At 47.1% G+C, this 281,393-nt stretch overlaps 8 protein-coding genes and 1 long non-coding RNA gene across 15 annotated transcripts; 6 read left to right on the forward strand and 3 right to left on the reverse strand.

Moving 5' to 3' along the window:
* The first annotated feature begins 8,416 nt into the window (after positions 1-8,416).
* XBP1 (X-box binding protein 1) lies at positions 8,417-12,904 on the forward strand. The gene is given in 6 exon segments (XM_063172750.1): positions 8,417-8,654; positions 8,737-8,833; positions 8,911-9,042; positions 9,532-9,585; positions 9,588-9,695; positions 10,445-12,904. Coding segments are annotated over 6 exon segments (1,158 nt in total). The 5' UTR covers positions 8,417-8,445; the 3' UTR covers positions 11,003-12,904.
* Positions 12,237-19,763, reverse strand: CCDC117 (coiled-coil domain containing 117). Of its 3 annotated transcripts, XM_063172752.1 has the most exons (6): positions 19,392-19,763; positions 18,742-18,792; positions 18,158-18,391; positions 16,639-16,776; positions 15,828-16,104; positions 12,237-12,421 (listed from the first exon to the last, which is right to left on the reverse strand). In XM_063172752.1, exons 1-5 carry the CDS (start codon positions 19,667-19,669, stop codon positions 15,852-15,854), a joined length of 954 nt encoding a protein of 317 aa, XP_063028822.1. In that variant the 5' UTR covers positions 19,670-19,763; the 3' UTR covers positions 12,237-12,421; positions 15,828-15,851. The 3 variants fall into 3 exon arrangements, with proteins under 3 accessions (XP_063028822.1, XP_063028821.1, XP_063028823.1); XM_063172751.1 differs by lacking the exon at positions 12,237-12,421 and having other exon boundaries at positions 13,196-16,104; positions 19,392-19,761; XM_063172753.1 differs by lacking the exons at positions 12,237-12,421; positions 16,639-16,776 and having other exon boundaries at positions 13,196-16,104; positions 19,392-19,757.
* Positions 19,764-20,574: 811 nt separating this feature from the next.
* LOC134427248 (solute carrier family 2, facilitated glucose transporter member 11-like) lies at positions 20,575-30,242 on the forward strand. 3 transcript variants are annotated; one of them, XM_063172919.1, is made up of 13 exons: positions 20,575-20,648; positions 20,943-21,032; positions 22,012-22,110; positions 23,641-23,801; positions 24,442-24,566; positions 24,792-24,921; positions 25,412-25,560; positions 26,400-26,587; positions 27,086-27,196; positions 27,307-27,408; positions 27,943-28,018; positions 28,425-28,552; positions 29,459-30,242. In XM_063172919.1, the coding sequence occupies exons 1-13, from the start codon at positions 20,631-20,633 to the stop codon at positions 29,675-29,677; spliced, it is 1,596 nt and encodes a 531-aa protein (XP_063028989.1). In that variant the 5' UTR covers positions 20,575-20,630; the 3' UTR covers positions 29,678-30,242. The 3 variants fall into 3 exon arrangements, with proteins under 3 accessions (XP_063028989.1, XP_063028991.1, XP_063028990.1); XM_063172920.1 differs by having other exon boundaries at positions 20,588-20,648; positions 20,962-21,032; XM_063172921.1 differs by lacking the exon at positions 20,943-21,032 and having other exon boundaries at positions 20,587-20,648.
* A 523-nt stretch (positions 30,243-30,765) lies between these two features.
* On the reverse strand, positions 30,766-34,422 carry HSCB (HscB mitochondrial iron-sulfur cluster cochaperone). Of its 2 annotated transcripts, XM_063172922.1 has the most exons (6): positions 34,223-34,422; positions 34,060-34,156; positions 33,588-33,677; positions 32,980-33,121; positions 32,044-32,091; positions 30,766-30,923 (listed from the first exon to the last, which is right to left on the reverse strand). In XM_063172922.1, exons 1-6 carry the CDS (start codon positions 34,420-34,422, stop codon positions 30,832-30,834), a joined length of 669 nt encoding a protein of 222 aa, XP_063028992.1. In that variant the 3' UTR covers positions 30,766-30,831. The 2 variants fall into 2 exon arrangements, with proteins under 2 accessions (XP_063028992.1, XP_063028993.1); XM_063172923.1 differs by lacking the exon at positions 33,588-33,677 and having other exon boundaries at positions 34,223-34,307.
* Positions 34,423-34,735: 313 nt separating this feature from the next.
* On the forward strand, positions 34,736-46,608 carry CHEK2 (checkpoint kinase 2). Its single transcript, XM_063173228.1, has 15 exons — positions 34,736-34,839; positions 35,808-36,059; positions 36,568-36,692; positions 36,953-37,100; positions 37,845-37,935; positions 38,045-38,153; positions 39,173-39,226; positions 39,778-39,839; positions 40,324-40,423; positions 40,874-40,960; positions 41,659-41,822; positions 42,034-42,149; positions 43,473-43,558; positions 45,696-45,776; positions 46,380-46,608. The coding sequence occupies exons 2-15, from the start codon at positions 35,813-35,815 to the stop codon at positions 46,473-46,475; spliced, it is 1,566 nt and encodes a 521-aa protein (XP_063029298.1). The 5' UTR covers positions 34,736-34,839; positions 35,808-35,812; the 3' UTR covers positions 46,476-46,608.
* LOC134427418 (uncharacterized) lies at positions 37,736-46,458 on the reverse strand. The gene is made up of 3 exons (XR_010030152.1): positions 46,341-46,458; positions 45,346-45,388; positions 37,736-37,889 (listed from the first exon to the last, which is right to left on the reverse strand). It is a non-coding gene; the product is annotated as an uncharacterized LOC134427418 (long non-coding RNA).
* A 2,129-nt stretch (positions 46,609-48,737) lies between the features above and the next one.
* TTC28 (tetratricopeptide repeat domain 28) lies at positions 48,738-154,898 on the forward strand. 2 transcript variants are annotated; one of them, XM_063172756.1, is made up of 22 exons: positions 48,738-48,821; positions 54,380-54,658; positions 110,206-110,353; positions 111,892-112,164; positions 113,175-113,305; positions 125,407-125,914; positions 128,523-129,864; positions 130,181-130,704; positions 132,203-132,312; positions 132,466-132,595; positions 132,997-133,215; positions 135,132-135,297; positions 137,900-138,040; positions 141,432-141,576; positions 142,462-142,641; positions 143,626-144,346; positions 145,993-146,117; positions 147,146-147,377; positions 147,792-147,868; positions 150,663-150,792; positions 151,325-151,432; positions 151,910-154,898. In XM_063172756.1, the coding sequence occupies exons 1-22, from the start codon at positions 48,738-48,740 to the stop codon at positions 153,535-153,537; spliced, it is 7,401 nt and encodes a 2,466-aa protein (XP_063028826.1). In that variant the 3' UTR covers positions 153,538-154,898. The 2 variants fall into 2 exon arrangements, with proteins under 2 accessions (XP_063028826.1, XP_063028827.1); XM_063172757.1 differs by lacking the exons at positions 48,738-48,821; positions 54,380-54,658 and adding an exon at positions 78,624-78,704.
* Positions 154,899-160,164: 5,266 nt separating this feature from the next.
* On the forward strand, positions 160,165-174,762 carry PITPNB (phosphatidylinositol transfer protein beta). Its single transcript, XM_063172765.1, has 11 exons — positions 160,165-160,235; positions 161,143-161,173; positions 162,007-162,152; positions 162,712-162,803; positions 162,931-162,938; positions 164,044-164,118; positions 165,260-165,343; positions 169,312-169,389; positions 169,916-170,026; positions 170,561-170,683; positions 174,503-174,762. Exons 1-11 carry the CDS (start codon positions 160,216-160,218, stop codon positions 174,551-174,553), a joined length of 819 nt encoding a protein of 272 aa, XP_063028835.1. The 5' UTR covers positions 160,165-160,215; the 3' UTR covers positions 174,554-174,762.
* A 10,009-nt stretch (positions 174,763-184,771) lies between these two features.
* MN1 (MN1 proto-oncogene, transcriptional regulator) lies at positions 184,772-218,989 on the forward strand. The gene is made up of 2 exons (XM_063172805.1): positions 184,772-188,263; positions 214,038-218,989. Exons 1-2 carry the CDS (start codon positions 184,834-184,836, stop codon positions 214,217-214,219), a joined length of 3,612 nt encoding a protein of 1,203 aa, XP_063028875.1. The 5' UTR covers positions 184,772-184,833; the 3' UTR covers positions 214,220-218,989.
* The last annotated feature ends 62,404 nt before the right edge of the window (positions 218,990-281,393 follow it).

A 281,393-nucleotide genomic window follows, 5' to 3' on the forward strand; every position in this document is an offset into this window, starting at 1 on the left:
GGACTACAGACAGAGCAAAATTGCCTTGGAGCAGCCTCACAGTCAAATACTGAGGAGTGACATGAGGCACTAGGTCTCAGGTCACCAAGTTCCCTCGACTTGGGCAGAAATCCAAGCAGGAAGTTACAGGAAGAGAATGGACTGTCTATCATTAAAGCATCGAATATTTCTAATTGGCATCCTGCCCAGCTGGCAGTATAGAGTTCACAATTCAGTTGTGCCATAATACTTCGGATATGTTTTCTTTTTTTCCCCCTCAATGACAAACTGAGGCCCAGGGTCTGAATACAGAAGTCTCAAGCATTTATAACTACAGCTGAGGACAGTGAGAGCTGTGATTTGAGCAAAACTAAATTATATGCAATGCCAAATGGTCTGAGAAAGCGTTCTCTAGGCAGCGTTTCAAGTAACAAGTGACAGAACCAGAGGAAAAAAACTCAGGTTTCATCAGGAGAGGCTTAGACTGGATATTAGGGAACATTTCTGCATGGAAAGAGTTGTCAAGTGTTGTATCAGGGGGCCATGGATAGAGGTGGAGTCACCATCCCCCTGGGGGATTTAAAAGATGCGTGGATGTGGCACTTGGGGACATGGTTTAGTGGCTTAGCAGTTCTGGAGGAATGGTTGGACTCAATTGTCTCACAGACATTTTCCAACGTAAACAATTATATAATTCTGTCTCAGAAGCAGGCAATCAACACTAGAGGATGCTTTTGACACTGAACTTCCTACACCTCATTTCCCTTGCAAAGAAATGGATATTTTAGAACCCTCCTCCCTCTGCTCTGGAGAGAAAACAAAGTTAGTGAAGTAGCCACATAATACATACACAATATATACACAATACACACACACACATATATATACACAATATATCACATAATAAATGTGATGAACATTATAGAAAAAGCACAAAACAATTTCCTCAGAGCAGACCAGCTGTCCATAGGAAGGATAAAAAGCCTGCTTAACTCATTCACCAGTCCAGGTGTTTTCAGGACCTGATAACTCGGACTATGCCCACATTCCCTGTATGTTGCTCTGCAGAGCTTATTTCCTAAGTAAATTATATTGGACCCTCTTAATAAGCAATAGAACAAGTGCTATCCTTTTCCCAGTAAATTCAAGGACATGTATACGCCTGCCCTTGTTCCCTGAGACAGAATTGCACAGCAGAGAGTTTTCGGGCTGACTTGGAGCTGTGCTCGGACACACCCGGGCGCTCGCGGAGCTCTGAAGGAGCCGCGGCAGCTCCGAGGGCCGCGGGGCGGGGCCGGGCGGGGCGGGTGCAGCGCGGGGCAGCCACCAGCGGGTGGCGCCCGAGAGCCGCCGGGGCCGCGGGACGTGCCCGGGGCGACCGCGGAGCCAGAGAGGGGCTGGAGGGTCCGGCAGCACAAGGGTTAAAATATCTCCCACAGCCCCGAATCTTCTTCTTCTTCTTCTTCTTCTTCTTCTTCTTCTTCTTCTTCTTCTTCTTCTTCTTCTTCTTCTTCTTCTTCTTCTTCTTCCGGCAGCACAAGGGTTAAAATATCTCCCACAGCCCCGAATCTTCTTCTTCTTCATCATCATCATCTCCTTCTCCTTCTCCTTCTCCTCCTTTTCTTTCTCCTTCTCTTTCTCCTCCTTCTCCTTCTCTTTCTCCTTCTCCTTCTCCTCCTCCTTCTCCTTCTCCTCCTCCTCCTCCTTCTTCATCTAGCATCTTCATCAAGCATCTCAGGCAAATCTTACCATTGCCCTTTGGACCTGAAAGCCCATCGTATTTGACAACGCTTTTACTATAAATGCTTTACTAACAGAGCAAATCAGTGAGGATATCAGAGACAAACCATTATAGATTTGTCCCTCTCTGAACACCAGCTGCTACCTCTGGGGAGTCAGCAAATCAAAAATGTAGGAGGCAGGAGACGGATGATTTATGGAAGTGATGGTTTTGTCATTATCAGCAATTACTCTAAATTAAAGTAACAAACCATTGTAGCTTGTCAGCTTAATTAAAGAACAAAAAGAAAAGTTTTTGTCAGTGGATATTTGTGCTAAGAAAAGAAATTCGTGCAAAGTGGCTTTGCCTCTTTCTATTTCAGGTTTGGAAACACAATTCAACTAAATCAGCATCGAAGCAATGCAAAATAACCACTTGACTAGCAACAGCAACTTTGATTATAACAATTTTTCCTGAACAAAATTTGTAGTTAATGTTTGAATAGTTAAGGCAATGTTTTAAACAATGTGTAGTCTTTCAAATCTGTAAGAACATGGTGACTGGGGAATCCTTCACCTCTCTGTACATATAATTGTCTACTGAAGGGAAAAAATAATAATGAATCAGGTCTGTAAAACTGAATTATGTAGATTGTACTGAAAATACCCTTATTTAGATAAATCCAGTCCTTTCTTTTTGCAAACTATTCCCCAATACACAGTACAAGCTCAAATAAGAGTTGCAAGAGGTTGCATTAGTGCTTGGTGCTTTCCTTCAGAGTCCTCACCAGGCAGGCACAGCAGATCATGTTACCAAAAGCAGAAAAAACAATTCTAAGAAACAAACGTAGGAAATTATTTCTATATGCTTTTTGGTCATCTAAAATCTCTGCAAGGAGTGTCAGGAACAGAATGGATTTGGAAAAAATGTGGAGCCATGTTTTCCCAGATTCTCAGTATTCATTCTGCAAGAAAGACCCTCAAATGCATCCGTAGAAATGTCATTCACTGTGCTGCTGTGTTCCTGAGGCTGCTCTGTATAACATCTACTCACTTTCAGTTACAGTTGCACTAATCCCAGACTGCTGTAATTTCATGTGTTCATTAGCTCAATGCTTAGCAGTTTCCTCATTCATAATATTGAAGAAACCACCAATGAAATTTAATATCAATAACACACCCTGCATATTTCACATATTTATATACAATCTAGATATTGACATTTCTGTATTTCATTCAACATTGTTGTTAGTGTTTCTGGAGTAAATATAGGGTACAAGTTGCTGTTCATGAAGCCCTACTTCAAGTAAAAATATAAAATGAAGAATATTTAAACATTGCAGAATAAATTTGAACCACGTGGTTAAAGTGTATGATGTATCAGCTGCTAACACTAATTGCAATATGAATGCTTTATGCTAAAGCCAAAAAATAGACATCACTGCTTCTGAGCACCAAAAGCAAAAAGCACTCTTAAAATGTTATTGGCTAAAATGAAGGAATTCCTACATTAACAATGGATTGATTCATGTGATAGTGAGTTAAGAAACTATTTACTCTATTTCATCTTGGGTTATCTATTATATTAAAGACTCACCTAAGTTAAAAGGACTGGCTGGCACTTTTAATTAATCACCTTAAAACACTCATTTTCCACATTCAACTACTAGAACAGGATCTGTTTAATTAGTAGATTAAGGGCTTTAGCTGTCCCTGTCTGTTTACATAAGAGTTATCATTAAAGTCAGTGCTAACAGAGCAAATCAGTGAGGATACCAGAGACAAACCATAATAGACTTGTCCCTCTCTGAACACCTGCTGCTACCCTGTGCCCCCTGGGGAGTCAGCAAATCAAAAATGTAGGAGGCAGGAGGAGATAGATGATTCTGACAATATCCCCCACATTTGGGGTCCTGAACTTATGGTGAAACAGAACTGATTCATAACTTGACATTTCCTGATAATTTCCCCTTCTCATACAGGGTCACATGACAGCTGGAGACAGGGTTCTGCATACAAAAGGGCACCCAGATGGAAGAATATAAGGAAATAAATTCAAAATTACAAAACAAGAAAGCTTCCAGGACTCTCAGGGACTCTGGACTTCTAAAATAATTTCAAAGCCTAGGGAAGTTCTAAGAAATAAGAAAAGATTTTCCCTTTTAAATGCTGGCAGTGCTCCAAAGAAGAGCTGGCTTCTGCCAACAGGAAGCAGCCATCAAGTTTTCCTAAGCCTGGTTGTTTACCTCCCTGGGTATTTTCCAAGAAGAGGTTCCAGTTCTGAACCAGGATGCGCAAACAAAAAGACTTACTGGAACAGGAGCTTTTAGGTATGTGAGATTTCAAGAGAAGTGTTTTCCTCAGAGAGCTTGCTCAACATGTGAGACGCTGGCACAAAACCCAGAGCAGCATTGTTGGTTCCCTGGGACAGAACAGCAGCAAGTTCAGCCTCTCCTGTACTGCCCAAGCACATTCTGCAGAACCACCCCAAAAAATGCACTTACTGCATCATCTCAAGTCAGTGTAGGACTTTTGCCTTTTTTCTTTTCCTTGTGACTACCACCTCTAATGTGTCATTGTGCATCAGCATACACAGGTGAGCACAGCAGCTCCTGTGGCATCCCCAGAACCTCCAAATCCTGCGTGCTCTGCACAACTCTCTGGTTCACATTTTCCAGCCAGCAGGAGGAGAGAGCCCTGCAGGGGAACACTGTGCTTGGGACCAAGCTAGAAAGAGAAAAGCCAAGGAGATGAAGTAGGACTACACATGGGAATAGGTACTGCAATCAAACCACAGCAAAGCACCAGAGGTGCCAACAGCTGGACCTTTTCAAGGGAAAGGGAATCCATGCAATGGGAGCAGAATCAATAGAGCAGTAGAGGAATGGTGTGGGAAGGGGATGGGCCAAGCTGGTTGGAAGCAGAGGCCAGAACTACAAAGCAAAGCAATAACAACTACAACCTCCTCTTGACCTGTGGGATTCCTGCAGGGATCAGGGCTGCCCACCAAACAGATCACCTGACCTGAGCCCATTTTCCTGGCTGAGTGACCAGTGCTGTTTGATTCCCAGCTGGACTCTCTCAGGGACTGGCAGATGGCATAAACCTTCCCAAGGACATCCAGTGGCTATGTATAAAGATCTGTTTACTTTACTAATGTTTGCAGAGTTTTCCCAGTAACTTTTCATTCTTCCAGAACTGGGCACAGGGTTGCCAACCTTTCTGTTTACTGTGGTGTGGATATCTTGTCTTCTTTTAAATTCCCAAACCATTCCCAGTGGTTGGCTCCAAGCTCTGAATATGCAAGAGAAATTTCCTTCTCTGTCTGACAGAAAGAATCAAATCAAGAGATCTTTATCTCAAAATACTGCCATGTTCTTGTAAGTGGATAGATTTTTCCTTTCTATCAGCAATCCTTGGCAGTGTGAGTGGGAATAGGAAGCTGTCTATAGACTGGGACCTCTGCTCTTTAATAAACATGTCAGTTTTCTGGGAAAAGATAGTAAATTGGCAAACAAATGCCACTGCTACAAAACTATATACATTTGTTAATTTCTGGTCTTGCCTGACACCAGTGAATTCTTGAGTTTCAGAGGAGTCTAAAAATGAAGCAAATTGGAATTACAATGCAAGTGAAATTCAGGGGAAAAAAACCACTATGGAGATAGATATAAAGGAACATGCAAGGAATACTGTGAGCCTTTTATAGAGATTGATTGATCTCAAATTTACTGTTATCACTCAAAAAGACAATATATCATTTGACTGTTTTAAGAAAAATCACTGTGTCTTTTCCATGCTTTTCTGGTGGTGACCTGGGGACAATCACAGAAGCCAATGAAGCAGAATCCCTATAACTTATTAAGTGTTAATGGAGAAGGGATGAGAGCTGAGTGAAAATCACCTTTCTGAAGGGCTTGCTTGTGGCAGGGTTAAGAGAAGGGAAGGCCAATGTCACTTTGGACAGCATGCAGGCAGGGTGGCAGCTCCTTGCTGATGATACAGATTCTGCATATTCCCTGAGTCTGAGAGCACTAAAACTTTGAAAAATGCACTCCTGAATCCAAACGTGTAATGACAAAATTTAAGAATAAGTAAAATTTGTTTCCAGGTTTTGAACAACCTTGTTTTAGGCTGCTAAACAGGTTCTCTTCTCATTTAATCAGCTATTGATACAGGTATGGGAACACTCCAGCTGGTGTCAAGAACTTGGGGGCCTGGGCCACCATCCAAGTATTTTCAGACACACATTTGGCAAGCAAGCTCTTTCTCAGATTATCTTCTCTCTATGCCCCCCCTCCTCCATTTTACTTTCCTCCCCTATTCCCCCTTTTTTCATGTGTAGATAACATTGAACACACATTTCTTTCTCTGTATCTGAGATTACACAAGGGTAAAGCCTCTCCACCTTCATTAAACAAAATTATTTCCTCTGCTGGGTTGGCCACCTGGAACATAAAACATAAAGCTGTTTTAGCAGGAACTAATGTGGTTTCTGGCAGGACAGCCAACAGAATCCTCATTGGCACATCCTTGGTGGTGGTGCTGAACCCCCCAGCAGGGTGAGAAGCATTCTTGAGTCACGTGGATCACAGGATTAAATCAAATGAGTGAGGAAAAGAAAAATACAAAGACCAGAATGTGTAAACAGTGAAGGGGGGAAAAAAGTGGAAATCAGAGTTAAACTTGAAGACTTTTTGTTAAAACTTTCTGAAAGGGTGTCACAGTGTAAGACCAGCTTTATGGACCTTTTCTTAGGCACTCTCTTACCCAGTGACTCACCCATATATTTAATAAAACACTTTATATATCTTAATGGTATATAATATTTGTGAGCCTAAATATATTCTCAGCAACTGCCTCAGAGCTCTCTTAGTACTACTAAACAATTCAACAGGCCTAGAATGCAGGGTGTCATGCCCTTCTTTTGCTAGCAATTACTGCCAACACTAATGGATGCTGTTATTATATTCAGTAACAATGGACAGCACCAGTGCCAAGGGCAGATTCCACTTTTGTTGGTTACACATCACTGTGAAGCAGCTCAGGCACCACTACTAGCACATATGTCCCTGTAGTTCTGTGGGTTATTCATGATCACAAATGTTTGTTGCAAAAGGAAACATGATTTACATGGGCTCTGGTTCCACATAAAATTAAATAGGAAAATTAAATCACCTGCAGACAGAAGGTGAGGATTTTTCTTCAGTCGTAATACCAAGACATATGGATATCTTTATGATAAATCATATCGTGATAAATCAGATCTCCTCAGTACAGCTGTAAATATTACAAATCAGAAGTGTTCACCCCACTTTTCTTGCAAATAAGGGCGACTTGAAATGGATGTCTGAAATCTGAAGCAGTTATTAATACTGAATCTGCATTTGGAAGAAAAAAGTAACACTTTAAAGTGGGAATTAGAATTACAGAAGAAACATGAGGCCAAATCCAGAAGAGACACACAAAAGAGAAGCAGTATCTCCAATGGCCAGTGTCTCAGGGGCTTAGCAGGACCCGAACAAACAATTTTTTGCACTCCGCTTAAAAGGCTTATTGAAAAATTGCCATGTTTTTCACAAAGGTGTCAAAGTAGAAAGATGAACTTTCAGCCTTAGCTCAATGTCATGCTGCAGTGCGCAAGAAAAGAACAAACACAAGCTTACAAATGCAGTTTGTTCTCTGTATCATGAAAGCCTGGCAGAACTCCAGTGCTGGAGTAATGCCAAACCAGCACACCAGCGTCTTTGATCTTCTAAAGCTCATGTTTTCCTTTAGTGTTTAACATCTCCACTAATTTAAAATCAATGTACAAATGGCTTTCAGAAATAATTGTGAGCAGCCAAAGTCTCGACATTTCATAACTATTCAGGTCGTTGGCAACTGTCACAAGCGGAAACTTGGAAAGCTGCAGGGGCTGAGCTGCCGGGGGTTCAAACACCCTCGATGCCCTGAAAACTGTGCATTGTGGCCCGTAGGTTGCTGAACACCTGCATTCCCATGGGCAGAGCATTTCCAGGCTTTCTACCTGCAAACCTTCTGTCTGAACCCCAGATTTATCAGATCTAACACCAGCCCGTCAGGGCAGGGTGATTTCCTCCCTCAGACACCACATCAGTGCTCACTTCACTCCCACACAGCTCCGCTGCTCCTCAGGGGACAGCGGTGCGACTTCCCTGAGGATTTCTGCATGGCCTCCTGCAGTTCCACTCATCAGTCACTAACATCGCTGCCTTTTTAGTCTTCTTAGACTAAAAAGTTCATTCTTATGGCATCTGCTACAGCTCCATTCGTGGCACTTGTGTTCCTCATGATTATGCTTGTGACTACTTGCGACAGACCGGCTCCGGGAAGGAGACCAGAGAGAGATTTCAGCTGGATCGCCACGCTAGGCCCAGCTCACTGCCTTTTCAAGGAATTTCAACTTTGGCCACCGCCATCGCGGGCACGGCCGGGATCCGGCCCGGGTTTGGCCCAGGTCCCCTCGGCCCCCTCCCGGCCCCGCTCCGCCCTCAGAGCCGCCCGCAAGCCCCGCCCCTCGCCAGCGCCTCACAGCCGCAGCCCCTTGTCTGATGCAATTCGCTTCCCCCCTTGCTCGCGACTTCGGACCAATCACGAGCTCTTCCTTCCGTGACGTCACGCCTCGCAGCCAATGAGGGAGAGCCACGATGGTAGAAATCCGGGCGGGGCGGCGTGGGGCGCAGTTGGCCGCGCTGGTGACGCGAGCGGCGTGTCTGCTGTCCCGCCATGGCAGCGCTGCCCGGTGCCGCGGCCCCGCGGCTGCTCCTCATCCCTAGCAAAGCGGCCGAGGCTCCCGGCACCGCGGCTGCCCGGCATCTGTCCGTTGTCCTGCCGGCAGGAGCCGACCCCGGCCTCCCGGGGATGGAGACCGCGCAGCCGGCCCGCAAGCGGCAGCGGCTCACGCATCTGAGCCCGGAGGAGAAGGCGCTGCGCAGGTGAGTGCGGGCAGCGGTGGCGGGGCTGCGGCTCTGCTTGGTGGGGGTAAAGTCTCCCGCTGACGGCCGCTCTGCCCCGCAGGAAGCTGAAGAACCGCGTGGCGGCCCAGAGTGCCCGCGACAGGAAGAAGGCGCGGATGACAGAGCTGGAGCAGCAGGTGGTGGAGCTGGAGGAGGAGGTAAGGGGCTGCGGGAGATGCGGGGCTGGAGCAGGGGGAGCATGGGAGCGGCCTCCCTGCCTCACGGCTCTTTGCAGAACCAGAAGCTGCTGCGGGAGAACCAGCTCTTGCGGGAAAGGACGTGTGACCTCGCGAGGGAGAACCAGGAGCTCCGCTGCCGCCTGGGGTTGGATGCTCTGAAGACGGAGGAGGAGGGTGACGAGTTCCAGGTGAGCCGCCCGTGTCCGCCCCCGCCTTGGGCAGAGCTGCCCCGATCCCGGGGCACCCTCGGGACTGTGGGCAGGGATATGCGGGAAAGACCTTTGCCCTCCATGTGGAGGCTGTCCTGAAACTCTGTGAGTGCCGAGTGGGAAGGGGTAATGTGGGAGGTAGAAAGCTGACTAGTTCCAGGCTGGTTTAAGACAGTTTTCTCTGATTGTCTACCTCATAGAGATGAAGTAAAAACTGTAACAGTCATGTAGGTGTGTCTCAGATGTGGTGGTGAAGGTCAGGCTTTAATTTAAAAGTATCAAAATAAATGTGCAAGTGTAGGGAAGCTTTGGCTAACTTTGAAATTACCTTACCTTCAGGTTCCTACAAAACAAGCAAATAGGGAATTTTGTGTTGGAAGCCTTAGCAGAGGAATTATGATCTTGAAGATCATGTACTGTACTGCCTGCCAGAACACTTGAAATGACTGAATTTTTGCCTTGGTACAGGTTGTGAAGGAATCCCAGGTGGATGAGATCAGATTGGTGACCGGGTCCGCTGAGTCCGCAGCACTCAGACTACGTGTTCCTCTGCAGCAGGTGCAGGCCCAGCAGTCACCATTTCTGATAGCTTCCACATGGATTCTGATGGCAGTGACTCTTCAGACTCTGAGGTGAGCATCCAGTCCTATACAAACTGTCCATGAAATTCAGAATTACTGTAGATTTAAGATCAGTGTTGTAATGTTTTGATGTTAAATCATTTGGTGGTTTCTGTTTATTCCAAATCTTGGAATGCCATACCTTTGCATCAGAACGGCTATGTCCAGTGAGTACAGGAATTCACATGAAAAAACCCAGTCCCCCACAGCTTTAGTCACGTGCAGGTCTGCCTGAGCCAGGTTTTGGTCCGTGCTTTGTGTAGCCAGCAGGCACTGTGTTGTTGGTACTTGATGGGTACAAGATCTGAGGGAGTTTCTAGTAGTGCCTGTAAATCTCAAATGCATGTATAATTCCCTGGGGATTGCCAGTATCCTTGCAAAAAAAGCTGTGGGCAAAGAATGACTGTGCCCTGGCCCTGGTAAAGAATGACAGATTGCCCAAACGGGTGTGGAGTCTCCCTCACTGGAGACAGTTGAGAACCATCTGGTGCAATCCTGTGCAACGTGCTCTAAGATGACTCTGCTTGAGCAGGGAAATTAGACCAGATGTGACCTACTGTGGTCCCTTCCAATCTGGCCTATTCTGTGAATTTCTGCAAGATAGGTAACTGCTTTAACTGTGTATTTGATGATATTCTTGGTAGACCAGCTGTGATTGCGTCACTGTATATTAACTTCCACATGGAGGTTAACAGATGCCACATTTGGTGTTTGGCTGTAACAGTAATAAACTATCTTTCTAAAATTCTTTCATTTTGCAGTCTGATGTCCTCTTGGGCTTTCTGGACAGTCTGGACCCAGAGTTGTTTCTCAAATATGCTGATTCAGAGTCAACGTGCCTGGAAAAGCTGGATGAAGAGATCTCTGGAGAAACAAATTCCGTACCAGCCGCCCTCTCTCCCTCTTTGGGGTCCCCATCAGCCAAGCTGGAAGCCATTAATGAACTCATAAGGTTTGATCACGTGTATACAAAACCCCTGGTAGTGGAGATTCCTGTTGAAGTGGCCAACCAAACCAATATGCAAGTGAAAATTGAGAAAGAAAATCTCTCTTCATCTGACAACAAGGCCATCCCTGAAGTCCCAGTGTCTGTGAAGAACGAACCTGTGGACAGCTTCATGCCTGAACTGGGCTTTTCTCATCTGCTTTCTTCTTCTCATAGCCTTGAAGCCTCAAGCTACCTGTTGGATGGCTGTAGTGACTCTGGGTATGAAGGATCCCTGTCTCCCTTCAGTGATACGTCGTCTCCGCTTGGCGCCGACCATGCGTGGGAGGACAGCTTTGCCAAGGAACTCTTTCCTCAGCTCATCAGTGTCTAACCTGTAGTGTTAACTCCCTGTCAACAACTGTCCTGTCCTGGCAGGAAATCTGCAATGCCCCTTTGGGGTGTGTGTGGGCAAAATCAAGCCCATTCAGAAAAGTGTTTCTCACCTTTACCATGCTAGTTGATGGTATGAAAAAGCCTGGGGTATCCTGTCCTGCCCTGGCTCCCCCCAGTCAGTGTTGGCTTAGGAGAGAGGCAGGTTTGTTTCTCAACTTGCTCATTCTCTCTGAACCTGAAAATGTTTTGTTTTCCAGTTAAAATTTTAACACCAAAAACTAAACTGGGATATTCATGTATAGGCAACTGGGCTAGACCTTAATAGTCTCTAAGTCTTAAAGCTTCACTAAATGCTTGTTTTCCATTTGCTATGTAGAGTTGCTTTGTCCATTTAATATTTAACTATATTGGTGCAATTAAAATGCAGTGCAGCTCACTGACCCTGTTTTGCCTTAGAACTCACTGGGGAGGGGAGAGGATCTGGGATCTGGAGAATTTAAATTCAGGTCCCTCAGTTTCTCATCTTGCCACAATATATTGGGGAGCACTGCTCATAAGGTGTCTGCAGCTGGGTGCTTCAGCAGTTCCCTTTTGGGGACACTGGATGTGGTAGATGGGTTTGTGTGAGGGCCAGAGCAAAACCTTCAGCCTCTGTGAGGCAGGCACGTGGCAGGAGCTTGAAGTGTGAATATTCAGAAGTCAGGGCAGTTGTGGCACCCTGGTGGCCAGTAATGCTGTCCAAAATTCTCCATCTGAGGGGAGGTGGGTGCACAGACATGGTATGAAAATGGTTGCAGGTTCTGTATTACCACAGGAAATCCTGAAGCATCAAATGGACTTGTCAGGAGCTCATTTCAAATACCACAGTAGGATTTCTCATGGTCCACATCCATTTGCTCCAGTATCCAGTATTTATCACAATATTTAAAAAAACTTGGAGAGACAGAAGAAATTTTATACTGAAGATAAGAGAGTTGTTGCAGGTGTTGGCACAGCTGCTCTTGGTTTCAGTGCTATTTCATGTTTTGCATTCAGTTTTGGCAAAAATAACTTGGGGTGGGGAAGAAAGAAAACCAGAGAAGTTTCAGTCAGTAACATTCAAGGTGACAGGCCTGCTTTGGATTACAAGCTTGACTAACCTAGTTTACAATGAAGGATTCCACCTGAATAGTGGGTAGAAGTAAAGGCTACAGCTGTGCAGTGCAACAAATTTAGATTGAAAATCCAAGTAGTCAGAAGAATAAATTGCTTTACTTTCACGATAGAAAATAGCGATGACTGCAATAGTATCCAATTGTTGCGTGTCCAAAAAAAGCAGAAGTGAGGATTTGATCTGTAGCTTTGCAATACATTTTGTAAGCACTCTTTTATGAAGCCCCAGCTCTTTCTGGCAACCATGAACAAGCCATTTCAACATCTAAAAAATCCAAAGAAAATTGTATTACATTCTCCTTTTCATCACAGTAGGACATGGGATGTGCTTAACATTGCAACCTCCTTAAGCACAGGAGACAGAAATGGTCAAGGATGTGGTCTTTACTCTTTGCACTGTTTTGCTTCCCCTTCTCAACAGCTCTATCCTGGCATGCTTTATCCTGGCTTACTGCAAACACTGGTGTTAATAGTTACTGAGACCTCTTCCACTAAAACCACAGAAGTAGTTCTTGTTTGGCATCTGGAAGCCTACTACCATGGAGAATCCTTATGTGCACTGGTATTTTCTACTAGAATCAAGTCCACTAAGATGGTACACAAAAAAAAGCAAGTCTTACCTTCCAAGAAAATTACTAAAATCTGAATTTAAAACTCTACTCAAACATTCCTTAACTTTAAAAATACCTAGCTTGCTTAGTTCTGAGTCATTTTATTCTGAAGTAAAATAAAAGATCTCAAAACACAAGCTATAGCAACATTAATTGGTACTCCTATTGCTTTGTCAGAGGTCTTTGGATCATGACAGACTTAAAATAACTTTTCCTTCCTGGCAGCTTCAGGTTTATTCTATTCTGCTGTTGCCTTCCCTTGTCCTGGTGAATATTGTGGAGGAAAAAAGGGGAATGCCTTTAACATAACATAGTTAAATTCAAATCTTCTTAAGCCAGAAGAGAACTTCACTGTCCAGCTGAAGGACTACACATGGACTCCCAAGGTTTTATCACTCTTACGAGGAATGAAACAGTCATCTAAAAAATATTTTAGAAAATTTATTGAAAACTGACATACAAAGGGTGATTTGGTCCCAAGAGAAGACAGACCAGAATCAGATCTTTAATATTTCAAAATAATGTTTTTCCTAATACTGCATCGCCTTTGCCATCCTTAATAAAAGTCTTTTAATGAAGACAACAACAAATGAAACTCACAAATACAGAAGTCTGTAAATGCCCACAGCTTGATCTCCCATCCAGTCACCCTCTCCAAGTGATTGCTGCAGCAAGGGTCTTGCTCAGTGCTCCTGTCACTTGGTTCCCACTCTTCCATCAATTTAAGCAACTCAACCCCTCTGTCTCCTATCACAAGGGCAGAAATGCGTTGTGAAAAAATGAAAGCAAATGTGTTCTATCAAAGCAAACTTTTTAGACAATTTTTTTTTCTCCATCTCAGTCTTTGTCAACAGTGCACCACTCTGTTCTTGCTTTAGATGGCAGTAACAGGTCAGTGATGCCCTACTGGCATTGAATTAAGAGAAAAAACACCTCTGAAAGTCAACCTTTGGTACAAACCTAGCAGGAAAAAAAGTATGCTTAAAAGCCATCCACAACAAATTCTGCAAATCTGATATGCAATTGGGTGTTTTTAAGAGGAAAATAACTGCATCAATTGATGTACTTAGGCCTCCCAGATTTTTTTTTTTTGCATCTTCTGTTGCAGTTTCAGTGTTGCTGAGATGGTTTCATAACATTTTTGAAATTTTTATCCTTTTTTTTAAAATTTATTTAGGATTCAGAGCTTTCACCTAAAATACTTTAACTATAATCCAGCAAGCTGAAAACCAGTCACTTACTTGGAGGCATCACATTTTCTACCTGCAGTGACTACAGCCTTCTCCAAACTGACTGCTTTATGTTCTGCTCAACCACTGGAGCACATCAGAGGCTGTAGGTTTTAAAAGATGTTCAGCAGCTTAATAATACATAAGAAATTTTCCACAGTTCATGCAAAAGATTTATAGCAGACCCTGAAATGAAATTAGGCATTATAGCAAGATAGGCTGCACATGTTCTTCAATTTAATAAACCTTCCAGAATGGTACAGGTGTGCACTGGTTTCCAGAGTAATACCTACTCAAATGCTGGAGTGTTTTTAGTGAAACTCTAAAATGTTTTACCAAGAGACAGGAAATTTCAGACAACCTTCAACAAAAGCAGCAAGATAAACAGGGTTCAACAAGCAGGTATGTTTTGAACAACCAGAAGGACTGCAAAAAGAGAAGGCTGATTTTAAGCTTTGAGCTATGGGTTATTCAACAGTGAAGAATATTATCACAAGAATTATCTTTTAGCTGTGCAGAGAAGAGTAGATTTTCTGCAGCTGCATTCCTGTGTACTTGCTCCTTTATGTTAGCAAGATGTCAAAACCAGATTGGGACATAGGACTCTGAACAGACCCTGTTACTTGGAAAAGATTTCTTATAAAAGCCTCAGTTCAGGTATCTCTGAGAAAGCTCAAGGACTTATGAACAAAAGATAAAACCCTTAAACAAGTTAGAAAACCTTAAGCATAACAAACTGCTGTGCACTGAGAAAAGGTACAAGCAATAGCTCATTGTGAACTCCTTTCCTTGGCACCCTTGCAGGGCAGAAAATTCTTTTGGCAAACATCTGTATAAACAATGTGAGGCTATATTATTGGCACATACTGTGGCTTAAATTTTATGTCTAGATTCTCTCAGGAAAAAGACAGGCACCTCCTTTACCTTACCACCAAAGCCATCAAAGGCTGGGACTTTGGTACAGACCCAGCATTTGACCCTCCCAATGGCAGCAAGCACCATAATCCCTGTTAGCTGATTTACTTATCATGTTTACCCAAATCAATGGATGCCATTCATTTCAGCAGAAGTTACACTGTCCTAACTGACTTTCCCACTCCATGCATACAGAGAATCTCTGCATAATGTAAAATTCTGCTGAGAACCACTTTGGGGAAGGGAACATCAAAAACCCACAAATAAAATTTAGAAGCCAATGAACCAAAGATAACTGAAGTCAGCAGGTATCCTGCAAGTTACAAGTGCTGGCTTTACTTTCTACAAAGCAAAAGACTTAAGCTCAGCTGTAATATTCCTTCCCTGGCACCCCGTGGACTGTGTAATTTCTACATCTGAGTTTACATAAAGTCCAAACAAATAAGATGGTGTGAAAAGCTGTATTACCAGAGGGACTGCTTTTCTATCCATGACTAGATTTGAAGATGTTTCTTCCTTTACATTTTGTAATTCAATTTAAACCAAATGGCCAAGAATAGTATGTGCACCAGTTTCAATGGCTCAGTAAGACAAAGGTGTGGCTTAAGCCACAGTTACATTCAATATTTGGATTTTATGCTTTACCAAGGGCAATTAAGAGGATATTTCACCACTAAGCAAGATGGAAAGCTACTTCCCTGTTCCAAAGGCCTCTGAATTACCTTTTCAGTAAAAATAAGAATATTTAACAGATTGGAACACAGAAATCTTAGGGTGTTTCCTGGCCACCCTATGATTGTGGTGTGCTTATGATTGTTAGTAAGAAAACAAAAAAACAAATAATATAACTTCAGATTCACACATCAAACCAGAAAAAATAATCAAAAAACCTCAACAATAGGCATCAGAAGCTCACCACTTCCAGTCTAAAGTCTGGGATCTACAACTCCATTTCTTCTTCTGCACACCCAGATATTCCCAAACTAGCATATGGATCTGGAGACATGGCAGTCTGTTGTGATCCAGGGAACGTTTCAGTCTGTGGGTCAAAAGGAGCTCTTGGTATTGGCTGCTTAGCTTGACATACTTCTGTACTCTGCTGCTTGAAGTTCTTAACAGAAACAGACTTCAGTTTATCTGTCATAAATTCAGGAAGAGGTTTCCAAAGCACGAGTTCCATAGAAGGACGGCTCCTAGAAGGGATGGAGTTTCAGTAAATTTTAAGTTCTCCAAGCACAGCTATTAAATGCAGAAGACCTTCATCCTTTGAGCTAGCCTGGAACCATAGTCCAGAAAATAAACACCTTTTCCCCCCCCCTCTATTAAATTTCCTCTTCCCTATTCCCTAGTTCCCTTATTTCTAGTTCTAACCTTGTATTTCCTCTCTTTTTTTTTGCACCAAACTTGACCACTGTTGGTCACACTTCAAGATCTCATTTTGGAAATTCATATATATAAACCCAAAACTGATACTGGTTCACTCCACAAATTTCAGTCTGTAGAAGACATGAGGAGTACAAAACACATACTTGATGACCACTACAGTCACACTTATTTCTTTTTTACATCAGGACAGTTTTTCCTCTTTGAACCACATGAATGGTCTGTTACACAATGCTGGCTGCATCATGCAGTAATCAAGGACATCTCCATAAACATGAAACGAGGTCTCTCTTTTCATTTGCACGTGTTAGCTACATAGCACCATGATTTCCTCCAGAACTTACATAGATTCTATTATTTTCTTTGTCAGGACTTCACCAAAATCCCTCTTCATCCCTTTCTTAAGGGTATCTGACAGGATAAGAGTGGGCAGATTGCTAACATTTCCATCAGCATGAACTTCCTCATCTTCATCAATTATCCTAGGAATGGAGGGGGAAGAGGGAGATAAACACTATTGAGCATACTGTTATCAGGAACATCCACTGCAGACTACAGTCACATCTACGTGCTCTGCTCTGTGCACATCTCTGACCTGGGCTGGGTACCAGGAGCAGCAGGGCCATGAGTGAGTCTCTCTTGGGCTAAAACACCCTGAGAAGGACTCACAGAAGCCACTCAAACAGTAATGCCACTCCTGGTACCTGAGCTAGCTTTGTTACCCCTGTGCTATCCCAGCAGTGTCAGTACAAACATACACTGAGAGAAAATAAATAAATTCCCTCCAAGGGAAACTGAATGATTCAGTCACATTACACAGGTGAGTCTCAGCTATGCAGCTGCTTCACCTGCTCAATTCCCCAAAACTGGAATTGAGAATTATTGCAAAGGTACTGGAGATACTGAAAATAATGCTTCACTTTTCACAACGCTGTGCCAATTCCTGAGATTAAATCAGCACAAATTGGTGAAGTGTTTAGAACAAATGGAAGCATCTCCTTTGTTTTTGGTTTTTGTTTCACAGAAAATTTAGCAGTGTAGCTGGGAAGAATAGGGAACAATCCTCCAAGAAGACCAAAGCAGACACAGACAGATAATAGAGACAGATTTCACTACTCTGATTTATCCATTAAAAAATAACAGTCTGACAGTACCTTGCTTCTCCTTATGCATCATCTATGGAGTAATCTACAAAAAAATCTTGTTTTAAAATTTCTATAACTTTTGGCTTTTCTAATCATCTGCAGTGGTCATTTTAGATATTTTGGAATACCAGCTCACCTGCAATCACCTGATACATACACATGCCATTCCCAGAAATCTTTCAAGGACCAGAATGCACAGTAAATTTATTAAAACACTACAGCAGACTCTCTATAGCCACCCAATTGCCCACATGACACCATCAACAAGATGAATCTCAGCCTTATGTACAGAGAGACCTCTTTGGTCCTTGCTACTCCCTCCACTTACAAATCCACATCTATTTTAAGTTTAAATCACAGAACAAGCTGCAGTTGGTTGAAAAAAAACTGAGCTAAAGCCTGAGCAGGTAAATGTTAGAATTTGAGCTTCTGGACGCTCACAGAAGAGCATTAAACCCAATTATGGTATACTGGAGCTGCATAATGATTGTGACCAGGGTGTTATTTACTCAGCATCTCCTGCTCTAGCACCCAAAACTTCTGATCAGCCTGAAGAGTCACAGGACCACAGGCAGCCTAAAATTAAATAATTTTAACAGAAGGTTCACCTCAGACTTACAGCAGTGTTATCACACTGCTAAGTGCCAGATTTACCCCTGAATGCCCACCAAAAAAGGGAAAGCTCAGCAAAGCCAGGCTACTCAATCCCTGCATTTACCTGTCCTCAATTTCCTGAAGTTTCCTGCGAGCAACCTCGCATTGCTGTTCCCCCATTGTCTGATCCATTTCTTCACAGGGACTTTCTAACATGGCAGTTTCAGGACCGCTGCCACCATACTGACTCGCTACCTCCCCAGCTGCCTGCTGACCTGCACAAAGAATCCATTCTTCAGTGTTGGGATTCAAAGGGCAATTTTTGGTTCCTGTCAGTCTCTTCTTCCGCACAGGACAGCTAGGAAACAAAGTAAGTTTACAACTGTCAAAAAAAGAAATGTGGCATTCTACAGGAACAAATGTAAAGTGCGTCTCAGCAGTTTTGACATTCTGTGGCAAAGCAACCTCAACAAAGGAAATAAATCCACATTGCTCTTAGTAAAATGTGAGTACCTATTCAGGAAAATCAGTGCCACACAATTAATTAGGTAACAGAAATGGATCTGGGCTCATGTGCAATTCAAGGGAAGAGTTCCAAAGGGAAACAGTGATAGATTTCCTTCCTGTTTGTATTGTAGGTGAGATGTGCTCAAACAAAACAAAAAGCAAATCAGGATTTTTCAGGCTATAAAAGACAAATTAATTTACCCTTCCGCCTCTTCTTCTAGCTTATGCTTCCTTCCACATCGCACAGAGACACTACAAAAGAAAAACAGTTACTTAGCTTCAAATTGTATCTTTTGGTTATACTGATAGTGTCAAACAATATTTTCCCCCTTTTAAAATTTCATCTGAGATCAATGGTGACAGTGTGTCACCAGCTGTGATGGGAATAAAAGTTTGGGACAACAAATAACCACTTTGTTACAAAGGAAGTCAAAGGCGGCTGTAATTGCTCAGTTCTCTGAACAGAATTCCATGCTAATTTCTTCATTTCTTCTCCTTTATATTATTTAGTTTTCCACAAGGGACAAGACCAATTTTTTTTGTCTAAAATTCAAATGCTTCAAGAAGCAATACATGACCCAGCTTATGTCTCTTAATACTCTATATGACGGGACATACTGAAAAAATACTAAAACAAATAAATGAATTTGAAAGTACGCAAATATGCTGGTTCTTGCCTTTTAAACGGTTCCCTCATCCCCCCTAGCCAGCTTCAAGGTCCTCAACCGAGAACAAGACAATTTTCTAACCTCCTACCAGCGCAACACTGCTACAAGGAAACAAATCCCAAAGCAAAGCACCCGCCGCAGTTCCCCCCTGCCTGGGCCCTGCGGAAGGGCTCCGGCACTTACTGGCTGCGGCTCCTGGTGAAGGAGCTCACCGGGGCCACCGTCAGCCCCTGGCTGTGGCTGCCGAGCGCGGCCAGCGAGGCCAGGTCGAAGCTGCTCTGCAGACAGAGGCCGGAGGGTCCGTCCACGCCGTCGTTTCCGATCCCTGCCATGACCATGCCGGGTGGCTGCAGACGGCCGTGGCCGCCGGCTAAGGGCTCCGGGGCAGCGGCCGGCGCTGTGGGGAGCTCCACGGCCGGGCCCGCCGGGATGCCCTGGAAGGATCTGCCTAGCGCTGCCATTTCCTGCTGCGGGGGGCAAAGCGCACATCAACGCCGCAATCCGCGCTGCGCCACACGCCGGCCCTGCCCGAGGCGCTCCCGCACGAAACCTCCTCCGCTCGCCGCGCTCACCGGGGCCGAGCCGGGCCCGCGGCTGCGGCCGCCGCTACAGCCCGGGTCCTTCCAGGCCTTTCGCCGCGATCCGATAAGGACCCGCGGGCACTGTGGGAGCTGTAGTCCCGGGCTCTGGGAGACCTCTGGGAGTTGTAGTCCCGAGTGCTGTGGGACCTGTGGGAGTTGTAGTCCTGGGTGCTGTGGGAGACGCGCTCTGAGAGCGGGCGGGCTCCCTGCCGCAGCCCGTGAGGGGGCGCCCACCGCGCGCTCCCTGCCGCAGCCCGTGAGGGGGCGCCGCGGGCTCTCCGCCGCCGTGGCCCGTGAGGGGGCGCCCACCGCGGGCTCTCCGCCGCCGTGGCCCGTGAGGGGAGCGCCGCGGTGTCCCCGAGGGTGCCCGAACAGCCTCTCTCTTGTCCGTGGCCCGTGAGGGAGCGCCCACCGCGGGCTCTTCGCCGTGGCCCGTGTAAGGGCGCCGCGGGCTCCCCGAGAATGTCCGAAAAGCCCCTCTCTTATCCGTGACCCGGGAGGGAGCGCCCACCGCGGGCTACCCGCCGTGACCCGTGTGGGGGCGCCGTGGGCTCCCCGAGGATGTCCGAACAGCCCCTCTCTTGTCCGTGGCCCGTGAGGGCGCCGTGGGCTCCCCGAGGATGTCCCCGAACAGCCCCTCTCTTGCCCGTGGCCCGTGTGGGGGCGCCGTGGGCTCCCCGAGGATGTCCGAACAGCCCTTCTCTTGCCTGTGGCCGGACCTAATCCCCGCAGCGGGGCGGGCACGGTCCGGCAGCCAAATCCCGGTCAGCTGAGGAGCTCAGGCGGGCTCGGGGAGGTGGCGAGCGGAGCGGAGCTAAGCTCCGGGCGGCAGGAGGGAGGGATGGCGCCCCGGCACACGGTAACCGCCCGTCCTTGTCTTTGGTTGCGGGAGGCTGCGGGTTCTACGCGGGGTTAGAGAAGGACAGTGCATGTACACAATGTAAGAGGTGGGAAAGCTCCCTGAGGCTGCTGTGAGGCTTTATCGAAGTTGGACATCCCTGTCACAAAGTTCGGAACCCTTCAGGAGAGTCCCAATGGGCGGCGAGAAAAAAAACCAAAACCAATCAAACAAAACGACAACAAAAAGTAAAGCTGTGTCTTAATACAGTAGTAACTTAAGTTCTTTGGCACTTCTTTTTTTTCTGTAACATAGTTTATTAAATTTTGCAAAGGAAATCTAATTCGGCCCATGCTCAGAATGGAGCACCAGCCCCTGCTCAGAGGGTCTAGCTCGCCCTGCAAGGTAAGCAGAACCATCCTGAAGGTGCATCCTGCAGAGGTTGTGGTTTTAGCAATGGTGTACAGATGTGAAATGTGCAAGAATTTTATGTTAGCATTTGAATACAAATACATTAAGTGATTAGACTTGTAAGGTTTTGTGCTTTCCTTGGACACCTGGCTGTGTTCAAAAATGGAAGCTGCAAAAGCAGCTTTCTGATTCTGGTGTTTTACATTGAATACAAATAGAATTTTGTTTGTGTCATGTTTTCGGAATGAAGTGAACGCCCTTATAAACTGTCAGGAGCTCAGAACACATGAGGTGATTATCTGTGCTCTCTCCTAACTCCAATGTCAGACAGCATACCAATGTCACGAGCCCAGCTGATTTGGGCAGGAAGAACGAAAGATCTGTCACAATAAAACCTAAGTTATATGATGTATGTTCATTATTTTGTGTGTTTGTTTGTTTATTTTCTGTTCCTTCTAGATTCCTGGCTGTACCCATAAAACACCCAAAATAGGTTTACAGTACTTAGTTACTATAAGGGTCTGAGTGTGCTGTGCCAGTATTTACCACATCAATTTTGGTTTTTTCTACCATACTCACTGCAGCCCTTACTTATAACTCTTAATTCATTGCTTTGGTTGACATCCAGAGAAACACTTTTTATTCTTGGAAACTGTAAGGAAATGTTCATTGGATTTTACTTTAATAAGATCATTTTCAACTTGCAAATTTCAGGGAGGGAGGGAAGAAGGAAGTGTTGATGAATTATCTTTAGGAAGGACACAGCTCTGTCAGAATACAGTAAAATATCTGGAATAACTCAGCATTTCTGGGAACTGGACCAAGAATGAGAATGATGAAGAATTAGTCTACATACCTAACAATGAGAAATTCAGGGAATAGAAGTTTATTAAAAGAAATATGTACAGCCTTTATATATGGAGAAGGGGGAAATTTGATCACTGAAGTGTCTTGATTTTCTTTTGCTCCCCAGCTCCCCAGCTGGACATTGTTCCTGGCTGTTTGTGCTGTTGGAATTGGAGGCACCTTTCAGTATGGGTACAATGTCTCTATTATCAATGCACCCACTCAGGTAAAAGCTCATCTTTTATTCACTGGGCTGTTTCCTTTCTGAACTCTGCCACGAGGCCAAATGTGCTTTTGCTGTGATCACAGAGGGAACTGAAGCAGTTCTTCCTCTCTTATGAAGGAATCTTTTTCATTTCCTAAGTGGTTTCATGTGCATTTGTTTGTGAGTACCCCCTGTCACAGCTATTCTGTGTCAGACTAAAGTGTTAATATGCCTTATAAATACCTTTATTATTAGAAGGATTAACTGAGTAAGTAATATATTTTTTTGATTACTAAAATAGCCCAGAACATTAAGGGTAGAATAGACCAGAACATTTGCAGTTGGAAGGGACCTACAATGACCATCTAGTCCAACTACCTGACCACTTCAGGGCTGACCAAAAATTGTGTTACTAACAGCAGTGTCCAAATGCCCTTGGAGCATTGACCACTTGTCTGGGAAGCCTGTTCTTCTGTTTGACCACCCTTTCTCTAGGATATCACCACTGTTTCTCCAAATATCAAGTTTGAACCTCCCCTGACACACCTTTGAGCCATTCCCATTCTTTCTATCACAGGGAGAAAGCATAGTTACTATTTACAGGTGTCCATCACAAGGCATATTACTGAAAAAGATCTCCTTAGGGAATTAAAATGTTCCATCTGTAGTGGCTGAGTATCTTGTAAATATTTTCACTTGTTACTTGAGCGTTCTTTGCTGTAGCCTCCAGGATTCTGCATATTTTGTGGATGACTCAAGGATCTGAGCAAATGTTCTTGTGAAAGTGGTGGGTATCAGTTTTTTGCCACGAGCTGATTTATTTGCTTGGGAAACTGTGAAGACTGAATTTGTTTCAACATTGTATACTTTTTACAAAATTTAAAAGGAGCTATTTGTGAAAGAACAGGTCATATGCTGGGAACAGAGGGAGAGTCCAAGAAGTTTGTTCTTCTGTAGTCTTTGTTTGCAGGCAAGGAACAGGAGCCTCTGATTACAGATACATGCCAGTTCAAGTGTTTCTAAAGGCAAATTTTAGAAAACCAAGCATGTGGAATAACAGCCTCAAAGTTCTGACACATGAATACTCTAAGAAAGGTGGAGTATTATTGGAGCTGAAAAAGGGATTTTACTATGACTCTTTGGATTACACTGAGGCAGGGAGATTTAGACCAAGTGTCAGAATGAGTCCCCTGACAGTAAAATTTTTTAGGTTGCAAAGCCTCTGTGCTGTGAGAAGTTCCTAAAAACAGTAGGGCCAGCCATCCACCCTGTTCAGAAGGACCTCAGAGCTCTCTCATAGCAGTGCATGTCAGGGTTGTGTTTCTCCTCTGCTGCAGCACCTGAGGCAGGGCACAAAGCAGAGCTGCTCAGCAGCCTTTGAGGTGTGTGGGGAGTAGGAAACACAAAGTCTTCCTTGTGGTCAAGGAAAATTCTGCCAGTCAGCTGATATCTCTTAGAATTAACTCCCAGAATTGATTTTCAGGGTTGAGGTGCGAGTTATTTGTAGTGCTGTGTAAAATGCTACACATTCATCACTCTTTTCTCCTGCAGCATATACACAAGTTCCTAAACGAGACCTGGAGCAGTCGTTATCACAAGGAGCTAAATGCAGATTTGCTGACTTTTCTTTGGTCTGTCATTGCTTCCATCTTTTCCCTCGGAGGCCTCTGTGGAGCCCTGATTGGAGGCAGCATGGCCATACGCCTGGGCAGGTCAGTTGCAGCAGCAGGCATCAAAACATGTTTGCTTTTCCTACCTTCCCACTGGAATAGAAAGTAAATAAATGGGAAAAGAGTGGGAGAAAAGAGTATTTTTTTCACTTTAAAGCTGAGTTTTCTAGTAGAATTTTACAGTTTATTCCAATGTGGCTTTCAAGGATGAGCCCTGAATTCTGACCTTTGTCTTTGCATTACATTTACTGAAATCTGAGTAGGGGAATGCACACAGAGTGTGTTGGAAACATGAGTTTCCCCTGACACATTTGCAGCCCTTGTGCCAGTAAGGATGAGCTGCTTCATCTGTTGCACTTCATTTGTCTAAATGAAGAAACCCCACTCCTACCTTGTCAGGCATTTCTGTCATATTTGTACATTATTCTTATGTTTAGACATTCTAAAAACATAAGCAGTTGTATCAGATATTTGGGTTTCCAGGGAATAGCATGTTTCTTCACTATAAAGTCCATTTATCCCCCCACATTATCAGAAAAAGAAAACTGTTTAAAACCCCACATTATTACAGATTTTCATAATGTCTGGTTGAGACCTTGGGGGTTTTTGTTTGTTTTAATCAGTTTTTGTTTGTTCTGTGGTGTATTATTATTATTATTTTATTTTTGTTCCTCCTTTTTAGGAAAGGAGCTCTTTTGATGAATAATGTTATAGCAATACTAGCCTCCATTTTAATGGGGATCAGTTTTCCTACAGGATTGTTTGAGTTACTGATTGCTGGAAGGTTTTTGATTGGCATAAATTCAGGTGAATGATTTCTTATTCCTACTATCAATAAACTATGGTGAATGATAAATTATTGTTATTTCTGATCCTTTAGGTTTTTGATGAAAATGTTCTGTAGTTTAGCTTGGAATCTGAAGGCAGCTAAATGAATAGGAAATTAAGTCCCATTTTGCATGTGTTTTGCTTTAGTAACTCTTTGCAAAGCAATTTATATGATAGGAAAATGATTTTTCCATTTACTTGCAGGTGTTGGGCTCTGTGTGCAGCCTCTTTATATTGGGGAGTTTGCCCCAAAGCACCTCAGAGGTGGTTTGGCCATGGGGACTTCCATCTTTCTGACTGGGGGAATTCTGACAGGACAAATAATTGGTTTGAGGTAAGAAATATTTGAGGGTTTTTTTCCTGTTTTGTGTTATTCCTGTGTAAAGAATTCCAATTTCCTACAGCTCATTGCAGCACATTCCTTGTGCCATTGCAGCATTAGAATTCACACAAGGTCCTCCAGGAGAAGAAAATCTTGAGTCACCTTATTCCTACAACTGCCATCAGTGCTGTGTCCTCAGGGGAGTAGTGTCAGTTCAGATGCGTCACCAGATCAGCATCAGTAAAGCAGCCACATCTGAGCTGAATTCATGTTTTCTACCAGTTTCTTGCTGGAGACAGTGGATGTTGGAAAGGACTTGAGAGCAAAGGACTCACATTTCTGTATCACAGCACTAGCACTGTTTTTGTTCCCTGTGTGATCAGAAGTTGCTCAGGCCTTCATCCAGCTGGAACTTAGAAAGTTCCAAGAGCAGAGACTGCACTAAATAGTAACCAATAGCAAATTATTATTTCTTTGCCTTCTTTTTCCACATTTCTCACAGAGAATTATTGGGTGGAGAAAAGCATTGGCCTCTGTTGCTATCCAGCAGCTGTATTCCAGCATTAGCCCAACTGTTATTCCTTCCATGGTTTCCTGAAAGTCCCAGATATCTTCTTATTGACAGAGGTGATGAGCTGAGCTGTGCCAAAGGTAATATCTGTACTTTCTGTTCTCCAGAAGGGTACAATGAATATATTGGGTTCCAGATTCTCCTTTTATCTTTATCCACACAGCACAGTTGTATCTTAGTGCTTTTTGGCCCATGTTTTACCTCCAGAGAGCTTCTATGGAAGAAGCCATTGAGGAACTCAGGAACCCATAATGGGTTATGAACAAAACTTTTATTATCCTGTTTCAAATATAAGTTCATTGACTGAAGCTCCAAGCTGATTACTCTCAGTGGAAAGTTCATTATCAGGATCATCAAAACTCCTACTGTTGACCTTAAGAAGACAGATTGTCATTTGAGATATATTTAATCATGAAGGTTTTAGAGGAACTGATGCTGTATAGTCTTTAAGACCATTTGTAAAGATTTTAGTCTGGGATCCAAATGAATTCTGATTATATTTGCCTTAGGAGAAGAATTTTCTGTCTTTGCTCCAGCTCACTAACTGCATCCATTTGCAACATTAAAGTCAGGGCCATAACAAAGGACTCAATATCTCCCTAGAATTTAAGCAAAACTAACCAAAATGGCAAGAGTGTCCTTTAAGGAAAAGACTATTTGAAGGTCTGAGGTTCAGATATAAAATATTTTGCCTGGTGAATATTTCAAGGCCAGATATTCCTCTAAAAAGAAGGAAAGAAATGCCACAGAATTCTCCAAATCCACCACAGCAAAAAAATGTTGAAAAAACAGCAAGGAACAAGCAAGTCACAAAGCAAATTTTTCCTATCCTAACAAAAGCCAGATCTTTATGAAAAGAGATTATTTCCCAGGAGCTGTGGTTAATAGATAAATGTAAATTATTTTTTTCTCTTTGTAGCTTTGAAGCGATTTCATGGTTCCTCAGAGTACCGCAGGGAGCTGGAGGACATCCAGCGGGAATGCTTTGCCTTGGAGGGGGAGAAGCCCAGGAAGCCCTGGCAGTTGTTCACTGACCCTGCTGTGAGATGGCAGCTCATCACTGTCATCGTGATGACCATGGGCCAGCAGCTCAGTGGCATTAATGCTGTAAGAGTGAACAAACAGCTTAAATAATTATTTCATTTCCACCTGTTGTTCATCTATTTATTAACACAAAGAATCCACATAGAGAAGATCAGTGAAATGGGATAAGTGGGAAGGAATGTCCTTGCATTATTTTGGTGTTTCTCTTTAATTTTTTTCCTCATTTCTGTGTTTCTGGTTTGAAAACCTTTCTAAAGAATGACTTGATACTTCCTCTGAAAAATAAATAAAGGTGGATCAGTTTATCGAGTGTGTCTGGTTTAAGAATATAAAACATATTCAGTAAGTTGAATAATCCTCTTGGCTTTTATGATAGCAATATGTTTACTTAGACGTGAATTTAACAGATTGTAATTGCTGCTTATGTTGAATTAGTAACTCACAACATAAAATACTCTGATCTATATGTTTAGTATGAACATGACTTTGTTTCCAGACAATGTTTTAAATACCAGAAAAATCTCATTGTTTGTTTTTGGTGTTTTTTTTTTTCTGTTGTAGATTTATTTCTACGCAACTTACGTTTTTGAACAAGCTGGGATCGTGGCAGAAAAAATCCCGTATGTGACACTTGGCACTGGAGTTTGTGAGTGTCTCACAGCCCTCTCCTGTGTAAGGAGCAGTTTGTTCTACCTCCCAGTACAAACAGTAACGATTCTTCTTGACGAATATTGGTAAAAATGAGATCAGTATATTAACAGAAGGTTGTATCTTGTCCACAGGGTTTGCTGATAGACTATGTGGGAAGAAGATGCCTTATCATTGGGGGTTATCTCCTCATGACTCTCTGGTGCACTGTTCTGACCTTCTCTCTGACTTACCAGGTGCAAAGGATTCGTTCCTGTTACCCAGCGTGACTGAGGAGTGGAAAGGGCACATGGTGACTCAGTGAGGGGGAATGGGTTTAAACTGAGAGTAGGGTTAGATTAGGCATCAGGAAGAAATTCTTCCCTGTGAGGGTGCTGAGGTCCTGGCACAGGGTGCCCAGAGAAGCTGTGGCTGCCCCATCCCTGGAAGTGTCCAAGGCCAGGTTGGATGGAGCTTGGAGCAACCTGGGATAGTGGAAGGTGTCCCTGCACATGGCCAGGGGTGGGATGGGATGAGCTTTAAAGCCCCCTTCCAGCCCAGCCCACACTATGACTACAGAATTATATTATATGATTTAGTAAAAATCATTGAATGAACACTATTTAATTTCTCTGAAGCAGAACTGTTAAATAAATTAGCTGTAAAAGAGTCGTGAAAGACTGCTGGTCTTAATTGAAATAAAATACAGAAGGAAACATAACTGTTAAGCCAGACTTTAAAACTGGATTATCAAAATCTGAACTAAACCTTCTCATTGTCTTCTGTTTCAGGAGCTGTACTCCTGGGTGCCTTACATGAGCATGATGTGTGTGTTTGCCTTCATCTTGAGCTTTGGGCTGGGCCCAGGTACTGCACAGAACGTGTGTGAGTGGGGAAGGTCTGGGAGGGCTGGGGTGTCACACAGCCAAGAGGCCTCTGCAGAACCCAAGGGAGGCCATCCTGTAGCCCAGAGCTGAGGCTTACCATGCATGATTCTGGGGGAGCTACATGTGAGGGAGGGCTTAGTTCTGCCCTTCAGAGCACAGGGGTTCCACACTTGTCAGAAAAGGCCTGCTCCCTGAGCAGTGCTGCTGAAATTAGGGGCTGTGTTTTAGTGGGAAACTTCCTGCAAGGGCAGCAGCCTCAGAATTATGCTGTGAGGAATTATAATAGATCAGCTGATGGCATATTCAAAAGCAATCAATCTTTTGAAGCTTTGGAAGTACCTCAGATGGACATTTAGCACAATTCTCTGTTTCTGAACCATCCCCAGGTGGCATAACAAACACCCTGACAGCTGAGTTATTTGTGCAGTCCTCACGTCCTGCTGCCTACATGATTGCAGGCACTGTGAGCTGGATTAGTTTCTTCACAGTTGGGATGCTCTTCCCCTTCATAGTGGTGAGTATGAACAGCACAATTTCCATTTCACCTGCTCCCAGCTTCCATCCCATTGCTTGTATTGCATTATATACACTTGTATATGTAACTGACACTTGACCAGGATGCACACTGGCCCTCAAATGAGTTTAACTAGATTCAGTCCCTCTTAAAAGTACTTTTTACACATTAAAAACCCCAATATAACATGATAAATTAAAAGGAATGCACTGGAGGGCATTGCTCATGTTCAGATGAAAAAGATCAGAAGGTAGCAAAAAGAGAAAAACTTAATCAGATACTGAGATTTACACAAAACATTTTTTAATAGTGCCTTGTGCTTTCATGGCAAAGTAACGTTCAGGTGGCACCTGTGGCAAATAAGTCACATCCCTGAGAATTTGCTGAACTGACAGAGTTCTGTAAGCAGATTATTAGGAAAGGCAAGACAGGCTTTCATCTCCAGCTTTGTATTTTTAGTTTTAGCACATGTTCTTGACAAAATGTGCATGAATCATGCAAAAACAGCATGAATCTGGGTATCTGGATCTGCCTGTCCTTCCTTCATGGTTTAGCTCTGCTTCTCAGTAAGACAGTTGGTTTTTTGTAATGCACAGCATTGAAAAATATTAACATTTACAGAAATCTAAATTACATATTATTTAAACTATGTGACAGATAGTAGCAAATGCTGACTTTTAGATTGAGACATTTGTTTAAATGGTTTATCTTATTTTTAAAATAAAAGTCTATTGCACAGCCCTTGACAGTCTTATGTAAAAAGTTACAGGTAAAGATTAGGTAGAACGACTCCTTTTAGAAAAACATCTGAGCAGCAATGTTAAGTGTAAATGGAAACAAAAAGCTTATTTTCTCAAACCTACTATTATTACACTTGAAATAAGTTGCAATCACATTTACTTTCAGAATGGACTGAAGCAGTATTGTTTTGTGGTGTTCTTACTGGAGTGCTTCTTTGTTGCTGCCTTCATCTTCCTCATAATTCCTGAGACCAAAAACAAATCTTTTCTGGAAATCAAAAAGGAATTTAACAAGCTTAATTTTGGAAGAAATGCCAGGAAAAAGGAAACGGAGCTTTATGAAAGAAGACAACTCCAAGATGAATTTTTAAAGGTTTCTGCATAATTTCACAAATGCAACAGAACTTCAGTGAGAATTATGAACCTTGTAATACATGATCAATGGCTTATTAAATCTTCCTGTGTATTTAGAGGAAGTGTAACTAAAGGCAAGTTACCACTGCTGTTAAAACATGTATTGCTGAAATACCATTGACAACTTATTGTATTATCCACAGAAAACTTGATCTTTAGCTGTAACCTGGTGCTGTAGGGATGCAGAAATGCCAGGGAGGATGTTCAGTGAGCCCCTCTGGCAGATTTCTGCAGAGAATTCAGCAACTCTTCTTGCATTTCAAAGCCCTGTGTTCAGCTTGGGTCATTGGGCACATCCAAATGCTTTGCTGAGTGTAATATTCTGAGTTCTTGTTAAAACCCATACAAGAAATGATAGCTGATATTTGAAATATTCCAGTTTATGTAGAAATAGTGGTATTTAGTTTGTTTTTCCAGTTATGTAACTTTGAAAGCCTTAAAGACATTCCTCATCCAGTCCTACTACTGTACTGTGCAATGAAAGTACAGCATTCTGATTACTGGTATTTGTAATAAAAACTTTTATCCTGATAAAAGACTGCCTGGGGTTTCAATTTGGTTTATTTTTTCCCCTAACCTAGCATCTTAACATTTTAAACTATGCAACAGGGTAAAACTTCTTCTAGTTTTGGAGGTTAGTTCCCATCAGACTGAGATCTACATACCCAAAAGCATGAAGTAGCAGAGGACAGATGACAGGAATTAAATACTTTTTACCTTTAAATTCCAGGAGACATGCTGAATGAGCCTTCTGCCCCCTCTCCAGTATTTTTTCATGGACTCTTTTTCAACTTAAAATAAATTCTTCACATGTTAGGAAGTAAGAAATCTCACATCTGGAGTTTGTTTGTGTGCCTCTCTGATATTTGTTTCCACACCTGCCAGTACCAGGACAGTGCTGACCTTACCCAGTGCAACTTTTCCTGGCTGTAAGCATTTCCAAATGCCATCTGTTACCCAAGTGCTGCAGCAAGCATGGGATTTCTTTTCTATTTATTTTCCTCCTCTCAGAATTAAAGCTTTTAATGGAAGTACAGGAAACAAACACCCTTGGTCTGATTTTGCTAATAGAACCATTTGTTTAATTGAAAATAACACTAACTCTGAATAGCTAACAAGGCAACATCAGGAAGGGATCTTCTTGGCCTTTAGTTTATCTTCTAAGTTGGCAAAATATTTCATTTTTCCTAGCAGCTTCTTGGCCTCCTGAAGATCATCTGAAATGAAATAAAACATTACTGGTTTACAGAGGGAGAGGTGAATTTGCATTTTCAAAATCATCTCAAGATTTCAGTGACAGCACCTGTTTTAGTAGCAAGAGTTGTGACCTGCAAGGACTCAGACTCTGCTAAAACCATGCTGCCTATTGTTTTAACCTCAGATGGTTTGGGAACATTTCAAATGTTCCACAAAACCTGTAACAATGAACAATTTGGAAAAGAAATGTGGATTAATGCCCTTTAATGACTCTACCCACCAAGCAAGACAAATGTTTTTGCTTGAAATGTGTATAAATAGACCAACTGACATAACTGAAAAATGCAAATAGGATGAGTCTGGTCTGGATAGTGCCAATTCCAAAACTGATATTGAAACAATTTCTGCTCAAGGGGAGGGTGGTTTATGACAGACAAAGGCAACACAGTCCTTCTCATGGCACAGAGTAACAGAATGTAACTCCTCATGGGCAGGGGCAGCCAGCACCACTGGGATATTTACAGTTACACACACCCCGACCAAAGTGCAGCATTCTGGACCTGGCACACAAACACAAAGGTTTTTTCCGAGCTTCAGAAGCTCGGGAATGGTTCAAGCCTGTGCCTATCCACTGGCTGTAGAATGAAGTTATGTTGATTACTGCACAGGAAGTCCTAAATGTTGTGCTGAACAGGCCTTTACTTGCCACACAGCAGCTGTGGCTTTCACTGCAAAGAAAGCACTCACTGCTCTGCTGCAGCTCCAGGACTGCAGAACAACTTCGCCCAAATTCAAGTGTCAAACCTCAGAACATGTCTAAGATCACATCTGTCCTTCCCAGCATTCTGGGAAACACACCAACAATTTCCTAGCATCCAAATTCCCACTGAAAATTGTTATTTAGATGCAAGATGAATGGAACTTTTGTACTGGACTTTGCTTTTAATGTGAGGTCCTGAATTTCCCAAATCAGCAGGAATGTCAGTTTAGAAGTACTTATTCTAAATACCTAACAAAGAACCCTTGTCAATGCAGTATTTCTATTCCATATCTCAGGAAATATTTGCCAGTAAGAGACTGTGGAGTTTTAAGCATTTGACAGGTATGTATGGCAGCTAAAAACTTCATAAAATCAGGTACCTCTTTCAAAAGCTGCAGTCACCTCTCTGGTCAGTTCTTCTTGTTTAACTGCAAAACAAATTATTTCATTTACTTTTTATCATACTTAGGATATTTGATACCACTGCATTCTCACTGCCTGTGGTGGGAAAGCTCATTACTACTTTCAGCCTTTGGGAGCCAAGTGAGTTTTTCATTATACTGCTGTCAACGTTGTTTTAATTATAATTTCAAACATGTATTTTTTTATTTAAACAGGTATACTGACAGCAATTCCAATGCACATCAATGGTCACTAATTTCCCAGCAATCTAACTTATTTTTGGTGTATCAGTTTATCCTGCTACAGTTAACTTTCTCCTGTGCTACTCAGTTTTTATTCTAGTTATTGTAATTGCTTTTAGCACATAGCTGTTATTGAAAAGAATTAAATATATCAGTGAACCAAATGTTTTTGGTATCACAAACAATATAAAAAGAAAGTTGCTTGTGTGAGGAGAAGAACCACTTAATATAATGGCTGCCAGATGAAGAAGGTGAAAGAACTACAATGCCTTTATAAATAACATTATTTAGTGTGGTCAGACAAGCATTTTATTCAACTTAATTCAGGTTTAATGACAGTTTTTTTTTTTTGGAACAATTGACTAACCCTCACCTGATGAAGGTTGAGTAAATTCCTTTTTATTGTCTATATATATTTATTTTGTCATCAGAATAGGTTCTCTTATGCAAATGTTCTCAAGACAGATGTGATGTCTAGGTGCATAAATAGGTAAAGACAACATTGGAAAAGAGGGGCACAGGGCAGAAGATCCTGCAGTGAGTCAATTCCAGACTAACACAAATTGAAGACATTACAAGAAATATACCAACACGGTTTAAAGCTTTCAGACTGATGTATTACACAAGATTCAGTTCATTAATTCTGTACAAATTCCTCAAGTCATAACCTACCTTTAATGGAAGTTTCAACTTCTTCGAGGTCCTTGTTTTTGGACTCTGCTAATTTCTCATTAATTTCCATGACTTCCATAAGGAACGCTGAGTCTGCATCACAGTCTGTCTCTTTTGCTGGCTCCACTCCATACAGCTCCAGCTGGCAGAGGAAATGGGAATTTGAAAATAAATATTCCCACATCCATTCCTATGGGAATGATTTTCTTTAACATTAAGTCTCTTAGTGGGGCATACTCAGATATTCGATAAACCTACAGTGCACTGAGTCAGTCTGAAAATTAACTCCATACATAGGCTGATCATAAACCAAAAAAAAACCATAAAAAAGGCTGCCATGGGCCAGACTGAAATTCTGAATGCGCAGCCATGGCCAAACACCACGTGTGATGTGAAATTACTGTAAGATGAGTAGTAAATGAGATAATATGCTGATTAAATTTTGGACAAACTTGGTTCTGGTCTCCCTTCTATCTCTGGTGATTCTCTTCAGGGGAATTAGCGGCAATTAGCACAAATTAGCACATTAAGGACTGAATGGAGGGTGGGATCCCTACCAGCCCCCAGGGTTAGTTACAGAACACTGCAATTCCTAACGGGGACCTTACTAGATAGAGGCCTCGGCTCAGAGGGTTCAGCAGAGTCTGGTAGGCCTTGTTGATCAGGGAAGAGTGTTGCTCAGAGTAGTGCTGCTCTTTCTGCAAATGGATGGCAAATAATTGGAAGCTAATTACAAGTGGCGAAACACACTTTGTTACATGCGGAACAGCAGCGTCCCCACAGTGTCCGTGTGTGAAACGGAGAAGGCTCCGTGCACCTGGCGGCTGTGGCACTGCGCTAAGGCATCACGAACCGCAGCGGCCCCGCATCGTCCGCTCCTCCGCAAATCCACGGCAGAGCCTCTCTGAGCACCGAAACACAAACACAGGCGGAGCCCCTCACTCCCCGAGCGGGAGAGACGCGGGGACTCCACACTGCGACCCCGCCACGCAGCCGAAGGCTAAAGGCGAGCTCGTCCGGCGCTCCCCGAGCCCCGCGGGCCCCTCCCGGCCCGGCTCCCCCGCCCGGCCCGGGGCTCACCGGCGGCCTCTTGCCGAAGCGGTCGGGGTGCACGGCGCGCTGCAGGCTCCGGAACCGCCGCTGCAGCTGCCCCGGGTCGACGCGGAAGGAGCGGTCGCTGTGGGACACAGGGCGGGTGAGACCCGCGGCCGGCCGGGCTCGCGGCCGCCCCGCCCACACTCACCAGTCCATCAGGCGGAAAAGGTCAGGCCGCGGCGCCGGCGGCTGCAGAGCCTGGCAGCCGGGGCAGAAGTGGGGCGGCCCATCGCTGCTGGGGAGCGGAGCGCCGCAGCTCCAGCACGACGGCCCCGGGGCGCGGCCCAGCGCGGCCCCGCGGAGCGCCAGGCGCGCCCACCCGAGCCGCGCCTGCAGCGCCGCCAGCATCGCGGCCCGCTCCCGGCGGCCCGCTCCCGGCGGCCCCCGCGCGGGCCGCCCGCTCATTGGCTGCGCCCGGGGCGCGCGCGCGGCGCGCACGGCGGCCCCGGCCCGACGGCGTGAGCTCCGCGAGCCCCGCGAGCCGTGAGTTCGGGCCCCGCTCCCGCCCCGCCCCGCTCCGGCCCCGCTCCCGCCCCGCCCCGGCCCCGCCGCGGGCTGCGAGCCCCGCTTCTCCCGGGACGCACGCGCCGGCCACGCGGTGCCGCAGCGCTCAGTGAGGGCGGCGGGGCCGCTGGTGCCGGTGTCGGTCCAGGGCAGCAGAGCTCCGGAGGGCAGGGCCGCACGGTGCGAGGCGGCTGCTGGGGCACGGCCCCGCAGTCTGAGCGTTCAAAGGGAGGTTCAGCTTGGACACGAGGGAAGGCGCCGGTATGGAAAGGGCTGCACGGGTCAGAGGTGGGGTTGCCATCCCTGGAGGGTCCCGCAGCCGTGTGGCAGCAGGGGACACGGCACGGTGGCTTTGGCAGGGCGGTGGCACTCGATGGCCTCTGTGCTTCCCAGCCCCAATGGCTCCGCGGGTCTGTTCTGTCTGCGGGCGGAGCTCTGGGCCTCGCCCGTGTTTGTAAACACCTGCAAGGAACGGCACGGGGGAGGGAGCTTGGGAGCTGCCGTGGTTTTATGGCTTGTAATGAAATGTAGCAAAGGATAAGGAGAAGTGTACATTAAACTGTATGGCAACTGGCTAAAAACCCCATATACAGCTGGTAAGGTTGGAAGGCTCGTGGGCGTTGCTGTGCTGGAGGAAGCTGGCTGGAGAGGGGGCTGGGGTAGCCTTTAAATAGAGAAGGAGGCACCAGAGGCTGTGAATTTCCGGGCTGTTTCCTGCATTGAGTCAGTCTGAAAATTAACCGGCAGCTGCCGGGCAGTGTCTGAATCTGGCAAGGTTTTGTACACTTATTATGTACAGGTGTGATAATTCTCTCGGAGGCTTTCACGAAAGCCTATGTGATTTTACAGTTCTTACTCCTTTCGGTTTTCTCTGTGTGGGGACCAGCCGTGGTCCCTTGCTCCGTGCGGGGATGCTCTGTCAGAGCACAGCCCATGCCTGTATGACCCTACGGGAGCGCTCAAGTGCTCGGTAGCAATCCGGGAATAAATCAGGGCTAGTTCTGCTTTAGAACCAGTAGAGGCCGCCCCACGTTGCCTTTTAAAAGGAAAACCATCCTGTTTGCACACTTCCTGGGAATTTACGTATAACCCAGATATGTACGCTTTGGTTGTAAGTTTTACTTCTTTGAGGCTGCGAATGGATTTGGACATTATTAATGCAGCGTGTGAGTGTTTGCCAATTTTACTTTGCTGTAGTAATTGTGGTTTTTTAACATTCTCTTTTAAAGCCAACATGTCTCGGGAGACTGGAAGTGAAGCACAGCAGTCTCAGAGTGCCCAGCAGCCTCAGAGTGGGACCAGTTCTTCCAGTGGCTCACAGAGCACTAGTCAGTCTTCCTTAAGTTCTGGCACTGTCAGTTCCTTGGACACTGTTCCCACTCAGGAGCTTCCCTCCATCCCTGAGGACCAGGAATCTGAAGAGCTGGTTCCGCAGCCCTGGGGCCGACTCTTTGCACTTGGAAAAGGTTTCAGCAACTGTGGTAGGTGTAATAAATCTCTTGGTTTCTTTGTAGGATCTCAGAAAAGTTCTGAGCAGCTTGTTGAAGAGCAGTGTCTTTTCATTTTCAAGTTAGGTACAAGCAAATTTAGGTATGGGGTTTTTTGCTATAATGTTTTATTCCATACTACATCCCAGTGTTAACACTGAGTTCTCAGACACACGGCTGCCACAGACTTACAGAAATTCTAGGGTGTTCGTATTCTTTGTTACATGCTTATTAAAAAAAATTATAATTTATTTTATTTAGTTATATGTCTCTATATTGCTGATGGTGAACTGAAAAATACCACTGCTGAAGAGGGTAAAATTATTAAAGGATTTGACAAGGTGGGGTCCTTTGCATGAGTTAAGACAAACTTGATTCTATAGGAAGAATCTTGTTTCTGTTATCCTATCCATTGCCATGTGGACTCATTCTGTGGTGCCATAGTTATTAACTTTCTGCAACATTGTCTTCTCTCTCTGCTGTACCTTCCCCTCCTCTGCAGACTGTGTCAATGAGGAATACTGGTTTGGGAGGGACAAAAGCTGTGATTACAGTTTTTCTAAGCTGGGATTGTCTGAGACTGGCTTCTACCAAAACTATAGCAAGAAGCACTTCCGAATTTTTAGGGTAAGTGCTAAAAATGTTAATTCTGTCTGTTCTGGCGTAATTTAAAAAGAGACTTTGGGGCAGAGATCCTAAAGAAATCAAAGTATCTTCAGGGTTAACTCCTTTAATGTGACTTTTGGCAATGCCCCATTCATGTGGTTTATGAAATAAACTCAGTCTCATTTCTTGAGTCAACAATAGTAAATTTCTAGTGTATTGTGTCTTTATTGTAAAGTCATTTGTTCTTTACTGTGATCTTCCCCATTTTTTTTCCCTTTGAGGAAATGGGTCCAAGAAATTCCTATGTTGCCTACATTGAAGACCACAGTGCCAATGGGACATTTGTTAATAGAGAGCTCGTTGGAAGAGGGAGGAGGCTCCCACTGACACACAACTCTGAAATTGCACTGTCTGTACTGACCAATAAGGGTAAAATGTGCTTTAACTTAAATAGATTTTTTTATGTATTGACCAGGAGGTTGTTTCTGCATTGATTTGAGTGTGTTTCTTGAGAGGTGAGCTGCTTTGTGAGCACATCTCATTAATAGGTGTTTTAGTACTCACATAAAAATTATCCATGTCAACCCTAGAAAAAACCCAAAAAAGAAAACTTAAAGAAATCTGTATTAGGCAGCACCTTACTAGAGTATAAACTTTTATAGGTTTTTTCCTGTTTGTGAAACTCTTTTGGGCTTCAGTAGCTGTGCATATGATGGTGGGAACAGGGGAAACAGACTATTCAAGAAACGTTGAAAAATCCCTCCCAGATACCTAACAAAATGCTGCACAATAAATAGAAAAATCTTAAAAATAAACAGGGCTGGGCTTTTGTTTCTTTGTCTTTGATTTTCCACTAAGATGCTGTCTTCTTGATTATTACTTCTCTCTGATCTTTGCTGGAACATTGAAATTTTTGCTCCTTTTGCTCTTAAATGTAATTAATTACTTAAAGACTGTTGTGAATTGAATCCCAAAATGCAGTTTTTTAGCAATTGGATCACCTTGCTAACCCATAGCTAGTAAAATTCATAGCATATATTTAGTTTTTCCTCTAGCAGGCGCTATTTTCTCAGTTATGTTGTTGACTGTAAAAGCTCACAAAACATAGCTGTTTGTTATAATAAAAAATTTAAACCTAATAATGGGAAAAATGATGTCCACTTGTCTTCCCAGTGTTTGTATTTTCTGATCTTACGGTGGATGATCAGATGATGTTTCCTAAGGAATTCAGAGAGAAATATATTATGTCAAAGACTTTGGGAAGGTAAGCTCCTTATTCAGAAAGTTAGAAAGCAGTCAGCTCCTCATTATGCTTTCAATTGCCTGCATTTCTTGTTACACAGATTTTTGACAGAGCTGTGCTCTTGTTGCAGTGGTGCCTGTGGAGAAGTCAAACTGGCATTTGAGAAGAGCACCTGTAACAAAGTTGCAGTGAAAATCATCAATAAACGGAAGTTTGTGGCAAGTGGCCTGAATGAAGAAGTAAGTATTGTCTGTCTGTCTGTCTGTCTTGGCCACCTTGCAGCAGTCTTGGAATATTTGGTAACTTCTCTCACTCCTCAGCTGTCTTCAAATGAGGATTTTCTTACTTAATGTCTTCAGCATTTAATTTGAAAATGCTTTTTGATCTTGTATGATGCGCAGAATTTTTGTTTTTATTCCTTGACCACATTCCATTAGGTTCACCATTTAGGACTTTTAATGGGATTTATCCAATGGGTGGTGTGGAGTCTTGTGGGGTTTGGTTTATGTCCTAAAATGCATCGGATAGACACATCATAACCAGCACAGTCTTGACCAAAAATGTACCAACTAGGCTAATTCTGTTGAATGCTCCATCATAATACATTTGAAGAAAATTGTATGAAGCTTTTAGGGAAGGTCTAATGGCAGAGGCAGAATTTGGAGAAGTACAAAGACAACTGGCTCAAGATGCTGTTGTGAATTATAATTACTGATACATGGCATTCTACAAAACAGACACAGGAGTGTATCTGGAATGTTGTGTATGGGTTAAGTTGTGTGTTCCAAGATTGATTTGGATTGGAAGAAGAGCAAAAAATCCCTGCTGAGCTGATTTCATTAGCTGAGCCTAAGCCATGGGTTAGAGAATCTGTTTATGTTATCTTGCAAAATAGTAGCATGTAATTTTAGGTTGGCCCATCTGCAAAGCATCTTGGAGGGAGAAAAGCTGTTTAAATACGAGTATATAAGCAAAAATAATTTACTTTTTTTTAATTTGGAAGCTAGTTGGGGATTTCTAACCTGCAGTGAAATTTCATGTCTGGAGCAATATCTTGCTTCAGATAGTGACAGCACTTTGTTTATTTAATTCACTGAAGGTATCTGATCATTTTATGGAAAAGAATTGTATGTTATGGTCACTTAGAGTAGCAAAAGGCATGGAATTATGTTTTTCCTGGTATTGTCTCTTATTTCTCATGTGTCTTATTCCAGAACAGCTCTGTCTTACCCAATATGGTATTTGATTCTTTTAATAGAACCCAGGTTTAAATATCAATACAGAAATTGAAATTTTGAAGAAAATAGATCACGTGAGTATTACTGTACATTTTTATTATTTTTTGCTCCCTCCTGTATGTACTTGTTTAGTTTACTGACCTTAGTGTAGCAATGAAAGCAATTTTATCCATTCAGAAATGTGTTAAAATGGATATATAATTTCCCTTGTAAATTGTTGAATGGGTCTTTTTTTCTTCTTTTAAGTGTATTATATCCTAGCAGATTTGAGATTTTAAAGGTTTGGATAACTTAGATATACATTTAAGAAGAAACATCACAGGAGAAATTTTAACCTGAGGCACTATTGCAGAAATTTTTCTTTGATTCAAGTTTTTGTAAATGCTGCAAAAGAACTGAATACAAAGACTAGTTTTCACTGGCAATTCCTTGAATTTGTATCCCCTCTTTCCTCTGCATGTAAAATAGATAAAATATTGAGGGTGTGGTCTGGGGTGCTTGTAAGTCACTTGTGTTGTGTTAGCTTAAGTGATCTGGTTTGAAATACTGAAATAAGAACTTCAGGATTACTTTTTACAAATTATTCTATTCTGTGTGTCTCTGTTTGTGTTTCCTTTTCTGTTAGCCTTGCTTAATCAAGATTAAAAACTTCTTTGAAGCAGAGGATTACTACATTGTTTTGGAACTGTAAGTAACCTGTTTGAAAGTAAATGCATAAAATGAAATGATTTTTATAGCCACAATGAACTGTGGAGGTTTTGCTTTTTTATTTTGTTTTCCTTTTGCTGGTCTGCCCTTTTCTCTAAAACCTTTGTAAGATTAGGAGCTAGGATAACCAGGAGAAATCATTCTTCTATGCTTTGTAGGCACTCAGGGCCTGGGCATTGCTTGCTCTGCTGCTGTCGTGGATTGCTGCTATTTTTTTTTTTTATTTTATTTTTGAGCTTGTAAGAGGGGTCTGATCAAAAATCATGTAACAACTCCCAGTGCAGACTCATGAGACTGACCCTAACTCAGCCATGCATGTGCTGTGTTTAGGATGTTCACTCATTTTCAGAAATAAATTATTTCCCTGTAGCCAGAATAGCCAAATGTTTTGGTCTTAGTCTTGTCTAATGAGATGAATCTTTTGGAAGTTACATGTTGGTTTGTTAGCCTGCATTTGTTTTAGGATGGAAGGAGGAGAATTGTATCACAGAGTGTCAAGGCCAGTCAAGATGAAAGAAGAAATCTGCAAGTTGTACTTTTATCAGATGCTGCTGGCAGTAAAGGTACATCATCGTGATTTCTACCCAAAAAAAAGTCACTAAGATGAATTTTTCTGTCACTTGTCATTGCTGAAACCCATGTAAGCAATCAGCACAGTGTTCTTAACAAGTTGGTTTAACAAGAGAGAGACAGAAAAGCAGAATTCCTACAAAGGTGACACAGAATGTGTGTCTGCACACTGTGCTTGCATGAGATTTGACATTTGAAGCATAGTGATTTCTAAGGTGCTTTTTTGTTTTTTGTGATGGTGTTTTGGCGTGGGTTTTTTGTTTTGTTTTCATTTTACTTTGTTTTTTAAGGGACAGTCCCATGTTAGGAAGCTTTAAATATTTGCCCTCCTCTTACACAGCTTTCAGTTATCCTGCCATTGCCATGAGAAAAAATGGAAAGCTTACATTTTAAAACAAGTTAATAATCTGTTTTTCCTTAATTGCCCATCTGTATGTATTTAGTATCTTCATGACAATGGAATTATACACCGAGATCTAAAGCCAGAAAATGTGCTGCTTTCATCTACTGAAGAAACATGTCTTGTAAAGGTAAGGAAAACTACATTTCTTGTTAATGGAGAAATTTGGGAGTGTTCCTTCACATTCTTCTTGATATTTCATTGAACACAGCCAAAAAGATATTATGGAATTATTCATACAAACCATGAAGTAACTTTAAACATAGACTGTTTTTTTTATAATTGTAATTTTACGTCTATGGATATTTCAACCCATACACTACACATCTATTTTCAAATGTCAATGATTTTTTCCCCAATAAAATCTAAATTCTTGAATTACAGACAGCATTCCCGCAAATGTCCAGGCTGTGTGGTGACAGTGATTTTTTTCTTTTTTACTTTTGTTTTTTTTGGGGGGAATTAGGGTTGTGTATTTTCTTTTGTGTTGAGAAACCATTGACTATATTTGCATGCTGAAATGCTTATTTTTCACAAAAACTCTTCTAATAGGCTACAATACCTTTACTCTGTAGTTGTCCATTTATATTCAGATCTTAGAGTGTTTTTGCTAGTGTAAAGTGTGATCCTTTGTCATATTTCTCCCTCTTCCTCCTCTCCCATTCTCACTTAATAATGTTTGGGGTGACTTCTATTCATAGTCATGTACTGGAACTGGCTTGGAAGGAAGAAACTTAATGCTACCTCCTGATGTATGTCTACAATGTGATGTGTTCTAGTACACTCCATCCTCATATGTAATGTGGTGTTACCATTTTTAAATGCAAGATTACAGATTTTGGACAATCCAAGATTCTTGGAGAAGCTTCTCTTATGAAAACATTATGTGGTACTCCCATGTATCTTGCTCCTGAGGTTCTAAATTCACTTGGGACTGCTGGATACAGCCGAGCTGTGGACTGCTGGAGTTTAGGAGTTATTCTTTTTGTATGGTAAGATATTGTGGAGATGTACCTTCACTGGGCAGTCTTTGACATACCTGGCTTGAGACTTGGCAACTTCAGTGTCTGTCTGAGGAAGTGAAAGTTTAAAACTCTACAAGTATAAAAACACTACAATAGCAGATGCCTTAAAATGTGTGATTTCAGTGTTTCATTTGCTGTGAGAAATTCAGTGCTATTTAACTTCTTTTCTTTTATACAGCTTGTGTGGATATCCACCATTCAATGAGCAAAACACTCAACTCTCTCTGAGGGATCAAATCACTCGTGGAAAATACACTTTCATTCCAAAAGAGTGGCAGCATGTGTCAGACATGGGTATGACTCCAACACAGTGGGTAGCAAAATATCTACCTCTTTTCTTGTAGCTTTTGTTTTCCTTTATCCTCCTTTCAGCTGTGTGTTAATATGTTTATTTTTTAAGCTAATATATTAAAAATATTTTTAAAGTTCATAGTTAAAGCATTAAAAAGAGAACATACTTTATTATTGAAGAGATTTTTTAGTAGTATTTAGCATAATTAACCACACAAGCATAGAGTTTGTGGGCACATACATCTATTTCTCCTCTTTTCACTTTTTCTTCTGACTTTATCAAGCTGGTCTACAGACTTTGCCTAAAGATTCTTCAAGTGTTGAACCAAAAATACCAGGAATTTAAGGAATACAAGTTAGAATTCCAAAAAACAAACGTTCCAAGAGAGTCCTTTCATGGTGCTAGTCTTTGAGCTGAAAGTGTCAGTCACATTTGAGGAATCATCTATTATGTTTGGCCCACTGTAAGTGAAGTAGTCTGTGAAACTGAGTTTTTGCATTACTAACTAAAATGATAATTACTGTCTATGTGCTTTTAGTTTTTCAGGACATTTTATATGCACAAAATAATTGTAGTGTTTATCTTGGACACTTCTTTGTATGTGCAGAGGAGTTTCTAATAAATGATGTGGTCATCCTTTGTCTAATAAACTTATCAAATATAACTCCTTCCTGGATAGTTTGGAGGTTATTCAATATTTAGCCAAACAGTCATGAGAATGTACAATCTTAACGTAATTTCCATAGTCCTCCTTGTATGTATTCAGAATAATCTGATCGAATGAAAAGTAAATCTTGCTGAAATTCCTTTATGGGAGATTTGGAATAATAAAATACAACATAAATGCCATATTTTTCACAGTGTCTACTAAGCAGCTTCCTAAGAAGATGAAACTTTATGTTAAGCATACATGTGTATGTCCTGTCTCTCCTCTCCCACTTTCCCAGATGGATAATCTGCTTTCCAAGACTCTGTAAACCAGAATAAATTAAGTTGTCTTTGCTTTTCCACAGTGATACTGAAGCTTTTAGGGAAATGCTGAGCCTCCTGTGCATGCTCAGAACATAAACTGTGTATATGCTAAATATATCTCTGGGTAATTCTGGTGTACTGAGAATTGCTGAGCTGTGTATATGTGAAGGAAAGATGAGAGAGTGAGGGAAAGATGAAAGATAGTTGCAGTCTGCAGCCCTCCCCATGCATAGCAAAACCAAAAGGGATCTGAAGGGGTGTAAGGCACATTGTCACACATGGTTTTTGTGTAGGCATATTTCAGGTAATGAATGCATTGATCACATGCCAACCAGCTCATTTTATTGTCTTAGCTCTGGATCTTGTGAAGAAACTCTTAGTGGTGGATCCAAGCGAACGTCTTACCACAGAGGAGGCCTTAGAGCATCCTTGGCTGCAGGTAGGAATTGGGTTTCAAGTGAAAGCTGAGCTGTTTGAGGGATAACTTGTTCATGTCTTGTGTTTTCAAAGATTTAGATCCTGTGGAGAGACTGCAAAAGCAGCATGGAGTAATCTCCTGAATACCTTTTGTCAATACAATAAGCAGCTTCTGCATCCCTTCTGAGACACCTCTTCCCAGAACTCTTTCTCATGTGAGATCAAGATTTTAGAGCCCAGGTCTGACTGTGGTTCTGGTAGGATGGACCTCTCCTTCTGAGCATTGGAACAGAGCCCCATCTCCTCAGATGTTTGTGTGGGCTGGCAGTGCAGTTTGTTTCTGGCAAACATCCAATACTAGTTTGTTTTTACTCTGCTCTGCAGGAATAAATGTCCCTGGTTTGGGAACCCTCTGAGTAGGAAGTGATGGTTTCCCTGCCTCCTGTTAAAGTCTAGGTTTGAGAGGAATAGTCTTGAGGTGGTCTTTGCTTAATTTTGGCAGAGGTACCCACTGAACCTATGAGCTTTCTTGAATATTTTTGCTTGAAGAGGCTGAAAAATGTCACCCAGCCTAAATCTGAGCCATGCAACAGGTTCTGTTTATTCACACCAAGCACAAGGCTATTCCTGTTCCCCCACTGGGAATAGGAGAATTTCAGATGCTTTGGTAAAGAGCATAAGAAATGGGGGAAGCAAGGGAGTATCCCTCAGTGCTCAACAGCTGATGGTGTTCTGAGACAAAAAACATGTGTGGATTGCTCTTTAAAGTGATTAACTTGTCTTGATTATGCTCCTGGGCATCAGGAAGCATTTCCTGACATTCATGGGTTTTACTTACTGTAGTTTTGCATGTAACATCTACAGTGAGTTAATCAGATATAGATTCTTGCAATTGAATTACAAATCTGAGCAGAAAAATTATTCAGAAACCATGCAACACTGATTTTAAAAGTTGCTGGTATGCATAAGGGAGAAGGGGAAATAGATGACTGATTTAAATGAGCTAAGAATTTAAGATATTTCAGTATATATATTCAAGTTGTTATTAACGTCATTATATTTTCCATGTAAGGACATCTCTTACCGTTACATTTAATTTTGAAGACAGCACAGAAGGTTCCAGAAAATATCACAGCCATAAATCCAGATATCATCTAGCACTCAGCTGCTGTTCTTGGAGCTGTTTCCTCGCAGGGGCTGTTATTAAGAGTGTCAGGTGTTCATAGGTGATGTAGACTGCCTTCTTGGAAGGCCAGCATCCAGCATGCTCAGGTTAGGGTATCACACATCTCATAGCACCAAAGGAGCTCCCCAGTCCTGCTCCTGTGAGCAGTGAGGAGTTACTGGCTCCTCTCTCCCTCTTGTGTTGTCTGCAAGTATCGACTTTACAAGTCAGCAGGAAAAACTCCATTGTCTCTGTGACCAGCTGATGCCTGTTAGCCCTCTGATCATTTTGGGAGCACTAGGAAATTTCTAAATTTTTTACTAGAAATAAGCATGTTCTGCAGATTTATTTAAACTAGTAGTGCTTTCATATTAGTGTTTCCAAAAAAGTTGTTTACTCCATTTTTTGTTCAAATCTAGAACTTTAAAAACTTGTTGAGCTGTGTAAACCTAAGTACTGCTCAGTGGAAATGTTTTCTTACATGTATTTACTTAATAAAACATTTTTAAAGGCATATAAACAATTATTGCTGTTTCTGCCTCTGAAATCTTCACTGAAATTTTTTGAATGTTGCAAGATTGTTTGGTTGCATGCTGAAGAAAAACCACAGGTCTTTGTTACATCAGTGGAAAAATATTTCTTACCTTATCCATCAATTCAAATGTAGCCACAATCAAATCAGGTGAACTGGAAAAAAAACCAAAAAAATTCTACATAAAATTTAATGGATATTCAAGTCAAATCCTTTTTGTAGCACTTAGGAATAGTTAAATAAAAAAGGAGATACTGCAATACTCTTTTGTTTAGGAAAAGGGACCTCTCCACTGCCTTCACCTAAAAAAACTCAGTTAGCTGAAATCCTTAGGACCTCAATGATCTTTATTTCTAATTGTCTTTAGCACTGAATGTCCCATTCACTTCTCTTTGATTTTCATAATCTTTGCTTTTCCCTTAAATATTCTATATACTACTTAGATGCTGGGTTTTTTTGCAGGATGAGGATATGAAAACTACATTTGAACAGCTCCTTGCTCAGACACGTACCAATATGAACCCACCAGAAACATCAAAAATGGTATGTGCAGTGAATATTTGAAGATTAATATTTGATGCACAGAGAAACTAGATTTTGAAGTAATCTTTAATAAGAAAATCAGTTGATTTTGAGACTTTAGAGAAATGTACCCTTGGGCTGTATGTGGCAGACTGCTGGTTAGTTCTCTTTCCTGAACAATGGATTTCCATGTTTTGTCAACACTTTGTGTTTACAAAATGTTTAAATGTATAGAAAAGTGTTTAAATGTATAGAAACACTTGCCTAGGCTTTAAAGGATTATTCCTATATTTAGAACAAAATTGTTGAATGTATTTTTTTTAATGGATTCAAGTCACTAATGTTTAGTATTCAAGTAAAAATTCTTGTGCTGGTGCAAGGTTAGGACAGCATTGTGCCATTCATCACCAGATGCTAATTAGGAAAATTGTGAACAGTGGGTGTTTCAAGCTGGGAGCAATGTCTTATATGAGAACCATCAAATATAATTAGATAGATCTTGGGAGAGAAACATGAGTTAGTTTTTGGTCACACTGTCCAACACCTGTAGTTCTGGAGCAAGCAGAAAGTCAGGTTCTGCCTTACCTGGTTTCCTGGAGCCATCCTCCTGTGTTTTTCTTCCAGCCAACAACAACGAGAAAGCGTCCCCATGACAATGATGAAGACAATGGCTCTGCTAAACGTGCTGTTCCTTCTACCTCCTATCAGAAAATGAGGTGAAAAGCAAGAGAAAATGACTGTTAATGACAGCTTTTTTATGGAGAGCGGAATTTTTTATTAAGAAAAATCTTAATAATGGAATAAACGGTTGAAGATGTAAATTTTCAAATAAAAGTGACTTTGTAAGACTGAAGTGACTGTTGTGAATGCATGAGAATCTGCACAATTAGTCATGTTCTAGTCCATCCAGCTGTCTGACTCGAGGAAAGTATCAGAAAAACTCCTGAACTAAGTTACTAACACTTTTTTAGGCTGGCTTCATCCCCAGCTACATTCTCTGTTTCTTCTTTTCCAATTTCTAGGTTAGGCATGGAAGTAATGCTTAGTCCTAAGAGATGAAGAAAGAATACTAAACTTGCTGAGCTTTTGCCTGAGACACAGCATTACCTGACACAATGCTGCCCACAGACTTCTGAGAACACGTAGACTATTCAATTCAGATGTAAAACTTCTGATGGACCTTGAGGTGCTCTGGGCTTCAGGTAAAGCTCCCCAGTAAATGCTGGACTGGCAGAATCCCAGCATTGTGCACTGGGATGGGGCTGATTGGCTTCCAAAGCAACAATTACCATCTGTGTGGTGTTGTAACATGTGTGTACCATGTTTATTTCCCAGAGGAGGGATGAGTAAGAGGAAACGTGATAATAAGAGATGAAACAAAGATGTATAAATTCCTGTCGGGGAAGAACTAGGAATTGGACTGAGAGGAAAAACTTGCTTGCCTGTTAGGTGAAAATTTTCATCTGTGTGCCTCTTATTAAAGGATTACTGATTATTATCATTACTGACTGAAAAAACAGTTTAGTAACTCTGTTCTCCAACATACATTTTCTGTTGAAAGGCATCTACTGTAAGATTGTTGATTTGTAAAGAATAAAACCTAATGCATTATGGAATAAACCCATGTCAGGTAGGAAATAAAATATCCATGAGTCATTTTCCTGTATGTGCCCATTGCAGAGAACTTGTGTGTTTTGACATATTTCATATTAACCAAGGTAAATGATAAAATGCTGATTCTTGTACATTGATACCTTTCTTAATGGATTGGATGGAGAAACATCTGTGGGCATGTGGATGGAAACAAAGCTATTGGTTCCACTGCAGATGCAGTGGTGATGAACAAAGGTGTGTCTTTCATTGGGGAGGTGCCCTTTGGTACAAGTCTGTTGGTGGCACATCCTCAGGGAGTTCTGGTGCTTACTGTAGCTCATGTGAAGTAGAAGGGAACACTCAGCTGCCATTTGCTACATAAAAGAATCACAGGATGCACTGAGCCAAATTTGCATCCTGTTTTACTGCAAATGCTGATACCTTTGGGCTTTGATTACCAGTTACTTTAAAAGACCTACATCGTGGCTGATGAGAAGGTAATTCCCTAGCTCCTATTTACACTGCCAATTTGTTTTTAGATAGAAAACTTCCATAATTCATTCCTCCATCTTTTTTTACATCCCAGAGTTGTTTGCTAATCAGTGACTGCTTTGTTTGGGTCCTTTCCCTGGGTCCTGACAAACACCTCCTTTCCAATGATGTCCTAAATTTGATCTCACTCATTTGATGGCACACCTTTGGGCTGCTGGCCATGTATTCATCATTTGATTGCAGAAAGCTTTCTAAAGTTTCAGATTCAATTTTTTCCATGGAACAGTAAGTTTCACTACGGTGAAGCGGCATCCGCTTTTCACATAGATAAGAAAATATTTATCACTTATCTGCAGCACAAGAGTCTTCAGCATAATGCATTTTGTTCATTTCAAGAGGCAGGATGGGTCACAGCAGTTGGAAGGTGGGTTAACCCAAGTGCTGAGGCTCGCTGTGCCCGGTCAGTGCGGTGTCATTAGTGACCAGCATCACCACCTGCGGTCCGTGCGGGCCGCGCTTACTCTCGAGCTCAGGCTGCCGCTGCTTTTGGCCGACGGTCCCCCGCCCGTACGGCGACAGAGCCGTATCCTCCGTGGGGACGGAGCCCGTCCGTGTTGGCGGAGAGGCGAGCGCTGCTCCGGCCGGAGCCCTCGGAGGTGCGGCCGGGCCGGGGCAGCCCCGGCGGCAGCCGCAGGACGTCCGGCGCGGGCCCGGCGCCGTCGGGCGGGGGTGCCCGGGGTCCGGGCGGAGCCCAGCCCCGGGGCGGGGCCGGGGCACTGCGGGTCCCACTCAGCCGGGCCCGGAACGTGGCGCCGGGGGCCGGAGTGGGATCGGCCTGGCGGGGGCGGCGGCGGCCCCGGCCCCCGCAGGAGAAGGAGGAGGAGGAGCAGCAGCGCGATGGAGCAACAGGCGCCGCCGCCCCCGCCGGGGGCCGTGGCGGTGGGCCGGGCTCGGCGGGAGCAGGACGCGGAGCCTCCCCGGGTGAGTTGCCGCGGGACGGGCAGCGCCGGAGCGGCCGGGGAGGCGGGAAGGAGGGAAGGAGGCGCCGGGCCGGGCCGGGCCGGACGCGGGCGGCGGGGGAGGCTGCGGGGCGCGGGCTGGCGGCTGTCCCGGCCGGAGCGGGACGGGGCTCGGCGGGGGCGCAGGCCCGGTGGCCCGAGGCGCGGCGAGGGGCCGGGCGGCCGTGGGGCAGCTCCCGCCGGGGCTCCGGGAACGCCAGGCCGAGCGCTCGGCTCCCTTCGCCCTGGGCACGCTGGGGTGCCGAGAGTGACCCCGCTGCCCGGGAGCCCCGGGGCGGGCGGGGGTCCCGGCCGTGAGGAGCGGCGGAGGGCCCGGGCCCGGGCCGGAGCGGGGCTCTGTGCCCCGAACGCCGCCGGCCGCCGCTAGCTGGAGCGGGACCCTCGCGAGCACAGAGCTCGGGTGTCGGCATGGGCATTGTGCTCGCTCTGGCGCCCCCGTAAACAAACTCGAGCTTCGCTGAAATCTACAAAGTTTGGAGGTGAGCGTGTCAGGTGTACTTGGCAGCGCTGCACAGCTCCTTACCCTGCTCCAGTGGTACAGAAAGTTGTTAGGAACTTGGTTATAAGGACTTTGTCACTGGCAGAGCTTAGAACGCGGGGATTGGATTCAGTCAGCGCTCCAGGGGTGACAGCAGATGTCACCAATTTGTCACCGATGTGGCTCTGCCCGTGACCGAGCACAGAGTGGCGATCGGCGATGCTGCTCCGGGCACAGCCTGCGCTCCCCGAGCTCCGTGTTGCAGCCACCGGGATGCCCCTGGCTGTCGCTACTGAATTTACAGTTGAAATCCAGAGAGCCGGGTGCCTGTGCCTTCGTGTCCTTCCTCCTCTTCTCTTCTGGAGTTGTTCATAATTTTAGTGTCTTTCCTTTTTCTTGGAGGTTTTCACAATCTTAGATAATACCTCTCCTATGCTTTCACCCGGTATGGAACAAGAGCTCTTCAGGTGCTAATGGAGCCCTTTATGGGCTCTTTGAAATGGATATGTGGCAAATGGATAAATTCCTAAACGGATGAGTGGATGTGCCTTGAGCGTTGCCCTAACAGGTGTTCCTCGAGTGAGCGAGGTTACTGTTCATGCCTGGCTTTTGCTGAATCACTGGTCCATCACTCCCTCGTGGCTCACAGATCAGAGGGAAAGGTCTGTTTCCTCACTGATAGTCTGTGATTAAATTATATTTATATATAATTATTATTAACAGTAACTAGCGTTAAAAATTATGTATGAACCAAAAAGTACTGTTTAAATTTAACTATGGATTAATTACAATTATTAGCAACGTGTTATTACAATTACAGTTGTAATTATTACAATTTTTAGCAATATGTAGCATGCCTTAAATTAGGGTGGATCTAACTGCTGTAACAAGTGTAGATCTCTCCAAGCTCAGTATTGGAAGATCACAACGTTTTTCCATTTTAAAAAAATTCTTTAAGTAAAACCATTTTCTATAGAAAATTTTGTTTAAGCTCCAGTTAAGAAAAAAATCTTTTTCTTTCCTGCAGTGGCTTAAACCTCCAGTTCTGGTGGTCTTTCATGTCTTTCCACGATATTTCTGTTGAAATTCTTCTCTGTTTAGGGGAAGGTTTCATATCTCTTCAGGAGTGTGGTACAGCCTGGCTGAAGTGCTGGCTGCTGGGAGGTATCAGGGACACACTTCATGTGCTTTATTTGTTCTTGGGCTCTTGTTGAAGCCAATTTCTATTGCAGAAAAACAGTAATTCCCCAGAATATGCAGAGAAACCATAAAACCATTTCACAGATTAAAATATAAGTTGTGTAGAAGTTTTCCTAGAAAGGGAAGCTCAGTTACAGATTTAAGCTGATTTTGGAAACCTGTATTTAGCTTAAGTTACTGTCACTCCTTTTTTTCAGAATCCATTAGGAATGCCAGTTTTTCTGCTTGACTCTTTTTGTTTTTTTTCCTCTTCCTATTGCTTCTATAAGTATCTTGAGCTATTTAGATAATTTAAAATATAAAAATTTTACATATCATACAATATCTTTTTTGAAAAATTAGAAATAATTTTTTAAAAAAGGTGTCTTAACTATGGACCTGCCGCTCAAGACATCATCAAATCAAATAAATTATTTGCATTATGTAGCATTAAATAGGAGGAATTACATACCAACCAACAAGCTCTGAGGTGTAACGTTGGTGTTTTGATAAAACATTTACTTCTGTACCACGTTGTTTTCTTTAGTCCTCTTGGAGCAGAATGTGGATTTGCTGTTGTCTCTTCTCATTCTTAGTGGGACTCACTGGGAATCTGTTCCCCGTGGCTGTTCAGAGGCATCTTTCAGTGTGTAGGGACACTTCTTATATTTGATGGATGTTCTGTAGAGCGGACTAAGTCCAACAAGCTTGATCAGTGAAGACAAAAGCTCTTATAGGAGAAGTTTTGCTGTATATTCAAGTTCCTGTTTGCTTTGGGGGCAGTTGGGAGTTAATTTCGTCCTGAAAAAGACCAAGGAAGGTTGTGTGTGTTTTAACACTCCACTTTCATGGCCAGCATGGTTAAAACCTGAGCATCCCCTCCCAGAGGAGGCGTTCTCACCAGTGAAGGAAATTTGTTGCTGAGTCTGATCTGAAGCGGATATTGTGGAAGCTTCTGTCTGACATGACACTAAGAGCTGATTTCTGCTGTCTTATGCTGGCTTGGAGAAATAGTGTTGAGAAGCTCATGCCATCCCCTAATTTATGAGAAATATATGAGCTTCTAACACAGACTTTCTCACTAAATCCTCTTCTGCACTTCATTAGAACCTGATTTGTTCTTCTGCACTAAGAAAACTTCTTCTTTAGCATTGGTTTAGTACATGCAAGCACCTTCTGTAGCAAAATAGTAGGCAGCCCAAAAATGTGCATTACCATCACCTTCCACTGTGTTAACAAGAGAGGAGCAGTGGTGAGCAGTGGAAAGTGGGGATGACTTTTTAATGAGTACTTTTTGTGAGTTGGTACCATAATCATAATCTCTTTTTATTTGTGGTTTGAGTGCCAGAGTGACTCAGTTTTACTGTTTCAGGGTTTTTTTTCTTTTAGCTCATGATGTTTTACTGCCTTACGTAGTTCTCATGATAGCAGGAATTAAACAGGAACATATTCCACAAATTACCATCATAGCTTCCTTTTTTCTTTTTCATGAGATTGTTTAGCGTCACAGGATATTAGAGGCAGAAACCACTTCACTTGGATGCAGAGGATGTGTCCTCATGGATCCTCCTTGTTGTTACAGACTCCCAGTGTGATTCTGGAAGGATCATTACCAGCTTTGTGTGTGCATTTGTTTGTGCGTAATAAGCTGCCAGAAAAGACAGCTGTTGTTGGGCTTGTGTCACTGGTGCTCCTCGAGGTTTTGTGCCCTTGCAGAGGCCCCAGAGCTGAGGGTTCAGTAGCTCTTGGTGGTCCTGGGCTTGCAGCTCCAGCAGAGCCCCTGTGGTCAGGCAGAGGGGTGGGTGAGATGCCACTGAAGCCCCTGAGCTCTCCAGAGGCAGCTGTGCCTTCACACCAGGTCCGCCTCCTTCTAGTGGACTTCTGGCCACAGCTGGTGAGGAATCTTATTTCTTGAAATATTTTATCTTCTGAATAGCTTAAGTTCATGGCTTGTTGTCATCCTGCTTGTAGAAGCTGCAGTTGTTCACTCTGAATGTGATAAAAGCGTGGGAAATAGATGACATTTGGTATTTTTCATTGTCCCTGATGCCGGTCAGTGACCAGGAAATACTCAGGGAGGGAGGGAGGCAGCAGCCACCTCTAAAGACACACGGAGAAGCTGCTGCCCCTGGCACCTGGGTTCTCACCAGCCCCCTTTCCTGCAGTACCTCCAAGCCTTCTGCTGGCTAATTACCTTGCTCAGGGTTTCCTCAGCTTTGTGTTTGGACACCTGCCCAAATAATAGCTGCTGGATCTTCATACTCAGCTCTTGCCCTCAGGTCACAGCAAACTGTCCATGGGATGAAGTTTATTATCAGATCTCACTGATGTGTGAGTTGTTGCGCTGCTTGGATGAAGCAATGTGTTCAGTGCTAGCATTAGCAAGAATACTATAGAAAAAACAACCTCACAGATGAAATGAAAAGAGGTTTTGGTTCAGTCTACTACAGGACAAGAAACAGTACATTTATTGACACAAAGGAGATTTCGATATTAGGAAAAATATTTTAATTATGAAAATCTTGAAGCAGTGTAAGGAGATTGCCTGAGTAAAGAATAGAATCTGCTCAATGGAGAAGTTTAGAAAAAGTTTGGACAAACACACAAACACCGTCAGAAAAGAATGGATATAATAAAATAAATAAGAAATCATTAGTTTCTAACTTGATGCTTTTCTATTGTTGTTATTTGACTTAAGGAAGAAAGGAAAAACAAAAGTCTATAGACCAATTGATCCTTGTGACAGGATGTCAGTTTGCAGCTTGCTTCCCTTTCCACCTTTAAAAATATTCCCCAGCTGGCTCTGGTAATGCATTTAAGCCCTGTGGTTGTTGTGTTGTGGTAACAATATGTGATATTCTTAAACTTTTTCAATTTGCAGGACTAAAACTAGATGACACCAATCATAATTATAGTACTCTGAACCTTTAATGAATATTTTCAAGTACTTTGTATGTTACCATATGTATTGTGTTGCCAGATACTGTTACTGCACAGCTCCCAATGCCTTGTGATAAGAGTTGGACTGAGATGTTCTGCTGAGTTCTTGAGTGTCCTTGGGAGAGAGTAGGGTTTGCATGACAGAAACAGTCACTGACTGCAAAGGGGACTGCAAACTAGGATTTTCTGCAGCTCACTTTAAAAAATGTCTTATAATTAGGAGGCTTAAATATTTTTTCTTTGTTATTTTGTATTACTTGAAGTTGTCAGTGTGGGAGGGTAGCTCTGCTGAGGATGACTGTTCTGTTGTTACAATAAATTGTATGTCCCACTTACTTCTGTGAATGTATATGGTTCTAAAAACTCCTCCTTCCCTTCCCAAATAGGAACAATTTGCAGCTGCATGTTGGAGGGTATGAGGTCTGTGAGCAGAGGTTGCAGGGCAGGTTCTTTGGTTTGGAGAGGTTTTACACATTTTTCCATTGTCTGTGTGTGCCTGTGCTTCTCTGTGATACCAAACTTCAGATGTACCAACATCATCTTCATGTTCACAGCTGCCACCTGTTCTCTACCTGGCAGCTCTGCTTGGTGCTGTAGAATCCAGTAGCAAGGCTGAGGAGAAAAGCACCTCTGAATATGTGGAGTGCAGCATATGTAAACAGACTGCAGCTGCTCTTGTGTCTAGAACATTCAAGGGAATGATGTATTTTGCAAGACTCTTTCTGGTACTCCTGTACCCTCAAAAAGAGATTCAATAGATAAGCAATTTACTTTTTTAAGAATCTGGTTCTGAATTCATCATTTGTTCTACAGTGATGCTGGTGGCTTTAATTTTTGCTGTACAGTTTCTAACAGTATAATCTCTTTTCTGAGTAGCATTTCTTAACACTAACACACAATTTCTCCCTTTCCCCCCCCGTCAGCTTTCTTTCTGTGGATCCAAATCCTCGAGAAGAAAAAGTCCTGAGAGTCCCATGTTGAGCAAGGCCGAGTTTGTGGAGAAGGTCCGGCAGAGCAACCAGGCGTGCCAAGACGGCGACTTCCACACGGCCATCGTGCTGTACAGCGAGGCGCTGGGCGTGGACCCCCAGAACTGCATCCTCTACAGCAACCGCTCCGCAGCCTACATGAAAATCCACCAGTACGACAAGGCCCTGGATGATGCCATCAAGGCGCGGCTGCTCAATCCCAAATGGCCAAAGGTAAGGAGCTGTATTTGTCTTCTTTGTGTTGTTGTCCTCTAGGGGAAGGTGGAAATCCTGTTGGTCGCTTATACCCACATAGCGACTTCACCTTGAACTTGAATTTCTGCCAAATAGGGGAGGCTCTCCATTCATTTGCTTGAGCACCAGAGAGTAAGGCAACATGCACACATGCTACCTCAGTTTGTCTTCCAAATATGCCTTAGCAGGATAATTAGGTAGTAATGGCTTAAATCTAAATCACAATTTAAGCAACATTTTGGATAAAGATTAGTGTCTAGTATATGTATATTAGTATATGTAGCACCCAGTGTAAAAGAGGGCATGTGTTTCTGTACTAAAGTCTGGTTTTGCTAAAAGCTCCAGATAATAATGTTGGGGAAGATGAAACAGGAAAGCCTTTTAAATATGATTGCCTGGCAAAAGATTTTGAGAATATGGAAACTATAAGTGAGGTAGAAATGAAAGCAAGCTTTGAGATACCTTAATTACTAAACAGCTGGAAAACAATGGTGTGGCCAGCTGAAGTTAATGCCCTTTTGATGAGACAATACCCTTGTGGAGGTGTTCACAGGGGTCCCAGGACGAGAGAAGAGATGATAATCTTCAGTCCATGTTTCAGAAGGCTGATTTATTATTTTATGATAGACATTATATTAAAAGAAAATTATATACTAAAACTATGCTGAAATAATAGTAGAAAGGATTTCATCAGAAAGCTAGCAAGGAATAGAAATGGAATGAAAAGATAATAAAATCTTGTGACTGACCAGAGAGTCTGAGACAGCTGGACTGTGATTGGCCATTAATTAAAAACAACCACATGAGACCAATCACAGATGCACCTGTTGCATTCCACAGCAGCAGATAATTGTTTTTCTTTTCCTCTGAGGCTTCTCAGGAGAAAAAATCCTGGCAAAAGGATTTTTCATAAAATATGTTCGTGACATACCCTCTGCTTGCAGGCAGATCCAGGGGTCAGAGCAGACCCTGCCAGCTTGGCAGAAGGAGTCCAAAGAGTAGATTTTAGGATTTAAAAAGTAACACAGTATGATAATATAATGATTCTTATAGGCTGTATGGAAATGCTATAGGATTTGTATCCTGGACTAGATTGGTTAGTGCAAATTAGAATATTCAACACAGAAGAAGATTTATTGTACTGTAACAGGAACCTCACTCTCTCCCATCTTTTTCACCACACTCTTGCCTTCTCTCTCTTTCCCACTCTCTTTTCTTCTCTCGGGCCTGCTCTGAGCTGTGGCTGGCAGCTCCCAGCAGTGCCCTGCACCCAGGCCCTTTGCAATGAACCCCAAGTTCCTGAGCTGGCTGCAGAGATCTCTCATCTCTGTCTGTCCCGACCATGCTACGCCCCGTTGCTCCTACCTAATAGTGTATTTTCTCTTTAAAAATTGTTTGACTTGAATTACCTGTTGGATATTAAACAGTTTTTCTGTGTAAGCATACTGTTCCCCAATGGGAGTATGCTACTATTTTACTGTTTCAACACAGCATGGTTCCTGGGTTGTGAAGACCAGACATCTGTTTTAACGTTTAATGTAGTCAGTATTCATCAGCATCCAGGAACATGTGGTTCCAAAACTTTGAGAGGTAGCATAGACATTCTTATTAGTACATTAGAATGATAAGGTCTTTCAAAATACTGTTCAAAGAGTGTTTGTGTGTAGTATAGTTTGGACAAACATTTGAAGAAATATGTATCTTGGCATTCTCAGTAAGACTGACTACGTAAGGAAACATTTGTAAAGAGTAAATGATGTTGGTTGCCTCTTCCTCCTGGGCTTGCTTCCCACCAGCTGCCATTGATTGCTCCAGTAGCTGCCTGGCCTTGGCTAGTCCAGGGCCAGCCCTTTGCATGCTAATTGATTTTAACAGCATCTGCTCCAGATTCCATTTCTCCTGACTATCCCTCACCCATCCTTATGAGCCACTTCAGCTAAAGGTGCAGTTTAAGAGCAGACTCATCACCCAGGTTCCTCTCCTCAGAAATTAGAGCAGGTGGCAAGCAGGGTGCTCTGCACCAGCTGGGCTCCAAACTATTGAAGTTTTATTCTATTTCAAAGCAGATCACTCTTAATTCTTGTATTTTCATTTACAGTTGTTTATTAGCCTCTAGAAAAGCTTTTTCATATGCTTCCTTAAGACTTTAATTAGTCCACACTAGAAGAGAGTCCTGCTTTGTCAGGGAGATGATTTATCTTCACAGATGGAGTGGTTCAGAATGGGCTCCCAGGGAGGTGCTTGAGTCACTGTCCCTGGAGGTTTTTAAAAAAGCCTTGATGAGACACCCAGTGCCATGGTTTGGCTGTAAGGTGATGTTAGGTCGCAGCTTGGACTCCATGATCTCCAAGGTCTTTTCCTATCTAGTTTATTCTGTGATTCTGTTTTCCTCATTTTCAACATTTATAATTTCTGAGAGGTGTATTTGTATTTTTATTACATATTTAATCCTAGTTTTAGCCAGAACAAGGAAGGGTGTACTTTGGGGAACGAATTAACTAGTTTGACAGGTTTTGAACACAGGCATTTCAAGAATATCTGATAGCAGAAAATAGGCAGTGGTGTTCAGAAACTGAGAGGACATGCAGATGGTCGAGTGCCAGTTTGCAGAGTGTCCCTACACAGTACAAGGATGTTTATTTCCTTGTGTGTGTTTGTGGAACTTGTCAGAGATAAAAGGAGAGCTCTGTCTGAAGTTGAAAACTTGTATATTTCAATGTCAACCTTTATTTACCAATTTCTAAAAAATATTTTTTTTTTATTGATAGAACAGAACGGGGAAGGTCAAAACTTCTGCATACAAAGTCTAAGCAAGTTTATTAATTAGCCAGAAGAGGGAGCTTAGTAGGGACAACTGGTATTTGGTTTGAAAGGCCTGAGTTTTAAATACAGAACCTGACTTCCTTTTCCTTAGGAAGTAGAAATATTAATTTGAATGCAGTTTTTTTTTTTAGTTTTGAGCTACTAAATATAAGTTTCTATATTTATTTTCCTCCTTTGGGTACAAACTACATTTCTTAGGTAGTTTGTTAATTCTTATGTTTTTGCTCCTACTCCACTTAATGCTTGTTAACATCAGTTCAATACAATCTGTGGCTGAAAGTCATGCTCTTAACATCCCCACCCCAAAATTTTTCTTTAAAGCATTAAATAATGTTGGGTAATGAGCAGGTGTGTTTATTCAAATGCATATGCTTATCTATGCAGCTCAAGACATGAACAATGAGAAAGTGATTGCAGAGAGAAACATCAGATCTCTTACAGACCACAGGAACTTGTTGTGTGTGCCTGAACCATGTTTATAGCAACAGCATATAAAGCTGTTCATAGCCTTTGTCTGAGAGGGCTGGCTTGTGTGTTCTGCTATTTGAAAAATATTTTGTGTATGTAGCACTGAGAAATGCAAGGATAACAGAATATTTCAGGAATTAAAATGCATTTTGGAAATATCCAAGAGGCAAATCAGATCATGCTCATTTTGTTCTTTGATTTCCCACTGAACAGTTTTCTTTGTTTTGCTGTTGATTGTGCTGTAGAAAATTTTTATTCTATTTCTCCTCACAGCTGCACAGCCTTAGGCATGGTGCATGAAAATGGAGGGATATATATTATGTGACTCTGATACCTGAATAGTCTCTCCTTAGTTCTTGCTGATTTTGAGGTATTTTTAAATCCTCACATTATAGGAAAAATGCTGTGGCTTAAATAGTTTCAATTTGGACCTAATTCTGTGCTAAAATGTGGATTTCACTTCCCGTTGAGTGCTGGCTCAGTGCTGTGACAGCTAACAAAAGGTACAAACAGCCTACTGCTACTGAACAATTAACTGGGTTTTGGCATTGATTTATTTTCTTAATCTCTCAACAGAAAAGTTGTTCATTAACAGGAGATGAAATGACTTTGTCAAACTTGAATACATTTGGCTAATAGGAACATTCACAGCCTAAGACAAATGGAAGCAAGAATCACAAAGATGGATGTTTTCAGCACTCTGAGGGGTACCTTGATTTTATTTGATTTCTTTGTCCTGTGTGAGTGGAAGGATGCTGACTGTACCATTAGTGGCACTGTGCTGTTTGAAGCCCCAGGGACTGGAGCTTGAGGAGCAGCATTCCCTGAAAAGCACAGTGGGGTGCTGAATGAGAGGGGGCCAAGCTGGCAAATTGAAGATCAGGGTTCAGTAATGATCTCTGATTATTGCTACTGTTCAAGCCGCTAGGCAGGGAATAATCTTATTTCTTAAAACAGGACCACCTTTTTGTATCAACCTTTTTTAGAGCTGAAACACCTTTTAGAGAAAAGCTGAATAATCTGAGAATGATGCAAAAGGAATGCCCTGTGCATATGTAATTCAAAAGTAGCTAGGAAGAATTACAGCACTTTTTATCAGGCACGACTTTCTCTTATGGTCTTTGTTTCTCCTAATTTAAAATTATTGTCTCAATTTAAAAATGTGGCTTAGTGTCTCTAGTGGAGAAAAACTATGAAAGAACTGGAAGAAGGGGGAATTGTGAGCTGTGAAGCCTTTGGGTGTTTGCAGTGCAAGAGGGGTTTAGGAGCTGTGATCTCACTGTGGGGGAATTTGGCAGAAACCTGCACTGGTATTTTTCAAATGCCTCCAGCTGTCATTTGAGCAGGACTTTTACAAGAAGAAAGGACACTTGCATGTCCGCTTGCACTTCTGACTGCCTGCCCATCTTTATAAACAAACCTGCACATGCTCTAACAATCCCTAGCAGCCTCAGAGTTTCTCAGTCAATGGCAAGCAGAGTGCCCACCCTCGGTCTCATGTAAAACTTGTGAGCAAAGAATGTGACTTGACCACATAACTTTTTTTCATGAATAGACCTCTTGTTTTTAATTTGATGAGCAAGGAACTTTCCAGTCCTGTCCTTCAGCTTACAGTCTGTGTTTAATTTGCAGAAAGTTGCATTCCAGTTTTTCAGGCATACGTAAAACCATTTAACAGACTTTTTTCACTCTGCTAGAACTTGTGTTACATTATCATGAGATTTGTGCATTTCTTTCTGTCTTTTTGTGTTGCAAAACCACAGCAGAGCTGAAGTTGGCTGGGACCCTTGGAGATGAGTGCAGGGTCAGCTGGAGCAGGTTGTCCATGACTTTCTCTGGTCAGGTTTTGAGTATCTCCAAGGGTGGAACTTCCACAGCCTCTCAGTGCAACATGTTCCTGTGTTTGACCACCCTGACCAAAAAGTTTTCTGCTCCTTTTTTTTTTTTTTTCATTTAGATATTTAAATAATGAGCATCATGTAATATTTTGACAGCTTTATGGAGTTAATGTTTTTCCCAACAGTCAGGTTCACTGGGGAATTATTCTCTGCATCAGACGAGATGGTTGTGGCATTGCTGGAGGAAAACTGCTGTGCAGATAAGTTGTGGAGGTTTTCCTTTCCCTAAATTCTTAAAATTACAGAGCAGTAGCAGTGCAACATGAGAGTGGGGGACAGGGACACAGTGGACTGATGACACTATAGCTATGTCATCCTAAAAAAAATATGTATTTTCACATGTAGTGGTTGTCTGTCTTAGACAAGTACACAAGAAAAATGGCTCCTTCCTTTCTAAGAAATCAGTTTATTGCCTTAGAATTAGAAAAGCTTATAGAGGTACTTGAGCTCAGCATGCAACAAATCAACACAAATTTTCCAAGCACTTACTGTAGGGTTTCATTATTCCTCCCTTTGTTTTCTGGAACCCTTTTGTATATGGAATAAAGCAACCTAAAATTTTCTTTTATGGAATTAACTGCAGTTATTCTACTTAGTCTAAGTGCTGTAATGTAAATTTCTCTCCTGGAAGGTGGTAGTTTTTTTACCCCACAGTTCTCTTGCCACTGGAACTAGTTATATTACTGTGCAGGAATGGTATAGTGGGTTTTATTCCTCCTATATCTGAATATCCAAAGCACAAATGCAGAAGTAATTCTGAAATGCAGAAGTGAGGATTGATCTGCAAGGGTGATATTTAAGAAAAATATCTTGTTACCTGCTCATTGAGATTCAGGCAATTACCACTGGATAGCATTTTAAGACATTTGGACTATTTTCATTTATTTACACAATACTGGGTTTTGTACCCCATAGTTTCAGACTAGAACCTCAGTGTGTGTTGTTACCTCTTTTTCTCACCTACCCAAACGTTGAGGAGTTAACTGCCAGATGATTTTTCTGCTCAGTTTTTGGCTCTTCAGAGGTTTGTTCCTTCAATTTTGTTATTCTTAAGAATGAGATATATATTCCTTGGTTTTACTCAGTGTACAAGGGTTGAGTTTTCTCATCTTGGAGATTAATCCCTTTGCTAATCTGACCATAGTGGTGGCTGATTGTGAAGTTGTGCAGTTGTGTAGTGTTGCAGTGATGTGTGGAGAAATGAGCGAAGCACATGAGAGGGCGCTCTGTGCTCAGGCGTTCAGCAGGGCCTGGGACCTCATTTCAGCTCTGCAGAAATTCACATCTTTTAGATACTTTTAAGTGGAATTTCGTTAATTTCTTTCCGCAGTCGGTGCTGTTCTTGCTGCCCACTGTGTTTGTCTGACATCAGGCAGGGCAGTGCTGGCAGATCTGGCTCCTGAGGCTGCAGTGTCACTGATGCTCAGCAGTGGAGGGAGAGCAGCTGCTCTGAGCTCTGCTTTCTGAAATGCTTTGCTTTGCACTCACTTTGTCTGGATTTCTTTGCATTTTAATTGTTTACTCTAATTGTGTTACCCTACTGTCTTTATGCCCCGTATCCCCATCTATTTTTCCTTTTGCTACAATTCCATCATTTGCGGCTTTGGTTAATCAGATCACCAACAACTGTGTCTCAGATGTTTTTGGTTTTGTTCTGCAGCAAATAGTCTTGTTTTACTTAAGGTTTGCCATCCTGGATTTGTCCCAGCTCTCTGAATTTATGCTGTAGTTCTGGTTGGCCAAGGACTAGAATGTGAGAGTGGCCAAGATGTTGTGGATGATAAGGAATGCATCAAACCCTCCTCTCCTTTGAGAGCTGCCCATTGGCGGCTGAGTGACAATAAAGAACAGAATTTGAGTGGATTCAAGGATGCTGTACCTGGTTTCTCTGTGATAGACAAGAATGCTCTTATAAACCTGCATTTCTTCTTTGGGTATACAGGCTGATACATCACGGCCTTTCTGGACATCACTGGATCCTCATCACAGACCTAAAATCTCAACCAGTCTCTGAGGAAATTAAATTAAATTGAGAGTTTATGAGAGCAAGTAGACAGGAGAAAACACTAAAAATGGAGAAAGCAGGAAATTGCCTTGACTAGCAAGTCAGTAGGAAGCACTCAAGGATACCATTTACACAGTGTGCTACGCTGTGCCAAGGGCAAGAAAACCCAACCAATTAGCAGGGGCCTTGCTGAGAGCTCTCTGACAGCTGAAAATACATCCAGGGCTTAACATTCCATCTTCCTGGCCTTATGGAGCCAGCAGGGGTTTGTTCAGGTCATTCCATCTCCCCGAGTGAGATGTGAAGTGCCTGTGATCATGTTCAAGGAGGAGATGCAGCACAGGGATAATTGCTGCATTAAGCACAGACATTTTCTGAGACAAGAGCATGGTGACAGTTCAAACTAATGCAAGCAGGGAAGAGGTTTGTGGCAATTATTTTTATTTCTATAACCTGTTGTTCTCTGAGTCACTGCTCCATTTGTGTCTGAGGGCACTGAGGTCTGAACTGCTGCACAAAGCAGGTGACATTTCCCTTTTGCCACAAGCATCTTTGTACATGATTTCTTGTTTGCTTCAAAGAGGAAATTATAAAGCCCCTTGTGTGACATGGAACAACAGAAATAATTGCTATTTATCAGCTATTATCCACTGCTATTTATCAGCTATTATCCACTGACAGAGAATTTGCCCCTGAAGTTTAAAAGAAAGGTTGCACAATATTGTAGTTTCTATCATGTAGTGAATGGACACTCTAGTTTCAATTTTATTTTCTGGATTTATGTTAGTTTTGAACTCTTCCTTTCTTCCCTTCACTCAGGAATGTCAAGTTTCTGTCCTGGAAGTCAAATAAGTTAATTTCTCTAGAAGTTCTTAGAAGTCTATCATAGACACAATTTTTTATGCTCTTCAGTGCAGTTATTTTTGTAATTTCTGATGACTTTACCAGAAGTTGGCAGTGGTATGTAAATTCCTGTACTGCTTTTTTCATTCTAAAACAGTTGAGGAACCAGCTCATACAAAAAAAAAAAAAAAAAGATATATATATATATATATATTCATATTATCATATGAATATTGATATATAAAAATATAATAAAGGCATTTTTATTAGTGTCCAGTATTTGAAACCGTTCTCCTCAGGCAGTGGATGTGATGGCTTTTGTTAGTCAGGGTCAAAATTCTGTTCCATGTGCTTGATAGGTCTGGAGCTGAAAACTATTCCTTCAGTTTTTCTTGTGTTAGAACTAATACAGTGCTCAGTTCCCCTAATGGAAAACTTATTTTTTATTTAGACATGTGTTAAATTCATGGTTCTATGATTCATTTTTAATGAACTTCTTCAAAGATGTACACCAAGCCCTAGATATTCTGGATGCTAACAAAGGGAGAATGTACTTGGATGAAACATTTGTTAATAGAGGCTTCTCTCATATGGGAAGTGGAAAGAAACTTTCTTGAAACACTGGAGAATGGGTAGTTCAGGCATAATTTTGCAACTTTTTTCAGGGTGAAAAAGGAGGTTTAATTTTCGCCAAGTATTTTACTCCTAGTGGCTATCTGCTTGCAGGCTCCTGTCCTTCACAAATAAAACACAAAAAACAGTGCAAGACACAGTAGAAAGGGGAATGTGAGTTATACAAAATAAACAATTAAACAATTTCATGATAATTGAATAATTACTGATTTATGTAATTAAAGGTGATTTTGTAAACCCACATCCTCACAAGCTTTGGGATCCATGTGTCACAGAATCACAGAGTGACCCAAAGTCTTCTTCTGCCTCTTGGAGAGCATTGTTCCCTTCAGCTCATAGGAGGTGTTGGCTCTTCCATGAGAATTACTGTGCTAAGATTGAAGGGCCACATGATGGAATTTAAGCCCTGGTGAGTAGGAGATGTTTAAGGAAAGAGGAATTGTGGGGTTGGTTTACCTGGCAAAGATGTCCGGCAGATTCAGAGATTTTGGGGCTTTCTATCTTCTAGGTTACATTTGAGCTGGTGTATCTTCATTATCACTCATGGGCTTCTTAAGAACTGAATTTCTGAGCCCCTTTGTCTTATGAAGCCATAACATCTACTGGAATTCAGTTTCATAATTTTTCTGAATGTGTGAAGCAGCTGGTGAAAGGTGTTTTTAACCCTGGTAACGTTCAGTTCTGTGTTTGCTGGACAGCTCCCCCCTGAGTTGGGCAGAGCCTGGTTGGGTCCTGCCTCACTCTGGTGGACTTTTGCAATAACTCAGGAAAGGAATTCTAGACATATTTTCTTATTTTTATTTTCTGTTTATTTTTTATTGCACTGTAATTCATTCTTAATTCGTCCAAAGTACAAAATAATGGTTCTCCTTTGCTTTTCCTTTACCAGATGAGTAGGAGCTGGAAAACACTCTACTATCATGTTTTGTTGTTGTGTAACCTTTAGCCCCTCTCAGTTATCACACAGGAACTGTAAGTTCTTGATCAGCTCTTGGTTTTTATTGCTTAGACATCTTGTTTTGGCCCTGATAGCTCTCCTGCAGTGAGCCACAGCGTTACTGGAGGTTTGTGATCACTAATAGTGATTAATTTTAATGACAGTTGCCCTGAATCCTCTCCCATGCCTTTAGAGATACATGTCAAGCTTCAAGGCCTCTTATTCATTTAAATGTTCTCTGGGAACACAGAGTAGTAGTCTCACTCTGGAGAATTCAGATGTGCGATGTGCTCATGTTTATTTTATGGTGATACATCTCATTCAGTTGCCATTGTTACCAGGCTGTGCAAGGAAATTACTTTTTATCATGAGTAGGGTGGATAGGAAATGCATGCAACTGTATTTCAGGGAGTAAATTTTTCATGTTTATAGCCCATGGGTGCTAAATAAAAAATGTCAGCTTCTTGGGTTTGGTTGCACTCTGAAAGTGTGCTGAGAAATAATGGCTTTTGTGACTGTTTGGGAAAGGACAGCTACAGCACTGAGCCTTCCTAGGCTTAAAGCAGAAAATATGTGCACTTAACTCAGATGGAAATGTTTGGGATTGCAAGGTACAGTCACTGAGGCTTTGGAAAGCTGTAAGAGAATAGGGAATGCAGCAAAAAAGGAGCGTGGATAAGAGGAGTGTGTATAGTAAATGTAGCTTTTTAAAGAGCCTAAATTAGTGTTCCAATGAATAAAAAGAAAATCAGTTGCCTGTATGATTTTGTGCCCTCCCACATTTGTTCTGCTTGATCTCACACTCTGCACTGAGTGAGGATTCTGATCCTGGAGTCTGCAGAGGGAGCAGCAGCGAGCTCTCAGTTAATGATCCAAACCAGCAACTCACTCCTGGCTCACACACATCCATTGTCTCTCGTGCTCTCACACAATTTCTCCTCCCAAATATTAATGCTTTTGTTCTATTTTCTTCTGTGTCCCCACACAAAATTGTTTGTATTTAAAATTGGTTTTATATTTTATTTTGTAATAAATTTTGTTTGTACTAAACAAAAAAAAAATCACAGAAATGTAATTTTTATTGTTTGTTAGTTTAGAGTGCTCAGTACTGTTAAGTACAGTGATAAATCATATCTGGTGTTATAAATATTTTTAAGCATTTGTAAATATGGTGCACATTGTGTTGGGTTTGGTTGGTGCTTCATAAAAACAGGAAAATTTAAAATTTGTATGAAAATAACCATCTGTATTTCGCTAATTAAAAATTTACTGCAGTTTCTGTGAATTCATGTTTCATAAAATCACACTGTAGAACATAAAGAAGCAACTTGAATGTAGCAGATCTACAATTATCCATTCTGTGAATCTCAGTTAAAGACAGTTTTGCCAGGAAGGTAAATGCAGTGATCTTTCAAATGCTGAGGTTTCTGAAGGGCTTTTGTGTATGTTTAACTGAATTTTTTTGCTTTCTACCATGGTAAAGACGGTAGATTTTACTTTAGGTATCTCTGCGAATCTCTCTAGTGCTACAACCCCCAAAAATTCTCTCAGTACAACATAAAGAAAGCTTGTTTTGTAGTTATTTTGCTTTCTTTGGGGTTGCCCCAGTCCCTTGGCCTCTGAAGTGAGCAGTAGTATTGTTCAAATATTCACACTTCCAGTATTGTGTAGCCTTCAGGTTCAGCCTGAGGTTGTGTTTGAGGAACTGGCTCTGAAGGTCAGGTACTCACAGTTGTGTGGGAATTCCATCTGCTGATTTTTAGTGAGGTTGCAATAATAAAGGTGGAGAAACACATACTGTTTGTGATCTAGAGGTACAAAAATTTTATTGCTGGAAATAGACAGGAAACAGGCACAATAAAATTTTTTTACTCTTGAAGTATTTCCCAACTTCTAAATAGCTAAAAAGCCTTGAACAATGTCTGGCAGGTTTTTATTTTACCTGAAAACAAATGGAGGATATGAACATTTGTCTCATAATCTAGAGAAGGCTAAATTTGCAGTCAAAAATTTAAGCAGATATCCAAAACAACTGGTTTTTATAACCTAAAGGACCCTGGGACACTTGCACCAACAAAAGTTGTTTTGTTTCTTATTCCCTGCTCACAAAAATTAACCATCTGCTCATTAGAAGTGTTACAAATGGAAGAGCTGAAATGGGGCTGGTATGGCTTGCAGCTTTTTGGCAGCTGCTGAGAGCCATAGTTGGGTTTAGCAGTGCTTTTCCTAAAATCCAGAAGGGTTTGGGTTGGAAGGGAACTTAAAGCCAGCTTGTTCCAGCCCCTGCCATGGGCAGGGACACCTTCCACTGTCCCAGCTTGCTCCAAACTCCATCCAACCTGGCCTTGGGCACTTCCAGGGACTGGGCAGCCTCTGCCAGAGCCTCAGCACCCTCAGAGCCAAGAATCTTAAGTGGCATGGTGGTGCTGATATGAAAAATAACAGAATGTATGAGCACAATCCACATCCCAGCCATGCTGTGCCACACACACAGTGAGGTCACCGAGGGAGCCTCTGCCACCTGTCACAGGAGTGTTCTAGAGTGCTCATCCTTGAAGGACTATTGTAAAATTTCTGTTGTTCCTGCCAATGCAGGACTCCATCCTTTGGGAGCTTCAAGTCCATATTCTGTGCTTATTGTAACACAGAATTCACATGAAGTGGCTTGGGTGGGATGGCACCTTTGGAGACCATCAAGTCTTTAAATGTGCATCTCTAGGAGGTGTATGGTTTTTGGAGCAAGCTTTGATACAACAAGATATGGAGGAGATTTTATAACTGAAAAATTTTAATTTTGGTGCCTGACTGGGACATGTGCTGAGATCCCTCATGCAGTTTGCTGGTTGTAATGTTTGAGGAGCACATGGACAGTGTGTTCAGGTCCCTAATATTTCATGGCTATACCCTCATTGGGGCCATCTCAGAGCTACAGAAAGTGACAGCTTTCAAGATAATGCCTTCATAATAAAGGTAATAAACTTTAAACAGCTGTAGGTTTACATGCAGTCTGCTTTGCAAATAGGTTTCAGTTATCTTTGCAGTCAAATCTCTTTTCAAGATGTTCTGAAAAGTAAAATTCAAGTAAATACATTTTCAGCTCTAGTTTTTTGATACTGCTGTAACTGGGTGAACTGGGGAATTGGCTGATACATTTCAAAGGAGTAATTGAGATAATTCTTGAGTTAGTTTGATTTGACATGATTATAAGCTTAGCTGTGAAACGAGAAGATTCCTGTTTTTACATAACTAAATAGTAGTTGAGGCTGAAAAACTCATGCTTAGATCACTGACACTTTCCTGAAAGATAAATATGCTAAGTAAGACTGACCTTGCTGTTGAAATGAGCAAGGGTAATTGCTAATAGAGAAGATGATGGATTAAGATTATCATCTATTGAGCTGGCACTGGTAGCACCCACAGCTGTCACAGTGGTGGCCAAGCTGCAGGGAGGGAGAACACCTCTTCAGAAGGTGGAGGAGGTGGGTGGACTCAGCTATTAGAGGACAGCCTTGATAGCCCTCTCTGTTCTGCTGCAGCCATTCCAAGAGGGTAATTAATCATGTTGGGCTATGTCTCAATCTAGAGTTGATGCACTGCATTCTAATGAAACTCATTAGTGCTCCATCTTTATGAGCACAGGATAACTTTTTTTAAAGCTTCTGTAAAGACTCTGTCAGGAATAACTTGCCATGAAAACAGACACAGAACTGAAATTCAGGAACATAAATTTCCTTGCATTGCTGTTACAAGTGAGGAAGGACCAGAAATATTCAGGACTCCCTGAGTCAAAACAAACCACCCTGTAACAGTCAGAGTAGGAGTGCCAGATTGACTCTTCCCTCTTGCAATGCTTTTTAAATCTACCTTATTTCTAAGATATTTTACTTTATCTACAATTGGGATTCTCTTTATACCATGTATTTCCCTACCAAAAGTAAAAAGAAAAATACATTATCCCCGGAGAATCATATGTGGCAATTAATTAATCTGAGATATTTTCAGGGGAAAAGGTAGTATAAACAAAACATACATTTCAGTGTGAGAAACACATAGTTATGTGTATATAGCATGTTTTGATCTTTATTTATGTAAAAAAAATACTTAAACACTGGTTGTCATTGGAAAAAGTACTAAAATAATAATTATTTTTTAATTATAGTACTGGATGTAAAGAAATTCAAGGGTGTTTACTGGGTGACCTTTCCAAGAGTGCTCTGAAATGAGTGGCAGTAGCCACAATTACTGAGTGCAGTTACCTGATGCCAAACACAGCAATTGGGCTTGAGAACCTTCAGTCAGGGGGGCAGGCAATAGGAAAAAATTGCTTTTTCATTTGAGAGTGCAGTGACTTGAAATCATTCAAGTGCCCTCATTTTTTCTGTTCTGGAACATTAGACTGATATCTGGAAATGCTCTGGTGGCAAGCAAAGGAGATGTCAGTGGAATCACTGTATCTAGAAATGCAAGTACTGTCTTGGGGGAAATGGATTTATGGGCTGCTGCTGCCTGGAGCCAATGTGCCTGGTAATTTGTGACAGACCTGGCTTCTGCTGTGTCCTGTTTCTGTGGATAACCTCTGAGTGACCCTTGCCTGATGAGTGAGTTGGCTCTTTTGCACGAGACCACTTTACATGAGAAGAAAACTGAAATTTGTCATTTTGAAATATCAATCTGTCGCAATTTTTCTCCACCCTTTGACAATTAAGCCCTGTTTAAGAGGAATCAGCTTTAGAGACCTTGTTTTTCACCTCTGTTAGTGAAATTATTGCGGGGAAATCTTGCAGCCTTATCTCTCATTGTGACTTCATGACCAAGTTGCAGTATCTGTAAGTTTATTTCCTTCTGGCTGATTGGTTTGGGATTGATAACAGGAGTTGGAGCAGAGAGCCAGTTTTGGTAAATTCCAGGGTCTAATCGTGCAGCAGTTCTTGGCTCCAGGTCTCCCCACCAGTAAGTGTGTAAGTCATGGATCTTTGGTCTTGGCATTTGTCTGCCTTTCTTTAAATAGTTTTGAAAGATTTTGAACATGAACATTTTTCAGGTAATAGAATTATTTTTCTTCTGATTTGCCCTACAGTGTAGAACCTATTTTCTTAAGTGTGCCAGAGAGCTTCTGTGCTGCTGAGGCAGTGTTAAGTAATGAGTATGACACAAGATGAGCCATTAATCCCATCTCCAGAGAACAATCAATCTGTACAGTGCCACCTACTATTACCCAGAGCAAAGAAAAACAAAGGTAGGTTTCTTTGGGAAATACAGATTTCCCAGTTTTCAGGTTGTTAAAGAGTTAAAAACCCACTGTGAATAAAAGGAAAAAGGGTTCTGCTGAGAAGTAACTGAGTAGTTACAGCCTTGTGCAAAGAAAATATCTTTACAGGCAGGATAGAATAGAAGCAATTTAGGAATGATTTGAAAACTGCTTTTGAGTAATGGATGTGAGTGGGAGAGAGTGCAGCACAACAGATGAAACACCGAACAAGATTTTGCAAGGGGAAAACTTTTGGGGCTGGAAGTTATCCCTGTTCCCCACAGGGCTGCTGGGGCTCTGTTTTGGTGGTCTGTAGAGCAGAGCCTGCTCCTTGGCAGGCTGAGGAGTGCATGATGTCATGGGATGCAGAACACATGCACCGAGAGCCAGGAACTGCTGTTCGCGCCGCGGCGCTGCCAGATGTGCGCTCTGAAAAATGGAAAAAGCAGCTTTGGAAAGATGCTGAGAAATGTCCTGTGCTGAGCCTGGGCTCAGCCACGCTCTGTGCACACTACAGATACACTCCATGGGGTTTCTCAGTCCTGGAGCCCAAGTTCTGCTCTTGGGAGTAGCCTGTGTAGAATGCCTTTCCCTGTTTCTGAGAAAAACAGGAGAAATTCCTGTTTTATGCGGAAAACATACTGAGGGCTTCTTCCTAGGAGTTACTTGCAGCAGAGGAGAATCAAAGGAATCTCTTTACTCCAGTTTTCACAATTTTCACTTGTACTTCCTATTAAGGATGGTTCCACATTCCAGCAGAGGCTCTGGTGCCAGACATTGCTCTCTTTACTGATCCTCAGCTCTCTCTGCAGATTAATTGGCCTCCAGGAATTATTTGAATCTCTTACCCAACAGTGTTTCACGTGCAATAAAGCCAAAGGTGGGTTTAAGCTTTTCTGTATTTCAGGGTGAAAATATGAGGTTTTTGCCTAGATTTTTTTCCCCATGGATTTTGAGGTCAACTAAAAATATTTTTATTCAATACAGAATGTGTTATCTGGTCATTGGTGTACAGAGAGTAAAATATAGCTTTGCTTCTCCCTCCTTTTGCACAGGCTCTAATTAAAGGGAGGAGGGGAGATGCTGGAAGGCAGCAACAGGAGAACGCCTACAGAAAGTCAGGAATTCTTTATCCAAATGGAACATTTCGAGCTTGAGAGATTTTTTCTGTTTTATGTATTTTTTTGTGTTTACTGATGATTTTTCCTGCTAAAAGGATCATTGCTAGCTAATAGTATTATAATCTTGCTGGTCTGTGTACAGGGCTACAAAGAAGTCTCCTGTGGTTGTCACAGAGGTAAATTGCCACTCTGGAATCTTTGGAACTGTGCCATCCTGAGGAATCTGCTCTGATGGTTCCTCTCAGAGGAATGTGAGATCTGTGAGTTGCCAGAAGGTTCTTATTGTGCACTTGTTGAGTAGAAATGATTCTGCTGAGCTCAGAGACTGTACCACAGCAGGGATCTGGTTCCTCCTGTCTGGGATGCCCAGGCATTGCTGCCGTGCTGGCAGTGAGACCCTGGCCTCAGCAAGCCACGGAAAACTCAGGAGGCAAATGGTGTTCTGGGCTGTTTTCGTAAGGAAGGCACAGCCCTGTAAGTGTCCCTGTGCTTGGATAGGTGTGGTTACTGCTCCCAGACTTCAAGGCGTAAACTTACAAGTGGCATCAGGACTTTTCTTCCTCATAAACAAGATGCACCATTTGCTGTCTTCTTCATGCTGTAGAAGATGGATCTACCACAGGTATGTTCCCAGATTTTGTCTGTTCTCTTAGAATGATCAGGACCCCCAGCAGAAAAAATCAGATTTAATAGGCCAGGCTGTTAGATTTAGGGACCAGCTTGTCTGTCTGATATGGGGTTCCTGTATCACTTCAGTTGAGGCTAGCAACAAGAGCTCTTTAATTTTCTTTAATTTTTATTTTTATTTTAATTCCATTTTATTTTTCTATTATTTTTATTTTTAGGTTTATTTTTATTTTCTAATTTTAGTTTTAAATTTTTATTTTTATTTTTATTTTTTATTTTATTGTTTTTGTTGAGCCAGGAATTATTTGGAATAAACCATTGTAAAACTGTTTCAGTTTGAGGACATTACAGTCATGGTAATTAGGCCTATGCCTTTATACAATTTAATTAGAAGGAGAAGAATAACAGCACACTTCTCTGAAGTGTAAATATGAGCTTATTGGCAGCATTTTACCTAACTCTGATGTTTGTAGAATGGAGGTTGGGTAGCAAAGTGAAAACCTGACAATCACTGCATTCCTGACAGCCTGCTATGATGTTGTGTTGAGCAGTGAAAGTCTGTGCCCAGGCAGAGAGAATATCAAACCAATTTGTGTCTCTTTTGTCTGTCATTGCTGGTACATGCAGCATATAAAGGAGGCATCGTGTGTAGCAGGGTAATTCAAGATCTGTTGAGTCTTTTCCATTTCTCTTAGACCTTAATAAATTGAAAAGTTTTTGGATAATTCTTCCCCTTTGTTATTTTTGCTTATTTCATTCAGGTAATTCCTTCCTACACTTCTTTTTTAAAATATTTCTGATTCACATTCAGAACCTGCTATTAACGCTGCTGTGTATCATGTTAAAAATACCTACCTCAATCTTTTTTCCAGGTATAATTACTTAATTACATTTCAGTTCTAATTGAGTTTTCTCTGCAGCATGGTGGGGCCTGGGCTTTGGGGTCTGTGGGTGACACCAGAGTCCTTGTTCCAAGGGGTCCAGACACATCAGCAGAGACATTCTGGGAAAGGAGATAATGTTATTTTTTCCTATTTGCCCTGTGCTTGTGCAAAAAGCCTCAATTTCTAAAGTATCTGCTGCTAATATCACTTTTTTAAATGAAAAAATCTGTGCTGGAGAAAAAGAAAGGTGAAGTGAGTACAGGTTTCAAGACTGGGTTTGTGCTTCTGGGTCTGCTGTGGGGTCACCTTTTGTAGTAAAACTTCAGTAAGAAAATATGCTAATTGAAAAAATAGATTATGGAGTAATCTAATATCTAGTAATTAACTTCCATTTACATAACCTTCAAAAAAGTATTTTAAACCAATCTCTTATCATCAGTAAACACTTTTATGTAGATGCATATTGAATATTTTATTTTTTTTGGTTCTTGCAAATAATTCACCCTTCACCTTTCCTGTCAGGCATGAATGGAAACTGCTGCATGGTTGTCTCCTCCTGTTTCTCCACAGAGAAAAATTTTAGTACCTCTTTAAGCCTTCTGCTTTTTCAGTGCTGGATGTTTGAGCAGATGAAGGTAAATTAAACAGATGTGTTCTGCATTTTTAGGCTGGAGCCAACAGCTGTCCTGGTTATTCTTAAATGCTCTCAGAACTTTATGCAGAAAATGCCATCGAAGTCAGGTTCTGACTGAGCCTTGTGTGCTGGCTTCACTGCTGTAGGACAAAGCTAATTGGGGCTGCCTTGGTCACTGACAGGGGCTCAAGTTCCCATTTTGGTGAGCTCTCCTGATTTTGCTGTTTTTAGTAGTGAAGCTAACTAAAATTGCATCAGAAATCTTCATTGTAGTGCTGGGTTGGAGATGCTTCTCCTCAGCAAACTGCACTGGGTGATTGTTTCAGGTCCCTCCCGACTCGAACTCTTCTATGCTAAGGATCTTGGATGTGACTCCTCAGAGAGGCCAAATTGTCTCTGCTCCAATGATTTCAGTGGTGCTGTAGGGTTTTACAACACCTTAAGGTTGTTTCCCCCTTTTGAAATGGTTATCTCTGGCATGACAGTGACAAGGTATTCTTCAGATTAGCTGTAGAAGGAGCTGCTCCTTGAACATCTGTCTTTCTGAAGAAGATTTATCTGATTCTGGTTTTGAGGGTTCACTGGCTGTCTGTAGAGACTCTGTCATTGTAGAGGAGTTCAGTTTATTTCTTTCCTCTGTTCTCTTCCTGCTGCAGCAGTGGAAAGGGCAGCTGTGAGATACAGCATGCTGTGCTTCGGCAAGATATGGTGCTGCATATGGATAAATTGTGTCACATCTCTTATTCATACAGTCCTGGCTGAAAATGTGAACAGACACAAACAAAATTCCTGGTACACATTTTACAAGGAAGTTCAGCAGGTGAACTGCCTATCATTTAAATCAGTAAGAGAAGAGTCCTTAGGGAGTTTTAAGGGCTGTTTCTGACAGTTACAGGATCTTTTGTTGAGTGGCTCAGGGCTCAGGTGTAGGATAGCTTGGGTAACATGCTTACATTTCCACAGTGTGGAAGAAGAATTGAGAATAGACAAAACAGATCCTTTAGAATACAATAGTTTTATTGTGTAGCCCTTTCAGACAAAGCTAAAAAAGAATTTTTATTAAAACTTAGCATATTCTCCTATGATTTCTTTAAATTGAGAAGGTATGTTCTGTATCCTGCAAACAGAACAAATTTAATGTGCAGAGTATGTCACCAGATTCAACTCCCTCCCTGCTCACCTGTGAGCTCCAGAAGAGCTAATTGTTAAAGCAGTAAGTTTGGCTTTAATTTATCTTTCAGTTTCTTCATGTCATTGTCAGGTGTATCTGAAATCCACCTCTTTAGGAGAAGTGTCTAAGTGGGGATGTGATTTTAAATCATAATTGAAAGGTTTCTCATTTAATTTGCTGCTGGGGTTTGGGAGTTTGTTGGTTCCTCTAGTGCATTGATGGATCTGTTTCCTCAGTGCAAGAGTGTCCTTAAAGGTACCACAGCCATCCTCTATCCTGCTTGATTTTATTTCATATTCAGAAATTCACAGAATTCCCTTCAATTTCCCACAGAAATTCACTTCAACCTTTCCTTTGAATCAATTGCCTCTTCCAGCAAATTATCATCTCAGGTCTTTAGTCCAAGCAGCATCATACCAGGAAATGCAAGATTGTTTTCAGTCTCACTAGTGTCTGCACGTAAGATAATACAGCTTGCAGCTGGGATTTCTGTGAAGAATTCATAGGAATATATTTAAGGTGCACTCTGAGGAGCAGGCAGAGGGGATGATCTTGGGGAATAAAAGCAGTGTTTTGGTTCAGGAACCTGGTAATATTGTAAGTATACCTTAAAAACTATTTAAGTTTGTATAGCCTTCTCCACTAAATTAATATAAATCTCCTATTTTGGGCTATTAAGAGCTTATTTGAGGCTGTTATGCCCACAGAGACACTGAAGATCTGAATGCTGGCCGATCCTGTGAATAGCTGGAGTCACTGGGTAAAGTGGGGCAAGGGAGGAAGAGCAGCTGTCCTGGTGAGAACTTCCAGGTGTTACAGGTGATTTATTTGGCTCCTCCTTACCTGAGACAGCAGATGGTGATGGAAGTTGGCAAGGGAAGACTGGGAGAAGACCCACAGATAGCTGAAAGAGTGTTTGCTTTTCTGTGAATCTTTGCCTTCCAAGTATTGCTTTGACCCACATCTTGCCTGAATTACACTTGTCTCCATAGCAGCAGTAATTGTACTTCCTATGGAAAAAAGGAGGGGCAAGTCATAATTAGAAGCAGGTCCCAAGCATGGTTTTCTGCTCAGGATCATGTAAGGGTAGAACTGAAGCCTCCAAAGCCAATAAGAGAGTCTCAGCAGTTCTGAAGGCAAACACCTTCCTTGGTAAGATGCAGTTAAAATTTGGGATATGTTTCCTATCCATGGAAGTACAGAAATACATTTTGCCATAGGACTGTCACACAGATATTTCACAGCACATCATGTCTATATAATAGTCACAACTGAGGTGCCAGCAGAGACTCTCACTGTGCTGTGAAGGGAAGGGTGATGGAACAGAGCACTGAGGGCACTGTGTTCTCTCTCTCTCTGATTATCACCTCTCTTCCCCCTGTTATCCCTCATTTTCCCTTCTCTTTTCCAAAGCATGGAGTAGGGCTTTCATTTGAAACACCAAAGGATGGATAATGATGGAGTGTTGACCTTTTATTTCCTGAAGGGTGTGAAATAGATGGAGTTGTGTCACAAGACTTGTTCTGGTAATTAAAGGAGAATTCCTGCACTTGAAGGGAGTTCCCTCCTCCCAGAGCAGAATTTTCTGAACTCCTTTTTCCCTTTTGCAGGCCAGGCTTGCTCAGCAGCTGCTGTAGCTCAGTCACTCATGCAGAGTCTCATCTGTAAACCCTTGTGAGGTGCTGTGTCTGCCTTCAGCACTCTGGCTGGAGGGGGGAAAAGGGGCAGACACAGAAGCACTGTCTAATGAATTGAAAGCTGCTTTAATAAATTCAGAAACAAAAGGACTTGATTTCATTATCATTCATGAATTTGCCAGGGGACTCAGCTGTTAGGAGCTTGGTCTGCAGTGCTCTGGCTGTGTGGGTGTTACTGAAGTGCTGGCATCTCACACTGCCAGGGAAGTGCAGGTTGGTACTCTGAGTCTTCATGGACCAGCACTGACCAGTTTAGCTGCTATCTAAGTAGAGTGACACAATGAACTGAATTCTCATTCTGCTTGGATAGCCTGACCTGCAAACTGCTCAACAAGCCATCTCCAACAGGACCTTTTCCTATTTGCACTGTGGGATTGTTTCTGAGTGATGCTTACTTGAGTTGAGCAAAATGAATTTCATAGTGTAACAAAGATATCAACTTAGAATTTATCGAAAAGAAAGGATTATGCAAGAAATGTGGTAATACATCAGACAGTTCTAGGTTCTTGCCAAAGATTAATTTGAAGAAGACGCTTTAAAAGGTTTTTTATCCATTGAGCTGTAAGATTGAGAGCTATCAGATATGTCTAATAATGCACAGCTTGCTTCTGGTGTTCACTGAGTGTAGGAAAGGAGGACCATATACTGGACTGTCAGATCTACAATGCAAATTTTAAAAGCACCAGTAAATCAAGAAAAGTAAAAAATTAGAAAGTATTGGTGTAGGCTGTCATTGTGCTGGATGATTTTGTGCTAACTGGCCAAAATAATGACCATTATTCACTCTAAAGTAGTAAAATGAATAAAATATGTTTGTTTATGTATTTCCTTGTCACTGGACCTGAGATGATTGGAAATGGTGTCACCTTTATCTTATCTCAAGATCCCTTATGCTTCAGTCAGGAGTCACATCCAGGGAGGGGTGGGCTTTGGTGGTCTCAGCTTCTTTGCACAGTGCTGCCATAATGGGCAGCAAGTCCTTCATAACAATGTTTAAGCCATTAACTGTAACATTAGTCTCTCATGACAGCTCCTGCATTGCTTCCACTTAATTATCCTTACTTGGGAAGAATTTCAAAAACCTCCTGTTGATTATGTCAAAACACCACATTTTGTAATCTGTGTGAATTTGACGAAGCTTCCTTCTGACAGCCACGTGGAGAATGGCATTGTCTGATGCTGAGCACTTATTTTCTTGACTCAGGCACCAACTGCTTTGTACAGAGCTCTTCAGAATTGTCAATACCAGTTTTTCAATTTATGGAAATCTGAGTTCCAGGGCCCACTGCTCTGCTGCAGGGCAAAGCTCTGTGAGACACTAGCTCTGAGGAGTAAAACCAGCAGGAGTTCCTGTTCCAGGCCACACCTGTTCTTTTCAGTCCTTGCTGCATTTCAAAGCTTTATTTTTCACTTTTCACACCGTGCTGCCACGTGCACTCAAACTCCAGTAATCCAGGGGAAGGTGTGGGAACAGAAACACAGAGCTCACGTTTGAAGGTAGTGGGACAAGATGGGACCTGCTGAAAGCAGCTTTGGGTCTATAGCTGAATTTTGTGTCACTGTGGAAGGGAGTGGCATCTAAGCATCAAGGTTGGATCTGAAATACCCCTGTCAGTGCTCTGGTCTCCCTGAGACCCAAGGCATGCTGTCCTTTGGCACTGAGGAACTGCAATGGAAAGAAGCAAGTGCTGTATTTCCAAGGGACTTGGCAGTGAATATTTTTTTGACCTGTGTTTTGATATTACATTTGCCATTAAGTTTATTGTTTACCTCCGAGATGCTGCATTGTTGGTCATTCCCGCAGCAATGCACCATTTCAGTAATGTAAGCATGGAATTAAACTGTACTGTGTTCATGCCCTAACGATTTGTAACTCTCTTGAGCCTATTAGAACAGCCTCAAAACAGCCCCAGAGCTCAGGCTGGAGCTGTGTGATGTTGGAATAACCGGATCCTTGGAGATGGCCACAGTGTCCAGCTCTGCTGCAGCCCCAGCCCTGGCAGCGACAGCGCCACGGGAAAAGAGCGTGAACAGAGGGCAGAGCTGGGGCTGCACAGCCCTTCCTGCTGCTCCTCCGTGTGCCCGGGGCTCACCTGTGTGCAGGACACAGGGACTGTCCCCGTGTGCTGGGCTGTCCCCGTGTGCCCCTGACACGAGGGTGCTGTCCCCGTGCCCTGATGTCTCCGTGCCCGCACACAAGGGCTGTCCCCGTGTGCCCCTGACACTGGGGGCTGTCCCCCTGTGCCGGTGCCCCCCGGGCTGTCCCCGTGTGCCCCTGACACTGGGGGTTGTCCCCATGTGCCGGTGCCCCCCGGGCTGTCCCCATGTGCCGCTGACACTGGGGGCTGTCCCCATGTGCCGCTGACACTGGGGGCTGTCCCCATGTGCCGGTACCACCCGGGCTGTCCCCGTGTGCCCCTGACACTGGGGGTTGTCCCCATGTGCCGGTGCCCCCCGGGCTGTCCCCATGTGCCGCTGACATTGGGGGCTGTCCCCCTGTGCCGGTGCCCCCCGGGCTGTCCCCGTGTGCCCCTGACGCTGGGGGCTGTCCCCGTGTGCCGGTGCCCCCCGGGCTGTCCCCCTTGTGCCGGGTGGCACCGACAGGGGGCGCCAGAGCCGCTCCCGCTCGCAGCGCCCCCTTGTGCCCGGTGCGTCCGTGCCCGCTCGCGTGCGGCGGGGGCGGGGCGGGGGCGGGGCCGGGCGGGTGCCGCCCCTGAGCTGCCGCGCGCCGGGCGGGCCGGGCCGGGGCCGTGTCCTGGTTCGGGTCTCGCCGCCCGCGATGCGCCCGGGAGCGGCCGCGCCCCGCGGGCCCCGGGCGTGACCGGTGCGGGCGGAGCCGCCGGCTGGGCACAGCCCCCGCCCATGGCCCGCGCGGCCGGGCCGGCTGCTGTCCCGCGGGACGCGGCGCGGGCCTGGCGGCGGGGCCGGGCAGCATGACCGCGGGCTGCGGCCCCGCTGCGCCCGCCGCCCCAGCGCCACCTTGATGCTGCACGTCCCCGCTCTACAAATATGATGAAATGGCAGCCCCGGAAGAAGGTGAGTGCCGGCGGGGTCCCTCGGCGCTGCCCCGGCCCCGGCGGGAGCTCTCGGAGCCGCGGGCGGCGCTCGGGCCGCGCCCCGGCACGGCCGCGGCTCCCGGTGCCCGCGGAGGGCCCGCCCGGCCGGAGCGCGGGGTCCGTGCGGGGCCGCCCCCGGGACGCTGTTCCGTGGCGCTTGGCAGCGCGTTTTATGGATATTCTTTGAAGGGAAAACCCAGCAAAGCGAGTGGGCTGTGCCGCCCCTCTGCGGCAGTGACCCTTTGCTCCTGGCAGCTGTGGACTATTAAACTTTTTATTTTCTTTTTTTATTTTTCCATTTTAGTTTTTTGTTTGGCTTTTAGTTGTTTTTCTTTTCTCGTTTGGGAAAGCCTGCTTGAACCAGCAGGGCTCCTTCTGTAGCATGTTGTGTGATACTGTGTCTTACATCAGGGAAGAAATCGGAATCATATGTGAAAGGCGTGAGAGTGTCTCTGGCTGTGAGTGTGAGACGCGAATAAACGGTGTTAGACTGTCCTGGTTGGAACGTGCCTTGTGCCACTGCAGCTCCGGCTGATCACTCAGGCTTTGTACACGGCTACCTCATCTCTTTTCAGCTAGTCTGAAGCTCTTCCTACAGGTTTTTTTCAAGCAAGTGATTGTACCTAGTGAGAGGAGTTCTTATTTCAAGTCATTGTCTTGTAAGAAGGATAAACAGATGACAGTCAAGCTTGGTGGGAGTGTTGGTGCATTTTTCAGGTCCCTCTGTGCCTCCTTTCAAACTGGTTTTAAGATGTCTACAAGCTGTAGGTTTTTAAATGTCTGTTTTTACTATTTTCAAACGAATGTGCAGTCACTCCTGTGGTTACGGCTGTGGAAACCCCTCCAGGCCATGGTTACAGCTGTATTGACTGAACCACTGAAATATTATTCTTGGCTGTTGGCTGGACTCCTCGGCTCTGGAAGATTCTGTTCAGAGTGTCAGGATTCACTCGGCAGTATTGGCTCACCCACTTATGCTTAAATCACCATGTCAGATGGTTCTTTTTTTTCCTCTGCATTATTGTGTGTGTCCAAATCGAGTTGATTTTGGGCAACCAAATTTGATTGTGTGGAGGGCACACGAGACAGCTGAACTCCTCTGAACTGTCAGGCTTGCCTGAGCAAAAAATAATTCCTGTTCCTGATGTGGTGTGATGCAAACTGTGTTCGTGTTGGGGTAGGCTGTGTGTTCAGCTGTAGTCCCAGGGAATCTCAGCAGAGGTTCCTCGGGCTGAGCTGCCAGCAGCCTCACGTGAGCACGGCTGGGATTTCTGCTGGCCCGCTGCCCTTGCAGCGCTGCCGTCATGTGCTGCTCGCAGCAGCCTCAGCAAAGGGGCTGTGCACACCACGCAGGGGATTCTACTGCCCCGGCTCTGACTGGCACAGAAAATGAGACAGGGCAGCTCTGAGTGGCACCACAGCCCCTGGTACTGCTGGTCCTTTCCTCAAGTGACTTCCGAGAAGTCATTTCCCTGTCTGGTCCCTGTTAGAATACCCAGATAGGAGCTGAATGCTTGTGCTGCTTCACTGAATCGGGAGTCTCCCTTGATTTATTTGTTTGTGCTTGTGTTCTTTTGCTTTACCCGTGTTTTTGTTATTAAATGTTTTAGGTGTTTTGCTCATTGAAAGATATTTGCTTTCACAGCTGTGAAATGGTGCTGTGTAGAATCTCATGCAGTTTATTAGTCCTGTGTGTAACCCTGGAGTATGCTCCTTTGTCTGGTGATTCACAGATACAGCTATTGCCTGGAATGTGTAACCAGTTCTCTTGCCTTCAGCAAGTGAAAAACTGAATTTGCTTGTGGCTGAAATACTCCTGTTGTAAACCATGTGTGTTTTTAAGTTTAAAAAAATGACTGTTGTTTACTGATATTTTCCCACAAGCATCAGAACTAATAAAGACTCTTTTCCTGTGGACCTTGGTGACTCACCTCTGGCTCCACTTCCTTCCAGATTCCCCCTGCATCCTTGTCTTCCAGTCCAGAGCAAGGTCCATGCTGGCCAAGTGCCCTGGGATGCAGGCACTGGGCCCAGGAGCCAGGGGCTGCCAGGGCAGTGTGTGAGTCTGTTGCCTTGGGAAATCAGGCTGGAATTCCATCCCCTGCCTTTGGGTGAGCACAACTGCACTGACAGCGTCTCAGGAGCCAGGAATTGTGCAGGGTCTGGCTGCAGCCATGACTGATTCGTTACATTGATCATATTCTTTGAAAAGCATAAAATCAGCCATGTCAGTGTGTTCAGCAGCTCAGATTTTAGGAATTTCATAGAATTGTTATGTTTGGACGCCAAGTCCAACTGTCAACCATGCATCACCATTTCACCACTAAAGCATGTACCCCAGTGCCACATCCACATGGATTTGAACATTTACAGGGATGATGACTCCACCACTACCCTGGGCAGCCTTGCCAGGGCTGAACAACTCTTTCCATGAAGAAGTTTTCAATAATATCCAACCAAACCTTCCCTGGTATAACTTGAGGCCATTTCCTCTTGTCCTGTCATTTGTTACTCAGGAGAATAACCCTCAGGTGGCTACAGCCTCCTTTAGGGAGTTGAAGGGAGGGAGAAGATCCCCTCTGAGCTTCCCCAACTCCTGCAACTCCTTCAGCTTCTCCTCATCAGATTTGCTCCAGACCTTCCCCCGCTCTGTTCCCTTCTCTGCTGACCTCTTCCATGATCTTCTCTGGCACTGAGGGCAGGCTGGCAGTTCTTGTAGTTCTGGAACCAAATCTTTCCTGTATCAAAACCTCTTTTTGAAATTCTGAAATCAAAAATCTTCTTGAAGATTCCTTTGGCTCCAGGGTACAGTTTGCTGCCAGAGCCACGTGTGCTGCCCACGGGATGCTGGCTCAAGTGGCTCCCTCCTCAGTGAAATGGTGATTTTTGCTGGATCCCATTGCCCTGGACTTTCCTTGGGCTGCTCTGACCTGTTGTTGGCCAGGGTTTGCTGCTGCTCTGGGCTAAGAGGAGAAAAGAATGGTGTGGATGGTGGTGTGGTCATGTTTGCTGATGCAGAATAGTGAACCTATGGATAATGATAAAAATATCATTATAATTGTGAGTGCCTGATGAGGTACTGGAGTTCAGATGAAAGCCCTTCTTTCCAAACTGTTCAAGCCAGCAAGTTGTATGAAGTGGTGCTTCATGTTTTTGAAATATACCTTGTTTATATGTAGGAGCAGTGTGGGAAATTCTGCCTGCTTGAGCCTGATAACAGCAGCTGGTTTAGATACTAAACAAAATTGCCCAGAGGAGTCAATTGCTAATCAATTCTGTGACTAAATGCTGGACAAAACCTGAACTGACTGTGGTGGGTGTGGATGTCATGAAGCATTCAGTAAATCATCAATAGCAACACAGGGCTGAGCTGAGCTATCCCTTTGTTCCTCACTGCCACAAGTTAGCCATATTTACCAAGAACATTTCTGTAAGAAGATTCATTCATGTGTAATGCCTCTGTGTACAAACAGCTTCTTCAGTTTTCCTGGAGTACAGAAGAAAATATGCTCTTAGGAAATTCATGCAAATCTCATTATCTCTCTGCCATAAGTTACTCTCTTGGAGATCAGTATTTGTTTTTTGAAATCTGAATGTGTATATTATGGTATGTCCAAGTCCTCTGTTTGTATTTTCAGTACATGCTGGAGACTGGATTAGTGTATTTCATCTTGGTCACTGTGTAATAGTAGGATCCAAAAGCTCAGATTTATGTTTCTTTTTCCTTGTAATCTGTAACTTTGTGCCACCATTCCTGGCTCCATCTGTTCCTGCTGCTACTGAATCTGGGCACACACATCATGTTCTCCATGGGAGAGGAGCTGTTTTCTTGCTGTGCCATTTGGAGCTGAAATGGAGTTGAATGGGAGTGTTTGGGTTCCTGGGACAACCTCTGTTATTCACTAGAAACAATGAAATACCTTTTTGTGACCTTGTTCTTGTCAGTAATGATGTCTGGGTGACTCTTACAAGCAAGCACTGTGGGGAATCTACAGTGATTGCAATCTGTATTGTGCTGCAGCTAAAATGTCACAGGCTGTAGAGTCCTTTTCCATGGGGAATGGAATGGGCAGCCCCTGGGTGGGCCATTGGTGTAAAAGTCACTTTTTCACTCTGTGTTGCAGGGTGGAATGGATTATGCTGTGGGAAAGGGCTGGGGAATGCTTGCAAGGCTGATCATTCCTGCAGAGGAGCATGAGCTCAGCTGACCTTGGTGTCCTTCCTTCTCTGGGCAGGTTGGCAGGTGCTGGGCAGCACTGGGATTGGTTGCATGAGGATTTACTGATGTGACAAATACAATGATTTTTCTAAGCTGGAAAATCAAACTGATTTCCAGAATTCTGTTCATATGAGATGAATATAAGCAAATTAATTTTTTTAAAATATTTTCCCCCCTTTTTCTTCTTTTCCTTTCTCACCCTTGCTTCTTTCCCTGCTTTCATAAGTGGCAGTTGTCAGAGAAGTATTCATGAGCTTTCCTATTTTATATTTTTAAGAGACTTTTAAAATCTAAATCTACCCTCTTATATGCTTAAATAAACAGAAAAGGATAGTATTCCTGACCTGTTAAATATTGCAGATCTTTTCCATTTAAGGCAATCCAGTCCTTGGCTCTGGAATGATGTTATGCCTGAATTCATAGCGATCTGAGCTGGTAATCTGTTGTTCTGCTGGGATGGACCAGTGTCTTGCCTTCCTCCTAACAATGACTGAAATAAAAAAGCTTCTTTCAGAGAGGGAGAGCATGAGGGCACCTCCTTGAGGGGAAGGCTGACTGGGTGGGAGCAGGGCTGAATTGAATATTTCCAGAAGAAAATCCTGCAAAATTCTGGTAGGTCTTACCCCATTTCACACAAATTTCTGTTATGAAATGTGTACTTTTTAACTATAGTGCACTATCCAAGATTTTTTATATCTGATGAGAATTTTTATATCTTCACTTCCAGTCTTATGGGCATTGTAAGGTACCTGACACCTGCTTGGTGTTGCAAGCTCTTTTTCTGTTTCTGTATTGTGTACAGCAAAGACCCAGCAACTTTTGAGGGGACAGTCCCCCAAAATGCTATAATTTTATCTCTTGCTATCAAATTGCCGTTTCCTTTCTCATCTCTTGTGCTTCAGGGTCTCCTGCTGTACGGATGGTTGAGTTTCACCTGTCTGTGGCCATTTAGAGTCTTTCAGCACACTCTTTGATAATACTGTTTATCTGTTGGGTCAGTCATTAGCTCTGATAAATTTCCTTTGAAAACTCTTGTTCTGGAAGATGCTGTGCTTTGAGCAAGCTCAGCCCATCACTGCAGATCAGTGAACACTGTGCTCCCTTTCCACAGGCTTGGAGCAGGATGTTCTGCTGTCCTGCTGGAAGGCTGAATTGGGATATTATGGGATAACAGAGATGTATGGGGGCAGCAGCAATCCAATGGACTGTGCTCTCACAGCTGGTCACAAGAGATGTGGGATTGTACATATTTGCTTATGAAAAATGGTGAATAACTGACATTACATGGTCCTGACAGACATTTTCCTTATGCACAAGGAGAACAGCTGACAGACATTTTCCTTGTGCACAAAAGCAACAAATGCAAATATTAGTTTCTCGTAACCTCTGGTATTTTGTTTGCATTTATACAGTTTTTGCAAATACTGGAGCAGCTGTTGCCATACTTGTCCTTATTGCCCAAAAAGGAATGCAAATCCAAATGCTGTCTTGGAGCCTTTGATTCCCTCAGCAGAACAGAACTGTGTGTCCAATATGCAGTGCTATAACTGATCTTCCTTTGATGTAATCTGTGGATATGATCTATTCCTCTTCTTCTGCATGCACTTCTAAAAATCCATATATTTTAGGCTTTTATGAAAACCTAATTATAGAGTCATTAAGTAGGGTTTAGTGATTCTGTTAAGGTTATCAAAGATAGATGCATATTTTGGCAGAGCAGAAATGTGGGTTAATCAGTGTGATGGCAACATAGAATTCACCAAGAAAAATATTCCTCCTCTATTTCCTAAATAGAGCATTTGATAGGAATGTCCTTTGCAGTAAGTGCTGCACTGCAGAATTTCAGTGTAGAAGATAATTATTACTTGTAATTATGGAAATTTCTGCAAGGGAAATTGTTTGAATTTGTTCCTGTTAGGAAATGAAATTGCTCTACTTGCAATATTTGAATCCTTTTAGATGATTAATTCAATCTTCCTTAATTCCTGTGTATGGGCATTGTAACCTTCTGATACACCTAAAATCATCCCTTCAGTCCTGCTCATCCATTTGAATTTCTACTAGAGCTTACTTTGGTTTAGAAGAAAAATCCATGACATGTACAAAGCTTCTGTTAGACTGGGTCTATTGCTTCAAGAGCTGACAAAAGAGGTTAAAAATGAGCATGAAGTTAGATGTAGGTGGAGGTGAAGGAAGAGGATGTGAGAGCTGGCTAAGGTCACAACTTATGCCTTATAGCAAGGGTGTAGGATGTGTGCATTGTACCTGCATTGCACTCTGGAGTCAGGTTGGATTTGTAAGCACTGCTCTGCACAGCTCATCATCTTGCTGTGTTTGTACATGTTTGTCAGAGGTCTGTATTTGAATTGAACACTGGAAAATAATTTCATGATTTGAAGTCTTTCTGATTAGTTTCAATGTCACTTGGCAATGTTTTGTGGAGAGAATGAAATCTTCAGCTGCCAAATGATGTTAGTGCTTTTTAGTATGTTTGTAACATTCTTCTCTGTGTTACTTTATTTAAGTAGAAATATCCTGCTCTGGTAAATTAACCCTTGTAATAGGGATTCCTGGGTCAATTTGTAAGAGAAGCAGCAGCTTGTATTGCTGAGTGTATTTAACTGGAACTTGGAATATTAGCTTGACAAGAGCAGCTAAGCATACAAATCTGAGAAAATACAGGCAAAATGAAATTGTATAATTTCTTGATACAGGTTGGATGGACTGGTTCAGCCACAGAGTGTTTGGGAAGGAAAGCTTGTCTCTGGAGGAATGGAAAAGGATTCCCTGTGTGAGGCAAACACAGTGGTTCCTAACTGAGCCTAATGTGGGGCAACAGCAGAAGCCCAGCATAGAGGGATTTTTTGCAGAGATGCTGATTTGAAAAGGTTTGGAGTAATGAATAGAGAAATGCTCTCACATTGCTTTCTCCTATGCTGCAAAACCCAGGGCTTTATAAATAATAAAATACCTGTCTGTGTCATCAGCTTAATTGGAACAATCTCTGAGACCATTACGCTTTGGTTAGCCACAGTTAAAAGTGTCAGTAACATTCCTACTGGGATATTTATTAAAGCTGTATGGATTGTGCTGTCAGCAGAGCTTGGGTTTGTTCCCCAGGAGCACAGCTGCCTGGCCAGAGCTGCTCCCTGCTCCTGCCCTGCTCAGGATGCTTTGTGGATCCACTGGCTGCTTGGGAGTGACCCTTGGAAAGTGTGTTTGGTGACAGGGGGCTTGGCTCCTCAGCACCTCTCTGCCCTCTGAGCCTTGCTGGTACAGTGGTTTTTTTATTTTTTTATTTTTTGATAGAGAGTAATAAGTCATGTTTAAAAAAAAAACACTTTTCCCCCATTATATAAAAATACATGTCTTTCTGTCAAAGTTACTTATTGTTTCTTTTATTCTTCTTTTTATTATTTAGTAGCTTACCACATTTAATGGAGTAAATGAGGATTGTGAGATGAACGTTAGTGTGGCAACCTTTTGCAAGCTATGATTACATGCTTTCCAGGGCAGCACTTACAATTCAGTGCCTACAGCTATTTGAATAACCCAGATCTGGGCTTGTGTAGTTTCTTGCCTACATTGAAACAAAATTGCACAGCTGAGGTGGGAATGTTTATGGGTTAGACTAGTCTGAGTCTCTCAATAAGAATTAAGTGCAGTGGCTTCAGTTGCAAATAATTTCTGTCCTTTTAATGGAAAACAGTTTGTAGAAGCACTTTGTGTGGTTACTGTGCAAGTGATTGAATCTTTCCTGGACACAGGGTGCTGTTTGGACAGTTGGGTGTTGAATTTGGGTATTGCAGTGATGGGTTGAGCTGAGCTGGAGCTGGCACCTCATGAGCTGGGCAGGTTCTGCAGCCTGGGCTCTGTGGTGTTTGGAGGAGGCAGGTTCTGAATCCTGGGCTCTGTGGTGTTTGGAGGAGGCAGGTTCTGAATCCTGGGCTCTGTGGTGTTTGGAGGAGGCAGGTTCTGCAGCCTGGGCTCAGTGCTGTGGTGGTGGACATGCAGAGAATTTGGTAGCCAAGATGCTTCTCTTGGCCATTGCTCTGGTCAGGGTCCAAAGGGATTGTGCAGATCTGGGAGCTGCTGCCACCTCAGATTAATTGGGATGTTGTGTATTTGTAAAGAAGCATGGCAGATTGTATTCTGAACTAAACAGCCATCACAGGGATAAAATCAACTGTCTGCCCTCCTGGTAAACCATGCTGTTTTTTCTTTTAGATTTCTCTATATTTTTCTTTGTACTTTGCCGTTACTCTTTCCTTTTCTGATTATCTTGTAACCTGTCAGGTGATGATATCGGCTGATCTACTCTGAAACCCAAGTCTGGGATGGAAGGAAAAGCAATTCCTTTGATACTCTGGCAACTATTCACATTTCCCTGACAAACCTCCTCTGCTGTGACTTCCTTCAGCAAACACCATTTAGACAGGCTGTCCTGTATGGATGGCTGCAAGAGTCTATTCTGCCCTCTCTTAAAGTGGAATCACACCTAAGCAAGCATGAATTAACCTCCATAAAACATTCAAATATTTTTACTCTTAAGTGGCAGGAAGGAGGGACTTAACTGATACATAAAATATCCAGCTGTGTTATTCATGTTAATTAAGCCTTTGCAGAGACTCTTATGACTTGGCACCTTCCCATTTTCCATAGAAATGTTACTCTGTTATGGTTGGAGAGCCCTTTCATGAATTTCTGGGTTCTGAGTATTAGCTCTTGCTCAGATGCAGACTTGTGACAAGGATATCTGGGCACAGAAACACCTTTGCCAGTCTCTCCCAGCATGTAATGCAAACCACAGCTTCCCCCTCCTCAGACTTGCTAGAAATCCTTCCGTGTGAATGCTGAGGCTCTGTCACAGGGTGCCCAGAGCAGCTGTGGCTTCCCCATCCCTGGAAGTGTCCAGGGCCAGGTTGGATGGGGTTTGGAGCAATCTGGGATAGTGGAAGGTGGAACAGGGTTGGCTTTAATGTCCAAACCATAGAACCAGTGATTCTGTGAACAGTTTCCTTCATGTGGAACAGTGCAGTCCCTCAGCCTCAGCAGTCCATACAGATCACTTTGATGCTGGAAGCACCAGTGCCTTGTTATAACTGCTGCACTTGAAAAGTCTGAGGGTAAGCTTTGTTTGGTGTAGAAAGAATGGAGAAATCATTTTGAAGCAGTGTTTAACTTCTGTCTGGGATTTTCTAAGATCAGATCAATGCAGCTGAGATTAAAGAAAGGAAGAAAATATCTTCCTTTCAGGAAGTCAAGTAGCTCCCACAGTAAGTGTTCCTATTGAGCTACAGTTTTCTTCAGCATGCCACCAGTTATTAGCAACACTATAAAGAATAGATTTCTTAGGTTGCATGAAAAGCAGGTTGAGCTGTAGAGTATTTTGCAGTGAAGAAATGTGCTTGAAAGTGAGCCAAAAGCTGTCGTTTCCCTTTTCATCTATTAAAAAGTACATTAACACTGTCAATCACCAGGCTTCAGAGGTTACGCAAATACAGTCAGTATCTGCCAATAAAATCAAAGATTTAACACATCTCACTATCAAAGTTAGATTAAAGAGAGAAATTTGCCATATGGGCAGGAGCCCCAGCTGTGCTCCAGCTTGGGTGACTCTAAACAAGCCATGATCCTTTGAAATCAGCATTGTTCCTGCAGTTAAAGCAGTGTGAGTGGCTGGGCAGCAGGGCCAGCACCCCTGGGTGTCCTGCATCTTCTTGTCCTGGGGAGGGCTGGGAAGGCAGCTGTGGGAATCAGGGAAATCTGTCAGCACTTGCTCCCAAGGTGTCCCAGTTGTAATGCAGTTGATTGGATGGTGGTGAGTTGTTTGAGTACAGGTGTCACTTTTATGTTTTTCTGAGACGTAAATTCTGTTTTTTCTGTAGCTGGCAGAAGTTAAAAGCATTTGGTGGATTCTCTGTGCTGCTTGCCTTTGTAATTGGCATTATCCTCTGAGCAGTAGCAGCAAAGTCCGTCCAGCAGTCCAGGCTAAAAGTCAGCTAAGTTAGCAGAGAAATTCCCATTATCCTCAGTAGCTGTTGGAACTGGGTCTGCCCAGCCATTTTATGCCAGGATTGCTGAAGACAGTAGTGTTGAATAATGTATATTATTTTTCTTACACTGCAGATGAAGCTTAAGACCTTGTCAAACCTTGCTTTTACTGTCTTTTCAGAAACAGGTTTGTGTGTGTGTTTGTTTGTGGTTTGTTGGAGTTTTTTTTTAAATAGACCTCCTTAGAAGTCTTCAGAGTCTATGGAAATGTTCATTTCCCCTCATACCTCCCCCCTCTCCCACCACAGAGCTTTATAACACTTCAGCAGCAGTTGCTTTGCTCTCTCTGCTGCTAACTGGATATTACAGCAAGAACGTTGGAGTTTGTGCATGCTTGTTTTTATGGGAAAGTGTTTCCTGGACCCAGCAATCTCCATATTGTGCATTACTCAAACTTCCTTTGAGCTAAACAAGAGCTTCTGGGGTAATAATATTTTATTTTTTTTAGTGTTTCTTATAGTTTGCAGTGACTTTGAGGGTGTGCTGGTGGCTCAGGATGGCCAGTCTTGCCACTTGGGTCAGGGAGCTTTGGAGAGCTGTACCTTGTTTTTGAGTCTTTCCCCATTTTTGCCTTGAAACTGGATTTTTTTATTTGTCCTGGTTGGGGAATAAGACATCTAGATCAGATGAAATGAAATTGTAAACATGCTACAGCTCTGTGAGTTAAAAGCAATTCAGCTGTTTTAAATGTAAATGGTGTAGGATTATATACTTGATTTGTTATAGCCTCCTAATTCTGCCTGCCTCAGCACTTTACTGGCAGTTAATTGCATCAGGGCTCGGAGAAACATTCCACAAGCTGCTGAAGACAGCTTTGCCACAGTCTGACACACTTCTCCCTTGGTTACATAGCAAATGGACACTCTGGGATAATTAGTGAGGAGGAGTTCCAGTGGCCTGGGTACTGTTCTCTGCAGCCTTTTGCCTGTGAAATCCTCTCTCTTCCAAGTCTAGATGTCTTTTATTTTGGATATCAATGTGTGCAGTGATTAGAATGACTAGGTCTGTGTTTTAGTGGGTAAAGAAATGTAGGGAAATATTTAATATTTTGTACAGGCACTCAGTGAGGGAGATACAAAGTTCCCCAAAGCCACAATTACTTAAACTTTCCCCTAGTTTTTATTCAATGCACAGAAGTAATCCTGCAAGAGTAGTAATGCATTTAGGTTCTCTCTGTTACAGAACAAAGGTCTTAGCAGCAAAAATTCCCTGTTCAGTTTGATATCAGACAAAGAGATCCAGTTTGATGGCACTGAGATGGGAAATGCCCAGTTACAGTCATGCTTAGATTAGAGGCTCTGGGATTCAGGTTGAATCACTGTCTTTTTTGTCTTCATTTTCCCATCTACAGCATTTGTTTTCTTCTGTAGGTCGGCATCCCTCTGAATAGGTTGTCTTTGTGCTCTCACAATCCTGACTGGCTCTGTACATGGCTTTAAAAACAGAACGTGATCAACCCCAAACTGTTAACAATTAGTGCAGCCTGGCAAGTTGCTCTGTGTGGTAGGCTGTCTGATGTGAAATAATGCATTAGAGGAAAATTTTCCTGAGGGAAATTAGACTCAAATATGCAGGTGGACCATGTGTCTGTCTCTCTCTCTCCTGGAGATGATGTGTCTTCTGAGGCATAATTAAAATTCTTTACAATTGTTTTCACAGTACACAGTGAATGGATAAGTGTGACAGTTGAATGACAGGCAGATATGCAGCCTAGGACAAGCAGAATGGGTGAATATAGTTTTCTGACTCAAACTTTTGTTATGAGCTGAATTCACAGCTGTTAAGATATAGACATGAAATTGAATCTGCCATTCTAGATGCTGATTTCTTTTCTTTGTGCTTCTTTTTTAATGTTGAAATTCTTCCTAGCTCTTTCTTCCCAGATCCTACCCCATCTAAGGTTGTGGTACATTGAGTCTGTGGCAGTGGGAGCTGATGGTCTGTGGCTCACTCTGCTGAGTTTAGGGAGAAATAATGTCCCTTGTGATGTGGCAAGGCAGTAACAGATCCAGTAACCTTCACACAGAGCTTTTGGCTGCCTCCTCTTTGCTTAGAGCATCTACACCCTAGAGGCTTAAAAGACTGATGACCTGCCAGGTGCCACATTTACTTCTTAAACTTCTGGTTTTAACCTTAATCTTATCTTGTTAATCATCTGGGCATTGACTGATTTATGGTTTTGTTCCAATAGTTGAAACTAGGATACACCCCGTTATAAATGTTAGCTTTGTTAACCTGGACTCATTTGCATTGCATTGCAGCAGAAGTGACCTCAAACCTTGCAGTCATTTCCAGAGACACCATTAACCAGTCTGCTGGAGTCCTTATGGTCCTGGTAATAGTTAAACCATCTACTTCCATGAAAAATCTGTGGCTTCTGTAAATCCTACAAACTCTGAACCCTACCCCAAGGTAATGGTGCTGTGTACACAGGTGCTCTGGTTCATCCCTTGGGAGCTAGGATGTGTCTCATGCCATTTCACCCAGTGTCCAAAGGATCACCATCTTCACCTGAAGCTGTACCCCATGTCTGTCTGGGTGGTGACAGTGAGTGGAGTGATTACAGGGAGGTGTCCCCACTCTCTGTATTGCTGCTGTTTCATTTGCCATGTCCAATTGAATCCATTTGACCAGTGGGACACAGGCATTTCCTTTCATTGGAAAATACTCTTTCACAGAATCACAGAATAGTCTTGAGGTGGAAGGGACTCAGAAGGATCATCAAGTCCAACTCTTAAGTGAATGGCTCATATGGGGATGAGCCCCATGGCCCTGGCATTATTAGCACCATGCTCTGACCAGCTGAGCTAATGTCACAGCTAATGTCACTCACTTGACCAGCCTTGAATCTGTTGAGGTGCTCACCTGGTCTCGTTAGGCACTTGGAATGAAGACAGCACTGTTGCTTTTGTCTTGTGCAAAAGGTCACTTAAAGCTGCACTGAAATCAGTTCCCCAGTTTCCACCTGGGCCTGTTTCAGGGGTTCTTATCCTGGGGTTTTTCCACTGCAGCCCTGTGCCTCCATCTGATGGGGAAGGTCTGAGGTGCTGAGGCTCAGGACCTGCCTTTGTTATGGACCTACTTCAGGAGTGTTTTCATTTCCATTTATCTCAAGTCTCTCATTTAGGGACACATGAGGGAAAGAGCCCATCTGCCACTACTGGAGTGTGTCCTGCTTGGCCTCCTGTCCCCTGGGATTGGGGCTGTCCCTTCTCCTGCCCTGGTTCCACCTCAGTCCCCGCTGCCATGGAGATGCATCACCAGTGGCCATTACAGCGGCGCTGAGATGGCAGCTCCTGCTGTGCCTGCAATTCCCATCATCCTGCTTCCATCAGCACTTCTCTGGTTTGAATCCTGCTTTGATGAATTCCATCTTCTCCATGCTCGCAGCACAGTGCCCTCCCAGACATACAGTCTCAGATGCAATGCTTTGTGGCCCAACACAAGCTGTCTCTCTCTTATTCTGATACCTCTTAATCATTGAAATGCAGCATTTTGAGCTGTTGCTGCCATCTGTTTTTTGCATAAGGCTTCTTCTGGCTCTCACATGGTGTGTGAGAAGTCAGGAGAGCTGCATCTTCCCCAGAGCAGAGGTGGTGGTGTGCCCATGGGATCCAGCTTGGGGTACCTGTAATTCCAGTATGATTGGGGACTCAGTCTAATCCCTGTGCCTAAAATGGGAAGTTTTCTGCAAGTCATGTGGATTCTGATGTACCTTCCTTTGCCAGAACTGTAGCAAAGAATGCACTAATCAGGCAACACATCTGTGGGTAGAATTTAATGGTTGTTTACTTACTGGCTGTCAGATTGGAGTAAATTTGTTGTAGTTCAGTTTGGAAATTGTTCAAAACTGGTTCTGAATGATGACAGACAGGTCTTGTGTAGCCTCTGGAGGCTCTCAAGCTGGCCAGGGCCTTTGGTGGAGGTGTGAATAGTGTCTCCTCCTCTGGTGGGATGCCAGGGACTGGATCAGTATAAGCAGGGCTCAGATCACTTGCAGCTGCTGCAGGGTAACTGTGAAACAGCTCTCAGGCTGTGGGCAGGGCACCATTTTCTTGGGGTGTTTATTTATCATGAAGCTGCTACAGGAGCTGTAGTTTTGTAAAACCCTGGGACAGCCACCCTGCCTTCTTCAGAGCATCTGGCAGGAAACTGCCCTGAAGTCCTGGTGACTGTATAAAAGCACTGATAAGTTCATTGTTTTAATTTTCATTGTGGTTCCTTTAGCTTCTGGCTCTCCAGCATTCACAACACAATTCCATCTTTGTTTCAGTGTCACTGTCTAATGTGTGGTGGCTGGTGACAGTGCTATGCACAGAGCTTGTGGAGTCTCTCTGAATTAGTTTGCTTGCATCTGTGGGAAGAACTGGAGCCAAAACCCTCTCCTTTCAGAGGATTAGAATCACATCATTACTGGAGGGAGTTCAGAGAAGAGTGAAAAAAGTGATTAGGGGCCTGGAGGGACTGATGTATGAGGAGAGATCAAAGGGGCTGAATTTGTATCATTTGGATAACTGACTGAGTAGGGAACATAAAAGTCTGTGATTATGGAATGTGTATAAACAGGGATGTGTCAGGGAGAGATTATTCAACGTGGGATGATGAGGGCAATGGAATTACACTAGAAAGGGGCAAAAAGCTGTTAAATAGGAAAATTTCCCAACAATGAGGTTGGGTGTTCAGTTGCCTTTTGCTGTAAATCCAGTGACTTGAGCTATTGCTTTTTAATTTCCTAATGAATGCACATAAAAGGTTTTTAATAGAGGGAGAAAAGTGAAGATTGGTGCAGCAGTGGGTCTCTGGTTTTATGTCCCTTTGGCCTCTGTGGCTGCATCTGCAGGGTCCATCCAGCTTGGGTGGGACTCCCTGAACAGAGAGCAACGAGCTGTCAGGAAAAGCCTTTCCTGGCTTTTTCATCAGGTTAATATGATCAGCCTGAGAAGAGTTCACCTCTCTGTGGCATCATCCTGCTGCAGGCTCTCGGGATTTCAGGAGATGAATACTCACACAGTCAGTAGCTGTGTTGCTTTGGTTCAACAGTTTGGGCTGCCTTGACTTTAAAGTGGGATCCAGGACCTTACTTCCAGAACCAGCAATTGCAGAAATTGGTGTTATTTTAGATAATATTTCCAGGATGCTGCTTTCATGCCTCCTGCCAGATGTCTGTGCTCTGCATTTCATGGCAGCTACATTCCTACTTCTGCCACTGAATTACATTTTTAACAGTCTTTACATGAGTCTGGACTGCTGTATAAATCGACTGCTTATCTTCTCTACTGATGTTAATAATATCTTAAAAATTGCAAAACATGTTTTAGAAATTCCAGACTTCAGTTGTAGCCGAATCTTTCTTTGTCTTCAAGCTAAAGACCTATTTTAACTGAAGTGGTGGCTTGAAAGTTTTCTTTCCCACCTGCTTATAATACCAAAGCCTGGGAGGAGGGTTATTGTCATAATTTTCTACGTTGTTGATGTTTAAAGCAAATCTTTTACATTATCTACCATATATTTCCCAGTAAAAACTGTGGTAGCACTCTATTTTTTCCTGTGTGGCTGAGAATAATAAATAACCGGTTTGAGGCAGTGCCCTGTGTCCTGTGCTTGTGGGTGAGCTTTGTCCTTGCTCTTGGGGGCTGAGCTCAGCTATGTGGAGTCTGGCATGAGCCAGGGAGAGGGGGCAGGTGGTGAGTGATGCAAGGAGATGCTTGGTAGGCAATGTACTGAGTCCTGTGTGTGCAGAAGGAGGATCAGAGTGTGGTAGGGTAGGGATGGGTGTCTTTAAAGGCATTGGGATAGTGTATTCTCTTGGTATTGTGTATTTCAGAGCACAGGCTTATTGACTCAGGTACATGAAATAGTGATGCCTCCAGGCAGGATTTCCTCTGGGAGCAGTCACGTGAAAGGGCAGAGGGGAGGTGATTGAAATTGAAACCTTCAGACGCTGCTGAATTACTTTTTCATTTATTTTTTTTTTAATGGGACTGAATTACTGAAGGAACATTTACTCCTACCCAGGTCTGTAACTGCTGTGTCCCTCTCTAGGATAGATGTGAGATGAGATGTGGCAGGGCTGAGCTGCTGCACGTGGCATGAGAATTGCTGTGGCTGGAACTGCTGTGTCTGCTGGGCATGGAGCAGATGTTCTTGTAGGGAATATGGTGGCTCTTGGCTGCTTTTCCCCTGGATTGTTGTACAGAATCTCCCAGCTGTAAATGAAATGCATAGCCACAGAATTACATGTCAGCATCTTTGTTTATAGACTGCTTTCCTCAAAGGAAGGATCTGGTGTGAGAGGTGCCCGTGTCTGAGGTGGTGTTTGCCAGGGTAGGACAGCAGCTGATGGTGGCTGACAAACAGGCAATCTTGTGGAGGCAGGTTTTCCCAGACAGGAATTTTTTCAGATTTTTTGGTAAAAGTTTTTGTTTGTGCATTTTTTTGGTTTGGGTTTTGTTATGGACAGACTTCTGACACAATGTCAGAATGCAAATGCCAAGATGGTCTCAAGAAGTTTGTCCTAGGCAGGCTTAAGAGGCTTCAGGCTCTAAGTAAGTTTTCTGAAGAGACTGATAGAGGATTTCTTGATCTGCTAAAGCAGATTTGACTTATTTTGTGGCTGTAGGCTGCCTTGTGTGAGAACTATCACATGGCCATTTTTCAGAGCTTGGCTGTGTGTTTGCAATTTTGCCACAGTAGCATGAACGTGTGCATAATCTGTGTGTTCAGTCCCAGTAAGGGATGGCCAGCACATTCCTTATCAATTTATAAATATAAAAATATCAAATTTTTTTTGTTATAGAAAAAATTAGAACATCTGGTAGTGAATGCCTTATAGTATATTTATAACAATTCTCTATATTGTATTTAGTGTGTGGAGATCTGTGCTCATTCCTCACAGATCCTCTGTTTTTCTCATGTATTTATACCCAAAAATTGACCAGGAAAAGCCTTCAGAATTCAGATTCCTGAATATGTTTACTGAGAAGTGCCTTGTGGCAGTGAATCATTGCTAATGGCTGCCAGGCTGCTGCAGACCTCATTGCACAATGCCATTAGTGGCCAAAGAACTCTTTACACCCAAGCAAAGATTTTACAAGGTGCAGTAGTTTTCATCATTATTACTCTGTTAATTGTGTTACACTTGCTAACAGAGTATTGTTTCTTCTTTCCTCTGTGAAGTAAAAGAAAGATGATGAAGAGTAGGTTGTTATCCTTGCCTGTAGCATGAAGGGGAGCAATGAAATATTGATGGCAGTGCTGATGTCTGAGCACAGAGTTCACTGCCTTGACCTTCTGCTCCCTGGCTGCAGCTCCAGATGGGGATTCGGATTCTGTGAGCATGTGGCACATCTCACTTCCAGCAGCACGCAAGCTCTTCATCTTCTGGCAAGGCAGAGCAGGGTTCAGCTGTTTCTCCTGCACAACTTGGTGTGCACTTCAGTGGTTTGCCTGTGGAGAAAGATAGAAAATTGTCTGCACACTCTTCCAGCCTATCCTGGTCTTCCTGCAGGTTGGGTCTCCCTTCCCAAGTGTGCATTTCCCCACTCACTTTGGGGTCCTCAGCAGACGTTGTCAGGCTGCCCCTCTCCACCACTGTGTTCAGAGTACACAATTCTGGAAGCTCTTCCTGATTGAGTCCAGTTGTACAGAGGTGGTTTGAGGAGTGAAAAACTGCATGCTCAGGGGCTGGGCTGAGAGGGACCCGCTGGGTTCACAGATCCATCAGATTCTGTGTCATCCAGATTCCAAACAGACCAAAATAAGGTATCAAAATATATTTTTAAGAAAATCTTGATGCTTGGTCACCCATCTTTTGCATGTTTAATTAACTTCTCCTTCATGTGGTTTCTGAGTGCCAAAACAGTCCTTTTAAATTGTGTCATACAATTGTCTTCTGTGCCCCTGAGACTGTTCAAGTGGAAGGAGCAGAGCATGGCTGGAATTTATAACCTGTGACTCTCTTCACTGAAAACTGTAATTTTCAAAGCAAATCTCTGCAAGGGGACCATGTTACTGTGACTTGTCATGCAGTATAAATAATGTTCTTTTCAGTTTACATCAAACAGAGCAGGCCATTGCTTCTTGATCCAGTGGAAGCTCTGGTAATTGCTTCTGTAGGTTCCATTTATAGATCAGACTTCTATGACTAAATTTAATTACTTACAGCTGAATCCAGTGGAAGTAATAAGTTCAAAATAACCTCTGTCATGCTGCTGTGGAAGCACCATGTTCCCTGAAAAAGGCACTTCCTAATAGTTTCATTTTTCAGGAGAAGTTTTTAACTTTCACCTATTCATTGTCCGGTTGAGTGAAGAATGGAGCTTTGCAGGACTCTCCCTCTCAAAGCTGTGATGAAGCTTCTCTTTTGCCATTTCCAGTTGTACTGAGTCACAAATAGGTGACTGCAGGAGCTTTTGTTAGAGCCAGCGTGGTGGTTGTCATCTTACACAGCGGTGTCCTTCCTGAGCTGTGGCACCATGATTGGGAGAATATTTGGAGATGTGTGATGAGAAAGAACAGATGCCTTGAAAGATTGTCATATAATGAGAGAAAAGCTTGGAATTATTTACTGAAGTGTTAACAAAGACCTAAAGGATGATGTTCTTGTTTTTCACTTAATTAGGCAATAATTGAATGAAAGACTGCTTAACTGATCTGCAGAAAAAATTGCTGCAGGACATTGCAGGGACACAGTGACACTGGTGCAGTTGTGGCAGTTGTACCTTTGTTTATGTCTCTTTTTCTACCCCACTGGATGCAGACTATCTCAGACCTGCATTTTCTGATGTTCATATGGTCTGTTAGCGTGATTGATCTGTGGCTGGCTGTCTTTTTCCTCTTGCATATGCATGAGTGCACACACGTGCTCACTTAAGTGAATTTGATTTCTTCATTCCTTGTCTTTTGCCTTTGTCTGGCATGTTGTCATTTAAATGACCAGTTCTTTCCAGACTCTTGTGTCACTTTTTTTTTGAAACATTTCCCCTGCCTTTTTAGCACCCAGGTGTTTCTGACTCTCTGTATCCAGTTAATTACAATCACCAGTGCACAAATCCCACTGTGTAAGTGATGATACCAAGAGCCTTTGAAAAGTTTGTTGTATCTTACAAATAATGAATGGACATAATAATGCCTCAGGAAATTTACTGCAATTTAATCCAGACTCTTTCATTTAAATTATATTTTTAAAAGAAACATAGAAAAATTTATTATTGTGAACGCCGAAATGATATGTGCAAATGTAGTTGTATTGCATTTAATTTTTCCCCTCCCAAATAATCCAATATATTACAAATTTCCTGTCAGCATAGGTGGAAAGGGGAATTCCTTGGTGGCTGCTTGCCTTTTCCACTGGGAAAGCTCCAGGCATGCAGCTCTGCTTCTGAATCCTGCTCCTTCTTCCTAGGGAGGTGCTCAGGGGAATATCTCAGCTGGGAAGGATTCCTCTGTCATTTAGAGGATGAACTAGGAGGTAATTACTCATGCTGCCAGGTCAGTCAGTATTGATGGGGGCTGTTTCAGGATATTAGTACGTGGGAAAGTCTTTGATGGTTGGGAATTGATTTAAATCCTACAAGCTTTGTTGTGTGTGACCTGCCTGTGTGCTCATATTATCTAAAGCAGATTTCTAGGAAAGCAGATTGCCCAGACAGATTGAGCTGTGCTCTCTGATCCCATCATGGGTGGTTGGGTGTGGCAACTGTGGGATTCCACTTGGAAATGCAGGCATTTTTACTTGCTGCCATATTGTTATTGATTAAACAGGCTGGGTATGGATTGCTGCACAGGTACCTGCCCAGCAATGAATGCTAAAAATGAGAAATAAAATAACACTAAGCCAATAAAATCTGAGTGCACACAGCTACCTGGCAAGCTCCAAATGATGTCTGGGCAAAGGCTGTGCAGTGCTCATCCCCTGCTCTGCTGAGCAAGTGGATTTTAGTGGCACAGAGTGGTTTTTAGTGTCACAGAGCTGTGTCTGGGGGCTTTGAGATGCTACAGACAGGTGAGCCTCTGGATCTGAGCTGCATGAGCCTGAGTCTGGGTGACAGGGTGGCAGATGCCAGCCTGAAGCCAGCACAGGAGAGCTCCCTGGTCTCTCGGGCTCAGGAGCAGCACTGGGGCAAGGTGGTGCTGGGCAGCACTAAAGCAGGTTCAGAACCTGTGGGACCTCATGCACTGGGCATGACTGAGGGCTCTGCACATTTTTACCTGAGCTTAGTGTTTGGAAGGGTGAGTGGGTTGAGTTTTCACCACCTCTTCCCTCTGGACCCTGTTCTTTAGCCTGTTCAGACCCATTCAAGTGTCTTGAAGCGTGCTGTGAGTGAACAGCTGATGACCCAGTACTGACACACAGATAAATTATTCAGTGTGTCTTATTTGGGAATTCAAGGCTTCATGATGAAACCTACAAAACTGTATTATGCCTCTGACATTCTGAGATTTCATCACTGTATCTTCAATTATTCACTAAGCCTGCTTGTTCTCCTCCTGGCTCTCTGACAGGGCTGCAGGCCGGTGGCAAGCAGCAGGCAGTGCTTCCTTCTCTTTGTTCTCCTGCTTGCTCTTGGTACCTTGTGGAAAAGACTTGCCTGGTGCCTTCTGTATTAAACCTCTCACACAAAGTTCAAATTTGTACAATTCACAGGCAGGGAAGAGTCTACAGCCATCCCCATTGCTGGAGGTTTCTCAGTGAGCTGTAATTATTGTGAGTTTCTCCTTCCCTAGGGACAGAGCTTTCACTGTGGCTGCATTTACCCTGCGCGAATTCCACAGATGAACAGCCATGACCTGGTTGTCAGAGCATCCTCTGGGAAATGCCAAAGAGAGGCCAGTGGAAGAGGAGATTGCAGGAAATGCTTAAGGAAGGGTTTGTCCTTGGGGGCACAGCTGAGGGGGTCTGTGCCAGTGGTGCCTGCCTGTGCTCGAGGTTCTGCCCATGCCCAGGGGCTCCTGGAGTGGGGCTGTTACCATGGGGTGCTGTGTTACAGAATGCTGAACAGATCCTCAGTGCCATAAACCTCGAGCTGTTGGTTTTGTAGGGGCAGTTGCTGTGTCTGTAAGTCAGGAGAGAATTAACACACCAGATTCTGTGAGCTGGGACTCCCCTGTGCTCCCTGCAGGCTGTGGTCCTGGAGCAGGGAGGGCACCACTGCTTGGTTTTCTCCTCCAGCATTCCTGAACTGTGCCTCTGGAAGGGCAGGATCTCTCTTGGCTTACACGTCCCCTCATATTTGTACTTCTACACCTGGCACCTGCCTGCATGAGAGTCCAGATGTACTGATTTCCCATGAGCTGGAGGGAACTGTGACACATCAGACATGTCTCTTTGGTTTTGGTCTCTCTGTAGCTATTTCTGCATGATTTGCAGTTTCTATAAAGCCCTGATAGCTTTCTCAGGAGTCCAGGCTTGAGGCAAGCCCTGCCTTGGGAGAATCCCTTCTGCTGAGTGTATCCTTACAGAGCAATGCCCCAGTATCTGCTGTGTGGAAATTTTAGTCTGTGGTGGATAATTTTAGAAAAGAGAACTGAAATTAATACTATGAACTCATTGCCTGACGAAGGAGAAATTTTCCTGTGGATGTACAGAAAAATATCTTCATTTCTCCTGGGATTCCTGGGGATGGAAAGTCTGAATCAAGGTTGGAGTCACCATACCAAGGCATGCCAAATACCTCAGAACTTAGAATATTTTCTTCCAAGCCAAGACCTTACACAAGTAATGGAGTTCACAGGTTATATGAGAAAGACCAGAACTTGTCTACATAGACACAGCTTTTGCTTTCTTTGTCATCACTTGAATAATTTCAGCCAGATGAAGAATGGAGAGAATGTATGAGGAGGGAACAGAGCCTGCCCTTTACTGGCTTGCCCTGGGCACAGAACTTAGGCATGGTTGTCATTAGAAAGCATGCAGCCTCTTAAATTCAGGTATGTTCTGTAATAAAATGCTCTCTCCTGCTCATTCCAGTTATTTGAATTAAGTACAGTTGTAACTTAAAGGTTACTTAAAGATAACTTTAAATGGAAGTTAAAGGTGTTGGAATAACAATTTCCAGGTGATGTTGAAGAGACAGAAGATGCCTCTGCACAGGGGAGCTGCTCATGTCCTCCACAGAGAGAGCCTTGCTCCTTAGACACACGTTCAGTAAATGGGAATAATAAGGAATTTGGCACTTTTATGGAACTGACACAAATCCAGTGAGTTCAATAGCAAAGTTGGAAATGCAGCCAGTACTCCTGCTGTTCTCCTGGCCTGTAGGAATAGAAGCTGCTAACTAGCATTTGGAGCCTCTGGTGCCATTTTGTGTATGATGAATAAAGGAAGGTAGATTACATTGTTTTCTGGTAGTCCAGTACAGGCAATGCAACGTTTTCTGTTCCTAGAGCACAGACCCTTGCTGGCAAGGGAGACTGTATTTCTTGGGGTTGCAGAGCTGAGAAGAGCTGGGTGCTTGCTGAGAAGGGCAGGGTGCTCTTCTACTGCTGTTTTGTCCCTTTTTGGAAGCCACAAGTGGATCAATCTGATAGTTTGTTCATCTCATGGCTGGTGCAAGCAGCCATGTGAAAACCCCGGGGATCATGGTGAAAACCAGCCCTTTGTGTTGGTTACCACTGCCTCGAGTTGGTGCTGATGTGAGTGAGAGGGAAGAGTCCCCAGTCCTTGGCTGTTCTGCCCTCAGTAGGGCTCCATTGTTTGAAGGATTTTCCAGTGCATTAGAAAATGAAAATCGCTATTTTTGGACTTGGCTCTTGCAACCCCACTGAAGAATGACACCTATTCTGGAGTCCATCCAGATACTGTTCTAACAGCAAAACAGAGAAGTGGTAGGGCAACTAAAATAAAGCAGATGTTTAGCAGGGAAATAATTTACAATCGGCCAGTTTGATGGTACCTCTTGACCCTTTCAGGGCTGTTCAATAAAACCAGCAGTTTCCATAGCAACTACTAAATTACTTGGTGCTTCAGAGATCTGTGATAAAGGAGGCGAATCATTGTAGGGAAACATGGTGTTGATGTTTTTCCCCTTTGCATTACAAGAGTAATGATCTGGCAAAACTTGCTAAATGGGACGCCCCTGCTGAAGAATTTTTCCCACGTTCACTTGGGCCAAAGAGATTTATATGTTTAGTACTTTTGCAAATTTGATTTTTCCCCTCTCCCCTGTCATCAGCTTTGTCCTTGGCAGGCGGAGCTGGCAGGGTGAGCCAAGAGGCAGGAGATGTCTGCAGAAGGTGTGTGCTGGGTTCTCTGTCCCAGCCCTGCTGAGCATCAGCTGCTCCTCCAGGGAATATGGAACAACTCCCCACCTGCAGTCACTGCTATCCTGTGCTCTAACTGTGTGAATTTCATCTTACTTTTGTCTTCTGGGGATTGTACTGCTCAGGTTTTTTTTCTACTTCACAGGTAAGAAAAGATGTAGCTTAAGATCGGGGCAGTCTTGAGAATGGACCCATGGAGGAGTGTGATAAGGAAGTGGTTTTGGGACTTGTTTTTCACGAAGCCCAGTGTAATTGTGGTGGCTCTCAGGGTGTATTTCACTTCTCTTTGAATGTTTGGTTGCATGCAGAGTGCTGCTCTTGTGGAGTCTGCTGTGTTGGGAAAACTAACTGTGTTAAAATCCTGAAATGCTAGTTTAAAATACTGCACTTCACTCATTCTTGTGAGACACAAATCACCATTTGCTGATCAAACTTTATCTGACTTCCAGCAGTTACAGAGGTTTTGAGTCATTTGGGTGAATTACCTTCACCAAAGTTGTTAAAGGGTTGTTAAATGACCTCTGCTGTATCTTGTCTCAGTGCAGACAAGAGTGCTTCCAAAACAGCCCTAAATGCTTTTCAGATTCACAGCAATCAAACAGCAGCTAAGACCAGGAGGAGGTAGGATAATTGGGAAATACAAGACACAGGGATTTTACAGATGGAGAGTGGAGCCAAGAGGGCTCAGTATTGAGGTCCAGAGGAAGAGTACCTGAACTGGGGAAAAGAACTAAATTTACAATTTAAATAATGGTACAGTGCTGAAAGTAAACTAAGCAACAGGTAATAATGGTGTTCAAACCAGCCCTGCCTCTACCCCAGGCTTCCTTGAGAAGCCACATACAGGTGTAGGCTAATTAATTTAGTTTAAGTTTTGTATAATACTGTATCTGTTAAATATCTAATAATATCTTACAAAGACTGGTGTTACTTCTGAGCAGGATGAAAGGTGACCATTATCTTCTGCCATTTCTAAAAGAAGCTGTTCAGCCAAAAGTTGTGCCAAACTGTCCCTGTCCTCCTCGTGGAGGAGCTGTAGCAGATGCTGCAGTGCTGTGCCTGCTGGCCTCAGGCACAAGAGGCTGGTCCTGTTTCCCTTGTGCTGTATTGGGCACTGACAGGTTGGTTGTTACTCCTCCAGAGCACTTTCCTCCCTCCACTCATAGCTGGTTCTTGCTGTTAAGTGGTGGTTAAGAGTTGTTGCTGATAAAGACAGCAAGATTGACTGCTGGCACCTGCTGTTAGAAATGGAGAGGGATGTCCTCTGAAGAGGGGTTCCAGGATGTAGCTGCTGTTCCTAGAGTAAGCCTGAAGCATGTGAGAAAGGAGCAGCAAGGATAAGATCTCTGTGAGAAGCTGGGCTGTTTACTTCAACTAAGTAAACAAAGGTTTGACTCTTTATTTGCTGATTAAATTCGATTTATTCCATGTGGGCAAGTGAGCTGTGCACAGAATCCCATTAGCAGGTAGTGGAAGCACAGTTAATAAGAATGATTAAATGCTCTTTGGATAAAACCAGGCGAGATATTTTACACACACACCCATCTTGTTTTTCTCTGTATTCTCCATGGGTCCTAGAGGAAATTCCCATTTCTGTGTAGGGTAGTTCTGTAGGAGGAATCTTGGAAACAGGTAGAAGATAAAGAAACAAAGCTGCAGAGACAACAAATCTGTTGTGCTGATTCTCCAGGGCAGGCTGACAGCTGTGGCTCAGGTGTCAGCCAGATGTAGGACTGTGAAGGAAAAGTGTTACCTGGGGTACAACCTTAATTTTGGGAAAGCAGGAATTCAGCTGGTGTGGTCAGCAGCAGTATTTATGCATGTGCTACATGTGTTCTGAATTAAAGTGCAGTCTTCCCTCTCCTCGCATTCCTGAAATCCCACAGCAGAGATTTGTCCGTATTTTTCTCTAGAATTTGGCTGTAAAACAGTTACAAGGGGAGAGGATGGATCCAACCTGGTGCTTGGCCCTGGGAAGCTGTGGCAGCTGTTCACACATCCCCTCCCTTGCAAGCTCTGCTCAGCCCTGGCACAGCTGGCACGGGCAGCCCTGGGGGGCACCTCTGGCTGCACAAGGGGTGTGCTGCAGACTGAGAACAGGCTCTGAATGCAGCAGAGATTATTCCTGCTGTTTTTGGCATCTTCTCCTGCTCTGGCAAACCGAGGGAGCATTATGGAAGAAGCATTTTCTGTGTGTTTGCCTTTCCTGTCCCCATGGCCGACTGTCCAGGATCTGAAGCTGACAGCAGCACGAGGGTGGCTGGAGTTTCCTCCCCTGTGTACAATGGCAGCCTTTGTCTAAGACCAAGGTGTTTTTTTTCAAGTTTTCCATGTTTGCTTGACAGGAATTTTCTGCTGCAAGCTTTTCTGATGCTGCTCCAATTTTGTTCCTCTATCTCAGTTATCCAGTTAATGTTGGCCAGCATTGTGCCATGTCCATGAGCGTGTGGGGTGAGGTTTGGTGGCAGGGCAGGGTGGCCTGTGATGGCTGTGGGGATCCTGCAGAAAGGGAGGAGGCACAGGAGCTCCTGAGCAGGGAGGGGAGATCCCAAATGTAGAATCTGTTTCTGCATTCCTTGTGGGCAGGACCTTGACTTGGTTTTATTCGGCAAAATCTTGGGGAACTTAAAGGTCCTATTCATTATTTACATGCTGTGTCTTTGTACTGTATTTTATCTTCATTGTATATTTTGTATTAATTATAAACCAGTTACTGTTGCCTGAAACAGTTCTTGCATATTGATATCAGAAGATTTAATAAAAATTTCACCTCCCTTCTTGATATTGGCCATTCAGTAATGACATTTGCATTCTAATCCTGTTTGAGATTGCACAGGGAAATCTAGTATTCAGGGTCTAGCCAGTTACCTAGATGGGATCTCAAATGATGAGATCAGAAAAGCTAATAAGCATGTTTATTTGTGTTCCCTGGACACTGCAGCCATCAGTCCAGTGGCAGCTCCTGGTAGGGAAATTCTCCTTTTACATTAAATGGGCTATAATAAACACAGTGGAAAATACTGGAGTGTACAGAAACTACGTGGGTCAATAAATTGGGCAGAAAACTTAAGACTTGTGCTCAGAATTTCAGAGAGGGGCTGTGCCTGCCCAGGCAGATGCTGACTGTGCCCCAGAACTGCCCTGTGCTCATCTCATGCTCATACAAGTTTGGTAAAATTATATTGAGGGTAAGAAAAGCAGTAAAAAACTTAATTCCAGCCATGAAAACATGGAATGTCCTGAAAAACATGAGGCAAATCTGCAAAAATGGGTGGCAAAACCTGAATGGGGTAGGAAGCCTTATTCCCCTTTGGGTGCTGTGCTGGGAGTGATGCCACTTCACCTGGCTGGTTCTGTCCTGAGGCCAGCAGTGTGAGCAGCATCTGTGTTGTGCATGGCTCAGAAGTCTCAAGTGCCAAATATATTTTGCCGGTTAATTAATTAGAATAATTTATTTTTGCTTCCAAAATATCAAGAGTGCTTTCAAAGGTGTTATGGATAAGAAGTGCTATCTATTCCTTGTGCTCCCTCCTTCCCCTGGCTGTATGAAATTGGTAACTGGGCAGAAGCTCAGCCTGGCTGTGAGAGCCTGCACTGGTGTTTGATTCTCAGAGATGTGTGGGAATCTCACTTGACAGCCTCTCCAAGGTAGAATCAGGTACTTGATGAGATTGGTTGCTTTGTAGAGCTGCTTTGGACTCTTTAATCCTCTTCCCTTCCCCAAGGGTTCCTGCTGGCAGGAGCTGCTCTCCCTGTCCTGCAGGCACTGGGTGTGCTGGGCAGAGCCCAGGCTGGAGGGCTGGCTGCAGGTGCTGGAACCCCCGACATGCTGGGACAATGGGGGTAGGGACAGCACAGCTGTGTCCATCCTGCTAAAACAAGGACAGGAGAAAACAATTCCCATTGAGGGAGATGCATCTGGTGCCAAATTCCAGCTGAGATTGAGGCTTTCTTCTTGCACAGCGCCTTGTTCCTGGAAAGTGTGGTGCAGAGACTGCAAAAATGAAAGGGATGATTCCAGCTGTCTGTATTGAGACAATGAGAATGCAGAGAGCCAGGTTAGAAAACACCTGCTGTTTCTGTCTTGTCTTTAGTGAAACAGTGTCTCTCTCCTTGCTTTAATCTTCTTAAAAGGAATCGATAGTTTTTTCTTATTTGGGATCACTGGAAAATTAATGTAACTGTTCCTCTAGAGTGAGCACTGTAGTATCTTCACATAATGTGATTTAAAATTTAAAGCTCTCTCAGTAGGGGAAGGCTCTGTCTGTGTCGGGACCAGGAGCTGCTCCTTGGCTCATTCCTTCAGCTGCAGCTGCTGGCTCCCTGCCTTCCCTTTTCCTCTCCTCTTCCAAAGGGTGATTCTCACCATTTCCTCTTTGCAGACTTTTCCCCTTGATACAGTGTCTTCATTCCAATGCTAAACTAACTTGTGAGTGCCTCTTGAGGAGGAAATAGGTGATGTGAATGCTTTTTATTTATTTAGTTAAAGGCCCGTGGGGAACACAATGTGCAGAAAGCATTCTTGTGTATGCTGGAAACTGGAAGAGGAAGGAAGGAAGGGTTTTTTGCAGGAGAAAAATAGGCCAAAAAATGTACTTTCTGCTATGATTAATAGGGTTCTCTTTTGGGCTTTGAATGTTGTGTTTGTATTCAAATTAAGCAGTTTCCAGGGGCACTTCCAGGAATAGATGTGGGGAACGGATAAAAGCCCATTCCATAAAGGATGTTCAGAATGTGCGGAACTGAACTGGACATTCGTGGGTCTCGTCTCCTCCTGTCACCTGCAGCCTGTGTGTCCCTCCATGTGCAGGGTTCAGGGGATGGGTGTGGTGTTTGTGAGGTCCCCAGGACGAGGCGAGAGATGAGAATTTGACTCCAAGTTCTCAGAAGGCTGATGTATTATTCTATTCTATTCTATTCTATTCTATTCTATTCTATTCTATTCTATTCTATTCTATTCTATTCTATTCTATTCTATTCTATTCTATTCTATTCCATTCCATTCCATTCCATTCCATTCCATTCCATTCCATTCCATTCCATTCCATTCCATTCCATTCCATTCCATTCCATTCCATTCCATTCCATTCCATTCCATTCCATTCCATTCCATTCCATTCCATTCCATTCCATTCCATTCCATTCCATTCCATTCCATTCCATTCCATTCCCTATACTAAGATAAAGGAGACATCAGAAGGCTTCACAAGACTGAATAATAAAAACCTGTGACTCCTCAAAGCCTTGACACAGCTGGACCATGATTGGTCATTAAATTAAAACAATTCACATGGAACTAATCAAACATTCACCTCTTGATAAACAATGTCCAAGCCACATTCCAAAGCAGCAAACACAGGAGCAGCAATCAGATAATTATTGTTTTCATTCCTCTCTGAGGTTTCTCAGCTTCCCAGGAGAAAATCCTGGGCAAAGAGGATTTTTCAGAAAATATCATGGTGACAGATGGGGGGTTCTCATTTCTCAGCACTCAGGATGTGCCAGTGAAGCACAAGGTGCTGAAGATGCCCACATGGAGCTCAGTGCTGGTGGCTGTGTGTCCTTCTGAGCCAGGCAGGCACAGCTGTCCTGACCAAGCAGCCTTGTGGGCAGGAGAGGTCCCAGTCAGGGTCGTGCTGTGTCCAACTCCCTCTCTCATCAGGCAGTAAAGAAAGCAATTAGGTGGTAATTCTGCAAAAACAGGAGTTAATAGTGTACAGCATGATTTAGGTGACAGTTCACACTCTGCTGGGAGGACTTGTGCTTGGTGGCTGCTGCATGTTGTTAGTTCTTTGTATTTTCTTTGATTTAAAGCTTCGTGCTTGTAATCTAGTTAACAATGAATTGGGTTTCCAGTACAGTGGCTTGCTTGGTTCAATAAGAACACATTTATACTAAAGGTTAATGAAAGCATTTTGCTTTCATTGAATTCATTAAAAGGGGTTCTACAATCAAGACTTACTAATGGAAAAGAGATTAAATATTCATGTCTCTGAATTTCTCACATCATTTCTGATTTTCCTTAATCTCTGCCTTCCTGGATTGGAGTCCAAAACTGCCTGAATGCTCTAATGAGTTCAAAAATTAATTAAAGATTTCTCCTGTTTAAGTAAAAAGACTTCCCAGATGTATACCTAATGTATCTTGTGCTATTATGGACCAAGAGAGAGTGATGAGGTCCTAGCCAAGAGAGCCAATCTCAAGGAGCAGTATTGGTTCTTAAAGCACTTTTAAATAATACAAATAATGCTTTATCCTCTTTATTTGTGCTATTGAAATAGGTTTGAATGAACTCAAAATGCAGCAAAATTTGCATTAGAAAGGTATTGGCTGGGCATGAAGATAAAACCTGAGTAACAGACATCAAAGGTGCTTAAAGATTCAAGACCTTTTTATAGCACAGTGTCCAGATGTGTGTGCTACAAATACTTGAGTACTTTGTAAATACTGGATTGTGGTTTCTGTGGTCTTTTTTCCCAGTGTCCCCCAGGCAGCTCTGGATACCCCTTGGGCCAGGGCTTTGCCTGTGCTCATTATGTGAGCAGGGTGTGTGTCTGAAGCTCCTGCTTTGTGTGTAGGTTCCTGGTATGCCAATTTGTGCAGATTTGGGAGCTCTGTATGGGAATGCTTTGCAGCTGCATTTTGATGTTTCTGATGTAGAAATGGAGATACATGGTGATAGGAGATACAAGTTACTCTGAAGGTATTGCAGGTTCTCATAAATGGTTTTCTGGAAAATAAAGAAATGAAGAAAAATGGTGTTGTAAACAGTTTCAGAATTATGAGTTTCTTTAGTCTAAGAAGCTTGTACAGATCAATGTACACGTGTGTGTGTGTGTGTGTGTGGGTTGTATTTATAGTGCACTTAGCAAGTGGGGCAGTGCTGGACAGTGTCTGGGTATGAATGGAGAAAGAAGGCTCAGCTCCTGGCTGCATCTTTGTTGTGTTTCATTGCAGCTTGAGCTCTCAGTACGTTTTGGGCCCTGCTAGTGCTGGGTGTTGATGCTGGCCTCATTGACAAGAGCTGATGAGAGAGGAAGTGAGTTGCTTTTATGCTGTGTGAGCTGAGACTGGAAAGGAGGGTCTAGAGAAAAAGCATCTGGTTATAAGTAGTTAAAACCAGTATTTGGCCATATCCAAGAGGAAAGCTTTGCCTTACTAGAAGTGACCAACCCTGGTTCCCAAAACAGTTCAGAGGCCTTGCTAAGGCTCAAAAGGTGATGACAAAGCTCAGAAGGTGATCACAATGAATGGGTCCACGCTGGTGGGGTTCACAGACCAGACTGCAGTGTTGATGGCAGTGATTGTAACCTCGTGACTGGAGGTGCCATGGTGTGGCCTGTTGTCCACCAGCACGAGGTCAGGAGGTGTGTTATTGTGCCTGTTTGTGATGGCTCAGTGATGGGCATTGCTTTCCCTCTGTTCCTGCAGGAGCTGTTATTTGTTCCTGTTTGTGATGGGCATTGCTTTGCCTCTGTTCCTGCAGGAGCTGTGTTATTTGTTCCTGTGTGTGATGGGCATTGCTTTGCCTCTGTCCTTTCAGGAGCTGTGTTATTTGTTCCTGTTTGTGATGGGCATTGCTTTCCCTCTGTCCTTTCAGGAGCTGTGTTATTTGTTCCTGTGTGTGATGGGCATTGCTTTGCCTCTGTTCCTGCAGGAGCTGTGTTATTTGTTCCTGTGTGTGATGGGCATTGCTTTCCCTCTGTTCCTGCAGGAGCTGTGTTATTTGTTCCTGTTTGTGATGGGCATTGCTTTGCCTCTGTCCTTTCAGGAGCTGTGTTATTTGTGTCTGTTTGTGACTGCTCAGTGATGGGCATTGTCAGGAGCTGTGTTATTTGTGTCCGTTTGTGATGGCTCAGTGATGGGCATTGCTTTCCCTCTGTCCTTTCAGGAGCTGTGTTATTTGTTCCTGTTTGTGTTTGTCATTGCTTTCCCTCTGTTTCTGCAGGCATACTTCCGTCAGGGCGTGGCCCTGCAGTACCTGGGACGCCATGCAGACGCTCTGGCCGCCTTTGCCTCGGGGCTGGCGCAGGATCCCAAGAGCCTGCAGCTCCTGGTGGGCATGGTCGAGGCCGCCATGAAGTCTCCCATGAGAGGTAAGCACATGGGGAGTCCCAGAATGTGAGCACAGGAGAACCTGGAGGGCTGAAGGGAAACATTTCAACATTTGACTTCTCTACCGAGTCAGGAGGATGCCAAGAATGGAGCCTGAAGTTACAGGAGGAACAAAAACTATCTTTCTGGTTAAGATGGTGATAGCCAGCTTGAGGGGCACTGGAGGTGAATCAAACTGGGTTTGTACAGCAGTTCCCATGGAGTCCTTGTTCATTTTTCCTTGCAGAGGTGTGTGCTGCTGTGGTGCTGCCTGTGTTGTTACTGGAACAACTTCCCACAATGTTTAGGTTGGGAGCAGCACATCTGAAATGCCCCAGGCCAGTGTTTGCCCCAGAAGAGCACATCAGCAGCTTTTCTGTGGTACTGCTGTCTCTGAAAACACAGCATTCCAGAAGGCAAAAAGGCTGCTCTGCTAATTTGCTTCTGTTCAAGCAGTGTTTGCAATCACAGAGACCTTGAAGCCATATGAGCTGTGCAGTGTTTTTCTCTTTCATCGTGTCCCCATTTCCAAGATTTTTTTCTCTAGAGGAAGGGGGTTGTCTCCTCCTAGCTCTGTGCTCTTGCAGGCTTTGTGCTGCAATGCCCTAATGCTGTTAGTCAGGAGGGAACATGGCAATTGTCCTCCTCAGCAGATGGTGCTGGGGGCCACAGGGCTTAGCAGCCAAGGAGCACTGAAATGAAAAAATATCCTTGTTGGTATTTGATTTTTTACAATATTTTTCTCCATCCTCCAAAACTAATTCATTGGGAAGTTTCTGTCCTATACAGCAGTTACCTGTTGAATACAATTTGATTTGCTACACAAAGGTGCTAAGGCTGCTGCTTAGATTGCAGGCTACATGGTATTCTGTGGGAGCATCCCCAAATTTGGCAGGATGATCTCTGGCTGACTGCCCTGCAGCTGTGTATCAACTGTGCTCCCTGCTGCAGTTAGACAAATTGAAGCAGTTGGGCAGGTCCAGTGCTATCATGCCACAGGAGCACTGTCCCCTGTAGAAGGAGCAGCTTCTTTCTGCAGTTCTGGTCACCTCTCTTAGCACACATCATGTGCTTGGGTATCTGGACAGGCACAGACTTTGCAGACATTCATCTGAAGATTTGTGCTCAAAAAGCAAGAACTGCAATGCTCTCAGACACTGCAGATGGTCCATTTCCAGTCTCCTACAAAATTCCACAGATATTCTTCTGTATTCCTTCTGCCATTAGGCCAGACTTCAGAGCTCAGGATGAGACTGCTCTATGCTGAGGCTGCTCTAAGCTCTATTTTTATGCTGCCTTCCTGAAGTGCTTTCTGCAAGGCAAACAGCAGCTTGCCAGGTGATCTGTCTTGATGTGCCACATCTTAGATGGTACCTTTGAGCCACAAGCTCCCTTAATAAATCTTCGTTAAATCTGGGCTGTCTGGCCCTTAAGTCATGTGTCATCTGTTTATAAAAAAGTCAAGATGAGTTGTGAAGGTGATTCCTGATGCAAATATCTTGGTTTGCTGAGTACCTCTGTCTTCGGTTTTGCGTTTCAGAGTCCCTGGAGCCCACCTACCAACAACTGCAGAAGATGAAGCTGGACAAGAGCCCCTTTGTTGTGGTGTCTGTGATTGGCCAGGAGCTGCTGACTGCAGGCCACCACGGGGCCTCTGTGGTGGTGCTGGAGGCTGCCCTGAAGATTGGCACGTGCAGCCTGAAGCTGCGGGGCTCGGTGTTCTCTGCGCTCAGCAGCGCCTACTGGTCCCTGGGGAACACGGAGAAAAGCACTGGATACATGCAGCAGGACTTGGACGTGGCCAAGAGTTTAGGTAAGAATGCTCCTTTCACTCCTGGAGTGCTGGGTGGGCACTGGTGAAGCAAATCAAGAGCTAGGTTAATGATCAGCATCTCTCTGGAATGCTCTGTGGGTTTTCACAAGGCGCTCAATCTGATCTGAAGCTTCTGAAATGTGCAGCCTGCAGGTTTGTGCATCCCTGTTTGCCTGCCTGTGTGAAGGGGCAGATGATCAGTGAGTGTGCTAAGGTTTTACTGGGTCTTCTGATTACCTGATGTCATGTATGTGAGAATTGCTTTTATTCCCTGTGTTGACTTGGGCTCAAAACCCTACATGTGTCTTAAATGAAGCCATCTGCTTTTCCAAGATGGACAAAAGTACTTAACCTGAGATTCTGGGGCATTAGCCAGGGAAGGAACAAATCAGTAGCGACACAATAATGTAGAAAGAGTGTTTAAAAATAAACAAATCCAAAAATCCCCCTTAGGTTCAGTATATTCTGCACAACAGTGAGAGCATTTGGCCTCATGGGATGCTGTAGGAGAGCAGACAGGTGTGAGACAAAGCCCTGGCTGTGCAGAGCTGGAGAGACAATGCCAAAATCTTGAGCCAGGATTGTTCACTCAGAGCATAGGGACTGCTCTCTTGAAGATGGTTGTAGGTGTACTTTGTACATCTGAGCTGAGCTGTGCTGCAGAATTGCTTTCTGGAGAAAGCTGGCATGCTTTGTGCTTATTCCAGGCCTTGGCCATTGTCTGACCTTCACAATGTCAAGCAAGGAATAAACAGGGAGGAATGGAAAATTGCCAAGTGTTAGACCACAGAAGAAAGTAAAACAAACCTAAAAATAAGATTGATGGCTACTGTAGAAGTTTCTAAAGGCCAGCAAAGAGGGAAGTTTGGCTGAGTATTAAACATAAAGATGAGTTTGTTCTAATGCTGGTTCTCACACCAGAGCTTGTATCCCATGTTTCAGTCTTCCCACTGGATGCTTCCAGCAGTGCCTGTATTAGCTAATCTTTGTTTTGTTTGCATGTGACACAGGTGACCAGACAGGAGAATGCCGAGCTCATGGAAATCTGGGCTCTGCATTCTTCTCTAAAGGAAATTACCGGGAAGCCCTTACTAACCACAGACATCAGCTGGTGCTTGCCATGAAGCTCAAGGACAGAGAGGTAGGAAGCTTTTTAAACAATCAAACCTGGTAGTCTGCACTGCATGGTTTTCCAGAGAGATCAAAATTACTTTTCTGTCTGCTCTGTTTTACCCCAAGAATTTGGGAGCTGTGACTTCTCCTCCTGGATGTCCACTTGGCTTTTGTTAAGGAAAGTCTTTGTACCAGTAGATAATATGTGAGTGTGAGGGGCAGGATGCTTGGGTTTCCCATTTGCCTCCCCCATCTCTGGGCTCTGAGCAGGTCCTTTTGCCTCCCTGTCCCTTACCATCCATGTTCCTACAGCTCAGAGGCTCTGGGCTCCAGGGCTGGGAGCTGCTGCTGGGTCAGTGTCAGTACCACGTTGCTGCAGCTGAGCCCTCTCTGTCCTCAGCACATTTCCCGGTGTTACAGGTGCTGCTGAGCTGGACTCTGCTAAGCTGCCTCCTAAGTTGTGCCTTTTCCTGCCAAGAAATGGGCAAGATCCCTGTCCCCAGTGCTTGCATAAAATACACTTAGTCTAAACACCAGTGAGAGCAAAAAGAACCCATGTAAACCTGAAAACAAATAGTGCAGGATCTGCTTTGCCTTGACCATTCAGTTATGCTGGGCTCCCTGCCAGTGCAGGGAAGTGGCTGCATGGCCTGAGGAGGCTGTCCCAAGGCATTTCTACTGAAAGTTCACTGTAAGGACAGAATCATATTTTAGAGCACCTATTCCCTGCTCCAGGGATTCCCTTCTAGTGTGAATGGGAAAATGGAGACTGATGATTGCATGGCAGCAGGGCAGGTGAGAATTCCTGTAGGTACAAGTGGTTTTGGGGGAGATCTAAAAGCTGAGGAAGATCAATTTCCCATTGGCAAGTTGCAGAAAAAATCTGCTAGAATTTGCTGAATGCTTTACTGCTTTACTAGCTTGGTAAGTTAAATATCAAGTAAGCCTTGGAAAAATGCATCTTTAGTAGGTTGTGGAAGGACTGTGGCTGGGGAAGGGACTTGCTAGACATTTTCTTGATTATTTTACCAGCTGGAAAACCTCCTGAATCACTCCTGATTTCCTTGTTTCTGTTCACGAAGAGCAGAAAAGCTGTTACTTGTCATTGTTTGTGGAGTTTTCTTGATCAGGGTCCCTGTTGCTGCTGACAGAGTAACCTGTGTGGCTGCTGCTCTTCTGTGGGGTTTCTTGCCCCATGGAAGAGCCCCATTGGTTTCATCCCCTGGTGTGGGGTATGGAGGCAGCAGCAGGGGAGTTGATGTGCTGGCCAAGAGCACAGCAGCCCCAGAACCCCAGGCTGGCCTGGGATGTGGGGCTGGAGCATTTTCCTGGTGTTCAGCCCACTGATTTAAACAGATCTCGCTGAGGGGAGTCCAGGGAATGAGGGCTAATGGTAATAGTCCTTAGTTCATGACACATCTGGGCACATAATTAACAGTTATTGACAACAAATGACTACTTGGTTTAGCAAGAAAGCTGAGCTTCTTGGATTTCCTGTAGGATGTAACCACAGGAAATTAATTTGGCGCTTTCTGATGACATCATCTTGACCACAGAGCTTCCTCTGAACAAAAAGCTGTTTTTCTTGGCCTCCTTTGCAGACATTTTTATAATGCAAATGTTATAAAGTTGCAGTAGGGCTGATGTGAATTCCAGCAGAAGGGAATTTGGTGTGTGACTGTAATGAGGTAATTGTTTTACCCCTGACTGTACAGAGAATTGGCAGAAAAGGTAAAAAGTGCTCCTTTGTATGGGATAGTGCTCTCTTTGCAGGGGCTGTCAGGTTCTGAGGCTGCTGGAGCAAATGTTTGCTGTGTTGTGCTGCCCATAAATGGAGGAGAGGTTGCAGAGGGTCTGTTTGGAGCATTCAGGTCTGTCCTCCCCCATGCAGGCCTGGAGAAGGGGAGCTGTCAGCTCAGCTGAGCAGAGAAGCATCTCAGCTGCTCACAGAGACTCAGGATTTCACATGTTTTTCCTCCTTGGCCCAGGGAGTCTGTGCAGCCCCTGTTACAAACACAGGCTCTGTGTCCAGGCAGCTCCTTCAGTCAGTGTGGGGAGAAGTCAGAGCTGTTTTGCTGTACTTGTGTCCAGAGAGAGCATGGGGCAGGTGTGTCTGGGATTTGGCATACCTGTAGTGTCTCTAAGAGGGAATTTGGGGGATTGAACACAAGTGTGGGTTTGGTCTGTGCAGGTGAGAGAGAAGATTGGTTCTTAGTGAGGTGCTGTGAAGGGCACCATGAGCAGACACCTCAGGTAAGGAATGGGATAGATTTTTTAACCAGCTTCAGCAGCTGGTCAGGAAATTCAAATGAGCTAGTTCTGTGGGTAGTCCTGTCCCTGCTTCAGCCTTGTCACTGGTGGCAGGGCGGGCATCACTCATTGTGTGCCCCATGGCAGCAGAACAAAGTGTAACCATCCCATCCTGAGTGAGGAGGGTGCTCACAGCCCATCTGAACTCACAGGGAACACATGGGCAGGGGGCTGCAGGACCCTGCTCAGGGCCTGTGTGCACCTCAGGAGCTGATCTTTGGGCACCAGCTCCAACTAAGGCCCATGCAATTTGTGCAGAGGTGGAAAATCAAACTTTCCTGGGCTGGGGGACCCCCTGGTCTTGTCTTTTCCTCACTTGTTCAGAGCCAGCTGCAGGCTGTTGGAGTTCACCCTCTCCTGTCCTGCAGGAAGGACCTGCTGCCTGTGCAGGGGTCATTGCCACTGAGCAGGAACAAGAAGGTTCACTCTGAGCAGACCTGGCTGCAGTCAGTGAAATGTAGTCTTTATTCCTTGCTGATTGATAAAGATGGATAAAGAGTCACAGCCCTGTCCTGGAGCAGCAGCAGCCTCATGTTCTTGTGATGTTTTCCATGCTCTCTGTGTCTGAAATGTCAGCACTACTGTCCAGCAGTCCATGTGCCAAGGAAATCCCATCCTGCTAGCTTGGGCTGCTGCTGTTTTTTCCAGTCTCTGCTTAGTGCTCATGAAAGTGCTGGGAGTTGAACAAAGAGAGGTTCCCCAAAGCAGCAGCCAAGGTGCTGGAATGTGCCAGAGGAGGAGTGGCAGATGATGTTAGCAGGGAAGACTGCATCACATTATTTAGCTTGTTGTCTTTTTCTTGTCACAAAAGCTGGCTCTGATGAGCAGCAGAAGCTTGCAGCCTGTTTCTCCTCAGAGTGGTCTAAGGGCTGCAGTTACAGCAGCCCATAATGCAGGTGCTGAATGTTATGTCTATATTCTATTTCTGAATTAATTGCTTTGGTTTTAACAGCAGGTAGCCTAATCTCCTGGAAACCATCAGGTAACTCATGTAGGTAGGGTGTGTTGATGCCACATCACAAGCTGTGATTTAGACAAGGATTATGCAGCTGATGAGCTATGCCAGGATCAGAGGAAAGAATAGAATCAAAATGTAAATGTGAAAGCTTTCAGTGCCTGTAAGATTAGTCCCCTGTGTCCCTTTTCATTGCTAGCTGCTCCTCAGGTGTCCAGAATTGTCTTGTATTAGGAATTCTGTAGGGCCAGAGTGCCATGTAGAGCCAGTGATGTGTGATTTCTTGGGACAGGTTGGGGTGAGCCTTTTTGATGACCTTTTTGAATGTTCCTTCCAGAGCATTTCATTTAGAGAAGTAACATTTGAGTTTTGGATGGACAGGAAAGAGAAAGCTGTGGAGCTCCTTCTTGGGTGCAGTGTCCAAACCTTCACAAAGGCTGTGCTTGAATCCTGCCATGCAGAGCCCATGGACACCACAGGAACTCTCAGTCTCATAGCTCCCTGCTCTCCTGGGCCCTCAGACGCCTTCGATTACAGCCCTGCTGTTCAGAAATAGCAGGGCAGCGTGGCAGGATCACAAACCAGCCATCGTGAAATGAGTGCTTGTGCTGCCAGCAGGGAGCTCTTGGGGAGGATGCTGCTGCCAGGAAGCCACTGGGTGCTGGCAGCCCCTCTGTGTTGGCTTCCAGGCATGCTTTGAGCTGAGCTGAGCCTCTCCCTGGGCTGCAGCATCTCTGCACCATGCAGGAGTGAACACAAGGGTTGGGTGAGAAAGAGGATTGTCTGCAGCCCTGAATTCTCCTAGGGCTGGGATGAAGTTGCAGCTGAGCAGTTTCTGGTGTCTCTTTTCTCAGCAGTGTGGCTGAGGGAAGGGAAAGAGCTGAGGACTGTTACAGGAACCTCCTTGAAGTCTAATAAGCTCTCAGAGGTCTATAACACATCCAGGATAGCTCAGCTGCCCTTGGAGGCATAAAAATCAGCAGGATGGCTTCTGTTGCAGTGTTGGAAACAAAAAGGTTTAATAAAAGGCAAAATAATAAACAGAGAAAAACCAAGCCAGGTGCAAAAGGTCCTTGCGCCTGGTAAAACACCTCACAAAAGTGATTAGTTTCTTTGTTCACTTCTTTTTGTAGTAAATTGCTCAGGTGGGACTTTTGGCTTCTGTCGAATTAGCCATCCTTAAGTTTGAGGTGAAGTCCTCCAGGCCTATCAAATGGTTTTTCACCTAATCAAGGAGATAAACTTCTGGGCTTCTTTCCTTTTTGAAGGGACAAAGGATAGTTTTGCCACTCTGTTAACAGGGGGCACACTCCTACAGAGGACAGACTGACGGACTGTGTCAGTACTGTCTTGCCCCTGGGTTGACTGATGATGACCGACAGCTTTCAGCAACCATTCCTGGCCTGGTTTTGAAGGGATTTCCCTCTACCTCCCTCTGGAAGCAGCTGTTTGTGCCAGGAAAAGGTGCAGACCTGCTGTGGCTCAGTGCCCTCTTGTTACTGACCCTTGTGTCAGGCTCTGGCTGCTGCCCTGGACATCTCCATGAGCATCTGGAGCTCTGGGAATTCTCTGCAGCAGGTGGGTGTGCTCAGTAACTCGATGAGCCAGGTTTTGCTGTCTCAAGATGCTTTTTAAAGCGATTGCAAATGTAAGGCAGAGTTCATGTTTGCAGCTTCAGCAGATTTTGTTCAGAAAGGCTGACTATGTGCAGGAAATGGGGATGATGAAGATGATAATTAGAACTGGGTAGTTAAGTAGCACAGAAGAAAGATGTTTATTAAGCAGGCTTTGGTGGGTTTTCTGTGTCACCTTGCTCTGGAATATCTATGAGGGTTCTTGTGTGGCAGGGGGAATAGCAGAATGCAGAAATTCCCACTGGAAAGAGAAACCATGGGCTTGGTTTCTCAGCAGAGGGCATTGCCACGGAGCTGGATGTACCTGGGATTGCTGGATGTACCTGGGCCATGGCTGGGAGGGGTCACCAAGCCCTGGAATCCCTGGAGAAGGAGTATTATTGAGTATGGTTACTGGGGCAGACAATCCTTGGTTGGATTCTGTTGGGAATTTGAACATTCTGTAACTGTCTGAACATACTTTGTGAGCATCTCACAAAGCAGTTATTTAGGTTTGCAGTTTTGGTCATTTTTCCCAGTCTCCTTCAAAGCAATGAAACTCAGTATAAAGCTCCCACATTTGGTAAAGTGCAGCTCCTTGCTTGAGGCTGTGCAAATCAAAGATCAAATTTCACCCTCTTGTTTCCAGAAGGAGATGCAGAAGGAAAGATAGATCATTCCTTTCTAATGAAATCTGTAAATTCTGTAAAGCCAAGGTTTTCTGCCCTTTCCTGAGGGGAAGGGGAAATGCTTTCCAGGTGTCCCTCCAGCCCTGCTTTGTCTGTAAAGTCACTTCTTCAGTCAATAGCAGGGCTGTATGGATTCAGCCTTCGCCCTGACCTTGTATGAATTCTGGTTTGGGGCAGCAATTTTTTTTTTTTTCTGTTGTTCTGAGTTAAATCTCATAAAGGATGTGCTCCTTACCAGCAGTCTTGGATGAAGTGTAGAGAATCCCATCCATTCATGAGCTGCACAGGAGGGAGCCCATGGCAGTGTCCCTGCCTGTGGGATGGATGTGTGTGGCTCTCAGCCATACAAAGAGGTGGTCTGGCCCTGGGGCTGCCACATTTTTCAGAAAGGAAAAATCTGAAAATCTTAACGACCACAGTTGTTTTGTTATATTTGCAAACAATCTGGAAAATGAGGGCAGGATATAAATACCTTACAAATGAGAACTGGAAAGAGTCTTCAGGCTAAAGCAGTTTGTCATGCCTGGAAACATAGACTAAGATGTCAGAGACAGGCTGTGATGAGGAAATGATTCCAGCCTCTCAGTGCAGACAGCAGTGTTGCTTTATTAGGGATCCAGGGCAGACTGCCTTGTACCCCGGAGGAAGGCTGAGTGCCAGCTGCTGGGAGAACACTTACCTTTGGAGTTCATTTCTAATTCTGGGTCCACTGGTGCTGCATTACAGCTCAGACTGAATCACCTGTGTGCCTCAAAGGATGAGTTCAGTGATGTGAATCAGCCTTAGTGCCTGACCTTCAGCATTTGGATTTATATCTGAGAGTATAAATTCTTTGCCTTTTTCTTTCTTTAGCAGATTTTTTTAGAGTCTGCTTGACAGGATTCATACAGGTTTGTCTGGTTCAAAAGTGATAGGATTAAACAGAAGGAAGAGAAATCTGACTGGTGCAGGAAATTTGGGAATGCACTAAAAGGCCATATGCTTTGTTTTGTTTGGACTTGTGACTCCAGAGGGAAATGTAATACTTCCTGAGGATCTCCTTTAAATGTCCCCATTTGACCTCCACAGCACATGGATTTTAGCTGAAGGAAATGCAGTCTTCTGGTTTTACTTTCACAGTGTCTGCAAAGCTCAGCTCGCTGCTGAGGCCTGGACCTGGCTGCAGGAAAAGAAACGAAGCAGAAAACTCCTGCAAGAGCTGCAGCCGCAGCACTCTGGGTTTTCAGGAGGCCCACTTCAGCCAGGGCTTTTCTCCTCTGTGTTGAGTTTGCAGAGAGGGAATGTCCAGCTTGTGAACAAGAGTAGCAAGGGTTGGCACAGGTCAGCACGCTGCTGTAGGAGTTGATGTTTTCTTTGCCTGCTCTGGACTTGTTAGATCCGACTTTGTGACTTGCTGGCTTATTCTTCCTGACTTTGACCAGGGTATGAGTCACTCCTCAGGGTCACCACCGTGGAGAAGCTTGTGGTTTTAACTGAGGAATACTTACATCACCACTAAAAATGTCAAGTCAGCCATCCTCCCTAAAGTGATTGCTCACAGCAGCCTTTCAGATTATGTCCAGAAAGCGACCAAATTTGGGCTACTTGGGGTGAAGATAGATCAACCCCAGGTGATGGGTAGGCTTGATGATGAGATCTCCTTTGTAGTGTTCTTGGGCTGGTGTTTTTTGTGTGATTTCTTTGCAGAATGAGTGGAGCTTTGCAGAGCCCACCCAGAAAGGCAGCCTACTCCCAAGGTCCCCAGCACCACATGGTGAGGGGTGTTGCACCAGTTCCCACAGTGAACAGCCTGGTCAGTAAGGGTGACATGCAGATTTACTCCTAAAAAATGGAATTAAATAGTGGTTGCTTCAGCTTTCCAGCAAAACCCTGCTAACTTGGTCAAAACTATTTGTAAAATTACTCTGTTAAGGGTATAGCTCAGGTTTGCTTTTACAAGTGTTCTAGGCAGAACGAGGCACCTTGCTCCTAAATGATAATGGAAGAGATGGAGTTAGTGGAATGGAGCAGTATTATTTTGATCTCCAAATGAGCAGCTGAAAGCCAGCATTATCCTTGAAAAGGAGCAACTGTGAATGGCAGTCAAACCCCTAGTGCTGCTCAGGTTTGCCTGGATTCATGTACTTCATGTGATGCTTTTGCCATGGAACAGGGAGGATGAGAAGTCCTCTGAAACATGAACAATTTCCTGAGCAAGTAGAAACAGAGAGGACTGGGAGCAGATTGTCAGCACAGTCCATGGCAGGCTCTGGTGTGAGCAGCAGCTCTGTGGATTTTACCCATTAATCAAATGGGAGCCAGGACCATCTCTTAATGCTGTGTATTTTGTATTGTATCTTTCTATTGTGTCATTAATTCCTTGTTGTTCTTTTTCCTTTGGTAGGTACAAAGCTCCTTTCAGGCTTTCAGATATTAGTGCTGCTGTTCCATGGCTTTGACTTTTTTGGGGTTTGCTCTTTGTTAAAGACTGAGATTTTCTACAAATAAATAAGGATATTGATTGTCAGGGATATTGATTTCAGTATATTTTGCCCTCAGTAAATAATTGTCTAAAAGCAAATCCATTCCTTCTTTGTGTGTATGATCATGTGTGAGAGGGGAGGGTATTGCCTGCTGCTTCCTTTCTGATTTTCTAAAGCATGGCACACAAAGGCAACAGCTAGATGTGGCACTGGCACATCTGCCTCACCTTGAAGGGAGGAGAGAAGGACAAGTTTTAATTTTGATGGGGCATCTGCTCTGTTTGGATGTGAGACTTGTCTTTGTGCATAAATCAGGCATTGTCCAAGCCAGGCTGAGGCATACCTGAGGATTCTGAGGAAATTATGAAGGGGCTTAATAGAAGTGGAGCTAAAGTGCAATTTACAGCAAATTATCATTTTAGCAGGTCCTGGAAGTACCCTCATCACAGTGCTGTCCTGTCTGTGTACACTGCAGTTCCTTGGTCCTTACCTGTAAAACAAACAGCTCCTGTAGAGAAGGAGCTGGGATGTGTTCCTGGGGCCAGTTATCCTGAGCCCTTCCTACCTGGAGCAGTTCCAGCAGTGTAGGGCACAGTGAGATTTTACTGAGTGTGTTTACCCACAGCACTCAGCCTGTGCTTTCAGAGCTCTGTGTGTGTGTCTGTTCTGGAACAATCTGCTCCCCTCAGAGCACTGAGTGAACCAGCACAGCTTTGCCTGCATTCAGGAGCAAGGGTGTGCAGGTGAGGGGTGATGGGGGCAGGTGAGGAGGTGCAGTGGCTTTCAGGGGTGCTGCTGCCTGCCCCCAGTACAGCTGGGATGAGTGTGCAAGGTAATCTGCTGCATACAGCTCCACTACATATGTGGGATCAAGCTGCTGTTACTGTGTGCCCACAGGGAGAAGGGAAGTTGAAAGAAGCAGCATGAAGCAGGGATGCTCCATCTCTGATCAGTCTTAATTAATGTCTGTGTTCAGGGATTAAGGGTACCTTACAGTGAGATACCAGGCAGAACATTTTCCATTACCTTGTCCATTTCAGGATGATTATGGAGTGTTCTCATTTAAGCAGGCTGTGCACTCAGGTGAAGGCTTGTTTAAATGTTACATGATTGGGAAATGATCATTCTCCAGCAAAGGTGAAATACCTAAGGAATGCATCTCTGAATTGTCAGGTGCCATTCTGTGATGCACATCTGTTTAACATCAAACTCTGCCTTACTCAGCTGAAAAACCTGAGCTGGCTGTTGCTTCTGAGAGAAAAAGAGCACTTAGGAACCTTTTTCAGAACTCCCTTCTGTGCCTCAGCTCAATGGCAGAAGAATCTGCTTTCTATTAAAGTGATAAATTGCTTAATTGGAGGTGTAAGCAACCCCCACTGTAAAATTTGTCTTTGTCAGATACATAAAACATTGATTTTCTTTGTTTGCTGTTGCAAGCCCCCTGTGGTATGGAGCTGCAGTCTCACATCGCCCTGCTACCAAGCAGAGGTGTGTGCTGGCAGAGATGGAGTCTGTTTGCCATGTGGCAGCTGTGTGCTCTCCCTGCAGTGAGGAGGGAACACCCCATCCCTCTTGGGGCTGAGCCACTTGGGGTTCCCAGTGGATCCTGTAATGTGGAGGATTTTATTAAATACACAGTCATGAATTTATCTTCTGAATAAATTCATATTATATATATTCCTAATCCCTTGAAGTGAGTCACTGGAGTCACCCAGCAGATGTTATCACCAATTTTTTCCTAAACACTGCTGTAAGGGCAAGCTCCCCTTACTGCCCCCAGAGCACACAGAGCTCCGATGGGTATCTTGTGAGAATTGCTGCTGCACAATCAGCCCCAGCCTGAGGAAGCCAGGAGTGCCACAGGCTGCCCTCACGCTGACTCCCAGGGGATTGAGAAGGGCTGTTCTCAGGTCAGGTAACAGTGGAAGCTGGTGCAGAATAAAACATGAGGACCATTGGAATGAAGGACACATCAGACGTGGCCTTCCTGCCTTGTCTGTGTGTCTGGGTGAGCCACAAAAAACAAAACAGCCTCAGCTTTGTAATCAAGTTGTGCTATTTTTCATCAGTTCTTCACTCTTTATTTTCTATTTCTCTTTTTGTCTCCTTCAACTTACTTTTCTTTTCTGCTTCACTAGTCCTCCTGCCACATCCTTGTTTAGATAATCCAGCCCTGGGCACTCAAGCATGTCAGCCGAGTGTTTTTGCATGCTCTGAGAATGGTTGCCAAGCTTGTACCCTTCATTCTAGGTCTTTAATGTGAGCCTGGGCATGCTCTTGGGCTAAGGGATTAGGAGCCCTAAGAATAAACATTTCCAGCCTCACAAATTTCAATTCCTGTCATCTGCTTCCCATTCTAGGAGACATCCTAAAGATTTCTTCCCATGTGCGGGATGCGCAGTCCCTGCTTCTGTCAAGTTTCTCTTGTGCACACACAATCTGAGATCTGCTGCTTTCCATTTATGCCTCTTTTCCCCAGCCATAGCCCATTAACATCATCTGAGTCTCTGCCTGATGGCTCTTGGCCAGAGCTCATCTCTTCAGCGATCTGCACGCATGGATGTCCACTTTTTTTTATTTTAGCAGCCCCAGGAGACACCAGATTTCACTGACTCCTTGTTTTCCAGAAAGGCATTTCTATTCTCTTCCCAGCAATAACAGAAGTGCTGTTGCCGATGGTGGCCAGTCTTGCAGAATTTCTGAACTTCCAGGCTGGATGAGTTCTCACAGCTTTGTACAGGATTTTTCTTGGCCCAGGGGGTGCTGCTGCCTTGTTCCACAGCAGTGGGCATGATGCTTCCTTTTAGGATGAAGGGAGCTCTGATGCAGCTTGAGGCCTGTAATGGGCCCCACTTTGGTCTGGTCCTGTAAAAGATGGCTGCTTGTATCTGGTTTTCTCCCTTTTCTTCCCTACTTAGATTGCAAGTGACTCAACACTCTGTATATATTAAGCTTCATGAAGATTTGTGTAAAAATGGAGTCCAATTCAGAGCAATAATTTTTGTCTTGGTTTTGTAGCAGCCTCCAAACAGGCCCCCACAAACTCTCTAAGAGCTCTCCCTCACATTGTCAGCCAAGAATTTATGTCACTGTGCTGCTGAAGAGCCTGTCCAGGGCCAGACCACCCCAGTTCTGCAGCCAGTGTGACCAGCATGGAGCAGGAGCCAGTCCCAGCTCTGCCTGTGGCCACACCAACAGCAGCTGCTCTGGCTGCACTGAGGAGGAGCTGGGGCCACTGCCAGGACTGCCCAGGAGCTGTGAGTGGCAGCCCTTGGCCAGCTGCTGCCCTCACCCTGACAGCTCCTTTTGGGAGGTTTGGAACTGGGTCACAGCTGGGCAGCAAAGGAGATGCACACGCAGGAACTGCAGAGGAGTGGGGGTCAGCACGCTGGGGTGAGCAGCCTTGCTGAGGCAGCAGTGTGAGGGGCACATCCCTGCCCTTGGCTCCTTGCCCTGCTGACTGGTTGGGAGCTCTGGCTCTGCCAGGTGGAAGGCAGGTCTGCATCCTGGGAGATGCAGAGGGCAAAAGAATCTGATTCTCAGATAATTTCTCTTATTAAATACAGCTGTTTCTTGGTGGTAGGAACTTAAGTTTTCACAGCACTATATTTAGGTAGGGTGTGCCTAAGGGACAGAGGATACAGCTACTGAAATGCTGTTGTCTTTTCTGCATTCTCAAGGTTGTGTGGGGCTCAGGACCCTGATGCTGCACAATAAGAGCTGTGCTCTTTGGAGCATGGTGTGCTTGGTGAAGCAGAGGTATGGAAGGATGTTGGTAACTACAACAATGACTCTGTCTCCTCATTAGTCTCTGCATCTTTGCAGTGCTGTCCTTCCCTTCTGCCAGGTACAAACACACACTGCACACATCAAAGAAAGAGGTAGTCCAACCCATGTCCTCCTGAGGCAACCCCATCCCTTCCTGCTGGCCTCCACAGAAGCTGCCCTGAGCAGATCAGAGCTGCAGAGAGCAGGTTTGCTAGTTGGTAGTCACGTTCTTTTGCCAGAATGGCCTCTCATGGTTTTGATTTCTAGGACTGGGGCCATCTGACTTGTTGCCATGAGTGCTTGTACTTACATGGTCTCCCTTTCCCCTGCAGGCAGCATCCTCAGCACTGAGCAGCCTGGGCCACGTGTACACAGCCATCGGGGACTACCCCAACGCCCTGGCCAGCCACAAGCAGTGCGTGCTCCTCGCCAAGCAGTCCAAGGATGAGCTCTCCGAGGCGCGCGAGCTGGGCAACATGGGAGCAGTGTACATCGCCATGGGGGACTTTGAGAACGCAGTGCAGTGCCACGAGCAGCACCTGAAGATCGCCAAGGAGCTGGGCAACAAGCGGGAGGAGGCTCGAGCCTACAGCAACCTGGGCAGCGCTTACCACTACCGCAGGAACTTTGACAAGGCCATGTCCTACCACAACTACGTGCTGGAGCTGGCCCAGGAGCTGGCTGAGAAGGCCATTGAGATGAGAGCTTATGCTGGCCTGGGCCATGCAGCTCGATGTATGCAAGATCTGGAGAGGGCTAAGCAGTACCACGAAGAGCAGTTGCACATTGCTGAGAGCCTGCAGGACCGAGCTGCTGAAGGCAGAGCCTCCTCCAATCTAGGTAAGGCCCTGACACGGAGCAGAATTTGTCATGGGATGCTGAGAGCTGCTGCTAAGATAGCCGAGATCTGCTGTGTGCTCTCTTCTTAGTCACCCCAGTTTGACCAGGCTGCCTTAATAAATTAAACAGGCCCTTGGCAGATTGTGTGCTGCTGTACTGCATTCTGTGTTCAATTATTAAATTCCTTAGAAAAACACTAGAAAGCACAAACTCACAGCAAAAGGGAAATGAAAAGATAAAATGCATTTGAGGAGCTCTTCAGGAGTTAGGAATAAAGTAATTCTTGCACTACTGCAAGAAGTGATGTGGCTTGTTACCTGGCCATTTCTTTGGGACCTTTTCAGCAAGATCTGTTGATATATTGCTGCCTTGTCAGTTGAGAGACACGTGGATCAAATCAGTTTACTAAGTTTGTTTTCCAAATATATTCACTGAAATACTAGGGTGTAGGAGTCCTGCATTCTCCTAAGGAGCAGCATTGGCAGGCTGGGAGAGGCTGAGTTCCATTCAAGTGAAGCCTAATTTCTCCTGCTGCCTCACAGCACCAGATGTGGGAGTTACCAAGGATGCATTTCCATCTCTGCCATGGCTGTGGCAGTTGTGCTGCCAGCGTTCCAGCTGTTATTTGGGATGTGTTCTCAGTTGGCTGAGAACAGCAAAGCAGGGCTGGTGCTGGGATATCAAAATAAGTGTTTGTTGGCAGCCCCTGAATCCCAGCCCTTGCAGGCTGCCCCACGCTGTAAATCAGCTCCTGTTTCTGCTTGGCAGTTGGCACTTGGTTCATTTGTAGATGCTAATTGTACTCTGATGTTATCAACAGCAGGTAATTGAAAAGAGCTTGATGAATTACTTAATTTCTCTTAGTAGCTGAGTCTTCAGGAGCTGAATGAAGAAGATAAGGGGAACTGCAGAAAACAAAACAATCACAGCTTTTTAATTAGTGTTGCAAATCTCCTCCTTTACACAAATTGAGGCGGATCCTTGGGGCAAAATAGGTTTGTGATGCAAAAATGCTTGTGGGCAGCTTAGCATGAGAGAGCAGTGAGCATGAGCAAGGTTTATGTTAATGTGACAGCACCCATCAGGCAGGAGGGCTGGGAGAGGAGGCCTTGCATGAGCAGCAAAGCACAAACCACATTCCCCATCTCTTCTCCAGTGTGGGACCTTGTCTTGGGGACCCTGTGGCTGCAGTCCTGGGGAGACGCAGAGATGTGGGAGATGGACTGCTGCAGCAGAGAATGTTTCTCAGGGTTGGATTTTAGCCTAAATATAACTTTGAGTTGGTATGCTGACTCAGCCCCTCCACACTTTGTGTTAGAATAGTTCTCGGAGCGCGGGGTCTCACGTTTCAGCTGTTATTTGGCTGTATTTTTTGTCTTCTCTGTCAGAGTTAAGTTATACTGGAGAAAGGGAACATGCAGTTCTTGTTGAGACACTCTATTATTGTTGTTTAAAATGCATCCAGTACCAATCAAAAAGTCAAGTTTTAATTGTCTCTTTCATCTAATCCACATGCAAAACAAAACCTCATCAAAATAACCCTGCTGACAGGCAAAAAAATGTATCTAAATGTGTGTTTCTAGGCCAGAATGTTAGAGTTGGCCTCTCTACTGAAGCAACAGACATTTTCTGTTGCATTTCCCTAATGCAGATGGAAAGCACCCTTAAGCATGTGATCCAGTGTTAAGCAGGGCAGACATGGAGTGTAACAGAGCCCAGCTGCTGCAGTGTTCTGCAGGGAGATGCTCTGCACTCTGGGATGAGGTGAGCAGGAGGTGATGGACTGAGGATGAAGCACAAGCTATCAGCCTTTCACAAGACGTGGAGTTTAACCAGAAGTTTCAGGTTCTTAACCTTTGCAGAGCATCTGGTATTTCCAAACACTCAGGCTCCATGTGGAGACCAGGCTTTCCAGCCTCTGCAGTTTTAAGGGTTCTCACTATGATGAAGAGAAGACAGTTCACGTTATTAATAGAACACAATTTAAAGTCTCTTGGTGCTGCCTCTTTCCAGCTCCAAGAGAACTTCTGTACTTCTTCTTATGTGCTCATCATGTTGTCCAAAAATGGCAGATATTTTCTCTTTAAGCTTTTGCAATTAATGTCAAAAAACATTTGCAGGGCCTCCTTCAGTGGCTCCCAAACCTCCAGGCTTGTTTCCAGGTGTTTGCAAAGTAGCCACAGGCATTATTAGCACAGAGTTTAATTGAAATGTAGGTGGTATCATCAGCAGAACCAGAGCTCCCATTCCCATGTCTCATAACAAATGCAAGATGATTCGACTGAAATTGGAAAGCATCTGTAAGTGCTGTCTCACTGAATGTGTTGAGTCTGAGCTCTGGAGCTACCAGGTATCACTTCTGGAAATAAACAGTGATTTTATAGGGCCAGACTGTGTCTGGTTGTTGTGGTGAATGGGTGCTTTTGTATAACGTGAAACCTAAACCTTCCCTGGACTTTCCCTGTTAGAAGCAAGGAGGAAGGTTTGTTCAGAAGGGCTGTGAAGAGCCAGGGAAGGGGCCAGGCTGCAGGCAGCCCTGGCGTGCAGGGTGCTGAGAGGTTTAGTACAGGGCCCTGTGTTTGTTGAGCTGGTTTCTGCTGTTTTCCAGGAATCATTCACCAGATGAAGGGTGACTACGACACGGCGCTGCGGCTGCACAAGACACACCTGTCCATAGCGCAGGAGCTGAGCGATTACGCGGCCCAGGGCCGGGCCTACGGCAACATGGGCAACGCCTACAACGCCCTGGGCATGTACGACCAGGCCGTCAAGTACCACCGGCAGGAGCTGCAGATCTCCATGGAAGTCAACGACCGAGCTTCTCAGGCATCCACACACGGCAACCTGGCTGTGGCTTATCAGGCTCTGGGGGCCCATGACCGCGCTCTGCAGCACTACCAGAATCATCTCAACATCGCCCGGGAGCTGCGGGACATCCAGAGCGAGGCACGAGCCCTCAGCAATTTGGGCAACTTCCACTGCACACGGGGAGAGTTCGTGCAGGCGGCTCCGTACTATGAGCAGTACCTGCGCCTGTCCCCAGAGCTGCAGGACATGGAAGGAGAGGGGAAGGTTTGCCACAACCTTGGCTATGCCCATTATTGCCTCGGGAACTATGAGGAAGCTGTTAAGTACTATGAGCAGGATCTTGCCCTAGCAAAGGATCTTCATGACAAGCTGAGCCAAGCCAAAGCCTATTGCAACCTGGGCCTGGCCTTCAAAGCCTTGATGGACTTCAACAAAGCAGAGGAGTGTCAAAAGTACCTGCTGTCCCTGGCACAGTCTCTGAACAATTCCCAGGCCAAATTCCGAGCTCTGGGGAACTTGGGGGATATTTTTGTCTGTAAAAAAGATGTACATGGTGCAATAAAATTTTATGAGCAGCAGTTGAGCTTAGCCCATCACGTTAAAGACAGGAGACTGGAAGCCAATGCCTATGCAGCCCTGGGCTCTGCATACAGGATGGTGCAGAAATGTGACAAGGCTTTGGGTTACCACACACAGGAGCTGGAGGTGTACCAGGAGCTGGGGGATATGTCGGGTGAATGCAGAGCACATGGTCACCTTGCTGCAGTGTACATGTCCCTTGGGAAGTACACCATGGCCTTCAAGTGCTACGAGGAGCAGTTGGAGCTGGGCCAGAAGTTGAAGGACCCCAGCATCGAAGCCCAGGTCTACGGTAACATGGGCATTACCAAGATGAACATGAATGTCATGGAGGAAGCCATTGGCTACTTTGAGCAGCAGCTGGCCATGCTGCAGCAGCTCAGCGGGAACGAATCCGTACTGGATCGCGGCCGAGCCTATGGGAACCTGGGAGATTGTTATGAGGCTCTGGGAGATTTTGAGGAAGCTATAAAGTATTATGAACAGTACCTGTCTGTGGCTCAAAGCTTGAACCGTATGCAAGATCAGGCCAAGGCCTACCGAGGCTTGGGCAGTGGGCACAGGTAAGGAGCTGCACGTGTTGTGGTGTCAGTGAAGTACGAGTGCAATCAATGCAGTGTGGTGCTGATGGGGCGTGTCTGAGGGCCTCACACACACACACAAAGTGATGTGACACAGGAGTGAGTTAGAGTCCTGTGGATGCTGAGGACTCTGCTGACAGCTCAAATTGTGAAGTACTCAGAGAGGAGGAGGAAGTTGATTCAAAAGTGCTGGGGATGTCTACTGGGGGAAAGCCCCTGGCCTCCAGGGGAAATGGCAAAACACCTTCTCTCGAGGAAATACCAGCAAAATAAACACTGCTGTTCTCTTCCCTTGTAGGGCCATGGGAAGTTTACAGCAGGCTCTGGTGTGCTTTGAGAAGAGGCTTGTAGTGGCACACGAGCTGGGGGAGGCATTTAACAAAGCCCAGGCTTACGGGGAGCTGGGGAGCCTGCACAGCCAGCTGGGCAACTACGAGCAAGCCATCTCTTGCCTGGAGAGGCAGCTGAACATCGCCCGGGAGATGAAGGACCGAGCCCTGGAGAGCGACGCCGCCTGTGGCCTGGGCGGGGTCTACCAGCAGATGGGCGAGTACGAGACAGCCCTGCAGTACCACCAGCTGGACCTGCAGATCGCCGAGGAGACCAAGAACCCCGCGGGGCAGGGCCGCGCCTACGGCAACCTGGGCCTCACCTACGAGTCCCTGGGCACCTACGAGAGGGCTGTGGTGTATCAGGAGCAGCACCTCAGCATCGCGGCGCAGATGAACGACCTCGTGGCCAAAACCGTGTCCTACAGCAGCCTGGGGAGGACTCATCATGCTTTACAGAACTACTCCCAGGCTGTGATGTACCTGCAGGAAGGTGAGAGGATGAGTTGCACAATAGAGAATGTAGGGTCAGAAGGGTGGAAGGGAGATCTGAAGACAGGGAGAGGTGAGGTACTGTAAGCATGGCTCAAAAAGGATGTGTTTGACAGTGGCCTTTGATCTCTTCTGGAAATAAACAGAAGTGCAGAAGCTCTTGCAGACATCCACAGCTACTGCTGAGCATCTGTGAGTCGCTGTCTATGGAGCTGTTTCAGCCATCCTGCCATCTCAGTTGGAGCCTTCTTGGTGTCCTCTAGACAAAGCATGATCTATGCCTTCCTCAGGGCATCTTAGGTGCTTCAGAGCATGAATCTAGACTGCACCTAGCAGAGTCTCTTTGTAAAGCTCATTTGTGCCTGAAGGTGTAAACCTTCTGTATAAATGGCATTGCATACCAGGATCTGGCTCTGGGGAAACCACAGAGGATTCTGATGAATCTCTCTGATCCTGAAAGGTCTGTTAGGATAGATTTATGCCTTGCTCTTCTTACATGTTCACCTAGGAGTGAGACAAAGTGGATGAGTTTCCCTAAAGTGTGAGTGAAAACAAGTGCTGTTGATAGAAAGGTGAGAGAAATTCATCCTGAGGTGTCCAGGAGCTGTTTGCCACTGCTGAGTGCTGGGTCAGTGCTGGCCTGGGAGCTGTGCTGCTGCAAGGGGGTGCAGCATGCAGGCAGCAGCTGATCAGACTGTGGGCTCTGATGCAGCAGATGAGCAATGTAGCTGGAGTGTATGAAGCTGGAGGCCGAAGGATGTATTACATCAGTTAGTTTGGTTTTCATGAAACTGACCTTGGCAGGATTCCAGTATGCTGTTGGAAGGGGAGAAATGAAGCACAGCTCCTTCTCCTGGTGTGCTGCAGAATTCCTGCATAGCCTGGGAGTGCTAGCTGCTGCTGAGCTGCGTGGTGACAGCCAGGGCCCTGCTCCCCAGGCTGGGGGAAACCCGAGGTACCTCAGAGGAGGTGTCCCTGTTGTCAGCAGGGGCCACCAAGGCAGAGCTTTGGAGTGTGTGGAAGCGGGGACAGCACAGAAAGTGCTGCTGGAAGTGAAGTGAGCTCCAGGTCGTTCAGGCCAGCCCCTGCCCTGTGCTCAGCACATAAACCATGCAGAGCCTGCCAGAGGGCTGGGGAGAGCTGATGGGAAACAAGCCAGGAATGTGGCAAGAGGTGTCTTTTCTGGCAGTGTTTGACAGCTCAGTGTGATTTTGTTTCTCTGTATGGCTTTTAGGGTTTAAAAGTTGAACTTTCTGATAGGGGCTTACTGAGTGTGTCTCAGGGGCTGGTGCCTTAACCTCACTTATGGAGGGCTCAGTCCATGGAATTGTCTGTCACCTCCCATGCTGGTGATGATGTGAGGGCTGGCAGCAGCTGCCCAGCACTGGTACTGCCCCACTTTCTGTCCCAGTGCTGGCAGCTCCACAGCTGTCTCTACCTGCACTGTCTCTACCTGCACAGAAACCCCCTGGCACTCTCTCACTCTGACTTCTTTCCAGGACTGAGGCTGGCAGAGCAGCTGGGTCGCAGAGAAGACGAAGCCAAAATCCGTCACGGCCTTGGCCTCTCCCTGTGGGCGAGCGGGAACCTGGAGGAGTCCCAGCACCAGGTACGCCATGGTCTTCCCCGTGTCCTTCCTGTTCTCTGGGAGGAAAATGTCCAGGGAGGCTGTGAGGCCGAGCTCCCCATGCTGAGGGGGTGGCTGCTGGCCCTGGCAGTGCAGTGTCCATGAGGAGGTGACTGTGGCTGTTTTCCCTCCCAGCTGTACCGCGCCTCCGCGCTGTTTGAGACCATCCGCCACGAGGTGCAGCTGAGCACTGATTACAAGCTGTCCCTCTTCGACCTGCAGACATCCTCCTATCAGGCCCTGCAGCGAGTTCTTGTCAGCCTGGGTAAGAGATGCCTTCAGATGCTGAGGATGAGCCCCAGGCTCTTGCCAGGAGTTCAGCTGAACCTGTGGGGTGGCAGTTCCTGACGTGTCCTTTGCTCCACAGCTTTCCAACAGCACAGCATTTCTGTTCAGGACAGCAATATGGGTTTCTCTCTTTGGGTTTGGGGCACCTTTGGTTCCTTTTCTTTGCTTCCCCCATTGATTTGCCTCTCTGTGGTTCATTGTGTTATTGCCTGCAGCAAATATATTCTGTGAGGCTGTTCCAGTGCAGAGACTGCTCTTTTGGGAAATAAGTGGCACTGCTTCCCCAGGTTGGGATTGGGATAGCAGCTGTCCCTGTCCCATGAATGTGGCGCTGCAGAGAACACTTGTGTCAGGTGTGAGGTGGCTTTGTCTTTTCAGGTCACCATGATGAGGCACTGGCAGTAGCAGAGAGAGGACGAACAAGGGCTTTTGCTGACCTGCTCGTGGAACGTCAGACTGGGCAGCAGGACTCAGATCCCTACTCTCCTGTGACCCTTGACCAGGTCCTGGAGACTGTGAATGGTCAGAGGGGACTTGTTCTCTACTACTCACTGGCTGCAGGTTATCTGTACAGCTGGCTGCTGGCTCCTGGGGCAGGTGAGCTCCTTCTTGGACACGAGGGCCTGGGAACAGGGAGAATAGGAGAACAGAATTGGGACCAGAGTGAATGTAGGAGGGAATCATTTCCATCTAGTACCTTAAAGCTGAATAGACTAAAAGCTATGGCATAGCCACAGCAGTAATGACTCAGAAGTGCTTATTCAGGACTTTGATGCTCACCTGGAGATGGAAATGTTTAATATTTTCATTTTTCAACTTCCATTCTGTCTATATTTCCCACAGGGCAGAACAGAAGAGTAATGAAATTCCAAGTGTGTTGGCTCACTGAGAATCTTCCCTGCTTAAGAATCCCTACTTTAATTATAGTTCTGTGCTTTATTCTTCCAAAAGCTTTTGAGGTTTATTCACTGAAGTGGATTGCAGAAAACAGAAGGGCATCCCCACTTCCTGATATGCCATTGAGCTGCCTGATCCTCACATGAATGTGGAAACACTTATCACAGAGGAGCAAGGAGGATTAATTTGAAGAGGATTGCTTTTTGCAGACAGCTGTTATTCATTATCTAATAAAGTGATGACTGTAAATTTTAACAAGTTCTTTCTGGATATAATTTAATAATTGCAGCCCTTCATCATGACAAAGCTGGGGAGATAAAAAGCACTATTTAGACTGCATGAAAAATGCTTCAGAAAGGGAAGGAAGCACTAACACATGCCTGATTTAGATGGGATGACAGTGGTTGGAAGAAACACTTTTTGGGAGTGTTTTGCAATGTCTGAGTGAAGATGGGATTGTCCTGCTCTGCATCCAGTCACTAATTGGCTCTTCAGGGCTGTAGTTTGCACAATAAAATGCCAATAATTCTATAATATCACTATCAGGCTGAGCTTATTAAAATTACATGGATCAAGTGTAGGATTTGCCACTGGGCACCATGATCAATCTCCTCCTTGCCCAGAGTGAGTCTTGGAGAAAAGCAGTGTTTGAGTCCATGGTTTGTGACTGCCTCTTTGAAGGTTCTGTCAGGTGATGGGAAGGGTACAGGCTGTGTGTTTTGCTCAGGAAACTTTGCTGGGAGCCCTTCAGTAGTGACTCTGGTCCAGCCACGGTGACCTGTTCTTGTTCACTGCCAGAGGGAGCAGCTGCAGTGGCAGCCCAGGGTCCTCATTGTCCCACTGATGTGGGACCCTCAGAACCTCTTGGCTGTTGCAGTGTTTGCTGCTGTGGCTGCAGGAGGAGTTGCTTTATTCTTTGTTCCTCTGCTCTTCTCTGACTGTGTGTAATAATTGATGCTGCTAAGGCATCCAGAGCAGCCTTTTACTGTTGATCACAGGCTGCAGAATTAATTATCTCAGGAAGAATAGACCAGTCTGAAAGCAGGAAGGTTTTATCTGCAGTAGCAGTGGAATTCTCAGCAAAACAGGAAGTGGCCTTTATCTGGTTTACCCATTGTGAAATGCTATCTTTTAATAATTCACTGTGCTTTAATCCATCTTCTTTCCTTTTATAGAGTGAAATCACTGTGTGTGATGTGAGGAGATTCTGCTGTAGTATCAACACTCTTGTTCAGCCTTGTGTGTTCAGTTAATTTTCTCAGAGGCTATAAATAGGTATTTTTCATGTGCATCAATTGAAATGTGAATTACTCTAGTAGGGGCTTGTATGGAAGATCTGGTTTATAATTTATATGAGTGCTGCAATAGCAAAGGCATTCTGAGCATCTCGTAAAAGCTCTCCTCTGTCTTTGTGCCTTTGAGCCATTATCTGCAAAGTACAAACCCAGATTTTAAAAACAAGGCTGGAGAAGTTCAGTGGAGACCTGGCATAGAACACTTTGCCCCAGTTTTGCTGTGAAATGCCAAATGCTTGGGGCTGTGCCATCTTCTTAGACAGCTGCTGGCAGCACTGTTGTAGCCCTGCAGAAATAACTCCTGATTCTGGTGCCTTGCAGGAATTCTGAAATTCCATGAGTATTATCTGGGTGACAGCCTGACAGAAAATGCTGGGGACTTCCATGAAGCCAACAGCGTGGCCCTGCAGACACTGACAAACTCAGCACTGGAGCAGCACATCTCCAGCGTGAGGGAGGCTCTGGGGGTGGATTCCTACTACACCAGGTGAGTTGGGATCAGGGGTTCTGAATTTAAAACATTTTGGGATGAGCTAATTGACTGAGAAGTCTGAGAACTGAGAGTCAGAGAAGGGGCAAATTTTCAGTGCAGCAGCAGCAAAAAAAAAGCTTTGTTTTTGTAACCGTGATTATTTTCCTTCCAAACAACTCCATGCACATGCAAATAACATCCAAACCCACAGGGTGTGGTGAATCTGTAGACTGGATGAGGAGGCAGGTGTCATGTCTGACTGCATATGGACAAATTTCATCTTGCTTACAGTTTCCAGTGTAATTAATTCTCTTTCAACGATTTGCTTTGAAAAACTGCAAATACCATCAAAATTCTAACCATCCCCAATGTGACTTGTGGCTATAGCTGAGTGAATAATTTAGAACCCACATGTTGATTGTTGAGTCTTACCCTGCAGACATGCAGATACACAAGATCCATAACTGAAATCTGCAGTTGGGCCTCATGCAGCAATTTTGCAGATGCAGTTTTTAGTTTCCTTAACTGTTTGTCACCACAGATTCTCCTCCTGGCAAAGGCAGTCCTTCAGTCTTCAGGTTCTGGGATGAGTTTTTAATTTGCTGGGATGTCAGCTTCTTCCTCACCTTGTGGTAGTGGTAGGGGTATGGTTTTGGTTAAGGATTCTGGCTTTAATGCTTGTCTCCAAGATCCTTGGACCAGTGTGGTACAATCATATACAGACGTTCTTTCCCCATGTCAAAATCACATGCAGGGGATCAAGCAAACAAATCTTGGCTGTTCCACGTGGGTGAGCATCACTTTCTACTTTGAAACCTCTTTCCCTCAGCCCTGCTGATTCCACAGCCCCCCAGCAGAAGCTGCCAGCCTCAGTCCCAGCCCCAGGCTCTGCCCAGCAGGGTGTGAATCTGCACAGCACATGTGAAGGAGCTTGACTGCTCAGTCCTGGCTTGCTGGAGGGCTCTGGGGTTCAGGTTGAAGAGTTTGTGTGTCCACACTGCTGTCAGCAGGGTCAGAGGTAGTGCTGAGTCTCCAGAGCATGGCTTCACACTTTCTGGAGGGGAAGGGATGCACAGGATGTTCAGTTCCACACTGCAGCCTTCAGGTTCTGCTAGAAAGGCTTCTTTTCAGCTGGTCTAGTTAATCCTCAAAGTAATGCATTCTTGCAAAAAAAAAAAAAAAGAAGTGTAAGGGATTTTAAAATCTGCTTGAACTTGTGTCAGAACAGACTCCACTCTCTTTAGGGAGAGCATGTGACCTGCTCTCTTGGGTTCATGAACTCAAGATTTTTGCCTCTTTAAGGAGCTGTGAGTGTTACTCCAAACTGTGCCAGGACTCAGAGCTGAGCATGCTTCATCTGGAGGAAAAATGTGCAGGGAGAAGCTGGTGACAACATTTTCTTCTTCCTTTCCCCCCCTTCTGTTGGATTTTTTTTTAATCCCCGTCTGTGGTTCAGCTGTCCCCATTTCAGTGTTCATGAAGAGGATTGGCTTTTGTCAGGACTTACCAGGTTATAAATCATATTGATCAGGAAATTCACTCACAAGAGATCCTTGATCCATACAGCAGCAGAGATGCAGCTCTGGTTGCCTGCACAAGTACAGATTGTGTGTTCATTTAATTCCTGTGCTCTTCATTGGGAAACATGCCCTTGAGGAGAGGCTTCAAGCTGTCAGGAACCCAAAAAAGAAGCAGAAATGGGATGCAAGGAGGCTTCATCAGGTAGCATCCTAAGTTTATCCTAAATGTACAAATTCCAAGGTTTGTGATGTGCCATTGTTGTGGTTTAGGAATGGTACCTCCCCAGTTTGGTTCTCCCACTGAGACTCTCCAAACCCCAATACTGCTTGCTTCCTCCCTCTCTCCCTCCTGGTAGCTGGAGAAGAGAATTGGAGGCACAAAAGGTGAAGATCGTGGGTTGAGATAAGAACAATTTATTGGAAACAGGAATGAGACAAGGAAACAAGCAGTAACAGCAACAATACTAACAAAAAAAGTGTACAAAATAGAATTATTCACATGCAAAATTCTCACTGAGCCCAACCCAGCCCACCATGAACACCCCAACTGCACTGGGAAAATTCAGATATTAATGTCAGGAGACTGGGAATTCAGAATTGTTGGGCTGTTTCTCTGTATTGCTGCTGCACTTGGGGCATTGATAGAGTAAATCTTTGTGTGCTTTCCCTCTTTGTGTAACAGGAGTGGCAGCACAGCTCCCTCTGCTATGTGAAGGAAGTATGTGGAGCTGTGGAGATTTGGAAAGGATGTGCTCACACGTGTTCTTAGGCAGATAAGGGTTGAGCTGGTGTTTCCTGCAGACTCAGCTTTTCAGTGTTGTGCTGCAGCTTTAGAAATCCCTGCAGTGCACAGAAAGGGCCCTGCACTCCCACCTGCATGTGCCACTCACTAAACATTGAAGAATCCCAGAAGAGGAGGAAATGAGGCTGGGGCTGTCTTACATGCCTGACAAAAGGCAAGCCAGGGAAGATTTGGCATTAGTGTTTGGTTGAGCTTCTGTTTGAAAAACATTTTTGCTCAGACTGGCCAAGCATTTGTCATCAAGCTGTTGCTCCTTCTTGCATCAGTGACCCTTCATCTCACTGATTCCCCCCAGAGCCTGTGCTAGCAGCGAGACAGAGAGTGAAGCTGGGGATATCATGGACCAGCAGTTTGAGGAGATGAATAACAAGCTGAACTCAATGACTGATCCAACTGGCTTCCTGAGGATGGTCAGCAGGAACAACCTATTGAACAGGTGAGAACGCAGCACTGCTATGGGGATCAGCAAGCAGGAGATGTCTCGGTGATGAACTACTCTCCAAACTGCAAGTTTAGGTGCAGCCAGTGCTCGAGGGCAGAGCCAGCAAGGACTGGTCCCTGTTGTAACTGATGACTATCCAGAGGAAAAGCTGTTCTGAACTTGCTCTTCTCCTGGCCAAGGGCTGATTTTGAGACTCCAAGCAATTGTTTTGTCCCTGCTATGTGTGACATGCAGAGCCTGGAGCTCTCTCCTGCACACTTGTTACGGAAATACATGTTTCTGTTGTTCTCAAGTGTTGTACCAATTAGGTGGGAATATGCTGCATTTCCAGAGTTACAGGATTGTACTAGCTGCAAATCTCCACTCATTTTCTGCCTCTTAAACCTTGTTCTCAGCCTTTCACATGACTGTGCTGATTAGGGCTTAAGGCAACCATTTGGAAAGAAAATTGAGGACAGAATTTTTCCAGTGTGGCTTCGTGATGCAACCCAGGGTTTCTGACTGGATCTGTGCTCGATTGTGGTTTATGAGCACAGGACACCCTAGGCCTTTCTCAGCTGGAAAAGAAAATGTGATCAGCCTGGAGTGTTGTGAGCCACCACTGGAGCTTGTGAACTGTTACAGCATCCCCACAGAACTGGGAGCTGCCTGCTGGCACCAGCAACTGGCCTGGTTTTCTTTTCAGAATCCAGAAGCATTTCTGTTCAAGCTGCTGCACTGATGAAGGACTATGAGTACTTGCTAGTTTGGATCACACAGGCAGATCCCCAGAATTGCTGAGGTGTTTTGCTATTTTATCAGCCTTAGAAAGAGAGGAGATTGTCCTTCTGATTACAGGGGAAAGTAGGATATGATTCTGTTCCAGGGAATGCTAATCTTCAGGAACACTGCTGTGGCCAACCATGCCACATGTGTCTTTCTGCTTCACAGGAGCCACATACTTTACTTTGAATCCAGACCTAGGAGCTTAGCTCAGGTGTCTTGTCAAGTCAGTAGTTTGCAGCTCTTAGGAGCAGCCCAGGGATGGGGCATCTTGGGTATTTAACTAAAAGCACCCTCAGAAGAGAAGCAGGGGAAGCATTAGAAGCAGTCGTGTCTGTGATGTTCTTGCAATGAGCACTGAGATGAAAAAACAAGGAGACACTGCTGGATGGGCCTCCCTGCCTGCCCCTCTCCCTCTGCCTGTGCAGGGGGACCTGGGAATGGAGCTAACATTGCCACATCTGTTTGCAGCTGGCTTGCTGAGCCCTGAATTCAGGATAGATGCTTTTATGCAGAGAACAGTATACTTGTGGATCCTTGAAAGGATCTACAGGGAGCTCAGATCTGGCTGTTTTCTGGAGCTTCCTGCAGCTTTGTATGTGTCAAGGCCCTGATGTGGATTTAGGGCTGCATCTTTGGGAAGAGTCTCTTTGAGGAAGGATTGATGGGTATCCAGCTTCCCAAGGCTGTCAGACCCCTGCAGCACCAGCCTGACTTCCAGCCCTCCCAATGGCCATGGGGAGTATTTAACTTGTTCAAAATCCTAATTAGTGCTAAGGCAGGAGCAGCTCTGTGCTGGTTCTGGGATGAACCCCTCCTTCTCCCTGGGCCCAGCCACTCATCCTCAGCAGGCAGGGCCAGCACCTGTGAGGCTGCTGGGTCACTCTGAGCCTGTTCTCTGAGGCTCTGCTTTGTTCCTGCATCCCCAAGACAAAGGCAGGGAGCAGAGCTCAGCCCTGCCTGTTTGTGCTGTTTCTCTGCTTGCTGCAGGCTGGGCTGCCTGTACAAAGGGTTATAAATCAGCAGCACTGCAGAGTCTGAGCAGAGGCTTCCAAATGAGAGATTTCACTGTTCAGACATCAGGGAATCCTTTGCATTGCAAGAGCAAGGTGCAAATCATCACTGCACCTTTTGTGGGCTTCTTTGGGGGGAAAGGATGGGCTGGGCAGGGCCCCTGGTCAGCTCCACTTGCCACAAGAGATCTGTCCGTCCTCCCCCGTGGATTTGCTCACTCTTTGTGTAGAGTATATACACACACACAGAGGCAGGAGATGTGAGAGATTTATGGTGCTTCCTTGGATTGATTCTCATAAAAAGCAATCTGAGTGGTGAAGAAATAAATCTGGAGCTGCTTGGCTGGGAAACCCAAGATGCAGGAGGGCTTTGCTGATGGGAGTAATGAAGCCTCTATTCCCTGCAGTAAATGAGATCGTAACAATGGCTGAATGTGGGCTGTGGGGCTGGCAAGTGCTGCCTGATGGCAACAAGCCACTCAGGGAGCATCAGGGCACAAGGTCCTGGAGACCTCTGGATATCCCTGCACAGATATTTTTCCTGATCTGATGTTAAAATCTGTGCTTCATAAAGCTGAACTCTGCAGTCAGGTGCTGCAGTGAAGTGGGGCAGATGGGTATGAGGGGTGCAAACAGCACCAAGCCTGTGCTGATCCCCTGTTACACAAATGCCCCAGATGAGTTTCCAGCAGCTCTAGGCAGCAGCAGGAGCAGCATACTCATACTGTCACTGGAATCTCTGGCTTGGAGAGCATGGGCAGTCAAACACCAGGCTTTTGTTGGCATTCTGAGGTTATTCCTCGTGGGTGGTAAGAGCATTTTTCTCTTCAGAGAACTGTAGGTTTTAGGCATGATGTGAGCCAGGTCAGGAGGCTGGTAGCAGCAGCTGAGGAGAGAAAGAGAGGGAAAAATGCAATTTCTGAGTCTGTGTGTTGGTATGTATCAGAAATGGCTGGGGTATGTCCCAGGCCTCCCTACCTTTCCTTTGAGGTTCACCTGCTAAAATGTTTTGGAAAGTTACCCTTTTCATGTAAAATGGTCCCAAGCCAAGGATAACAATTCTGGGGAGCACAGCTGCTGGACTAGTGAGCCCAGAATGGGGCAACTTCATTTCCAGCAGGGCACTTGTGGCTGCTGATGCCAGGAGATGACATGCAGGGCTCTGTGGGAGTATCAGAAATGGGCACCTGGTGTTGCTCAGCAATGGCAGAAGTGCAGAATTTTGATGTCTCGTGGTTTGCCTGCTGTCACATTTCCCCTGGCATCACCAAGTCAGTTTGTGCCCATCCTCCTGTGGCTGTGGTCAGTTGTCAGTGGGTCTCATGCCTGCCTGCACACAGCTGCTGCCCATAGGTGTGCAGGAGCAGCTGGGAGCAGCACTTGAGGCACTGGAGCGTGGAGAGAAACTCCACACAATGTCATGTGCTGTCTGCAGCTGATTCACCCTGCCATTAGTGTCACTGCTCACTGAGGTGTGAAGCTGAATGGGAGATTCAAGTCCTCCATGAAGCATCTTAGAGAGCAGAGTGCCCTGGGTGACAGGGTCACTGTCAGAAGTCAGGGCAGCTCAGATTCCTGCAGCTAACCTCTCCCTTGGCTTTTGCCCACAGGAGCTGTCAGAGCATGACCAGCCTGTTCAGCAGTACCATGTCTCCTGTTAAGGATGGAACATCATCACTTCCCAGGAGGCAGACTTCTTTCACCAAGCCCCCCCTCCGTGCTCTCTACGACTTACTGATAGGACCCATGGAAGGAGTAAGGCTTTGCACAGGCACCAAAACCCTCTCAGTGTGGGAAAGCAAAACCAGACAGCTTGGGGCTGGTTTCTGAAGGGTGATATTTTCACAGAGCAGTCTTGGGTGGAAGGGGTCTTGTGACCATCTAGAGACAGGGATCTACTCCTGCCTTTTTTTGGTTTTGTGGGCTGCCAGTGTTTAAGCTGGAGCAAATTGCAGTGCTTTGAAATGACTCTTTCCTGGAGTGAAAACTAATTGTTTTTATGATACACTAGATGAATAAATTTCCACAGTTACATGGGAGCAAGAGCAGTTGCCACATTTTATGCCCTGCTGCATGTTCCCTATTGACTGATCTCTCTGCTTCACTTCCATCCATGAGATGCTTCCTGGTTAGATCTTCTGGTGACTCTGGGTTGTTGATGATGTCAAGTGTCAGGAAGTGCAGGCCATGGACACAATCTGTCTGTAGATGGTTGGCTCTTCAGGGGAAATGGCTTTTTAGAAATTCAATATCAGAAAGAATATTCTCTGACAAAGGAAAGATGATGACAATACTGACAAGGCATATGTGGTTGGGGTTAGCCAAGATTTCAGGCTGGAGCAGAAGGGGCTGCAGTACCAGGGTGAGGCTGGGCCCCACGTGGGCTGAGGCCAGGGTGATGACCCAGAGCAGACAGGTCAGTGCCCTCAGTGCTCCCTTGTCCCCATGGAGCTGGCTGGGTACAGGTGAGCAGCAGCCCAGCTGCACAGGACGTGCCCATGTGTCACACAGAGCGTGGTTCTGGTGTGGGTGTTTCCAGACCTGACACAGGGTCAGAGCAGAGCCTGATGCTTGTGAAATGCAGGTAGGGACACAGGTGCAGTGAAAGGGCCCAACTAATTCTCTGCTGTTTCTTTTCAGGGTTTGATGCATTCCAGTGGGCCTGTGGGCCGCCACCGCCAGCTGGTCCTGGTTCTGGAGGGAGAGCTGTACCTCATTCCCTTTGCTCTGCTGAAGGGCAGCTCCTCCAACGAGTACCTCTACGAGCGCTTCAGCCTCATTGCAGTGCCCTCCATCCAGTCACTGAACCCCAGCTCCAAGGTCTGGCACTGCTTATGAAACCTCTCCTGGGGGTGCAGGTCCTGGTACATGCTCAGAATGCAGCAGCTCTGTCCTGCTGTGCCAGACACAGCAACAGAAACCACAGCCAGGCCACCCTGGCTCTGAGGAGCACCCTGAGCACCACAGCTCTGAAGTAGGTCCTGATGTAGTTCCTGTAGCACTCAATCACCCCAGGCATGCCAGGAAGGACAAGGGGATTGGATCATTTGGAGATCCTCCTCTAAAGGATTGCATGTGCTGGGTGTGGAACTACATGGCAGACTACAGAGACGTAGGTGTCTGAGATCTGTGCTGAGCTTCCTTGCCCAGCTGACTGTCCTGTCACATTGTTGGTATGTTCACCTCCATTTTAGCATCCTGATGTCTCAGGGCACCAAAGTTATGAGGGAAAGCAAATCCCACAGGTGAATCCTGCAGAAGTATCTTCATGCTGAGGTTTGGAGCACCATTTCTAATGCCCAGCTCTCTGAGAGAATGCACCAAATCACATTTGCTCTTGCTGGGCAGTGTTTTGTGGCACATCTTGGTTTGCTCTGGGTTAAGCACAGTCAGTGGAACAGCAGAAGGGTCTGAATCTTGTCAGCATTACTGCTATTCCATTCAGCAGCACCTGCTGCTGGCAGTGCTGACACTGATCTTAGAAATACAGGTATGAGGAACCACTTAGTGAGTGATTGCAGGTGCTGTTCCTGGAATGTGAGAACCTGGAATCTTCTTTATGTTTTTAGCTCTGCTGCAGCCCTCAAAGGGACCTGGGCTGTATCTGTGATCTGGGGATAGAAGTCTTGACCAGACTCAAACAGAGGTGTTCCTTGGAATAGTTAAACAGAAGAAACTAAAGAAATGCACTTTTCCTGTAATTATGACAACCAGACTTATGTTTAGAGCCAAGGGACAGGATATTTTATTTCCAGCACCATAAAAACCAGGTCTTTGAACTCCATTTTCTCTTTCTCTGTCTAGTCCCATGTGAGGAAGAATACTCCTGCTTACTCCAGTTCTACCTCAATGGCAGCTGTGATAGGAAATCCCAAGCTCCCTTCAGCAGTTATGGACAGGTGGCTCTGGGGACCTATGCCCTCTGCAGAAGAGGAAGCCTATATGGTGTCTGAGTTACTTGGCTGCCAGCCCTTAGTTGGCAGCTCATCAACAAAAGAGAGAGTCATGAGTGCCCTGACTCAGGCAGAATGTGTCCATTTTGCAACCCACATCTCCTGGAAACTGGCTGCCTTGGTCCTGACACCCAACACTGACAGCAACCCAGCCAGCAGCAAGAGCTCCTTTGGGAACCCCTACACAATCCCAGAGTCTCTCAGGATGCAGGATGATGCCAGTGATGTGGAGAGCATCTCGGACTGCCCTCCTCTCCAGGAGTTCCTGCTTACAGCGGCTGACGTGCTGGACCTGCGTCTTCCTGTCAAGCTGGTGGTTCTTGGCTCTTACCAAGAGTCCAACAGCAAAGTCACTTCTGATGGAGTCATTGGCTTGACAAGAGCATTCCTGGCTGCTGGGGCTCAGTGTGTCCTTGTGTCCCTCTGGCCCATTCCTGTGGCTGCTTCCAAAATGTTTGTGCACGCCTTCTACTCCTCTCTCTTGAACGGGATGAAAGCCAGCGCAGCCCTGGGAGAAGCAATGAAAACTGTGCAGAGCAGCAAGCAGTTCTCCCACCCAGCCAACTGGGCAGGTAGGAAGTCTTCTTCTGAACAAATCAGATGGGTTTCTAACTAGGGAGCTGCCAAACTGTGTGAGCTAAGCAAGGAGCAGTGCTGGTAATTGGGAGCAGTGTGTGCCCTGTGCTTTCCCAGAATTCAGCCCCTGTGTCTCAGACTCTGATTCAGCTGAGTGTGGCTGAATGTCAGTGTCACAGGACTCACCAGCATTTCACTGGGCACAGTAGGTGGGTCTGGATTGGGTATAATTAGAAGCAGTTGTGAGGTGAAGTGTGTTTCATGACTGGAAAGAAATAAAGTGCAGTATAACAATTCCTCTGTGTTTGAAATCTCCAGGCTCACGCTTCCTGTGTCTGTGGGATGGAGTCAGCTGGAGCACACACACAGACTTTTAAATGGAAAATTTAGTGACACTTCCACAGGAGGCAGGAGAATAGCTGTGATTTTTGTGACATAAACCTTGTAGGGCTTATTCCTTTGGTCGTTTTAGGAGAAGGGTTTCCCTTGCTTCCATTGGGAATGTCTCAGCAGTGTCAGCTCCTTGTGCAGTGCTGGTTCTTGCTCGTTCCCAATTAGATCTCTACTTTGAGATATGGAATGACAAAGTCTTGGAGTTCAGCAGTGCTGTGACAGGAATATGTACAGATAACCTAATTTTTCTTCCTGGCATGAGGCCTGATTTTTGAAAGCTGCAGGCATTCCCCAAATTGATTTTTGCACAGGCAGCAGAAGCATGTTATTTAGCTCAGGAAACTGTGGTGAATATGGCTCTGGTGTGAACTGCATATGGCTGGAGGAGTGGGAACTTGTTAAAATGAGTCAGGCTGACAGTGATTTCAGGCATGTTGTCCAGCATCAGGATGTGGTTCAGGTAGTACCAGCTGTGAGCTGAGTTCAGGTTACGGTCCACAGTTCAGTTGGGATTTTATTTTCCTTCCAAGATTTTTCTGTCTCAAAAGAAAAGAGCACTAAAAAGCCCCAAAAGTGGCCACTTCCTAGGCAGAAAAGAAAGTGTGGACACGGTGCTTGGCATTGCCAGCAAGCAGGGGCTTTCAGCTGCTCAGGCTGGCTGAGCACTGCCCCTTCCATGGCACTGTGCAAGTTCATCCCACATAGTCCCTGACTTCCACCACTGACCCTTGGCACTGAGTCTTGGACAGAGCAGCAGAGCCAGGAGCAGCTGCATCCTCCTGCATGAATGAGAAGGGAAATGCAGAGCTCCTTGTGCTGGCATCTGGGGAGTCTGGCATTGAATGGGGCATGAGCCAGGACAGGTTTCTGACCAGGACAGCAAAAACTTTCCATGTTCACAGTTCTGTTTTACAGCCACTGTTGGCATGTGTTGATTTCTGTGGCTGCAGAGGAGACCTGGAGCATGCCTGGACAAGTTTAGCTGCAATCCAGTGGTTTTCTGCTTCCTTGAACAGGAAGATACTATTGATTTAATAGCAGGGGACAGGAAGAAGTATCTAGAAACTTTCTGGAAGTTCAGTCTGCATGACTGGGCAGGGAGTGGGCAGCAGCTCTGGGAAAAGAATGTCCCTGTGCAGGGCACAGTGAACCATCATTCACTGGTCTGAGGGCAGAGGACATCTGTGTGTGGTTTGAACATTTTCCATAACAACAGGAGGTTGACTGTCTCTCACTCTGAATCCTGCAGGCTTCATGCTTATTGGGAGTGATATGAAGCTGAACAGCCCTTCCTCACTGGTAGGACAGGCCCTGACTGAGATCCTGCAGCACCCTGACAGGGCCCGGGATGCTCTGCGAGTTCTCCTTCATCTGGTAAGGGAAGGGAAGATCTGTCACAGCCACGAGTGGCACCACGGCCCACCCAGTCCTGAGACACCCTCACCTGAGGGCAGGAGTGGAACCATGAGTGGAACAGCCACTCCCTGATTTGCAGCCACTCCCACTTGAAAAAATATATATATACACCTTCATCCCCCCTCCCCTGCCATGCTGTATCCTCTTGCAAAACTCTGGGTCAGTGTGGAAAGGCTTGGACACCTAAGGAAGTGTTCAGTGCAAAAAGAAGCAAAGTAAGCAAAATCTTAGATTGTATTGTGACAGAATCCTCCCCAGACCCATCTGGTTTGCATTAGCTGTTGAATTGGGTTTCTGCTTAAGGGGTAAGCATTGGGATTAATTGTTTATACAGGGAAATAGCTCTGAACATGGCAGTCATGGAAACACAGAGCACAGTCACTGCAGTCTCAGTGTGTTTGGAAGATAAGAGGCCCTTCTGTCCCCATCTGTGCCACCAGTCTGTCCTGGGGAACAGTGGGACTGGAGCCAACTGCCAGGTGGCTGCAGTGATCACTCATGACTTCTATCACTTTTCTTCCCAATGCATCATCTGTGGTCTCACAGGAGTGTGAAGTGTCCACAGAATGATGGAAACCTGTGAATATTGCTGATCTTCCCAGTTGCTGGGGTTTGTGGACACTCATCTCTCTTTCCTGTTTGCTGTGTGGCTGCAGGCTCTTTGTCTGGTAATAAGCAGCCTGGAACCCCAAGGTGAATCATCTTTAGGGAGAAATGCAGCTGCCAGGCTTACAGGAAACCATCCCAAACAAACTGCTACTTCATTTCTTGTGGCATTATTGTTCCCAGCATCCCAGAAAACATTGACACTCATCACTGTGATGTTGCAGCTGTGAAAGCTCAGTTCCTGGAGCTTTTCTTTCCAAGGCACTAATGTCCTCTTGTGTGAGACAGGCCAGGATCAATCTTGGGTTTGCTGCTGTTGCAGTGGAAAGAAGCAGTCAGTAGCAGCATCTTGTACAATAAGGTGTTTTATTTCCCCACAGGTGGAGAAATCATTGCAGCGGATCCAGAACGGGCAGCACAACTCCATGTACACCTCCCAGCAGAGTGTGGAGAATAAAGTTGGTGGCATTCCAGGCTGGCAGGCACTCCTCACAGCAGTGGGATTTCGGCTGGACCCTCCAGCCAGCGGCCTCCCAGCAGCAGTGTTCTTCCCAACCTCAGACCCTGGGGACAGGCTGCAGCAGTGCAGCACCACCATCCAGTCCCTGCTAGGTGAGAGGAGCAGCTGTGGGCCCTGGCCAGGCAGGCATCAGCCTTTCACACCTTTCTGTGGTGTCAGCATGTGAAAAAGGGATTTTTTTTTTTTTTACATCAGTGAAATCAATGTATTGGGCTGGGAAGCAGTTCTAAAAGTAAATGTTAACTGAAAATTTTGCCACAGATGAGAATCGTTGGCTGCTGGGTTGAGTAAGTGTGATGTGACTGTTCCTCTCTCTCAGCTCTCAGACAGGAAATCTGTCATTAGATGCAAGCCCTTTGCTTTCTGGAAATTGCTGCTGCTTCCAGAGCTGTCCAGTGATGTGGGGGAGAGGTTTTAGCAATTAGCCAAGTGTGTGTTCTGTTGAGGCTTGTTGCATTTCTTGCAGTCAAGAAACAGATACAGATGTTTCTGCTGATGTTTTTCAGGTTTGCCTAACCCTGCACTTCAGGCACTTTGTAAACTTATCACAGCTTCAGAAACAGGAGAGCAGCTTATCAACAGGGTGAGTTGGGAGGTTTTCCTCCAGTACCAGGTTCCAAATGGCTCTTCCCAGGTCAGTAAATTCAGAAATATGCAGAAAGGTTGATGCCCTGGTGTATCAACCCAGAGCTTGCTAGGAGACTTGAGGGTTGAAATTCTAAACTGGCCTGTGTGTGTGAATGAAAGTGTGTCCAGAAGGAAAATATGCAGGTGGGTTACTGGGCTGCAAGGCCCTGGGACTCCCTGTTCAGTGACAAGTGAAGGCATGATCCCTCCAGCAGTGTCACCCCTAGCTGCTGTTTGGCCATCCTGCCTGGGCCCACGTTGGCTGCTCATTGCCCACTCAATTTACTGAAGTCCCAAGGTTTGGTTGACTTTGGACAATGCAAGGTCTGTCAGAAAACCCCCTGAGCCTGTGCTGCTCCTATGTGTGCTCACAGCTCCAGGGAAGGGATTTCTGGTCTTTAGGAGAAGGGCAGTGCTACCTGTGGTGATGGGACTTCCCCCTGCTCCCCTCAGCCTCCTTCACACTCTCCCCTCTCCTGTCTCTGGAGCATGCCTAGCCTGACCTGACCTTTCTCTGTGCCACCATGGCTGCTTCCCATTCCATGGTTCTGACTGTCCTGAGTGCTCCTCTAGTGAGGTTTCTCTTCATCATTTGCCTGCTGTAGTACATGGGCACACTCACACAGGGAATGGGCCTATATCTCACTGTCTTTCCCTTTTCCCCATGCAGAAACATTCCAGGCAATGCTATGATGGGGAGCTGGGATTGGTTCTGTGTGGTGTCAGGCTGCCCTTGCTTTGGTAACATGAAGTGTGCAGAGAAGAGCCCCAGTGTTACCTACTGAGCAGCTCTGGCAGCCCACTAGGATGAGTCTGCTCCAAGGAAAGGGTTCCTGATAGGATCCTGTTAGGATCTGCAGCAGTCTGAGATGTTTCCAATGTCCTTGGTGGTGTTTTGTCTCTTGCCTTGGCTCTCCTCAGTGCCTGAGATGTGTGGTTAACTTCAGGGTTATTTCCCTCATGGCCACCCAAGGGAGGCCAGGTCCAAGGGGTGTGAAGAGGACAGGACAACATTCCCATGGCTCAAAATGCCTTAGAGTGCTAATGAGGTGTCTTCATGATTGCTGCCCCGCCTCAGATAATTCAATTACCCAAGGTAATTACCAAACAAAAGACACACTCACCCTTTCCTTGCTGCCTTACAGAGTAAATACTGGCAGGGATATTGCAAGTTTTCTTCCATAGCCCAGACCCCTGGCAGAGAACTCCCTTTTGCACAAGTCTATCCTGTTATATGTTGGTTTTCAGCAGCTCTCTCCTCCATTATGGTTATTGCTATTTTCCTCTCCTGCCTCTTGGCAGTTCATGGTGAGCAGCTGGGGCTCTGCAGTCCCAGAGGAAAGCAGACTTTGTTCCAGACAGAAGCAGGAGGTCAGAAATGTCGGTCCCTGGGTGCTGCTGGTTGGTTTTCCTGAGTGGGTGATCAGCATCACAGGGGAGTGAGTGCTCTTGGCATTAGTGAAGCAGCCTGAGCAGCTGCACTGGATAGAAAATGCTTATTTTGAGTGCAAAAGAGAAGGCAGGAGCCACAAAAGAGAGAACTTCAGACTACTGCATGTGCAAGGAAAAGTCAGTGATTTTGCCTGCACTGAGCGCCAGTTCTGTGTCCCAGAGGAAACAAGAGAAGGGCTGGTTTATGTTCAGCCTCCTGCCAGAGTGTGGGCTGGCCTGAGTGTCTGCCTGCTGAGTGTCTGAGCTGTCATGAGCTGGGCACTCCCAGATTCCACTGCCTGTTCCCATGCTGTTGGATTCCCAGCTCAGGCCATTCCCATTGCTCCTTTCTTTCTCTGGACAGAGCATTTTGCACTCAGGGTGCTGGCCTGGCCATGGATGTGTCCCTGCAGGGTTCCTCAGCACAGGCACTTTGTAGCACAGAGTAACCCATGTTCTTTTCTCCTCTTTTCCTTTCTTGTTGCCTGCTGCCCGAAGGCTGTTAGAAATGTGGTGGGAATGGTGAGTATGATGTGCAGGGGGGGACACTGAGGTGCAGGGTGCAGTGCTGGGGTCACTGCACACCCTGCCCTGTGCTGCACCCTGTCTGCACCCACTCTCAGGCCTGGGATTTGCTCCACACAGCTACTGTGGAAAAAGGCCTGTGTAAGCTTTTGTGGGTTCTGAGAGATGGGTGGTCCTGAGGTTAGCTGCTCCCTGATTAATGGCTTTCCATCCTTGCTGTCCTGGCTGTGTTGGTGAATTACACAGGATCCTGGCATCTTAATTTGTGTCAGATCTTCATAAACACATTTACTCTGTAGCTTGCTACTCCTGTCCCTTGGGCACAGTTGAGAAACTTCTTTCCTGGAGGCCATGGAGATGTTAGGAAAGTCTTCCATGGCTTCATAGGACTTGTTCTGCCCAGTTAATGAGTTTCTTAGGATTTGCATAAGGAGTATGGCTCAGTCGTGGAATGGGCTTTAGTAAATTTCTGTGAGCAGCCCCAGAGTATCTCTTTCCTTTTCTTTCCCTTCACAGATGTTCCTGCTGTGCTTCCTTCTTGCTCAGTTTCCACTGGCCACCCCCCAGCCCTCACCCCTGGTCTGTCCCTGCCTTTGCTGCTGTTCCAGGCTGTCTGATGTTGCTGTCCCTGAACTGTCCTTCTTCCCAGACCTTCCCATCTCACTGCTCTGTTCAGGAGCTGAACTGGGTGTCCAGGGAAAGGGTGTGCAGAGGGCATTGCTTTATCAGTGGCTGTAGGAGAAGCAGTGATGTGACTTGTCAGGAATGGCTAATGTCTGTATTGCTGTCTTCAGCTGCATCAAGTCCTGGTTCAACTTCAAGCAGGAGAAAAGGAGCAAGATTTCCCCTCTGCACCAATCCAGGTCTCCATCAGTGTCCAGCTCTGGAGGCTGCCTGGCTGTCATGAGTTTCTGGCAGCTCTAGGTAGGAAAACACTTTGTTCTGTTGTCTCTCTAAACCCATTGCAGGTGTCTCATGTGGGGGTTTGAAACACTGATAAGACTCACAGCTTCACATTTGTCTGCCCCCTGCAGCCCAGCCTGCATTTGCCAAATTCCAAAGTCTGTGCTATTCAGCTCTATTTCTGTGAGAAACCCTGGAATTAATAATAAATTGTTTGGCATGTAGGACATTGCCCCCTGAGATGTGTTTGGTATATAATTTCCTGACAACTCCAAGTAATTTGCAGCTACAGAAGTGTTGACAGGAGTGATTTGTTAATGAGTGTGTGTGATTCCAGTCCAGCACCATAAAGCTCCCAACACCTGGAGAAGGTGTGCTAAACAATAAAAAATAACAAACAACAAACTGCACATGAGAGGTGAAGTCATCCTTCTGAGGGTGCTGCAGGCTGTCATACCTCTCTGTTCTGTCTGTGTTATAAATGACATTACTTTTATTTGAGACAGAGAGTCTTTCTGTGAGCTGTAATTTTCTGTTCCGTGTCCCACTACAGGTTTTGACCTCTGTGAAGTTGGCCAAGAGGAGGTCATTCTGAAAACTGGGAAACAAGCTACCAGGAGGACCATGCACTTTGCTCTACAATCCTTGCTGGCACTTTTTGGTAAAGCTGCTCAGTGTGTTTTTGCTCTTGTGCTCAAATCTGATGATTTGATCAGAATGGCTTCTGCTGAAATCTCCCACTTGCATCATTGCAGAGGTCACACACATGTCACACAGACCAGATTTGATACACAGACTGGAGTAAATGTTATTTTTGTATGGGAAAGACTTGTCTGAGTAGAAACTGGAGATAGAGTCCAGCAACTGCAGGACAAATAATCCATTCTTTGTGTTGAGAAATAAAATGATAATGAACTGACAGCTTCCATCTAGAATACTTGGACAAAGCTTCTTGCCTGGGCTGTGCACTTCTTTTTCCTTACCTAAGTATTAGTTGGTTGTTCTGAGGTAGCACAGAGCCTGAGGGCATGTTTTGTAGCATTTTCTCTTAATTCTGCTGGAATGCTACCTGGTTTTATTTGATTTTCTGGAGTATCTAGGGGCATGTTTGTACATACTGTTGTCTTTTCTTTTTCAGATTCTACAGAGCTGCCCAAGCGCCTTAGCCTGGACAGTTCCTCATCACTGGAGTCATTGGCTTCTGCTCAGTCTGCTTCCAACCCTGTACCCCAGTATCAAAACCCTCCATTCTCTCCCACCTGTCCAGACAGCCTTGCCTCAGATGCCATTTCTGTGTACAGCCTGAGCTCCATTGCTTCTTCCATGAGCTTTGTTTCCAAGCCAGAGAATGTGCTGGATGGGGCAGGACACAGAGGGAGGCAGGATTATGAGAGGCCCAAGAATATCTATCCACACAGGTCTGCAGCCCAGAGCCAGCTGTCACCACAAGCCTCTGCAGCCAGCAAAGATGAGGAAGAGTATGAAGGTTTCTCTATCATCAGCAATGAGCCTTTGGCCAGTTACCAAGAAAACGTAAAACCAAGATTTTCCCCTGATCACAAACAGCCCAAAACTAGTCAGAATGGAGGCATTAAAGCATCCATCAACTCCAAAGGGAGCATAAGTACTCCAAATTCTCCTGTCAAAATGACTCTCATCCCCAGCCCAAATTCACCTTTCCAAAAAGTTGGGAAACTTGCAAGCTCTGATACTGGGGAATCTGACCAGTCTAGCACTGAGACTGACAGCACCGTCAAATCCCAGGAGGACAGCAATCCAAAGCTTGATCCACAAGAGTTGGCCCAAAAAATTCTGGAGGAAACTCAGAGTCACCTCATTGCTGTTGAACGCCTTCAGAGGAGCAGCAGCAGCCAGATCAGCAAGAGCAGCAGCTCTGAGGATGGAGCTCCCAGCCCCGGTGGCGTGTCCGCCTTCCGCTCCTCGGAGACCAGCGCCTTCAGCCGCCCGCTCAGCTCCAGCCACAGGAACCAGGCTTCTTCACCTCTTGCCATCAAACCAAAGCCTCCAACGAGGAGTTCATCCCTTCAGAAGGTGAGCTCTGGCTACAACAGCCCCACCACGTCGGAGATGTCAAACAGAGAAGGCACAGGTCAGTACAGTGGGCAGCCGTCTCCGGGTTGTGACTCACATGGGTCCTTGAGTGAGCAGCCTCCCTTTAAACTCAAGTACCCCAGCTCTCCTTACAGTGCTCACATTTCTAAATCACCCAGAAATATCTCTCCAAGCTCAGGGCATCAGTCTCCTGGTGGCAGCACTCCGTCTCCTGCTCTTTCCTATTCCTCAGCTGGTTCTGCTCGCTCCAGCCCAGCTGATGCCCCAGACATTGACAAATTAAAATTGGCTGCCATCGATGAAAAAGTGCAAGCAATTCACAACTTAAAGATGTTCTGGCAAAGCACTCCCCACCACTCCACTGGTCCAATAAAGATTCTCCGAGGAGCTCCCGGAACAATGACTTCTAAGAAAGATGTCCTCAGCTTGCTCAATTTATCACCACGGCACAGCAAAGAAGAAAGTGCAGAGAAGCTGGAACTGAAGGACCTGTCTATTGGGCAACACCTTGCTGCTTCACCACAGAAGATCCCTCCAAATGGACACAGATGCCCTGAAACCACAAATTCCATGACATCAGCTCATTCCTCACCTGGCAACACTCTGGGAGCTGTGCGTCCCCTGAGGCTGCCAGCTGGGAACGGGTATAAATTTTTGTCACCAGGAAGATTTTTCCCTTCCTCCAAATGTTGAAATGTCCTGAGTACCAGCTGATGACTTACAGTCTTGTTGAAGTATTTGCTTCTGCCCACTTGCCTTTACCAAAACAGAACCAGTAGCTGAGCAGCCGTGGCCGTGCCCTCAGCTGGCAGTGCCCAGGGATGGAACAGGCTGGCCTGCTGTCACTGTGGGGGCACACGGCCTCACACACATGGGGGTTTTGTTTCCCTTATCAAGACCTTGGCCAGACTCACCTGATAACAGGTTCTCTGTAGTATTCAGTATTTGCAGCAGCAGGTGCAAAGCATCTGCTTGTCTGTTCATTAAACCCTGGCTTTTAAGCCACCTCCTTGTATTTCTTAACCAGAAGTTTTACAGCTGGCTTTTTGTACAGAAATTACACATATCAGGGGTTGGAGAGGAAAGGGAGAGGAGGCAGAACATTCCTGTGTACCACAAAGAACATGGGTACAAGTCTCTGCCTGGAGAAAGATGAGCCATTTACTCAACTCCTTGCAAAGGCTGACAGAGGAGAAGACCACATGCCTCTAGATACCTCTGCCAGGTTGGCCAAACCAGAAACTGCTCTCAGTAAAACTCCATAGCAGCAGGATCTGGCAGTTCTGATGCATCATTTAGAGACTGGTGAAACAAAGACAAGAGGAGAGAGGTGCTCCATTCTAAAATCTGCATCTCAGGTAACTTTTGGAGGGAAAGCCCTCAGATGAGACTTTGCTGGTTGGTCTGCTCAAAGGAAATGTTTGGGGCTTAACAAACCAGGTGAGCCTGTGTGTGAGGTAATGAGTGTGTCAGAGAGACAAGTTCTGGTTTTATTGAGTGCTCTGGTCTCTCTGGCACACCACATTGTGAAAGTGAACTTTTTATCCTGGCAAGTTTTGGGCAGTACTTACATCTCTGCCTGCTCAGTGAGCACAGAAAAGAATAGCAGATGCTGCAGCTCAGAACATTATTTTGCAGTTAGACAGCAGGCAAGAATGTGACATCAGTGTGTGTGATTCAGACATCACCATGCCAAAAAAAATCCCTCCTTGACCCTGCTAAATCATTGCCAGGGCTCAGCACAGGCAGGTCTGGGAGCCTTTTCCCTGCTGTGGGGGCAGGTTTCCTTTGGAGCAGGTGTGGAAAGAAGTTTCATTTGGATCAGGTGTGCCAGTGTTGGTGCAGCTGGAGGCAGCAGGCGAGGCAGCAGGCGGAGGGGCTGGATGCAGAACCTGAGTGCCCTCTGACATGTGGAGGAAAAGGGACCAAGAGCACCCCCAGGGCGACACAAACAGTCAGCTTCCCTAGGCTAGGTGGGGTTTAGGAGCTGGGGCAGGCTGGAGATGGTTTCTAGGTGGCTGTGGGATGCAGTGCTGTGATCAGGATCCCAGTGATGGTTTGCATGCACTGAAGCCGTGGGGTGCAGCAGCACTGACCCCACCATGTGAGCTCAGATCCACACAAGGTATTCCCAGGCTGAGAAGTCAGAGCACTGTATCACCAAGGGTTTGGTGTCTGTTCTGCACTCCCAGAACTGGCTGAGTGACTGAAGGCTAATCACTTCACCTCTCCGTGCCTCGTCTTCCCTTTCTATCTAAATGGGGATAGTAAATACTTACCTAGCTACCTCACAGAGGTGTTGTGAGGCTGAATTCATTAGGCCCTGAGTTTTAGCTGGATCTGAAGTCAACTTCCAGTCTTGCAGCTGGATGGAGAGTGCAGGCAGCTCTGTGGACGTACCAGAGTACGTTGCTGATGCAGAGAATTGTACTTAGCATGGCTGGATGCTCTTGTTGTAAATGTGGATCTGATAATTTGTGATTTTCTAAGGGATCTTGGAGGAATAGCATGATAGCAGGGCAGAGAATTCAGTTCTGATATGGAAACATGAGAATGCTTAGGCTCAGCTTACTCACAGGCATAATCAGCTGCGTGCTGTGAGAATATTCTGGAGTCTGCTGGTTTCAGGAGAATTGTTTTCCTTTTCATTGTGGCAAGAAATGAACACAAGCACTAAAGGCAAAGGATACTGGGCTGGGTTGTTACAGCCAGCTAACAAGGGAGGAGAGATCACCAAAGTTTTCAGTGCAGAGAGAAGGAGTAGTTACCTACTCATACACAATGTAGCAGAACAGTTGAGTCAATCTGTTCAACTCTATGGTGCAAGTTATTTGTCTGTATATGACATCTTCCTGTGATGGATTGGTGCTAAACATCACCTTCGTGTCATTTGGCAGGAGAAATTAGAATAGTGGGCCAAAATGAGTCAGCACAGCATCTGCCCCTTGTGGAGACAGAGATGCTGTTGATCGTGCCACTTGCTGTGGTCACAGGACTGCTGAGAGACTTCATGTGACCTGCTCTGTTTCTAACCAGCATAAACTTTTTGAAACGACATCCCAGGAACACCCAGGATGGAAGTGGGCAGCTTTTTGTTTATAGCAACAGCAAATACTCCCTGTAGTGCTGCATAACACGCCAGAAATAAGCCTCTTTGTTGTAGTTTACTTCCATAACTAAAGGATCTTTTAACCTGTAGAAATTCTATGCTGCCATTTTGTTACAACCCATTTCTGTGCTCCAGCAGGTTTCATGCTGGCTTAAAGCTTTCAGACAGAGCTAAATCGGGGTGGGGGGTGTGGGGGAGTGGTTCTTCTGTTGTTGTTTTTAAGGAGGGGGGAGCATTAGAAGCAGGGAAGGGTTCAGATGTAGAGAAAGTTCAGTATTTGGGGAATTTGATGTTGTATAAATATGGAAGGTGAGTGTCACTAGAACAAGTCTTTTGGGAAATGGGTCTCCGTTGACTTGGCACAGGTCACTTCCATTGGCTTGCCAGGAGCCATGAAATGCATGCTTACTCGTGGCTGGGAGACACTGCACACCTTGTCCCTCACTCCTCCACCTCCTGAATGAGAAACAACCCCTTTGTGAGGAAAAAAAAAAAAAAGGAGTTTTATCAGGTTTGCCCAATTCGTGGAGAAATTCAGGAAATGAAAATCACATGTTCTCCATTTGCTGTTAGAATTCCTTCTGTGGGTTTAATGCATTTGTCGTTGTTGTATTTGTGCATGGTACCAGTGACAACACTGCGTAATACAGTGAGCAATAACAATTAGGTATTGACCACTTTCACATGAAACCTGCCACATGCAACGTTCCCCAAGGCCACAGAATGTTTTGGTTTTGCCCTGTATGTTTTACTGTGTGAGATTTCAGATTTTTTATTGACTGTCTTTAGCTCCAACTAAATGGGAACAGTAAACAACCCCTGTGATCAAAATCTAGTTTAATTTGATTTTGTTGGTTAGCCTGTACCTCTGGCCTGATATTGGTTTTCCTTCTGTATTATCATACCTTACTGAAACAAAAAAAGCATTGAGGGGGTGCTACCCCCATGCATATCACTCTAGGCCATAGTTTCTTTCATTAGGGCAAGCTCGTTCTGTGAACATCTCTTCCAAGTTGCAGAACAGATGCAGGGGCACAGAGGTGTCTGAGAATCTGTTAGGAAGCATTGCTAGTTTCAGCTGGATGGTGATGATGGGTTTGAGCAGTTTTGGGTTCTTTGCATTGCCATGCTGCCCAGCAGGGCTGCACTGTGTGTGGGCACTGCTCCCCTCAGCTGCAGAAGAGCAGTGACCCAGGGAGGAGGATGCTCAGCAGAGGCTTCCCAGCAGCAGCCCTTCAGCACTCGCTCTCCCTACGTGCAGTGTTAGCCATGTTTGGCCTCTATGGACTTTCTTTGTAAATTAAAACTCTGTTTCCAGACAGCATTAAACTTTTTATATTATGAAATTTACCATGTAAAAAGATTTTCATATTTTTATTGAAATTGCTAAGGCATTTGGCCTTTTCTTCTTTGTGATTTCAGTGTCTATTAAAGCATGAGTTCTCTCAGTGCCTCAGTCTCTTGATCTGGAAGGATTTGGGAAGGGTGATTGTTGGTTCTCTGCTCTCTGCCCACACCCAGCTCCCCTGTGTGACAGTGTCCTGTGGCAGAGTGGGGCTGAAACTCAGGGCAGCTCTCCTCAGCTCCCTCTGGAACTTCCCTCCCCTTTTTGTGCTGTGTTCCTGTGGAAACTCAGGGCAACTCTTCTCAGCTCTCTCTGGAACTTCCCTCCCCTTTTTGTGCTGTGTTCCTGTGGAAACTCAGGGCAGCTCTCAGCTCCCTCTGGAACTTCCCTCCCCTTTCTGTGCAGTGCAGTCTTCCCGTTGAAACTCAGGGCAGCTCTCAGCTCCCTCTGGAGCTTCCCTCCCCTTTTTGTGCAGTGTTCCTGTCACCAGTGCTCAGTGGAAATTGCTTTTCCTCCTCCTGGCAGGTGGTGGGAGCACCAATATTTACTTTTATCTCTTGTAGAAGAGGATTGGCAGGGCTGGGAGAAGCTGAGAGGGTTGTGAGAGAGCCCAGTGCTAAAGGGATGAGAGATTCTCCCCATACTGATGCCAGATGGAACTCGATGAGTCCAATCTTCCTGGTGCCCTTGTACTGCAGGGAAGTGTTGGAGACCCGTGAAACCGAACCCACAGTGCTGGTTCTGAGCCTGGGCTGGAGCCCTGCCATGAGCAGCAGCTCCTGGGGCAGCATTCCCTCCTCCAGAGGGGCTGTGCTGGAGTGGGCTCAAGTGGTTTGTGTGTGCCAGGCCTGGGCTCAGCAGGATGTGGCTGCCTGTGACACTGGTGTGTGGCAGGAGGCAGCTGTAAACAGAGGCTTTGGGCACTGAGCAAACACCACACAAATGTTGTCCATATGGGGAAGAAGCAGCAGCAGGGCCTGCACGCTGCCAGAGTTCTGAAAAACCAAATAAAGGAAAATCCTGAATGCTTGGGGAAACTGATTTACAGCCCTGATCTCTGCTGCTCCTCATGGCCAGAGCCAGGGCAGGCCTGAGTCACCACTCAAGGACTTCCATGGAAATAGATGCCCATACAGCCTTTCATGTGGGGAAGGAGTGTTTGACAACACTGATTTTTATCTGGATTTCTGTCCTTTGGAGTGTGCCTCACTGGTTCTGGCTCCTGGCAAGAGGAAATGTAGAATTTCTCCAGGGAAAGAGGAGCTGGGGGGCTGCAGAGAGGGCCATGGGGTCACCTCTGGGGAAAAGGATGCACCACTGGAACACAAGTGTGCACCTTGTGGTTGTTTCTTTCCAGCTTACCTGGTTTTACATTTGTGTGTGCATTTCAAACAGAGGGAAAACAAAAGCCTGCATGGCTGTGGAAAACATCTGGAGATAAAAATGAAAGGTAATGCTTAGGAACTAGAAAGAAAATCAATATATTTAGAATACATTAAATCAATATATTTAGAATACATTATTTTAAGTAAATTTTGTAGTTTTCCCTGGATTACAACTTTTGAGAACCTCAAAGTGGAAGTATATTTCTTGGCTGCTTTGTTCTTAGGGCAACATTTTGCCACAGGATTAACTTCCATCATTATGTAAACCAGGATAAAGCCAGATTCAACACAAAGAACAGGCCTTAGGTGGTCCCATCCCTCTGCCCCCCTGTGGTATTGGCATGTCCTCTGAACAGAGAGAAGCAAAGAATGATCAAAACAATTCTTATCTCATTTGCTGTTCCTGTGTTTGTGAACATGTGCAATGTGTTGGATTATTTACCTGAAGGAATTTGGTAATTGGATTCTGCTAAGGATTGTTTTGTGGTATTTACACCCCACTGCCAGGAGCCTCGGTAGAACTTGTCCCTGTCACACTGCCCTGCACTGGCCGGTATCACTGCCATTCCTGTCCTCCAGGCTCCTCACAGGCTCCTCCACTTGGGCTGATTTCTGCCTTCTTTATATGTTCCTGAGCTTTCAGACCTGCCGACTCATTTCATTTTGTATTTTTTAGCGCCAGCTGAAGGTGGAAAGCCCCAGCCCGGCTGAACCTTGTGCAGTTGTCAGGTCATTATTAATCCCTGTCCTTGCCGTGACTGCGATGGAGGCGAAAAGAAATGGTTTCACAAGAGGGCGGCATTGGCCGCGGAAACCGAAGCTGTTCGGATTTTCTGTGGTTCCATTTGTGTGGCAACACAGAGGCAGCCCAGAGTCAACCGCGATCCGCGGGTGAAGGATTTTGCTTGAAGCAGATTGGAAAAGTGTAAAAGGGGATTTGAGTGTGCCAGAGGCAGAGGAGGGGGCGGCGTCGCCAGAGCAGCGGAGCCGGTGTGACCGCGGAACCGGGCTCCCCGAAATTCACCGACACTGCAGCTCCTCACTTCCCACACGCCGCGGGTGACCCCATCCGGCAACGGCGGCGTGAGGGCGGAGCGGCCAACCGGGGTGTCCGGCACCGGCCCGCCCGGCAGTGCGCAGGGTCCGTCCCGCTGCCCTGCAGGGTCGCGCTCGGTACCGGGAACCGCCGGCACCGCGCCCCAGACCGGCCCCATCCCCAGTCCCGTTCCCGGTCCCGTTCCCGGTCCCGCTCTCTGGCCCCGCTCCCCGCCGGGCCCCTCACGCCCCGCAGCGGCGCCCGGCGATGACGTCACCCCGTCAGCAACGACGGGGGGGCGGAGGCGCACCGGAGCCGGCCCGGCTCGTTCTGATTGGCTGCCGACGGGTGAGGTGTGAGCTCGCGGGGGCTGCGCGCCCTCGGATTGGCGGGGCGCGGCGCGTGCGCGCCTCCGGGCGAGGCCCGAGCGCGATTGGGCGCGCGGGCGGGGGCGGGGCCTGGCCCGGGAGCGGCGCGTGCGCGGAGCGGCGGGAAGATGGTGCTGATCAAGGAGTTGTGAGTGGGGGCGGCGGGGCCGGGCCGGGGGGAGCCGAGCGGGCACCGGGGCCGCCGCCACCGCCGCAGCGCCCGCCAGCGCCCCGCCCGGGCCGCGACCCCGCGGGGCTTTCCCAGCCGCGCCCGCTGCCGCCGGGGCCCGCCCGCGCCGCTCTATGCCGTGTGGCCCCGGGGTCGCCGCTTCCTGCGGGGCGCGGGGCCGCTCGGTGCGGCGGGGCCGCCGCGACGGGAACGGGCGCTGGGCACGGTTCGAGCGGGGCCGGGCGGGCCCTGCCTGCAGCGAGAGCCGCGGCCGCGCACCGGCTGCTCCGCGAGCTCCGCGCCGGGAGCCGGGCCGGGCCGGGCCGGGGCAGCGGCGGGGCCCAGGGGCTCCGTGCCCGTTCCCCTCAGCGAGCGGCGCCCGTGGCAGCGGGGACAGCCCCGAGCGGGGCCGCTGCCCTGCCCTGCTCCCGGCTCCCTGCTCGGCAATGGGCAGATCTGTGCCCCGGGGGCTCCTCCCTGCACAGCACGGGCTGGTTTGTTCCTCTGTCCCGGCTTTTGCTGTTTATTTCAAAGTCCAGTGACTGTCAGTGGTAGTGCAGGTAATGTGTTGGTTGAAAAGTTTATAAACAAATTTGGCATAACACGAAGTTATTGTGGCAGAGCTGGAAGTAGATCTCCTATTTCCTGGCTCTTTTGTGCGGGTTCTGACATGTTCCATCCCTTGTGCTTCCTTTTGTGTCTGGCATTGAACTTTACTTGGGTTTGTTGGGTTATATCCAAAGCCTCCCTGTCACAGAGATTTCTAAAGAGAAAACTTGAATTGGCTCCTTTTGACACTTCTTTCTTCAGCATCTGTGTTATATCTGTTATCTGCAAGTGAAGTCTACTGATTGATTTTACTGAGTTTTCTCTTTTCCTCTTTCAGCCGAGTGGTTTTACCTTGCTCCGTGCAAGAGGTATGTCCTGATCATCCTCCCTGCTTTATTCAGGGCTGGGAGGGGATTTTGTGTCAGAAATGTGACCAGCCTGAGTGCAAACATTCCCTGTGCTGTAGCTGCACTGACAGAGATGAGTGACACAGGTGTGATTCCTGTTCTGAGCAAGGAATTTCCAAGGAAGCAAATGCAGCACCGAACCTTCCACTGCCGGCAGTGCAGTTGTGCCCTGTGGCAGCACTTTGCTGCTGGTCCAGCACTGAGGGACTCCAAGCCTTTTCCTGAAGCCACAGATGAAGGAATTGCCTTCCCAGACCTGAAGCCAGCAATTCAATGGCACTGAAGTGCAGTTCAATGAGAGTCATGATAGGATCTCTGTCATGACAGGGTGCTGAATGTGCTTCTGAGGGAAATGTCACACTTGTTCTGTAGGGTGCATTTCCTGGGTCCTGTAAGGGCAGCATTTAGTTGGTTGAAAGTGTGAACTGGGAAGGCTCAGAGCTGGAAACCAGTCACTCCAAAATTTATGAACTCCAAATTGACATTTCTTGGTGCACTAAAGAACAACAAATACATTTAGCTCTTGGGATAGGAAAAATGAAATTTTGGTGTGCACCAAAGTGTTGGGTGGCTATGGAACAGCTGGGGTGTAGACCTGGTGTTTGTGAGCTGCAAATATGTGTTGCCAAAAAGTTGTCAGAATTCACTAAAAATCTTTCCTATGGTGTATTTTACTTTGCTGATAGTCTTTTTTGTACTGCTGAATTGTGAGAGGAATCAGCTAATTATTTTTAACATGTTAAAAGGTTTTGGCCAACTTTGGTGCTAACATTTGACTTCTCTTCCCTTTGCAGTATCAAGTTGGGCAGCTTTATTCCGTGGCAGAAGCTAGCAAAAACGAAACAGGAGGTGGGGAAGGAATTCAGGTCTTAAAAAACGAGCCTTATGAACAGGATGGCGAGAAGGGACAATACACTCACAAAATCTATCACTTAAAGAGGTGAGAAAAGTCTTGTAGTCCCTTGGTATTGAGCAAGAAATGTTGAAAGGTGAGGTTTAATTTGCTGAATGGTGCAAGAGTGCTCTGGTGAGTGGGAAAATGTGAAATATAATGGATTTTAAATATGTGGGGTACTTGTCTGGGACAGCTGAAGGAATTGTGTTTGCTTGCTCTGGACAGGAGTCAGAGATGAGTGGGACATAAAGTTCCTGCTGCAGGTCAGGAGCTGCTTGCTAGGGAGCTGGAGGTGAGGGCTCTGTGCTGTGCTCCTCCTCAGGAGGTGTTTCTGCTGCTCTGCAAGAGGAGGGATAGCACAGCATTCCCCGTGATCACACAGCTCCCTCTCAGTCACCTTATCATTACCTTTCCCAATTTTTCTCAACCTGTCATGATCAGAAAGTTTTTTTGAGTTCCTGTGTATTTCACTGCAGGTGACAAGGTGCATCATAACCCCTCAAATGCTTGGGTAGAAAGTGCCTTGCTTACTGGAGTGGGAGGAAGCAATGAGGAATTTCAGCTGGCAGGATTTTGAACACATTGTCCATGTTTGTTTTCCCAGTAAAGTCCCTGGGTTTGTAAGGATGATTGCTCCAGAAGGTTCCCTGGTGTTCCATGAGAAGGCCTGGAATGCATATCCCTACTGTAGAACAAGTGAGTCTCCCCCTGAGTGTCCTTCTGTTGGTGTTTTTATATGTGAAACCTTTCAGAAACAATTGTATCTAATGATGCTCTGTGTTTTCTTTTCCTTTGCATTGCACGTGTTTTCCAACTACTCCAGTTGTGACAGTGAGTATTTGAAAACCTACCAATCATATTTTGGGGTTTTTTGAGATATATTTTATCTGTTACTACCATTACAATTGTCTGGCTCCAGCCTGTCACATGTGCCTTGCTAGGACTCCTGGTGTAGAGTACAACAAAGCAACTCCCTGTGTTTTATTTGTCTGCACGTGGCTGTAATTAGAACTGTAATTTGTCAGAGAAATTATTTCATTTTTTATGTCTCCTTTTATGCTTTTAATTATGATGCATAACGTCTGTCCTGGTAAGACATAATGCTAAGAAAAGTGGGAGGGGAAAAGTGACATATCAGAGCTTCTACACTCCTGAATGCAGGAAGAGCAGAGAAATTGAATCAGTCCCTGCCTGTCTGAAATGCCATTGCTGTAAAATGAATTCCTGCCCCAGTTAAAATGGGGTAACTGGGAGCCTAAGTGGATCAGCACAGCTCAGGATTTGGGTTTGTTTTATTAAGATGTATGGGAGACACATCATTAAGATTTTTTTACATGTTTTGGTGACCTGTTTAATGATAACTTTTAGTTAAATGTTAAACTGCTTTATCTGCTCCCCTGCAAACATGGTTTAGATTGTTACCATGTGGATGTGACACAAGTGGGTTTGAGCTGTTGAGCTTGACTCACTGTGGTACCTGAGCACACAGGTGTGTGCCCTGTGACTGTTGGAATCAGCAGGGCTCTGTCACTGTCTTTACATGTGCAGTTTGGTGGCACTGGACCATTGTGATCCAGCTTTATGATTGTCATTGTGCTGTACAGTAACATCTAACTGCTAATTGATAATTGGAAAATTACTTGAACGTGGAGGTAAAGAACTTCAGGGTTGAGGACAGCAAATGGCAGGGTTATTTCTCCTGGTGTGCACAGGTAGAGCTGGATTTCTCAAACATGACTGGTTTTAATTTAGTGCTCTAATTTAAGATTATCATGTACTTATTTCTATGTGTAGGTAAGGGGCTGTTTCTCTGGTAATTTCAATATATTGTGTTGCTAGTCAGGGATTAGTAGTGGCATGTGTGTAGATACCATTTATCTGAACCAGATCAGAGAGATGTAATCAGACTTGTGCCTTTTGCTTTTAATTCTTACAGAATGAATACATGAAAGATGATTTCTTCATAAAAATTGAGACCTGGCATAAACCAGATTTGGGAACAACAGAGAACGTGAGTTGGGGTCTGGATACCAAGCATTAGTGCAATTTTACAATTAGTACAGATAAAGTATTTTATACCTGGTGATGGTGGATAATTATTGCATAAAGTCAATGCCTGACCAGTGAGTAAAGCAAGAAAAGCATTTCTCAGGTACTTGCAGGGTGGTCAAGCTGTCTCACCTAAGGAGGTCAGGAGAAGGGGTTTGGTTTTTATGTTTAGAGGTCAATACAGATGCTTGATTTTCATGCAAATACTTAAACAGCTTTTCAGGAGGCCCTTTTGTTAATTTCATTTCTTTTACTGTAGACTTGCTACTGAGAGGCTGACAAGTTTATTTGAAAACAGATTTCACAAGAGCACTGGAATTGATCTGTGAACACACTATAGCTAAATACTGAAGTTGCCTCTGAATTATCCCAGCTGCTGATGTTCTTGTTTTCTCCCCAGACAGTCACTTTGGTTCATGTGTCACTTCAGGAAAATTTTGATCTGTGGTGACAAACATTTACAAACCATCCAGAGAGGAGTAGTTGTCAGTCTGTGTCCAGTGCTTGGGTGAGCTGTAGCTCTGGATGTGCTGCACAGGAGGGGGATTGTTCTTGGACAGCTCCCCTGGCTGTAACTGAGTTTAGGTGTGCTGGACAGACCACAGGTGTGGAGCTGATTCCATCCTCTGACCTTCACACACCCTCAGACTGCACCTGGTCCACCTTCAAGGCAGTCCTGTGATTCTGGGAACCTGTCAGATCAGGTTATTGGAATCTGCATTTTTGCACTTGGAATTCTTACACCTTTCTAGCTCAAAAAGTTCATGCAGATTATGGAATGGTTAATGACTCTAATTAGAGCTTGATTTCATTAGTGCTAACAAATGTCACAGATGAATAGAGCTTAATCTTAAATGCAGGTTTCCTGAATGCACAAGAAGTGAAGTCTTTGTGTTGGTTTAAAATTGATTAGTGAGTGAATTAAGCTGTAATTGTGGAGATCATTCCCTTTAGAAAGGCAGAGGAAGAAGGGGTAGGTTTGGAGAATGCTGCCTTTACAGCATCCTGAAAAACTCCCTGGTACACACATGTACTGCACCAAGTGATCACTGTGGGATTCTCAGCATGGGAATAATTCCTTCTTTTTTTTTTTTCTTTTTCAGGTTCACAATTTAGATCCAAACACATGGAAGAGTGTTGAGGTTGTCCACATTGACATTGCAGATAGAACTCAAGTAGAACCAGGAGTAAGTAAATGTTCTGCTCTTGGGATTGGGATGGAGCATGCAGGTGATTCCTTCTGTGCTTTTGTTTTTAGTGAATAAGTTTAAATGGAGTGGATTTCACCCAGTAGAGGCATGAGAAGTGTCTTTAACAGAACCATTCACTGATGTGCCTGCCTTCCTTCTTTGGTTTTACTGCTGATTCTTTCTGCACATCTGGATCTGCTGGGGATGTTGCCTGGTTTGTTAAATTGTAACAGCTGGACTGTTGGATGTGTAATAGTTTTTGGACAGTAGGGAAATGATAGGCACTAATATGGAGAGTGTGTTTGCACAATAAATGTGATTGTCTTGGTTTTGTGCAAGGAGAGGCTCTTTATACTGTTTAACTGTTGTTTTCTGAAAGTAGATACTTGGATATCCTACATTCTGGGAAGAGGACTTCTTTGCAGGAAGTCCTTGGAACTATTTTCAGTACAAAATCCTCTTTTTTATTTTGTGTATTTGACCTACAGAGTCTCAAAAGTGAGTGCAGAGTGGTCTCATCCAGAGTCTTAAGTCTCTTCTGATGTACATTTCTACATTGTTACATTTCTACATTTCTGTTTCCTTTTTATAAACTTCTAGCACCATTTCCAGGGTATTTGCAGATTCAAGCTCACAGTTTAGCCCATTTTTGTGTAGGAATACTTGGGATTCATTTTCACCATGTGATTGAATTTTTTATTTCCATTTCATCTCCCAGAAACTCTGTTTTGCTAAATCTTGACTTCATTAACCAAAGCCTGGCTTTGTGATTAAACTCTTAGCAGATCCTGGTAACTCTGAGTTACCTGCAGACTGACATCCTTGCTGGTTACTTGTTTTCCCCTTCTGGGATGAGACATCAGGAATCTTCTGGGACCCACACTTGAAGTCTCTTCTGTTATAAAAGCCTGAAGTTTCTGGCCTTTGTCTTCTCTCTCTTTACTTCTTAGGACTTCAGGAGAGACACTTTCTATTTGTGCTGATATCTTTATCAATTTAGGTAGTGGAACTTGAATTTTTTTTTTTTTCTTGAAAGTTCAGCTACATCATAACAAAATTGCCAAGACTGACATGCTGACTCGTGCTCATTTAAGTATGTATAGGAATAATTTAGGTGACAGCTGTGACTTTCTTTAGATACACATTTAACCCTGCCTTCTCTTAATCATCTCCAGCATGCAGTCTGTGTCACTTTATGTTGTTTGTATATAAAAGTGATTTGCCAGGAGAGAAAGACTTTTTAAAGTGTAAGCAAAAATGAGCACTTGATGAGCATCAGAGGAGGCTGTGGTTTTGGAAATAATTTGTAGAAAAGCAGAGTGTAGTGAAAACAAATTGAAATCAGGTTTATAGCTATTTTTGTAAAAGGAAGACATTTAATGTCTTGTTTAGGTCATGGTGGATCTTTATTACTTGAAGGAAAGTTTTGAAGTTACAGTTTTGTACGAATGGATTTGGATTTTGGAGTTTGGATTTCTGCGTGCTGTCCATTTTTCTACAGTCTGAGGAAATATATTGGAATATAGGAATTGCTGTTTGTAGTCTATAAGGAAGTGTTAAAAGATTCTCAAGTTGCAGAGCTTGATAGGTGGATCTCTGTCATTTCAGACTTAATTTATCACAACAGGCAGCTAAACAGCTCCATGTTATTAGTGCTGAACCTTGGAGTCATCATGCAGTGACACATCCCATGGGACAGCCTATCTGTGTACAAATATGATGTGCTTTTAGTTTTGTACCCTCTTTTCATGCTGTTTATAAATATTCATCTCTCCCAGCCTGTTCCCAGTGACCTTTGCCTCCTGGCACCACGGTGTGTGTCCCTGCTAGCCAGGCTGCTTCCATTCCCATTTGAACCTTGGCATTCCTTCAAAGGTGATCTGATCTCAGGCAGTGGTTCCCCTGATAGCTGTGCTGCAGCTGCAGGACTCTTCAGGAGATGGCAGTGATTGCAAGGCATTTTTTATTAAAAACCTTTTAGCTAAACTTATCTAAAACACAGCAGTGCCTGTCAGGGCAGTGTACAGTGGTGCTGGTGACTGTTTGAGTTATGAGAGATGGGAATCATGCACTGAGTTGGGAGTGTGGCATACTTGGATAAACCTGATTCTGGTCTCCTGGTGTGCTGTGAATGAGCAGTCAGAGTGTGGATGATGTTGGAAGGAAGTTTTGGTAGGTGGTGCCTTCCTCAGGATCTGTATGTGAGTTTTTTTCTTGATAACACCAGTAGTTTGTAGATTCTCTTGCTGAAAACACTAATACAGTACTGAGCTGGAAAGCCAGAATTTGTGTCCACCTACCTAGTTAGTGTGGTGCCACTCCATGTTCAGTTCCATTTTCATGGTTTGCAGATCAGGCATCAAACTTGTGTAATTGTCATTTTAGGTTCTAAAAGTTTTCTTAAAATCATTCTGCCCTGTTTGATTTTTTTATACAATTTAATAGTGAACCATGAGTTCTCAGGAGCTCTGTTACACTCTGAGCAGGTCTAAAGACTGAGAATGAGATTTGTGAAGAAGTGCCCAGGTTCTGGGTTTGTTGTGATATTACTTTATTGTGTGTGATTCACAGTCTCTCTCAATCATTATTAATAATAGCTGGTTGCATTCATGCATATTACACTGAGAATTTGAGCAGAAACTGCCTGGGAAATGCTATTTGTGTATTTCTTTGAAATGGGTTTGCTCCTCTGTCCTGTTATGCTGCTGCAGGCTGATGTTTGCCTGTCTGGCTTTCCAGAGGGCTTCAGGGGTTTGAGCTGTAATATTTGCTCCAGCAGCTGCCTGTTTTTCTTCCTAAGAAGGACTTGTTGTTGTCAGGAGTTAAGCTCTTGCTGCACAGATATTTTCCTTAAACTCTGCAAAGAACTGTTGTTTATTTGTACTTTGGCTCCAGTCCAGTCTTCTTCCCTGCATGCTTGTAGGATTTGTGTGTAGAGAAGAGTTCCTACAATGCTCTCCTGTCCATCTAGGCTTTAGGCTATAAAAGGTTTTTCCTGTCCTTAATAGGATTTGGGTTAACTGAGTTCTAAAAGGTCTTGGTTCAAAGCTTCTGTCTCTAGCATAGAAAACTCCACCTATTTCCTTGGAATTTCTGCTTTCACTCCTACATTTTACTCATAGTTAACATTTTCTTCCTCGGTGTTTCCAGCTGTGGTTATTTTTATGTGGGTCCTAAATGCAAGAGCACAGTTGCTTTTTAGCAATGTCCCTGTGCAGAGGGAGGTAGGATGGCAGGTGACAGCATCATGTGGATTTGAGTGTCCCTGGGGTACCCAGACCAATCATTCCACCCCATAAACCAGGCAGATCAAGGCTGCACATGGAGCTCAGCTTGAATGCCTCATGCCTCACACCACTGCAGTGAGCTCTGCTTTGGCAGGATGCTCACACAGTGAACATAAATTCAGGCTTGTCTCAATGCAGTACCTGCTTTTATTTATAAAACTGGCACTAAGAGGTGGAATTCTTGTGTTTCTGTTGGGCATGTTGCTGTCCCAAACCAGCAGCAGTTCTGCCAACAGTTAGTTACATAGAGCAAAATTGTTTATCCATTGCTATAGCTTGATTCACTTCAATGTCTTCTGTCCAGTGATTGTGTGAAATTTTTAAAATGCAGTCAGGAGCAGGATTCCCTCCTGTTCTGCCTCCTTCCCTCCTGTTCTGCCTCCCCAGCAGAGGCCATGAATAGCTTTGGTTACTCAGTGTGGCAGCCTGAACAGCTCTGGCATGCTGGTTGCTGTATTACTGCCTTCTCCTCCTCTCAGGGGTCACAGAGGCAGAGGGACAGTGCAGATGTCACAGTGTGCACAGCAAGGGCAGCCCTGCAGAGCTCTTGTGTTGTGTTGGGAGCAGGGGTGATGGAGCCAGCCTGTGCTGCTCCCATCCTGCTCCAGCAGAACCTCAACACAGTGGGATATTGAATCTGGTGGTGTTTTCTGACTCTCAGAGTGTTTTATGTTACAGGACTACAAAGCTGATGAAGATCCTGCATTATTCCAGTCAGTTAAGACAAAGAGAGGACCTCTGGGGCCAAACTGGAAGGTAGGAATACCTTCTATACTAGGAACTGCTGTTACAGCCTTAGGAATTCTTTATCAGCAGAAGAACAAAGTTCACAGTTCCTTCAGAACTTGGCTCAGCTCCAGATGAGGAACAAATTTTCTGTGGCCCAGCACATCCTTCATGTGACATCCCAAAAGCAGCACAGAACTTGCCAGCACCCACTGCCAGCCATCAGAATCTGTCCCAGGAAGAAATGGGCTGTGTGTGCACACCAGAGATCCCCACAGGAACTGAGCAGCTCACTCCTGTGCCCTGGAGTGAATCACTGTCAGGAACAGCCCCAAGTTCCTGATTAGAATTATGTTTTTCTGTAATAATTCTTAGAATCATATTTTATTATCATAACAACATTGTTAAATTAATTTACTCTAAATTATACTATTGTTAAATTAATTAATTTACTCTAAATTATACTCTTTATCATTCTAATGCTCTAATTAGAATTATAATTTCTAATAATAAACTTTTAAAGTATTAAAACTTCTTTTCTATTATTGCCAAACAGAAAGAGTTAGCAACTGATGAGGAGTGTCCCAAAATGTGTGCTTACAAACTGGTGACCATCAAATTTAAGTGGTGGGGACTGCAGAACAAAGTGGAAAATTTTATACAAAAGGTGAGTATTTCTGCCTTCTGGGGCTGTGTTGATGTGGGGGTTTGAGCAGGAGCACTGGTGCAGTTTCCTATTGCTCACAGCCAGGGAATTCCTGTCCTTTTCCCCAGCCAGTCAAACCATTTGTGTCTTGGTTTGCTGCAAGTGGGGCTTCACTGGAATTACCAGAACAATTCTCTAGGGAAAAAAAGCAAAGTCTTCAGGAAGTGGCTGTTCTGGTTTGGCTGCTGCCACCTTGGAGCTGGAACAGATTTTAACAACATTCTTCATAATTCTCAAGTAATGTGAATGGCTGAACTTTCTTGAAACTCTTTTTTGATAGTGAAATTTGTTCATTCTTTCCACGTTAAAGGTGAGGTGAATTTGAGAGATGAGGTGAATTTAAGTTGGATCCAGGGGTGTGAGGTGGCTGAATCTGTAACAGTGTGAAGCAGCACTCACCTGAAGATATTAACTCTGCAAACTGAACAGCTGCTATCACTTCACCAGCCTTTGGCCAGTCCTACCTGTGATCTAATCTTGTTTATCTTCTTAAAGCAAGAAAAAAGGATATTTACCAACTTCCACCGCCAGCTGTTCTGTTGGATTGACAAGTGGATTGAGCTGACTATGGAGGACATCAGGAGGATGGAGGATGAAACCCAGAAGGAGCTGGAAGCGGTAAGAAAGCTTTTTTGTAAGGCTGTGTGTGCTTCTAGCTGCAGATTTTCTGTGCAGAAACTGAGGCAAGTTGTGTGGTGTCCATGCCTGTGTGTGTGTGTGTTTGGGCAGTGGCTGATGGGCACTGTGGCCCCTTGGGCTCCTGCATTCTGTGCTGATTTAAGGTGAGTACCTCTGATGTCATTAACTGCAGGATGTCTGCCCTGATTATCTCTGTGTTTGTGGCACCACACCCACTGCAAAAGTCTCACTCAGGGCCCTTTTGTCACTCTTTGGTTGGAACTCAAATCTGTCATTGTCCTGTTCCATCTTGTGTCTTGCTTTGTTTCTTTTCTGGTCATCATTAGATCTGATTACTTTTTCTCTTCAAGCAAGTTTGTGTCACCTGTCAGCTGTTCCACTTCTGTTTAGCACACCAAACCAAAGTCTTCCAAAGAGAAAGTCAGTAAAATCAGCTGGGATCATGTCAATTTTCCTGCTTTAGTGGCTGTGAGGGCCAAATCCATGTGGGTGATGTCTGGGAGAAAGCCCAGCCTTAGGGCACTGTCCCTGCTCTCTCCATTCAGAGGCAGAGCACCACCCCAGGCTGGGAAGGAAGCTTTCTTCTGTAGAGTCTTTTTAGACCATGACCTTTTCCATGAACCTTTCCCACATTCAATCCCACTGGCATTTTTTGCCATTCTTGGATTTGCAGTTGTATTTCCTTCCCATTTTGACAGTTGCTTCATGCCTCAAACCCAGTCAGGTAACGCAGACAACTCCAGTGTCTTGGTTCTTCCAGGACACAATGTGTCTTCAGCTAAACTTGCTGTTTGCCTGCTTTGAGCCATGCCAGACACCTCTGACCTGACCTGGCTGCCCAAGGCTCCACACCTGGACAGGAGCCCTGGGGCACCTTCTGTGCTCTGTGCCTGGTGAGTCTTTGCTCTTGGTACCAAAGCAGCTGCAGCTCCTCCCTCCCCACTTGTGCCCTCCAGGGCCTTTCCAGGCAGTGTGGAACAGCCTGTGTGGTGTAGGGATGTTTCCTGCATTTGGAAAAGTGTTTCTTCACAGTCCTGTGCTGAGCTGTAGCACCAAATGCTCTTTGCCCATAAGCTGGAGGGTTTGGGTGAGCAGCCCCAGAATGTGCTGTGGACAAGGTTGGTGTTCACTCACTCTTGTAGATCTTGTGCCCTCTCATGGGCATTTGGGTATTTTTGGCAATTGTTTTCCTAAATCATGGGGATTTCTTCTTGAATTCTAATTTACACCTGATCCTGTTCTTAGAGCCACCAGTTCCCAGGTGTCTGTGGAGGAGGAAGCATAACAGCTGTCCTCTGTAAACTGAGTTTTGCCAGAAGGGTTCCCTTTGCACATCCATAGTTCTTAATTTGGACTGAAACAGACTTTATCCAGTTTTCCTGAGCAAGGCTAGTGGCAGTGAGGAGTGCACACCAGAGGTGTGCTGGAGGGAGGCAGCAGAATTTGACATACCTGTGTGCATGGTGAGATTGTTCCTTTGTGTCTCTGTGGACTGTGGATGTTTTGTTTCACATTTCTCACTGGTAAGTAGCTCCTTTTAAATATTTTTCCAAGATATTTGCTGCTCTTTTAGTTCTTACTTTCAGCCAAACCCAGCTCACATGTGTGTAACATTTATCCTCATTCTTAAACATCAAATGTATTTACTTAATATTTTCTCATTTTGCAAAGGCAAATTGTTTTTTGCAAATTGTTGTGTAAGATGTTAGTGTCAGGAATTTGGAGTCTGTGCATTGCTGAAAAAGTTGGGTTATTTTGGTTTGTTCTTTTTCAGAAGATAAATGTATGATGTTACACTAACCCAGATTTCTGTGAAATGTGAGAGGAGTGAGGACCTACTGTCTTGGGGTTTTTCCAGTTATTACAAGAGGGGTATCTACAAACACCTCTAAATGATGTAATTTTCATGGGTTTATGGTGCAGTGCATTATTAGACAACCTAAGGGCAAAAATGTCACTGCCAAATAATATCAGTGCTAGTTTTATCCACAATAATTTGTCATCTTGTTTCATATTCAACTACTCCATCCATTGTGCCCCCAGTAACTGCCATTACATCCCCAGTACACCACCAGGTGTTTTCTGGCCAGGACCTCTGGGAAGTGAGTGCTCAGGGGTAGGTGCTCAGTGTGACACAGATTTGTCCCTGCAGTGCTCAGGAGTGGCCAGGGCAGCCCTAGGCAGTTCTGTGGTGCTGAGAGCCAAACCTGGCACAAAGCAGGGCTGGCAGTGCATGTTCTTTCCCTGGTTCTCTTCCCCTCCTCATGAACACCCTTTCTTCCTCCTGCTCCGAGCTGATCTTCCTCTGGGTTCTGTGCACATTCCAGTTCTTTTGTTGCTCCTGTGCTTCATCTTCAGTCGATTTTTATAGTCAGGATCTCTGCTTTTGTTACTTTCTGTTACTCTCTGAATCCTCATCAGTGTTCTTCCAGAGTTCCTCTATCCCAATCCATCTTTTTATCACTGTTTATGTTTCACTTGGTGGATTCTGTCTCTGGCTGCTGGAGATGAGAAGTACCCCTGCTCCATGAAACATGCATCAGCTCATCAGTGCAGAGTAGGAAAGCATCAGGTCCAGCCAGAGCCCTGTGACCAACCTCTCTCATGCCTGTGTGAGGGTAGAGATGCCACACTGGGCACCCTGAGCAGTGATTCCATGCTGGAGCATCATGGGCTTGGTAAAAATTCCAGCAGCATTATTTACAGCTGCTCTCCAGTTCCCAGGTCTCCTTGCCAAAAAGAAATACCATAGCATGGCCAAACCCCCTGAGCTGTAGCTGGAGCTGGCCCTGGCCAGGGAGAGGCAGATCCTGGCCTTGCAGGTCATTCCTTGTCTCATACTAACCACAGCATGGCAGGTTCTGTGTGTGGAGCTCACCTTTTATTTCACTTCAGATGCGTAAGAAGGGTTCCGTTCGAGGCACTTTGGCTGCGGACGTCTAGAGGAGTTCTCTGTAGGTTCTGAGGCAAAGCGAGCTGTGTAAGTCAACTGCTGGATGGAAAAGGAGAAGAGGGATTGATGTTCTTTTGGATGGGAATTGTTAGCAGAAATCATCTGAATGCCCACATAACCCATGTGGGCCTTGCCTTCCTCCTGCTCGGTAGCGGTGTGGTGGTCAGCAGGTGGGGCTGGCCCACAGTGCCCAGGACAGCAGGTGGGCACTGGTGCAGGCTCTGAGGCTGGGAGCAGAGTTCCTGCAGTGCTGGGCACCTGCCCTGGTGCCTGATGCTCACCCAGTGCAGGCACCCCAGGTGTGGGATGTGCTGCTGTCGTGGCAATGCTCGCCCCTTCTGGGCTCCAGTCACACAGGCCAGCATCACTTTGCTGCACACATAGGAGCAAAGTGATCTCTGGACTTGGTCCTTGTCACTTAGGGAAGCTGTGGAGCATCACTTTCCAAACAAGTTCAGTTCTTAGAAGTCCAGTTCCACCCAGAACACCAAACTGTGTCAGAGCTGTTGCTGCAGGAGCAGCTTTTCCAGGAGTTGGAGGCTCTTGGTGCTTGTGCCCAGCCCTTTGGTGCTGCTGTTCCTCTCAGGCACTGTTGTAACATCCCAGCCCAAGGGTTCCACATGCCACTGATCCGTGTGGGCTCCCCACTGAAGGGAGCTGCTCCCAGCCCGGGGGGCAGGTCCTGACCAAGGGCAGCTCCCGCTGAGATTCCCTCAGGAGCTGGCATTGCTTTGGTGTGACTCTGAGGCCCTGTCCTGCTTTTCCCTGGAGATAATCTCCCTGTGTGTTTGGAGCTGTGTCTGGAGCAGCTGCTAATGCAGGAATTGCCCTTCCTCTCTCCACAGCTGCGTAACCAAGGCCAAGTGAGAGGAACGAGTGCTGCCAATGACGAGTGACGCCGGACGGACGCCGGTGCCGGATCCTGGCTGTGTGTGTGGGTGCATGGCTCTGTATATAACTACACACACACATGCAGACACAAGGGGTGGTTACAGTGTCTCTCTCTGGGTGCTATACCTGTCCTAGCAAAGATTCCAAGGAAAACTTGCTTTCATTATGTATACCCCAAGCAAATAAAAGAATCAACTGAGTAGTGTCATTTAAAGGATGAATTTTGCTAACTGGTATGTTCATGAATGTCAATACTGGACCAATTTCTGCCCTACTTGTTTTCTCTCCTGTCCAAGTCACTCTGCTCTAACTTGCCCATCTCTCATTGTAAAGGAACACTCAAACAAGTTAATTTCAGTTTTATGTCTTCCCTATGTGATGAGTTTTTGGAATAGGAACAATGAATGTATTTATAGCTATTTATTTCTGGATTGTCATTATCCTCTAGTCAAATCAGAAAAAAAAATTTCTATTAGTGGAAATTGGAAGACTGTTACTGTTGAATAAGTTTAACCCAAACTTTACCCACTCACTGATTTAAAAGGAAAAAATCATGTTTTATTGGACTTTTGTACATTGAAATGCTAACAGTTTTCTTCATTAAAATTGGCAAGACTAAGGAAAAATGGCTTGTGATTTATAAAGTAGTTTGCAACTTGAAATTTTTCAGAACCTGCTTTTTAGACAAGTACACTGACAGTTCCTGTAGAGCATTTTCAGTGTATCTTAGGCTGGGCAGTGAGGACAGGGTCAGCCCTTCCCTCCAGGAATACTCCTGCCAGTGCAGTGGCTGTTTTCCAGAGCTTCCCTTTGGAAGCCATGCAAGCATTCTGGATCTCACACACAGCAATGAAGTATAATTGTGATTTTAGCTGTTTTCATGTTGGAAATACACTTTGGGAGATGTAGACTTTGAGATATGCTGACAGTTTCAGTTGTAGCCCCTGACACATTCCCCTGCTGTCTGTGTGGGGCTGATGTGAGAGCCCCTGGGATAACAGATGCCTCCTGTAGGAAACTCCATAGGGAAAAGGTCTTCAGCATGTTTAAGGAACTGTTCAGAGCACATAACAGGGAGACATTAACCTAATGCTTGTTAGATCAAAGAAAAAGTATTTTTAAAAGCACTAGTTAGATAAAGATCTATTAATGCCTGGTTTCTTCCCAGCAGCCTTGGCAGGGCAAGCCTTGCCTGACTTCCCAGGAGGGCTCTGATTTCTGTTACCATCAGTGACAAAGCATTCCTGCACTGGCAGCAGGGCCAGGTGTGCTGTGCACCTTGTCCTGGTGCTGGGCACGCTGGCACTGCCACACCTGCCTGGTGCTGGTGCCTCCCCTGTGTGCTGCACCAGCCACCCTCCAGCCCCACAGTACTTAATGTGCTTGGTTTCCTTTCTGGGTTAGTTCAGTGCTTATTTCTCCTGTACCACCAGGAGGTTGGGCTGTAAATGCAGAGGTCATTGAAGTACCCCTGGAACCACACACAGAGGTCATTCAGTACCCCTGGAACCCAAGGGCTCAGGTCACAGTGCTGGAGTTTGTGTCCTGCCATTTTTAATGTGTTGCAATGCAGAGGGAAAGGGGCCCTGTGACTTCCATGGATTTGGACTAGTTGTGAACATTTGAGAGAATCTTGTAGTGAATGTACAATGTTTTGTTTTCTTTGGCAGTCTCTGGTGCAACTGACAAGTAAAGCAGGCAATGGAATTTAATTAAATAAATTTGATCATAAAAAGCTCTGTCTCTTATGTCAGGCACTCACATTTTGCTCCTGAGCTGGCGTTTGGGGTCCCAAAGGCTGGGTTTGGTTTGGGATTTCAGGCTGAGCAGCACCTGGAACCTTGGCACTGCTGAGCTGGGAGAACTCGGTGCTGTGGCTGCTGTCTGTGAGGTGCTGGGCTGGCAGAGGTGGGACTGGGCATGAGGAGGGGCTGCAGGGTGGGAAGTGCCTCCCATGGGCTGAGGGGCTCCTGGGTGTCCCTCCCTGGGGTCCCATTCCTGGGCTGGCTCTGGGGCAGGGTTCTGCCTGCTCAGCCTGTGCAATCACCTGCTGCAAAGCTTGTACAGCTCCTTTGCTAAATGCAGAATTGAATTCTGTCTTTACTACCAGCTTGTTTAGCTTCCAGATGGTGAGCCAACAGGAAGCAGTGGAAGTGTAACGTAGTTTTGATGTAATGGATATGTAAACGTGATAGTTACTCACTGCAATAGACTGCTGGGAACCACATTCCAGCAGTAACCTTTGAAATCCATCACTTGGCTGTGCACAAGTGTGATCTAAAGGAGACTTGTAAGGAATTTGCTTTTTTTCTGGAGGATTCTTAATCACTGAAGAGAAAGGAGAATGATTTCTGTCTTTTACCTTTACATGTAGACTGAGAAATGTCAGGGAAAAAAAATCTGCTGAGATTTTTGGGTCTTCTGGGATTTTCCACCCTCAGGTCTTTCTAAATCCTCTCTGAGCAATCTGAAAATGTCCTGTAAGACAATTTACTCTGCATTTCCAAGCCTCAGTTGATGCAGCCATGTTTAGGAGCTACATCATGTCCTTGAAATGCAGTGCTATGATTTTATGGCAAAATCTGAAGCATGGGGTTTTTATTCAGTTCATACAATTCAAGAGTCTTCTCCGTTGAATTCTGTCTTGATAAAGTCATTGGGAAAAGATTTTCTTTGAAGTTTTGTAACTTTTAATGAAAGACTTTCTACTTGCCTGAATTTATATGAAAAATTAATTTTAATCAAGAGCATATAATTGTCGGGAAGCAGAGATTATCCAGAGTGATGGCTGGAGACATTTCATTCCTGGGAGCCTCCTCTCCTCCTTGTTGCCTGCTGTGGGCAGAGTTCAGTGTGCAAACCCTACCACAGAGTTCTGGCATGCACAGTAGTTTTAAAGATTACAATGATAATGTGTCAAGCCCAGGTTTTGGAGGCAGGTTTTCAATTGCTTCCACCTGAGGCATCGCCTGCATGAGGACCCTTAATGAGAGTTAAGTGAAATCCTGTGCTGCTGTCCCTGTCTCCTCAGCAGAGGCTGTTTGAGGCCCCAGCCCCTGGCAGCAGAGCCAGGAGGGTGCCTGGTGTGAGGGGAGGTGATTCCTTTGCAGTGCACCTGAAGAGAGCCTGGAGCTGTTTCTGCCACTGCCCTGTGCTGTTTTTTGCTGGTATGCTGGTACTTATCCTGATACTTGTAGTCATTTTGTTCTGGTGCTCTTTCCCCACTTTTGCTACTTATGCTGTATTTTTTAAAAACCTCTCAGCAGGCACCAGCACAGCCCCAGATGTGCTGCTGTTACCCTTTAGGGACAACAGCTGCTGTCCATGCTTCAGAGCAGCCTTGGATTTCTTATTGCTATAAGCACAGGAAGCCCTAATTTAATTTTAAAACTTTATTCCTCAGGTTGGAGACATGTTTCTTTCCTGAACCCCATCTACCTTTATTATTTAATTTTTATGTCTAAAATTACATGGCTTTCTGGTTTAGAATTGCATATCCAAGACACACAAGAAATTTCAGGTATTTGTTGAACCTGAACTATAGAGCTTCTCCAATCCCAGCTAAAAATCTTGATATGCCTTATTTACCAAATTTCTGTTTTATAAGCTTGGCTTTAGCACCCTCTAGAACAACACCTAATGCTGTTGCTCCTTTTGCACAAGGCTCTGTCTCCCTTGTTTCCCACACAGTCCAAGGTAAATTAATGGAATGTGATTATCAGGACTTCTGAAAACCCAGTAGTCACTGGCTAAACTATACCATAAAAAGAACTGAGCTACACCAACAGGGGAAGTCCCTGAAAAAGCTGGGAGCAAAATGACCATAATTGAAATCTGAAAGCAGCAACTTCATAAAGAAGTAAGCGAAGAGGCGGCTCTTTGTAAATGGTGATCTAAAAAGTGTTCTGGGTTGTGAGACCTCATTTCAAATGTATTCATTAAATAATATTTGAATCATTTAACAGTTTGAACTCTACTGCACTGCTAATATCTTCAGGGGATTTTTTTTCTTCAGTAACAAAGGTGCCTTTGTTCCCGCTCAGTGCTCGGGCTGTGCCTTGGATATTAGTTGGAAACCTGATCACCCAACATCACTCCGAGGCTGCGAGTACAATGTGAGTCGTCTGCAACCCGGATTGAATCAGGCCCTTTGTACGGATGCTGAGGGGCCGTGGTGGTGGAGGAGCGATGGTTGTGGGCAGTAGGAGATCGTTAACCCTTTGTGCCTCTGGCGGGGACAGGGGAGGTTTGGGCGATGCTGACAGCGAGGGCCAGGGCCAGCTGTGAGGAGCAGCCAATAGTGCTGGACAATTCCTGCTGGAAAGCAAATCATTCTTTAGGCAGGGCAGGTGAATTCATGCTGCTGGACTGGGTGCTCGCTGCCTTGGGATGCCTCTTCCCTACAGTGTGTGGGCAGGAGCACTTGATTTAAATTTGGACAAGTCAGGAGTGTGAGCCAAGGTTGACCAGTGGCTCAGGAACGCAGTTGTGCTGTTGGACCTTACGAAGTAACACGATAAATAACAAACACAGGAGCAGCTTTATTTGCCTGCTGGTTTGAGTTCTGGGCCCTGTGGACTCGAGCATCTGTCACCCCAGGATGTGCAGTGTGTTCTCCAGCAGAGCCAGGAGGTCAGGGCAGGGAGCCCTGGAGCCAGCGCTGACGGCAGGAACGGGAGGGATGGCAGCGGTCACAGGGCACCAAGGAATGCAGGGGATGCTCAGACACACAGCCCTGGGGGAGGCTCTCCAGGATGAGCCAGCCTGGTCCCCAGGGATGGGGTGACCTCCTGAGATCCAGTGACTTCCAAACCCACACCAGTGGCCTTGCTGTGCCCTGTGCTGTCCATGCAGGATGGAACAGCAGCGTGCGACATCCCGGGGGATGGATGGCAGGATGAGGAGAGGAACCACCAAGGCAAGTGCTCTCCTGAAGCTCGTACTTCGGGGAAATTAAGTCATCAGGACTTTATAAAACACCCTCTGGCTCTGTCCTTTCACAGTAATTCAATTTATAAGATGATGAAAAATGAATTAATTTTGGTGGTTTTCTGGCATCACCCACAGTGAGCCAGACTTTCCAGATGCTCAAGGATTGTTCTTGCTCTACCACATTTGTATAAATTCCCACCTGGTTCAAGTTTAGGAAAACAGAAGAACAAAGTTGGTCACACAAACTCCCACCATAAAACACTGAGGAGAGTTAAACACGGTTATCCGTACAGAGAGGTGCCATTTTGTTATTTATGATTCACTGAGCTATTTTAGGAAACATAAAACTTCTACTTTTCCCGTAGTCAAACTAATTCACTACTTCTGTCTATTTCTGTTGTGCTATATATAAATATAAAAAAAATATAAATATATAGATAGATATAAAATAATTTATTTTTAAAATATCCCCTTCCCAATACCTGATCCTACATGTGTATTTTAGGGATGGGAATTTGAAGGGGAAAAATAAAAGCCCAAGCAGTGGACTGTGCTATGGACAGGAAAAATTGCTTTAGGATTTCCTATGTTTTTACTAATGTACACTCTCAGTGTTGTATGATTTTAGCACTATCCTGTTTTTCGGTCATCCAAATTATATGTTCAATCAAAACATATTTTTGGTGTTCATTATATGTACACCAAAGTACCGCATGTGCTGCAAAAGTTTTCACCAAAATGGGATAAAGGGCACGCAATATATTAAATTGGCAAAAATAAAAGTGTTTGCAGCAATGGAAAACTCTACTGATATTGTGAAAATATCATGATCCACCTGAGGAACCTGTAAATCCAAACAGGAAAGATACACAGCTTAATGCTGCAGCCGTGTAAAGGAACGAAAACCAATTGAACCAACCTTGCAGGAGAACCAAACAGGAAAATCCCTGTGAAGGGCTAAGTTCTAAAATTGCTGTCTACCCCTATGGAAAATGACTGAGGTGGTTTTAGTCCCTTAACTCTGTTTATTCAGCTATGCATTTTTAAAAATGGGAAGCGGTAAAGTGTCTGAAGGGATTTGGTTCAGTCTTTTCAGAAACCGCATTGTTGGTAAAACTAAGCATGAAATTTTTACACCGGCAAGGTGAACTTCCCAGAAACTGAATGCAAATCAGGTTTTGCAGATGAAATTGTCTTTAATCTCAATTACAAACCGTGTCACCTCCAGACACTCGAGCAGGGAAGGACAAGGAGTGGCAGAGGTGGGATCACTGGGAGTGCCTACATGTCTCTTTTTAGCTGATGCCCCTCAGCTCAGCAGTGTGACTGTGCTGGCAGCAAATCCCTGTGAGGCACCATGTGCAGGGCAGCTCTGCCTGCTCTGGGCACAGCTGGGCCTTGGGACCTGTCCAGAACAGAGCCCTTCCATACCCAAAACCCTTCTGTTCTCAGGAGCTCGGGCAGATGCACACAGACAGACAGACAGACACATCCCCCATGGAGTGATGCCCTCCCTCGGGAGCCGGATCTGCACTCCCTGCACTCACAAGCTTATGTAATCATTTCCCACATTTGCCTCCTGCATCCATCCCACCAGCACTTTCGCTGTAGTTTGAGAGACAGGAGATACAGTAGTTTCCCTAAACTGTTCCAGGCAGAAATGCTGAAAACTTCCCTGAAAATGTCAGCGGCCAGATTTGGAGACCTGTCCTTCAAAATATTACAATTCCTTTCACGGAATATCCCTGCTAGGAAGGGAAATCCCTGCCAGGAGAAACCCATTCAGCTCTTTTGTGAGGTGGCTGTTGGGAGCCTCAGCTCCAGGGACTGAGCCCATCACGGGCTGTGTGACAGGGGCAGGCGTTGGTGGCAGCACAGGGGACAAGGGAGTGGCTGCAAATGAAGTACCTGGAGCTGCACTAAAGACAGGACACCTTTGGAGAGCTGGGAGTGCAAACTCCACAGAGAAATGAGCTTGGGTTGGTTCCCTCCGTGTCAGGGTTTAAGAGGCTCTTGCTAAGGGCTGGCTGAGCTAAAGTGTCTTGAGCATATGGGCTTATTTTGTGCAGTTTCTGTGGTGGTTTCTTCGTTAGATTTTCAGTGGTAATGAGCCCACACAGTAGATTGCTGGAGGGAGAAAAAATCATTCTGAATAGGTTTGCTGAATAATTATGAACTGAGCTGAACTCTTACATTTGCTTACTAATTGTATGGTCCGTGATGTTTTATGTATGATGCATTCATTTTGTTAAAAAGGAATTTTTTTCTTTTTTTTTTTGCTGAGCAGCAACTTTTCTAAGTGCAAGTTAAACTGCCACAGTGGAAAGAGCTGGATTTAAGTCTGATGAATTGATGTTGTTTGAATTATTTTTTTAAACATCAGTCCCACTATTTGGTTTTCAGAGCTTGCAATATGAAACCCAAAATTGTGCTATTGTCTGGAGAGTTGAAATAAATGAATCCCCTCAACTTTGGATTTGGCAGGCACAATTACTATTGTTAATTTAGAAAATAATCCCCAGCAGCTACAACTATTTAAATAATGCCTTTCCTTGCTTCCCCCAAGATGACCAAAACCCCAAGAATGAAAGTAAAAATATGTTTTATAAAATACACTTTTCATTGCTTGGTCTAATTGAGAGAGGGTTCCTTCTCCTTGGCTGGGAACTGTGGCTCTTTGTGACACGGGTGACCTGACCCCAGCCCAGGGCCACGCTGCCACCAGTGCTCCTAGTTCTGCGCTGGACCCCAGGAGCTGTGGGGCAGGTTGGCAGCCCCAGAGCACATCTCAGGTTAGAAATGGGCTGAGCCACCTTCCCACATGCACACCACGGCTGTCGCAGCTGCTGTCCGACCTTGCCATTCCAAGCAGTTTTTACTGTCAGAATGCTTCGGCCGAGATTATTTCCATGTTTGCCATTGTCCAGCTATAGACACCATGTGGCTCCCACCAAGGTCCACAGAAGGAGCGGTGCTGGGCGAGCTGGGCCAAGCCATGGCTGGGGATGGGATTTCAGCGAGATTGACTCCCCCAGCGAGGCTGGGGCGGCTCTGGAGGGAGCGGGGCCGAGCCGCGGATGCAGCGCACGGACCCGCGGTGCGGATGCAGCCCCGGGGCCGATGTCGCCGCTGGGTTAAGGCTGTTCCGTACCCACGGCGAGGAGAGGCTCGGCAGGGAGCGGCGGCATCGCGGGGCGGTGGGCTGGCGGCCCTGGGCCCCCAGAAACGCGGCAGGACGGGCCGGGGAAGGGAGAGGCGGCGACGCCGCTGCCCCAGGACGAATCCGGGCAGCCGCTCCCGGCGACTCCGCCCGACAAACCCCGCACCCGACCCTGCCCTGCCGCGGCCAGGAATGCTCGCGGGTCCCGGCCCGCCCCGTCCGGCCCCACTGCTCGCCGCCGGGGCGGAACGGGGTCACGGACGGTGAGCCGGAGCGGGGGCTCTACGACCGCCGTCGGGGCGAAAGGGGGACGCGGGCACGAACCGGGGCACAGAGCGGGACCTCTCTGCCCGGCCGGGACACGGAGCGGGGCACAGAGCGGGGCCTCTCCGCTGGGCAGGGACACGGAGCGGGGCACAGAGCGGGGCCTCTCCGCTGGGCAGGGACACAGAGCAGGGCACAGAGCGGGGCCTCTCCGCCCGGCGGGGGCACAGAGCGGGGCCTCTCCGCTGGGCAGGGACACGGAGCAGGGCACGGAGCGGAGCCTCTCCGCCCGGCGGGGGCACAGAGCGGGGCTCTCGGCCCGGCGGGGGCACGGAGCGGGGCTCTCGGCCCGGCGGGGGCACAGAGCGGGGCTCTCGGCCCGGCGGGGGTGCGGCGAGGCCCGGACGGGCGCCAGGGGGCGCTGTGCCCGTTCGGAAGAGCCGCTCCGACGGCGCGCACGCAGGCGCAGAGGGAGAGCGACGGCGGCGGCGCTGGGGGAGCCCCGGGCGCGGGGCCGCCTCTGACACGGAGCGGAGCCGGGGTGCGGGGCCCGGCCGGTCCGGACTGCTGACCATATGCAGGGACGCGGTGCAGGGGCTGGCGGCCTCGTCTCTCCCTCAGTCCCTCCCTCCGTTGCCGCCGTTCCCGTAGCGAGGAGCGAGACATCCCCTTGGTTCCTTTGTGCCGCGGTCGCGCCGCGCGTGCTGCGTTTTCCACCCCGGTGCCCGCCCCGCAGCTCGAGCCCCGCGCCCCCCTCTTCCCCCCCTTGTCACTTCGCTAAGTAATAATTTCCACGTCCAATTCCATTTCTTCGCCAGTTCTGAAATCTCCAGGCCATCAGCAAGGAGGATAGTTCACATGAAAACTAATTACACAAAATCAATATTTAATCACAGCGCAGCATCCTGATCCTGCAGAAAAAAATCCCGTTAAAACTCTCCTGCCATATACAAACAGTCTTCAGCCGCTTATTTATAGATCTCATTTTTTTTCGGTGGGAGCAATATTCATTACTATTTCTTTAAACTATCGACATGTGCATCCGCGAGCACCTGAAGCACCGTGTCCCGCCGGCGATCTGTGGGCCCCCTTGGCCTGATGGGTGTTTGTCCCTCCGGGGGAACGGGGTTATGACTCCCCCCGCTGCCGCCACGCCCGCTCCCCGCGAGGCTCCGTGCGGTGCCCGGCTCGGGGCGGGCCGGCGGGGCTGCTCCTGCTCCCCCGTGCTCGGGGCTGCCGGGCGGCTTTCGCCCCGGCAAGCAGTGGCTCCCCACACCCGCTACTTGGTGCCGGCTCCAGTGCCCCCCGCCCCGTTTCAGGACCCCGCTCCGGGACCCCACGGTACCGCGCACCTCCCGGTCCGCCCGCGCTCCGTGCGCCGCGGGAGCAGCAGCGGCGCCGCCGGGCACGGGGGGCGGTGCGGGGCGCGGTGCGGGCGGGGCACGGGGCCGGCGGCGGAGCCACCTTAACGGCAGCCCCGCCCCGGACCGCGGCGCTCATTGGCGCAGCCCCGATGGCTGAAATTCATCGCTGAAATGCAAAACTTGTTGCTGCTCCGCCAGCGCTGGGTGAGAGCGCGGCAGCGCGCGGGGAGCGCGGCGCAGCCCTCGCAGCGCCCGCCCGGCCCCGCGCCCCGGCCCCGCCGCCGCCGGAGCGCTGCGAGCCGCGGGAGCGCACGGCCGGCCGGCGATGCGGCGCGCAGCTCCCGGGCGCCGGAGCCTGTGAGCGGCGGCGCGCCGCCCCGTCGGCTCTCGGGCAGCAGCGAGCGGCGAGCGGCGGGGTGAGCGCGGGCGAGCGGCCGGTGCCGGCGGCGCGGCAGGATGTGAGCGGGGGCGGCCGAGTGGCGCGGAGCGGAGCAGCGGGGAGCGGCGGGCAGCGGGACGGCGGAGCGGCGCGGAGCAGCCATGCCCTGCTGAGGAGCCGCGCAGGATGTTCGGGCTGGAGCAGTTCGAGCCGCAGAACAGCGGCCGGAGCGGCGGGCAGGCGGAGCGGGGCTTCGGCCAGCCCGGACTGAGCATGAGCGCGCACTTCAAGGCGCCGGCCTTCCCCGGCGGCGGCCCGGCACCGGCGGACCCGGCCCTGGGAGCGCTGGGCGAGCCGCCCCTCCTGGGCATGAACATGAGCCTGGCCGGGGACGGCTACGGCTTCCCGGGCCGCGGCCCCGGCGAGCTGCACGGCGGCGGCATGCAGCCGCCCGTGCACGGTTTCTTCGGCGGACAGCAGCCGCACGGCGGCCCCGGCGGCGCCCCCCACCCGCACCAGCACCCCCCGCACTTCGGCGGCGGCTTCGGGCCCGACCCCGGCGCCTCCTGCGTGCACGGCGGGCGCCTTCTGGGCTACAGCGGTGCGCTGGGCGGGCAGACGGCGTTCGCCGACGGCTACGAGCACATGGCCGAGGGCCAGAGCGGCGAGGGCTTCGGGCAGCAGCGCCCCGGGACCTTGCCCGATTTCCAGCACCACGGCGCCGGCGCCGCCAGCCACGCCGTGCCGGCGCCCTGCCTGCCCCTCGACCAGTCCCCCAACCGCGCTGCCTCCTTCCACGGGCTGCCGGCGGCCGGCTCCTCCGAGCCCCACGGCCTGGAGCCGCGGCGGCTGCCGGCGCAGGGCGGCGTGGACTCGCTGGAATACAATTACCCTGGCGACGGCCCTGCCAGCCACTTCGAGCTGCCCGTCTTCTCCCCGTCGGAGCCGGAGGGGCAGCTGCCGCACTACGGCGGCGGGCGGCAGGTGCCGGCGGGCGGCAGCTTCGCGGGGGCGCCCGCCCTGCCCCGGGCTCCGGGCATGGCCGTGGCCAAGGCGCACCCGCCGCAGCAGCACGGCGTCTTCTTCGAGCGCTTCGGGGGGGCGCGGAAGATGTCGGCCAGTCTGGAGCCGGGGGCCAACGCCAGGCACCCGCTGATGCAGCAGCAGCAGCCGCCACCACCACCGCAAGCACCGCAGCAGCCGCCGGGCTTGCTGGCCAGACAGAACTCCTGCCCGCCAGCCATCCCTAGGCAACAGCAAACAGAAGCCAACGCTCCCAACTCCAACCTGCAGGACAATGGGCCCATAATGCAGAACCAGCATGCACAGTTTGAATACCCTATTCACAGACTGGAGAACAGGAATATGCATCCCTACACCGACCCCGTGTTTAATATGCAGCACCCTCCTCCGCAACAGCCACCAAATCAAAGACTGCAGCACTTCGATGCCCCCTACGTGAGCGTCGCCAAGAGGCCGCGGTTTGACTTCCCCAACACTCCTGGCGTCGAGCGCTGTGCCTCCTGGGGCGGCGGCATGCACGGCCCGGCCATGGAGAGTCACCTTTCCCCGACGGCCTACCCTGGCCTGCCGGGCGAGTTCACCCCGCCGGCACCTGAGGCCTTTGGGGGCCCGTTGCCACACGGCGGTCCTGAGCACCCGGCACTGGCGCAGCGCCAGAACGCGGCCCTGGTGATGAAGCAGATGGCCTCGCGAAGCCAGCAGCGCCTGCGGCCGCCCAGTCTGCAGCAGCTGGGGCACCATGGTGAGGTGGGCGCACCCGGCAGCCTGCCCCCGCCAGCCTTCGAGCGGGAGGCTGGTGGCGGCCGCAGCTTCGATGCGCCGGCGCCGCACCTGGCCCCCGACAGCGCCTGGTTCGCAGGGCCACCGCCGCCCGGGGAGCTGCTGCCGAGGCGCTTGGCAGCGCCCGGGCTACCGGCCGAGGCAGCCCCCCACGAGCTGGGCCTGCAGCCGGGCGGCCCTGCCGTGCTCTTCCGGCCGGGTGCCAGTGGGCTGGGGCTGCAGGAGCCCTTGCGGATGGCAGGCGAGGGGCCGGCGCAGGCCCTGCCGTCGCCCGGCGTCCACCCGCCCTTCACACCCACAATGGGTGGCCTCTCGCAGCTGCAGTCACCAGGCAGCGGTGTGGCACTGCCCAGTGCCCCTGCCGAGCGCCGTGGCCCCGCCGACTTCGCCGCTCAGCCTGGCTTCCCCTTTGGCGCGGCAGCGCGGCAGCCGGCGGCCCACGGGGCTGCACCTGCCCTGAGCGCCTCGCCAGGTGCCTACCCACCGCCCCCGCCCGAGTTTCCCCCGCCACCCCCACCGCGGCCCGCTGCCAGCAAGCTGGGTGCCCTCTCGCTGGGCTCCTTCAGCAAGGCGGCCAGCAAGGACAATGTCTTCGGGCAGAGCTGCCTGGCTGCCCTCTCCACTGCCTGCCAAAACATGATCGCGAGTCTGGGCGCTCCCAATCTCAACGTCACCTTCAACAAGAAGAGCCCGGCCGAGGCCAAGCGCAAGCTCAGCCAGGCCGAGCCTGACCCGCCACCTGCTGCCCCGGACTACTTCCCAGCGGGGCCGCCAGTAGGTGGGGGTGGCACGGGCAAAGCAGCGGGCGCTGCCCCGCTGCTGCCTGCGGAGAGCAGCCTCTCGCCCGGCTACGCGCTGGAGCCGGTGCCCGGTGGCGAGGGGAAGGCGGGTGGCGGGCGGGGTCGGGGTCGCCGGAAACGGGACAGTGGGCACGTCAGCCCCGGCACGTTTTTTGAGAAGTTCTCAGCTGCCGAGGGCGGGGGAGCCGGTGTCAGCCCAGGGCAGCCGGCAGTGCCGGTGGCGGCGGGGGCCCCGCCGGGGGCTGCGGGCGCTGAGCGCGGCGGAGGCACCCCTCATGACAAGCCCCTGACCTCCCCGTCCTGGGGCAAGGGCAGCGAACTGTTGCTGGCGGAGCAGCCCGACCTGATGTCCTCCCTGGACAGCGGCATCCAGAGCGTGACCAAGTCGGACGGCAGCTCCCCGCACGTGGACTTTCCCGACGAGGTCAGCACCAGCTACGGCAACGAGGACGAGGTGTCCTCCAGCTCCGACAACGCCACCTCCAAGCCCACCCGTAGCCCGCTGCTGGGTGGCTCGCCCAAGCTGCCCCGTGGGGAGCACGCACTTCTCAACGGACAGAAGCCCCTGGCCCTTGGCCTTCTCAGTACATCTACCTCGACCCCCGACAGCTATGGGCTCAGCACCACGGCGGGCGCTCACCCTGGCACGCCAAGCATGGAGCAGGTGCGGACCCCCACGAGCACCTCGGCCCAGGATGAGATCCACCCCCTGGAGATCCTGCAGGCACAGATCCAGCTCCAGCGGCAGCAGTTCAGCATCTCGGAAGACCAGCCCTTGGGGTTGAAGAGCAAGAAGGGGGAGTGTGCGGGGCAGAATGGGGACAGTGACCTGGGCAGCTGCTGCTCGGAGGGTGTCAAGGGCACCATGAGCACCATCGACCTGGACTCCCTGATGGCAGAGCACAACTCCACCTGGTACCTGCCTGGAGAGAAGGCCCTGATGGAGGGGCAGGAGGAGGACAAGCCCATGGCGCCCTGGGAGAAGCCCAAGCCCCCGAACCCCAGCAAAGAAGGTATCAGATGTCCCACAGGGGTGCTGGCACAGGGGTAGGGGTGGTTGTGGGCTGCTCGGGGAAGGGGACGTGGTGAGGCTGCAGCTCTGGTACTCTGGGCATACACATCCCAGGCTGGAGCTGCAGGATGCTGGGATGCTTGGTGGATCTAATGGGGGGGGCAGTGTCAGGGACAAAGTGCCTGCTGCCTGACTGGCCCAGGTGACAACTGCCCCGTGGCATCGCTGCTGCCATCCCTGTCCCCATCATGCCTCCTAGAGCACAGGCAGGTGGGAGTGCTGAGCAGAGGGGCTCCCAGTGAGCCTCACCTGAGCTCCTGGGCCTGGGATGCTGCAGAAAGGAACTGCAGCCTGAGGTTCTGAGGAGGGGGCTCCTGCAGGGTCCCACCAGGCATGGGGTGCTGAGGAGGGGGCTCCCACAGAACCTGGTGCCAGCTTAACCTTCCAGCCACTTTCCCAAAACTGTGACTGAGGTTTTCCCTAACCACAAAAACATGAATTTGGTGGTAGTTCTGCCCCTTCAGGTCCAGGTGCCCCCTGCTTGCATTTGGAGCCCACAGCAGTGTGATACTGAACTGAATGGCTTGTAACAAATTATTTTTGATTTAACTGAAAGGCAGTTTAAAATAAGGCTCTGGGTCTGTTAGTGTAAAACTTGCTTAGTTGACAGATGTTTAATTTTGGCATTAATTGTCATTTTTGATCCTTCCTTGTGTCCAGAGGGCATCATAATTCCCCAGGCTTAGGAAAAAATATTTTAATGGAAAACCCTCTATTATAAAAGCTGTTTAAGATAAGGATGATTATAGATTCAATTTCTTTCTATTTTATCTTATCAAATCCCTATTTTGCAACGTGTCTAGCTGTGTGTGTGATGGTTACAATGGGTGCACATGCTGTACCTGCTATCTGAGGGCAGGCGGGTGGGTTTTGGAGTGCTAGAAATACATATGTGCAGTTTACACAATATAAACTCGTTATTTGTGTCTAGGAAGGGTGATATTTTGGTACTGCAGTGTAGTTTGAAATTGTTTTCATTATCTCTGGTGGTAGAAACTGACTTTTTGCACCCCTCCACGTTTGGTAATTTTGCTAAGAAAGTTGTTGGTGAAATTACAAGGGAGCTGGTTAGGAAACTAGGCTGTTTCCTAACCTGGTTCTGGTTGGCTTTGCAGCTTTGGCTTTCTGAAGCGTGAATCCTAGCCCCCACGGTTTGTCTCTTTGTTCATGTTTAATGCCCAGCGCAGGAGACTCTCATTTCGAGCAGAGTGTTTAGCATGCACGGCAGACCCGAGGAAGCCCATCAGCATTCTCCATGCTTCACCCAGGCAAGGACATAAATTGGTTTGTTTGGGGCCCTTCTTTTCCATTTTTAAATGGAGTTGCACACAGCATCCTTCCTGGCCCCTTCTCTTTTATTGTTTCTTGTACACAACATCTAGATCTGACTGGATCAATAGCTAGTTAGCACAAATCACAGTTCCTGTTACTTCTGCCTTGGCAGGCTCAAGCACATCCATACGTTCTCTCACACCACACGCACCCCGTTACGTGTGCACTGTCACACACACACACATACATACATCTCACACCGTGCTGTGTTTAGAAATAGATTTTGAAATAATAACTTCTATAGATCTTCACTTCCTGGATGGAAAAACAGAAATCCTGAGCAGTGATTTAAAAGAAATCCTGAGCAGCTATTTAATTCTGAACAGCACATTTATTAAAAGTGTAATTTGGTTAAAAATGATCTATATTTTGTGTGTGTGTGTGTCATATGGAGCGATGCTTCTGCAGCGTCTTTTAACAGCACTCCTCCAGTCACTTTGATCACAGCTATTCTTAGTAACAGCTAGTGAAAGAAGTAATTGCTTTCTGGTCGCGATAACCACAATGTTGGTGTTAAAACAGTTCATCACTTGGAAGGAAAACCATTTAATCAGTGTTCCTATATAAGGATATGTTTTAGTATTTCAGAGGCTTAACATAAAATAGCAAACCAGTTCCACAACAATGCAGAGGCGCTCGGGTTGGTTCATGCTTTAGTCACTTGAGGGATTTGAATGGGCTGGTTCCTCGGATGAGGAAATTTATACAGACTCACAGAGAATTTACTTTAACTGTTGTTAGAGATGATAAAGATACGATGGGTGAGACAAAACAGGCTGTTCACCTCGGTCAGTAGAAATAATTAAACTTAACATTGCCATGCCCCTGAGTATGTGAAACTGTGTTTAAGAAAAGGCTTCCTTTAGTCATGGGCTGAGATTTAAAACCTTCTCTGTGGGCTGGGATTTGCACTGTGGTGTTTGTTCCAGCAGAAACCCAGTGTCCGGGTGGATGCGCAGGCTCCAGACAGCGCTCCTCCGAATTCAGGCAGCTCCTGGGCGTTCCGTGCTGGAAGGTGGGCACCGTTTTGGGGCTGGGGAGCGTTAGTGAGAGCAGCATTTGACCCAGGGTTCTCCCCAGTGCAGGCTTGTTGGGGCTTGTGATTTACACCTGCCGTGAGAGCGGTTGGGGATCTGTTCTCAATGTGGCGCTGCTGCGATTGGCGCCCGCGGCTCCTCAGGTGCGGGGAGGCGGACGAAGGGGAGGTGGGTGTTGGGGGCAGCTTCCCCTCCGTGCAGTGCTGGGCACTTTGTCCACTGCCTGCCGCTCTCCAGGAGCAGAGGGTCCGACTTCAGTGCTGGCCATGAAGGAGAGATCAGGCTCCCCAAAACACAGCAGGATCAGGAACTTCTCAAATACTCTGTTAGTGCGCAGGTTATGGGGGAAACGACTTGAGTTGTTTTAATGGCTGCTCAGATTCCTCGGAGCTCACCTTTTTTCCAATAATGGCATTGAAATGATTTGCTGGTCTCTGGCAGTTGTGTGAGCTGTGGGTCTGGGGGTTCCTGGGAGCAGACCCCGGTGCTGTGAGGTGTGACACCTCCGGCGCTGGCCTGCCGCGAGCTCTGTGCGTGCGTTCGCGTTCCATTCCGGAATGTAGTGTTAGTAATGCTGCCTGGACATGGCTCTGCCCTCAAATGTGTTTTCTTTAAGTTTTCTCTGATGCATCATTTCTTGTACCAACATGTTTTATGTGAGGTAGCTGGTAGGTTTTGGGTTTTTTCCCCCTGAAAATGCTTTCTAGAATTTCGTGTTTTCCTCTGCCTAGCAGCTTGAGCTGGGAGTGAGGGATAAATAACACCGAGTCTAGAGGGGTCGTCTTGACTTCCAACACCACAGCTGTAGCTGACAAAGAACAACCAGTTCAAATTCACTTAAAAATTCGGGGTCAGTTTAATGGGGTTTTGCTTTTCCTGGTTTGACTGAACCAGAACAATTTCCTCTTCAATGAAATGTGTATTAGTATTCTTTAGAAACCCACTAATTAATTGCTGGTGCGGTTTTGCTTTTTAGTTTTAATTGAAATTTTGAAAGTCCCACACTGCAAGTGTCAGGTGAAGACATCAGTATGTACCTAGAACTGTGCAGGTGGAAAGGATGGGAGTGTGTTTTGCTGCTCTGTGGCTGTTGGGCTCGTCAGTCTGGGCTGACGGGCACGTGCCATGCGGCACCGTTAGCCTTCATCTCTGAGTTTTTGTTCATATTTCATTGTTACACCGAACCTGTCACTGGAATGAGCCCATAGGCCAGCCCTCTTGCTGGAGCAGTGTGTAACATCTGTGAATTACTCGAAATACATTAACAAAGGTCAAATTTGGTCCAGATGCGGCCGGGAGCCTTTGTTTTCTTTCCCTTTCCAGTGCATTCTGCTGCCTGCTTTATTTTAAATACTGCTTAGTTCTTTTAGAGGCTTTACCAAGGGACTGTGTTTGTTTACGGGGACTGAGCTAGTCAGACCTCTGGTGAGGTTTTTCAGGCGCTGAACCCTCACTGCAAGCGCTGTGCTGTGAGCGGCTGTGTTGGAGTGAGCGCTGTGGAAGCGAGTTCAGCAGCAAAGCTCAGCGCCTTTTCCAGCGAGGGGGCTGTGATTCCCGATGCTGCTTTGTCTCACTGGGCTGCTGAAACTTAGACAATTTTAACAATTTAGTGAAAAAAAGAAGCTATTGCTTTTGTCTTGAAGTTACACAATAAACTCCACATATATCAAATCTACATCTTTATTGAATCATCTGGATCAGCAATCAGAGTGACGAGGGAAGAACGCTCCTGCTGCTTATCCTGGGAGAGAGTTTGGTGTGCATTAGATTTGGATTTAATATGATGCTTTAAACTTTTCTAACCTGTTAAAAAATATAATTGGAAGGGTTGCCCCTGCTTGGCCTCATGTGGATGATAGAAATTCTCCATTGCTTACCTTGACTGACTATAATTTTTAATACTTTTTACTAGAAAATGGTTCTGTTTAGAAATATTTTCCTTTGTTTTATAAACATTATGTAGCAGTGTGCTTGTCGACCTTTATGGTATATATTAGAAAGAGAAAGGGACAGAATTTTCAGTAGTATTTCCTCTTGCTGTAACATACTAAAATATTTAGTGCAGGAAATGTGTAAATTTATTGGCATTTCAGTAACAACTGTGGCCAGTGTTTGCCTTTGCATCCACCGTCTGTCTGGCTGTTAATTTCTGGTGTCTAGATTTACCTGTTCTCATTTCAGTGGATAATGTAACTGTGTTTGAATGAATGCAGATTCCCTATCTGGTTTTTATCCTGGTGCTTCCTTGCCCCAAAGTGTTATTTTCTGATGCCCACTCAGTTGCAAGGCGAATTTTAATGGGATTGTTTTGCACACACTTGGTGTGAGGATCTGCATGAGACCGACTTTGAGGGAAATGTTTCTTGAAATTGGTGTGTGAATGTGCTTCAGATATTTATGTATGATGTAAAAGGAAATGAATTAGACTTAGTATTTATATATGAGCTTGGATGACAGCATAGATTTATTTTGATCTGTGATGTATTACACCCAGTCTCCTCTTACTTTTTATGGTACAATACCTGTTTTTTTACCAATCACCTAGTGGAATGCTCAACCATAGAACTGCAAATAATATTTTGATAAAAAGTGTTATTAATTAGCAATGTCTATAGATACAATTTGTTGTTACTTATGTAGAACAAAGAATAAGGCATCAAACAAAAGTCTAACCTGAAACTAAATAGGCTGCTTTTATTTGAACCAGCTGACTCCCAGCCTCGGTAGTATTCTATACCAGGGAAAGGTTTTGGTACAGTAAAATGTCTTTATGTGGCCATATAAAATTTTAGTACTAGACAAATTACTGTACATTTTCAGTCAATGGTTTCTCGTGTATTTCTGTTAAATCTGAGTGTGAGGAGAGTCTCCTCAGAAAGTGCACAGCCAGTTCTAAAATGAATCTTCAGGTGGCCTAACGCGTATGCTTTGTTAACGCTAAATTTACCGAAATACCAGAAACCATTTCATGCCGTAATTTCTCAAGCACATTGAGAATACTGAAAGAGACCTGTCAAAGTGGAGGCAGAGGCTCATTCCCTGTTTTATCCCTGGCACAGAATAGGTTGTCCCTGTGTGTGTTTCGGGCTGGAGTGTGTTGGGTGCAGGCAGCGCGGGCGGTGGGCGTCAGGCGCCCGTGGAGCCGCCTCGCGCCGCGGCTCCGGCCGGCATCGCCTCCCTGCCCAGCTGGTGCAGCTTTTCCATTGAAAAATCTACACCCCTGAAAATAATGATCTTTGCACCTGTAAAGACATGGTTAAGGTTTGCTGGACAAGTTGTGTTATTTTTAAATATGAAGTAGTTTTGTTTTTTTGAGAGGCGTTTTTAAATGAGAGCCTCTGTTAGTGAGGGCTGTTCGGAACATGGCTGGCTGTGCACCACATCTTGGGTAAGGGACATGGGGAACCTTATGGAAATCAAATGGGTGAAGCTGTGGAATCACCCAGGAAATTCAAGGTCTGCCCTCACCTTTCTGGTCTTGGTTAGATTTCTCAGTTTTTAAAATGCGATTCCGAATTTTTGCTGTTCTGTAGATAGACCCAGTTTACACACAGTGATTAGATGACTGGCTTATATAAAAATACTGTGATTCTTTGTAGTTTGCTGCTTTTCCTTTGCCAGATGCTTTTGTGTTAGTGCAGTTAAAACATTCTGAGTTATTAGTGGCCTTTTAATACAAAGGATTTGGGGTTTTTTTTACAAATTTAAATATATTTTATGGATTATATACCAATGTTCCAAAGTCAAATATCTTCTAAATTTAAAGCTGAGAATTGAACAGCTGGAGGTCTAATCCATTAATTTTTACAAGCTGACTTTCTTAATACTTCAAAGAGAACATCTTAGATGATACTGCTTTACTGTTACCCTCTTCAGCACCCCTTCTTCTCCTCTCCCTGCCAGTGCCCTCTTCTCTAAGGCTTCATGTTCTGCTCATCTCCTGGCAAATGACAAAAGCATCTGGATGGGCTGAATGCATTTTCCTTAGTTGATGTAAGAAGTTTTAAGACTCGTTGGTCTAGAAATGTGCCTTAGTGTTGCATTTGCTATCCACACTAGTGCAAAAATACGTGGTCACCACTGTTCTGTGTTTCTTTCCTGTACTTGGGTTATTTTTTGTAGCAGCACGGGCATTGCCATGGGAGTATTTTACCTCTGTGCTTGTGCCCTTTTGGGATGCTTGACTCACACGTAGGGCTCATCCCTCTCTGTAGGAGTGGGTCTGATCCATTTGGAAGTAACACTTTCCCAAGTTTTGCCTTGCCCGCTGCCGGTGCCGCTCCCTGGGATGCACACATGCACATCCATCAGGGGCAGCTCCCGAGCAGGAGCTGAGTCCTGGCTGCAGGCTGAGGTGCTGCCCAGACCCTGCAGAGGGGCACTTTGTGTCTGTTTGTTTTCAATTCCAGCAAATCTGTTTGTGTCTGTTCAGTGTTTTAACGTAACACCACCGAGCGTGACGCTGGGCGGTCTACATTTTTTTATTAGCTTTTAACATTTGTCAAAAAAAAGCTTTTTTTGGTTTGGTAAGCAGAAATCTGGTTATGTTTAAGTGCTGCTTTGATAGATTTTTTTACATTGAAATAACTGCAGTTTATTTGAGTTTAAACACGGACAACACGTGTGGGAGCTCGAAGGGCTCTGCTAGCTGTGACTGTGAGCGATGGGAGAGACGTGCCACAGTCCTGCTCCTGCGGCCACTTTGTGTGAACTTTGGGATATTTATCTTTTTTTATCCCCCTCTGTGTTTGGAGCATTTAAAATACAAAAGGAAGAACTTTTTTTTTTTTCCTTTTAACCCTCCTACCTTCAGTTCTGACTGCTGGGCCTTTAGGACTTGATCCCCTTGATCCCAGCAAAGCCTGTGATTGGTCAGTAGTTGGAAGACAGCAGGGTTTTTTGGTGGTAAAATATATGTTTTCAGAGTTAAGTCTGCATTTAATTAATTTTGTGAATTAGTATTCACAAAATACTCGAAAGCATTCTGTTGCTAATAGAAAGATCATCCTGAGGCTGGGGAAGCACAGTTAATTGAAAAAGCAGCCATTTGTAAAGTGAAGAAAAATTTTAAAACATTTCATACCCTAATTAAGAGTGTACTCCTGAGTTAAAATTGAGAATATTAATTTGCTGTGCGAAGCAAATACATTACGAAGTCCTGGAAAGAGTCATATCCTTCCTTCCTCCTTAATCCTCTCCCAGAATGCAGTTTCAGAAGAAAGGCATGACTTTTTTTCTTTTTTATAATATAGCCTGAAACCATTTTGCTAGAAAGATGTAAATTGATCTATTAACATAGGAAATGGAGGTTGGACTGGGGTTATTATTTGGTCAGAATTTTAGGATCTCTTTCCTAGAAAAATCTTCCACTTTTTTTTTTTTTTTTTTTTTTTTTTGGAGGGAGGGGTAGGTGGGTATAATATTCCTCCAAAATGGCATTTAAAAGCCTTTTGGTCTCAGGTGAGAGCAGTCAGAAGAGGCGGAGGATGCTGTGGCACAGCTGTGCATCACTGCAAGCAGTGCTGCTCCCTGGGGAATGGGGCTGAGCCTTCCCTCCCCTGCACTGTTGGAGGTGAGGCTGCGAGAGGGAACGGGCAGGGAGGGAATGTGTGCAGAGCTTTCCTGCTCCTCCTGGATGGCTCAGGCAGGGAGGGAATGTGTGCAGAGCTTTCCTGCTCCTCCTGGATGGCTCAGGCAGGGAGGGAATGTGTGCAGAGCTTTCCTGCTCCTCCTGGATGGCTCAGGCAGGGAGGCAATGTCTGTACAGTGTTCCTGCTCCTGCCTGGATGGCTTGGGCAGTCCAGGCATCGCCGTCGTACTGACCGACATTGGGGTCTGCGTGTGATTTAGAGCGCAGCAGAGTCCATATTCAGGTCCCACTTTAGGATTATTTTTTATTTAAGATCATATTTATTGCACCATAAATTGCCACGGTGCTTTAGAAACGTGGGAGATGTTCCCACTGCTAAAGATTTAGTGTCCAAATGAGATGAAAGAGGCGTTGTTGGGCTGGGCAGCTGCCGGTTCAGTGCTGGAACACGGGGTGGTGCCACCAGGGCTTGGGCAGAGGATGCACAGTGGAACTGGAGGGCACTAGGAAAGGCTGGCACACTGGTGCTGAATGCTGCTGGGTTGGGAAGTGTGTGTGAGCAGGGAATGAAGGGCTGAGAGCATCTCATCCCACCTGGTGATCTCATTTCTGAGTGGATTCCTTGTTTGGTGAGGATGGCGCGGCTGTACTGCCTTCTCCGGGGCAGCATTTCTCCTCTCGTGGAAAAAATAAACCCAAATTCCAGTTATGGCACTACTGATCTGTGTGTGAGTGAATTTCTAAGTAGGTTTGTCAGTCTTAGCAACAGGAGAAGAGATCTAAATGTTGGAGAAATAGTTTGGTGCAAGGTTTTCACCTCTTCCAGGTGCCTGGGGTTGGAAGCATCACCAAAGGAGGGCTTCTCCTCCCTGCTCCCCTGGGTGATGGGAGAGGAGCACCCAGACCTCAGCCTGAGCTGCCCAGTAGATCACAACCACCTGGTGTGACTTATTCCTGGAGTGGTACTGAGCTGATAATTAGAAAAAAGATGTCTCTTAGACCTGCCAGGCAGCCTGGTAACTGCATCTAATAATACTGATATTTTTTATCTGACTCAATTGTTTTAATTTTTACTGGTGCTAAATATTAGGCTGAAAAATGTTTTTTGCTTAGTCTGAAAAGTAACCCAAAATTTCAGACCAAATACAGTTTTAAGAGAAGATGATAATAAATGGGCCTATTGATTGTATTCTACAAAAGAAAAAAAGGAGTTCCCCAGTAATTGTAATAAAAGCTACCACAATCTATGAGACAATAATTCTGAAACCCTTTAAAAATAGTATTATTATTCAAAGTGCAAAGCAGCTGGTATTTTATGATAGAACAGATTTTATTGTTGCTGGATATAGGGTCAAACACTTGCAGCACATTTTTGATTTAAACAAACGAAAAACACAAATGCTTTTTTGAAGATAAAATCAGTAAGATTTATTTCTTTTTTTCCTGGATGCTATAGCTCCCTTCTCTACCTCTAAATATAGGCACATACTTTTCGTTTTGTGCTGGGAGAAACAACACACAGCCCAGCTCCCTGTGCTCTCCCTGCCATGCCATAGTTCTGGAGGCAGAGGAAAAAAAGGGCTGTCTCAAGTAAAATTCAAATCTCACATGAGCTGCTTTGAAAGAGGCAGATCACAAAAAAGGGAGAATGGCAAAACATTTCTTCATTCTGGATTATTATTGAAGTTTCATCCCATCATTTGCCAGTTCTTTGTGCTGTTGGCAGGGTGGGTGTGAGGATGATGGCTGGAAAATGTGCAGGGGAACAGGGGAAAGCTCAAGGGCAGCCCTGGTGATTTAGGTGAGCTTTGCTATTCAACTCCTTGCATCAAAGTTGTGTTGTGTGTTACATGACAAAGTGGTGTGTCCTGTAGATAAATCCAGTTCATGTTCTGTGTCGTGATGTTCCTTATTTTAGCTGAGGTGAGAATGGGAAAGGCAGAAGGGAATTTGCTGCTCCCAAGTGCCCCAGGGCAGGTGACCACGGTCCTGACTCTGCCAGGGCTCCTGTTCATCCTGTGGACCAACAAACACCACTTTGGAAATGTGAGGTTTTAACAACACAATGAAGTCTTACTCCACACAATTTTCCAGATCCTCTAGTGATTTGTGTAGTTTTCCTCGAGTGGCTGATGCCAATGGTGCTGCAGTGTTTCTCTTAAGGAAAAAGAACAGATAAAATATCTCTTTTTTGAGCCAGACACGTGTGAGCCTCAGAGCTGGGAACGTGCTTTGGGAGATTGTGATACAATTACATTTTATGTCTACCTATTAAGCATAATGAAGGGTTGGTTGCTGGCCTTAAATTTGGAAAGAGCTTACTGTAGAGCTTAAACCAGAAGTAGATTCCTGTAATTACTGCTTTGCCGTGCGGAGTGTGGTGAGGTAGAGGGAATAAAAACTGTTCATTGTCCAATTGTATTTCCATAACTGCTACACTTTAAAATGTCTGTTTTGAAAGATAAAATTTTTGTTATACTAATTTTCTGAAGTAAGCTAATAAAAGGCAATGCCAGGAAAAAAAAATAATAGAGGTGAAGAATGTCAAATGAACAATGCTTAGAAAACACGGAGCTTCAGCTTCTTCAGTGAGCCCTGCTGCGGTGCTTGAAAAGTCAGTGGCTTTGTTTGTTAAACACAGGGCCACTGTGCTGTTGTGGTTTAGATTCACTTGAATACAAGATCCTTGATGATGAAATGAAGAATTTTTAAAACTTTCAATTTTATGGTTGCTTTTCTTTGTGCTAGATTAGGCAAACGGGGTAAAACTCGGAGCAGTCAGTTCTGAATCTGCTTTTGCTTTTACTTGACGTTGTTCTTGCTGTGTGATGGCAGTATGTCAGGGAAACTTGGATCCCAGCATCAGCTGTTTGGAATTATTGTTTGGATTATATTCAGTTTCAAATGGTATAAAACTGTAGTGAGAAATGAGCATTTGTTTATGCTGATAAAATGAGTCTTTCATAGCATACACTTGTTTTGGTTGAACATACTAGTGCATGTTATAGCTCAGAATGTCCATTTTTTCAGAGGGATAACATGGCCCCATTCTGCTCTTTGTGTGCATTTGGGACTGGGAACTGCATCAAAGTGGAGGTGTTTCTGCTTCGAGTAAGGAAGAAGAGAGGGAATACCGAAACTCTTCTTGGCCCTTAGGAAAAAAAAAAACCCACCCCAAAACCACATCCTTTTTCCTCTCCCCTTCAAAAATTTGGCTTACATCCTTAAGAGAGAGGTTTTTTCCTTTTATTTTCCAACCATCCTTTAAGGTGTGCTCTTCTGGCCTTTCTCCAGTTTGTGGAGCTTCTCTTGGAATAAGTTTTAAGGAGTTGTATTTGACATCTTAGTGAAGGCTGCTTTCCACAGTGGTCTGGCTCAAATAGAAAACTGAAAAGTTCCCACTACTGAGCTGTAAAGGAATACTGGAAATGGGTTATGCTGAAAAAACCATTTAGATAAAAATGCAATTTTCCCTTCCACATACACTGCAAAGAATTAATAGCACATTCTTCTTAAATGGGTAGTTCTGTATTATATTTTCACCTTAATTAAATTCTTTCCAAAACAGGAGAGTTTCATTTAAAAATGTAGGGCAAAATTAATCTGTCTTTATCTGCAGTGCTTTAAAATATGGGATTGAGTTCCATGGGCTGGGCACTCCATGGAAAGCAGATGTTGGGTTCCAAGGTGGGTGTCCCATCTCAGGGTGTGCTGCTTACCCTGCTGTCACAGCTGGATTTGGGCTGTCACTGTGCTGTGCATGCCAGCTGTGCTTTCACAGCTCCGCTGCTTGGCCAGCAGCCACCACACAGTGGGGACATGAACGTGGCACTTAGCAGGGCATTTCTGCCAGAAATACCCAAAAAGGGAGAAGGGCCAAGCCCACTGTGGCCTTAACCTGTGCTGGTTCATTGTTGCACACCTGGGGCACAGGCGGTGAGCACAAGTGTGCCATGGCCTGGAACAGCATCAGCAAAAACACAGAGACAGTGTTTCAATCACTTCCAATATGTTCCTTTTCTGCAGAAGATACATAAATGTCTAATGAAAGAAAGAAGGGGGAATCCTCTGTGGTAGCTGTGAAACTGAAGTGGAGATGCCCCCAGGAAGATTTGCCAGTTCCAGCTAAGAGAAAACCAAAACATATATTCATGCTTTTTAATGGTTCCATTTTTGGTGGAAGGTTTTTAATGTAATGGTGAGAACAGAAGTGTGTGGAAGAAGTAGGGCTGATAAATTCTGCTTTAAACTGCTTTTCACTGCTGAGTTACAGTGGAGAAAATGCTTTATTAAATAAAGTGTTTAGTGTTACCATAGTTTTAATAAAATGGTTCCCACATATAAGCAATGCTCATAATGATGGAGAAATGGACAGGATTGATATAACTCAAAGTTTCCATGTTAAAAATATAAATTTTGGTGGTAGTGATGCTGCACAGCTTTTGAATAATTTTTGTGACAAATTACCCTTCAGGGGGACTGTGCTTGGGCTTTCTCCTAAAAGGTGAGATACAGGAGAGGTGTGAGGCAGTCTGACTGAGTCTTGCACCCAGCTAACACTGAGCTTAATCCAGATTCTGTTTTTGAAAGGGGTATTTATAGTCATCTTCCGATAGTCTCCTAATCAAACAGCAGCAAATCTGATACTGCTCATTAGGTGCATTACAGAACAGCTGTTTTTTTAGTCACCAAACTTGCCTTTTGTGATTCATTTTCTGTGAATCACCCTAGTTCAGCAAAGAGTGCAGATCACGACTTTTACAGCCGAATATGCAACTTCCTGGAAGCAAATGTCAAAAATTTAAATATTTTAGTGTAGTGCCTTGTAAGTTGCAAGTTTTGTATTAATGGGACATGGGCTCTTCTGTAAAACTTCACTCCCTGGGACAAGCATGGCCATCAGTAGGAGTGTGTGCTCCCTGGTGTGAGTCTTGCCTGGTTCCACTTTAGGTGAGACTTTCTTAGTTGTCGCTATTTAATTTTTTCATGTTTTTTGTGTTGGTGCTCGGTGTATCTGCAGGCACTCAGCATTCTGAATGATGCATTTAAACATTGGCTGCTGCAGTAAAAATCTTGATGGCCATTGTTTCAATCAAAAAAACTCTTCTCATCTTCAAAGTCACTGTTGTTACAATAATTTTCTCTTTGAACGTGTCAGGATTCTGTCTTTGATTATAGACTGGATTGTCTCTTGTCATTGCATAATGATTTTTTTTTTTGGTAGGCAGAGACCTTTTTCAGTTCCTCACAGTTCATCCCCCATCCCAGTAGTACTTTAAAAAAGAGATTATGTTGAAACCAGGTATTTAAGAATATAGATCCTCAAGAAAATAACTGGTTTTGACTTTGTATTTTCCTGGGAATTTTATAAAACTGATATGAATTACAGATTTATTTTACAATTTGAACTTAGACTTTTAAATTTTCCCTTTCCCCCCACTCCTTCTTTTGCTTCCTATTGGACCAGAAGTCATTATTACAGAGATTTTCTGCTACTTTTTAATTTTCTCTTTCTGCAGGAACACAAAAAGAATTGATCTCTGTAATTCTGCCATCACATGGATGGATGGATGGATGGATGGATGGATGGATGGATGGATGGATGGATGGATGGATGGATGGATGGATGGAGGTTTAGGTGTCTGACCTGGGGGCCTGAGCAGTGCTGCCAGACTCTCCCTGCCCTGCTCCCTGTTCAGGACTGATGTTGAGCTTTGGGAAGTGCTTGCTGATGTCTTTTCTGTTGGGAGCTGTTTTAGGGTTTGGTGGTCTGTCCACTCTATAGGATCCAGAGTTTCCATTGCTGTTACAACCCTGAGAGACCTTACAGCTCTCTGAGCATTGTGGTGGGATGAAGGCACCCTGAAAGCAGAGCTCCTCTCTTATTGCTGCTGAGGTGTGGAGTGACTTTCCAGCTTTCTGTACAAAAATGGGTGACACTAGAACTGCATCAGGCACTGAAGAGACTTAGCCCTTGGGAAATGGGTACTGGGAAATGTGTAAGAATGGCAGAAGAGTCCAGGTGAAATTTGCAGATCCATGCCTGGTTGTGATTACATGTGTGCTGGCTTCCAGCTGGTCACTCTAAAGCTGTCACATGATGGGTGCATTTCCTCAGAGGTATGACCAAATCCAAGATGCTCCCTCAGCCTCAGTGAGGGTTGCCTGCATGTGTCCTTGCAATGGAAGCCTTTGCCACAGAATTACTAAATCCTGACTGTGGTTTTGCCCTTGTGTTTGTAAGGAAAGAGCTAAAAAGGATTCGCTGTGTCTTTAAACTTGCAGATCCTCAAAACCTCCCTGGGAAGTAGAAGGGGGAAGGGACCCTTTCAGGATTAATTAAACAGAGATGTCTTGCTGTAGACTTCAGGGTTTACTGATAAATGCCAGCCCCTCACCCACGTCTGGTGGTGCTGCTGTTATTTAATCAGGGCCTTGACAAGGAATCTGAGCAATCTTCCCTTTCTCCTCCTCTGTTCCATTTATCTGTCCTCCCAACCTGTTTGTTTGTGTATGGTTAAGTTTTCCATGCCAGGGAGAAGCAGAGTGGAAATGTCAGGGGTCAGGCTGCAGGCAGGGCAGGCAGGAGCAGGCAGGGAGCAGAAAGCCCAGCTCTGCAGCCTTGGAGTTTCTGAGAAACCGGAGATAGGTTCTTCCAGGCACGATTAACTCCTTCAGCACAGCTGCCTTCTGCTTAAGACCTGCAGGAAGGGAGGCAAGGTGGGTGCATTAGGACACTGAGCTCAGACTCCATCCCTCTATCCCTGCACTCCTGTGAGTAATGGATGCTCCTGCTGCCATTTTGCTCACCCTATTGTGGAAGCCTTGCTGGCCCATCTGCCTTGGCAGCTCTGCTGCTGGGGGATGAGGCTGTGTGGATTCAGACCTGAGCAGGATGGCACATAGCAGAATTTACTGCAGTACTGTTATGGATACCTGAGTTATTTGGCACATTTCCCAGTGGACAAAATGTTCATCCATGGAGGGCATGATACTGCTGTTCAGAGACATGCCTTTGAGTTGACACATGACTTGGGTTTGTCACTCAGAAGTTAGTTAAAGACCAGTCTGGACACCCTTGGCTTCGGAAAAACTAATTTTGATGTTGTATCAGTAGACTTGGTATGTCACAGGCTCTGTGATGGTTCACAGGTGCATCAGCCCCAGCTGATGCTGCCATGGTGGCTGGGGTTGGGTGAAGTTTTGGCTGTATGAGTCAAGCTGTTGAACTTGCACTTCACCCCACCTGTGCGAGGGAAAAGCCTCATTCAGGGTGGGGTGGAGGATTTTGTTTGTTGGGTGATGCCTTTGCATTTGTGTTGTGGCAGTGATCAGGTGCTGCAGAGCTGAATCCTGCCAGGTTTGGCAGTGTTTGCCTTGCAGGCAGTGCCCTGCCTGGCACAGCTGCAGGTCCTTACACCCTGCTAGTGGGACGGTCTGTGCTTCTGCACTGACCTGATCTAGACCAGGATAACAGCCCTAGTTACAGATGGGGTAGGAATGAATCACAGAGGAGAATCAGAGAATTGGGTTGGAAGGGTCATCTCATTGCAGCTGTGGGCAGGGACACCTTTCACTAGACCAGGTTGCTCCAAGCTCCATCCAGGCTGGCCTTGAACACTTGCAGGGGTAGGGCAGGCACAACTGCTCTGTGGAACCTGTGCCAGTGCTTCAGTACTTGCTGAGGGAATAATTTCTTCTCAATATCCAATCTAATCCTGCCCTCTCTCAGATGGGGGATATTCCCCCTTGTCTTGTCCCTCCAGGCCATGGTTAGAAGTCCTTCTGCATCTCTCCTGGAGTTCCTGTGGGCTCTCCATGCAGTGCAGTCTTGGGGATGTGCTGTGCTCCCTGTGCCAGTGCTGCTCAGCCCCGTGTCCCTCCCCTGCGCTTGACAGGAGCAACTGGGGCTGCTGGCCCTCACTCCCTGGGGAGATGCGACAGGACAGAGCCCACACAATCCCCAGCAGAGTGGGATGAACTAATTGTCTGCTGTTCTTTCATTTTCCAGGAGTATTGAAATTGTTGTGGGTCATAAATCACGTGAGCATATGGCCGGAAGGAGAACACAGGCCCATATTTCAGCTTTGGGCTGGAAGATGAGACTGTTTGTCCTGTGTTGTACAGGCCCATTTTGTTGATTTACTGGCCTGTGAAACTTTAGAGTTAATTTTTTGTTGAAGCAAGGAAAGTCTGTCTACCTGTGACTTTCCTGCTTGAACAGCTGTTTGCTCCTGATTCGTTGCTATTCTGAGAATTTCATGAAGGCTTTCCACAGTGATGTGACAATTGGAAGTAAAAGATGAGCTTATATTTCTCTTATCCTAATAGTGGCACTTACAGCTGTACAAGAATGCCAGGTTTCTTTGTGTGTTTTTTTTTTCTTTTTAATGCTGAATTTCCCTCACTGCCATTGCTCCTCATTTGGTTGTGCATTTCTTCTAATAATTTTTTTTCTTTTTCTTTCCCTTCAGATAGATTTCATTTTTAAATATGCTGTTCAGTCAAACTCTATTCCTCCATCAGACTTCTGGGCCCCAGCTCAATCACCACACCTTATTGCTGCTTTAGGGGATCTTTCTGAATACACCAAATCCATTATATGATGGCATTTCTATCTCTTTCCTTAGTCAAAACGTAGGATATACCAGAATTTGGGAATTTTTTTTTAGAAGAGATCTAGCAAGAATTTGCCCAGGAGGTGCTGGATTGATGGTATCAGCTCTCAGTCTGATTTGCCAGCACTTTAATGTTTTCCAGCAGAGATTTTGACCCTTCTTTAAGAAGCTGAGGCCTCCTGACAATTCTGCTTTTTATAGTTATTTCGTGCAGATTCTTTAAAATTTGCCTGTGAATTACTTGCAAGAGACTTGCAAGCAGTGATTTGGAACCCCCTGTTTTTGGAGTGTCAAGTGTCAAGCAGCTGGTGCTGCTGAGCACAGTGCAGGGGGTGACCCATAGCACCACAAAATGGTTTGGGCAGGGACAGACCTTAAAACTCATCTTGTTCCACACCCTGCCGTGGGCAGGGCCACCTTCCACTAGGCCAGGTGCTTAGAGCCCTGTTCAGCCTGTTCTGTCCATCTCTGAGCTGTGTCTGCAGGTGCCAGCTTTGACCTGAGGTCTCTGGTCTTCCTTTTCTCTTGAAAGTGTAAGTGGTAAAATTCTTGATTCTTCTCTCCTGATGTGTGAGTGGTAAAATTGCTTGAACACCTTTTGTTTTCATGAACACTGTTTCCCAAAGTCTCCTCATTCACCCCTGAGACACCAAACTTCAGCTGGAGGTGTCCTAAAGAGAAATGGGATGTTTCAAGGTAGGCTATAAATAAATGGCATAAAAGAGCTAATGATCCTTGATGCTGGTTCTTCTCACTAATGTTAGCCTTTGGTAAACTCTCACTGTGTTTTCAGGGATATCCCTGAACTTGTGTGGTTTAACCCCAAGCATTACTGCACATGATCACCGTTTCTTGGTGTGCAGGAGCCTCAGATGTGTGAGGCCCCTGGGAGAGATTGACTTTGCCTGTGGCAGTTTTGTGTTACGGGCTCTCGTAACTGTGAGTTATAGATGGGGCAGAGCCAGGGAGGAGACAGAGGGACCAAGCAGATCCCTGGCCCAGCCCTGGCAGCCAGGCTGGGAGCAGATCTGACTTTGGGATTTGAGAACAAAGGGGAGCTCTTGGGGAACAATGTGACAGAACACCTAGAAGTCTTTGGCTGAAAGACTGAAAATATTTCAGAGCTAATTCCCTTCTTTTGCTTGGCTAACAAGTGCTCATTTAATTTGCATCCTGAAACTAAATGACTATGAACAAAGTTCTTTGAAGGGAATCTTCATCTTTAATTCTGTTTTCACTTAAGGAAAATAATGTTCCATGTATGTTCTGCAAGGCTTAAATATCCTGCTTATTATTGTAATGCCTATTTTCCCCCCCACAATTGTGTCAAAGCACAAATCTGATAGAGCGCTGGAATTCACGTGTTTCTCTTTCTGTTTGCTCTGTGCATAATCATGAACTATACACTGCCTTTAGAAATCCTTTGGTACACCCCTTCCCTTGCTAGTGGAAGTTGGCATTTCAACTTATTTTTGGAATGTCCAGGTGGTGATTTAATGCAGACCTTTTAAGTAGCATCTTTTTTCTATTTTGGCCTGTCCTGAAGTAATACTAGACAGTGTCCAGAACTGGTTTTATTTAAGTGAGAACTTACTGAATGGTTTCATGTGACTTCTGTGCAATCAGAAAATTCCACTTTGGATTTTATTGAAAATCTTTTGTTTGCTTGTGCGTTCTGGCAGTCAAGAGATGGGTTTTGAATGGGCTGGAGCTGTGTGTAAAACTGTCATGTGACAGTTTGCGTACATATGAAATAAATTTGAAAGCAAAACCCAGCATTTCCTTACTCATCACGGATGTGTCATTTGTCATTCTTGGTGAAAATAGGCTCAGAGCATTTAGTTAGTGCAAGCAGGTGATGTATGCCAGCAGCATGGAAACACAGGATCTGTCAGCCAGTATTCTTTCCTGCCATGGAGGTGTTCTCTTCTCACGTTGGGGGCTGGATTCAGAGGCAGGGCCGTGTCTGAGACAGCCACAGCCCTTCAGAAGGAGGGGCTGTGTCAGAGAAGCTGGTTGTAGCCTCTTCCAGTGCCAGGTTTGAGTGTCAGGGTGATGGAGCTGGTGGCTGGGGCTTAGGCGGTTCACTCCTTTCAGAGATGAACAGAAGTGTTTGGGTTTTTTGAGAGGGAAGAACAACAGACCCTGGAAAATAACTTGGAGCTCCCTGAGGCTTCGCTGGTGTTGGATGGCAGCATGTGGATGTTGTGAGTGTTGGGTCAGCTGTGCTGGAAGGGGCTGCAGTTGCTGGACTCACGTTTATTTTCTGTTGGAAGTGTCCAGACATTATCTGACTGTTTTGGCAGTTGGTTTGATTTTTAATGCCAGTTTTCCTTGCCACAGTTCTCACACTGTGCAGAGCTGAGGAGAGCACATTGTGGGTGATGGCACCAGAGCTGACCAGCAGTGTGGAGCTGTGTGGTTGGGTTAGGCCCTGGTTGGAGGCTCAGATTTCCGTGGCTGTCACAGACAGGCAGTTGTTCACCTGCATGGGGTGGGCATGACCAGCCTGGCAAACAGCAGCACTGCAGCTGGGGTGGGACCTGGTTTGTCAGAGTGGTCTTTTGTTCTGTGAGATCCAAACCCCAACATCAGCCACTTCACCAGGGGGTAGGCAGGACCCCCCCTCTGTGGTTTGTGTTTTGCAGGGAAGCCAGACTGAGAGTCAGTGTGTTAAACTGAAAAGAGGAACTGAAGGTAGCCAAAAGAGAGGAAGGATATGAGTTAGAAACAGTCCGTTGTCCCTGTGGCCACCTAGAAAGGTACAGGAGCTGGTGCTGTCCCAAGGCCCGGAGCTTCTGGCTTCTCCAGGGATGCAGAGCTTGCCTTTCTTCTTGGAGAGTCACAGAGCTGGAAAGCAGTGATTTAACAGTAGCCTCCAGAGAAATAAATAGGTGTAGGCAGTTTCACACTTGCCTGTGGAGCCATGGTGGTGTGTTGCTCTCCTGCAGGGCAGTGGCAGCAAGGTGGGGAGCAATGAGTTCCCCATCTCTTGTCTCTGCGTGGCACAGTGGATTTTACAACAGCAATGTCATTGTCCTCATCCACACATCCTTCATTCTGTGTCTTCAAGGTCATGCTACATGTAAGATGAGTGCTGCCTTTTCCATTGATAGGGTTAGCATTTTTCCTACTTCACGTTTTTTTTTCACCAGTTTCTTCTGTTTCTTTGTGTGAGCATGTGGCTCACAGTCTGACTGTAATCCTACAGCCTGACAGCAAACTCTTAACGCTGCCGTGGGTTTGGGCAGCCTCCCTGTCGTGGCGTGCACATCCTTCCATTGCTCCTGGTGAAAACAGGAGCAGGAAAAGAGGTCAAGGGAGAAAAAAGAAAAATATGTATTTGCAGCAAGCACTATGTGTCTCCTGTTATCTGAATTCTGTGCAAGCAGCGAGCTCTGATGGAGCCCCATGCCAGCTTGGAGACCACTGAAAACAAAATAAACATCTCTGTAGCACGGGCTGATACACGCTCCCTTTAGAGCCTCAGGCACCTCCAATTAATCAAGCTGTCTGTGGAGGAAGGGCCTGTGAGGACCAGAGGATGCTGCCAGAGCTGATGGGCTGATGAAGGGGTGGGCAGCAAGCAGCATTAAGGGGTGAACAGACTGTGTGTTAGCCTGGGTGTGCCATGCCTTTGGGTGAGTCTTGTCTGTATTGCAGCAAAGTCAGAGCTTTAATCCTGGTTTGCAGGATATACGAGTGCTGTGGGAGGGTGCTCAGCTCTGTGCACGCATGTTTGATGGAGAGCCCTTCCTCCTTCCGTGAGAAAGGCTCTCAGAGAGCGCTCAGCTGGCTGGGCCTTGACAATAAATTGAGGGGCTGACCAAGCCAAATGGCTTCTTGAAATGTCATGGAGTGAAATGTGGCCCATACCCTGGAGCTGGGGTGTCTCTGCTGAGTGCTTCTGGTCAGCAGTGTGAGGAGTCACCTGTCCCCGTTTCCGCTGAGTGAGTCCTTGGCATCAGCTGCTCACCTTAACCACCAGCACTGAATTCTGTGCATACAGAGCAGGGAGCAGCAGGGGAGAGCAGCACCTTTAAGTGTCTTACAGGCAGGGATTACACAGAATAAATAAAGTAAAAATCAAATTAAGAGGAATGTTCTAATAATGGGTAGTTGGGGCTTTTCCTTGAGTGCCAGCAGAGCTGGGTGCTGCCAGTCCAGGCACAGAGGGAGTCTGTGCCCTGCAAGCATTGGGAACAGCAGAGACATCCAGCCCACAGCAGGCACAGATTTTCAGGGGTGAAGACACCTGAAAGACATGCAGGTTTATGGTGTAAGCAGGTGCCATGTTTGTGTCCAGGAGCAAATGCAAGCTCTTGCCTCCTTGTATTCCAGGGTCAAGAAAATGCCTTTGTCAAGGACTTTGTCAGTGCTGCAGAGGTGAGGAAAGAGATTGCTCATTTGTTTATCAACACAAATGAACTAGTTGTGTTTAAAAATAAAATTTTAAAAATACAATTTCAGGAATAAATTAATCTGTGGAGACTAGGTCCAGTGTCCAGGGAAACATGAAATGTTTTCAGACCTTATTTTTCTCAAAAACTGAAAAGAGATGCTTCTGTGCTGTGTACAAATGCAGAGCTATGTGCCTGAACCAATATGTCAAACTGTCATGTGGGAGATTTGGTGAAAAACATCTTGTCCTAAGGGAATAATTTTAAACACTATATGTAGGTTTGCTGCCTCATAAGGGATCATTACTCAAATCTATTCCCTCTTATGGTAGCTCGGCCTCTGCTTAACGGGCAGGGAGTGAAGGGAAGCCCATTAACGCGTCCTTTAAGAGTGGTTATCAAATGGTAGAGGGGAAACAGATCTCTGATCAGGGAATATCGTGTTATTGGCCAAATCCTGCGATTCAGCCTTAACAAGATGAGTAGCAGTGCAGGGCCTTCACGCTCGGCTGGCCATCGAGGGCGGCGGCGGGGCCGAGCCGAGCCGGGCGGCCGGACCCTGGGCAGCGCAGCCGTGTCACAGCGGTGAGCCAGTGTAAGGGATGAGCCCTGCGGCCAGGAGCCGTGCGAGGGATCTTCACCTCCTGTTTGTCACTTCAATCTCCAAGGAGCGCTGAAATGTGGAGTGGAACCCACTCCCAACCAGACCCCTACCAGACTGTGTCTGTGCTCTCGTTCCTGTGTCTCGCTGCTTTCCGTCCTTTTGTTGGTGGTGGTTTTGGTAAAAATGAGAAGGATTGCAGAAGCAGCACCTGAAGAGCAGCATCAGATCCTGGTGTCTCAGCACAGCATCTGCAGTTGCCTTGGCTACACCAGCCCTCCCTCAATTAGCCTCCTCTCTGACAAGAAGATGCACTCAATGTGTGGTAGCTGTGCAGGTGAACTTGTTTTTAATGGGATTACTTTACTTAAAAACTGGGACACCTCTGGGTTTGCAGAGTGCTCGGTGGGGTTGTCACAGTAAAGAGAACAAGTTTGTTTTTTCATAATGCATAAGAAGATGCTACACGACAAAAGAGGCTTTATATTGAGCAGCTTAACTGCTCAGGGTCTCACGAAAAAGGGAGAAGGAAGCTGGAGGGGAGGGAAGGTGTGTACACATGCTGTCTGCAGAGTAAGGTGAAGGCCAGTGTCTAACCTCACTAAAGAAATGTGTTTTTTCTGAGACGATATGCAAAAGCAGTCTGCAGTGTGTGTATTGAATTTTTTTGTGGTGCAGAACTCCTGGTTCTCTTCCTGTGTCCCAGCTGCAGGCTCCAACGCTGCTGGCCAGGCTCCTGGGTTAGTCACCACGCTGCCATTAATGCTGTGTAAACAAACAAACAAACAAACAAACAGCAACCTTTTCTTTTTGAAGGCTGTGTGCCTTTGCAAAGTAGAGCAGAACGAAAGAGCAGCTTCCCAAATGTGCAAGGTCAGAGCAGAGGGTCGGCCTGCAGGGAGGCTGGGGAGGCTGGCTGGGCACTCTCTTCTGGCTGTTTGTCTGGGGCTGAATGGCTGGAATGTGTTTGGCTGGGTAAAGCTTGGTCAGAAGCTCTTGCCTAAAAGCAAACTGGCTCTGGAGACCACCACAGCATCACCAAGAGCAGTGGGGAAGGACACCACCATGGGGGAGTATTTTCCAGACTTCTCTTGGTCTTTGGTCACTTCACTGCTTTCAGTTTCATGCCTTTCACCTGAACATGACATGAGCTTATAGGTGATGTTTGATTTCTTACCTCTGCTTCAGCATTTGCTGTTTCCAAGTGGCACATGCTGTCCTTTGTGCAGAGTGGTTGTGCTTTTGTCAGTCCCGGTTTCTGTGTCATGTCCTTTGGCTTGGAGGGGAAGTCTCCACCCAGACCATCTCGAGATCTTGGGTGTGGAGGATGGCCCTTATTAGAAGTGTACTACTTTTTTTTAATAACACAAATTTCTTGCAGGAGTTTCTAATACAGGCAGTTGTGCAGTTTAAAGATAATTTGTTTGAAAATTCCCTGCTTTCAGTGAGCTACTTTGTGACTGACAATGATTTATCTGGAACTTGGCAGCTGTGAGGCAACGATGTGGTGACACCATCTTGCATTACCTGACTAATTTAAACGTGCCGAGTCACGTCCATCTCAGCTACCAGAACTGCTCTGGACCGTGGACACGGTGCCTGGGGAGTGCCAGGACACTGTGGCTGTGAGGGAGGAGGCAGACAGGATGGCTGGTGAAACAGATCTGCTGGGAGAGTTACTGTTCTGGACAAGCATCAGGCAGTACCTCATGCTTAAGAACATAATTCTCACCAGGTGGATCAGCACAACTTTAATTTTTTGCTACAAAGGTTTTTTTCCTCAAGACAGAAATACTGGAAAATAGTAAATTGCACTGAAAATTTCCATCCAGATTGGCTTTGAGAATTCTTGTGCCAGTGCAGGCTCTGCTGGGAGCTCTCTTTGTTTTGGATTTGAATACGTCACTTTCTGTGCTCGTTAAGGACAGACAGGAGAGCTGGAGCTCCCACAGTGGTGTCCCATGGTGAACAAGGCTTGTGTGGACAGTGTCAGTCACTATTGGCTTTGCAAACTGAGGTGAATTCCTGCTCATCTCTTTTACTTGGGTTTTCCTCTCAAGCCAAGGAATCTTTTTCATCCATGTGGGACTGATTTTGTTTTGATTTCTTTATCAATAGTTTGCTTATGGATTTTATCCACAGCAAATGGCTTAGAAAGAATTTGCTGATTTACAAAGAAATAAGCCTAATTTTTTATTCTCTAATTCCTTGTGGCACATGAAGTTGTTTATGTAGTTGTTGCTGAGGAGCAGCTCTGTTCTCAGTGTTGGGGTGCACAGCTGGTGCAGGGGAGCTCTGGCTCCGATCCCAACCTGGGAATGTGCCATCTCTGCCTTGGCTGTTGGGGTCTCCTGCAGCCCTTGTAGAAGCACTGCTGGGACCCCTGGGCCCCTTGTGGCAGCAGTTCAGCTGTGGGACTCTTTCCTCTTTCTGTGCAGGAGAGGAAGAGAGCTGCTGTCACAAGGACTAATCTCGAGGCGCTGGCTCTTCCTGTGCCGAGCCCAGCATGTCCTGTGCAGTCAGGGAGACCTAAGAATAAAAACAGTGGGTACTGCGTGTCTTGTGAACAAATACAAGTAAGGAAAACATTTCCTGTTCACAATTTTCTGCACAATCCCATCTGAGTTTTGAATATTTTATAAATAAAAAATGTCTTAGGTATACTTGGCATTTCGGACAGTAAGTTAAATTGAACACCTGATCAAATAGTGGTGGTTATTCAGGGAGTCTGGGATTTTTGCCCTGTGGTTTTCCCAAAGCTGTAGGACTCAGAGGTGATAGGAAAGAAGAGCAGAAGCTCCATGTGCTGGGAAGGGATGTGTGCCAGCACCTCTTTTCCTGCTGGAACTTCAGGTATCGTGCAGCAGCCTCTGCTCCATGCTTCTGCTGAGCCCCTCAGTGCTGCCTGTTTATCAAAACTGACTAAAACCACCCAACACCAACTGCAGGGAGCTGGAATCCATTTGGTTATAGATATTGTGAGCATCTTTGCCCTGCTGCTGCTGCTGGATCCTTGACTGGAGCAGCACAGGAGGGTGCCTGGAGTAAAGCAAGCACGGGCCCAGCTGAGGTGTGCAGTGGAGCTCTGTGTGGATTTTGCACATTGCAGCACTAATCCAGAGCAGGGCTGAGCAGGCAGCAGTGCTGCTCTGGAGCCTGATTCCTTCTCCCAGCAATCATGGCATCACATCCTCAGATTCTTGGTAGTTCCCATGTGGTGGTGTTATGCTGTTTTAGATATGAGCATCTCTGACATCCTGTGATAATCAAGCATTGAAAGCTTTTTCCAGTTTAAACCAGGGACTTCCAGTTTGGCATTATTTCTTAATATTATTGTGATTGTGTAACAAGCTGTTCAGTTCTAGTATTGTGTCTGGTATAGCAGGAGGTTCAGTGAAAGTAATATGAATTGCCCCATGAAATGTGGCGTTCCTACACTGCTTGGCTTTGTGGAACAGGAGAAAGGTGATGGGAGTAAAAGTCCTGAGATGTTAAACCTTTACAGCTGATTTTTGGCATCTTTGTCATGTTCTACTCATTTTAGCTACTCTTCACATGAACTCTAAAAGCTGGAGGAAAAAGGCTTAGGGACATTGTTTAGGATGTTTCACTTAAAGTCCTAAATTTCTGTGGTTAACAGAAACTAATGATAGCTAAAGATCATACAAAGTCCTAAAATGAACGAATTTTAAGAAAAATGTTATCACAGTTCTCCTTTAAGAGGGGAAGAGGGAGACTGATGCTGAAAGTGACCACGAGGGCACGGAGGGTTTGGGGCTGGCTTCCTGCTTGGTGGTGTTTCATCATCCATTTCCAGCGGGGAAGGAAAGTTCCTGATTGCGCTGCGGTCTAGGACACACTCGTCGCTCCCAGGTCCATTCAGACACATCGCTGGTTTCTCTCAGGCGCTGGGTGTTCTTCTGGCCTGGTGAACAAGATCTCACTTCAGGGTGGGCAGGCAGAGCCACACCTTTGGTGGTGACTCGGAGGAGTCCGCGCAGGAGAGGGGCGCAGCCGGTGGGGAGAGGGTGCAGCAACACCGCAGGCAGGCTGCGAGTCGCTGGGGTCGCAGGCTGTGAGTTTGTGGGGTTGCACATCACAGGTCTCTCCTAACCTCTCTCTGTGAACCCTTTGCAGCCCACGACCTTCCCCCGAGCAAGACGGCGGCGGCGCAGACGGGCGCGCACCTGCAGTGCCTCTCGGTGCACTGCACGGACGACGTGGGCGAGGCCAAGGGCCGGACTGCGGTGCCGACGTGGAGGTCCCTGCACTCGGACATCTCCAACAGATTCGGGACTTTTGTGGCTGCCCTGACTTGAACAAAAGGAATTATTATTTTTTTTTCTTTTTTTTTTTTTTTTTTTTAATTTTCAAAGGGCCGCTACTGCTAGGTGGACTATTTTTCTAGGTTGGTACCTGCTTAGTGGCATATGGACTGGAAAGGGTTAATTTAAAGTAAACCTCAACTTTTTTTTAATCTTCTGCCACAGTATGTTACCAGTGTTAACCCTTCTGCAGTTAGCACACTTTTGCTTAAGATTTTCCTGCTAGACCACTTTTTCCCATTATTCTGTAACCTTGGCATACATTTATAGATGAGGCCTTTTCCTTTTTCATCTCAGTGTGTGTCCAAGTCACGTATGTCATAATAAGACAAAGATTCTCCTCTTCCTTCTTCTCCTCCTCCTTTTCTTCCTCATTTGCTTTGTTTTTCTTTTTTTTTTTTTGTTTTTGTTTTGTTTTGTTTTGTTTTGTTTTGTTTTGTTTTGCTTTGTTCAGTGCTTATTAGGATGGTGATCCTGAGGAGCAGCAGTTCAGGAATAAACACCAGTGAAAGCAAAATGGTCAGCATTAAATCATATGTTACAGTGACACCCAGCCTTTGCCAGTCTCATACCAAACAAGCAGTTGATGCTCTGTTGAATGTTCAGGCATGGACCTGCCCTTTCCTGAGAGAATGAGGCTCTGATTTCAGCCTTGTTTTGCTCTGTGCCTCCTGGTGAGGCCAGGATGTTCCTTCCTCTGTGTACCCTGGGATGGAGCTCTGTCATGAATGGGCTGGTTCAGGCACAGCAGGGAAGGTATGGAGAGGTTTTTCTAAATAAGTTTTATAGTCATTATCTCTTCCTCCAAAGGCCCAGGCTCCTTCTTGCTTGCCTGGGCCTGATGGTGCTCCTGCATTTCCCACTTTATTGATAGTGGAGAAGAAAATCCCCTGCACCCTGCCCACTTTTTGCCCATTTTAAACTGCAGAAAGATGCTGTTGATTGGCAGCAGATCCAGTGTTCCCTGCACTTGCCTGGGGTGCCCCAGCCCCTGCCACAACAGGTCCCAGTGCAGTGGCAGGGGTTAGGGATTGCCCAGGTTGGAAGGTGCAGGGGCCTGTGTGCCCAGGAGTGGCATTTCCTAATCTGCCAGGGCAGGGAGACCTGGTGTCAGAATCCCCCAAACTCATTCAAGGCCCCATTTCTGTCACACACTGAAGAACAGCGTTGCTGGATGCACACAATAAAAGGAAAGCCATACTTTCCTGCTTGGGCTAGATAATGCTCATTCAAAATGAAAGCTGGAAGCAAACCAGATAAAGCCACAGCTGACACGGTGGGCTGATTCTCCAGTGGTTTTATGTCACACTGTCAATGATTTGTGTGTCCCTGTGCCCAGGAGTGGCCCTGTCCTGCCCCATGCCTGCAGCTCGCCTCCCACAGCTCCTGGAGCTCAGGAACAGCACTAGAGGATTTGTTTTGGTTGTGAAATAAAGGTTGGCCTCTCTAGGGTTATTTATTCATGATTTCACAAATGTGTCCCTGCTGAAGGGACAGAGTTGAAGACTGCTTTGTATGTTATCTTTGATGATTGTGCTGGGTCTTTAATTATTTTGAGGTAATATTCTTGGTAGACACCAACGGAGAGGAAATTCTGCCTAAAAAGCCAAGGGTGGTCTGGAATCCTCACTCTCAGTCATATGTGGCTTCAGAGAGACTCACAGTGTTTGGAAATGTGATTTGAATGTGCTCTTATTAACCATGCATGGATTGATTTATGGGTCTGGTCAATGAATTGACTTTGGATAAATTTGGATAGTTTTTAATCTTGGTTTTCAATATTATTTTACTTTGTATTAAAGCTGGAGCTTCCACGAGGATGAGGATTTTTGCCCATCCTGGAGCAACTGGCTGTGGAGCTGCCTCACACCCACTTGGTTTGGATCAAAACCTGGGATGGTTTATACCTCTGTCAGGGTGTGCAACCAGGAGTGCAGAGCTCCTTCTGCACCTGCAATAAAATGTCACCGTGCCCACTAAAGTATCTCCTAGCAATCACTGTCAGCCCCCTTCCAGAAGGTGCCTCTTTGCCTGTGATTCCTCAAGTCCTGGCTTACCTAAGTATATGTTTGATTTTAAATCCTGTCAGCAGAGCACGTGTGCTGCTGTGGGGGGCTCAGTCTGCAGCGGGGGGCCCTGGGGTGGCAGCAGTCACTGAGTTCCATCACTCACAGCTGAAAATTTCGGCCAAGTTCATGGTCTGGTGGCATTCCTGCTCGGAGTGCAGTCCCTTGCCTTGTGCTTTGTTTTTAGTTTTTCCTGCTGCACTGAAGAGAACAGGTTTTTCAGGCTTCCTGAGGTCAGGGATGCACACCCTGTGCCACGGGAAGGAACCTGTCAGGGAACACCGAGTTCAGATGCTTTTAAAGAGAAATCCCCGTTTGAGTGGAGCTGTGGTGGCTTGGTCTCAGCACCCAGTTCTGCTGGCTCATTCTCAGCAGCTTGCACTTCTCTCCTGGAGTGTTGTTCTCATCCACTTGGAACTTGCTTTCTCACTTGCTTATGGAAATGCAGAACGTAAGCAATTCCCTTAAAATCAGTGGAATCCTGTGAGGTGAGGAGGTGTGCTGAGGCCAGGGGCTGTGTCTCCAGTGCTGAGCTGTGCAGGGTGGAGCCCTGGGTGCTGTGGCACTTGGCCACCCCTGGCTCTGCCCTGGGCAGTGGGTGCAGTGCAGGGTTGGGACTGTCAGAGAGGGAGGAGGTGAGGCAGTGGCTGGCTGTGTGCTGGAGTTTAACTGAACCATACAGTCACAGTTCTCTTGCTCACCTGTCTGTCTGATCTTGATTGAAGGAGCTCTGCTTGAGGCAGCTGTTAGCCAGGACCAACCAAACCTGTGCTTTTAGAGTTTTGTTGCTTTTTTGCCAAAGATCAGAACAGAAATTCTGTGTTCTGACCAGGACAAGCATCATGTCCTGCTCATCACCTGGGGATGTGGTGCTGACAGCATATACAAGGTTCAAGCATGTACCAGGTTCAAGCTTTCTCACAGTGCTGGTGGCACCTGCAGTAATTTCATTGTACCCATTTTCTCCATTGATTTTACACTGAATGCACTGATCAGTTTTTTTAACACATGTAAAGTGTCAGCATGGCCTGACACAGTAAGAATGGAATTTATGTAATTTTATAAATAATATTCCAACTGAAACATGTTTGGGAGCTGTAGGTAAAAGCCAGTTGTGGAAGAGGTAAGTTGCACTCTTGTGGAGAGGGAAACTGAGGCACAGACAGCAGCAAGAGACCGAGGGAACAGTGGCAGGGCTGAGCTGCACTGAGGTCTAACCTCTGCTTGCTGCAGAGCCCCATGCCTGAGGCTCACCTCCTCCAGGGGCCAAGTTGGGTCAACAGGGGGAGAATTTTATCAGATACATGTTCCCCAAATGCCTGGGAGAAGCCTCCCCTGTGTGTCCTACAGGGCTTCCAGATGGGGGCAGCTGGACAAGAAGGCAAAGAGGGGTGGCAGGATGCACAGTCTGCTTTGCATTGGGAACAGCAGCTACAGTGTGGCTTTGCCTTTTGCCCTGGGGATTCTCCCTGGCTGGCTGGGCTGGGGGAGCCTGGACATTCCCCAATCTCCTGGCCCTGTGCCCTGGCTCCCTCTGTGTTCCCTAAAAAAACCCTGTGCTTGGTCTGCAGTTTACAGTGTCGTGGCAAACCAAGCAAAACTTCCTTTGCATTTCAATTGGGAGGAGTGATCAAATACCTCTTTGCCAAAAAAGGACAGAATAGGCCTCATTTATGAAATACTCCTGCAGATTTTCTCCAGATCACATTCTCTTGGGGTTACTTGCTCTCTGCTGTTTGAGCATCAGTAAAGGGGCTTTAGGCTTGTTGCTTAGTTAAGGTTTTCACAGTGTCTGAGGGTGGAAGGGGATGAGCACCAGAATTCTGTCACCTGGATCACCTGGGGAGTTGTGCAGGTCCTGTGGTCCCCATGGGCACTCTGGTGCTGGACTTCCAGGCACCACCAACAAGGCAAAAAGTTCCAGTTTTGGGAGGTGGAAGGGATGAGGTGAGCACAGCAGTGGGATAGGCACTGGGTGGGTGGGTTCACAACAGAAATCAAACTGGTACATTTGACTTATTTTTGTTAAGCTGCAATGTAAGGTTTTGTCAGCTACTGGATTCACAGCTGTTCAAGGGATGGTGTGTAAGAGCATAACCCATTTTTGTAGAATTGTTTCTTCTTTAATGCTTAAGGCTAATGGAGGAAATAGTCTAATTTTGTCTTAGAAGTTCTCTATTAAAATTGTTGCTTTGAGTCCATCCGCTCATAGGTTCTGACTGATGAAACTGCAGGTTCTGATTTCCGGCAGTTAAAACTTTATCACTATTCACTACCCAAGAATATTACAGCTTTAAAACAGCCTTAAGCAAAAGGATATTATTTCTTTGTACTAAATTTGGTTCATGGAAAAGAAAAAAAAAGAAACCTCAAAACACTGGTAATCTGTACTGCATTAGCAAACTCTTCTGAAAAATGTTATTGCACATGTAAAATATGAAAACTTGACTCTGCTGTGTGTTAGGCAATCCTGTAATCTTTTTTTTTTTTTTTTTTTTTTTTAATTCTTGTTAAATTCATTTCCTAAATGCTTGGTTGGAAGACTGTGACGATAGCTCATGAAATTGAGTGTTATTTTTCTTTCTTTTTTTTTTTAAATATGTAAAGTGCAGTCTTCTGTATTCCTGCATATTGTACATATCTGTATATGTTTTACTGAGCAACTAAATAACAATAAATATGATGTTAATGGTGGCTACTCTATATTTCATACCAGGTTTGTTGATTTATTTAGCAACTCCTTTTTCCCAGAGGTGTGAAGAAGTGAATGGATACTGCTCATATTCAGGTAAGTTCTGGACCTTGTGATGGGTACAAATTTGCCCATGATCTCAGGAAATGTGAGGTGGTGGTCCTGTCTGTACACTGAGGTTGTTGGTACCCTCTTTGCTGCTGGGGGGTGGAGATGTCTGTGCAGCTCTGCCCAGATGCTGCCATGGGATCTGGGGGCTGTGCTGTTCTCTGTGTCAGTGTCTCTCTCTCTCCTCCGGTCACTGGAGCTTGTCCAGAGGAGCCAGAGTGTGCCTGGAGCTGCTGGGCACTGGGAGCAGCCCCTGGGGTAGCTCCCCAAGCCCCCAGCCCTGCACAGCCCTGCTCCTCCTTTGTCCTAGTTGTTCAGTAAGACTGCCCACGAGCTCTGTTAATGGTTGGATTCACACAGCTCCTCCAGCACACGAGGCCATTTCTTGGCTCCCAGATCTCCCACTGTGCAAAGGCTCCTTTGCTTCTGCCAGCAGCTGGAGCAGCCCCTCCTGCTCCAGCAATGCTCCACCCCAAGCTCCTGCTTCCAGAAAGGCAGCAGGAGCTCCCTGCTCACTGCACATCACATTAACAGATGGAAATCAACTGAGTGGGCTTTGATTTCTGCTCTTGACACTGGCTTTGCTTGTCACCTGGTAATGTCACCTCTGCTGGTGCTGGCATGGTGCCTGCCTATCCCAAACGCTCCCCTTCATCCAGGGCACTGTGCTCAGAGGCTCACCTGGCCTGTATCAGAATTAAGCATGGATTATAGTTTATTAAGTAAAGAAAAGCAAGTGGTTGGTCCTGGAGCTTTTACACTTCTTGCTCTTCTAATCATTTCCTGTGGCCTGTGACTGTGCTGAGAGCTGAAATCTGTCTGTAGCTGCATCTCTTTGCCCAGGCCATTTAACTGATTTAATTATGTCCTTTGAGTTTCTGCATGAGGCTTTGGAATTCCTGTCACAGAGGAGACTGTAAATGTGCCTTGTATGTTCAGCAGTCAGAAATCCATTGGCAGTGCAGCTGGATCCCATGTGCTGGGATCTGCTCGGCCCCTCTGTGGCCACCACGTGTGGCTGCTGGGCAGCTCTGCCCCTGCAGTGCCAGCCAACATTCCTGCAGTGCTGTCTGGGGGCTCCTGTGTGTGATCCAGGGTCGTTCAAACCCCCTCATCCCCTGCTGTTTGAGTGAGCTGCTTGCAGCTGGCTGCTGGTGCTATGGGAGTACAGCAGAAGGCATCTCTCTCCATAAAAACCAAGGTAAATAAACACAGGAATGAAAGTTTGAGTCTATGGCATCCTTTTGGCTGACAAAGTTGTTAGAAAATATAACCCCATTATAATGGATTTCTTTTAATATTGAGTATTTCCAAAATCCCTAGGTCATATTCCTGAAGTAGTTACTCTCCTGCCTGGGAGACAATTTGGAGCTCCCCCAGCAGGTTGGCATTATGGCCAATAACATCACATACACTTTGCTTGTAAAATGTTTATATTTTGCTTGTGAAATGTTTAAAAACTCTCTGCTCAGGTAAGCTTTGTAAGGCTGTGCCTAGAGGGCAGAGGAGTGGCTGGGGGTGATGTCTCTTCTAAGCTCTCCTTTCTGAGGTGTTGGCAGAGCTCAATAATGACAGTGAAGGAAGTGGAGGTGACAAGACCTGAAGAAAACCATGTGGGTCATCTTTGGTTCATTAGTGCAGGGCTGTGCCCTGTTTTCTAATGCCCAGAGCTCTGACCAGCACAACCAAAATGGACAGGGTGGTGGGGGTCCTTAACCTTTTATTGAAAAAGGATAAAAACAATCAACCAACCCAACATCCCTTCATTCCAGCTGTGGAGTGGGGATGATGTTCGGGGTGATGGAAGGGGATCCATGGCTGCCTATTTCCAGCACTGGCAGGTAGCAGAGGGTTTGGGCCCTTGCCCAGCCTGGGTGGGAGGTGTCAGGGGTGCTCTGACAGGACCTGGGGGTCCCTGGTCTTGGGACAGCATGTGGTGGGATACGGGAGGTGGGATCTGTGGCTCCTTTGCATTCTCACTCGGCCATGGACACGTGTCACCATGCCACCATTGCTGAACCTATTTTCTTTTAGATCATGCTTGTGTCACACCTGTGAAACAAGGAACAGAGGAGGAGCCCTGGTCAATGGTTGCTGTGTCCTCTTAGGGTTTCTGTTAGCAGTGCACAGACAAAGGAGCTGTTGAAGTGTCACCGTAAATGTGATATTGAGACACTCATTTCAGCCTCCACCTCGAAGAGGGCTGAGTAGTGTGATGCTATGAGGGATGCTATGTTCTGCCAAAACATCCTCCTGCTTTGGGGTTAACTGATGGAGAATATTCAGGGCTGAGCTTCAGGAGGTGGGAACTTTTCTCAATTTCCTTTTATCCTCTGCAAAATGCCCCTGTCTCCCTTCCCCCTTTCTTCCCCCCACCCCCTTTTCTCTTTATAAAGCTGGAATTCTTCCAGACTCTGCTCTGGGCTTGCAAGAAAACTTTACTGTGTAAATTTGCTCTTTGTGTTGGGAGTCCTTTGTTTAAACAGCATTGTGAGCTTGCTGGGGAGGGATGGAAAGAGGGGGAGCTGGGAGGAAGAATTTGAAAAGCCCTGACCCCTGATGAATAAAATCCAGCACATTAACACATTCTTCAATAAATTCATGATTGCAGATAAGGTGGGAGTCCCCAGGGCCGGGCTTTTCATTAACCCCCTGCTGACTAACCCAAACAGACGGAGTGTTTTGTCAGCGCCAGGACAAGCAGAGCCCTTTTGTGGTGGAGGGGCCGGGTGAGCATGGGGAGCGCTCCTCCAGGAAGCCAGGTTACAAAATGGGACTCTATTTCAGAACAAACTCCTTTTGGTTAGTTTGATGAGATTACAGAAAGGAAAAGGCTTTAACAAGGGGCTTATTGAAGCTAAGTAACTGTTCTGAATACAGTGAGGACCAGGGCAGAAAACATATGATTCCCAAGTAAACAGGCGCCTCAACAGCATGGCTGAAACAGCAGAGCTGGACATGGTCCGTGGGGATCTTGGAGACAAGAACCTGTGTGGGAGCCCTGCAATAACCTGTGCACAGCACCCAGCACTGCTGGCCAGGGCTGCCCTGCACCCTGCACTGCAGGGCTGGGCTGGAGAGTGGCCTTGAAGGGACATGAGCACCATGCCCACAGTGAGAGGTGTGCCTTGCCCAAGGTTTCAGCCTCTGAAACCTTATTTGTTCCTCTGGTGGGAAGTCTGCTCCAGGAAATATTTTGCTTTTGTGGAAACCTATCACCAGAATGCTTCCCTCCCACATTAGGGAGGTGTTCTGGGTTGTTTATTAGAATACCTATGTTTTTGAAAGATCTAAATTCTGTGCCTTGTGTTCTTGGTCAGCCAAGTAACTCAGAGTACCACTCAGCCCAAAGAAAAGTGTTTTGGGGGTGAAATGCAGGAAAATCCTGAGTTTGTCTCCGGTTCCTGCTGCCTGCTGGTGATGAGGCTGTGCTTTTCCTATTCTGCCCACCCTCTCAGGAGGTAACAACTTGTGGTGGACCCCAAGCTTTTCACAGAGCAGAATCCTGTCCTTTGCGGGTAAACTCCTGTGTCCGTGCACCCAGAACCGGGTGGGGCATGCACACCCCTCCTGCAGACATGCACATCCCATGGAAATCAGATGAGGGCTGCAGTGCTGGGGCTGGGGGCTGCAGGCAGCATCAGCCCTGCCAACTCCCCCCTGAGCTCTGCAGGCTCAGCCTTCTTCCTCTGCTGTGTTTTTGGTGTGCACTTTCATTTACCTGCAAAATACAATTTTAAATTATTTCCCATTGCTGCTAACAGAAGCTTTTTGCTAATTTCCATGGAAAATAAATTCCTCTCTTTTAGGGGAGCTGAAGTGTTCCAGCTGACTGCTCCTGGCCCCATCAGCATTGTGTCTCCTCTCCTAAATGCAAGGGTAGGTGGCTGGGTTTGATGCCTCAGGATGTGACTGGTGCAGCCTCCACTCTGTGCTGAGCTCCTGGCCTGGGCTGCCAGCAGCTCTGTGGTGATATTGGGGAAGTGGTTGACAATTTAAGCCTGCAATCCCTTGTAAACAAACACTGTGTCTACTGTGTCCTTCTCTCCCAGTAGCAAATGTGGCAGGGGCTCCTTTGCAGTTTGTGTGAAACTATTTACATTTCTGATGTTAATGAAGATAGAGAGAGAAATATTGTATTTGTATTAAAATCAAATTATCTCAATTCATGATCCCTCAATGTCCCTTATTCTTGATGCAGTGAAATTAAACATTGTCAGTTTCCCTAATTAATGGCCCACACCCTCATCTCTGAGAAATCTGTGTCTGGCTCAATGCTGTGCATGGGTTTTGGCCTGAAATAACCCAGTGTAATAAACTCTAACCCCTAACCTATGTGCAAACAACCTCCAAAACATGCTGGCCTTATAAGCCTGATCCTCCTTATCAAGGCTCTTGCTTAGGAGCCCAGGTGAAGGCAGCCCCATGTGTGAGAGATTGTTGCTTCATTATTGCAATTTCACATTTTACTGTTGCTTCATCTCATTGACAAAAAGTATGTGAAAGAGAAAAACCTTTTAATTTGGGTACATACAAATGATGTGTTTAGGCTCTGGCTGTGGGTTTCTGTGGCCTGTCTGCCTTGTGCCAGGCTGAGGAGCATTTCCCTCTGAATATCCCTCCTCAAAGCCCTCTCTCCCCTCGCTGCTGGCAGAGCAAAGGCAGCAGTTTAATGGTTTGAACACATGGCTCTGCTGGGCTGACATGTTCCACTGGAAGGAGCAGTCACAGCTCCTTCCCATGGAAAATCCATCTGTTCCCCTGCATTCCCTGGTGTGTGGGGTCTCTCTGCTGGGGCAGGGGGACAGGGGATGTGGGTATTATTTGTATTATTTGCTGTGCACCCTGCTCAGCTGAGTGATGCTGGAGCTGCTGAAGAGGGGGTGCTCAGGCACGTTCCCTCCCCTTCCTCTCCCTTCATTTACTATCTGAGACTTTGCTTTGTAAGAAAAGGCTGGCTTTTTATGCTGGGGCTGTTATTTATTCCCCTCAGCTGTGCTCATGCTTGCAGAGGGCTGTGGAGCCCCTTGGAAGAGCTCCATGGGCAGCCTGTGCTGGAGAGCCGGGGCTGGGCTTGGCGATGGGGGCTGCACAAGGGGTTTGTTCAGGGTGGAGGTCCGGGAATTAATCTGAAGACAAGGTTTTGTGTTTCTTTTCCCCGGGAATAATTTAAGTTTGGCTCTTTCCAGGCACTGGAAACCCTCCAGCAAAACTTGCAGGGATGGTTGTGGGGCAGAGGGAGTGGTCCAGACCCAGGGCTCCCAGTCCCAGACACCCAGGAGTGGGGTTTTGTGAGCAGTGGCCATGCTTGGCTGGGGTCTGACCATGCTGGCAAGATTTCTGTTTCGGGTTGGCCTCCCTTGAGCACTGGTACTGTGGGCTGGGATATTTTCTCTCCATCCTGGGCAGGCTGTTGTCATTAGCTGATCATACCTGGCCCATTTCTGGTCTGGTTGGATGGGGGGACAGCCTGGATGCTGCATCCTGGTGTGCTGCTCTGTCCATTGTGGCTGCTGTTCGTGTGGCTGGGGCATCTCTGCAGTCACACACAGCCAAGGGAATGGCACAGGTAACTCCCAGCCTGCAAACAAAGGCATTTCATCTTAATTTGAGCTGTTCAGAAGTATCTCTTTTCCTGTGATTTATGGAGCAGGGAGGCCCAGGTGGGTCCTGCAGAGCCCACAGGGCGTGACCCGGGTCGGAGCCCGGTGGGGCCAGCCCAGGCTGTGATGGGGCTGCCTCAGCCCCTCAGCACTTTGAAGGCTGTTTGTGTTTGATGGGCTGATGCGTGTCAAATGCAATCCAGCTTCCCACTGTCTGCTCTGGCAGCCCCCTGAGGTTGGCCTTTGACAGATAAAGCACCCCCTCCCTGAATTTCTGATTTCACACTGATGCACAAACATTCTTTGGCAATTTGAGCCCATTGTATTAAAGTAGTTAAATTCCTTAAGCATGTGCCTCTGGGATGACAGTGGTGATATTCATTACAGAAATTCTGGGGTGGTGGCTGTGCTGGCTCTCTGGCTGTGCCAGAGCTGTAGCAGTGATGGACCCTGAGCCAGTGGGACCCCTCCAGAGGCTGTGGATGAACCACAGATCCATGGAGCTATGGACATTGTGACACTGACACACAGGACATCTCTGCTCTCCCTCATCCTTCCTGGGCTGCAGCAGCCACACAGGCCACGGAAGCAGGAGCTCTGTGTGTGTGTGTGAATGTCCTCCTTCCATAGTGCCTTTGTGCTGGATCTCAGAGAAATCTGCCCTAATGTCAGTGTATTGTGGGACTTGGCTATTGGACCTGCTCTGGAAGCCTCCTTTTCCAGCCAGGAGTGCCCAGTGAGTCCAGGAATAGCCTGGAAATCAGGAAAAAAGGCCTCAGAAAGGGAAGTAGCTTTGGCAAAAGCAGGAGTTGAATTGTTCTTTGCTAAGTGGAAGAGCTGGAGGGGGCACCATTGCTGGGATGTGTTACAGTCCTGCCTCTCCTCTGTGAGCGCCTGCCTCAGAAACTGCCCCATGTGATGGAGTCACTTGTGAGTTAAGATTTTGTTTCAAATGTCTTAAGTTATTATTGATGCTTGAAAAGGTTACATCTGCAACCCATTTTCTATGTCATTGACGTTCTTTTCTGACAAATAATTTCAGAAATATGCAGCAAAATGTTTTGGCCCACAACCACTGCAGCTCACCAAGTGTGCAGCCCAAATCTTTACACATTTTGTACAAAAAAAGCTTTAACTCCTCATGTTCTCTCTGTGCTCTGCCTGCACAGACAGGCACAAGGAGCACACAAAGTGCTTGCTGCTGACCAGACCTTGCTGTTTATGCAGTGCCCAGGTGGGCACAGGGCATGGGCACAGGAGCTCTGCTCCCTTCCTGCTCTCTGCCATGGGTTGGGCTGTGAAGGGCTGACCATGTCACTCTATAAGTGCTCAGTGCAGGATGGAAACACAAGGGAAAGAAACTGGTAGGTGACTGGTTGTAGTCACAGCCACATCTTCAGTTTCAGAGGAACACGGATGGGGAAGGGGATACTTGGTGGTGGTGCCAATCCTTTATGGTTTTGTTGATGCCCAGGATTTGATGTGCAGGTGTTATGTGGTCGCAAGACATCGAAGAGCTTCAGACAACAAACCTGAAAGGGAGAATTCAATCATTTTCCTGGGGTACTCAGACACTGTTTGCCATTGCTCCCCACCATGGTGTCAGTGATTGTAGCCAGGCACGCTATTCCTGGGCTCACAGGAGCATCCCAGACTGCTCCATGCAGAGGGACAGGCTTCCCAGCTTCCCAGCTGCTGTCACAGCATGGGGACAATTTCAGACATGATCCAGATCTTTTGAATGAGAAAGCAGTAAGTGTCCTGGACTTTGTGGTTAATGCCCAGGTGTGTGAAGGTGAAATGTGAGCCTTGCCTCCTAGGAATCATCATCAAAGCCAAGCATCCTCCACGTGGTTTGCTTTGAAGGTAGAACTTGTCTCTTTACCAAGCACTGCCACTGTCCAGCATAGCTTTTGTAACAGATGGGAGCTTTTACAGTGCTGCTCAGACAGAGCTGTGACCTCCTTCTGGTCTCATTAAATGTTAGGCAATTGACACATTCTCTTGTGTTATCTGAATTTCCAGCCTGGCTGAGAAAGGTGCTGCTGCAGCGAGCTGGGTGAGGTTAGATGTCATCCGAGTGTCTCTGCTTGATGTGCCTTTGCAGGCAGAGCTCAGCAGGGACTGTGCTATTGGGATGAAAGCCACAGCTTAACCTATGGGCGGTTTGAAATAACTTCATTGTGGAGTGGTATCCAGAGTGAAGATGGGACTCCACAGGAACGCTTCCCTTTCCCCAGCTTGCCTTTGTTGTTGCTGCTTTGGTGAATATTAAGAGGGGTTGCTGACCCTTGCAAGCCCTCGACCTTTGTGTCTAAAGGCTGGTGGAGAGGAGCCTTCTTCTCAAACTCGCCCAGCCAGTCTTTCCCCAGCGCTCTCCTTTCTTTGCCAGCATGACCCCATGGAAATGTGAGCTATGGAAATGCACCTTCAGAGCTGCCACCCTGGGAGCAGGCTCCTGCACTTCCACCATGTGTGGCTGACTGCTCTGCTTTGCATCCCTCAGGCAGGGTCCTGCCTTCCCTGGGATGGGAATCTGCAGGTGGTCTGGCTCACATCCTGCAAGGCAGACCCCGTTGGTCAGGGTGATAAGAATGATGGAGAAGTGCAGAGGGGACTTATCTGGGAGAACGTGGGAGGCACATGGTTAAAAGGTGCACCTAGGCCTAAGGGAATGCACAGGAATGGCTGTGGTAGCTCTGGTGGGTGGCTGGTCTGTGCACAGCATTGCTGCTTTCCATTTGGAATGCAGATACTGTCTCTGAGCTGAACAGTGCCTTCAGGAATGGGGGGATCAGAGCTGGGTTTTTCCCAGAGAGGGACACGTGTTTCCTGCAAAGCCAGACTGTCCTGCAAATGGCATGGGAAAGGCAAAGAGCAGTGGAGCAAATCTTTTGCCCCTTTGCCCCCCCGTTCTTGCCACTGATGAAGCAGTGAGGTGTGAGTGTGATGTACCTTGTCATCAGTGGCAGATATCAAAATCTCAGATATTTACTGGGAGCCTTTGCAGTGCTCTGGGAGCTCTGCCTTCAAACCCCATGCTTTAGCAGCTAGTTGTTTCTTTTTGTGTTTTATGAGAAGGTGCCTAGTGAAGCAAGACAGTAACTTTAAAAACTGGATTCCTTTGGTTAACACAGCTGTTTTGAGCCCTCCAATTTTTTTTCATGGCTCTGAGGAAGCACAATGTAAAGGCAGATTGTGACATAACAATACCAGTAACATAACGATAGCAGGCTGTCCCTTTTGTCTGTACTTTGAATGCTTCTCCTAATGACAGGTAATATTTTTCCTTCAGCTAATAGGAGTTTATTTTCTTAAAAATTTCTAGCTTCCTGTAACTGAGTTACATATTTATATTTTACACTTGTATTTTTTCTCTTACTTTTCTTCTTGTTCTGCAGTGCTGAGAGTTTCACATTGTACCATCCTCTTTTCATGTGGAATCATGTCTGCAAGTGGAAATGTAGCTCCTGTTCTTGCAGCTCAAGCTGTGAGAGCTCTTTGCAGAGGAAGGCATGTCATGCACAGCCTTTCACAAGGTCCCTGCCCCGTCAGGTCTTGAGATTCTTTGAACTCCTCTCCCTTTGGGGATCTGTGCTTTGCTGCCTAAGAACTGTCAGAGGATGTTACTGTTTTCCTCTGGTTGGTGAGGATGTTCCCTAAGATGTGTTCCCATTAATCCAGCTGCATTATGAAGCACAGTGCAAGGCTCACACTGCTGAAGTGAATCTGATCCTGGTACTGGAGCCCCTGTGATGGACAGTAATGAGATGCCAAGTGGATTTGCAATGAAAACCCAACTGGCTGTGCATGCAGGGCAACAGGACAGTGGCTGCTGTCATCTCTCGTTTTGCAAACACTAGCAGCTATGAGGATTTTTAAATGTTTCATGATATTTAAGGAGGTTTTGTTTCTAAAAATCTCCCAGGCTCCCTCCTGTGCAGTGTCTGTCAGCCTTTTGGGATCAGTCAATATTAATTTGAGGCCCTTGGGAATTTGTTTGGATGTTGTGGTGCTGAACACAGTTTGTGTGTCCAGACAGACAGACAGATTCACTGCCTATGTTCTCCTGCGTGGAATCACGGGTTTTTATGTCTGTCTGCTTAGAGTGTCAGTCAGTGGATGCCCATGAGACAGATGTGCTAATGAAGGGTAGGACTTTTTGAGGAGGAAGTGGTGGGGATGAATTCCTCTTCCAGGCTGTCGGAAGAAGGGACAAAAATTCTATTCTGTCTGGAACATTCTCATTCTCATTGCTGGAAGCTTCCTGCTGATCTGTAGCCTGGGTTTATTCCTGCCCTGCTTCTTCCTCTGTGCTCCCATGACAGTTTCCCATCCCTTCAGTTTCCATAAGGCTTTTCTTTCCCAGTGGTTTTCTTTCTCTGTACTGTCAGTGAAGCATCCAAACACACTTATTTTGGAGCCTGAGCAATGCTAGCATCTCTCGTGGGGTTGCCTCTGCAGAGCTTTGTGTGTCCTGGTTGCTTTGCCCCTGTTCTGCTTGGCCTCATTTTCCCCAAGCCTGGGTGAGTGGCATCTGGAGGTTTGCAGGTTTGGTTTGCAGCTGTAGGAGATGAGAAAATATTAATAACAATAAAAATAGTGGAAAACAGTGGAGTGAAATGTCTGTGCAGTCTAGTAAAGGTAGAAGGGATCCTCCATAGGTGTTCTTAGGGTGCTCTGCTCCTGGTGTTGAGCACACAGTGCTTCCCTGCAGGAGAGCGTCCCCTCTCCAGTCAGCACTCAAGTGTTTTAGAGGAGGGGAATTAATTAAAATGACTTGATAGATTTCTTGCTTGGGTGTAATATGAACTGTATCCTCTGAGTAAGAGGATTTGTGATCTGCTGGTGGGCAGAACTGCCATCTATTTCCCCTTGTTGTTGGAGGTCTAATTGAGCTTTCTGACTGTAAGGAGATCGATGCACACAGGCTTTGATGGAGCTCATCTCACAGGACACCTCTTCCTGCCAGAGAACACAACATGGAAATGAGTGTCAGGTTCAGGGCTGAGCTCAGCTCCTGGCAGGAGCAGGTGAGAGCCAGGTTTGCAGCTCTGGTGCTGCTGGGGAGCAGAGCAAGGGCAGTGCTGACTCCAGTGGCCCATCTGCCTGTCCCAGGGTGCTGCTGCATCCCCTGTGGTCACAGGGGCATTAAAGTGGGGATTTGCCCAGTTGAGGAATGAGGAAACTTCTCAGTTTTAAATGAGACTTCTAAACTTTTCTCAACAACTATAGTTTCCCTGGTATTCCCAGGCTACCTTCCTGCACCATGCACTTACAACCATATTTTCTGTGGTATTTTTCTCAATGAGATAATGTAAAATGCTGCTGCTACCTCGGGTTAGCTTTATGCTTGTGGGAAGATCATTAAGTTCAAACTATAACCACAGCTAAAAAATATATTGCTCCTTAGACCTTTGGTTCATTGCCCTCCAAAAAAAAAAAAAGACAACATGAAGATCATCTTCCAGGAAGACTTAGATCAGGGGAGTGCAGTGCTGAGGTGCTGCTCTCCTCTCTGCTGGGGGAAGCTCCCACTCAGATGTTGCATTTTTAATTCTGGTCATTTCTTTGTAATTTGCAGAGTAGGGGCAAGATCAATAGAGTCACTTTGTAAATTGGTGATAGGAAACATAATTAACAGTGTTAAGGATTTAGCTAACAGTGTTGGTTAGGAATCCTAAATGACCTAATTTGTGACATGGCTTTTGGCTGGGGATTTGGCTGACATAACCAGGTGTCAAGCAAGACACCTGTCACTCGTTCATGGGTGGGAATATGGATTCATCTGAAAAAAAGCAAACACCTGTGAAGGGTGTGTGAGCTGCTGGTGGTATGAGGGGCTCTGAGGCATGAGGCACTTTCAGAGCCTTCCGGTTAAAAACCTGCATGGCAGAGTGTGGGGGTATTTTGTGAGAGCTGTTGATGTGATGACAATCCTTGGCAAGAAGTTACATGGAAGGTGGGTAAGGAAGGTCTCAGGTGGCACTGGGGCTGTGGTGGTGTGCTGGGAGGGCAGTTTGTTTTCCCTGATGCAGATTGCTGGGCTCCAGCAGGGAGCCATTGTCTGATGTGAGTCTGGGGATGGCAGCACACGTATGGCACTTGTGTCAGACAGCTGTGGGCAAGCCCTGAGCTTCTGGAGGGCCTTCAGGAGACAACCTGCATGGAGCACTGTGCAGCCCCCAGCTGAGGAGAGCCAGCATGGCTGCACCTGGAGAATGTCTGCAGTTGGATGTCCCCATTGTATGACAAACCACTCAATCTGCATATTCACATGTGTGGAAGCAGAGCAAGGGAGGCTCCTGCTGCACCTCTCCCCATACCTGCCATGGGCCTGATGTTCTGGAGGATCTCCTTGGCCCCTACAGCACTGCCTGGGTGCTGTGCTCAGAGCAGGGCTGCTGTTGGTTTTTTGTGGTCAGATTTTCCCTGGGTGTGCTGCTGAGAGCAGGGAAGGCCAGAGCTGGTTGACTCTGTGAGCTTGGGGAAGGCCTTTCCTTGTGTGGGGCTGATGGCTGGGCCAGGAAGGCCCTGCTTTGGGGCCAGGAGGTGCTGCTTTGGGGCCAGGAGGTGCTGCTTTGGGGCCAGGAGGTGCTGCTTTGGGCCAGAAGCTGCTGTTTTGGGATAGGAGGTGCTACTTTGGGGGCGGAAGGTGCTGCTTTGGCACAGAAGGTGCTGCTTTGGACCAGAAGGTGCTGCTTTGGACCTGCTGGTTACACAGGCCGGGGCTGGCCGTGCCAGACCTCCCTGCCCACCCTGCCTGCTCGGGCAGGGGCTCAGTGCCCGGCCCTGTGGCTGTCTGCTGTCATGGCCACAGTTTTATTGGTGCTGCAGCTCGGCTGTGGCCCCTCTGTGGAGGGGCTGTGCCCATCCTGCCCATTCTTTGCAGGCACGGTGGGGGATGGCACTGGTCGCTTCCATGCTGCTGCCTGCTGGGCCTGGATGTGACATTTGGCTGGTGCTGCCAGGCCACCAGGACTGCGGAGCTCTTTCTGTGCAGCTTGTTCTCCTGGGGCACAAATTGCATCTCTTAAAGCACTTAATAAACTAACAATGGCTTGAAAGGAGGCAGTGAGCAGAGTGACATCCCTGGGAGGCAGTGAGGGGCTGGAGGAGGAGAACCTGTGAGGAGGGTGGGCACAGAGCTGCTCTCAGGAAGGTGCTGGCTGCTGCTCTGGTGTCCTCACACACTCTGGACTGGTGCTGTCTGGTGCCAGTGCTGTTCATGATCCCACTGTCCATCAGGAATCAGAGCCTGAGCTTTAATTCTGTGCTGCAGAAGGAGGGAATGTACTGAAGCTCTTCCTTGGACTGATGTGGGATGGGGACTTTGGGCAATAAATAATGTGATGACACCAGGACTTAGGTGCTTGTTGAGCTGCATCGATTTCATTCCAAGGGCCTGGCTGTTGTATTGATCTGGGGCTTTCTGTACCTGCAGAGCCTGGGGAGTGGGCAGCCTGGTCCCAGGCACACGTGGCTGCATGTGTGATGTTTCACCAAAGCTTTGCATGCAGTTGCTCAGCGGCTCTGGGGTGTTTGCTCAGGTGCCTGTGTAGGGGAAGCATCTCCCCAAAGGGTCATGCAGTAAATCATTGCTATCTGCCCATAATGGGTGGGTGAGCAAGAACCTCTGTACCTGCTTATAGACTTTAATTACTCCCCTGTAATTGAGCCAATGCACAGGCTAACCTAACAGAAGTAAAACACCATTAACTGCCCCATCCCCACCTCAGCCCAGGCTGTTTTTTCCAGACATTTGTCCCAAGCCAGAACCACTTGCCCCTGTAATAAGGGAAGCAGCAGTCTTCAGGGTCACTTACCCTCCCTGGCTGTGCCAGGCCTTGTTCCCCCCTGACCCTCTTGGCTAACCTCCTCATTCTTAACGGGGGGCTCTCCTCTTGTCTCTCAAGGGCTAAACTTGTTAAAATGAATCACATTTGGCATATCTCCCTGTGGTGCCTCTCCAGATAAAAGTGGTCTCAGCTCGCATGCTCTATTTTTGTTTTGTTTCTGTATGTGGCAATTTTCTCTATACAAAACCCTCTTTTGTCAGTTTGTAGAAGAGATTATGGGGAGACAAGAGCCCGCCTTTTTTATATCCATCTTGCACTTTCTCATGGCTCCACGGATGGTATTGTTCATGGCCAAGGAACAATGACATTTTTCTGTTCCCATATCTGATGTGATTAAAGGAGCTGCAGAGCAGAAGTTACACTGAAGATTATAATGAACAGAGGAGACCTTGCTGCTGGACAGGAGGCGCAGGGAAGATTTTAGCCCTGGATTTGCTTCCTGTAAAAAAAAAAAAAAACAACCAAACCCCTTTTTTCTAATCTGCTGAAAATGTCTGAAATGATGCCCTGGGTGAGGCTGTAAGTGGACAAAGTGCATCCCTAATGTGGTGTGCCTTCCCCTTGGGCTCAGTGTGTGAGTGGCCACCCTCCCTCCCCAGGGAGCTGCCTCACCACGTCTGGGAGAGTGCATTTGGACCAAAAAACACAAGGAAGAGGCTTGCCAGCAAGCTCTTAGGCTGGGGGCTGTGGAAAGATCAGAGAAGATGCTGTGCTTAAAAATTTTTATCTGAAAGGACCAGAGATGTGTGTGAAAGAGCAGGAGCTGGGAAAGCTGGTTCTGCATGGCTGGGCTCCTTCCCATGAAGTCCTTAACAGCCAGGAGGGACCTCCTGGGGGGCTTTGGAAGGGGCTTGAAAACTGCTGAGGGTTTTTAACCTTGATTTTTTGGGAAATATCCGTACTGGGTATGCTGGCTGTTCTCTGCTGTGAGAGTAGGAGCCCTGTTGCAGGCTGCAGGGGCTGCTGGGTTAATGGGAAGAGCAGTGACAGCCCTGTTCATGTGCAGAGGGGGTATCTAGCAGGCACCAGCTTTGCTAGATAGACAGTGCCACACTTTTATTTCAGTTTCCAGAGTTGTGCAAGAAGGGCATCTGAGGTCTTTTGGTGTCTGACATCCTTGCATAGAATTAGTCACCCCAGAGCTGGCATCAGGAGGGAAGGACATGCTTTGTATTGCAGTTGCTATGTGCTCTAGACCCAAAGGTAGCAGAAAAATTCTACTTAACAAAAAATAAATAAACCCCATTGCATGATGCTGCATATCATGGAAAAGGTTGCAGAGAAGTCAGATTTTCATTTCCTGCTACCTTCTAGAGGAGGGCTAAGTGGGCATAAGACATAGCTTTGACCCTCCTCCATTCATTTAGTTAACCAATAAGCCTTTACAAGAGATTTTGGGAAACAGTCAGTCCCACATTTTTATTTCAATTTTCAGAGTTGTGCAAGAAGGGCATCTGAGGTCTTTTGGTGACTGGCATCCTTGCACAGAATTAGTCACCCCAGAGCTGGCATCAGGAGGGAAGGACATGCTTTGTATTGCAGCTGTGCTCTCCACACACTGTTTGCTGTACACATTTGCTTTTCCTCTTGATAACTTCTCTGTGGACTCTTGCAGCAGGAGCAGTGTTTACCAATGCACATTGGATCTGCTGTGGGACGCTGGGATGCACAGCTGGAATACTAAGCTGTCTCCATCATGAATGGACAGAGAGCACAGCAGGCTCTTGCAGGAGGCCCAGTTTCACAGCAGCACGAGCACTGCAGCTGCAGAGCCTGTGAAATCTGTTCCCAAATGTTTTTAGGTATGCCCACCCATGCCATGGCTGTGGGAGGCCTTGGGGGTCTCCTGTGAGGTGGCTGATGCTCCCTCTGGTCTCCATCCTCTCATCAGGAGATGGAGTTGGTGGGTGCACAGGAGCAGTTTCTGGCACTGATTCCCTGCCCAGCATTGCCAGCAGGCTTGGGAACCCTCTGCAAAGGGATTTAGGTGCTCACATCAGCTGGGTTTGGTTCTTTGGGATTTGCTTTTGCTTAGTGTTTTCCTTTGAGGTCATGTAGGCAACTCAAATGACTGCTCTGTGTAAAGAGGAGAAGGTTTATTACAAAAAATTGAGTTTCTGGTGACAACTGCTGTTGCCATGCTCAGTGTTGGATGGCCAGAACAAAGGGGATCTCTGTCTTGAGGTCCATCTGCTCCTACTGGGCAAAAAGTGAGGTGCTGGGCAGGTAGGGCTGGTACAGGGGACACACTGTGGTAGTGGGGCACCCTCCAGCTCTGCTCACCTCTGCATATCCTCAAGCATGCAACTGATTGTGGGAAATGTGTTTGTGCTCTTCCCTGAAAGGAAAAAACCTCATATTTATGTCTAAAAAATAAATCCTTGGCAGGTTTCCAGATTACCTGTGGTCCTGTGCTACAGGGGAGGGTCAATCCTGGCTTGAGGGGCAGGGGCTGGTCTCAGCCAAGCAGCACAGCACACAACATGTTAAAGTTCTAAAAGAGGGAGAAAAGCTTCTCTACCTACAAGGTTAGGCAGGGATCAATGAATCAAAGACATAGGTATTTCATAAAGCAGGTGGCAGGAGGCAGCCCTTGGATTACTAGAAATAATGTGATATATTAGCCCTTGATTTGGCAGAGTCTGCCTTATACTAAAGAGGAGGAGAGTGTAAATTGTGATGATTTGTGTAGAGTTTCTGACATTATCTTGGCATAAAAAGGGCAATCTATATAGATAAATGCACTTGATTGAAACCGTGCATGAGAATTTTTATATGCACTTTTTTTCATGATTAGAGAGGTCTGGGATGGACATGTGGAGGGAGATCTGTATGAAATTAGGGTTTGAAACTTTCTTTGAGGAAATTATTTTGCCAGTACCCAAAACCTCAGGATTATTATAAAGCATCCCAGGCTTTCTTTTTTGTTGATGGACCTTTTTTCTGCATTAGTTGATTAATACTTGTTCCACATACAAATGCACTTTACTCTTTGTGCATTAGAAATCCTGCCTGCACGTAAGCTGTTAAAGCCATCACTCCAAAATCAGCCTGCTTGAGACTGAGGCTTTCCAGTCAAAGGGCTTTTTGTTTCCAGTTTGTGGAATTGCAGGGCTCCAGGTTTTGTCTTTTCTGTGTCAGAGCAGGCTGCTGGGATCTGAAGTCTTGGACCAAGTGTGTCTAGGCTGGCAGCAATCCAAGTTCATTGCTCTGAATTTGTAGGGTATTCTTCACAAATATCTCCGTGTGAAAGTCAGGCCTGTGCTGGGTTCAGATCATCATGCTGGGGTTTGAGGGCTCTGGTGCTGTGCTGAGTGTCCCTGAGCTCCTGTCTGTGACTCTACAGAGCAGCAAATTCTGTATGGGCACAAAACTCCTTCCACAGCATGTGCCCTGGGGACTGCTGGATCCAGAAATGGAAGGATTCCTTCATGTCAGTGCCTTAACTCTGCTGAGGACAGATACTCCTTCAGATCTTCTGACAGCAGAGCTCTGCATGGCCAAGATCCTGGCCATGGGGAGAGGGAAGGACCAGCTCCATCCCCAGCTCTGATGGTCCTGGGAGCCCAGCCCTGCTGGGACAGGCAGCCCTCAGCTGGGGATGGGCGGGTGGGCTCTGTGCAGGGTGCTTTGGACAGCTAATGTAACTTCCCTGGCCATAATTCTTTCCCCTCCATGATTTCATTGGCTCTAAGTGTTCCTTCTTCACACAACCCTGCAAAATCAACAGTTGAATTTAATATGACTGAGTAATTCATATGGCACAGGTACCGACAGTGGTAATTCAGCCTCTAAATTATGATCATAAATTTCCGTGGCATGGCACTGCTGAGGGGGGTGATGATTTTATTGGGCAGAGCAGAGTCACTCAACTAATTAAACAGGGAAGGAGCCTTTGGCTTCTGGAGGAGCAGCAGAGCCTGCACAGGGAGCGTGGGGCTGGCTTGCAGCAGGGCAGGGTGTGCCATGACTGTGCCAGCCTGCTCAGCCCTCCAGTCCTGCACTCTCTGTGCTCCTCTGCAGAGGTGACAGGGGTGGCTCTGTGCCTGGGCAGAGAGAGCAGCTGGCCAGCCTCAGGGGAGGGCAGGAGAATTGAGGGCAGGTGTGCCTCCTGCTCTGTCTGCTGTGATGCCCATCCCTGCTGACCATTGGCTCTGGAGCCAGGCTCCAGTGCTCCTGTTTACTGGGCTGACTGAAAGAGGAGATCTGAGTTTCTGTCTCAGATGAGTCAGGTCACTTATTGCTCCTAAGGAGTGTAATAAAAAGGTCTTTTAGTCTCAATTTCAAATTATAAGCTGTTCAAACATACCAATTGCCTCCTGTTTCTGTACAGCTTCAGCCATTGCATTGCCTACTGAGCTCAGCTGTGCCCTTGTGTAGATAAAGAAACAGTGCAAGCAGTGGGCATCCCAAGCTGCCAGCATGGGTCTGGGTCATGTGTCTGAGTGGCTGCCATGGGAAATTAAATGGCAGGGGGTGCAGAAGCAGTGCAGGCTGCATGCATGGGAGACAGATATAGATATCTGGCTTCTTGGAGGTGCTGATGGCACTCACACTCGTGGAGACCTTGGTCCTCCTCCTCCAGAGCTGCCACTCCTGTGATGCAGCTGGCTAACCCTGCCGTGGGCACTGCCAGGGGTTTGATCTGAGGGGTCTGTGTGTGACCCAAGCAGTGGGAAGTGCTGGGGTGCCCTGAGCATGGGCTTTGTGAGATCCACAGCACCCACCGGGCAAGCAGGAGCTCCAGGGTACAGTGTGGGCTGTGCTGTCCCCTGCCCAGCCCCAGCTATGTGACAGAGTTTGGCCAGCTCCTGCTGGTGTGCAGAGGCCCCTCCTTGCTGGCTGTGGCACCAGGGCTGGTGCAGCTGCTCTCCACCAGCCACCACACCAGGGCCCCCTCCTTGCCTGAAAAGTACAGGTAGGCTCTAAGTCACTGAACCGTGGGAGGGGTTTATGAGCCAGACATGCAAGAATGGTCCAAAGTTAGAGAAAATATATTTATTACAACACTTTTCATGGGCAAGTTATCATTTTGTCAAACTTTATTAGAGAAAGTAATTAATGGGCTGTAAAAGGTGCTAGTGCGTGGCCAGTAAAAGAGCTAGTCCTGTGCAAATTGGCAGTTCATAGATTGATGGTTCCTTCTTTCCCCATTTATTAATATGGAGAATGCACATGAAGTGTGTTAGATGTGTGGGCTGGTGAGCTCTGTGTCTGTGCTCCTGGGGCCTGGCCATGGCTGCTGGGGTGCAACAGCTCCCAAATCCCTTCTCCTCTCCAGGTTCAGGTGGCTCTGCACGGTGAGCAGCACCAGGGATAAATGAGATTAAGGACATTGTGCCTGCTGTGGGGGGCTGCCCTGCACTGAGGGCCGGTGTGGCATGGCCCAGACCCTTGGGCACGGCCTCTGTGCTCTCTCTTGGGCAGGGTCTGGCCTGGGGGATGCAGTCAGGCTGCAGAGCTGCCACAGGGGTGAGCCAGGGTGGGCTGGGGAGATGATTTTTATTCTCTGCTCCTGTCTGAATTGGAACCTGGCACCTCTGTCCCCACTGGCTGAGTGCTGTCCCAAAGGTCCCTTTCTCCTTGGCCTGATCTGCTCTGATCCCAGCTCTGTGTGTGGTGTCTTGTTTTCTCCTGGGGATTACGTTAATGCCATCGATTGGTTTGTTTTAAATAGCGTTGCCTGCTGGGTCATTATTACTAGATGCTGATGCATAATTTATTGATAGAAATATTGGCTGCCTGGTAGAGGGGCACTGGCTTCCACCTGTTAACCCTTCACCTGCCCACATGGTCTCTCATTGCTTCTGTGGGCTCATGCAGCTTTTTCCAGGTTGTGGAGAGTGATTTTATTTTCCATAATCTTCCTTCTCCCCTTTGGAAAGGGAAACAAGCAGGTCTGCTGTTGGCTGCCTTACAGCCAGGGAGAAAACAGTGTGGATAAGTGGCTGGGCTGACAGCAGAGCATGTGTCGGTGGCAGCTGGCACTGGTTTGTACTGGTCTTGCACCGTGCCATTGCAGGCTGCTCCCTGTGCCTCTGCTGGGGCACTCGTGGGTTTGCCTGCAGAGACAGGCTGGGAAAAACGCCTTGGAGCTGTGAGCCTTGGCTGGAGGCGAGTGGGATGGTGCTGCTCCCCTCCAGGGAGGGGCTCAGCTGCTCCTGCTGCTGGGGGCTGCTGCCAGCCCATATGCAGTGGGGCTGAGCTCTGTCTCCAGCCTGGAGCTGGCAGTTTGCAGGAAACGCATTGGCACAGGTCAGGCTGCTGGCAGAGCAGAGTGCTGCTTTAGGGAGCTGTTGGCCAGGCCTGGGGAGTGCCTGATGTTTAAAAGATCAGAAACATGAAACCAGAACTAGCCAGTGAAAACAAGGGATTTTTGCTCAGGCTCCACAATTGCTGCCTGCTGCTCTGCTTCTGCTATTATAGCACTTCCTACAGTGCCAGGAGCTAATCCAGGCTTCCCTCTGTGCTGGGCTCTCAGCTGCATGGAGCTGCTGAGCCTGCAGCCAGCGTGTCACTTTCTGGCTGGGCCCTTGCCCTGAGGGCCCAGGACAGACTGCTGGACACCTTGGACAGACAGACACCAGGCAGTGCCTCCAGCACCACCTGCACTGGTGGGGAGAGCTCTGCCCTGAGCATGGCACAGCTCAAGCCAGGCTTCTCCCTGTGCCATCACAGCCCTGTGCCAGTGGCTCTGCAGTCAGGGGCCTCTCCAGATGTGGCATGTGACAGCCAGGTCACTGGGGGTCAGCCTGAGTTCCTCAGCAGGTTACTGTGGGGCAGGGATGTGCCTGAAACCTCTTGGGGACTTGGTGTCTCCTGCCAACATCTCACAGCACCCCAGCCTCTCTCTCTGAGTTATGCCTTGGCTTTCAAATCAGACAAGCTGAACTATAGAGTTGCTTTATATGAATTATTATTATAGGATCAAGATTTTTTTATTTCCTAAAAGCCTTTTTTTCCAGAGGCACAGCAGTGCATTCTTGCCAATCCCAAGGAACAGCTACCAAACACCCCTGAGAGAGGGGACACACAGAATCAATTCAGCTGGAAAAGACCTGGGATCATTGAGTTCAACCTTTCAACTAGACCATGGCTCCCAGTGCCACATTCAGCCGTTTCTTGAACATACCTGGAGTTTGAATGCCTTAAAGCAGGGAGTGAGTGCCTTGGCTGCTGCTGTGTTTTTGGGTGAAAGATGGGTGTCCTCACCTCTCTTGGGCAATGGGAGTCCCACAGGGTGTGTCCCTCAGAAACAGAACTGTGTGGAAGAGATTTCCTGAACCCTTCTAAGCACAGGTTGTGGGGTGCTGGGCTGCTGACTCCTGTTTCTTGGTGGTGCATTGCCGCTGAAACTGGCCACGAGCCTCAGCACCTTCCTGCACTGGCTTTGATGTGGTTAAAGCCCTGGAGCAGATGCCCCTGTCCTGGCAGGAGCCAGGAAATGTTGTACAGCATGGTGATTCCTGCTCTGGTCTGTGCAGATGAGGACACGAGTGGCCACTTTCTCTGCAGGCCACGGTCAAGTCTTTCATCCTGGCTTTGTTTGCAGCGCTGACATTCCCACAGATTCCGACTTCTGCTGCCAGCGTGGCAAAAGTCTTGCAGGCTCCTCTCCAAGCACGTCCTTGGTCTTGCCTCATCTTGTGTGGATCAATAGGCTGCTGGGGTGTGCTGCTCACTGGAGCCTTGCTGCTGTCACTGGGGACCCACCCATGCCCACCCTCTGCACTGGAAGGAAGGCAACCAGATGTTCCTCATGGGCTCAGGAGACAGGAACATGGAAACAAAGCTTGGCCATTGTTCACGTCTCGTACTGCTGGTGTGCTCTGCTGGGCCAAAGAATGCTGCTGAAGCACAGCATGATGAAGGGCCTTGCAGCACTATTGTGCTGGGACTCCACTAACCAGCCCCAGAGAAATCCTGCTGTGGGCTCAGCAGGGAATGGATGGACATCTTCCACGCCAGACGTTAGCTTTTGACTGGGATGTGCGTGTTAATGAATGCAAGGGTATCACAGCCCAGGCCTGAATGTTTTTTGAGTTTTTTCTGAAGACCCTTAGCACCCTGTGCCAAGAAAATGCTCCAAGGAAGGCTGTATTTGTGTCTGGTGCTCCCAGCCAGAGGAACAGAAGGAGGATATGAAAATGAGTAATTATCTTTAAAAGTTATCCAGATGCACTTGCTGACCTTTCTTTTGTGCACCCTGAACTGGTTTCCATCTTCCTTGCTGTAGTTTCTCAAAATCTCGGAGAAAATTAATTTCCAAAGGATGAGGGGAGGGGAAAGCAGAGAAGTCAGATGTTAATTTCACAACATGTGAAATGCCTTGTTTAACTGACAGAGCAGCAGCCAGCCTGTTTCTCTTGGTGTTTTTGCCCATGGTGATGAAGCTTTGCAGGGCAGCAATGGGGAGCAGCTGCTGGGGCAGAGATGGGCATTACCCTGCTCCCAGCCACGGCTCCTGGCTGCAGCATGCTGAGATCCTGCCTCTACTGCCTGTTTATGAAAGAAAAAATGTTTGCTTTTTTTCCCTTTTTTTCCCCAAATTGTTCCTATTCCCCAAAAAAAGTGGATTTTAAGCCCTTCCCAAGTTTTTAATGAGTAGGTTTGTCAGTGCTGGTTCATCCTGCCGTCCCTCCCCTGCAGAGGGGAGCAGTGCTGGCCTGGAGCTGTGCTCTGGGGTGGGAGCAGTGCTGCTGGAGGGGTGTCTGGCCCTAGAGGGATGAGCCATCCTCCCCAGAGCTGAGGAGAGGCACAGAGGCAGGGGCAGCTCTGCAGGCAGCTGGCAGTGAGTCTGGGCTGGGGGGACTTGCCCAGAGAGAGCAGCAGGAAGGACTCTGTGCTCCTGCACAGGGCTGTTCCAGGCTGGGGGCTGCTGCAAACGCTGCCCCACCCTCTGTGTCTGTGAGTGGCTTTCTTCAGAGATGGCACTTGAGGGAGTGAACTTTCTGTCTGTCCCCACTTCAACCCCCAGCCAGATTTCCAGCTCCGTGTCAGGCACGGGACTCCTTTAGCACACAGTGTTCATTTGCAGAGAAGCCTCTGGCAGCTGTTTTCCTTGGATGCATTCCCTAGATCAAGAGTCAGCACATGTTCACTACGAGACCTATTTGGTAAATGGGCTGAGAACAGAGATAATCTTAGACTAGTTTGGTTTGCTGAGGAGCACTGACACAGCTCAGTTTGTGCTTGAATGCTAATTTAGAGCTGAAGCCTGAGCTGGGTTCAGCCGTGCAGCTCCTGATCACATCATTGTCACATGAACATGTGCACATATCTGGGAGATTGCCTGTTGTCTGTGTGAGGATGTTGTACCATGGATAGGGAGGAGAAATGGAAGAAATTCAGTCATTCATAAAAATGAGTAAGTGAATCTTTGTTTAATGTGTACTCCAAGATCATTTTACCTACATCTTGCTTGTTTGTCCTAGAGAGACCTTTGTGCCCATCTCCCCTGGAGGATCTTGCCCTTTTCCCAAAGCCTGTTGTTATGAAGAGCTTTGGATCCTCTGAATGCATTCACTGTAAAAGGTACTGGGGAGTCAGTTCATCCCCCCCCCTGTACAGGTGTCCCCTCTACCCATGGCCATTCCATATCTGGAATATTGCAGCTGAGCTGCTTTGGATGCTTTCACCAGCAGCTGTTTAAATCACTATCAACAGAATTCTGCTCTGCGTTACTCAAAAGATCACATTAGGTGATTTAACCTGATATTCTGGGTTTAGCAGGCAGATTAGTGGCTGTTAAAATGCAAACTCATATGCCATTGATAATCTATCAGCAGCAGTGGATCCAGGGTAATTGTCACTTAGTTCAACAGAACAAGGCAGGTGCTGGAACACATGGACACAATCCTGCTCCTTTCCAGAGCTTTCAGAGGGCACTGCTTGATGTGTTTCTCACTGTGATGGAGGCAGTGGTGGTGTTACCCAAACTGAGCCCTGCCTGGCCTGTTTGGGACCTTGGTGTGAAGCAGTGTAGTGATACCGTCCCAAAAGCCCTTCTTTTTCTTACGTTTCTCTGATATAAATTCATTTTTCAGAGCACTGCAGCTGCCAGTTAAATCAATTAGGGCAAATCCCCTGTACCTTAAGGAAGAGCTGAGTGTGAAGTGGAGGAGAAGGAAGGTTCTGTGCAGGATCTTGACCCCTCAGGTCTTGTGCTGGCTGGGGCAGTCAGGCTGGCGATGCCACAGAGCACCCCCCAAGCCTTTGGCCTCTGGAAACAGCTGCACATTGCCAGGCACAGTTCTAAAGCTCCATGCAGGAGTCACTCAGGGAAAATCCAGCTCAAGGAGGCTTACAAAAAGGGCAAGGATCTGTGCCTAAACACCCACACAGTGCTTTGTGCCTTCACCAGCTCTAATAGTGGGGGATTGGGCATCCCATCTAGCCCAATTTGTGCTGCCTGGGATTTGTGGTGCTAATAGCAGCAATCCAGTGCTCCTGTGCTAGCAGAGATACAGCATGAAGGCATGCTGTCCTTGCCATGTGCTACTCATAGGGAAGAATAATCCATAAATCAAGATATTACAAGGCTATTTAGTGATTCTTCCACTGTTATACATGTGTCAACAACAAATAAAAGAAGCATTTGATGGCGTTACTCCATGTGCCAGGAAATCCTCCTGGTTCCTTTTCTTACCTAAGGAAGGGGGGACCTAAGGCTATTTGGCTGAGCAGGCTGTGCTGCGATGCTCCTGCACAGGCAGCGTGTTCTTCCTGAGCTCTGCCAAGAATTTGCTTGTCACAGAGATGTGTAATGTGATTGCAGTGGAAAATACATGCAAATGTTTACCCGCCTCTTTTTTTTTTTTCCTTTCCTTTCTTTTTTTTTTTTTTTTTTCTAGAGGGGAAGAGATCTTGATTAAACAGTAATTAAGAGTGTTTTGGACAATGTGAGGCAGTCTCTCTCCCAGGTGCTTAATAAGTGCCAAGACTGTTGAGTGAAGTGTTTATTTAGCATAGTAATAGGAGGCGGGTTTTGCCAGGCTCACCAGAGCCCAGGCTATTGTGTGGGCAACCTTGGGTCCCGTGGAAGGCAATGCAGGGCAGAAATCCTCCTCTGCCTCTGCCCATCCCCATGGCTGCTTCCCCATGGTGTGGGGGCAAAGCTCTCCCTCCCCACGGAGGTCTCAAGGTGAGACCAGAGTTGCTCATCCCTGGGATGATGAGTCTGTCCCTTGTCATCTTTGTGGGTGGAGGAGAGGAGGAGCTGCCTGTAGTGGTTTACCCTAAATCCTGCCCAGCAGTGCATGGAGCAGCCTCTTCCTTCCCCCTGCTCCTCCTCCAGACTTTTCCCACTGCCATGAGCTTCATGGGTCACCTCTGTCCTTGTCACACTGCTAGAACTGGTACCAGACAGGTTTCCTGCAGCATCGGGGTTAAAGAGTGGAAGAAACATCCTGCCTTGTATTGCTAGTATTTTTTTCAAAGATGCTGTTTGCATTGATAGATTTTTGGATGATGCTCTAGAAAAAAAAAAAAAAAAAAAAAAAGGAAAAAAAAAATCAATGTCCCAGTGATTGTACCAGGAAGGGCAGTCGATTGGTGAAAAAGCTGCAGCAGGCATATTGGGAAATGGATTTTTCTGCCCTCCAGACATTAACTTGGAATTCTTTGAAATGAGGAGAAAACAGTGTGTGTCAGAAATGAAAAATTAAGGAGGTTAATGTGATGCCTTTTCCACTTTTAATTTCTTTGAGCGAGTCCTTGCTGGAGCTGTGCTGTGCCTTGCCTGTGGCATTTCCACTGGGCACTCCCTGCCCTGCCAGCGCAGGCTGGCAGCGGGGCTGCTGCCCTCCTGGGTGTGCAAGGCCATTTCTGGGTGTGTAAGAGCAGACAGGGGACACGTCATGGCCCAGTGCACTGCCAGTGTTGCAATAACTGCATCTCTGTGGAGATCAGCTGTGGGACTGGAGCCATTTACTCCACGGAGTTGGCGAGCAATAAACTGGGGTCTCTCTAAGGGGAAGGGCACTGAAGTGTTTCCTGTGCCCAAGATGCCTCAGTTTTTCCCTAAGGACACATGTGTGTGCACATGTGCTCCCTGGTACCTTCTCCTGTGCTGGCAGCTCTGTTGCCCATGGCACAGCAGGTCCAGAGCTCCTCTCAGGGCTCTCAGAGGGGAAAGCTGAGCAGGAGATTTCATGCCGGGCTTTTTTTTTTTCCCCCCTGCTTTGGGTAATTGTCTGTGCTTCAGCCTTTCTAAACAAAATGCCTCTTTCTTCCCTCTAGGGACCACTTTCCCAGTCCCTTGGGTGGTCTTTTTATGCGGGTTTTTATCCACTCTGTGGTAGGCTATAGGCAGCTCTCCAGAGAGCCGGAAAAGCCTCCGCTCGCCTTACTCTATTGCAGGGGAGAAAAATGAACTCCCAGGGACTTGGTTTGGGGGAAATTAAAAAGCAAGGCAAACATTAAAAAAGGACATAAATTACAGGAGGTTTTCTTTCCCCCTGTGCCCCCAGGGCTGGTTGGTGTGAGCCCCCCTCTGCCTGCACTGCAGCAGCGTGCCCAGGCTGGGGATGCAGACATGCTCTCATTGCAGAATGAGTGCCTGCAGCTTGCTCTGCCCCCATGCAGGGCAATTCCCACTTCCCAGGCCAGCATGCTGGAGTTTTCCTTGGGATTGTGGCTGGGCTCACAAAGCAATAGGATCTATTGGTTTTCTCCTCATGAGAGGTGTGAAGGGATAGCAGTGTTTGATGGCTGTGCATGACCAAAGCGCACAGAGGACCAAACAAAGTTACATTGTGGAGAAGCTGCAGTGGTCTTTGCAAGCACATTTTGGATATAGCAAGTGATGTGCTGGTCAAGCCCTGTCTTGCAATAAAGGCAGAATAAACCTCTAAAGAGGCTGAAAGGGGGAGAAAGTGGCATGAAAGAACTTCTGTGTGATGCAGGCTATCCCTGTGGGAAAGGAGTGTTGGGTTGGTCCCTGGGGGTGCTGGCCAGCCATGTGCAGTCATGTGTGGAAGGCAAAGGTTCATTAGAAAACAATTAATTGCTTTCTTCTAGGGCAAGAGCTGGGGGTATGTAATGAAGTTAGCCAGCAGTTTTGGAGCTGGATACCTTTTACATCATGGTGTTCAGATATATCCCTGAAGTTAATGGGTTGTTGTAGAAGTCAAGACAAAAATGGATTCAAAAGGGACACAGGTGAATTCAGGAGACAAAAGCCTGTTTGGTTATTGGGAATGAAGGTTTCATATATAGCTTGGCTCAGTCAGTCCCTAAACAGGTAACCATGAGGATTACCTGAAAACACATCAGGAGGGTGTTTTCCTGTCCTATGGACGGGAGTAATCTCCAGTTTCTTGTATTTTCCCCTAAACATTGGCATGGTGGAGGCCAACTCTGACTGAACAACCACTCCTTGCCCTCCAGCATGGGAGTGGAGCCATGCTGGGGACCATGGGCTGCTCCTGCTGGGAACAGCTGGAGGTTGGCAAGGACACAGTACAGGAGTGGATCCTTCCTCTCTTCACCCGAGCTGGCTGAGCCGTGTGGGTGTAGGCCAGGGCAGGATTTGGCGCATTAAGTTTATATGATGGCTCTAATGAAGAGCAGGCGTGTGTTTCCTCACCTCCACTGTCATTATTTATTGTGTAACTGGAAGGCAGAGGCAGTGGCTACTGCACTTGTTTCCATCTGCATGAAAGTTTATCATTCGATTCATTTCTCTGTTTTGGCTTTGCGGAAGTGAAGGAGAAAATCACCCAAGTTCCCCGTGAGGTGGCGGGGAGCAGCCAAGGACATATGGGTATGTAAGGGAAGCAGATGGCCTATCTGACTAAACCACATCATATAAGTTTATGAGTCAGGCAGGTGCTCTTTCCTGCTGTTTTATAGTGATGTCTTAAGGATTTCCCTTTTGATATACGAGGGCAAATCATCAGCCGAGCCCTTCTCTATCAGAGGCTAATCCAAAAGTAAATCACTCCAAAGCAGCAGGAGAGAGGTCTTGCAAGGCACCCACTATAGAGATATTCTTTTGTTATAAATCATCACTCGTGTTCTTAAGGGATTATGCTGGAAAAAGCAAACAATATAAAAAGGTCAAATACAAATAGTAAAAATGAAATAGTTTGTTGCCTTATTCTGTCTGCTCACAGAGGAGATACTACTTGGCCAGGAGAAGAGATGGCTCTTCAATCCCAGTGGAGTGTGGCTGGGGCTGGGTGGAAATAGATAGCAAGGGATGGTCTGGGTGTGCCCCTGTGGACCTTGGGGGATTTTTGTTCCCTGGCATCCATGGGAGCCCCCCGAGCTGTGCAGCCCATGCTGGCTGCCTGCACCCCAGGCACTGATGGTGAGGAGGGGGAGCAGCAATTCACAGCCACTGCTTTGCTTGGTTCTGCTGTCAGGCCTGGGTTTATTTCTGCAGGGAGTGTGCAGGTGTGAGGCACGTGGGGATACCTGTGGGTGGAGCAAGGTGAGAGGTTTTACTCAGACACCTGTGCCTGGACTGAGCTCAGCACGACCTGGCTAATGCTTGATGCTGTCTCATTGCTGCTTGGGAAAGTCCTCTCACCATGATCTGGCTGCCTGATCACCCTGGGCATTAAACTGCTTTGCTGCACCTCCTGGTGTAGCATCAAAACTTGAGGGAAATGTAAGTGAAAGAACATGCCCACTGCTGGCCAGCCATATGGATGTGCTGCAGGTGTCAGCTCAGTGGCACATCCTGCTGTGCGCTGAGCACAGCTTCCCTGGCCAGGAGGGATTTATTCCTTGTGCAGGAGAGCAGCCTGAGCCCCTGCCTCACCAGGTAAGGGCACAGATCCAGGCCTTGGGCTCTCCTGCTGGGAAGGTGCTTGGCAGTGATGCCCTTGGGGACTTGGGGCTGTCTGACAGCTCCGTGTTGGCCATTCAGCATGCCCTGGTCAAACCTGCAGTGCAGGGCTGAGAAGTGGGACCATCACCCTGTTAATAACTGCCTGCAGTTCATAGTGCTTCCAGGAAACTGGGCTTCTCATCTGGAAAATAAGATAGCGAACAAAATAAGATAGCAAATGCTGCTTGTGGATTCTGGGAATCCCAGCAAGTATTTGCACAAATCTGGGCAACCTGGGGCACTGCTCTCTGCTCTCTTGCCTCTCCCTCCCATTGTGGCTGTCCCCAAGAAGTGTTGTTTGCCATGTGATGTCTGAGAGGGCTGTGTGCACAAGTGTGCAAAAAAACAAAAACAAAAAACCCACAGAGTGGGCCAAGGCTGAAGAAAACACAGTTGGTGCTTTAAAGTCAAGTTGAATTCAAAGAAAATCAGTGCATCAGTTTAGAGTTATAAATGTTGAACTCTGGAAGGGGATCGTTTGTGCTCTCATAGACTCATAAAACTGCATTAAACATTAAGTACTATGTTAAAAGGACATTATTCCCAAGTCCCAAATCGAGCATTCAGAAGTTAGGAATGCCTCTGCAACCTGCATTTGACCTTGCTTCATTCAATTGTGACAGACTTGGGTTGCACTGGTTTTCCTCCCAGAAGCTCAGGCAGGTGCTGGGTGCTGGAGCTGCTCTGTGAACAAACAAAATAAAAGTGGTGGACACTGATGCCATCAAAATCCAACTTTGCTGCTGGAGCTGGGAAGTGTGGGTACGGGAGACAAAAAGAGATGGAGAGCTTTGAGGGCTGTAGCTGCAGCCAGCTGTGGGCAGGTGTGGAGTGGAGGTGGCTGTAATGCTGCTGCTTCTATTGGAGCTGCTTTCACTGCTTGTTGTTTAGTACAGTAACTATGTGACAGCAATAAAAAAAAATCTGTAAATCAAACTCATGTTTTTTTCAGAACACGGAATGTGCCTTTGCCCTCTAAAGCGAAAAGAGTGGGAAAGATGGAAAGTTTACATGAGAAATATTTCTCAGAAATAACCAAGAAGTTCTGAATTAAATCTTCAAATCAATATATCCAGTCCAGCTGATGTATTTGCCAAGGAAAATTGGGGCTGATCAGTTAATCCTTGGTAAATTTATAAGCAACTGAAAATGAGATTTGGTAGTTAGACCTTTCAGTCTTGTCAGTGGATGGGCCCATTGCCTCTGGGGCAGGCAGGTGCCAGTGAGGTTGTGGCATCACCCTGGGCTTGGGATTGCTCCTGGGCTTCACCTGAGTGCTTGATGGAGGCAAAGGAGATCTTCTGAGATGTTTCCTTTTCCTCTGAAGAGAAACAAGCCTCCTAGGAAAGGAGATGCAGGAGGCCAAGTGAATGCAGTGAGATTGCACTGCCAAGCGTTGAAAATTTAAAATATGCATAACTTTACCTCAGGTGCACAACTCTGACTCTGCCCCCTTGTGCATATTCATTAAAATACAGCCTTTAATTACCTGTCCTGAGTGGTGCAGGCTGTGTGTCCAGGCTGATCTGGGGGTCCTGTTGGGCACACACTGCAGTGCCATGGGTGGGTCATGGTTTGAGGCTGCTGTGCCACGAGGGGCAGGGTTCAGGCTGGTGTGACTGCCCAGCACCAGGCTCTAAAATGGACTGGAATTAAGGAGATTTTGCTGAGGAGCCACCTTGGAGCACAGGATCCAGAGCAGGAGGAGATCAGGTTAAATGTGCTTTTCCTAGCAAGGTGACAGTGCAAACACAGTGTTCCCAGGAAGGAGTTAATGTGGGTCTGTCTACAGATGTCCTGATGGAGTGAAGGCAAGCAATGATATTTTGTATCATTTTGATATCCGGTCTAAATTAGGCCCGAGGGAAAGACTGTGGCCTATTTAACCCAGCATCTGTCAGTTATCATTATTTTCAGCCAACTTTAGTAGGTCCAAGTATAAAATTTATATCTGGGGGGAGGAGAGGGAAAGAGGCTAGTAGAAGCTGGATTTGGCTACCTCAGGTTTTGTTGAAAGGATTTGCAGTGGCCTTTTAGGAGTTGTTACATAAGGGAAGAAATTATTTGGGGGAGAACTGTAGGTGAAAATTGGCTGGCTGGTCCCCACCAAGAGCTGTGCGAAGGGGACACACAGAGAAAGAGGGAGGATGTTAGTGGGGTTTCCAAGGATGAGTTTTAGATCTGGAAAGTGGTGTTTGCTTAGTTATGGTGTGAAAAAAATGGAATTTGCCCATAATGTAACCTTGAAAAGCGTTCCCACAGATGTGGGTGGCAGACTGTGAGCTAACAGGTGGGTGGGGACATCTGTGACCTTGCTGATGGGGACATCACTCAGAATGTGGGCATAGGGCCCATGGAGAGTGGGGCTGGTGTCCCCAGGTGAGAGGAGGATGCTGCTGGGATGCAGCTGTGGAAGAGGTAAATCTCCTCCTGGTGGGACTTTCAGCGGAGATGAAATGCTCCACACCAGCCATGAGCTGGGAGGACCTCAGGGGGATGCTCAGAGCCTCCAGGCATTGCATTTCCATCAACCCCCTGCACAGGCAAGAGAGCTCAGGCTGAGACAGAGGCTCCTGCAGGGATCTGTGCTGGCTGGGGGAGACCTGGATGAGCTGAGCTTGGTGCTGGCAGCTCCCAGAGCAGAGGTGTTGGTGCTGTGGCACTCACAGTGCGTTGGGAAGGGACGTGCCTGGCCTCCTGCAGGGCTGCTGCCTGCAGTCAGGCAGCTGAGCAATGTTTTTTACCTGCTGTCATTGAAACCAAGCAGAAACCCTGAACTCCTGATGACTGACTAATGCAATTGCCCTTTTATTTCCTGATACTTCCTTGAGAAGTAGAGGGACTCTGAAGCTTAGGCTGTTGTAAATCCTTGCTCAGGCTGCAGGCATCTGGCTTGGGTGCAGAAAATGGAAACTTTAGTGGCTGGGGAGAGCCAGCCACTAAAGCCTCATCCTTCCTAGCAGCCTTCTGAGTGCTTTGTGGTGTGGCAGATGCTTTGTTTTTCACACACTGGGATGTACTGGATGGATTTTTTGAAACAGAGACCAGGAGTTCCCACCTGCTGTATGGCAGCACCTGACACTGTTGCTCCTTCTTGCAACAGCTTGGGGTAGAAGCTACAAGCTGCTGGTGACCACAGTGCTGCCTTTGTCACCTGCAGATATGTGTATCTGCTGCTTGCCCCTTGTGCTGGGCTGGCCCTGGATGATCTCTACCAACAATTTACTTTAAATTCTCCAAAAGTTACAGCAATTTCTTTTTGCAGCAAGAAAGAGCTCTCCAGGTCCTGTGATTTGGGGTCAAATCAGTGTTTTCCCAGGATATGGTGAAATAGCTCCTTCTCTTGCCTCCTGGTATCATGTTGTGATGCTTCTTGTCATTGTGCTTGGCTGCCTTCCCTCAGGAGCGGCCTGGAAGGGAGGCAGCATGGTGGGAATGTGCTTTTGGGTGACCAGAGGTGGGTTTGCTGTCCCAGCACGTCGCTGTCTCTGGGTTTGGGGTGTGCCTGGCCTTATGCAAGCCGGGGAAGTGCCGTGTTGTGTAACGCTGTTGTGTAAGCAGGGCACGGGCGGGTGTTGGGGTTTCGGCACACAAACCATGCTCTGTCATGCTCCCTGCATTTCCCCACCTGCAGCCTGCAGGGATCTGTCCCAAGAACTCCCCATCCACTTTCCTGGGGGTGTCACAGGGACAGGTAGAGAGCCCTTTCTCAGACGGAGCTGTTGGTGGAGGGTTTGTCTCTAGGCTGTGAACAGTTGGCACTCGTGTCTGACTCCTGCTCCCGTGTGCAGCTACACCTTTTCCAGAGATGGGGCAGAGTGCAGGGCCATCTTTGCACGATGTGAAGCTGCTGCTGTGCCTGGACGCTTAATGAGAGTGCAGGAGACTCCTGTTCAGGCAGCACTGCCTCTCCCTGTCCTCCTGTTCCAGCTGACATTACCATGGTACTGCACTACCTGTTACAAACCTGTCTTGTGGAGGCACTGCCAGGCCTTCCACGGCAGTGACACCTCAAAGGGGTGCTGGAAACAAGCTCAGGGGGGAAATGTATCCCCCTGCCCGTGGTCTCTGTGCAGTGACAGCGGCTGGGAACATGGTGAGCAGGCTCTGAATGTCAGCACATTGTTCCTGGTGAGATTCGTGTCATGTCGCATTAGCTCAGGCCGACAGCTACCGGTGGGAAAATATTTCTGGGAGTTCCTCGAAGTGCCCCCACCTCCTACAGGCAAGGACTTGTGCCCGGCAGCAGAGCTGTGCCCAGCCACACTGGGGGAGCAGGGAGATCATCCTGAGTTCGTGGAAAGTCACCCGAGTGTCGTGCCCCAAGAGAAGCTGCCTGTGCTGGAGCATTCTCGTGGAGAGTGTTTGGCTGTTCAGAAGACAAAGCTCAGTTTTATTTCTTGGTAGTCTCTGCTCAGGGAAGAGGAGGTGGGGTTAGCATGACTTATTTGGTGAAATCCACCGTGCCCAGAATGAAGGGAGCAGCTGAGAGTGCTGGGAGCTGAGGAAACCCTCTGGCTCCTGCTGCAGAGGTCAGGAGCTGGAAGTGTGCTGCGTGGTTCAGGAGCATTTAGAGGACAAGGCAGCCTCTTGTGAGTGCAAGGAGCCACTCAGCACTGCACAGCCATGGAATGGTGCAAGGATGGAGCTGGAACAGGGCTGCTGTGGGGCAGGGATAAGAAAAGTGGGAGGATGTTTGCTCACACATGGGGAGGGACTGACTCCAGCCCGAGGGCAGAGCCCCAGGGCTTTGCTGGACTGAGAAGCTTTTTGGTGATGGTCCCTCTTTAATTTCTCATCTGCAGAAACCTCTCTTCACCCATCCCTGGCACTCCTGTGTGCCCCTTGCAGCTCCTCCATGCTCTCAGCTCCCTCCTGCCTGGGCTGGCCCTGCCCTGCCCTGCCCTGCCTGCAGTGCTGGGGGCTCCAGCCTCGAGCTCTGCCTGCTCTCCTGACAGCATCACTTCAGCATCAGCTTTCCTGAGCCTTCCCTCTTTATTTTCTTCCAATGTCAGAAAGGTGAGGAGGTCAAACGCTAATGCAGTATTTCTTTCCTTTTGTAAGGTGTACCTAGCAGATGAGGAGTGTCAACACCGATTTGTTTTTCAAGTGTTTCTGCAGGATTATTTTCTTGTTAAAAGTGACAAGGAGGTGCAGAACTGTCGGCCTTTAGCCAGAGATGTCATCTCGTCTTTGTGTAGGTGAACAGGCACGAGATGACAGAGCACCTTTTTGTGGGAAAGATGAAAAGTTGAGCCCAGTTTAGTAATTTCCTTAAAAACCAAAAGGAGAATATGCTCCTTCTCTTTTCCTGATCCTCAGTAATGAGAGGCTGGAAAGAGGAAGGCCCTGTTAGACCCTAGTCAGTGCAGTGTGTTTGTGCAGAGCTGCTCTCAGTACCAAGGGGGTGGTTTGAACAGCATTATTCATCTGTGGCCTTTCCAAGTTCCTCTGCATCTTTTGGCAGCAGAATCTGATGATGGTTTTGGCACAGATAAGGTGCTCCTGTATAGCTGGCAGTGTGGACCATGGGGAAACCATTCTGGGCTTCAGCTGTGCTCTCAGGAGCTGCCCTGTGCTGGGTGCTGCCAGCTGGGCACAGCTGAGCCCCCTTGCAGCTCCATGGAGGGGATGGCTTTCGTTCCTGGTTGCAGGTTGGAAGCCCAGCACGTGGCTTGCTGTGGCCAGGGCTGAGGAGGAGGAGGAGGGAGCAGGGCAGGGCTGGGGGTGTGATCCTGCTCCTTGTGTCCCTGGCCATGCTGTCCTTCAGCTTGTGGCACACTTCCCTGCACCAGGGAGTGGAGGAGACACTCAACACTCACTTGGGTTCCTGGTGCTGATGTTTTCTCGCAGTTTAAGAGACCAATAACTGACTTGCCACTTGATGGCAAGGGGGCCGGCTGTGCTTTTGAAACCCTCTCCCCCTCTGCTCTGCAAAGCCTCTGATGACCCCCCCATTGCTGATCAACATTATTGAGTCTGGGTGGAGCTGAGAGGGCTGAACTCCTGTGGATGGCGTTGGCTCCAGCACACAGACTGAAGCTTGGCTGGTGTGGCACAACACAGGACCAGTCCTGGGGCTGCTGTGGGACCAGCTTTGGGGTTTGTCATCTGGTCAGCAGAGAGGCAGATTGCAGAGTCCAGCATGGCTGGAGATGTGTCTGGGCTCCAGCTCCCCAGCCACATGTCCTTTGCTGGATCCATCCTGGCTCACACTGGTCACCCTCCCCGTGGTGAGTTGTTCCAGGGAGGTGTCAGCCAGCTGTGTGCAGGGGGGTGAATCAGTGCATTCTTCTGTCATGCTTCCAAGTCTAGAAATTCAGCAGCTTTGGAGAAAGATGTATTTAGAGGAGCAATAAAAAGGCGACTGACTCACATGGAAACAACATCAGTGGAATAAAAGGGGAGAGGCTTGGATTGCTGCAGGGAGACTGGTGGGGGAATATGTTTGGGTTTGTGGTGGTGGACATGGAAGTATTGAAGCACCCAAGATGAGTCTGGCCTTGTCCAGAAAGGAATTAGCAGAAGTAAGAAATGTATATCCACCTTCCCACGACTTCTGGCTTTGTTAACAGTGATATCATGCGTTGCTTTTAACAGCTTTTGTGATCTCGGGGCAAAGTGTTTGGTTTTTTTTTTTTTTTTTTTTTTTTTTTTTTTTTTTTTTTCCCAAATCGAGATAATTCTTTTGTTTGAAAAAAACACCCTAAAAGCCCTGAAGTGACCTTTCATTCTAAGTGAAGGAGCAGGCGGGCTGATGGCTTTTTCAGATAGGAAGAGTCAGGGCAGAGCAGCCCGTGCTGGCCAGCACTCCAAGGAGGGAGCACTGCCGGCAGCGCACACTTGGCCCCATTGTCTCTGCTTGTATGGACTAGTCGGTGGGAAATGAGGTATTTCCTCCTTGCAGCCCGCTCTGTTGGAGCGCTGGAGGCTGATCCTGCCCTGCCCCGAGCCACGGTGCAGCTCTTGCAACGCAGAGCTTTGGGAGATGCTTTCTGTGGGAGCAGGATCAGCCTCTCCACCAGGTGTCTGCGAGGCTGTGACCCTCTGGGGCTGCTGGGGCATCGTTATTTAAACATGTTCTGATTAGACTGCACTGTAAATCCAGCATTTTAATTCTTTCCATATGTAAGATCCAGTCTAATAAGCCAAAGTTTAAGACCATGCAATCTATTTGGAATAACCATATGGATTAGGAGTCAGACTGTGCTTTTCTGCTTCTTGTATTTACACTAATAGAGAGACAGTTGCTAATGTGCATGTAGCTAGTGCTGGTACCCATTTCTTAAAAATATGACACCAAATGGCTTGCATTAAAATATTTGAAAAGCAGTAAAACTGTGAAAGTTTCTCTCTTGCGCAGACACAGACACATCTGCGAAATGAGGCGTCTCCAGGCAGCAACATTCCTGTCCCTCCCTGTAGGCTTATCAGTGGGGCTGGAGACCCCTGCAGGGTGCTGGGCCAGCCCAATCTCCCCCCAGCTGCTCCTGCTGGACCAGTGGAGAGCCCCTGGGCATGAGGGAGGGCAGCTTTTGGGGCAAGGAGGGCATGGCTGGATCCAGACCCCTCCTGCAATGTCAGGAACTGGAGGAACTTGTGGCTATGGAGAGCCTGGTGCTGCCTGTGCTTGGTTGGTTTAGCTGACTGTGGTGCTGTCACAGGGCAGATTCCAGCTGGGGTTCACCCAGGTAATGCCATCCCACAGGCCAGAGAGGTCTGGAGAGAGGAGCAGCAGAGGTGGGAGCTGGCCACTTGCTCAGTTACTGAGATCTTTGCATGAATCAGTCATTTATTTTACTGGTCTTTTTCTGCCATGTCTTGGTTCTCTTGGGCAGATCCCCCAGTCTGAGTATTTCTTGGTCTTTGTGTTCCCCTCTCTTTACATTTAAATACCACTTGAAAAGAAAACCAGCAGTGCTCTGCTTTTGAAACTTTGTTCTTGTGCTCTGAAGTAAACACCCCTCAGGAGGAAGGGAACTTTTGATGGTCACCTCTTCTGCAAAGACCTGCCTGCACTGGGGTTGGTGGTGGGGTTTATGGGCTGTCACAGGATCCCCAGCCCCTGGCAGTGTCCAGCAGGCTCCAGAGTTGGTGTAACCTTCCTGTCAATGAAGTGATCACCTCGTTGTGTCCCTGAAGCTGATGGGACAGGGACATTGGGAATGAGGCTGCTGAGGAGGCTCCACGGTGAGGGCAGTCACTTTGCTCGCTGCTCATTGCCTCTGGCTTTGTCTGAAGGAAGGTGGGCTGGGCTCCCCTGCCTTGGCACTGCCTCAGGGGCTCTCTGAAGGTCTCGCTGAGTTCAGGGGGAGCAGCCCCAATCCCTGCTGCACTGGGACAGTGCTGGGGCAGGGAGCAGCATCCTCTGTCCTTGGCTCACATTCCTCAGCCTTCTGCACGGATCCAATGACCAAACATAGCCAGAAGCCTCTCCCCTCTCTTTGAGGTGTTTCCTGGGGAATGTGTTTTAGCTGAGGGCAGGAGCCTGTGCTGCTGGCTGTTTTCAGGGCACTGAAAGGATCTGGCCCAGGTTTCCAAAGCAGTTGGCTTGTCATGGGAGCTGGAGTCAGACCTGGGTCTGTGTGAGCCCTGGAAAGCATTTCCGAGTGGGAGTTGCACTCTGTCATCCTTCACTTGCTCAGACAGAGAGGAGGGAGTCAGGGTGAGACATGGCAACTTCTTCCTCCCTGTCTCCAGCATTAATCTAAATGCCAAAACACAGACCTTTTGGAATGCACTGGCGCTGTGGAGAGCACCAGGGCTCAGAAATATCCCCAGGTGGGTTCCACAGGCACCAGTGCTGCCCTGCAGTGCAGGGGATGCTGTCAGCACTGCTGCTGCTCCCTGCCCCTGCTGGGCCATACTGGGGAACTGATGGGCTTGGCTGCCTGAGGTGAGCAGGGAGCCTGGAGAGACATCCCCAGTGCTGGGCTGGAAGTGGTTTATTGAAAGGAAAGGATCATATTACACTCAATTTTTGCTGAGTTTATCTTGGTTTTTATCAGATTACATGCAGGATAGCTCATCAATATTGTGATCCTGCTGACATGTAAGTGAGCCGCTGCATAATTCATGGCTGCTGCAGGGCTCCAGCACTGGGAGGCACATATTTAATTAGGCACCTCACCATTGCAGACTTCTGGAGCAGCCCCAGGATTGCACCCGTGGAGAGATGGATGTGGTGGCCCTGCCTGTGCAGCTCCTGGCTATGTTGGAGGAGCCATGCTGGCACTGTCCCTGTCCCAGACACTGTGTCATGGCACCATGGTGAGCAGCACTTTCCAAAAGGCTCCTAGGGAGGGAAAATGTCCTGGCAGAGATGAGAGGTCCTCTCTCTTGGGTGCCCTTTGGAGAGCAGGGGTGGTGATGAACGAGGGGTGCAGCACATCTTTGCTCTCCCATCAGCTGTAACATTTAACCCTGAGAATCCATGTTATCAATGAAAACACCCTGTCCTTTGTCAGTCTTTTCAAGTTCAGATTCCTTCTACAGTGAACTCTGGAGCTGAATTATGTATTTTGTGGCAAAGTCTTCCTTAACAACTGTAAATTTCTCACTCTGGTCTCACCAACCTCCTTCATCTTGGGCTGGAGACCCAAAGTCCCTGCCTGGCTCTGCTGTCCCTCTCCAGACCACCCCAGATGCTCTCTGGGGTCATCATGGGACCCCTGCTCAGAACCTTCCTCCCATGGCAAACAGAATCCAGCAGGGCAAGGACCCATCCCTGGGGCTCAGCAATGAACCCTCCCCAGCACTGGCCTCTCCTCTGGCTGTGTCCAAGGCACTGTGTGTATCTTCTTCCTCTCACAGCGTGCTTGAAAATATATCTGGGATAGGAAGAATTCTTTTCCATTTTTGTGGTGCTTCCCTCCATTAATTTTCTGGTTGTAGTACATTACTCATGGATAATTAAGAGTGAGCTATTAATACAACAGTTAATATTCAAGTGCAGTGAAGAGGAGAGAACAATAAGTCAAGGAATCATATACTACAAGACATTTTAGTTTAGTGATGCAATTTTTTTTTGCTGGCTTTGGCTATCAGAGCATAGTGCTGCTTCCATTTAAGTATGGTCCTGAGAACTCCATTTATTGATAGAATACAAATAGGACATTAAATCAAGGGAAGTGAATTTGAATTGCTGGTCATATATACAATTATAAACGGGATTGGCTACTTCTATCTAGTATCTTGTATCTTAAGTTAGGAGAATTATGTTAGGGACTGCTAAAGAGAGCTTGAAGTGTCTTAAAATTAATGAGATTTAAGTCTGTCTAGGAATAAAAAAGAATTAATGTTAAAATGCAGCTCTTGCTTTAGGATGAAAAGATGGCTTTAGAGGAGTGGTGGTGCCTTGTCCAGATGGAGGAATGTGGGGAGGATGGGCTGTGCACCAGCATCAATTAACACATCTCAGCCTTTATTTCTCCTCCCTGGGATGGAGGGAGGGAGGGAGGGAGGGAGGGATGGATGGATGGAGGGATGGATGGATGGATGGATGGATGGATGGATGGATGGATGGATGGATGGATGGATGGATGGATGGATGGATGGCAGCTGCAGAGAGGAGAGGGGGACAGCCCCCCTGTTTGGAGGGTGGCTATGATAGAGCTCACCACCCTGCTCACCACCCTCCTCCCTTTGCAGTCCTCCCAGCACTGCTCTGCACCACCCAGACACACCTGCAGGGCCCCATCATGGAGTTTTGGGGGGTCACTGGGAGCATTCTCCTGTCCCCAAAGGTTTGGCTGTCCTCTCTGCAGGGTGGTGCCTTCTGGGGCAGCTTTCCCAGGGCGTTTCAGACCAGCCTGATCAGAGAACATCTTGCTTTGTCCTTGTGCTCTGGGTCTGCCTCTGCTTTGGAGATGAGGAGGGGGTTTGGGTCTGTGACTGTGACCACTGGGAACACACAGTGGGTGGTGGCACTGGCAGTGCACACCTGGCCAGAGGTCACCAGCCCCTGGCACAGGGCTCCCAGCTGTATCAGGGGCACGAGGGGTGGGCACAGAGGGGATGAGACCGCCCAGTGCCAGGCTGAGTGCCCCAGGAGCACTGCACAGCTCATGGCCCACGTGTGCTGACTGTGAGGAGCAGTGTCCTGCTGTGGAGCTTCTCCACTCCCAACGGCTGAGCAGGGTGTGAGGGTGTGAGCACAGGGTGCAGGAGCCTGTGGCCCAGAGCAGGGATCTGGGGGAGGGGGAGGCTTCAGCAAGCAGCTCCTTACCAAAACAGCCCTGACCTTTGCAGGGCTGGAGCTGTCTGATGCAACAGGCTGAACCTTTCCAGGCTTCAGCTCCAACTTGAAATGCTTCAGAGCAAAATTGATGGCAGCAGCACTGGCCCCAGAGCTCACATCCAGTGCTTGCCCAGCTGCTGCTGGGGAAGGGGAGAGGGTGCTAAGAGCCCAGTGTGGGGCCCCAGCCTGTTGTTCTCATGTGTAGCCCCATCAGTGCTGGCTGATGCCTGTGAGGGTGCTGTGGGCGCTGTGGCATGGGCAGCTGAGCTCCCCTGAGCCCTTTGGGGCAGAGGAAGGGGCTGTGTTGTGCACTCTGTAGTACCAGCATGGTTTGGAGGTGTTAATTTTGACCAGAGGGAAGAGTCAGTGTGTCCCTGATGGGGATTCATACCCAGTCTATTGAAGCCAAGTGGGAAGTCATTTACAGCACCTCTGGTGTTCAGGCAGGAGCTGCTGTGCCCTGGGGGATCAGTGCTGAGAGGGCTCCTTGCTGCCTGGCTCTCTGGCAAACCAGCTTTAGTTACAGAGATGCTGTTGTTTCTGTGTCCTGTGGTGAATAAAATTCAACAACTCTTTATTTCTGAATGACAGCCCAGGGACTGCACTTCTGCTCTGGCTCGGTGTGAAGTGGCTTCATCCCAGCGCAGCTCCTCTGGGGCCTGAAGCCCTCGATTCATTAGTTGTCAGGCTTGTAGGTGGATTCTGCATTAGGCCTTTAATTTAGTGTATTGCCATGGGCTACTGACCACATGACACTGCTCAAATGTGAGCAAATCTAACGAGGATCCAGGACTGCTCTTTAATTTGGTGAGAATAACAGAGTGAGCATGGGCCCGGGGAGTGTTAATCATGAAGGAAAACTGGCTGAAACCAGGTCAGCTGGTGCTGCTTCTCAGTGCAGATGATGGAGAGGGAGGACGGGGGGTAGAGGACTGGCAGTCCCACACCTCCAGTGACAGGGAGCACCATGGCCACAGCAGCTTTTACTGCTGCTTTTTTCCTCCCTGTCGCTGAGCACTGTGGCCCATTTGGGGGCTGCACTCAGGTCTCCAGCCCAGGGAGGTGCTCCAGGCTCTGGGGTCCCCTTGGTGCTGTGGGTGGGGTCAGGTGCTGCTCCCTGGCTGTGACAATCCAGGGGTGCTGGATTGTCATACCTCCAGTGACAGGGAGCACCATGGCCACAGCAGCTTTAACTGCTGCCTTTTTCCTCTCTGTAGCTGAGCGCTGTGGCCTGTTTGGGGTCTGGGGGCTGCACTCAGGTCCCCAACCCAGGGAGGTGCTCCAGGCTCTGGGGTCCCCTTGGTGCTGTGGGAGGGGGCAGGTGCTGCTCCCTGGCTGTGACAATCCAGGGTGCAGAGTGTCCTTGTGGGAGCTGATGGCACAGGCCAGTCCCAGCTGCCACCTGCCTGTCCCTCTGTGCTGGGTCATGTGGCACAAAGGCCCTGCAGTCACCAGCTCCTCACGGGAGCAGCAGCATATCCCCATACTTAGATTTGTTCTGTGCAATAAACAAATCCCCACTGCTCTCCTGCTGGCTATTCCTGCCTGGGGCTGGCTCCCCTCAGCACGTATCACGTGGATTTACTGTGTTATCCTGGAGTGCTGCCTGAACTTGGCTGGTTTCTTTAAACCATCCTTTTTGGAGGGGTGGGCTTTGAGAGGGGGGCACAGGAACCCTCTGTGGTAATTCCTGTTGACTGCAGTGACCAGCGAGGCAGAACTGATCAACTGCAGGCTTCCCTGCTGCTGAGCCCTGCCAGCAAAGTGCTTACATCTGCTTTTACACTAATGGGAACTTTATGGACTGGTGTGTCCCCCCCAGCAGCAAATTCCAGCAAGGTCAGAATTGAGAAAGTTGCCACTTGACACCGTGAAGCCCTGAGCCAGGCAGGGGAGGCCAGGTTGCACAGAGGACTTTCTGGGGCAGCAGATCTAATGCTGTCACCTGCAACTGATAGCCTGGAGGGCCCCCAAAAGCCACGGCTGCCATCCCACTCCCCAGTGGCACAGCTCCTGTGTGCTGGGCCCTGCTGCTGCAGGAGCTCTGTGGATGGGTGCCAGCACACAGGGAGCCCTGGTGGCTGTCCTGGCACAGTGGGCTGCTCTCTGTGCACACCCAGCGGTGATGGTGTGGCAGTGCTGCTCCTGCTGCATGGTCTGGGAGTGTGGGAAGTGGGTGCCACATGAACAGGGTGGCTTTGGGCAGCAGTGGCCCACGACATGCCATCACACATGCAATGTGGTGAGTGCCCCAGGTACTGAAACCATGACATGGTTGCTTTGAGGCCCTGTATTTTCCTGAATTTAATGAATGACAATTACACATTAATAGCTATTAAGGTGATTAATATTTAGTTTGTGTGGAGGAGAGTTCACAGAAACATAACTTGCTTCTGTTCAGGTTACTGTTCGTTTTTCAGGACATACAATCAGCCTGGACAAGGCCTGCTGAACTGTGGCTGCTTTGGCAGCCTTAGTGTGAAGGATTATGGAAGATCTCCTGTTAACTGTCTCTCTTTTAATCTAACATTGCAGGGCCCTAATTGCTTTGACTTTGAGTAAGGAGAGGATGGTTTGTGTAAGGGCATCCTGTGGTGCTGTGTGGCCGCTGGCCCTGGACAGGGCACTTGGGGTTGGCTCCCCATCCTCCCTGGTGCTGGTGTGTTTATGTGCTGTACGTCACATATTGCCCTCCTGGGATGTTGTGTGATGCAGGTGAGGATGGAGCCACCTTCTCATTGCCTCTCTCCTGAACAGGGACCAGCCAGCAATGCTGACTGTCCCATGGTGCACCCATGGGTGTTCACCCTGTGCCAGCTTCTGCAGGTGGTGGTGAGTGAGGCAGGAGCGCTCCTCTTGAGCTCTTCTTGAACAAAGCTGGCTTCAGCTCTTTGAAACAAAGCCTCTACCACCCTCTGGGCGCCCTGTGGCACAGGGATGGCTGGGATGAGTGATGGTGAGGACCCTTGGGGCATTGCTGTGGTTCCCAACCCTTGTCCTGTCCCAGGCACAGCTCTGGTACTGCCATGCTTGGGACACAGCAGGGGCAGCTCCTGCAGTTCCTCATTCCTGGAGCTGTGACCACCAGGTCTCAGCTGCTGGGGGCTGATTCAGGTCTCTCTGACTGATGCTGGGAGCAGGTTCAGGTCCCCCTGCCTGTTGCTGGGACATGGATGCTGCTGGGGATGCCCGGAGAGGCCGAGGGCTGCTGTGCCAGCCCAGCTCCCCAGCTCCTGCCACTGCAGTTTGCAGCGGTTTGTTAAGTGAAAGGCGATTTCAGAGCAGGCAGCAGTGAATAAATTCTGTTTTTCTCAAGCATTTAGTGTTGCTTTCAGTTTGCTTTGATGATGTCTTCTCACAACCAGTGTAAACAGACTGCGCAACGGGGAGCACTCACATGTGTACAAGAAGCTGCACATGAAAGACAGAGGCATCTTGAAAGCCATAATAACGCTCTGAGTGCCAGTTAAAGGATTTGTCACTAAGAGCACTTTACAGATAGAAAGAACTTATTAACTAGTGTGACTAACAGCTTGCAAGGTTTAATTGATGTGTGTTTGTTGTCCTTTTATATCTCTCCCCCTTGTCTTCCTCTTGGCACTGATTCCAGCAGTTGCTGGTGCAAGAGCAGCAACCTCAAAGCAGCCTGAATAGGTACCAGAAATAAAAGAGAGGCCAAGCCCTGCCCTGAGTGCCCCCGGATCTGGGGCTGCAGCAGCTGTGGGAGCTCAGCCCCAACATCTGGATTCCCCCTAGAAACTGGGGCTGGGCCTATTTTCTTGCTCAGGGTTCTGTTATTCCCCCCTAAGTGACGCAGAGTTTTTTGAAGATAAAGCTTTTCAATGCATGAATAGGATGGATAATGAATGTTTCTGCCAGACAGACTGCTCGTTGCAAGATTGATTGACTATTAAGGTCATAACGAAGCAGCCACCCACACGAAGCAAACAGGCTAATGTTAGACTCCAGGTTAAGCCCAGAGTTGGTCAGCTGTCCACGGGCACAGTGGGGGCTTCCAGTCATCTGTCAACAAGTGATTGATTGATGTGGACACCTTCCAATCTTATTCTGATGATTCTCAGCAGCTTGCCTGCCTGGTGGCCATTTTTCAGGAGTTGGCAGCGCTCAGACCTCCAGGACTCCAAGCGATGACTGTGTGGGGGTTAACCCTTTCCTTTGATCCCAAATGCCTTTGTTGTGCATGGGGGAAGGATTGTGTTTGTGAGCCCCAGTCAGGAAACACACTGTGACACTCCCTGAGTGAGAGCAATGCTTTGGCTTTCAGACATTTCTAAGTGAGTTGCCCTGAGTGAAGCTGCAAGTGGGGATCTGCAGAGCATCATCTGGAGCAGGGCAGGTACAGTGCTGTACTTCATGGGCATTTTAATGGGCACTGCGTAAACTGTGTGCATCAGAGGTCCAGCAGCAGCGTGGCAAATCCAGGTAGGAGTGAGTTTGGTATGCAGAAGAAAAAAAAAAAAAATAAGGATTGGCTTATTCTAATATGGACTTCTTGTGGTATGAGAGACAATTAGTTAAGAGAGCTCTTCTGGTTTGAAGGATCTCTCCTAGTTCAGGGCTTTGAATTCAGCAGAAGTTTGTTGCCTGGATGCTGGCTTTATGTGTGCATGAAGAGGACTTAAATATATCTCTCTGTATTATTTTATGTACATGTTATACTTGGTGTGTGCCCACACACGTGCTAGTGGGAAATGGAAGTTATGCATGCCATGTAGTGCACGTTTGTCATCTGTAAACAACTTCAGGGGTCCTTCGGCTGCAGCGTGTGACCTTGTATGTTTCCTTGTCTGTTTTTCAGCAGTTTTAGTTTAACTGTTTTGGAGGACCATGACGCCTGACTTCACCTTACCATGCAATTTCCATATGTGGTTTTAGCATTCCTCACGTACCCTAAAAGTCTGCTGGGGGGAAACGTCAAGAGCCTCTTCTCCACGAGCTGGACCTCTATGTAACTCAAGTGCATTGTTGAGTTTTGATGGTGTGATCCAAGCACTGTAATGTGGCAGAGCTGGCACAGAGCTGTTAAAGGCAGCAGGAGAGCTGTGCTCAGCTGCTCTGAGTGCTGCTGTGTTGTTGTGCACACCCTTCCCCAGCCCCGGCAATGGGCTGCAGGCTGATATGTTTCCCATGGAAGATGGTGCCTCAGGCCCTGATCCAGGACCACATAATGCCAGTCTCTCTCCTGGCTGAGCAGGGATAGGGTCTGAGCCAGGAGGAGCTGCTGGGAGCTGGGCTTCCATGGCTGGGGCTGAGTTCTGCTAATCCTCTCTTCTCTCCATCCCTTGCAGATGGTGATTCCCACTCCAACGGTGCCCCCACGCAACACCACGCTGGCCTTGCTGCTGACTGTCTCCTGGATGCCAAGAACCATCTCCCACTGCCAGGCTGGCCATTGTCCCATTCAGAGCTGCTGCCCTGGGTGGGCTCTGTGGCAGCAGCACTGACCTGCACCTAAGGAAGAGTCATGCCCAGTGCCCAGGACGTTGGTACAAGGTGAACCCATGGGCAGGCTCACCATGGCAATGCTGGTGGAAGGGCTCCTCCATCAGCCCCTTGGCCAGAGACAGCAGGGCTGTGCTGGGGAGGGAATGAATGACCTGTGCTCCTGTAAACTGAAACAGGGGACTGAAATGCCATGTGCCTGCTGCAGAATTTTTCCAGGGCACAGCAGTGCCACTTGTAGTGCTTCAGCCCTCTTGTTCAGGGCACTGAGGGCTGTTGGTCTGAGTGCATGAAAGATCAAGAATTTGTCTCTGGGGTCTTTTGCAGCAGCACCATGGCCTTCTCCTCTTTTTCTTGCACACCCCATGCTCATATCTGTGTGCTCAGTTCTGCTTGGTGGGGAAAAAGAACCTCTGTGGACCAGGGGAACGTCTTTGATAGTGGAAGATGAGCCTTGAAAAGCAAGTAGTCAGTTCTGACCATGGAGTAGTATCACAAATTGCTTTTCTCCCCTCAAGCATCCTTCCCTCCTAGGCCTTGGCCAAAGGGCAATACCACTGGTTGCAGCATAATTTCTGGGCATTTTCAGTAAAGCTCTCTGCCATCATTGTTCTTAACGTGTGTGGGCAGATGCAAAGTGCTCTGGGGCTGCTATGAAGTGCAGTGGAACTGTAGAGGTCAATGAACATGCTCCCATTTTAGCTTTTGTCGAGCAGAAAGTGGCTTGTTTGGGCGTGGCCATGCCATGGAGCAGGGGTAGGGCTGGCAGAACCCAGCCTAGGTCATCCATCCCTAGCAGCCTGTGTCCTCTGGATGTTGAGTATCAGCCAAGAAGGGATGCTGCTGAGTGCTTTTCTGCAGAGTGCAGGTGGTAAAGAGTTGAAAGGCAGCAGCCCTGCTTGCTGACAGCTCCTGCTCAACAGAGTGTTTGGGATTTCTGTGGAGCAGCCCCAGACAGACACAGAGCACTGCTGGTGGTGCGTGGAGAAAACCTTCCCTGTGCTCGGGGAGGGGCACCAGGGCGTCTCCTGCAGCTCATTATGTGCAAGGGAGAGACCTGTAGTTATTTCTCCTTGACTGATCTCTGGTTTGGCACTGATCGTTAAAATGGTTTTGTGTATTGGAAAGTCACACTGAGGGGGGTGTACATGACTTGAGCCTCCCTCCAGGCTTCCTGCTGCCTGCAGCGTGCAGCCCCCCGGGCAGAGCTGCCCCCAGGCACAGCCTGAGCGAGGGCCAAGGAGCCTGGGAGTGGAAGTGGCAGCTCTGCCAATGGACAAGGGCTGGGAGCGAGCAGCTTGGCCGTGCTGCCTGCTCTGCCAGTGTCCCCGTGGCGTGAGCCCAGCCAGCGTGGCCTCGGGGCTCCTCCTGAGGCAGCGCTGGTATAATAACACTGATGAAAAGCTGATTAATCCTTGTGAACGAGCCGCAATAGCTTCCCTCTAGAACTGAAGAGATTACCACTGATTTGTCATTCTGATTGTTTCAAAGAGACGTGCAATTAGTTGCTCTAATTTAGCTCTGCTCGGGAGCGTCGGTGACAAGGGCGCCGCAATCAGTGGGGCTGCGATGGCAGCCACTGGTGGTGCAGCTGTGCCGACACCATTTCATCTGAAATGGGTGCAGGGCGGCCGCCAAAATGGTGGAGGATCACCAAAATGGGGGAGGATCACCAAAATGGTGGAGGATCACCAAAATGGTGGAGGATCACCAAAATGGGGGAGGATCACCAAAATGGGGGAGGATCACCAAAATGGTGGAGCATCAGGTGTGTTATGGTGCAAAGCCAACACATTTTCGAAGGACCAGGTCCCCTCGGTGCTGTGTGGCACTGGAGCAGTGGGGCAGGCCTGGCTCAGGGCATTCCGAGCTGTGCTGGTGGAGATGGAGCTCAAGGGCTCCTGTGCTGTCTCTGATCAGTGCTGGTTGTTCAGGACACTCTTGGGAATTCACAGGGAGAGCAGCCTAAAATCCTCCCGAGGTGCTGGGCTGCACTGGATGGTGGGCATGACATTACATTTAGGTTGATTATAAAATAGAAAGTCATAAGGAAATCTTGTTTTCTTATTCTGCACCTTCCAGCTATTGGTCCTCTTTGCCAGGTGCAGTAAAACCAGTCCCAGGTACAGGAGAGGGGGGGTATTGGCTTGAGGTTATTCCTTTCTGAGGACTGTCTTTGCTTTGGAAAAGGTACAAAGCTGCCACAGAAAATGAGGAGCTTGTGGCTCAGCCCCCCAGCTCGCTGCGCTGGGTCAGCAGCCAACCCCCTCTGGGCAGAGAGGAGGGAACACATGGGATTTCAAAATGTGTCCATTTTCAGTGAGACAAATCACTTAAAAATTCAATTCAAAATGAAGAAAATAAAAATGCTTTAAAAACAAAACCTGCCTGTGGCTATTACTTGGTTGAAGCTGTCTCTCTCTTTTTTTTTTTTTTTTTTTTTTTTTTTTTTTTTTTTTTTTTTTTTTTTTCCCCTGGTAAGGCATTTTGTTTCTGGATCGAGCCGGCCATGCTTGCTGGGGAGGGTCTTTAAGGGGTTTCTGAGCAGCTCTGGTGCTGGCCACCAGCAGCCCGTGCACCTCGGCCCCTGGCCAAGCAGCACCAGGCAGCTGCTCGGCTCATGTTCCCGGCCACAGCATGGCACGGCCAGGCCCGTGTCACTGCAAGGTCGTGGTTTTCCCCAGCCCCTCCAGCTCAGCTGTCAGCTGTCATCCCCCACTGGGCAGCAGCTCTGCACCCTGTGGCACCCAGGGGACCCTGCCTGTTGTGTGTGTGGCTGAGCCTGGGCTGGTCATCCTGCCCAACAGCTCCACTCTGCCGCCCCGGGCACAGACAGCACCCAGACAGTGCTGTGCCCCCAGCCCTCACTGTCCTTGCCATGGGGGGCTGCTCCCCCAGCACAGGTGATGTCCAGCTCTGCTGGTGACAGCTGATCCAAAGGGCATTCAGGGTCTTGGCAGTGCCAGCCGGGCCAAGCCGGACAAGCGCCATCGGCCAGGACACATTCCCCTTGCCTTTCCTGGACTGGGTCAAGGTTGGCCTCAGTGAACCGGCTGAGGGATGGTCTGGCACAGGGAGCACCAAGCAGGACATTTTGGAGTGCTCCTGCTCCCCTCAGCTAAATATAAGCCCCAGTGGGAAGCCTACCTCTCACTAGTTTCATGTTTCTTGCCCCTGCGCTTCCTAAACCTGGCAGCAGGCCCAGTTGTCTCCAAGTCTAAGATGAAAATACCCTTGCAAATCCCACTCATAAAAATACCTGCTGTATTCCCAAAACATGCCTGAGATAGCTTCCAGAGAGGATGGGGAGCTAAAATAAGACGCATGAGCTCAGAGCCCCATTTTCCACTGGCCCCACGGATCCGTCGCCGCAGCACACCGCGCCATGGACTGAAATGGAAGTGCTGCCGTGCAGGGTGGCCTTGGGCTGGACCAGATGAGCCACAGCTCTCCCAGAGCAGATGCTGCTGCAGCCTTTGTGTGTGGCAGCAAGGCCTGGTGCTCCTGGGGACAAGCCTGCAGCTGGTGGCACCGTGAGCGGCAGAGGAAACCTGGGTGAGAGTGGGGCACAGAGCTGTGGCCAAGTGAGGGGCAGCAGGAGGCTGCTCCTCCCTGTGAGGCCCACATGGCCAAGTGTCACCTGCCCTTGGGATGGGATGCAGGTGCTCTGCTGTGCACCTCAGCCACCCTGTGTCACCTCTGCCCTGGGGAGACTGAGGGGACACACAGAGCTCTTGTCCTGCTGAAGGGCACAGGCCTGCAGGGTGGGCACAGCAGCTGGGGACTGGGAGGGCAGTGAGCTTTACTCTGCTCCAGGCAGTCCCTGGGCAAAGGGGTGAGCCCCTGGGGAGGTGACATGACTTGGTCATTGGAGACTGGCTCCTGGCAGGGTCACAGGCCATGGAGCAGGGTGTCAGGCTTCCTGGGAACTGCAATCTCAGCCTTGTCCTCCTCTCAAATGCTCTGCTGCAGCCTGCAAATGTATCCCAGATCTTCTCACAATCACACATCTCTTTTTTTACTTTTTAACAACCCACTGCTCCTGCTGGATGCCAAAATGTTTCCTGGATCAGGCACAGATGTCCCCACAGTCACGTCCTGCCATTGTCTGTGCTCGGCTGTGGCCTGAGGTGGGGCAGACGCAGCCCCAGGTTTGCTCCAGCTGTAGGCAGGAGTGTGGTGGCCATGAGCATTTAGCAAGGACAGTGTCTGCCCACCTAGAGTGGGGTCTGGGGGCAGCAGCAGAGCCACTGGCTGCTCCAAGCACCCCAGCCTGGATGGTCACAGGGCACAGAGCACTTGGAAGCCATGAGAGGTGTCCTGCAGCACCTGGACATAAACATCTGCTCATGCTGCTGACATTGAGACCCCTCTTGTACCTGCCATGCTCTGAGTTGAACTCTTGGGGTCTGCTCTTGCCCTCATGGCTCTTCTGTGCTGTGCTGCTCCCAAAGTTTTGGAGGGATTTTGTCCCCACAAGGCTGATCACCTTGCAGCCATGAGCTCAGTGGTGAGGAAACCCCTTTATAAAAAATATTTTAGGCTCAGCAGTAATGGTAATGGGCCCTGGGCAGCCCTGATGTCCTCTTGGTGGTGCCCAGGCCATGTGGGTACCACAAATCCACCTGCAACTGCCTTAGTGCTGGGTGCTTGTGTGGATGCTTTGAGATTAGATTTATATGGGAGAGCACAACTGTCCCCCCTCTTCAGATGATTGCATCCTGAATCTCATTGACTGTGGGGCTGGGTGGCAATATTCAAAGTTCCCCACTCACTTGCATTGCCTTGTATGTCAGCAAGTGCTACTTAATGATCTGTGAATGGAGGGAATGCTGGGAATGGGCTGGACCTCGTGTGAAATATCCATCCAGAGTCTATAAATAATGCAGCCTCTTTATGCTGTGCACAGTTTGGAGCTTCATGGGAGGAGCATCTCCCTGCTATGACTGGAGGAGCCTGTGAGTGATTTGGGTATGAAACAAAGGCGATGAAATGTAAAGAGAGGGACTGTTCGATTTCTGAAATATCCTGCAAATGTGCCTCAGCCACTTCTGCCAGCTCTTGAGCTGCCACCCACCCTGTGGGTAGTGCCTTGGGCTGTGCCACATGCACCAGGACACAGAGCCCAACACTGACCATGGAAACACCTGGGAGAAGGGTGTTGCTTGCCCTCAGGGCTCTGCCTCTCTCAGTCACAGTGACAAACCAAGGCTGCCAGGCAGGGGCTGTCCCTGGCACTGGCTGCAGTGTCCCAGTGAGTGGCAGCTGCCCCAGCCCTGGTTCCTGAGCTATCCCACTGCTGACAGGGCGTGCTCCCAGACTTCAACTGCCTCTGTGGTGGTCTATGGCTTACAATGCCAAGGAAGTAACCTGGCACTGGGGAAATGCAAGTGGATTTCAGCTGCAGCAGTTCTCTGGTCACTTTTTAGGGCAATATATGATTTTCCCTGCATGTTTGGAAATGCAAGCAGAGGCAGCTGCACAGTGTGGGTGTTTATACCCTGCACTGGGCACCCTGAGGTGTCAGCTCAGAGACAGCTCCCAGCCAAGGAAAGCCAGGCTGTCACACTCACACACAAGTGGATGTACAGCCCCTTTCCCTGGCGTATTCCACCTGCCCATGTACAGCCATTCCCTGCCACTGCCACAACCAGCATGGAGTGGCTTCCTGGGCATGGAAGGTCTGCCTTGCTGGGGCAGGAAGGGTTGCATGAATTTGACTAATTAAAGGATACATTTCTGTCATGAATATTCTGTCACTGCTCTGCACGTCTTAAAAATGTGCTGTGCCGGCGCTCACAACGGCATTTGTTGATTAATACCAGCAAAGCAGGAAGGAGCTGGTGCTGCACCAGCACGGCAGCGATCAGGGCACAGGGAGCCCGGCCCTGGCATGGCCCTGGTGTTATCTGTGGCAAAGCAGGTGGAGCAGCCCCAGCGTGGGGATCGCAGCCGGGGCTGTGCCTGGCTTTTATTTTTAACACCCTGCTCCCAGGCGGTGACAAGCCTTCGCTAAGTGAGGTAATAGCCAATTGATTTTGTTCCGTTTTGCAGTGGGCAGTAATAAATCACACGGCTTGTCAGGGGGTGTTTCATGTTTTCAGTGAGAGTGTGCCAGCAATTAACCATCAGAAAGCTCTTGTGGCTCCGCTCCTGAAGACGTGGCTGCAGTCTGAAGCTCAGGAATGTGGGGCCCTCCGCCACCAAAACAGAGCGGTTGTGGCGGAGTTAAAGGGGGTTTATTTCCCGGCTCCAGAGTGGACAGGGCGGGAGATTGATGGCAGGGAGGAGCAGCCACTCCATTCATGGGCACAGGGAGTGTGGAACTGTGGGATGTCCCCATCCCCATCCCTGTTCCCACTGTAGTTTAGGGACCCGCAGCATCGGGGCCAGCAAAGGTGTGAGAGCCATCCAGCCGCCTGCTCACAGCACACTGGCAGTGGGTCACGGGAGGAGGACAGAGTGAGATGGAGCTGCCAGGCACTTTCTGGCCCTGCTGTAGCTATGGCTGCTGCCATCCTGAGCTGTCTGTGTCTGGCTCTGGGGCTGCAGAAGTGCTGTGTCGGGGTGCAAGGAGGGACGTGGCAGCCACTCTTCCCTCCAGCCCTGTTCAGTGGGGTGCAGGGTGTCACTGGGTTTGGCTCAGCCTGGTTCAGTGCCTCTCACACCATGCTGCTGGGGTCCCTGCAGCCCTTGGCGGGCTGTTGGGGTTTGGGGGGTGCTGAGGCACACACGGGTGGTGGGCTGTGGGGTCAGCCCAGTCTCTGCAGCCTGCTCCATCCCTCTGGGCTCTGCCTGATGATTCCCAGATGGTAATCGCTCTGCTTTTATTTCCCGTAACCTTTGTTACTCTGGGAAGGCAGAGGCAGAGGCTGGGCTAGAGGCCGGGGTGAGGGATGTGGCGGGAGGGTCGGGACCCTGGGGAATAATGCTGGTTTCAAAGCAAGGCCTTTCACAGAGGCATTTGCATTTGGAAATAGGGAGCGACTGCTTTGCATGCAGAGCTGGAGCCTCTGGTCCTGGGGGGAAGGAACGGGAGCAAGTGGCCAATTGATCCCCGACTGAAATCAGGAAATTATTGGGAAATCATCCCCCGCTCTGTGCTGAGGGGTCTGTGACAAAAGAACCTTCTCCAGCCCATGGCCTGGCTGCCCACTGTGGCCTCACTCGGGCTGTGACTTTCCCACTGCAGCGCTGTGGATGAGAATCCAGGATCACAGGAGAAGGGGGTGGGCACTGCTGGCCCCCAGCCCTTGTGTCACTCCCGGTTAGATCAGAGCAGCAGAGCTGCCTCCTCCCGGGGCCTGCTCTCCCCTCTCCCCAGGACTTTGCTGGAGGCAACACGCAGCAGCTCCTAAGCTCTGTCTTAGGGAGCTGATAAACACAAAAGCTCTGGAATGAGTGAGACACATGGGCTCTGCTGCTGCTGCCCAAAGTGGCATTAATGAGCTCTGTCCCACACCCAAACAAGCTGCATGCATGTGTGCATGTTTGTGATGGCCCTTGGGAAGAAGAAGACCCTTGGGAAGGCTCCTGATGGGAGGGAAGGGATATGTCCCCTATACCTTCCTCCCTGTGACCTGACTGGGTCAGTTTCCCTGTTGGCAGCAGTGGTTACAAGACTGTGACCCCACTGGAGGTTCTGGTGCTGGCACCAAGGCACTGGCATTGCACTGCATGTGCCCAGGCATGGCTAGGAAGGGTGCTTTCATGGAAATGCATCTGGGATTTCATGGGCTTGTTATGGGTTAAAATTCCAGATTTGACATTTTTGTCATGGAGCTTTGGCTGTGAAAGCCGTGGAGAAATCCCAGCGAGTGCAGGCTGGTGCCATGCTGTGCCTTCTTCTGCCCAGTCTGGGCTCATCTCGTGTGTGCAGGGAGTTCATCTGACTTCCTTGGGGCCACCCCATTAGAAAGAAGTTCCTAACCCAGACAATGGTGTTCCCAGTGCAGTGTGGTCTCACCACAACCCTGTGAGCAGGATTCGTTCTGCAGCTGCCGCCACGAGGCGCACGCAGACACAAGGACAGTTGTTTTCAAACCTCCTCCACGGGAGGAAAGGAATGGATGGAAATGCAGAGCTTCCTCCCCCAGACCCCCAACATTTTTGTGATTTCATGGGAACTCGTAGGAAAGCAGTGCACATTTCCCGTGGCGCTGGGGAGCACGGTTCATGGGATGTGACGGAGAGCAGGGCCGTGGGCCCCTGGGCAGGCAGGAAGCAGAGGCTCTCCTCCCAGGGAGGAACATGCCTGTATGGAGGAAAACCTGCCTCATTACACACCAATTGAAAAAAAATTATTTTTTCATCATTGCCTTTATTTTCCAACATCCCAAGTGACTTCTTTGTTACATGATTAATATGCCTTGTGAATTACAGCCTGAAGTGTGATACGTTGCTGGGATCTCCATGGGAGCCTGAGGCAGGTGATGCTCCATCTCCAGCTCCTGCAGCCCTTTCTTTTACAGACTTCAGGGTGGAAAAAAATTCTGTCTCCACTTGGACTCTATTTATTGCCACAGTGTGAGACTGATGAGGGGTGACACGGCTCACACGAGTCCAGGTAATGCCTCATACGGAAACAAGTGACCCAGAAACATCCTGGAAAAGTGCAGCCAAGGAAACAGCCCCTTGGAGTCAGCTGGGGGTTTGCTATCTCCTGCATCTTAGTGCCCACTGTGACTGGAAGGGAGAATTTCTTCCCTGCACCTCAGTGGATGCAAAGTCTGGGCACTAGTGGGCTCATGGAGCAGAGTTGTTGAAAAGTCTGAAATATTTTTATAGTTACAAGAAGCTGTTTAGCTGTTTCACAAATACCTAAATGATGGTGCTGCACACCAGCCCTGGGTTTTCTTTGCCTGGATTACAGGGCTCTTGCTCCCCAGGTCCAGTTCCTCCTCCAGAAAGAGGGAACTGCAGTGCTTGGCCCCTGCTTTGGGTACAAACTTCTCCACCTGGAATCCAGAGAGGTCCAGTTCCTTGTCACCATGGCTGTCACACTATTGCACAGGACTTTGTTCAGACAAAGCCTGCTCATCTTCTCTGCAGCATGGGGAACCTTTTCCCAATATGAGGGCTGACGAGGGGCTATTTTGGACATTTGCATTTTCCAGTGGAGGAAATTCTTATACAATCTAAAGTTAGGATTGACTTCCTAGAGGCAGTGTGTGCTGGCTGTGGTGGCCCTGGGCTCATCAATCAGTGCTATGTAGCAAACAGCAAATTTTTTAGAAAAGGAGTAAAATTGCAGAACCTGTCCAGAATCACTGACACTTGTCAGCCCACGGATGTGTTCTGACCATCCATGCAGGGCAGAGCAGCACTCCCACTGGCCAAATGGCTTCTGCTGGCCTCCAGAAATGGGGTGCGAGAACCAGGACCCAGTGCAGCTCCTGGTCATCGTGCTCCATGGCCAGGGTGGGTGACTCTGAACACAGAGGCTCTGCCAGGGACGGCTGCTTAGCTCGGAGGAGCTGGTGTGAAGCAGCCCTGGCAATCTCTGGAGCTACATTTCTGAATCATCACTGCACATGTCTTGTTTCTATAAAAGGAAACCAAGGACAGATTTGAAATTGTCAACGTCTCCTTTGTCCAGCTAAAAGCAGAGATTTTTCCATTCTTGCTGTCTGTACTGGAGAGGAAGAATGTGTGAGTTTTCTAAAGACCGGACCCGGCACTGTCCCCTACACCCTGCACTGTGGGTGATGCACCTTGGATTGCTGGAAGGAGGTGTCTAAAGCCTTAATCAGGGCTGGCACTTCAGAAAAAAATACATGCAGGCTCTTCCCAGGGCGGTGTGATTTTTAAAATGGGAACACAGTGGCACCCTTGTATGTGGAAGTGGTTGTTTCCTTTCTTCCTTCCTCTCTCACTAGCGCTGGTCACAGAGCTCCCGCGGCTCTGAGCGGGGCCTTCAGCCTCCCTTCCTGTTACAAATTCTGTGGGACAAATCAACATCTTCCCATTAGGAAGTGATGACAAACCAGTCCATTTGGGGTGATTAATTGACATCTTAAATTAATCACGAGCACTCCTCTTAATGCTGTGACTCAAGATATTAACTGTTCCACCAGCCACATGAGAAAGAGCAGAGACCATTACAAAGCCCATTTGTCAAGCAGTCACTTACACAGCCATTGTGGTGGCTGAAAAAAGGTCAAGTGACTTTGTTATTGTTAAGTAGAGAGCAGACCGAAACTCCTAATTCCTTACTCTGTGCTTAATGTGCCAGTTAAGTAGTGGTAATTGGCAGCAGCTGTGCCCTGGATCCGATGGGTCCCGTACTGGAGCAGGAGCCCTGATGTGCTCAGTGGTGCAGTGGGGAGAATGGGGCGTTTACAAAGCAGGAGCTGGGGAAAGGTGAATCCCAGGCAACTGGAGGTGTCGGGAGCAGCTGGCTGCGATCAGAAGGAAGCACGCAGGAAGTGAGTCTGTGCTAATTTGAACATTTAAAAATCAATAGACAAATCAAAGTGTGGTTTCCATGGGGGTGAATGCAGTGGTGGGGATAAACTGCTGGGATTTGTGGCTATTGTTTCTGGTGTCAGCCTCTCAGGACTGTCCTGCCTGTGCAGGTGTGTGTGCTGGCAGCACAGAAATGTCACCTCAGCGTCACCCAGGAGGCTGGGCTTCCTGGGAGGCACAGAGATGCTCAGGATATGGACTTGCTTTTGGCTCTGCTCCAGTTTTTACACCCACCTTGCTCCGGGCCAAGCCGTGCAAGCTGCTGCTGGGCTGTTTCTGGCTCAGAAGGGTGGTTGCATAAGGGTTTCAGTCCGGTTTCCAGGCCTACAGTTTGCACAGCTTTGGATAAACAACGGATCTTTCAGGTGTAAACGCAGGGTGAGCAAACTTCCCCTGGGGCTGGGGCTGTTTCCATCCCAGAGCGATGCGAGCAGAGATAAGCTGTGCTGGAGGCAGGTCAGGAATGCTGAACAAACTGAACACGGTGAGGGCACCCAGAGCAGCCTGCCTGCGACCTCAGCCACTCCCGGCTGCTTCCAGGGATGTCACTGCTGGGAGCCTCTGGGTCCATGTCCCCAGACCAGAGATCTCCCACCTCTGCATGTCCAGCCCTGTGCCAGGAAGGAGCAGCATGCTTGGTCACTGGGATTGGTGCCCTGATGGACCATGGTGGCTGCTGTGCAGGTGTTCTGGAGGATGTGGGGGCGAGGGAAGCACCAGCCAGACCCACGCTGAGGATCCTCCCCTGCATGCCCAGCCCTGCCTCGCTGGCACCGGGTGGGGCTCAGCACCTTTGCTGAGAAAAACACAGGAGGCTGCAGCACTTCACTGTGAAGAGGAATTAGGGAATGGTCACCTCCTGGAGCTGGATGGAAAGCTCCTTCCAGCAGAGGTTGGAAACCTCCATAGCTCGAAGTGTTTTTTTCCCCACTGTGAAGCTGGAGCCTTCATATTTGAGCGCTTGGAATATTTATTTTTTCGTGTTGCTTACTGACGGCGGGGAAGGGGAAATGAGTAAATCTTTATGCACGTTTAATCACCTGTTAGTGGAGGAGCTGCAGGGCACTGCTGCTTTGTGTCTGCAGATAAAAGACTGCGGCTGGGCTTGCCAGGGAGAGGCGCTGGCACCGGAGCTGTGTGGGTGCCTGCGGTAGAGGCACCCCGGTCGAGGGGGTCATCAGCCAGGAGTGCTTTGATGGGATTATAACAAGGAGAGGATGATAAAGCAGCTTTCTCCCTGGAGTGGAAAGGGGAGCTGATGCCCCTGGAAGCAAGGATTGGGGGGGATTCAGCCTGGTGCCGTGCAGGGTTCCCTGTGCCTGGGTGCTCCCAGGGCTGGATGTGCTCTTCAGGCTCTTGGGAGCACACACAGAACTCCTGTCAGGACTGATCCAGTGAGGAGAGCTGGGACTGCAGCATCCAGTGTCACCAGCATGGGGCCACCAGCAGCAGTGTGGCAGAAGGAGCTATGCTCCTTCTGGAAAAGCTGGGCACATCTGAGGGCTGCTCTGTGGCTGCTGTGCTCCCACCCAGTCCTGGCAGTGGTGCTCATCCTGGTCATGCTGGTCTGCTGCTCTCGGGTGATGCTGGCAGTGACCCTGAATGGCCAGGCAGGACCCTTGGACCTCCATTCCTCCTCTTTAAAACAGGGGGAACTTAAAGAAAAGGAAGGGTCTTCTAGGGGAAGCTGCATTTAATCAATATCCTTGAGGGCCTTGGCTGAGGGTCCCAAAGTGTTGTGGTATTCTCACTAAAAAGGACAGTGTTTCAAGTGAATCAGCTGACAGGCACCAAAGAATAGCAGCCACTTTAATATTCTCCGTTTCATTCTGTACTTAAACCCCCTGTCAGTCTCCAGTGAGGAACAAGGAGAATTTATGATGAAAAATCAAAGTTGTCCATGAAAATCAAGGATGAGATCAGTGGGCTGATGGATGACTGGCACGCACACGCCCGTCGCCGTGGAGGTGCTCTTGGCAGGGATGGGAACTGTGGATTCCTGTGCAGAATGGCAATGCCCTCCTCTTCCCTCTCTGCTTTTTGTTGGAATATGGGGTGGCTTTGTTCCTGGGATGCCTTAACTTCCCCCCACTGTTCTTCCCTGAATTTTGGGGGAAGGTTCAGCCTTCCTTTCCCCCTTCACCCCTGCGCTGGCCTCGCTGGCTGTAGGATCGAGCTAAGGGAAGGCTGGGCAGCCCTCGGGTGCTGCCTGTCCTCGGCGGAGGTGACAGGCGGGTCCCCTGTCCCGGGCAGCGGTGACAGCCGCGCTCCGCCGGCACGGCGATGCTGGGGACCCGCGCTCAGGGCTAATTAGCGGTGCCGCAAAGTTCATCAATAATAGATCTCGTGGCGGCAGCTGATTGCCGGCTCGCGGCGGGTGGGCACGGGGTGGTAAATCAGCCTGATTGATTGTTGACCACTCCAGTTTTTCCAGCAGTAATTTAAAGCAATTAAAACGCCTCCCTCGGAAATTAACAAGGTAAATAGTGCCCCCCGCGGAGCCGCCTGCGGCAGAGGGTCCCTGGGGATCCAGGGCTCCTGGAGACCCTGGTCAGGCATGGCCAGTGGCCAACCTTGTAGTCCTGGAGAGCCCTGACACAGGGATGCACCCGGGGATGTGTCTGGAGCTCCTGGATGGGCCCCGTGACACGGTACCCAGAGCAGTGTTGTGCACGCATGTTTGCAGTGCTGATCCTGGGAAATGGCATGACTGAGCCTTGGGATTAAATCTTCGACGCTAGGGCTTCTAACCCAGCAGTAAAAACACCTAATTTTGAGGTACTGGAAAATACTGGATTTTCCCTTCATTAGGAATTGTGCCCAGCCCTTCTGCTGCAGCTCCTGCTTTAATTGTACAGCCTATTCATCGTGCTGCAGTGGTATAAATAGAGGCTCCTTCACCCATGAAGGGTGATTATCTTTTATGAGTGTAAAGGATCTATAACTCTTGAGGTGCAATAGGAAGAAAGTGAGGAGAGATGGGGAGTCAGTCTGTATGGATCAGATACTCTGTTCTGTGTATGGGAAATGGCTTTCAACTAAAATCTGTTTTTTCAGAAGTGAGGATGAGGTACAGGTTCATTTCACACCAGCTGCTGAAGGTTCCCCTGAGACTTGTCACCCCACAGGTCATCCTGGCCTGCTGCTCTTTGGTGATGCTGGGGAGGGATGAATTGCAAGCACAGGTTAAGGTGTTCAGGTGTGGCAGGTGGCTCTACTGGGCACCTGTCTACCAGCATCAGCAGGCTGGGTTGAATTCCTCCTACTCACTGGGTGCTCTTTGTTCCTACAGAGTGCTGGTGGAGGCACCTCCTGCTTATTTATCCCCAGGAGTTCAGCGATATTTTTGTGGCTCTAAGTGACCACTGTTGTGTATTGGCAAGCCCCTCTTTACCTGAAGGCATCAGGAGTGTTTGGGGCTGTTGGGGCTGTGCATGTTGCTGTGTGCTGCTGCTTCTTAGGGCCATGACTGAGGATGGTTGTGTTTTTCAGGCATCGAGGTATGTGACAAATAAGTGAAACTGGAGAGGTTCCTTGCAATCCAAATGGCATCAGCTTTGCCCAGCCTAGGGAGGAGAGACCAGGCTTGAAGTGTCAGAAGTCCTGAAACAAATACACTGATAGCCATTAGTAAATGTGTTCTGATCCTCCCTGTTTTTACTCAGTGGGTTTTTCTCTTTGGAGAGGGTCACAGAAGGGAAGTCAATCCTGCCCAGTGGAGAGGGCGTTCACGGGACGCCATTTATTTTGAATAATCTTGACAGAAAGTCAAGGGAAGTTGTATGTTAAGAGTAATTTAATGAATTTAAGCTGTAATGCCCTACCTGCTCCAGTCAGATGCTGAATGGGAAGGAACGAAGTGCAATTTGTCAGGGCCCTGGTAACGGTGGCGTTGCCATTAAAAGAATACGATCTTACAAAAGAGGTAGGATGCGAAATCCAGCAGAGTAATTAAGCTACTCATCTAATTGAAAGATCTATGATTTATTGAGCCATAAACCCCAATTCTTTCCACTTACTGACCAGGACCTACGATATATGCTATTGCCTGATGGATTCTCATTTCCAGCTGGGCAATATGCTCCTTAAAAACAGTGTTAAAAATGTCACCAAGGAAGGCATCCTTCATAGCAGGCAAGTGATTTAGCCCTATCTGAAGTCTGCAGCGCATCAGAGTTATTCCTGCAAAGGACCCCAGGATCCCATAATGGATGTGTGTGCTGGCACCTGTGGGAGCAGAGCTCTTCAGGGCAGGAGATGGTGGCAGGGGGGTTCAGCAGATGGTTTGTAGAGGTCACAAGGGAGATGAAGGAGCAACCACCTGCTCACACAGCAGTTAGTGAGGTACAAATGTTTCTACTGGTCCCCAGAGCCTGGCCCTGTGCTGGTGGGACAAGGGCAATGTGCTCCTGGAGGGGTGGATGTGCTGGTGATGGGCACTCCTGGTTGTTTTGGGGCAGTATTGCCACCCTGGATCAAAGCTGATCCAGGAATGATCAATCTGCCTTCCTCCCTGTGCCATGCTGCAGTCCTTGGCTCCAGAGATCTCTGGTGTGTCCCTGCAGTGTCCTGGTCCCACAATCACCAGGAGCCATCCTGGGCTCCCCAGCACTTCTTGCAGCTCAGCTCCCTTGGAGCAGCCAGGATGTCTCTCCTCAGCACCACCTCTACCTTTGTCTCTGCTGTTTAGATTCTTTGGCCCGTGCCCTGTCATTCCCTGGGGTCACCTGTGCCTCTGTGATTCCTGGATCCTCCAGCAGGCTCAAAGTGATTGATGTCTGAGGATATTTCCAGCCTCCAAGTATTTTTAGCTTGGGGGTTTCCTGGGCTGGATAAAAGTGTGTGTCTGGAATTGTAACGATAGATGGTGTTCTTTAGATGGGTGGATGTGGAAGTTGTTACACATCACTTGTGTGTGAAAACACACCTGTGGGTGTTGGATTCCAGATATTGCTGACACAGTGAATGGGAGAAAATGGGAACAGAGAAGGATTAAAGCAGTCGAGAGTTCAGTGATGATTTGTAGAATCTTTCCCTCAGCCTTTCATCTGGACAGACAGAAGCCTCTGGAGTTCTGCGCTCCTGATCATAAATGCAATGAACTCTTGAAACCTCACAGTGTCCCCAGCCTCCCCGGTTAATGCAGGGCTGCTGCAAGGTGGCTCTTTGTATTATTTTTTTCCTGTCAATTAGGTATTTCTTAGGCCATCTTTTCTTTAACCTGTACCGATTGCCTTAATTGACTTCCGCCTTAATTGGTAACAAATCATTTCCACTGAGCCCTTGTAGTTCCTCTATGTCAATTGGTTCAGCCTTCCCCTGGGAGTGTGTGTGAGCTGCTGAGCAGGGCTGCAGGAGCTGGGCAGGAGGTGCTGGTTCCTGTCCCAGCCATGTCTGCCCCATCCCCTGTGACTTCCCCAGCTGTGTGACTGCCCAGTGTCACACTGGTGTCCAGAGGCATTACCTGGTGGTCTCTGCTTGGGGCCACAGAGGTGGCTGAGTTCACCCTTGTCACTATTTTCCCCAGATGCTGCAGCTGCACCTGGAGCAGAGCAACTTGAAATTATGAGAGGGAGAAGGTTGGGGTTGAAATCCCAATGCACACTGTAAATCAAAGGAAAAGGATCTTGGAAAAACACCCCTCCCTTTGACATTCTTGCAGGGAGTTTAATTAGCTGTAACTGGAATATTATTTGATCTGTGCTGTTGAAAATCATGGTTTGTTTTCCTTTGCCTGCATATGAATATACTTACAGCATCTCTTTGTGCTAGTTGCTGTTCTGAAAGCTGCAGCTGACCTCCCAGAACACCCAGACACAAAATCTGGGGCTGCCCATAGGCAAGTGGAAAGATCCTTTGTTCCTCAGAGAGGTCTTGCTTGTGATGAAGAGGAGAGTTGGGTTGCAAGGTAATGGACACATCTGTCCCCAGCAGCCAGCCTGCTCCATGGAGCAGCTCATCCCTTTGGGATGCTTTACCACAACGGTCAAGCATGAGGGTCTCACCCTATGGAACTGTGCAGTGCCCATCTGGTGGGTGAGAGAAAACTCATGTTGCCTTTTCCAAAGGGGATGAAACAGTGGTCCCTGGGAGAGCTCCCTTGCTGTCCACAGCAGTTGGAATTGTGTGGTTCAGCAGGGAAGAGCCCGGCCCTGTCCCCTCGGTGTGTCTGCAGAACGAGCCGCAGGGCAGGGCATTGCAGGCAGAGCACTGCAGGCAGTGCGTGAGCTGTCTGTGAGGCCGGGGTTACCTGGTGCCCTGGCTGAGCTGCCACTTCCTTATTTATGCCATTTCTGAAGCGCTCACACCCGGGCAGAGCAGCGTGTTCACACTGGCTGCTGCTGGGGCGTTCGGTGCCGCTCGCGTTCCCAGCGCCCGTGCAGGATTAGTCACACTCCTCCAGGCGTGTCTCGGCGGGATGAGATGCTCCCCTCCCAGCCCCAAAACTCCTCCCTTGGCAGGGGTTGAGGGAGCTCATGGGAATGCCTGGTGGGTCAGAAGCTGGCTGATTTCCTCCTGCCCTGTGGGTACAGGCAGCAGGACATGGCATGCTGTGGTCGCTGACTCAAGGGTGTGCTGTGCTGAGCAGAGTGCTCCTCTGGGGAGGAACACTGTGCTGTGGCCACCCTGACCCCTGGGAGGGCTTCTGGGCATTGGCACCCTGAGATTTAGTGTGGTGGGCTCCTGGCTCTGGGCTCAGCAAGGCTGGAGCTGGAAACCTGGAAAACATGGGGCTTTTTCTCTCCCTGTGTCAAAGTATGTTGTCCTGTCATTACTCTAGACCAGATCCCTGCCCTGATCACCCAACTCCATGTCTTCTAGGAGAGCCTGG

This window comes from Melospiza melodia, chromosome 20 (assembly GCF_035770615.1).
Source record: "Melospiza melodia melodia isolate bMelMel2 chromosome 20, bMelMel2.pri, whole genome shotgun sequence".
Taxonomy (NCBI): domain Eukaryota; kingdom Metazoa; phylum Chordata; class Aves; order Passeriformes; family Passerellidae; genus Melospiza; species Melospiza melodia.

What these genes read in the sequence shown, in the direction of transcription:
- CCDC117 (XM_063172752.1), bottom strand. Translation starts at nt 19,669, where the DNA reads ATGGCAGCGCTAGGCAGATCCTTCCAGGGCATCCCGGCGGGCCCGGCC. An exon ending in TTCACCAGGAGCCGCAGCCA is followed by an intron (nt 18,793 to 19,391) that starts GTAAGTGCCGGA and finishes TTTCTTTTGTAG; the next exon opens with TGTCTCTGTGCGATGTGGAA. An exon ending in CTTCAGGAAATTGAGGACAG is followed by an intron (nt 16,777 to 18,157) that starts GTAAATGCAGGG and finishes CTCCATTCCTAG; the next exon opens with GATAATTGATGAAGATGAGG.
- LOC134427248 (XM_063172919.1), top strand. An exon ending in GGACAAATAATTGGTTTGAG is followed by an intron (nt 24,922 to 25,411) that starts GTAAGAAATATT and finishes CATTTCTCACAG; the next exon opens with AGAATTATTGGGTGGAGAAA. An exon ending in AGCTCAGTGGCATTAATGCT is followed by an intron (nt 26,588 to 27,085) that starts GTAAGAGTGAAC and finishes TTTCTGTTGTAG; the next exon opens with ATTTATTTCTACGCAACTTA.
- HSCB (XM_063172922.1), bottom strand. Translation starts at nt 34,422, where the DNA reads ATGCTGGCGGCGCTGCAGGCGCGGCTCGGGTGGGCGCGCCTGGCGCTC. An exon ending in AGTTGAAACTTCCATTAAAG is followed by an intron (nt 32,092 to 32,979) that starts GTAGGTTATGAC and finishes TTTGTTTTGCAG; the next exon opens with TTAAACAAGAAGAACTGACC. An exon ending in GACTGCAGCTTTTGAAAGAG is followed by an intron (nt 30,924 to 32,043) that starts GTACCTGATTTT and finishes ATTTCATTTCAG; the next exon opens with ATGATCTTCAGGAGGCCAAG.
- CHEK2 (XM_063173228.1), top strand. Translation starts at nt 35,813, where the DNA reads ATGTCTCGGGAGACTGGAAGTGAAGCACAGCAGTCTCAGAGTGCCCAG. An exon ending in AAAAGGTTTCAGCAACTGTG is followed by an intron (nt 36,060 to 36,567) that starts GTAGGTGTAATA and finishes CCTCCTCTGCAG; the next exon opens with ACTGTGTCAATGAGGAATAC. An exon ending in GGAGTTATTCTTTTTGTATG is followed by an intron (nt 41,823 to 42,033) that starts GTAAGATATTGT and finishes TCTTTTATACAG; the next exon opens with CTTGTGTGGATATCCACCAT.
- TTC28 (XM_063172756.1), top strand. Translation starts at nt 48,738, where the DNA reads ATGGAGCAACAGGCGCCGCCGCCCCCGCCGGGGGCCGTGGCGGTGGGC. An exon ending in TGAAGCTCAAGGACAGAGAG is followed by an intron (nt 113,306 to 125,406) that starts GTAGGAAGCTTT and finishes TTTCCCCTGCAG; the next exon opens with GCAGCATCCTCAGCACTGAG. An exon ending in TGTGATGTACCTGCAGGAAG is followed by an intron (nt 130,705 to 132,202) that starts GTGAGAGGATGA and finishes ACTTCTTTCCAG; the next exon opens with GACTGAGGCTGGCAGAGCAG.
- PITPNB (XM_063172765.1), top strand. Translation starts at nt 160,216, where the DNA reads ATGGTGCTGATCAAGGAGTT. An exon ending in ATGGTGCTGATCAAGGAGTT is followed by an intron (nt 160,236 to 161,142) that starts GTGAGTGGGGGC and finishes TTCCTCTTTCAG; the next exon opens with CCGAGTGGTTTTACCTTGCT. An exon ending in TACCTTGCTCCGTGCAAGAG is followed by an intron (nt 161,174 to 162,006) that starts GTATGTCCTGAT and finishes TTCCCTTTGCAG; the next exon opens with TATCAAGTTGGGCAGCTTTA.
- MN1 (XM_063172805.1), top strand. Translation starts at nt 184,834, where the DNA reads ATGTTCGGGCTGGAGCAGTTCGAGCCGCAGAACAGCGGCCGGAGCGGC. An exon ending in CCCGAACCCCAGCAAAGAAG is followed by an intron (nt 188,264 to 214,037) that starts GTATCAGATGTC and finishes AACCCTTTGCAG; the next exon opens with CCCACGACCTTCCCCCGAGC.